This window comes from Ictidomys tridecemlineatus, chromosome X, assembly GCF_052094955.1.
Source record: "Ictidomys tridecemlineatus isolate mIctTri1 chromosome X, mIctTri1.hap1, whole genome shotgun sequence".
Lineage (NCBI taxonomy): Eukaryota > Metazoa > Chordata > Mammalia > Rodentia > Sciuridae > Ictidomys > Ictidomys tridecemlineatus.
Genome location: NC_135493.1, coordinates 21,327,344 through 21,604,214, shown reverse-complemented (window position 1 = coordinate 21,604,214; position 276,871 = coordinate 21,327,344). Strand labels below are relative to the sequence as shown.

Genomic DNA, 276,871 nt, shown 5'->3' with positions numbered 1-276,871 from the left:
AGTGGATTGAAAGGTACTGGATTGACCCTTCTACCTGAAGCAAATAAGGAACATAGAAAATATGCATAAAATGGTTTTCAAGACACTGGACATCAGACAACAAAGGGCAATGATCCATGAGAAATGGGGACAAAATGAGAGTATACCTAAAATTACTCTAGCATATTATCTAGAGAGTTTCAAGGCTTAAGCACAGAAAAGAAGAACCAAGGCTTATGCCAGCAGGCTCCCTAAATTGACATGGAGCTGAGAGTTCAGGGCAATACTGGGATTAAAGTTCTCAGAATGGAGTACCAGACAGAAGAGAGCTGCACAGAAAGAGAACTTCAGAGATCTTGAGAGTGTCCTTAAGGATACCTCTGAGTAGCAACTACTACATGTGTGTGAAGAACTCACACAAAGAACCACCCAGAAGGATTAGAGATAACATTGCCTGGCACTCTCATAAGTCAGGGAAATTGCCAGTTTATGCCACATCAAAAAACTCAAGATTTGGCTGGGGATTTAGCTCAGTGGTAGAGCACTTGCTTAGCATGAATGAGGCCCTGGGTTCAATCCCCAGTACTGCAAAAAAAGAAAAAGAAATGCTCAAGATTCACAGAGCATTGAGTAGAGTACACATAAAGGTCTTGCCTCAGTAGTGAGAATTAATTAGCACTAGACTAAGCACTACTCCACTCCTACATAACAAATGTTAGGCAGGGGATGTAGCTCAGTGGTAGAGTGCTTGCCTAACAGGCACAAAGCCCTAGGCTCAATCCTCAGCACCACAAAAATAAATAAATAAATGCAAAACAAATCTTAAACACAGACTTAGAAGAATCAATCTATTTCTGAGTAACTTAACTGCATCCCAAAACAAACAAACAAAAAAAGAGAGATTTGGGGCTGGGGCTCAGTGGTAGAGTGCTTGCCTAGCACATGTGAGGTGCTGGGTTCAATCCTCAGCACCACATAAAAATAAATAAAAAAATAAAGGTATTGTGTCCAACTACAACTAAAAAAAATGTTTAAACAAAGGGATATTTATAGTAATTCAGAAACACACAGTTCTCAACAAGGTAAAATTTAAAAATACCTATTATCTGATCTACCAAAGTTATTAGGCAACTGAACTTGGTGGAGCATGCTTGTAATCCCAGCTATTCAGGAGGCTGAGGCAGGAAGATTACGAGTTGAGGCCAGCCTGAGCAACTGAGGAAGACTCTGTATCAAAATAAAATTTAAAATGACTGGGAATACAGCTTTGTAATAGAGCATTTGCCTAACATTCTTGAGGCCCTGGATTCAATCTCCAATACTGAAAAAAATTTACTAAGCATGTTCTGAAATTAGATTGTGTTGATGGTTGCACAATCCTATGAAAAAAATTTTAATGAGTGAATTAAATGAATTATACCTCCCAAAGCCGGTAAATCAGGGAACACCAATATCATAATTGCCTACAGATGTAACACTGACCAGAATACAATATACTAGTGAAAAATTTAAAAGGAGAGCTGGAAAGTGAGACAGTCAAAAGGGGCTTTGATAAACTCCTGTATCTTCTAGTGGATCGGAAGTTTGTGTGTGTACACAGAGCTACACATATGCTCAGAGGAGACCATAGATGGCCCCAATTATGTATACATTCAGTGCTTCCCTTGAGACCCTGTGCAAGCAGAAAATGAAACCTAGAAAAGACTTATGTGCCAACTGTTTAAACTTTAAATAAGACTACCAACACATACACACATTCCCTACCAAAAAAGGGTGGAACCATTATTGGTTCAAGGTGTTTAAGCAAAGTCTCTGACTAATCTGACTGAGTGACCACTAAGATAAGGTGACCCAAGAGTAGATCTTAAGCAGCTAAACTTAAATAGAATTTGATTTTTTTTTAATTAAGCAGATATTCTATTTGTCACACACTGCAGGGGAAAGCATATCACTGAACAAAACAAAAAAAATGTAATAAAAAAAACCCACAAACCCTGAGGAGAGAGAATCAGAAGCCAGAGTTGTTATGTTCTATAAAATACCAGTTTCCCCAAACTATGCAAGGAACCAAGGTATATCACACACACACACACACACACACACACACACACACACACACACACACACACACAGCAGTTTATATGAATTCTCTCTGGGAGGATACAGATGAGAGATTTAGTACAAAAAGCCTGCAAGTGAGTTGGGTGCGGTGGCACACACCTATAATTCCTACAACTTGGGAGACTGAGACAGGAGGATCATAAGTTTGAGGCCAGCCTCAGCAATTTAGCAAGACCCTGTTTCAAAATAAAAAGGGCTGGGGATGTAGTTCAGAGGGAAAGTACCCCTGGGCTCAATCACCAGTACCACAATTTAAAAAAATGAAGCCTTCAGGTAAACTATTATAAGTATGTTCAATGAACTGGAGGAAACATTGTTTAAAGAATTAAAGGAATATGTGATGATGATGACTCATCAAATAAATAATATTAATAAAGATATAAATTATGAAAGATAAATGAATGGAAATTTTGAAGTTAAAAGGTAAGACAATTGATGGACTGGGGTTGTGGCTCAGTGGCAGAGTGCTTACCTACCATGTATGAGGCACTGGGTTCAATTCTCAGCACGACGTACCAATAAATAAAATAAAGGTCCATTGAAAACTAAAAAAAATATTTTGAAAAAAGTTGGGACGATTGAAATGAAAAACTCACTCAAGAGGCTCAACAGCAGATTTGAGCAGGCAGAATAAATAATCAGCAAACCCAAAGATAGATCAATAGATATTCCCAGTCTGAAAAATAGAATATGAAAACAATGACTAAAGAATCTCAAAGACCATGAGCCTAGAGCATGTACCTGTAATCCCAGCTACTCAGGAGGCTGAGGCAGGAGAATGGCAAGTTTTAGGCCAGGCTGAGGAATTTAGTGAGACCTTGTCTGGAAATAAAAATTAAGAAAGTTAGTGACTGTAGCTTAGTGGTAGAGTGCCAGAGTTTCCAATACCAGTATCAAAAATAAAGTGAGAGAATGGCCAGCATTGTAGCTCAGTGGTAGAGAGTTCCTCTAGCACTTGTGAGGCACAGGGTTTGATCCTCAGCACCACATAAAACAATAAATAAATTAAATAAAGGTATTTTGTCCACCTACAACTTAAAATATTTTTAAAAAATAAAGTGAGAATTTTTTTAAAAGGATCTCAAAGACCTGTGAGACACCATCAAATGTACCAGATATGTGAGGCTGGGGCTGGAGCTCAGTGGTAGAGCACTTGCCTTGCATATGTGAGGCACTGGGTTCAATCCTCAGCACCACATAAAAATAAATAAAGATACTGTGTGTATCTACAACTAAATAAATATTTTTTTTAAAAAAAAATCTAGAGACTTGGGGCTGGGATTGTGGCTCAGCGGTAGAGCGCTCACCTAGCACGGTGGGGACCCGGGTTCAATCCTCAGCACCACATAAAAATAAAGGCATTGTGTTGTGTCCATCTTCACCTAAAAAATAAATATTTTTTAAAAATCTAGAGACTAGTATCAACATTATTTTAAAAAATGTACCAGATATGTAAAATAGCAGTCTCAGAAGAGAAGAGGACAAAAGAAACATTAAAAATATTAGAAGAGGGCTAAGATTGTGGCTTAGCGGTAGAGCACTGACCTAGCATGCACAGGGCCCTGGGTTCAATCCTTAGCACCACATAAAAATATATGAATGTATTAAAGGTATTGTGTCCAACTACAACTAAGAAATAAATATTTTTAAAAAAAAGAAAAAAATGTTAGAAGAAATAATGGGTTAAAACTTCTCAAGTTGAATGAAAAAAACTAATCTGGCCCATCAAGAAGCTCAATGAATCGCAAATACAACAAACTCAGATATTTACACTCAAACAGATCATTGTATTTTTCTTTTCTTCTCATAACTGATTTTATTTTTTAATATTTGAGTTTTTTTAGTTGTAGTTAGACACAATACCTTTATTCTATTTATTTATATGTGGTGCTGTGGATCAAACCCAGGGCCTTGCATGTGCTAGGCAAACACTCTACCACTGAGCCACAACTCCAGCCCCTCATAACTAATTTTAAAGACACCTGTATAAAATTATAATTGTTAAAATATTTTTGGGCTTCAAATATATAAAGATGAAATAAAAGCATAAAGGAGAGGAGAGGAAAATAAGCTGTATTGGAGCAGTTTGTGTATACTACTGAAAATGAGTTATCATTAATGTCAAGTATATTTTTAAATTAATATATATTGTAAGCTCCAGATAAACCATTAAGAAAATAATTCAAAATATAAAGTAAAAAGAATTAAAGTGATACTCTAGAAAATATCTATTTAATGCAAAAGTAATCAGTAAGGGAGAAATAGTGGCATATGAGACAAAAAAAATAGCAAAAGCTAGCTATAAATAATTACATTATTTATATTACAATCAATATTATATTAAATGTAAATGAAATAAGCATTCTGATACAAAGGAAAGAATCAGCAGATTGGATTTTAAAACAAGACCTAACTAGATTGAGCTATAGAACAGGTAATTTCAGGCTGCCATTCACCTGTGTCTCGCAGACAAATTACTCGGGCTCAGTGCTAAAGAACCCGTGGAAACTGCTTCTTGGAACCTGCTCCTATCAGAACATACACTGAGCCCAGAGCAGCAGAATTATGGCTCCCGGAACTTCTCTGGCCCAGGGCTAAAGAACCCGCGGAAACTGCTCCATGGTCCTGGTCCTGCCGGATACTGTGGAGGTAAATACCAACCGAGCCTTCATAGGCAGTGGCAACAGGATTGAGACGGGGCTTGTGAGGGCCGGTCAGGACTCACCTGTTGCTTTGGTCACCCGGCAAAGGGAACGAAATGCTGCCATTTGCATGGGATACTGACATGGCAGAGATCTGATGTCATCAGAAAGCGGCAGAGGAGATAACTTCATCGATACCAGCAGCGACAGAAACAGTTGGTCTCCTGGTAAAGAAAGTGAGTCACATACACCCAAGTCTCTCTCACTTTGTCATCAAGCCAGAGGAGCAGAGCAGAGCCGCCGCCTGTGCCTGGAAAAGGCCCAGCGACCCGCAAGCGTGGTAGTCACGTCACCCCAATTGGAGTAGGGGCACATCAATAGACTTAAAAATAAGAACCATATGATCATCTCGATAGATGTAGAAAAAGCATTCGACAAAGTACAGAATCCCTTTATGTTCAAAATTCTAGAAAAACTAGGGATAACAGGAACTTACCTCAACACTGTAAAAGCAATCTATGCTAAGCCTCAGGCTAGCATCATTCTGAATGGAGAAAAATTGAAGGCATTCCCTCTAAAATCTGGAACAAGACAGGGATGCCCTCTCTCACCACTTCTGTTCAACATACTTCTCAAAACACTGGCCAGAGCAATTAGATGAAAGAAATTAAAGGCATAAAAATAGGAAAAGAAGAACTTAAATTATCACTATTTGTGACTGTCATGATTCTATACCTAGCAGACCCAAAAGGGTCTACAAAGAAACTATTAGAGCTAATAAATGAATTCAGCAAAGTGGCAGGATATAAAATCAACATGCATAAATCAAAGGCATTCCTGTATATCAGTGACAAATCCTCTGAAATGAAAATGAGGACAACTACTCCATTCACAATATCCTCAAAAAAATAAAATACTTGGGAATCAACCTAACAAATGAGGTGAAAGACTTATACAATGAAAACTACAGAACCCTAAAAAGAGAAATAGAAGAAGATCTTAGAAGATGGAAAAATATACCCTGTTCATGGATAGGCAAAACTAACATCATCAAAATGGCGATATTACCAAAAGTTCTCTATAGGTTTAATGCAATGCCAATCAAAATCCCAACGGTATTTCTTGTAGAAATAGAGAAGGCAATCATGAAATTCATATGGAATAATAAAAGACCCAGAATAGCAAAAACAATGCTAAGCAGGAATTGTGAATCAGGTGGTATAGCGATACCAGACTTCAAACTATACTACAGAGCAATAGTAACAAAAACAGCATGGTACTGGTACCAAAACAGGCGGGTGGACCAATGGTACAGAATAGAGGACACAGAAACCAATCCACAAAACTACAACTATCTTATATTTGATAAAGGGGCTAAAAGCATGCAATGGAGGAAGGATAGCATCTTCAACAAATGGTGCTAGGAAAACTGGAAATCTATATGCAACAAAATGAAACTGAATCCCTTTCTCTCGCCATGCACAAAAGTTAACTCAAAATGGATCAAGGAGCTTGATATCAAATCACAGACACAGCGTCTGATAGAAGAAAATGTTGGCTACGATCTATATACTGTGGGGTAGGGCTCCAAATTCCTCAATAGGACACCCATAGCACAAGAGTTAATAACTAGAATCAACAAATGGGACTTACTCAAACTAAAAAGTTTTTTCTCAGCAAAAGAAACAATAAGAGAGGTAAATAGGGAGCCTATATCCTGGGAACAAATCTTTACTCCTCACACTTCAGATAGAGCCCTAATATCCAGAGTATACAAAGAACTCAAAAAATTAGACAATAAGATAACAAATAACCAAATCAACAAATGGGCCAAGGACCTGAACAGACACTTCTCAGAGGAGGAAATACAATCAATCAACAAGTACATGGAAAAATGCTCACCTTTGCTAGCAGTCAGAGAAATGCAAATCAAAACCACCCTAAGATACCATCTCACTCCAGTAAGATTGGCAGCCATTATGAAGTCAAACAACAAGTACTGGCGAGGATGTGGGGAAAGGGTACACTTGTACATTGTTGGTGGGACTGCAAATTGGTGCAGCCAATTTAGAAAGCAGTATGGAGATTTATTGGAAAGCTGGGAATGGAACCACCATTTGACTCAGCTATTCCCCTTCTCGGTCCATTCCCTAAAGACCTAAAAAGAACATGCTACAGGGACACTGCTACATCGATGTTCATAGCAGCACAATTCACAGTAACAAGACTGTGGAACCAACCTAGATGCCCTTCAATAGACGAATGGATACAAAAAAAAATGTGGCATTTATACACAATGGAGTATTACTCTGCATTAAAAAATGACAAAATCATAGAATTTGGAGGGAAATGGATGGCATTAGAGAAGATTATGCTAAGTGAAGCTAGCCAAGCCCTAAAAAACAAATGCCAAATGTCTTCTTTGATATAAGGAGAGTAACTAAGAACAGAGTAGGGACGAAGAGCATGAGAAGAAGATTAACATTAAACAGTGATGAGAGGTGGGAGGGAAAGGGACAGAGAAGGGAAATTGCATGGAAATGGAAGGAGACCCTCAGGGATTTACAAAATTACATACAAGAGGAAGTGAGGGGAAAGGGAAAAATAATACAAGGGGGAGAAATGAATTACAGTAGAGGGGGTAGAGAGAGAAGAGGGGAGGGGAGGGGGGATAGTAGAGGATAGGAAAGGCAGCAGAATACAACAGACACTAGTATGGCAATATGTAAATCAATGGAAGTGTAATGATGTGATTCTGCAATCTGTATACGGGGTAAAAATGGGAGTTCATAACCCACTTGAATCAAAGTGTGAAATATGATATATCAAGAACTATGTAATGTTTTGAACAACCAACAATTTTTAAAAAAGGAAAAAAAAAGACCTAACTATTTTATTTGTTGTCTAGAGCAGACACACATTTTTATTAGTTCATTTTAGTTATACGTAATATTAGAGTTCATTTTTAAAAAATTTTAAATGTTGATGGACCTTTATTTTATTCATTTATTTATATGCGGTGCTCAGAATCAAACCCACTGCCTCACACATGCTAGGCAAGCGCACTACCACTGAGCCACAACCCCAGCCCCTCATTTGGACATAATTATACATGCATGGAATATAATTTTCTCTAATTCAATCTCAAGTACTTTCCCTTTCCCTCCCCTCATCTCTCACCCTGTTCCCTTCCCTTTATTCTACTGATCTTTTATTTATTTATAGTACTTTTTTTCAATTAGTGCCTCATGGATGTACATGAAGGTGAGATTCACTATAGTACATATATGTACATAGGAAAGTTAGATCAAATTATTCCATTGTTATTCCTTTTTCCCATCCCCCCTCCCTTCCCTTCAATCCCCTTTCTCTACTCCACAGATCTCTTCTATTTTCATGGAATTTTCACCCTCACCTTTTCTTATTAGATTCAATACACAAATAGGTTGAAAGGATGGAAAATTATATACCATGAAAACAATACCCACAAGAGCTATTGTGGCTGGACCAGAATTTTAGATTTCTATTGTTGTATCATAAATTACCACAGATATAGCAGCTTAAAACAATACCATTTCTTAGCTCACAGTTCTGTAGGTTATAAGACCAGTCTCTACCTAGTGCCTAGAAAAAACAAAACCAATGTGTTGACCAGGCTGAGCTCTTTTCTGGAGGAACCCACTTCCAAACAACAATAACAACATATCAACGTCCGAGTTCATTCAGGTTGTTGACAGTGTTTAGTTCCTTGTACCTACAAAACTGAGTTTTCCATTTTCTTGATACAAGGTCCTTACTACCATCAAGTAAACCATATATAACCAAATCTTTTTTGTGCTTTGAATCTCTGATGACCTCTTCTTACATTAGCCAGAAAACTCAGTATTTAAGAGCTCACCTCACTGGGTCAGGCCCATAATCTCTGTATAATAAGTCTATCTGACTGGTAACTTTAATTATATCTGGAAAATTAATTCCTTTATAGCAGTACCAATATTAATATTTTAATTAATTTGTTTTTAATTGATAAAAACAAATTGTACATATTCATGCCATATAATTGATATTTTAATGAGTATATACTGTGAAATGATTAAATCAAGCTGATTAACATATATTTGTGTGTGTGTGTGTGTGTGTGTGTGTATATATATATATATATCACCTCACCTTCATATCATTTGTTTGTGATGAGAATACCATTAGCAGGCTGGGGTTGTAGATCAGTGGTAGAGCACTTGCCTAGCACATGTGAGGAATTGGGTTCAGTCCTCAGCACCTCAGCACTACATAAAAATAAACAAATAAAATAAAATTATTGTGTCCATCTATAACTAAAAAAATAATCAACTAAAAATTTTTAAAAAACAATTGTCCTAGTAGTATTTGTTGAAAAGACTGTCACTTCCATATTGAATTGCCTCAGTAACTGTCAGAAATCAATTTACCATAATATAAGGGTTCATTTATGAACTCTATTTTGTCCCATCAATTTATATTTCTGTCCTTATGTTAGTATCATATTATCATCATATTATCTTGATTACTGTGACTTTATAGTAAGTTTCAAAATATGGAAGTTGTTTGGTTATTGTGGACCTTTGCACTTCCATATACAATTTAGGGAATTAATACAATTAGATTGCCAATTTCTATTTTTTAACCAGCTAGAATTTTAATAGTGAATTCATTTAATTTATGCATCAATTTGGTAAGAATTTCCATCTTTGCATTGTTGTTTTTCAATTCATGATCATGGAATTTATTTCCATTGATATAGATCTTTTTTAATTTCCCTTAGCAATGTTTCATAGTTTTTGGGTAGTAAGTCTACATTTTTGGCTAAATTTGTTCCTAAATACATTATTCCTTTTAATATTATTGTGAATAGAATTGTCTTTCTAAATTCATTTTTACTTTTTTAACTGCTACTATAGATATAATTCATTTTTATATTTATCTTTTATCTTACATCCCAAACTCACTTATCAACCTAGTAGTTTTTTTTGTAGATTATATCTGACTTCTTACATTAATGACTGTCATTACAAAATAATCTTGGTTTTACTTCTTTCTTTCCAATTTAAATGGTTTTCTTTTTCTTTCCTGGTTGTACTGGCTTAAAATCTCTAGTACAGTGTTTAATACTAGTGATGAGAGTAAACATATTCTACTTGTTTTCAATCAGAGCAAAGTGTTCACTCTTTCACCATTGATGCTCTTATGATGTAAGCTCTAGAGTTTTCTTGTGCCCTTTATCACTTTGAGAAACTCACCTTCTATTCTAGCTTTGTTGAGATTTTTTTTTTTTTTTTGGTACTGGGGATTGAATTCAGGGGCACTTAACACACTGAGCCACATCCCCAGCCCTATTTTGTATTTTATTTAGAGACAGGGTCTGGTTGAGTTGCTTAAGGCCTCCCTAAGTAGCTGAGGATGGCTTTGGACTCACAAACCTCCTGCCTCAGCCTCCTGAGTCACTCAGATTACAGGTGTATACCACTGTGCCTAGCTAAAACCATATAACCTGAATAGCTCTCTATCTGTTAAAGAATTAAATATGTTACCAAAAATAATTTTACAAAGAAAACTTAAGTGGCTTCTCTAGTGAATTTTACCAAACATTTATTGAAGAAGTAACTCATATCCACTGGAATCAAAGTTACAGACAATAAGAAGTTTTGACAAGGATGTGGAAAAATTGAAAGCCTTAGGGTGGTGATATAGCTCAGTAGTAAAGTACTTGCCTAACATGCACAAGGTTCAATCTCTAGCACCAAAGATGGACAGATAGAGAAATTAAAAGCCTCATACACTGCTGGTGGGAATAGAAAATGGTGTAGCCACATTGGAAAACATTTTGTCAGTTCAGTATTAATTGACCATTATAATATACCATAATAGTCAAAAAGTGGAAACAATCCAAATGTCCATCAACTGATGAATAAATAAATAAAAGTTCTATACAACAGAACATTATTCTAAAATAAAAAGATATGAAGTACTGATACATACTACAACATAGTTAACCTTGAAAGTATTATACTAACTGAAAGAAATTCCTAAAGTACTACTTATTGTAGTTCCACTCATGAAATGTTCACAAAAGGCAAATCTATAAAGACAAGTGGTTATTTATGACTGGGGGCAAGAGGACAGGGAATGACAGCTAATTGCAGAGCTTCTTTAAGAGGGGACAAAATTTTTGAGAATTGATTGTGGTAATTATTGTACAACCATGTGAATATACAAAAACATTGCATTGTGCATTTGCAATTGGATGATTTGAGATCATATTTCAACAAAGCCATTAAAAATTCTAAACAACCAGTGAAATTCCACATCATGTACAACTGCAAGAATGGAATCCTAATTAGAATAAGTTTTATTCCATGTTTGTATAATATGTCAAACACACTCTGCTGTCATGTATATCTAAAAAGAAGAAATAAAATCAAATTCAACAGTGTGTGTGTGTGTGTGTGTGTGTGTGTGTGTATGTGTGTAGATTGCAGGAAGCCTGGCTTGGTGGCACATGCCTGTAACCCCAACAATGCAGGGGGTTAAGGCAGGAGGATACCAAGTTGGAAGTAGCTGGCCTCAGCAACATAAAGAGACTCTGACTCAAAACACAAAATAAAAAGTACTGGAGATGTAGGTCAGTGGTAAAGTGCCCCTTTGTTCAATCACCAGTACCATAAATAAATATTTTAAAAGGAGAATACTTGGGGCTGGGGTTGTGCCTTAGTGGTGGAGTGCTCACCTAGCACGTGCAAGGCCCTGGGTTCAATCTTCAGCACCACATAAGAATAAATAAATAAAATAAAGGTATTGTGTCCAACTACAACTAAAAAATATATATTTTTTAAAAAAGGGAGAACACATGATAACCAAGTGGGATTTCCCCCAGGAACAGAAACAGTATACCATTAGAAATCAAATCAATGTAATTGACCATATTAAACTAAAATAGAAAAACCATGTTACAAACTCCATAGATGTAAAAAAAAATTAATTGACAATCCAAATTCATTCCTAATAATTACTATTAGTAACCTAGGAACAGAAAAGAATGTTCCTCAGCCTGATAAAGGAGAGATAAAAAAACTATGATTAAATCACACTTAATAATGAAAGAACAAATGCTTTCCCTAAGATCAGCAGCAAGACAAAGATGTCTACTGCTACTCCTTTCTTCGACATTGTACTATATGTCCTAGCCAATACAATAAGATAAAGAAAAACAAATGAATAACATGAAGATTGAAAAGGAAGAAGTAAACCTATATTTTTTTTGCAGATGATACAATTACACAGAAAAGTGGTTGGAATCTACAAACCAAAGGTTATGACTAATAAGTGGCCTGGGAAAGATTATAGGTTAAGAGATCAATATACAAATATCAATTTTATTTCTATATACTAATTTCCAGTGAACTACTGGAAATTGAAATTTAAAAAGTAATACCATTTTGAGTAGCACAAAAGTAATAAAATCCTTACGAATAAATCTGGCAAAATATGTGCAAAACTTATATGCTGAAAACTACGAAACAGTAATGAGTGAAATTTAAAAAGATCTAAATAAATGAAAAGACATACCTGTCAATGGTTCAGATGGTAATTTTGCCCAAATTGATCTATATATTCAACAGAATTTTAATTAAAATCACAACAAGCTTTAAAAAAAAGCAACTGATGACTTGATTCTAAAATTTATGGAAATACAAAAGGCCTAAATACCAACAAAATAATTGAAAAAGAACCAAAAAGCAGAATATGTAGCCTGGATTCTAATACTCTTCATTAATAAAAAGAGCCAGTCTGCCTTAGAAAAATGGCCAATTCCAAGACTGGGACAAAAAATACGTAGGAAGAGCCTATAGCATTTTGTAGTGCCAGAAAGTAAGGTAGTCCTGAAGCAAAACAAAACAAAGCAAAATCTCTTTGATGAGGGTATGTCAAAGGAAAATAGGAAACAACAGAAGATTTCCCAGTGATCAAAGTTGTAGTAATTGCAATAACAAAATAAAATAGTACTGGATTATAAACCAAAGTATAAAATAAATATTCACATGCTCATGTTGGTATAAATAAGTGACTGAATATTAAAAGATGAGATAGAGGAGCTGGGGTTATGGCTCAGTGGCAGAGCACTCGCCTCACACATACAAGACCCTGGGTTCAATCCTCAGCTGCACATAAAAAAAAAATAAAATAAACAAGTGAAATAAAGATGTTGTGTCCAACTACAACTAAAAAATAAATATTTTTTAAAAAGATAGGATAGAAGAAGCAAATCTCAAGTGCAGAAGAATCCCACATAATTTATGTAGACACTCAGCCCTCAAGGAAGGGGAGCAAAACTCTCCATTTGTTGAGCTGTACATACCAAATTCCTTCCATAAAGTACACTATGAAAGACAAGAGGAAGGAAGAAAGAGTTACTTTCAAATGGAAATACCTGACAAACACTATGTCAGCCAGTGATCAAGGATCCCATCAACAGCGAAAAGGCATATATATGATAATATGATATGATGTGATGAAATAACACTCTCTGTGGTCTTCTTCCCTTTACCGGTCTGTGCATGAGGAAAATAACAGATAAATCCCAACAGAGGGAATTCTACAAAATATCTGACCAGTACTCCTCAAAATCATCAAAGTTATTGATAACAAAGAAAGTCTGAGAATTCTCACACCACCAAGGGGAGCCTAAGGAGACTTAAGGACTAAATATAACATGATATCCTGGATGGGATTCATTCTAGAAAAAGGTCATTAGGTAAAAAGTAAGGATATCTGAATAAAGTATAGATTTTAGTTAATAATACTATATCATACATTATTATAATGTTAGGAAATCAATTCCATAAATATGTAAAAAGAATGACCACGTAAGGTATATCCCCAAAATGTTAGTCAATATTTTAAAAAATCAATGAGCCAAGTGCAGTAGTGCACACCTGTAATCCCAGTGAGTTGTGAGACTGAGGCAGGAGGATTGACGCCAGCCTCAGCAACTTAGTGAGGTCCTAAGTAACCAGCAAGATCCTGTCTTAAATAAAATACAAAAAGGGACTGGGGATGTGACTCAGTGGTTGAGCATCCCTAGGTTCAATCCTTGGTACAAAAAAAAAAAATCTAGCCAAATGTGATGGTGCACACCTGTGATTCCAGCAACTCAGAAGGCTGAAGCAGAATTATAAAGTTGAGGTCAGCCTCAGCAGTTGAGTGAGACCTACCTCAAAACAAAAAATAAAAAGGGCTGGAGACATAGCTCTGGGGACAAGTGCCCCTGAGTTCAATCCCCAGGACTGCAAAAAAGGAAGAAAAAAAAGCAGTCAGTTGTGCCATAGTTGAAGCTCAGTGGTACAGTGCTTACCTAGCGTGCATGATGCCCTGGGTTCCATCCTCAGAACTGTGCTCGTGTATACACACACACACACACACACACACACACATCAATGTAATTGACCACCTTAACAATAAAGTAAAAAATTATATATTCATTTTATTAAATGCAGAAAAAAAGTTTAAAAATCCATGCCCACTGATTTTTTTTAATTTCAACAAGGTAGGAGTTTTTTTTTTAACAAACTTCCTCAATCTGATAATAATAAACTATAAAAATATAATATTTATGGTGAAATATGAAAAAGCTAACATATTTCATGGAGAAATATTGAGGCTATCCCCATGAGAATGGAAACAAGGCAAGGATGTTTGCTTCCACTATTTCAGTTCAACATTGACCTGGAAATCCTAACTAGTACAATAAGGCAAGGAAAAGAAATGAAAGCCATCCGGATTGGAAAGGAGGGAATAAAACTGTCTTTACTTATAGATGGCATGATTGTTTACAAGGAAAATCCTCAAGAGAATTGAAAAACCAAACACCAGAACTAATTAGTGAATATAGTGATACCACAGAATACAAAGTCAATATGCAAAAATTAAGTGTATCTCTATACACAAGACAGTGGAAATTAAATTTTACAAAATTCCAATTATAACATCAAAAAACATAAAATCCTTAAGGAGAAATATTCCATGTTTGTATAATTATGTCAAAATGAACCCCAATATTATGTGTAATATAATGCACTAATAAAAAAATTAAATCCTTAAAGATAAGTTAAATAAAATGTGCATTACATTGGATTCTACAAAACATTTTAGAAAGAAACCAAGGAAGATTTAAATAAGCAAAGAACTATACTGTGTTTATGGGTTGGAAGATGGTAATTCTCTTTAAATTTATTTATAGAGTTAATTAATTCCAATCAAAGCCCCAGCAGATTTTTTTATAGAAATCGACAACCTGGTTTTAAAATTTATATGGAATAGAAAAATATCCACAGTAGCCAGGAATTTTTTGAAAAATAAGAATAAAGCTGCCAGGGGGCTGGGGTTGTGGCTCAAGCAGTAGCGCGCTCACCTGGCGTGGGTGCGGCCTGGGTTCGATCCTCAGCACCACATACAAATAAACATGTTGTGTCCGCCGAAAACTAAAAAATAAATATTAAAAAATTCATTCTCTCTTTCTCTCTCTCTCTCTCAAAAAAAAATAAAATAAAGCTGCCAGGCATGGTGGTGCATGCCCTTAATCCCAGCTACTCAGGAGACTGAGGCAGGAGGATCCCAAGTTCAAGGCCAGCCTGGGCAATGTAGTGAGACCCTGTCTCAAAATAAATGAGAAAAAAAAAATGGCTGGGAACATAGCTCATTAGTAAAGCATCCCTGCATTTGATTCCCAGTACCCCACACACACATACACACACACACACACACACACACACAAATGTATATGTAGTACATATAGCAGCAGTACAGTATAAAGATTTGATGGATGGGGCTGTGGTTGTGGCTCAGCGGTAGAGCGCTCGCCTAGCATGTGCAAGGCCCTGGGTTCAATCCTCAGCACCACATATAAATAAATAAATAAATAAAACAAAGGTACTGTGTTCAACTAAAAGAAATAAATATTTTTAAAAAGATTTGATGGAGGATGATACTTCTAAATTTACTGATGCTATTAAATCTGGGAATATGAAGATTTTTTTTTTGAGTTTAGGAACTGAATAGAATAGAATCCTGAATAGAATGTGAGTACTTTGATTGGAAATAATTGTGGAAAATCTGTTTTAGTTGGCTTCTTCACTGCTGTGACCGAAAGACCCATCAAAAACAATTTTAAAGAAGGAAAAGTTTATTTGGTGCTCATGGGTTCAGTCCATAGATGGCCAGCTCAATTGCCTGGGCATGAGGTGAGAAAGAGCATTGTTTTAGTCAGCTTTTTCACTGCTATGACTAAAGAACTTAGCTAGCACAATTATAGAGGAGGAAGAGCTTATTTGTGGGTTCACAGTTTCAGAGGTGTTAGTCCATAGAAGGCCAGCTCCATTCCTCTGGTCTCCATGTCAGGCTGAACATTATGGCAGGAAAGTGTGTGGAGGGAAGCAGCTCACACCACAATGATCAAGTGGCAGAGAGAGAGACTCCACTTTCTAAATACAAATATATACCCCCCAAGCTATGTCCTAATTCCCACCTCCAGCCACACCCTACCACTTCAGTTTCCATTCACCAGGTCAATTCACTGACTGGATTAAGGCTCTCAGGACCAAATCATTTCTCCTGTGAAACTTCTTGCATTGTCTTACAGTGAGCTTTTGAGGGATACCTCACATCCAAATCATCACAAGAATCATGGTGGAAGGTCATGCATGGCAAGAGAAAGCAGTGCAGGGCATGGCCACCAGTAAGCAGAGACACTAAACTCAGCTCACAAAATATATACCCCAAAGGCATGCTCCCAGTGTCCTACCTCTTGCAGTCACACCTGCCTACAGTTACCACCCAGTTAATCTGTATTAAAAGATTAATGCACTGATATGGTTAAGGCTCTCATAATCCAATCATTTCACCTCTAAACTTTCTTTCATTGTCTCACATATGAGCTTTTGGGGGACATCTCATATCTAAACTATAATATAATCTTTTGATGATCTTTTGTTGTCTAGGTAAGAATTGATAAAAATCAAATATTTCTTTACTATACCATAATGTTGATAATTACTGTGAGCAGAAGTTTTAATTTTATAACTTAGGTTGATGCTTTTCAACTTGATATTTGATTATAATCATTCATTTTTCCTATCTTTGTCATCTTAACAATTTAATCATGTAAAAGCAATTCTGAAGTCACTGTGGGGAAGGACTATATGTCTACCTTATTCCCAAAAGCCCTCATTGAAAGTTGTTGATCAATACATTGATCCCTTGTATTTCTAAATACTGTTGTATGTTAACCATTATTAATTCCATTGCTCTCAGTGAACATAGGATGTATCCGTTTAGCCAAAGTTGTATGAATTACATAGATAACCACCATTTCACAGCTCAAACAACATTTAAAATCATTTCTTCTAAGCAGTGTTGTACTGACAAATGGTTAAAGGCTTAGAGTTAGTGCTATTGTTTGGATCTAGAATTTCCCCCAAAGGCCCATGTGTTAAACATTTGGTCCCCAGTTTGGCATTATTATAAAGGAAGTAGTGGAACATTTAAGAGATTGGACCTATTGGAAGGTCTTAGGTCCTTGGAGGAATGCCCTCAAAGGGTATAATAGGAATATACCTTCTTCCTCTCTCTCTTTCACTTGCCAGCCACAGTGAAGTGAGCTGCTTGCTCCACCACACATACTTCTGCCATGATGTACTTACTCACCACAGGCCCAAACCAACAGGGTCAACTAACCATGGGCTATACCCTCCTAAACTGTGAGCCAAAAATAAGTCTTTCCCTCTTTTTAAGTTGATTGCCTCAGGTATTTCATTACAGTAATGGACAGCTGACTAATGCAGGAGGTAATGCTGATTTTCAACATGCTGGTTTCCGTAGTGCAAATACTCCCACCAGGGCCAATTTCAAATTACCAGCATGAAATCAACCAGCTCATGAAGTTCCTGAAATTTTCATAATAAGCTTTTTTTTTTAAATGAAGCGTTGTGCCTTTTTTTTCTGAGAGAGAATTTTTTTAATATTTTTTTTTTTTTAGTTATCGGCAGAGGCAGCATCTTTGTTTTGTATGTGGTGCTGAGGATCGAACCCGGGCCCCACACATGCCAAGTGAGCACGCTAACGCTTGAGCCACATCCCCAGCCCATAATAAGCTTTTTTGAACTGATGTGAACCAACTGCAGCACAGTGCTGACTCTAACCCCCTTGCTTAACATTTTCTTAAGATTTGGGGTGACAGAGGTATAAAAAGAAATGAAAATCATACAGATTATTTAGCTTGAATCAGCTGTCATGCAAAAGAAAACACACTGAAGTCAGAATCAGAAGTTAAGCATTCAAGTCTGTTTGGACCTGCTGCTTACTAGCTATGCTGCCTTGGACAAATTTTCCTCTCTTGACCTCAGTTTCCTCATTGATAAAATAAGTATAATGATTCTTGCCATACTCACTTTACAGTAAAAATTAAACATGAAAAGATATGTCCACACAAAAACTTGTACATGAATATTCATAGCAGCATTACTTATAGCAGCTAAAAAGTGGAAATAATCCAATGTCTGTCAACCAATGAATAGATAAAGAAAATGTGGTCATTGGAAGATTATTCAGTAATAAATAATGAAGTGTTAAAATACGATATAACATAGATTAACCTTGAAAATTATACAAAGCAGTCAGTCACAAAATACTACATAATGTATGATTTCATTCATATGAAACGTCCAGAGTAGAAATTTATAGAGAGAAAATAGATGAGTGGTTGCCTAGAGCTATGACAGAGCAGGGTTTGGGGTTATGGCTAAAGGGTAAAGTTTCTTTATTTATTGGTACCTATTAATTATATAGGGTGGTAAGTTATATTATGGCATATGCATACATGCACATAACATAATTTGATCAGTGTGGCTCCCATTACCTCCCCCTTGATTTCCCTTCTTCCCTCCTACTTATCTTCTTTCTCTACCCCAATAGTCTCTCTTCTGCTTTCATGACATCTCTTTTTTTTTCTTTTCTCTCTAGCTTTCACATGTTGTAGTCAAATTTTCATTGCTGTGACTAAAAGATCTGACAAGAACAACTGACAGGAAGAAAAGTTTATTTTAACTTACAGTTTTAGAGGTTCAGTCCATGGTCAGTCAGACAATTTCATAGCTCTGGGCCCCAGGGCGAGGCAGCACATCATGGCAGAAGGGCATGGCAAAGGGACCTGCCCAGTTCAAGATAGCCAGGAAGCAGAAAGAGAGAGGGAACACAAAGTGCCAAGGGTACAATATAAACCCCAAAGGCAAAACCCCAGTGACCTACTTCCTACAGCCATATTTTGCCTGGTTACAGGTTATAGCTCTCATAATCTAATCATTTCATCTCTGAACATTTTTGCGTGGTCTCACACATATCCAAACACATTTCATCTCTGAACATTTTTGCGTGGTCTCACACTTATCCAAACACGAGTACTACATCTGACAGAAAACATATGACACTTGTCTTTCTGACACTGGCTTATTTTCACTTAACACAATGCTGTCTAGATTCATCCATTTTCCTGAAAATGGCATAACTTTATTATTCTTTATGGTTGAATAAAACTTCATTGTGCATCAATACCATATCTTATCCATTCATTTGTTTATGGACATCTTGGCTGATTCCATAACTTGGCTATTATGAATTGTGCTGCAATAAAGTATGCTGACTTTAATTCTTTTGACTAAATACAGAGGAGTGGTATAGCTGGGTCATACGGTAGTTTGAGTTTTAGCCTTTTTTGGAACATCCATACTGATTTCCATAGTGGCTGTATTAATTTATATTCCCACCAACAGTGTACAAGGGTTCACAAGGTTTTTTTTAGGATGGTGAAAATATTCTATAATTTACCATAATTGTAGTAGTGCAACTCTATGAGTGTGCAAAAAAATGTAAGCTTAAAACAAAAAAAGACACAATGAAACAATAACACAAAAAATAACCTGAATAAATTGCCAGTGGGGGGAAAAAACTCTTATCACAAGAACATTCTTGAAGTGATAAAATTATTAGAAATGGAGAACAGATTAGTGGTTGCCAAGAGTTAAGAAGGAGGGAGGGGTGGTAGGGATAAAGGCGTGCTACCAAAAAGCAACATGACTGATCCTCGTAGTGATGAAAGTTTTCTGTATCTTAACTGTGTTAGAATTAATATTCTTCTTATAATATGTATTAGAGTTTTTAATGCCTTTATTATTTTTTTAAATTTTTATGTGTTGCTTAGGATCAAACCCAGAGCCTTGCATGTGCTAGGAGTGCTGTGTACCACTAAGCCCCAGTCCTGTATTAGAGTTTTACAAAATGTTAACTTTAGCAGAAACTGGTAAAGGATACATAATATCTCTGAATTGTTGCTTATAGTTGTACATGAATCTACAAATGTCTCAAAATAAAAATGCTAATAAAAAGGAATTAATGAGAGTCTGGCATGGTGATACACCCCTGTAATACCAATGATGTTGAGGCAGGAGGATCACAAGTTTGAGACCAGCTTGGGCAGTTTAGCAAGACACTGTCTCAAAATAAAAATTTTTTTAAAGGCTGTGAGTATATCTCAGTGGTAGTGTGCCTCTGGGCTCAATCCTCAGTACCACAAAAAAAATGGCATAATAATGTAAAAACACTCTAAATTAGAAAATTGTGTACATAATTATTATTATGAATCTTTTATGAGAATGAATAACATGGAACTATTGGGACTTTATTTACTCGGCAATTCAAAAAGCATTTATTGAGTCTCTAGTAATGTTCAAGGACTAAGTTAGATGCTGTGGGGCATACAAAGTTATGATGTATTATATAATCACAATTGTTATGTTGCAAATTTTGGCTAAGCATGGGTTCTTTATGTGAAACATAAATCAGGTGAAATAGAAACATACTTGTAGGTGGGGATATATAATTTTCATTTACTTGTAATCACTAATAGTTCTAGTCAAGATCAAGAGTTCTTAACTAATTATGTATTTTTTACAATTCCTATCCCCAACTAGATACCTGACCTCTTCAATTGGGTATTTCAGTCTCAAACCTCAAAAGTACAAAACTGAACTTTTGGGTCCCACTCCCAAAATCTGCCCCCTCCACTAGTGTTTTCTCCATCTCAGTAAGCAGTCTACCACTCACTCACTTGTTCAAGCCAGCAATTTAGGCATAATCTTTCTCTTTCCTTTATCTTCCACATTCCTCTGATGGGAGCATCAATGATTGTTTCTCTATATAGCCACCATCTTATTCCAGGCCATCAGCGTCTCTTGTTGAACTATACAAAAGCTTCCTGATTGGTCTCTCCACTTCCATTCTTGCCCAACTCCAATTCATTCTCCATACAACATCCAAAGTGATATTAATAAAACTTAGATTGTCATTCTCCTACATAATCCTTTTCTTTGGGTGCATTTTACTTAGAGTAAAATTCAAATTCTACCCTGGCCTTTTAGGCCCTACATGATCTGAACCCTACTATTTCTCATCTTTAACTGTTATTTTCTTTCTTATTCATCATAGGCTATACTGTTCTTTCCACTTCTAAAACATCACAAAATCTTCCCAACCATGAGGGTCTATGTGCAGATTGTTTCCTTTGCCCTGAACACTCTTCCCCAGTTCTTTGCAAAGCTGGTTCCTTCTTATCCTTTAGGTCTCAGTTGAGATATTTCATTGACTATCCCATAATTCTATGTAAGAGAGAAATGGGGCAGCAATCTGGTTAAAGCTGTGAAGGAGGAGTTCCTTGAGGATCTGCCTCAGAGCTGCATCTGCATAGCAAACACACTGCCCTTACTTAGATTAAGTACAGATCAATAAAAAATCAATGTCTTCTAAAATGCTCTTATTCATACTTTATATAAGAAAACATCATCTCTCTATAAAAATATAATTTTGGAGTGCCTTGAAGGAAGTGACAAGTGAATCAAAGAGGATGGAGAGGCTAACTGAAGAGTTTTTTTATTTTATCCTAGTGGTAAGAATCTATTTACATCTTTTAAGTAGGGGCATAATATGGTCCAATTACAAGATTGGATGAAGACATACTAATGACTTAAAGATCAGTTTTAAAATTATTATTTTTGCTAACATTTATTGAGCATTTGATGTGTGACAGCTAGTACTCTAAGGGTTTTCCACTTGTTCTGCTGATATATATATCATATAGTATATATCATATAATATATACCATATAATATATATTATATGATATATATTAATTTAGTCCTCACAACTATCCATTGTATTATTATCATTCTCAACTTAAAAATGAGGAAACTGGGGCTGGGGATGTGGCTCAAGCAGTAGCGCTCTCATCTGGCATGCGTGGGGGGGGGGGGCGTTGGGTTCGATCCTCAGCACCGCATACAAATAAAATAAAGATGTTGTATCAAAAACAAAAAAAAGATGTTGTGTCCACCAAAAACTAAAAAATAAATATTAAAAAATTATCTCTCTCTTTAAAAAAAAATGAGGAAACAAAGAAAGAAAAAGTTAAGTGATTCACTCAAAATTACAAAGCCAGTAAGTGATAAAGCCAAGAAAGATTCAAACCCAGAGATTCTAGCTTCAAAACCTGTGCTATTCGTCATTACTTTATTACTTTAAGATACTGTAGATAAGATTACTTTAAGATACTGTAGAACCCTTGCCCAGCAGGTGTCAGGTCCTGGGTTTGATCCCCAGCACTGAAAAAAAAAAAAATCTTAGAAGTTTATGGGACCCTTTCCAGTCCGGCGGCTGCGGGGGCACGATGACGCTGCGGCTCCCGGGCAGCCGTGGGCGGGGAATGCTGCCCAAGTACCCTGGATGCCTCTCTAGAGCTTGAGCTCAGGCAAGAGCGCCCGCTACAACCGCTTCTCTGGGAGGCCTGCCAATCTTCCCTCCCCAGACCTCAGCACTGGGACCAGAATGGAAACAACCTTTGGACCCGCTGTTTCGGCTGTCACCACCATCAGGAAAGCCAATGGGACCAGTACTTACAAGCAGCACTGCAGAACACCTTCCTCTTCCAGCACCCTCGCCTACTCCCCACGGGATGAGGAGGACAGCATGCCCCTCATCAGCACCTCTCGTCGCTCTGATTCGGCCATCTCCGTCCGCTCCCTGCATTCGGAGTCCAGCATGTCCTTGCGCTCCACGTTCTCCCTGCCTGAGGAAGAAAAGGAGCCGGAGCCACTGGTATTTGCTGAGTAGCCCTCGGTGAAGTTGTGCTGCCAACTCTGCTGTGGTGTATTCAAGGACTCTGTGATCACCACCTGTGGGCACACATTCTGTAGAAGATGCGCCTTGAAGTCAAAGAAGTGTCGTGGACAATGCCAAGCTGACAGTGGTGGTGAACAACATCGCAGTGGCCAAACAGATTGGGGCGCTGTTCATCCACTGCAGGCACGGCTGCAGGGAAGCCCAGTGTCTTCGAGGTGGACCCCGGGGGCGTGCCCCTTCATCATTAAGCTTAGTGCCTGAAAGGATCATGAGGGCAGCTGCGACTACAGGCCTGTGCTCTGCCCCCAACAATCCTAGCTGCCCACCCCTCCTCAAGATGAACCTGGAAGCCCACCTCAAAGAATGGGAGCACATCAAGTGTCCTCACTCCAAGTACGGGTGCACCTTCATTGGGAACCAGGACACCTATGAGACACATCTAGAGACATGCAGGTTTGAAGGCCTGAAGGAGTTCTTGATTGCTTCCATGAGATTCATGTGGCCTGGCACAAAAGGACCAGGAGATAGCCTTCCTGCGCTCCATACTGGGCAAGTTCTGTGAGAATATTGACCAGCTAGAGAAGAGCCTCGAGCTCAAGTTTGATGTCCTGGATGAAAATCAGAGCAAACTCAGCAAGGATCTCATGGAGTTCTGGAGGGATACATCCATGTTGAATGATGAGCTGTACCACATCAATGCAAGGCTGAACATGGGCATCCTAGGATCCTATGACCCTCAGCATATCTTCAAGTGCAAAGGGACTTTTGTGGGCCACCAGGGCCCTGTCTGGTGTCTCTGAGTCTACTCCATGGGTGACCTGCTCTTCAGTGGTTCCTCTGACAAGACTATCAAGGTATGGGACACCTGTACCACCTACAAGTGTCAGAAGTCACTAGAGGGCCATGACGGCATTGTGCTAGCTCTCTGCATCCAGGGTGCAAGCTCTATAGTGGCTCTACAGATTGCACTATCATTGTGTGGGACATCCAGAACCTACAGAAGGTGAACACCATCCGGGCCCATGACAACCCTGTGTGCACACTTGTGTCCTCTCACAACATGCTCTTCAGTGGCTCGCTGAAGCCATTAAGCCATCTCTACAGGTCTGGGACATCATGGGTACTGAACTAAAGTTGAAGAAGGAGCTCACAGGTCTCAACCACTGGGTGTGGGCTCTGGTGGCAGCCCAGAGCTACTTGTACAGTGGCTCCTACCAGACAATCAAGATCTGGGACATCCAGACCCTGGACCCTCAACTGCATCCACGTCCTACAGACATCTGGTGGCAGTGTCTACTCCATCACTGTGACGAATCACCACATTGTCTGTGGCACCTATGAGAACCTCATCCATGTATGGGACATCAAGTCCAAGGAGCAGGTGCTGACCCTAACAGGCCATGTGGAAACCGTCTATGCCCTGGCAGTCATCTGAACACCAGACCAGACCAAAGTCTTCAGTGCATGCTACGACTGGTCCCTCAGGGTCTGGAGTATGGATAACATGATCTGCACCCAGACCCTACTGCACCACCAGGGTAGTGTGACTGCACTGGCTGTGTCCCGGGGCCGCCTCTTCTCAGGAGCTGTGGATAGCACTGTGAAGGTTTGGACATGCTAACAGAATTCAGGCCAGACCTTTACTCCCCGTGGGCCTGTCTGAGCCAAGCTGGCAACACGGGGTGGCCCTGGGGCTTCTTCTTGCCCTGTAGGAGCAGACAGACAGAGTCATGTTGCCAGGCAGTGCCCTCCCTGCCCTCACTTCGTGAACCTCCCTCTACTCAACTCGGCCCTGTCTCATTGCGGTTAGGGCAATGCCCAGGCTCTTCTCTGGGTGCAGGTATGACGCTTGCCCAGCCGACCCTTTGTCCCCACCTCAACTGGACTATGGGCCTTTTTACTTGCTTTTTCTACTGTTTTTAGACTGTATATAGATTTATTTGAATACTTCCTGATTGAAATAAAAGTTGCACAGACTGTGAAAAAAAAGTTTATGGGAGATGCAGAAGTATGGCCACTTTTTTGGATGAAACTATTTCATAGGAAGAGAAACACAAAGCTGAGATCACAAGGGGCCCGGGATCAAAAGGAGTTTTTCCTCCAGATGGGAGGAAATTTGCTTTGTTCGCCATCCAGTCGCCTGGGCCTGTCCGGCAGGATGCTCATCATTTTGCCCGCGTTCACTAAAGCCTTGGGCTGGCCAGTGATGGGCTTTGGGTTTGTGCGACTCTGTCGGAAACCGGAATCTGCTTTTAGATTAGGCAGAGACAACTAAGGATGGGGCTCCAGCCCTGACAGAACAGCAGCCTCGCCCTCAGTTGGCCCACCTTGGGCAGCGTAGAAATATGAATCCTGAAAGGACCAATGCCGGCCAGCTGAAGATCTATAAGATAGGTGGGGAAAGCAAAGCCCCGCCCACTGACAGGCCTTTTATCCCCACCCCCACCCCAACCCCACCCCCCAGCCACCCAGGGTTCCGCAGGCCCCTCCCATAACCACTCTTACTCGCGGAGCACGGAGCGGAAATTACGTATCTAGTCGCGCGATCGGCGGAAACAGAAATTGCTTTGCGGCCGGCACGGAAATTGCTGTCCTTTGGCTTCCGCTCTTGGCCCATGTGAGAAGGAGGCTGCTGGGATGAAGGCGATCCGGGCTGCGGAGAGGTAAGGAGTGCAAAAAAAGGAGGGTTTAGCGTCTCTGGAAACCGAGTTCCCCGGCTTTTAGGAAGCGGGACCGGCAGTTTGACAAACAGGAGTTGTTCCCCTCCTAAGACCCAGGCACTAGTTGCTGTTCCGCGATCCATCCTTTAAAGTTCTTTTAATTTGATTTAGTTTGCTTCTTCCGCCCTTCGGCATTTTGCCCTCCTGTTGGGCCTAACAGGCTCTTCCTCTGCTACTAAGTTAATATGTTTTACTTTCATCGTCACGTGACCCGCCTTTCTGCCTTGGCGGCCCACTTAAGCCCTGGCGGTGTAGGAGTTACATTGAAGTTACATGTGTTCCCCCCACACACACATATAGAAAGACCAAATGACAGTTTGGTAATGTTGGATTTGCAAATACCGATGTATGATTAGATACTGGTAGACTGGTTTGCTTCTGGGTACCCATCTCCTTAGTTAAGCATTTATTTGGCGGAGCAAGCCCCAGGAAAAATGGCTTACTCCGCTGATTTCAATCAGTCCTATTTTTCCATTCCTAAGGACGAATGATCAAAATGACACTCCTGGCTACGTTACACCTAGCAAGATATCTAATGTGTGGGCTGATGTATAAAACATTGTGAAACTGGCTTCTCTTGAGGGGCCAGGACCAGTGTCTTGTACCACCTTACCTTGGGTCATTACACCTTCCCAGAGATCAGTGGGAAATGCAGTGCTAATCACAGAAGAATGCTAGACATTTTCATGCAGTTTGTGTGGATATTACCAAACACTGCTTACGTGGAGGTGATGCCTGATTTCCATCTAAATTGACTTTCTTGAAAATTTCCAAAGGCATCCACACTACTTTGTTTATCTCTTCCAAGGAAACAAACATAGGACCTCATGCACATTGAGCAAGTACTCTACCACTAAGCTACATCCCCAGTCCAAGAGACTGTTTTAATAGAATAAAAGTTATTTTATACCTGGTGCATTGGTGCAGGTGTGTAATCTCAGAGACATGGGATACTGGAGCAGGAGGATCACAAGTTCAAGGCCAGTTTGAGCAACTTAACTAGACCTTGACTCAAAAAGACTGAGGATGGGACTGTAGCTCAATGGTTGAGCATCCCTAGGTTCAGTGCCCACTACTGCAAAACAAAAAACTTATTTCAGATGTCAATATTTCTCTGTTGGTTTTTATTAACAGTCTACTGACTTTGAGCCAGCAGGATGAACTGGTGGATTTACCAAACTACCCCTTGAGTGCTAGTGAAGATGAGGTAAGTGACAGTTGCTGAACTGCCCTCAAAATTATGGTATGCAGCACCACTTCTGGAAAGGAAAGCATTGGCAACATACATGTTCTGGTTCTCTTAAAATAACTTACATATACTTTATATTTTATTTATAAAATACCTTAGAGAGTTCCCTGAGAGTTGTAAGACTAAGTAGGTTACAATCACTATCTTCAAGTTGCTTAATTGTGGTTTATAAGACCAAAACACATGGTCCTCATTACACAATTTCCCAAGTCTGAGTTTCTGTAGTGTTATTTAATTATCTAATTGAAATATATTTCTAAGCTGAATCTCCAATAGATGATATAGGAGTTAAAAAAAAAAAAGTTAGGATAGAGGCATAACATTTCCTCCCAAGTTACTAAGGATCTATGTTCCTTAGAAGAGAATTTGGATTTTGAAGCAGTTCTTTCATCTTGAACTGGAATGCTTACACATGAAACCTCATCTGAATCCCCAGTTCTCCAGTGAGGAACCATAGATTTTATATGGGCCTTATTTCCACATTGTCTTTTCCCTCCCCTTATCATTCTCATGGTTTTTCCTTTACTGTGTGTAGGGGGACAATGATGGAGAAAGAAAACATGAAAAACTTCTGGAAGCAATCAATTCCCTTGATGGAAAGAATAGGTAAGATTTTTTGTCAGGTTATAACTAGCTTATTCCATGAGACTTCTCTGCAACTAACATTTTCCAAGTGTCCAATGTAAAGATCTTAACACCAGTGCCTAACATAGTAAATATTATGTAACGGTTGTTAGCTATTATTATCATATCACTATTATTGAGTTAGGTTTTCCCACATCGGAATCCTTAATTAAATAACACATAATCTTTTGAAGTATGGAGTAGACATTCCTTATCCCCATTAGAGAAGTTAATTGAATTATCCCCAACTTCACCCAACTCATGAATAGAAGATCCAGGATTTCAAATCCAGGTGCATTTAAATCCAAATGCATCGTGTTTCCATTATGCATACTTTGTACTACCTTGTGTTTTGGGGAGGCTAGGTCAAAGAGAAGATAGAGATAGGAGGTTTAGACTATCAAGTTTAGGTTAGGAGCAGATTTACTGTCTGTTTTGTGAATAAAGCTAACCCTAGAAGAAAAATCATGAAACCAAAACTTTCTTTGAAGAAGAAAAATATTTATTCCCCCCAAAATGTATCTATTTCTGATTTCTATTATATTGTTTTGCATAGTTTCAGGTGTAAATTGGCTGAGAGATCTGAGGCTAGTCTGAAGGTGTCCGAGTTCAATGTCAGTTCTGAAGGTAAGTTGAACAAAGGAAGACACCTGTGCATGGAGCTTGTGGGATTCCAAAAGCATGATGGTCACCTCACCCTCCAGGAACTGTTTTTTATATGATTAATGTATCATACCATAAATGCTTGCTTGTGAGTGGGCTAAGAGTGATGGTCATATACCCTTTCGTTTCTTTCATTTCTAGAAAAAAGTCTAGAAGTCTAGGGTCCAGATCTTCTGTGAAGTTTGATGGGGTAAAGGGACATGAATGAAGACAGCTGTCTCTTACTAACTTGGTCATACTTCCTGTTTGTGTAGCTCTTTAATGGTCACAATTCATTTTTATTTTAGATCTTCCTTAACACTTTGAGGAGGTCAAAGAAGTTAAGTTAGGTATCCAAGAGCCTAGGGATTGAACACAGAGGCATTTTACTTCTGCATTCCATAATCAGCCATTTTTTAATTTGAGACAGGGTTGCATTAAGTTGCTGAGGCTGACCTTGAACTTGAGATTCTCCTGCCTCAGGCTCCCAAGTCTCTGGGATTACAGGTGTGGGCCACCATGCCCACTTCAACTTTTTTTCTTTATTGCTCCCCTGAGGAGCCTTTTAGACTTTTTTTTTTAATCTTACTGACTCCTACTCTGTGAAATCAAATAGTAAGGAATATGATTTTGTGCACACAATTGAGCCTTGGAGAAACATGAAACTTTGTAATATCTTATATGCCCTCCAACCAGTTTCTCCCCCTGGATGGGAATAAGGAACAATAATATCCCTTTTGAAAGTATATGAATGGCTGGGGTTGTAACTCAGTGGTAGAGTGCTTGCCTCAAATGTGTGAGGCATGGCGTTCGATCCTTTGTACCATGTAAAAATAAATAAATAAAATAAAGGCATTGTGCCCATCTACAACTAAAAGTATTAAAAGAAAGTACATGAATTAGTTCCAGAATTGGAATTTTGACCTTGTATTAAGTCTAGATACCCCTTTTTCCCCCACAATGTACATAATTTAGGCAGTTTGAATGAGTTTTGCATTTGTAGTAACCACCAGTGCAATGTCAGATCAAGTAACAATGTATTCCAAGTTGATCCATTCAGCAGATATTTATTGCATTACATATTGATAGTAGTTGCAGTTGTAGATACTACGGCTACAGTGAAGAATAAGACATGATCACAGCCTTACGTTTTATTGGGAGGGGGGAGAGAATGAGAAAACAGTATGATGGAATCAGTGATGAGGTGTACACCTTAGACTGGCTAGTCATGAAAGGTCCTTCAAGAAATAAAATCAAAGCTGAGATCTGAATGACAAGAAAAGTCAACCATGCAAAATGGGAGAAAGCCATTCCAGGCAAGGGAACAGCTGATGGAAAGACTTTAAGGAAGAAACACATACAGCATGTTGTAAGACTAGGAAGAAGGATGGTATGACTAGAGCATAGTGGTGTGACATGAGGCTGAAGAGGCAGATGGGACCAAATTCCAATATCCTTTAGATTGATAAGATTTGAAGTATAATGGAGAGCCATTGGAGGATTTTTGGCAAGATCATGACATGTGACATACTTTGTGGGGGTGTATTGAATGTTACACCTAGAGGTGGTTTACCATTGAGCTACATCCCCAGCCCTTTGTATTTTTTATTTTGAGACAGGGTCTTGCTTAGGACCTTGCTAAATTGCTGAGGCAGGCATGTGCCACCATGCCCAAAGTAACATTCCTTTTTCAAAAGATAACTTTGGCAACTATGCAAGGAAGCAGGAAGTCCAAGAGACAAACAAATGAAGGTTTTTGTTGTTATCATCGTTTATTTGTTTGTTTTTTGGTATTGGGGATTGCACCCAGAGGTGCTTAACCACACTGAGCCATATCTCCAGCCCTTTTTATTTTTATTTAGAGACAGAGTCTTGGTAAATTGCTGAGTCTGGCCTTGAACTGGTAATCCTCCTGCCTCAGCCTCCCAAGTCACTGAGATTATAGGCATGCACTGATGTACCTGGTAAAATGACTATTTTTTGATTAAATGTTTTTCTTCTCTCTTTCACCCTCCAACATGTTTAGAAATATGGGAGAGTGGAGGTGTCAGTATATAGGAATAAGGGGTTGATTTAAAAGAATTATCTCTGCTTTCCTGCACGTTTTCCACAAAGGCCACACCCTATATTATAGTAAGATTTTGGCTCACTTCTCAGTCTGACCAGAAAGTTTGGTCTTTCCACAGGATCAGGAGAAAAGCTGGTCCTTGCAGATCTGCTTGAGCCTGTTAAAACTTCATCCTCATTGACTACTGTGAAAAAGCAATTGAAAAGAGTCAAATCAAAGAAGACTCTGGAATTACCCCTTAACAAAGAAGAGGTTGAACAGGTAAGTTACAGAGAATGTGATCCATTTAGAGGAAGAAAAGCACCCCTGGGTTCAGTTCTTGATACCCAAACAAATAAGCAAGTAAGCTAGGGGCAGTTGAAATTCTGAGAAATAAATAAGAGTTAATCTCTAGCGTCCTGATTTTTTCCTTGGGCTAAGAAACATTGCCTCCTGATTTCCTTTTGGCTCTAAGAGTTTGATGCATAATCTTGTGGCTCTTTCCTTTTGTGTACTTTGCCTGTTTCAGATCCACAGAGAAGTAGCATTTAACAAAACCTCACAAACCCTCTCCAAATGGGATCCTATCGTTCTGAAGAACCGGCAAGCAGAGCAGCTTGTTTTTCCCCTAGAGAAGGAGCAGTCGGCCTTTGTTCCCATTGAACATGTGTTCAGTAGCTGGAAGGTGAGTAAGACAAGATGAACCTTAATCTTGATAGGTGAGATTACATGGATTGGAAATTTCCATGTCTGTGACTATTTTGAATGAAATGTTAAGCCTAAATGCCAGTTTGAGTCATTTTAATTTAATGGTCAGAAAGGGAGAAAGGAGGTGGCATATCTTATTGTCAGTTATGCAATAGCCAATCACACAACATCTCTGTAGTCATTTTTCATTAGCTTATAGTATATAGCACTTGGTTATTTCTGTTTTTGTATTGAAACATCTTAATTGCCAAGAAAAAGGAAACACTGATTCTTTCTCGTCCCCTAGTTTCTTTGTTTTATTGCAGTGGCAGGGATCAAACCCAGGGTCTCACACATGCTAGGCAAATGCTCCACCACAGAGATACACCCCAGCCCTCTTATCCACTGGTTCTTAAAAAAGAACTTAAGCCGGGCATGGTGGCACATGCCTGTAATCCCAGCAATGGTGAGGTGCTAAGCAACTCAGTGAGACCTTGTCCCCAAATGAAATACAAAAAAGGGCTGGGGCTGTGGCTCAGTGGTAGCGCATTTGTCTGACATGCGTGAGGCACTGGGTTCATTCTCAGCACCACATATAAATAGGTAAAGGTCTATCAACAACTAAAACAATTTTTTAAAAATACAAAAAAGACCACTGGCTCAGTGGTCGAGTGCCCCCTGAGTTCAATCCCCAATACAACCCCCTCCCCCCCCTAAAAAAAAAAAAAAGAACTTAGAACCACATTTTGATCCTAGGGAAATCAGGAACTTAGTAGCATTAACAATGCCTTAGGATATATGAACAAATGAACCTAAAATTTGCATATAAAGAAATACCACATTATAATATAATTATATTATAATATAAACTTTATAATGTAATGTAAAGTTTATATTATAATATAAACTTTAGCAAGTAATCATTATGGCTCTGAACTGTGTCAGAGGAAAAAGATATTTTAGAGCTGAGCTTCCCAAACACTGAACCCTGACAGTTTTTATCCATCTGAAGCAAGAGGATAATCATGAGCATGTGTGTGTGATTGAGTGTGAGGTTGCCAGCTCTTCTTTATTATGAGGTTATTCAATGGTGTTGAAAATGTCTTTTTTTTTTAATGAAATGATGGTTGCAGTAAGTGATGGGGTGGAATGGTAGTTATGCTCTTGGGAAAATAATAACTTAGTAATCCTATGTTGGTCCCTAAAGTCTCCATTTTTAGTATATGAACAACTGCTTTAAAACAGCTAGCCTAGTTTTCTGGTACACCATTGGTGTGGAGTCTATAAAGGGATGATCTGTCCTAAAGAAAAATACTCAAAAACAGAGTGTCTGAACCATGAATAGATACCTTTTTATGCTTCTCCTCTATGCTTTCTAAAAATCCAGGAATGATAATGTCTTAGGTGTTGGGAAGTTGAGCCAATTAAAGCTAATCAAAATAAACATTACTTGCCACAATTGCTAAGAATTGAGCAAATAGTTGCTTATTAAGGGGATAAGCTCTGTTTTCTTATGTTGTTTTTGAAGTCACTACCATTCTCTTTCTAGGATGCTTCCTTTTCCACATGAAAAAGAGATCAGGTATAAAGTGTGGCTGCAGAATGAAGGGAAACTTTAGGTAAAATATGTTATAAGAGGTAATACAATTTGTAGGATTCAAAAATTAAGAAGTATAGAGGATATATAATAATGAGCCTGAGTTCACTTCATCCCCCATCTACTCAGTTTCACTCCCATGCCCAACCAGAAGAAATCACTTTCATAAGTTTTTATTGCTGTTGTTGACTTAGAGTTTTATTTATATATTCATGTTTATCTCCTTTTTAATCAGAAAAGTAGTAGTATGCTACTACACATTCTTCTGCACATGCTTTTTCCAAATGACAGTGTAATCTTAGAGGTAGCAGAAAAATGCCAAGTTGATTATTAAGATGGCAGTTCAGGAGAATGGCACAATCTCTTTAAGATGGAGTGGGGCCCAGAGGCTATATTTTGAGTATACTATGCCATTCATTCACTCTAAAATTTGTTTTTGAGAAATTATGCCAGTGTGGTACAGAGAGAAGGAAATGCTTAGTTCAGCATTTTGGCTAACAACTCCCAGTTCTGTCCTTACACCTCAGAGTGCAAAGTACCAACAAGTGGTATATACTAGGTTTTCAGAGATTGAGAACCAAAAAGTCTGCACTATAGTTTGGGTCCAGTTTCCTAAAGTTTTGTTTAACTCTAGCTGAGAAGAGTTAAATGGAATAATGCATGAGTAAGCATTTGTAAACTGCTAAGTGCTTCCACATTCTCTTTCCTTCCCTACACTATCAGTCAACACCAGCACTTCCCAGAGTATCTCAAAATCTTAGTCTTTCAATATGCCCTCAAAGCAGGAGATACTGGGGAGGGGAGGGTCCATTATTAGAAAATGGCACATGCCCCAACTAAAGAATGCAGATTTATGGAATACACCAGCACCTTAACACACTATAAACAGATAATGAAGACACCTGTTAGACTTAATCTAAACCAGAGTATACAAACTGAGGCCCTAGGTTCAATCTCCAGTGCCCCCCCCCAAAAAAAATTAAATTTTCAGCTTTCTTTTTTTGTACCAGAGATTGAACCAAGGGTGTTTAACCACTGAGCCACAACCTTTTTATTTTGAGACAGGGTTCATGCTAAGTTGCTGATGCAGGCCTCAAATTTGCCATCTTCCTGCCTCGGCTTACTAAATCACTGGGATTACAGGCATGTGCCACCATGCCCAGCTGAATTTTCAGCTTTTAAAAAGTGAAGTAAATCTCATTATCTTATGAAGAATGTGCTTTGGGAAGAGCTGATCTCCACTGCTGCTGGGTCTATTCTCTCACTTGCTTCTCCTACTGAAACCTTTCTCAAAGGACATTAGTGGGCTGGGGGTATGGCTCAATGATATCATGCTTGCCTAGCAAGGCCCTGGGTTCAGTTCCCAATGCTATAAAAAAAAAAGGCCTTAGTGACAGGCCTCCAAATTGCTACATGTCCTCTTAATTGTCAGCCTAACTGACAACACCTTTGGTACATCGTGTTCTTAAAATCTCCCCTCCCTTGGCTTTTGTGTCATACCTGTGGTACTTTTTATTTCTCTAACTTTTCTTAAGGCTTTTTGTCCCCCACCAATCTCCCCTCCCCTATACTAGGAATTGAACCCAGGGCCTCAAACATGCTTGGTAAGCACTCTACCAATGAGCTAAATCCCCAGCCCTTGCCTTTTTGTTCTTGCTATCTGTACTCCATGACTTTTGGCTGTCAGTCTTGCTCCTTTCTAAGCTCCAATTTCTTTTTTTTTTTTTAAGAAAGAGAGGAGAGAGAGAGAGAGAATTTTTAGTGTTTATTTTTTAGTTCTCAGTGGACACAACATCTTTGTTGGTATATGGTGCTGAGGATCGAACCCGGGCCGCACGCATGCCAGGCGAGCGCGCTACCGCTTGAGCCACATCCCCAGCCCTCTAAGCTCCAGTTTCATAGTCCATATGGCAAATAAGACATCACCTGGGTCTCCCACAAAGTGAGCTTCACATTTTCTTTCCCCAGACTTCTTAAACATTTAGCACCACCTTCATCCTATAACTCAGTTCAAAGCTTAACCCCGCTGCCATGGGCACTTGGGGTTGAAAATGTTGGTTATCTGATTCCTACTTGTCCGTTTAACTGTCTCCTGTTCCACCCATACAGTGCAGTGTGCTAGTCCTATAAATTCTGCCTGTTGTGGCAACTAGATCCCTGCTTTCTTTTTTTTTTTTTTAATTTTCACTACCCTAACTGATACCTTCTCTCTTTTCATTTGAAACTTTACCACATCTCCTACACAATCATCAGGATTTTTTTTTTTCTGAAACACAAAACTGGATGTCACTCTCCTACTTAAAATCCATCAAAGATTTTCCACATAGAGAGCAAAATAAAAGCACCCAACATTTTAGCTACACTGGACGACACATGGTTCTCTTACATACCACTAATTTTCAGATATCCACGTTTTTGTTTATACTCATCTGTGGATTTTCCCCTCCTCCTAAAAGAATTGTTCTTAAACCTCAAAGCCTAACTTAAAGAGTCATTTCCGTTCCCACCCAGTCCACCTGCCTCCTAATCAGAAGCAATGGTTTGTTCCTCAATGCTTACCCCTGGAGAGTAACAGGTAACTCATTGTGTTGTTTCTCTGCTCTGAAAGGCTATGAGCTCTATGAGGACAGGAAGTATCCTAATCAATTGTATATTCCTGGCACCCCTCACAAGTGCCTGGAATGGTTTTGCTTTGATCGATCAATGTTGGTAAACTGAAGTGAGTTGAAGGGAGAGTATAACATTGTGATATAAGTCGCTTCATAGTCTGATTGATCATTACTGCAAATACTGAAAAATGAAAAAACATGTACCTTTACTATTCAGTAGAATAGGTTCATGGTTAAATCAATAGCACCATATAATGTGTGTTTATGCATTTGCCTAGATATTTACAAATTTATTGCTGACCATGATGTATATGGCCATTGAAGAAAACCACACATAATATATGTGTGAGGTTTGAAACTAGCTCTGTTGCCTAGGGCTATCTTTGTGCCTTGTCAGAGTAGACCATGGCATGACTGGCCTGATTATTTTAGTCATCCTCACAGTATCAGTCAAGCAGCAAATGGAGTGTTTTGTTGACATGCTTATAGCTCACCCGGTTTATATATATATATATATATATATATATATATATATATATATATATATATATATATATATACACACATACACACACACACATACTGTTCAGCAAAATTAAGTGGAAACTGAGGAATTGGAGCCAGAGTTAGGAAACGAGTTAAGTTTGAACTGTCAGGAAGCAGGCTAATTACATGAAGGTCATATTTTTTAAGGTAGTGTCCTTTTGTGCTCAGGAAATTGCAACACACAACTTGCCATAAACTAAATTTGTAGAGTATACCAACAAATGCCATGTTTTTCTTGTTTGCTTTCATTGGTAATTAACAATACCAAGAACACATACATACAGGATTTGTAGTGTTTCACTGTGGTTTCAAAAAGTTGGGGTTCCCCTCTGAGCCATTATGCAGATGTATTTCCTGGCAAACCATTGGTGGCAAATAATGGTTATGATCTAACTTCCTCTCCCCTCTAGAAAATAGCCTTTAAATAAAGCTTATGATAAAAAATCTGAAATTCCTAACTGGTAATAGTTAATGTTTCAAATATATAACATTACAGGGATTATTTTGTTTTTGACAGTCTAAACTGATTTCTCTGTCCTGACTTAAGGGGATCCTACATAGATTCTTAAGGAGATTGAATTCTGATTTACATATATTGATAACCGAACAGAATAAGCCAATCCTATCCATTTTGTGATTTCAATTATAGTGTCGTAAATTAGACAGTCTTAGGAATGTAAAGTAAAAGATATAAGAGATGGCTTAAGACTTAGAATGTTTTGTTGTCTCCTTAAGGCAAGAACTCCCCTGGAGCATGAAATTTTTAACCTCCTCCATAAGAACAAGCAGCCAGTGACAGACCCTTTACTGACTCCTATGGAACAAGCCTCTCTGAAAGCCATGAGCCTAGAAGAGGTAAGCATCTTAGGCCCTTTGAACAACCAAGTTTGCTATGCTTCTCCCAACATTTGCCCTCATGTCCAGGAGTCATTGTAAATGTCATTCATTTTAGGCTAAGATGCGACGAGCAGAGCTTCAGAGAGCCCGGGCTCTGCAATCCTACTATGAAGCCAGAGCTCGAAGAGAGAAGAAAATAAAAAGTAAAAAGTAAGGAGGCTTTGGAGCTGGGATTTTAGCTTAGTAGTAGAGTGCTTGTCCAGCATGTGTGTGGCACTGGGTTCAATTCTTAGCACCACATAAAAATGAATAAATAAAAAATAAAGGTCCATCAACAACTAAAATACATAAATAAATAAAGAGTAAAGAGGCCTTGGATCCCATGGAATAAAATGACGTAGCCAATCATGAATTCTTTGTAGAGATTCTTGGACGTGGGTCATATAAGAGAGTTCCCAAATAGTAATGACTAGCCTTTTTTTTTCCCCAAACCAACCTTGTATAGTTTGCCTGCTTTGGAAACAACCTTTCCTCCTCCTTTGGCTTTTATGCATGATTTTGCCAAAGAGAACTGTTAAATAACTTTCTCTCCCTTCCAAGGCATCACAGAGTGGTTCTGTAGAATGAGTTCTGAATTCCATAGCTGGTGAAGCCAGTAGAGCTTCCTTCCTGCCTTTTTACCTCTTTGGAATTTATTCTGTTCCTCCTTTGGGCTATAGAAGCAGAGGGGACTCCACTGTGCAGAAGTCAGCTCCTAGGGGCTGGCTTCAGGGACTAAGTCCTGCTAGTCCTCTCAGGTCCCAAACTGGTTCCCTACCATCAGCTGACTCTGACATCCTTTCTGGTCCCTGCATAGGGAAACCACTTGGATATAGAACATGGGTACTTATGCATGTGATATCAACTAAATCTCTCAGCTCTTCCTCCCAACCCTCTTACCCTATAGATATCACAAAATTGTGAAGAAAGGAAAGGCCAAGAAAGCCCTAAAAGAATTTGAGCTGCTACGGAAGGTCAATCCAACTGCTGCATTGGAAGAACTGGAAAAAATTGAAAAGGCCAGAATGATGGTGAGACTGCCTCTTAACCTTCCCTCTCTTTGAACCCAACTTTCTCTGGAAGGCACGAAAGATCTCCCTCTGTCTTTTCTTTCCAGGAGCGAATGAGCCTTAAGCACCAGAACAGTGGGAAATGGGCCAAGTCAAAGGCAATTATGGCCAAATATGATCTGGAGGTAAGAGACCATCAGGGTGACAGAAGAGATGGAATTGGAGGAAAGAAAGGAAAAAATCAGTCCATAAGGATGCTAGCAGAAGCAGATTTGGGGAAGAGCCATGAGGATGGATGGAAAACCAAGAATCTAAAAAGCCATCAGAAATATCTCTAAGGCAGAGAGGAAAATGACCAGGAACAAGGTGGAAAAGGGAAACAGCGTTGAAGGCAAGTCCAGCAAAGGGGAGAGGAGCTTTTTGTAAATTGTGTTACATATTGATTCCCTAGGGACAAATAATTTGTCTTCCATCTTATCCCATAGCTACAAAAACAGTATGTACAGTTTAAACAGTAGATATCAGTAAGAAATACTTACCAAATTAAAAGGAGAATAGACAGCTTTTAAGAAATGAACCAGGAAAGGTGTAATTGTGGTCACTGATGACAAGTCTGTCTCCTGCTGTGACTCCCTCTAGGCTCGACAAGCTATGCAAGAACAGTTGGCTAAGAACAAAGAACTAACACAGAAACTCCAGGTAGTTTCAGAGAGTGAGGAGGAGGGAGGCGCAGAAGATGAAGAAACTCTTGTCCCTGATGTAGTGAATGAAGTACAGATGGATGCAAACGGACCCAATCCCTGGATGCTCAGAAGTTGCAACAGCGATTCAAAAGAGGATGAAAACCAGGTGGACTCTGAACAGCTGCCTGAGCCTGTTGCCCAGGAGTTTTCTGAAAGTGAGGAAGATGAGAGACCAATGGCAGAGGAAGAAACTTTGTTGAAAGAATTTGAAGAAAGGCGAGCCCTTAGAAAAAGATCTGAGCTCAAGCAGGATGCTGAGCCCATGGGCAGACAAGAAACAAAAGGTGAGGTATGATGAAGCAGAAGGGACAACCTCATATTGCTAGGGATGAACAGTAAGGGAAAAAATAAGTGTCCACCCACACGTGCAGTGATTAGGCTCTGGGGACTTTCAAGAAGGAGTGCACTGGGTCCCTGAAGTGAAATTAGATTCATAATAACCATTTTTCTTCAAAGGCATTTAATAAGCATTCCTCTGCATGGCTGTGCAATGTGCTTAGGCACATTTTCTGCTCTTGAGGGCTTACAGTCTTCAGAAAGACATAATTAGACCACCCCTTAAATAAAGGGGTGGCTTAGCATTCCTAGTACTTATAAATACAAATCAGAGAGGTACATCTGATGGGATGGTAACTCTGAAAGTCCATTCACACTTATAGGTGTATGTAAGTGGACTTTTTTTTTATTTTTTAGTTATAGGTGGACACAATATCTTTATTTTATATTTATGTGGTGCTGAGGATCGAACCTAGTGCCTCACGCATGTTAGGCAAGCACTCTACCTCTGAGCCACAATCCCAGCCCCCATAAGTGGGTTTTGAGACATTATTAAATGTCTTCAAATTGCTGGAATTTGTATTGTTTGTAAAGTAGGAGTGGCATCTTTAGCACTTCATATAGGCATGAATGGCTCTACAGGCTACATGGCACTTTAGAATTATGATTATGTTCTCAGGTTTTGTTGTTGTTGTAACTAGGGATTGAATCCAGGGGCACTTTACCACTGAGCCCTTCCTATTTTTTATTTTGAGACAGGGTCCCACTACAGCTGAGGCTGGCCAAGAACATGTGATCCTTCTGCCTCAGCCTCTCATTACTGGGATTACAGGTGTACACCACCATGCTTGGCTTCGGTTTCTGTGTATACTTTTTCCTATTATTTTGAAGAGATTTTATGTGAACAATGCAACATCCTTGTGGTTGGTCAGAGCCCTCATTCTGGAGATAAATCAGACATCATAAAGCCTGCTTAGGAAGCTGCCTACATTGAGAAATCCCCTGGCTGTCTGGACAGATTCTCAGGTCTGATTTGATTTCCTATAGGAATAGTACATTTAGACGACAACAAAAATCTGGTTTTACATGGTAAAATTTTTATTTTAAAAGTGCTTTCATGGGCTGGGGATATAGCTCAGTTGGTAAGAGTGCTTTCTTTGCATGCACAAGGCCCTGGGTTCAATCCCTAGCACCACGCACACACACACACCAAAAAAAAAAAAAAAAAAACTGCTTTCATTTAAAATGTGTTGTGAGAACCTTTTACTTAAGGATTCTCAGCTGGAGATTTCTGGGATTAGATAGTTATAAGTAGTCACTTCTGAGAGGATTTTGGAAAGTAGCACTGCACACTGAAAATGTGGGGTAGTCTCTATATGAACACAAAACACAGCAACATCCCTTGAACCCCTTTTAAAAATTGGTTATTTAGCTGGGCATGGTAGCATGCACCTATAATCTCAGCTACTTGGGAGGCTGGTGTCCGAAGCCACATTTGAGGAGCTGCAGTGGCTTTAAACCAAAGCAGGATCCACTTGGGATTGGAGACAACCTGAGTTTTTTCAAAAGGCAGTTTAGAAGTACTCTGTGTTGTCATTCTGTTTTCCTTAGGGCTCTTGAGACTAGAAAGATTTGCTCAGATTTTGTCCCCGACTGGAAAGTGTGAGCGACATCAACTCTAGAAAGTAGCTACTTCCTCTCTTCTTGACTGGATCATAGCACATTATGAAATACTACTTGAAGATATGGAATGAGGCCGGGCACAGTGACCATGCCTGTAATCCCAGAGGCTCTGGAGGCTGAGACAGGAGGATCACAAGTTCAAAGCCAGCCTCAGCAACAGTGAGGCGCTAAGCAACTCAGTTCGACCCTGTCTCTAAATAAAATACAAAATAGGGTTGGGGATGTGACTCAATGGTTGAGTGCCCCTGAGTTCAATCCCTAGTAGCCACCCCCTCAAAATTTTTTTTTAAAGATGGAATGAGGCTTTTAGAGTCAAGACAAAACCATCCTGGAAGTTTTTACAAATAGTAAAGCATAAATTACAATGAAGTTGGCTTCAGAGGCCACGTGTTAAAATGGCTCCCTTAAAAATTTTGGAAACTGGGAATATAACCCAATAGTAGAGTACCTGCTTAGCGTAGGCTAGGCCCTGAGTTTTTAAAAAATGAAGCTTTGAGTAGTCTTCTCAAGCAGGATATACCATACAGGGAAATTAAGCCTCAGTTCTGATGTAGCAGTTGCATGGGAATAGAACCCAGGGTGTCTGCTTCCCAACATGCTGCTGTTTTTTCATATTTATTTTTTAGTTGTAGTTGGACACAATACCTTTATTTATTTTTATTTGGTGCTGAGGATTGAACCCAGGGCCTCACACATGCTAGGCAAGTGCTCTACCGCTGAGCCACAGCCACAGGCCCCCAACATGCTGCTTTTAGTGATTAGTAAACTCTCCAGGAGATCTAGCATATAGAATCTTCTCTTTTTCCATTAGTTCTTTTTAGAATGTCATATATGGTACCTAGCAACCATTGACCAGGCAATGTCCAAACCTTTCCTGACAGCTTTCTTTTCCCCCTAGATTCAAGCAGCCAGGAGGTATTATCTGAAGTAAGGGCATTGGCTCAGAGACTCAACAAAGGAAATCTTCAGTCCAGGAAGCGAAGAGTGACTTCAGCAGGGACTGTTCTCCAAGTCCAGACAGAGGAATCTGCCCCAGAGGAGGAGGAGCCCATTTTGCTGCAGAGGCCGGAGCGAGTACAGACTCTGGAAGAACTAGAAGAGCTGAGCAAAGAAGAATGTTCTCAAAAAAGGGAGCTTCCCAGATCTATGTTACAAAGGGAGTGGACAGAGAGGAACCCAAATAATCAACCAGATGCCCCTAAGGGGAAGAAAAAGAAGGAACAAATGATTAATCTACAGAACCTTCTAACTACAAAAACTCCTTCTGTGAAGTCTTTGGAAGTTCCCACAATAGAGGAATTGGTGAGTAGAGCCAGGGTCATTGGCCATTGTGGAGGATTAGAGCTGGTGCCGAAAGTGTCCTTGCTCGTGCAATAAAATCATTGAAGCTTTGTTTTGCTGGTGGCACATTTCAGTAGATAAGAGGTCCAGAATATTATGGGACCAGGCTGGTTCCAGTGGCAGTTTAATAGATGCAAATATAGAAGTAGCTACTTTCTAGAGGAGGCAAATATGTGGGTATTGCTGAGACCCCCACATCCTTTATCCTCAGCCACCAGAACCTCCCTGGGGTACTCTAAAACTGCCCTCAGAGGAAAGAGGGAATTCACCCAAAGTTCTGACCAAATCCCAGGCAAGACAACTCAAAGTGAGTCACTGAGCTGTTGCCACTCAGTGGCATCTAGTTCAGGGATCCCTGATTAAGCAATTGAAACTGCTCAAGTAAGACACCTGCTTTTTGGGAATGTAAGCCGGAGAAAGCCCACTCTGGCCAGGCCAGTTGGAGCTTCTGCTGCCAGGGCAGACCATTCCTTCTTCCACCCTGCAGCCTCCTTACAGAAAGTTTAAAATTATTTCATATGATAATGAGCTATGGCTGTTTACCCTAGAGAGAAGGAAATTGGCTACTGATTGGTTTGTATTACAAGACAGTCATTGTTCAGCACTTCCCCCTAGGGGGCGCTAAAATGTCATGACCCAAAATTCAAACTTACCATAAAATTCAGCTCTTAAGGCAAACTCTAGCTCTTGCTCTGTTTCTTCCCAGGAAGATGAAGAAGAAAGAGTCCAAAAGCAGATGATAAAGGAAGCTTTTGCTGGGGATGATGTCATCAAAGATTTCTTGAAAGAGAAGAGGGAAGCCGTGGAGGCAAATAAGCCAAAGGATGTGGACCTAACACTGCCTGGCTGGGGCGAGTGGGGTGGTTTGGGCCTGAAGCCCAGTGCCAAGAAAAGACGGCGGTAAGAATAAAGAAGAAAGGGGCTGGGAACATAATTCAGAGGTAGCACTGCTTGCCTAGCAAGTATGAGGGAAGCCCTGGGTTCAATCCCTGGTACTGGGGGATGAGGAAAGGGCAGGCAAAAAGGAAGAAACTCTGTCAGAAAGGCACAAAATTCTCCTGCCTCTCCCCTAAGTGTCTTCCCTCCCTTTTAACTAAGTCCTTAATACATGTAGTCCTACTGTTTTGCTTTCCAGGTTTCTTATTAAAGCCCCTGAAGGTCCTCCAAGAAAAGACAAGAATTTGCCAAATGTGATTATCAACGAGAAGCGCAATATCCATGCAGCAGCTCATCAGGTGAGACTTAAAGAGCTCTCTAGTTACTTGCTCTCTTGACTGCCTGGCTCTCTTGCTTCAGAAGAGCATTCTAGTAATCTGTGGTCAAGAGGGATGTGTAAATCTGGACCACAGAATCAAACCTGTTGTTTTCACTGATTGGCTATGAAATTAATAATTCCATATAGACTGCTGTTCTAATTACTTTGGGGAAGCTTTTGACTGAAAGGAAAATCTTTGAAAGCAATGGAGAGGCTCCCCAAAGTAAGAATTATCATTCTGTACGTTTATATATATAGTCAAGGTAATGTTTAGAGGCCTTAAGGGTTGAGCCACATGTCAAGAAAAATGAAGGCAGCTGGGCATGGTGGCATACTCCTCTAATCCCAGCAGCTTGGAAGAATGAGGCAGGAGGATCCGCAAGTTCAAAGCCACCTCGGCAACTTAGCAAGGCCCTAAGTAATTTAGCAGGACCCTGTCTCTAAATAAAATACACAAAGGGCTGGAGATGTGGCACCTGTTAGTAGTTAAGCACCCCTAGGTTCTGTCCTCAGTACCAAAAGAAAGAAAGATGGCTGAAGACAAATTCGTACCTGTTAAGGACAGTGAAGGGATTCTAAATTGTATCATGATAACAACCAAAGGATATATGTAGAATAGAAGAATATGAGTATGATCATAGTCTTCAAGAATATTGGAGGCAAACAGGGAGTAGGGACACACACCTGTACTCCCAGCTACTCTGGAGGCTGAAGCCGGAAGATTGCTTGAGCCCATGAATTCAAGACCAGCATGGCAACATAGACCCTGTCTCAAAAACAAATATAGATGAGAGGCAGAATTCAAGGGGAAACACTGATCCAGAGATAAGATAGGCTGCTCTGGGTGTATGAGCATGTGTAAAAGGGACTTGAATAAGATTGGACTAGATGACCTTTATGTTCTCTTCATTTCTGAGATCTGTTCCCAGACAGTACAATACTGAAATGAGTTACATTTGCCCTTTGTGGGGGGAGAACTACTTAATAGGCACGGAGGTGAGGAAAATATACATTTTAATAATACTCTATTTGATCCTAATTTTGTGAACTAATCACTGCAGAAATTTTAGCCACTGTCATCCCAACTGAGGATATATAACTAGAAAATAAGCAGTTGAACAGACAGGGATAAAGGAAGAGGAAAGGGTTCTTCAATGGGACAGGATTATAGGTGACAGGTGACAGACCATTGACCTGAATAAAGATCACTTTCCCTTCCACCAGGGCATATATTTAGAGACGGGGTCTCACTGAGTTGCCTAGTGCCTCGCTGATGCTGAGGCTTGATTTGAACTTACAATCCTCCTGCCTTAGCCTCCCAAGCCACTGGGATTACGGGTGTGTGCCACTGCACCCAGCTCTTAACCTATTTTTTTAATACAGTCACAACAGAGTACCAAATAGTTCTTCAAGAATTTCCCTTATATTTTTTATTTTTTTCAGTACTGGGGATTGAGTACAGGTATGCTGTACCACTGAGCCACATCCCCAGCCCCCTTAAACTTATTTTGGGAGCTTGGGTTGTGGCTCAGTGGTAGAGCACTCACCTAGCATGTGCAAGGCCCTGGGTTCAATGCTCAGCACCACATAAAATAAATAAATAAAATAAAGGCATTGTATCCAACTACAACTAAAAATTCAATATTAAAAGAAGAAATACATATATAAAAAATATTTTGGGACATGGTCTCACTAAGTTGCTGGGGCTGACCTCAAACTCACCATCTCCCGCCTCAGCCTCCAAGTCAGTGGGATTACAGATGTGTGCCACCATGACCTTTTAAATAAGCTATGCACTGCAGGTTTCAGTGTATAAAGTGCTTCAAGGTTGGGAAGCAGAGATTCCTGAGGGTGAATTTTTTCCCTTGCCCTTGGTGATGTGCATAGATCAAGCATCAATCCAAATAAGACATTACCTTAATCTAAGGATAATCTGTTTGGTTCATTACTACCAGGACCACCAGGTAGTCCTCAGCAGCTAACTACATCCCAGCCCTCCTGTCCCATTTTTCTGCTTACGTTTTTTTGTTTTTTTGCTTTGTTTTCCTATTTGGGCCATTAGAGGAATATTTACAGATTATTTACATATTTAAAGATAGCAATATGGTGGAGTGGAGAACACCAGGCAAGGAAACAGGAACCCTGGGTTCTGTTCTCCCATGCTATTCCTCATTTGCCCAGGTAAATCACTTCCCCTATCTAAGCCAAATCTTAAGGCCAATAATCTAGGACCTTCCAGTTCTGCCTTCTATGATGCCAATAGAGGGTGAAGCTGAGCACAACAGTCTGGTAGAGTTCAGGATTCAAAAGTATATCTTCGGGTTCCTTAAAACATCAACCTTAGAAAAGGAGCCAGGGGCAATGATGCATGCTTGTAATCCCAGCAACTCAGGTGGCCAAGACAGGAGAATCACAAGTTCAAGGTCAGACTCAGCAATTTAGTGAAATCCTCAGTAACTTAGTGAGACCCTGTCTCAAAAAGTACTGGAGATGTAGCTCAGTATCCCTAGGTTCAATCCTTAATCCCCAACTTTGCATTTCTCAGTCCGTCAAAAGGAAAAGGAGGGGTGGAGGTGTAACTCAGTAATAGAATGCTTGCTTGGCCTGTGAGTGGCCCAGAGATCAATCCCCAGCACTACAAAAAAGGAAAAGAGCTGGGTGTGGGGCTGGGGATATAGTTCAGTTGGTAGAGTGTGTGCCTTGCATGCACAAGGCCCTGAGTTCAATCCTCAGCACCACAAAAAAAGAGGTGGGTGTGGTGACAAGATGATCACAAGTTCAAGACCAGCCTCAGCAACTTAATGGGGACTCTGTCTCAAAACATGAAAGACTGGGGATAGATCTCAAGAGTTTGTGTAAAGTGCCCTTGTGTTCAGCCCCTAGTATCAAATAAGAAAAGAATACCAAGCTTGAGAAGGGTAGAAGGATCCTAAAATCCATGGGGATACACAAATGCTCCAATGTTTCTTGCAGTCACAGTGTTATGTAGTAGCTACTACCCTGGTACAGCAGCCTTGGAAGAATTATAGCTAGACAGGAGCTGTCTCCAGGATTTCTCAATCCCTAAACTGTTGGGTAAATCTTTGAGGGCCAGGGAGGTCCTGACCTACCTTACTCCCCAAGGTAACATCTACTCCCCAATATCCTCAAGCAGATTGGTTCTCCTAAGGTGAGATAGGAACACTGGGATGCCTTGGCCTCTCAGTAGCTTCACTCCCTTGAGGTTGTCGCATAGAACCGTGGCCTGTGCCCAAACAGTACCTAATGAGCTACCATTAGAGGCTTGACTCACCAGATCCCTTTTCCTTCCTTACCAGGTACGGGTGCTTCCATATCCATTCACGCACTATCAGCAATTTGAAAGGACCATCCAGACCCCTATAGGATCCACGTGGAACACCCAGAGGGCCTTCCAAAAGCTGACCACTCCCAAGGTTGTCACCAAGCCAGGTCATATCATTAAGCCGATAAAAGCAGAGGATGTAGGCTATCGCTCTTCCTCAAGGTCGGACATCTCTATCGTACAGAGCAATCAAAAACAACTCTCTGGACATCACAAAAAACAGCTGAAGAAACACTCTATAGAATGAGTTGCCAGAGGAGAAATATCATGGTACACAGGACCTTTGGTTGCTCTGCTGCAGGATCAATTCCAAAACCAGCTTTGCATATGTGGGTGTAATATAAGCCACCTGTTAGAAATAAAGGCATTTTTATCTATTAACTAGAATATATTCTGTGTTATCTCCCAGTGGAATTGTTTTCTTCTAATCTGACACCTTTAGATGCCCCAGCTTCACATTTCTCAAGTTGCGCTTGTCAGGGGAACCTCATTTTCTTATGAAGACATAGTTGGTCCTATATTAGAGAAAATTTACCCTCGTCTGAGATGTTACATGTCACGTTATGTACGCTCCACCATAAACACAAGTTTGAAGAGTTGAAGATAGTGATAAACTACTAATCTTTAAATCTAGAAACAAGGTGCATACACTATGCAGTTGAAGTCTGCCCTAGACTAATTCTAAAACCAGGATGGTGCTGAAGTTCCATTTTATCCCAAGTCTAGCTTCCTGCTCATACAGATTACTCTCTAGTAATTTTGTACTTTCATCATAAGAAGACTGAGGTTTTATTCTTTACAGATACTGTAGGCGCCATTTCAGAAGTAAACCTCTATTCCCTTTCCTTCCTCAGTTCTCACCAGTGATTCACAGTACATTTTATTCAAGCAGAACTTGGCTACATCATAGTTCCTGTGGACTTCTCAGCTCAGAGGAACTTGCCTTCCTTTGCATGACAAGAAACAGAAAGAGCCCCTATAGCCAGAGGTCTTAACAAGGGATTTGGGAAACTTTCATTTAAAAAGGACATACCATGCTTTACTTCCTTGGAGATAGACCCCACACACACACACACAAGCCTTTTAAGACACAAATGGCTTAACTTGGGTGTCACAGACCCCTCAGAATTTGTTGAAAGTTATGAGCCCTCCCCAGAAAACGGTACAAATTCATGTACCATATTATATACAGTTTTAGGAGCTTTAGAGACACTTAGATTCTATGGACCTAACACTACATTTCCAAGTTTGCTGCAATTCCTCCTCCCCATAAAGCCCCCTTTGCCAAGCACACCGTTCTCCAAATCAGTTCCAAAACTTTTATACCTCAAAGGTAACTAGTCCTAATGCCTTGATTTTATAGGCAAAAGAGTGATGTACCCAGCATTACACAATGAATTAGCAAGTAGGGACTAGGACTCAGTAGGCTAACTCTGAAGCCAAAAGCCACATGAATTTCCCAGCTGTGTGGGTCCCTAACGTGCTCATCCTCAGGAACTACCTGGGACTGGCTGGCAAGGGAAATGAATATGTTGAACAGTGTTTAGCCCAAAGGGCATTTTTAAGTTACCCACTGAGATTAGCCATGATCTGCTTGCTGGTTGACTTAAGTTTGTAGCCAGTAGGGAATACTGGAATGGGGACCCTGGCCACTCTAGACTCCGTTTTATACATCTCAATATTCCCTTTCACTCTTGAGTACAAAGCTGTCACCTCCATCCTGCAAACTGAAGTTCCTAGTCAAGTGCCCCCCAGTAAATTGCCAATCCACTGTGTACTTTTCAGGGACCCTCTTCAGTTCCATTTGCTCCCCACAGCCCAGAAGTGATGCAAGCGACCTCATTCAAAGGGGAGGGCAGGCGCTAGAAAGTGCTATATACGATGCCCTATCCCAGCCCCCAAACCCCCAAACGGATTCAATTGTTGTTTCGTGGGGCTTTTTTTTTTTTTTCCTTCCTCCGAACCTCCGAAGTGTTCTCCTTTCCCATTGGCCGGAGCTGCCCCTTGACGCCACCCTGGCCTTGCTTGCTGATTGGTCCATTCTGGATGTGCCCAAGCCTTTTTCCCAGGGTGTGGCGCCACCCCCGCCCCCAACAGGGTTCTGACCCCTGGCTCCTCCTCCCCACCAAGCCCCCCTCTCTGTTCCGAATGGTACCGCCCTGGCTCGGCTCCCCCACGGCCCAAGCCGCTGCCCTTAGGGCCCCGGGACGGGGCGGGGCACGCTGGGGACGGGCAGAGGGCGGTGGTGGCGCCTTCCTGCCGAGCTTGAGGCCACCCCCACCACCCTTCTCTAGCCCCAGTAGGTTCCACTTTCCCCTGGACAGTTTTCATCCTGCCTTGGGTAGCCCCGTCCCGTCTGTGCAGCCCCCAACTGTAGTCTTTTGGTCGTCCCAAACAGCAGCGCTAAATCCCAGCTCTCAGTGCTCCACACACGCCCATCCGCCTCCACTCTTCGGTTCTCGCAGCACTCCTTTTCCCTGGGTCTGCTCACCCTTCCCCTCCCGAGCCTGGAGCGCCCTCGTTTCTTGAGGACTGTCCATCCCTGGGACCCCACCTCCCCGTGTGTGGCCGGTCCTCCTAGCGGCCTCCCCTTCGCAGCCTAGCCTCCCCTCCCCTTCGTGGCCAGCGTGGTGGAGCACTCCTGCCCCCTCCCTTTTCTCCGTACCCCAGCGCTCCCTTCTTATGTTGTCCCTTCACGTCCCTCTCTAAGCCCCACCCACAACGTGCCCCCCCTACACACACCCCTCCCTTTGAGGCGTCCCCTGGTGCCCCTCCCCTACCCCCGTTTGTCTATGCCCCTCCCACACACCCCGTCCTTTTGTCTCCTCTTTGGTCTCTAAGTCCCCCGCCCCTCCCTCACTCCCGCCCTCGCTCCCTGCGAGCACGCTCTTATCTTCCCCAGGTCCTGGCGCCCCGCCCCCTAGCCGCGCCCCGCTGGCCCTCTCCCTCCCGCCGCCCCATCTCCGCCCTCGGCGCTCCGCCCTTCCCCCCCCCTCCCGCGGCTCGGCCCGCCAGCCCGACCGACCTCCCTCATTCCCCTCTCGCTCCTCCCGCCGCTGCCGCCGCCGCTCCCCGACCCACCCTTCCCGGGCCGGCAAGCTCGCTCTCCCGCGCGCTCTCCCCACACACGCACTCCCTCCGCCCCGCCTCATTCGCTCGCTTGCCCAGGCTATGCAGCGGCCCGGCCCAGTGCGGCGCGCGGCCCGCCCTCGGGGGAACCTCGCTCCCTGCGGCCGCAGGTACCGCACGGGCAGGCACACGACCCAAGAGCACAAACCCGGGCCCAGCTGGGTCGCTCACGCCCCGCCAGGCCCTCGGAAGGCGCCCGTCGGAAGTGTTTGGGGGACGAGCCGGCCGCAGCTCCTCCCGCAACCCGGGCCTGGCCGGCGCGCCCTGAGGAAACGCCGCGACCGTACCGCCAGGGATGACTACCCGGAGCTTCCTCCGGTCTCCGCCCCAAACCAGGGGGATCACCGCACAGCGCGCTGCTGGGGACTCCCGCCTAGCAGGGGCGAGGTTGAGAGACGGTCCCTAAAATGAGCCTTAAGGGACCTTAGCTTTGGACCGTCATGCTCGGGGTGGCAAGGGCGACACGCCCCGGCCACCCAGAGAGATTGAGCTTATGCCCAGCGCCTAAGTCCCTTGCCTCCCTGCCCGGGATTTTTCCCACCACGCCACGCTGACTTTGCCTCTGGCTCTTTGTATTACAACGAATGGAGGACCAAAACTAAACCCTCGACCCTGAGTAAGGGAGGTGGCCTAAGTAGGCAGAAAATCCAGCCACATGCCAAAAGGCACTTTTTTAAAAAGTACGTTCGGTGATGCCCACGCTGACCGTGTTTCCTCACCTGCACCTTCTCCTTTCCCCAAGTCCTCACTCAGTCTTAACCTATTTACTCTCCAGACTGGAAGTTCTTTGAAGGGGGGCCCTGTTCGTCACCGTGGCTCACTCAATGGACCCCTTGTGATTGGCGGATAAGTGGATGTATTTGTTAACTGCCCGCCTTTGAGATCTGTGTAGTTATTGTGTGACTTAAGGTTGTAAACTCGCGAGGGCCAGGACTGGGTCGAGATTACTAGCTCGTGCCAGGCACAGCATGATGCCCAAGGGGATGGGCCATCAATGCTTTTAGAAACTGATGAAACTAATTATGCGGGAAGCAGATGCCTACCTCTTGGTCCCCAGAACTCCCAGTTCCAGGACTGAACGTCCAGAATGAAGAAGAAACTAAAGAGCTACCTCAGCTCATCCCCAATTGGAGGCTGACATGCTGGTGCCAGATATGGCTACTGTCACCATCAGAACATAGTGCATGATGTGACTATTCTGTGCTGGGAATGAGTTTGCAGGGTGCTATATACTCTGGACTGTAACTCCAGTTTGCAACTGGAACTTGGAGGAAGGAAGTAGCTAGTTTTTTTTTTTTTTTCAATGTGAAGCTGACTGTCCCATATAAGGATGGAGCTTGTAGCTTTTCATCTATTTACCCACAGGTCAAGCTGAACCCCACTCTGTCAGAAAAGGGAGGCTGCAAGCAAACCGAACGATTCCATTAGCAGCAATTACCCCTGGAGAGGGGAGACAGTGGAAGGCCTCCTTCCTCATATTTATGGGTGCAAAATTCACCCTGTACTTTGCATAAGTTCTTTTGCAACCTGGTCACTTTAAAGTTAGTTAAACTTTCTGCCCACCTCATATCCCCACTCCCAGCAGTCTTTTCTGTCCTTCTTCAGCCCTACACTGTCTTCACTCAAGCCAGCCTGTTCTAAATGGACATGGTCAGTGATCCAAGCAGAAACTGAAACAGTAACAATCAGACAGTGTCAAGAGACTCAGGCAGAGATGCCTCGGAGAGCCCAGCCTCCTCCTCTGCCTTGGCACAGATGTTCTTATTGTCCTGAAAAGAAATACCAAATTCCCTCCCCAAGCATGGAGGGGGGATACTCAAGGGCTCAGCCCCCAAGGTCAGAGTTGCCTGCCCAGCCCAGTACTTCTGCCCCTGATTATTCAGATTGAGACTGTCACCATCAGTCTTCCCCCTGCTAGCCAAGACTTCTCCCCCTCACCAAGGAGATTAAGGGGAGCGGGGCTGAAGTTGTACCAGAGGATTACTAAACTGTTCTGCAGTTCTCTTTAGGGACTGTTAGCACATCAAAATACATATTTGAAAAATGCTCACAATTAACACTGGGAGAAAAACAGTAAACACAGTGTCACTTTGCCAGGCTCAACAGTTTTGTTTTGTTTTGTTTAAATGCTAATGGCCTCAAATGGGGAGCAGCATCCATCAGTTAAATAAACAAGCCATTAGACTGAGAGTAGAAGTGTCAACACATGACTAATCTACTAATTGGGATAAGACATCGTGTAGTGAGGAACTAGACAGCAAAGCATGCTGGAGGCTGTATAGTGGGCAGGTCAAGCACATAGTATGTGGACTTGGAGCTGACAAGACCTGAGTTTGAGTCCTGCTGTATCACTTAGTTGTTATCTGTATAGTCTTCAATGAGTTATTTCATTTCTCTGAGGCTCTGCTTCCCTTTCTGTAAAATGGGGATGATAATGGTACCTACAACATAGGGTTGCTATGGGGATGAGCTAACAAGTAAAGTTTTGGTACTGGGCCTGCCGTAATGTAAGCATTCTATGTCTTGTTGGCTATTATCAATATAAGGTGCCTTGTACATAGTAGACACTCTGAAAGAGATGAAAAAGAATTGACTTATTGTTGCTAGATTATTAGCCATACAAGGTGGACACAGCCCATAGGCACAAATGTCTGGTGTCCCAAATCCCCCAAATACAATTGGCAAAGGCATGCTTTTGATTGGTTAATTCTAAGTCCTTAAGGCTGTCCTTTTAACCTGGAATTCACTCCAGCCCTTTAAGACCCACTGTTCTGTCTGGGGTTGCTGAATTATAGGATCCTCTCTCTGACACCTGCCTAAGAAGCTTGGGGTAAGCTGGCTTCCCAGGTAGGGACCAGCTATCCTGGGTATCCTTCCCCAGCCAGGCTGGCTCCATCCTGTAGAGAGTGTTGTGGGTTGTTTTTGGTTACCTCCTTCCTCTCATGTGTTATGGTGATCAAAGTAGTGAGAGGAGGCACAGTGTTGTGTTGGAGAAGGGACAGGGAATGGTGTACAGGACTCCTGATGGAAATAACTGGCCTAGATGAATAAGTTGTTGGTCTTTGCTGCCTTGCCCCACCCTCTCCCTTTGGAGTCCACTGTCTGCCCAGTCACCTGCCAAGAAGGCCTGTGCTCAGCCAAAGAGACTCATCCTCTTCATTTACCAGCTGGGTCCTCCTTTATGGACATTCCTGCCTTCTCTCCTCTTCTCTTCCTGATCCAGGAGAGTCTGTTCTCTACTTGAAATTGGTAAATTTAGAGGATTCCTTCTGCAAGGCTAAGGAATTAAGCTGATAGTGATTAAACCTGCCACCCTGTCCCCATCCCCAGATGGGTTAGTTGCATACTAGTGTGTGTGTGTGTGTGTGTGTGTGTGTGTGTGTGTGTGTGTGTGTGTTAGTTACTGGGGATTGAACACAGGGGCATTTGACCTCTGAGCCACATTGGCTGGCCTTTTTTATTTTTTATTTTGAGACAGAGTCTTGCTAAATTGGTTAGGGCCTCACTTAGTTGCTGAGGTTGGCTTTGAAATTTTGATCCTTGGGGCTGGGGGTGTGGCTTAAGTGGTAGTGCGCTGGCCTGGTATGCCCAAGGCACTGGGTTTGATCCTCAGCACCACATAAAAATAAATAAAGATATTGTGTCCACCTAAAACAACAAAAAAAAATAAGTAAAAAAAAAATTTTGATCCTTCTGTCTCAGCCTCCCAATCCTCTGAAATTACAGGCGAGACCACTGCACCAAGCCATACTAGCCTTTTCAACTTAAAAACAATCCTTAAGGAGCAGGGTGTGGTAGCCTATAATTCTAGTTGCTTGGGATGCTGAGGTAGTAGAATCCCAGTTCGAGGCCAGCATGAGCAACTTATGTCTAGCATGTGTAAGGCCCTAAGTTCCATCCCAGTACTGCAAAAACAGAAAGAAAAAAAGAAAAGAAAAGAAAAGAAAAAGGTCCTCACCATTCCCAGAAAGGAACAAAACAGATTTTGAGAGGATTTCTGGCCTGAAGGTTGAGATGACATGAACAAGAGAAAGGCTTCAGGACCCATCATGCTTAGTTTTTCCTCCTTGTAAAATTCTGTCCTGAACTCAGAGTCCTGAGCAGACTCCCCACCACTACCAAACAGGCATTCTCCTCCCCAGTACCTGAAGTACCCACCGTCCAGCAACCAGATTACTTCTCAAACTTCATTCTCCTTCAGCTGCACCTTCCAGCTGAATCCTGATATAGGCCCTCTCCTGGCTCTGCACTTCACTGGCAAACGGTGGTCACCTGATCTCAGAAGACCTCTCCTCAGCGAAAGGGTTAACGTGCTCTCCCTCTGGCCACACTCAACTGAACTGCAGTTCTGCAAGCGCAGGTTTTGTCCCAGAGACGTTACTTTTGGCAACTGCTGTCCTAGCCTAGACCACTGCAATCACCCTTATCCCCCTCCCCACCTTGTCCTCTGAAAATCAAATTATCCTCAGAGGACCAACTGAATTGACCCTGCCTCCAGGAAGCTGCTCACAGACCTCTACCAGAAGTCAGCTCCCCAACCCTTATGGGTTTATAGGACTGTGCATCTTTTGAGGCCCCCCTTTGCACATTCCACTGGAGACATTTTTTTCTCTCCTGTGAGCTAGATGTAACCTTCTTGAGGACAAGAAGTGCTCCTATTGCTTTTTGTAGTTTGTTTCAAACATGTAAAGATAAGTGGATGATACCACCAACCCCCATCACCTAGATTCCACAACTGTCCAGAGGTTTTGCCATATTTGTTTCTGCTTCATGTGTTTGTGCCCCACTTGACCCCACTCTAACCCTAGCAGATAGTGCCTATCACTATCTGCAATAGCACTGAACAAAAAAGCCAGGATTTGATGGAAAATGGAGGGTGTTCAGGCTTGCAGGGAAGGCTCCTGTGGGTGACATGGGATGGGGGAGTGGGGAACTGATTTAAAAAGCTGAGCATACCTCTGTACCTATTATGAGCCAGGTGCTTGACATGTTATCTCATTTCACCCTCACCACAACTTTGAAAAAGGTACTGTTATTATATCCATTTTATAGATGAGAAAATGAGGCTCAGAGAGGTGAAGAGATTTATCCAATCAGGCAATAGCGGAGCTGGGATTCCAATCTAAGTCCTATGCCCTTCTCACTGTGCCCTGAAGCCTGCCTCAAAGGGAGCCAAAAAGGCTGACCCCTGCTCTGTTTCCATTTCACAGCATACAAGACACATTGTGCATGCTCTTGGCAGAATAGTATGCACACATATATGAGCATGCATGCCCACACAGTGACCTGCATATTCACAGTACGATTGTAAAATAATTACAACACTGAGTTTTGTCTCTAGGATGGATCTCCTCAGCTCATAAATCACCTCTTAGCCCTGCAAGTGCAGGGGTTGGGGGCTGGAGGCTAGGCCTAGGGTTTGAGGGAAGAAGGAAAGCCTCCGGCATTGTCTCCTAGGTCCCTGTAGTTCTCAGAAGCAATTCAAAGACTCTTTCCTACCTCCCACAAATACAGTACATTCTCTTCACATCTGTACAATGACCTTGCAACCCCCACCCTCCATTTCAGCCTTGGTGGCTACTATCTCCTTGCTCTTTGCATCCCTTGATTTTTTAATACCACCTGGTCCCCTACCATCCCCCCATTCATTAATGATGTTCATCTTGGAACACCTTCCCTATCACTCTCTACACCTAAATTCTCCAAGGCAAGGTTCAAGTCTCACCTCCTTCCAGAGAATTCACCAATTGTGAACACTCTTCAACTTTAAAAAAAATCTGATTTTTTGAAACCTGAATCTTGATACTCTGCTCTCTTTCCTTGTTCTCCAGTTGTTTCTTATAAGCTGTTTTCTTGACCACACTGTAAGCTCCTTGCACTCACAGTTTCAGCTAGAGAGAAATAAAGGAAAGTCTTTCAGGAAAGACATGTATGTGGTCAGCTTCTTTTTTCTTCCTCTGGTCCTCTTGTTTCCTCCATGTTGTCTCATGGGTTTCTAACTTTGCTGCTACTGCTATCTTTTCTACAAAGACCATGAGGTAAAAAGGAGATTCACATATTTCCTTGATCTCTTCTTTTTATTCTTTCATTCGCCCAGGTGGGCAGAGGTCTAACTAGGATTTGAAAAAACCAAAACCCCAGAAAATTCACCCTGAAGCTACTCTGAGGATTTTTGGGTCTTTTTTTCCCTAAGCATTTGTGGGAGGGGAAATGAAATCTATTTGGCATGTTAATGCCTGCAACATTACCTCCCTCCTCAATCCCTTTATCTACTTCACCTCCTCTGACCACCCAACTCCCCATCCCCCCCCCAAAAAAAACCATACACATACACAATTACATCTAGAAAGTGCCCATTTTCTAGATTTCAGAAACTTAAAACCAAGAAGTGTTGGATTGCAATGTTCCAGAGACTCAGAGACAGGGCCATTTCTTTCCACTTGGCAAAAAGCTAAGCACAGAAGAGTCATCTAAATCTTTGAGCAATGAAACCAGGTGTGGTGGCACATGCTTGTAATCTTAGCTACTCAGGAGGCTGAGGCAGGAGGATCCCAAATTTGAGGCCAGCCCCGGCAATTTAGTGAGACCCTATCTAAATAAATAAATAAATAAAGGGCTGGGGAGTGTAGCTCAGTGGAAGAGTGCCCTTAGGTTTAATCCATAATGCTGGGGGGGAAATCTTTAGCCATTGTGGTGGTGCCCCATTTCCGTGGGGATGCATGCCTGTAATCCCAGCAGCTCTGGAGGCTGAGGCAGAATGATCATGAGTTCAAAGCCAGCTTCAGCAACTTAGAGAGGCTCTAAGCAACTTAGTGAGACTTGTCTCAAAGTAAAAAATAAATAAAAAGGATTGGGGATGTGGCTCAGTGGTTAAGCGCCCATGATTCAATCTCTGATACAAAAAAAAAAAATCATTGAGTAATGACAATAGGGATAGGACTCCCCTACCAGGTCAGGAAGGTTTGAGGGGCAGGGGTTGAAACCCTCCCCCAACCAGGGCCCCTGGAATTTTAAGCTGAGGATGGTAGGAAACCACGTCCAAGCCCTTAAAAAGACCTAGGCCAAATGCCCAGACTTCCAGTGCCTGGCAATCAAGGATCCAAAATTTAACTCTCTGAATGCTACCTTACCTTCCAGCTGGGGCTGAAACTACAGATGCTTTCAAGCACGTTGTACCCAGATTCTGTCCTGTATCCTTACCCCTTGCCTTATCCCCTACTCCAAGACGCAGAAGCAGAAAGACTATTGGGGCTCCATTGTACAGATAGGAGAACTGAGAATCTAAGGGATGCATGAGTGGTCCAATTTCCTAGCTGAAAGGGATCTTCCGTTTTAGGAACCTCCTAACCCTGGAAAGTCCCCTTAAACTCTTCAGTGGTTCCTAGCACTGAGAAGTTCTGACAGAGCTTCTGGGGATGGAGATGAAAATGGGATTGTCCAATTCTTTCTGTCACTCCAGTTCCTTTAAGAGACATCACCAGTTGCATCTTCCTTTCCCAGGATTTCTTCTGGCGCCTGTCCAGCAGCTCTCTCAACACTCCCCGCCCCTGCGCCCCGCCCCTGCTTCCCAAAGGCCTTTCAAGAACCGCCCTGAGCTGGGCTGCTCCCTTCCCTCAGCAAACTCAGGGGATCTGGGGAAAGTCCTCTGGGCCTGGCCTTTCTGATCCAGCAGGCTGAGGGCTCTTGATAACCCCATGAACTGATAGGAGAGGTTTTCTCAAGAGAACCCAGACTCTTCTCCAAGTTCCAACGCTGGCTCTGAGCATCATCTGTCCATTAAAGCTCTGAACTTGCCCTTGTCCTTCTAGTTAAAAGGTACATGTTGGGGGCTGGGGCTGGGACTCAGTCTTAGTGCGCTTGCCTGGCATGTGTGAGGGACTGGGTTCGATTCTCAGCACCACGTATAAATAAATAAAGGTGTAACAACAACTAAAAAAATATATTTAAAAAAGGTACCATGTCTGCCTATAAGAAAGAGCCACCCTTGACCCATATAGATTTGTACGATGTGGTAAGGGGGTGGAGAATGGGCTCATTGTACAACACAGATCTGGAGACGGATGCTGACCCACTTTGGAAGATGGGTATCTGTATGGAGTTGAGGGATCCATTATGTCCTGGATTAAGGTGAGGGTTCAGTCCATTGCCAGGATAGAGCCATGATTAGAAGTCAGGGCAGTTGTCCATCTTCGGGGCATCCAATTCAAGATGTCAGTCATAGGGCTGGGGGTGTAACTCCGAAGTGGAATGCTTATCCAAAACTGATGAGAGGATCCCCCGAGTTCCCCACCATTGGATCTCAGCAGGAGGGTGCAGGGCTGGTGGGGGGTCGGTTAGTCATGGTCTCTGACAGGAACTGAATTTAACTGGGATTCCTTGTTCTATGGGCAGTGAAAGATCCCTGGAGTCAGCCTCAGGGGACTCTAGTCCTGGCTCCCACACTAATTTTGTCTTTGACGTTAAGCCAGTCACTTCCCCTCTCTGATCCTTAGTGCCCTCATGTAAATAACAGGAGAATCAGTTTTAACTTCTAAGGTCCCATCTGGGTCTGAAAATATACTGTTTGGGGTCCATGAAAATATAGTAAGAGCTGTTCTACAGGTCTTGTAGGGTTAAAAATAAAACAACAAAATAAAAAAGGATCTGGAAACTGGGTGCAGTGGCCCAAGCCTGTAATTCCAATGGTTTGGAAGGCTGAGATGGAAGGATTGCAAGTTCAAGGCCAGCCTCAGAAGCTTAGCAAGGCCCTAAGTAATTTAGCAAGAACCTATCTCTAAATAAATAAATAAGGTTGGGGAAGTAGCTCTAGCCCCTTAAACACCAATAATTTACTTTAAAATGATTTGCTTTAAAAATAATTCATGTGGGGCTAGGGGTAGCTTACAGATAGAGCAAATCATTCTAAAGTAAATTATTTTTTAAGCAAAATAATAATTTTGGCATGTGTATTTTTAACATATATAACCCCACTACATAAAATTTTAGAAAATGCAAACAAAACTACAGTGACAGAAAGCAGATCAATGGTCGTCTGGGGATAGAAGAGTAGGAAGAGACAAACTATCAAGGGACATGAGTTAAGTTTTGAGGGTGATGAATATGTTCCATAACTTGAGTGTGCCAATGGTTTCATGGCTATATATATATATATATATATATATATATATATATATATACTTTAAAACTCATTGGGTTATATAATTTACCAGGACTCAGCTGAGCTAGGGTGGTCTGGAGACATGGTTCAGTGATTGAGTGCTTGCCCAGCATGTGCAAGGCCCTAGGTTCAATATCTAGTGCCCAAAAGAAAAAAGTAAAATAAGTGAACTCAGCTGCTTATAGTTCAATTATCCCTTAATAAAGTTGATTTTTAAAATATGCTTCTTAAGGGCTGGGATTGTGGCTCAGCGGTAGAGCACTCGCCTTTCAAGTGTGGGACCCTGGATTTGATCCTCAGCACCACATAAAAATAAATAAGTGAAATAAAGATATTGTGTCCAACTACAACTAAAAAAATAAATATTAAAAAATATGCTTCTTAAACTCTGACACTGTTTCTAAAATAAACAAATAAATACTAATACAATAAAATGTATACATATATTTTCCAAATTATATGATAACTCAATATTTGAATTTGCACTTCTTTAGTCATATTGAATATTCTCCCTAGTTTATTGAACATTAGTGTTTCTTATTTTCTTATTTTGTGAATTTAAATTCATGTCCTTTGCTTAGGTGTTTCTGTTTTTATGTTTTTGTTTTTGTTTTTGTTTTTTGTACCAGGGATTGAACCCAGAGACGTTTAACCACTGAGCCATAGCCCCAGCCCTTTTTTATTTATTTATTTATTTTTGAGACAGGGTCTCACTAAGTTACTTAAGGCCTCACTAAGTAGCTGAGGCTGGCTTTGAACTTGAGATACTCTTGCCTCAGCTTCTGGTGTTGCTGGGATTACAGGCATGCACCACCACCCACCATGCCCGGTTGGTGTCATTGTTTTTAAAATAAGAAGTTTTACATTTTTACATAGCCAAATATTTTTCATTCTTTATGTTTTTTTCTTTTACCTTTATTCCTAAAACGACTTTTCCTACTCCTAGGACTGGAAGAATATCCACATATCTTCTTCTAGATTGTTTATGGTTTTACTTTTATCTTGACCACTTTGGAACACAGTGGATAAAAGCAAGCATCAGCTCTGGTCACATGAAACTGGAACCAATTCCCAGCTCCACCCCTTTCTCACTGTGAGACCAAAGCCATCTTCAGCTTCTTTGTCTATAGAATGGTGTTACAAATAGTTTCCTATACGTAAAGCATTGTTTTAAGGCTTAAATGAAATAACATATGTAGTACAATTAGCCAGGCACCTAGAACACAGCTAACACTCAAGAAACATCAGCAACTACAATTGATATTTGGGTTTTGATTGCTCAGTATCCAGACACCCTGATGATATGAAGCCAATCCTGAGACCCTTTTCCACTAGCAGCTAAGGAGAGGGGATGGGACCCAAGGTCAGCCAGTCAGATGCTATCTCTCTTTCTCTCTGGACTTTGGGACTTAAGAATTAGAGTACTGCAGAGGAGAGCAGCGATTTTTCCTGGAGGTCTCTGCAGCAGGGTGTCCAGAAGTGCAGTGACAAGTCTCTGGAAAGAGGGCGTACCATCATGGCATCATCCTAAGCAAGCTGGGCCTGTGGCACAATCCTGACTGTGCCTGCTTCCCCTGGTTCTTTCCCCTCTCCTGAGGCTGGTTTTTCATGTTTGCAGTCACAGTGAAATCACCAACAGCCTTTCAGCAAAATCTTTTTCTGCTCACACTAGGATTAAATTCTGTAGTTTGCAACTAAGAATCTGGCTGAGTAGCTCAGTGGCAGAGTGAGTGCTTAGTATGCATGAGGCCCTGGGTTCGAACCCCAGCACCAATAAATAAATAAAAATAAATAAAACCATACTGATTAAGCTACTCTGGGATTTGTTTTGTCCCATGGCATGGGGTGCCTTCTTTCCCCAAATATTCACTTATCCCCAAACTATTCACTAAATAATGCATTCTATCCCCACTGATTTCAAATGGGTGACATTTTTCATTGAAATGAGCTTTTGTCCTTGAGACTGTCCCCTTGACTAGAATCCCATGCCAAGAACCCCAGTGGGTTTTTGTTCTCTTCTCCACAAGGAAAGTCTCGTGTTCTAGAACTCCAGACCTGCCTGATTGATCCTGAACCCTCTGGATATTTAAGGATTTCCCTGTCTTGAAGCTGGAGGGCTGCCTTTTGGAAGCATGACTGCTGAGCTTTTTTTTTTGTTTTTAACTTTTTTTTTCTGTACTGGGGATTGTACTCCAGGGGTGCTTAACCACTCAACAACATGGCTAGTACATTTTATTTTATTTTACCTTATTTTATGACATGATCTTGCTAAATTTCTTAGGGTCTCACTATTGCTGAGGCTGGCCTTGAACTTGAGATCCTCTTCCTTCAACCTCCCAAATTGCTGGGATTATAGGCATGCACCACCACACCAGCTCTGCTGAGCTTTAGTTCCCCCCACAGCAAGCCAATTATTTGACCATTTTTGCCCCAGTTTGGAGAAACTCAAAGGTATAAGTTTATCTAAGAAACAGGAAGTGGCCCAAGGAAAACACACAATCCCACCGGAGCCCAGGCCTTGACTGGTTCCCCCATTATGTCTTTGTCATTCTCATTCTCACCAGCACCCAGGAGAGACTATCCTGGACACAGGAGCTTGACCTGGCCCTCTTGAAGCCTGCCAATGTCTATTGTGCTCACCTCCTGGTCTACTGTCCTGGTAGCATCAAAACTGAATTTGCAGAGCAGTGGAGGTGCTATCTCTGGCTGAAAAGATGAGTCAGGAGTAGCCTCCAAGGACTCTTTGAGGAACCTCCCAGCTCAGGCTCAGAGGGCAGGCTAGGGTCTAGGGAGTGGCAAAATGGCAAGGGGAAGGAAGAGAAGGTCTTCTGAGGCCAGGGATGTGTTTTCACAACAGGTACCATGAAGCCTGAGAATGTTTTAACTGCCACTAACTGCAAGGACAGTCACTTGTAGAAATGCCTAAGTGAAAGTGAGGATCCCAATCAATGTCTTGGGAAATTGAATCCGAATGTGGGGGATGGGGAATAGGTGGTTCCTTAATTGTGTTTGGCAAAGACCTGTTGTTAAAGGCATTGCTGGAGTGGTCATGGGTAAAGGACAAAGAAGACAGTAGGCCTGGGAGCTTTTAAAAAGCAACAGGAATCTACACAATGGACTATTATGTGACCACTAAAACGATGTTTACAAAGACCTTTTTTAATAACATGAGGAAATTCTTGTTATAATTTTAAGTAAAAAAAAAAGTCACAAAATTGTGTGCTGAGTTGAATAACAAGCTATGTGGGGAAACTATGCATTTTTAAAAAAGACTGAAAGGAAATGCACCTATCAAATATCTCTGTAAAATAGCCAGGAGCCATTGAGAACTAGGTTCTCTTCTTGGCAATTTTTTTTACATAAATCATTACCTTGTCTTTGCATAATGACCCTGTAAGGCAACTTACTCCTACTTTATAGGTGAGAAAACTAAGGCTCCCAGAGGCTTCCTAGCTAAATTCCCCACAGCTCAGAAGTAGCATAAATAAAATCATTGATTAAAAATTATTTTTCTGCTTATCTCTATTTTCCAAATTTGTGACAATGAGCATGAGCTTTCTGCTTGGGTTTTGGTTCAGTGGTAGAGTGTTTTCCTGGCAAGTGTGAGGCACTGGGTTCGATCTTCAGCACCACATACAAACAAGTAAATAAAATAAAGGTATTCTGTCCATCTACAATTTAAAAAATTAATAAAATAAGAACAAAGGGAAGCATTATCTCTTGCTCCTTAGAATTTGTGATTTCTTTCTCAGTAGAGTAGAAGCTCCTGGTGGGGAAGGACTCTGTCCCTAGTCCAGAGCATAGCTGGACACACAGTGATGCTGAATAGATGTTTGTGGAATAAAGAAATGAAGGAAGTGTAACAATCACAAAAGGTTGATTGTGATGATATTAATGCCTTATATAGTCAAGGTGTTTGGTTAGGGGATAGCCTTTTCACCAGAATGTTGAGATGGGTACCATTAGATCTGCAGCATTTCCTTGGATTTGAGTCTCCTTGTCCTGAGCAAACCATTTCTCAAGTGATATCCCTAACTTCAGGGTTACCATATTCTAGGCCTGCCACCCAAAGTTTGTAGTTGTCCTTTGTTCTACTGAAATACCCACATGTCAGGCCCCACCTTCTAGAGCAGCCAGCCTCACCCAAAAGAGGAAGGAGTCTAAGGTCAGAGGGAAGGGTCTAAGGTCAAGAGAAGCTGGGTTCTCAAGGGCCTTGAGAAGCCCCCTGTGGATAATGGGGAATTGACTGTTGTTTTTTTTTTCTTTTTTGCAAACTAAGGGGTAACAGATAAAGCAATTCACATGATTAAGATGTCAATAAGAGGGCTGGGGTTGTGGCTCAGTGGTGGAGTGCTTGCCTCGCTGTGTGAGGGACTGGATTCAATTCTCAGCACCACATAAAAGTAAATAAATAAAGGTAGTGTGTCCATCTACAACTAAAAATATCTTTTTAAAAAATGTCAATAAGAATAAGGACCAGGATGCCCAAGGAAAACCTGACATGCTCCTAAGGACTTGGAACTTGGATTTAGAGATGCTGCCCTTGCTGTCCAACCCCAGTGACTCCAATGGTGAGGCTGAGTGTGGTGAAAGCAGAGGGCAACACCAAGGCAAACCTCTCAGTGCCCCTAGGCCATACTCATTGAGTAGGTGGCCACCTCCTATCCATATGGGGCAGGGGGACAGGGGACAGGATGCTGACTTCATTTCCTCCTGGCCCATGCTTCCTCAATGGGAAAAGCAGGCCAAGCAAAGTTTTCATTGAATTGGTAGCACTTTGGAAAATTATAGCCAATTCCCAGTAATCAGCACCAACGAGGGTCCAGCAGTAGGGCCTACAATTAGATAAAGAAAAATAGCAATGTTTACAATCCAATTTGCTTTAAAACGAGAGATTTACCATTATAATTATGAACCAGTGCAGGTTCTGGCTAGATGGAGCTAGCCTTTGCTCCAGCCCTCTGGTTAGAATATCCTTCCACCTGTCCCTACATCCCCTGGACTCCAAAGCTCTCCTCAGCCTTCAAAGCCTTGCTCAAACCCTACTTCCTCCAAGAAGCCTTCCTGTTCATGTCATTTCTCCTTCCTCCATACTCCCTCCAGTCCCGGGTATAGTCCCATTCAATGTTGGCCCTTTCTGAGTCCCTGACCTTTTCTCCCTCTGAATTAAAGCTTCTAGAAAGCAGGCTCAGCTGTTTTGACCATTTTAGCAGGCCTCTGGACCTAGCACAGTGCCTGGCACAGTGAACTCCTAGCCAAAGCCTCATTTATTGTTGACTAACGGGATGGACTTAGTCTGCCCAGGGTCCCAAGTCCTAGCGGACCTGAGTGGGACTCTAAGGTCTGGGAAATTCCAGATTGCAAGGGCAGTGGGAAAGACCTCTGCGGATAACAGGGAACTGTCAATATTTTGCACGCTAAAAAAGGAGTATTTACAGCCAATTTGTTGTTCCAGGAGTGGGGAAGCGTCAAACCTAGCAGGATGAGATAGCAGGGAATGAAGGCTCATAGGCGAGAGGACAGGCCCTCCTGGCCCTGGCCCCCATTTGGTCTTTGGGCTCTGTAAGTAAGAGACCTCAGAGTTGAGGCTGAGGAGAAGGAAAAGGAGGGGGAAGGACCGGGACCAAGCTCTCTTCCTCTCTTCTGCTACTCCTTTCTCTCGCGGTCCACGCTGGCCTCCCTCTTGGGCTCTTTGTCTGTGGGTCTGTCTGTGGGCTTTCTGTCGCGCTGGCTCTACGGCGCTCTTTTCTCTCTTTCCCTCTCTCCCTCTCTCTCTCTTTCTCCTCGGTTCACGTGACCGTCTGCTCTCAACGGCTCAGATCACCTCTTCCTGAGGCAGCACCTTTCGGTTGGTAACAGGAGACACTGGGGTGTTGGGGGCAGGATGGGTTTCCTTCCTCCGCTTTTTCCTCCGCGCCTTCTCCAGCAGCTCTGGCCGCTCCTCTGCGCTCGGCCTTGGTCCCCCACCCTCCAGCCTCTCCCAGCCCCCACAGTGCTCGCGCCCTCTCCCCTCCCTTCCCCTCCCCCGCGCTGGCGGTCCCTCCTCCCCGGCAGCCAGCCCTCTTTGGGGAGAGGGCTTCGGCGCGGGGGACAAACAAAAGGGCGGACTCGGGGCACCCCTCTGCAGCTCCCCACCACGTGGCCCCTCCCTTCTGCCGCTGCGGGCAGCTCCTGGCTCCCCTCTCTAGCCTGAGGTCCGGGGAGTTCGGCCCCCAGAGGCATCCTTTCCGGGAGGCATTCGCGCCAATCGCTCTGCCTGGGGTGCTGAGCCTCCGGGCACTTCTGATACCAAGGAATGCACCGGGCACGGATCCGGGAGCCGCTCCCAGAGCAGAGGTGGCTTACTTGGTCCCCATACGGAGAATGGCCAGCCTAAGGGAGGAGACCCTGGCCCCGCCGTCGGAAAGCTTCCAGCTCTGTGGGGTGACGTAGATCTCCGACCTCGGGGAGCCCCGAGTCTGATAGGAGACACCCGTCTCTCTCCACTTTGCAGTCCAAACTCAATAAATAAGGGCGAATCCAAAAGTGAGATGAAAAGTGCCCTGCAAAAGCAGAGCTGGATCTACATATTCGTGAACTCCTGTCAGAACCGGATTATTTCCCTGCCATCTTGCCCTGCACTTAGCCAGCTTCGGGTCCTCATGCTACCAACTCCCTGCCCACCCCCCGCCAAAATTTGGAATAAAAAGTAGACTCCCCACCTTCTGAACCAGAGTAAATGTTCCTAAACAAAGGCCATTGAAGAGCAAAGTTATAAATCAGACAAAAATGCTTCCAAAATTGCCTCTCTAAATTCACTTTAGCTAGTGGTGTGGTGGCTAGAGCCAGGGTACTAACCTGGCCTTAGATTCCAAGATTATACATTTTAAAGCCTATAGAGTGACTATTTCCCTGAGACTCCCAGCTGACTGCTTAATACCATTTTGGTTAATAAATCTAATTCCCCTGGGGGATATTGCCTGTGGCCACAGCCACACTTGCTGCACCTTAAGCTGGCTCTGGCCAATCCAGTAACAAATGACACTAATGTTGGGAGGGAAGGGTTGCCAGAAGGAATTCCATCTCTCCAGGATCTTGGGAGTGGCTTCAGCTAAGTGCCCCCGACAGGTACCAGGCAGAACAGTACTTGTTTGAAACAAAAACTAATAAGAATAGGCACTGTGGGTACTATTTATTGAGCCCTTCCGAAGTGCCAAGGACAGGCTGGGGATGTAGCTCTGTGGTAAAGCAGTTGCCTAACATGTGCAAGGCCCTGGGTTCAATCCCCAGTACTGAAGGGGGCAGGGAAAGGCCTTGCCTGCCAAAGTGTCAAGTACATAGCACGCACCATATTGAAACCCAATAACAGTTAGGTAGATATTATTCCCCTTTCACAATAAGTAAGCTATGGCTCAGAGAAGACAACTTTTTGAAGACGTCACACAGCTGGTCAGTGCTAGAGCTAGGTTTGGAATCCAGAGTGGGCCAATGCCCAAGTCCAGGCCTTGTACCACAATACTATCCCACCTCTTTCCCATATGGAATGATTCTGAAACTCTCCCAGAAGGAACAATCATAGGCTAGGGCACAATCTTGCTGGAAACTGGCTATTTGTCAGCATGTGGAGGAGTCAACAGGGGCCCAAAGTCATTCTGCTGGCTCTGTAAATGCATCAGACTCCCTAATAAAAGCCCAGACTCCTAGATTCCTAACCTAGAAAGCAAAGGAAACATCCTATCTGCCCAGTCCCACAGAAATCATCCTACTTCCGGTTTCTGTCTCTTCTGGGTAGCAGTAAGGTTAGGAGAATGCCAGGTCCTCGGGTGAGCTTCTTGGAGGCAGTGTTGTGGGGGTGGGCTTGATAATGGACCCCCACTGCCCTACCCCCAGTCTTCCCCGGAGGGAGGACAAATAGGCCCATTGATTCAAAACTCTCCCAGAGGGCATTAGAGTAATGACTCTGGACTGTGTGATGCCTACACCCCCTTTGACCTCCTGACTGACCCCTGCCCTGGGAGGTTCCAAAGGCCACAAATCTCTGTTGCTTGTGGGCCATGTGGTTTGTGGCTGTTTGTAGTTTTGTAGGGGAGGGGGAAACAAGGAGTGTAGGGGACACTGCTCCTCACTGTGCTGGGCTTCCCCGGAGAACTAGCAAGTGCGGGCAGGGCCTCTTCCAAACCCTGCCAAGACACACTGCAACTACTGATATGGGCTCCATCATTTATTTTTGAAAGCAGCAGGGCTCTTGGATCATTTGCATAAATGCTTGCACTGCCTGCTATATTTTGGTTTGGGAGAAGGGCACCAGAGCACAGAACATACATAACAGATTTGTAACTGGACAGCTTGATTCTGCCCCTGGCTAGGTGAGCTAACCAGTAAGTCAAATATGGTCCCTCACCCCTGTGTGTGTTTTTGCAAACCCCTCTAAGTGCAAAGCCCAGCACCAGGGTTGTGTGGCAACAGAAAGATCTTGCCCCTAAAGGAGTATGTCTAAGCCAGATGTGTAGGTGGATGGGTAGATAAGGTAGTATTTTGACTTGAAAAAGCCTGGGAGTCTGGATACCTAATTTCTGTCATTTAAGAAAAAAACATGTATTGAGTGTCTTCTATGTGCCAGACACTTTATTAGGCACTGATATATGAAGACCCATTTTCCATCATTGAAGTACTTACAATCTAGCCCAGGCGACAGAAACATAATCAAATAGCTATAGTGCCATTCGCCATTGGAGAGAGGATAAAAGAGGATTGCTAAAGTAGTTGGGTGAGGATCTGGAGAGACTTGGTGGGGAATATGGTTGTTAATCTGAGTCTTATACACCAACCCCACTCTCATTCCCAAGCTGTGTTTAACCTCTACCAGTAACTCCCTGAGTGAGCTGAAGTTTCTCATTTTAAAGATGCCTCCATCTTCAAAATGGCCCTTATGTGTCTTGTGGCTTCTGTCTCCCACTTTGCCTGGTCCTATATTTAACATCGACCCCCGAGTGAGGGCATAACTAACCATTTTCTTCAAGGTTCAACGCAAACGTGTTGGGGAGTACGGAAAATTGAGAGATGGTAGAAGTGCAAGGGAGATTCAGTCATAAGGATCAAGGGGGTGTGGCCCCAAAGGAAGGTGAGGGTAGAGGTGGGAGTTAAACTTGTATTCTGATTTAGCATCTTTAAGTGTCTAATCAGCCTTCCAAAGCCTCTTCTCTCCCCTACAATTGAAGCGGGAGCTGAGTAGCAGCAAAGACCCCCTCACCCCATACAGTGCACATCGAGGACCAAGGCACTGCGCGATGGGCTGTCCTTCAGACCTCCGCCCTTCAACCATTGGGATCGCCTCTGGAGTGGAGTATTTCCCTGCATTAAAAAAAAAAAAGTCCCAAACTTGTCCCACCATTGGGTAGGGAGTTACCAGTTGCATTAAGTTTTCTCCTCGCTGAGTGACGGAGGACTTCTTTTTACTCGTCCTAAACTACCCCTTTAGGGCTTCCTGGGGGCCCGAGAGCTCGGGTCTGCGCCAGGGCCAAGCAGGCTGCGCTGCCCCGCCAGGATTTCCTGCACTCAGCGCGGCGAGGTCGGCTGGAACTTCGGCCTCCGACGAAGGCAACTCCGCTTCCCTTTAAAATGCAGAAACTCCCAGCCCACACCCCCGCCCCTCGGGCCGCCTCCTCCCCTTCCCCCTCCGCCCCCGCCCAGGCTCAGGCTCCTCCCAGAGCCCTTGCCGTGGGGGCCTCCCTGCCACCTGCCCGCTGCCCATCCCACATGCAAAGCGTGACCGCCGGGGAAGGAAGCCCAGCGCGCGCCCACACCGGTCCTGCGCTGGGCGACAGCGAGGAGCTCGCCTACTCCGTCCGTCTGCGCTTACCCAGCATGCACTTCCAGGCCCTGAGCTATCTCGGAGCCGCAGCCCTGGGGTCAGAGCGGCCGGAAGAAACAGGAAGTTTGGGACGGTCCTAGTCTTGGGGCCAGGAGTCCTAAACGGCAGGCCCTTCACTCTGCGCTGCCTCTCCCTTCCCCCGCTCCCTCCCTCTGGCGCACTTCCATGGGGTCCGTTTCGGGGGCTGGCCTGATCTCCAAAAATCCAGATGTGTTTGGGGGTCATTCAAGGCACACTCCCAGGGTTCCCTTCGCTGTAGCATCTCCTGGCTTTAGGGATCTAGGGATGGGAGGAGGAGGGCGTGCTCCAGTCCTAGTTGGGTGGTAGTCCTCGAGGGCTGAGCGGGGGCGGGGGGGGGGCGAGACGCAGAATTGGGGTGGGGGTGAGGGTGGGGCCTGGAGATTCACCTCTTAAGGCCATCTCTTGGGCGGGTAGGACAATGGTTAGAACCTCGTACTGAGTCCAAACTTACTGTCCCTCCCTACCCTCTGCCAGTTAGCTTCCCTCTAATCTGCCCTCCACACAGACTTGGGATGCCCTATTATCCTCAGCGATCATCTAGCAAACGGTGCACTACTGTTCATCAGGGGCACCCGGAGAGGAGATATCTAATGCAGTCCCATCCCCAGTTTAGAGAACACAAAGGGCATGCCCTGTTGAAGGTGATCTTCATCCTCACACCCTTTGGACAGGCAGGAAGGACTGGATTCTCAGTTCTTCCCTAGCCTTCCTCTCAGTCTCCACCCCTACCTCAGCATTAGCCAAACCAGTGACACAGGCAACTTCCACTGTCCCCACTTGGGCCTCTCCTGGCCTATAGCTGAGAGGGGTATGGGTCACAGTTGCTCTCAGTGAGCCATTTTGATCCCAGTATACCATTTGGCCACTCCCTTTCTGGTTGTGCAGTGGGCCCTTTGTGAGGACACACTCTTCCCAACTTACACTCCCAGCCAGGGACTTTTCTCTCTCTGCTCACTAGGGGTTTCCAAGTTCTCCTTGATGCCTTCCACTTTGCACTCTGCATCTTCCTTGATTTGCTGAGAAGTGTGTGTGTCGGGGTGGGGGGTGGGGGTGGTGAAGAACAGATTGAATATTTTGGAAGTAGGAAAAGTGATGGTAAAAACTCATTGGCCAGGGCTGGGGTTGTGGCTCAGTGGTAGAGCGCTTGCCTAGCATGCATGAGGCACTGGGTTCGATCTTTGGCACCATGTAAAAATAAACAAATAAAATAAAGGTATTGTGTCCATCTACAACTAAAAAAAATTTTTAAAAAACTCATTGGTTGTACAATGATTGTAGAATGAGACTGTGTCACGGGGCATAGTTTCTATGCCAGACACCCCCAGGCAGAATTAATTGGTATTTCCTCTGTACTCCCATAGCACAGAATTTATTATCATATTGTAATTATTTGTTTCTCTCCCCCATAGAAGGTGAGCTCCTGGAGGGCAGAAACTATGCCTTATTTTCCTCTGCAATTTCCTGCACAGATACAAGGGGCTGTTGAACAAATGAAGTAGAAATGGAAAGAACTGGGGCTGAGGCTGTAGTTCACTGGCAGAGCACTTTCCTAGCATGTTTGAGGCACTGAGTTCAATCCTTAGCACCATACAAAAATGAAACAAATAAAATGAAGACATGCTGTCCATTTACAACTACCAAAAAAAAAAAATGAAATGGAAGGAACCTCCAGGATCTAGTTCCATTCTCATATTCTGTGAAGCAACTTAAACATGCACCCATGGTTGCACTCACAATTATATAAATTCACAGAGCAAATACATAAATACCATCATACCACAGTCCCAATGTCATCATAAGACCACTTGTTGGAAAGTGAGCAGAAGTTACATGATGCCAAGTAGCAGGCCTTTTGAAAGCTGAATCTCCAAACCTAAACATTTGAAGTGTCTACAGCCAACAGCACAACTGGTCTGGCTGACCCCCACCCCCCAATACTGCCCTGACTTTTTAAATAGCCAGAGCCCTATGTATAGAAACACTGAACATCTGAGCAGAAAGAGCCCTCTAAGATGCTGTTATAAATCTCTTCCTTTTACAGATGAGAAGGTCCCTGGTCCAAAGTCAGACAGGATCAGAAATGGCAGTCCTGTGTTCTCCATACCTGAAGCATGCACATATGTGACACATTTGTGTACAGACATCTGCCTGGACCTGTACAGATGGTTTCTGACATGCACAGACAAGGGTGCATCCTGAACATGTGCCACCACTACATATGGCACACCTTCCCTCAGTATCCACCAAAGCAAGTGAGGATGGTCCATTCACAAGTAGGAGGAGGCAGGACTCCTGCAGATCAGAGAAGGGAGGGCAGGGGTCAGCCAGGCCAGGCAGCCCCTTGCCAGAATGCAAAGGGGATAAAGAATCCTACAGGTTTGCAGCTGTCATTTAACAAGCTCAGCTCCCCTTGGCTCAGCTCTCCTCTGTCTGCAGAGGGCGAGGAGAGGAGACATTCCCTGCTCATTCTAGCGAGCGCATGCATGCTGCAAGCGTGGTATGCGAGCAAGCGGTGTGCTTCCAGCTGCTGCCTTACACTTCGAGGGCTGACAGGCTACCCCCACCCACAAACAGAACTCTTACCCGCAGCTGGCCTCTTCACATGGGCACGATTAAGGCAACCAGCATGGTGCAAGCCTTTTCTCAAAAGAAAGAGATTATGATTTTCTCTCCACCTTGCCAATCAGCCCTTTACTTGGGAATCTCCTCTTTCAGACCAACCTCCAACTGAAGACTTAACACCCCCCCCCCCGCCCCTGCCACCTCCGATAGCCCTGTTACAGCGCACTCATGTGACACTCCAGTGGACAGTTCGCACCCTCACCATTAATGCCCACTCGCTGGTGTTTCCCCATTAGGGTCCTGTCTCACTTCCACCCCATCTGCTCTTTGCCTTTGCGTAGTGCTTTACAGCTTTCAAATCGCTTTCCCATACATGTCTTATTTCACCTATACTACAACCTTGTAAGGCAAGGTTCATTTTACCCACCAGGAAACTGAAGCTTAGACATGATAAGGAAGCTGCCCAAGGTCACAGAACTAATACATGGGGTAGGGTAGGGCTGTGGTCTCCATCTTTGACTACAAAGTTCATGCTTTGACCACTCTACCATAATGCCCAGTTGATATCTTGCTCTCCCAAAGGATGGAGCCATCTGTCTTTCTGCTTTTCTGGTACCTCCCAGGTGCCTGATGGAGGACTAGCTCTGTACACACTGGGTATTTTGAGGCCTGAGTAGCCAGCAGCCAGAGGATACGACCTGCCAGAGAATTCTGGAAACTGCATGAAAGGAGAGGCACTTGCAGACTAATGGTGTTGCATTCCTCCAAAGTCTTTTTAGCATCCCCCACCCCTTATCTTTCTACTCTGCCCTAAATTGCTTAGGGGGACAGCATCGGAGCATAGGCCAGAGAGCAGAGCATCCCTACCTGTAGACCTGAACTCCTCCTTCCTTACCTTCTTCTGGGGTTTAGGGTGTTCAGAGATCATGAATAAAGCTTATATTGGACCTTATCACAGACTAGTAGGAGAGGAACTATGGTCTAGATCCTTCTCTGCGGGAAGGGTTCTGTCAACAGAATGCCTCAGGCCCCTTCAGTGCTGGTGGGCTCAAAATTGAGGGCCCCCCTCCTTTTTATGAGTCTCAGCTGATTTCCCTTGAGGGCTGTCTCTACCAGGCAGCAACCCCCCACCCCCACCCGACTCACTTACTGTACCTGGGCTCCGCCTCGACTGTCCTCAGGGGCGGGGCCAGCCCTAGGGCAAGCTGGGGCAGGAAGTGGTTGCAATTACACACTCCCGGCCCGCACTGGCTGCCACTACCGGAGCGACAATGCTAACTCCGCCAGATCCAAACGCTAGGGCAGGGACTGGAAGACGACTTGGTTGGGGGTTCCTGGGCTGAAATGAAGCTCCTTTCCTAAAGGAAGGGAATTTCCAAGGCTGCGGGAGGCTGGAAGCTTCAACTGACCATCCAAACTCAATTTCATCTAAGGATGAAGGAAGGGGGTCGTGGGTCTCTGTCCTAGCCCAGCATATCAGTCAGTCACTCGACACTTTTTAACTCATCCTTTTTTAACCTAGTCACTAGCTAAGAGCTAGATTCCTGATATTTGGGTCCTCTGCTCCGAAACTACCAAGACAGACAGCTTTGATTCTTTCTACTAGGAGGGGACAGCTTTTGATCCTCTAGCTACTGCAAACCATCAAGGCACTGTCGGTTTATATATCCCTATTCCTCCCTTTTTCCTTAGGTTTTCCCATCTGGGACTAGCTGTGGGCCAGGTGGATGGTGGGATTGGCTGTGCCACAGCCATGGGCTAGGAACCTTGTAGAGGGAGGGATGGCTGGTGGAGTTTGAGAATGTTTGCAACTTTCTGGGGGTGGGCATTCGGTGAAAGCATCTTTAGCTCAGAAAACTGGGGCTATGTTAGAGGAATAGAGGTAGAAGACAGCTCAATAGAGAAATTGGACAGTGAAGGGAGATATGAGAGTCTGTGAAGAAATGGGGAAAACTAAATCAAAGTATTTGGGTTTTTTTTTTTTAAAGTCTAGAAGCCCAGTAGGTACAATGGGGACTCCTCTGCCTTTTGGAAGCATCTTCTGTAAGCCTAGATGCCTTGAGTGGGTCTGCACCCTGCAAAGCCTGAGCTTTGCCTCTGCCTCCCCAGCTTCAGAAAGGACTTTCTCCACTTCCTCCTCCTCCTCCTCCTCCTCCTCCTCCTCCTCCTCCTCCTCCTTCTTTTTTCTTGTACCAGGGACTGAATCCAGGGGCATTTAGCCACTGAGCCACATCCCCAGCTCCTTTTTAAATATATTTTACTTAGAGACAGGCTCTTGCTGAGTTGGTAAGGGCCTCACTAAGTTTCTGAGGCTGACTTTGAACTTGCAATCCTCCTGCCTTAGCCTCCTGAGCTGCTGGGATTACAGGCATGCACCACCACATCAGCCAGAGACTCATTTCTTTCTTCCTTTTCTTTTTGTTTGTTTGTTTCTTTTTTTTTTTTTATATAGTTCTTGGGTTTGAACTCGAACCCAAGGCCTTTAGCATTCTAAGCAAGCATTATGGCACTGAGCAATATCCCCAATCCTTTTTTATTTTGAGACAAGTTCTCACTAAATTGCTGAGACTGACCTTCAACTTGTAATCCTCCTGCCTCAGCCTCCCAAGTAGCTGGGATTACAGGTGTGCAGCATTGTACCTGGCCAGAGCCTCATTTCATATGCTCCTAAAAGTTTCAGGGCATGCTCCTTTTCTTGTTCTATTGGAACTGCTCCCTTCTCCCAAACCTGGCCTGCCCAATTTACTGAGGTAAGCTAGGGCTTGCTTTGGAGCTGCCAGAAGACAAGGGTCTTTTCTCTGTTAGCCCCACATCCTGGCAGGAGCCAAGGGCTTTTTATTCAAACTTGGGGGGCTAGCTAGCCAGCAACCTTATTCCATGGGGTTCTAAAGCCCCCAGAGGCTGGGAAGCTGAGTCACAGGTAACTACAAACAGCACAACACAGCAAGAGAGAGGCGTGCGCGCGCACACACACACACACACCAAAAAAATAAATAAATAAAAGAAAGAAAAGGATAACAAAGGAAAAAAAAAAACATCCTAATGTCTGTTACCAGAGGCAGGAGGGCCTTTTGGTCCCATCTTAGTCGTGTTTCACTCACAGATGCGGATCACAATCAGAAGGTTGCCTTTGAATGTGAATGATGACGATAGGACACAAGATCAAATAAGGGAATAGGGATGGAAGTGTGTTGTGAACTATTAAGTTCTATAAAGATGTGAGGGATTATAAGTATTACTATACATTGCAAACTTTCATTTTGATCCCATAGATCTGGTTTATTCAATACTCTTCTTACTTAGAGGAAAATGACAGAAGCAGGTGAGCTCTGGGAACTTGGGGGCCCTTAGTGAAATAATGTGTATGTATATGCATGTGCAAGAGACAGAAAGTGAGAAAGAAATGGGAGGGAGTGATTGGGTGGAACCCCTTCCCTCCACATTTATCTCCTGGCAAATTAGGATGGTAATGAACAAGAAGGAGAGACTCAAGGGGGAGAAAACCTCACAAATCATATAGCCAGAGGGATCTAGGAGACATGTCTTGTTTGACCTGCAATACCCAGAACAAGCTGGGGCAAGGAGCTTAAGCACTCAAAGTTTGTCAACTGAATGACTGATGGAAAGAAATTGGGAAAGGCCCTGCAATCCTTGCCTCCTCTGCTGCTACAGTACTGACTTTGTGCAGATGAGCTTTTCTCTCAGCCTTTTTGGCTTCAAGAGTTGGGTACTGGGCTGGGAATATAGCTCAGTTGGGAGAGGGCTTGCCTCATATGCACAAGGCCCTGGGTTCAATCCCTAGCACCACACACACACACACACACACACACACAAAAAAAAAAACATTAAAAAGAAAGAGTTGGGTCCTAAAGCCCAATCCCCCAAGTGCTGCTGTGTCCCTGAAAGTCACCATACATCTGAATGTCTCTTCCACAAGAGGCCTGGTGTTCAGAAGCTCAGCACACAGTCAAGGCCACTCACACTACATATCATTGCTCTTTGATTCTACATAGGGCCCTTCAGGAGCCTCAGCACCATTCTGATCAATCAACAAACATGGAAGTCATGGATGGGGAAGCATTTTGTGACCTGCAAAGCCACGTATAAATGTAAAAGATTATTGCACTACATTGGATTGAGAGAGACAGAGAGAGAGAGAGAGAGAGAGAGAGAGAGAGAGAGAGAGAGAGAGAGAATTCTGATTTCTGATTTTTTGGGGTTTGTGATTATTTTATTTTGGCAAATAGGAGTTGTTGGTTTTGTTTTTAAATAAAATGTGTATGTGTGTGAGTATCTGCCACACATGCTTGTGTTTACTATTAAGACCAATGGATAGAATATTGCCTGATCAAATATATGAGGTATCATTCATTTAGACCACACAAAGCCAATATTGGTTGAGTTAACCAGAACTCCCTGACATTCTTTTTTTTTTTTTTTTTTGGTACCAGGGATTGAACTCAGGGCCGCTTAACCACTGAGCCGATCCCCAGACCTTTTTATTTTTTATTTTGAGGCAGGGTCTCTAAATTGACTAGGGCCTTGCTAAATTGCTGAGGCTGGCCTTGAACTTGTGATCCTCCTACCTCAGCCTCCTGACTAACTGGGATTACAGGCATGTACACCTGGGTTGATATTTAGTTTATTCTGCTGAACAAAGTCAAGGCTATTGGGTTTTTTAAATGAATTTATTTAGTTGTAGATGGACACATTACCTTTATTTTATTTATTATTACTGGTGCTGAGGATTGAACCCAGTGCCTCAGGCATGCTAGGTGAGCACTCTACAACTGAGCCCCAGCCCCAGCCCCAAGGCTATTGGTTTTGAATAGAGCTCAATTGTTTGGTCTCTGATGGGTTAACAAGGAATCCTCTGAAAAGGACAATACTTAGAACATCAAATGGGGCTCTTAGACTAGAGCCATGGGTACCACAAACCTCCAGAAAAAATGCAAGCCTCTTATTGTGTTGTTATTTTGGCCACAACCTTGAGAAGTCAGGAGAAAAATTATGCAATCAGTATTGTGTTGGTATAGCATTCCCACCTGAACTCCATCAAAGTAGACACTTCAGGTCTGGAAGGCCTATCTGGTAAATCCAGCATAGGCTTTCACCTACCTTTCAACGGGTAGTCAAAGGTCTGACATGGTTGTGAATGCCTATACTACCAGCTACTTGGAAGGCTGAGGCAGGAAGATCACAAGTATGAGGCTGGTCTAGGCAATTTATCAAGACTCTGTCTCAAAATTAAAAAAAAAAAAAAGGGTGGGGCCAGGTGCAGTGGTTTATGCCTGTAATCCCAGTAGTTTGGGAGGCTGAGGTAGGAGGATTCAGAGTTCAAAGCCAGCCTCAGCAATTTAACGAAGCCCTAGGCAATTTTTAGGGAGACCCCATCTCAAAATAAAATGTAAAAAGGGCTGGGAATGTGGCTCAGTGGTAAGGTGCCTCAGGGTTAAATCCCTAGTACAGAAAAAAAAAAAGGTGGGGATGTAGTTCAACAGTAAAGCATTCCTGGGACCAATACACAGCAGCACAAAAAAGGGCAGGTGTACTTATCGACCCCCAGGACATGGCCATACACACCCTTAATGGTAAAGCTCTAGTTAAAATAGAACACTGAAACAGACTTATTGTATTTTAAAATTTTCTAATTACTGAAGGTTACCCTCTAACACTTTTTGTGTGTGTGTGTGTGTGTGTTGAGGATTGAACCCAGGGGCACCTAATTACTGAGCTACATCCCCAGTGCTTTTTATTTTTTTACTTTAAAATTTTTTTTTAGTTGTAGATGGACACACAATATCTTTATTTTTTTATTTTTATGTGGTGCTAAGGATTGAACCCAGTCCTTCACATGTGCAAAGCAAGTGCTCTACCAGTGAGTCACAACCCCAGCCCCCAGTGCTTTTTATTTTTTAATTTGAGACAGGGGCTCTCTAACTTGCTTAGGGTCTCACTAACTTGTTGAGGCTGGGCTTGAACTCGTGATCCTCCTGCCTCAACCTCCTGAGTCACTGGGATTACAGGCATGCACCAAAGTGCTCAGATCAACTCTTTTGTTTAGCTACTTGGTATGGAAAATCTAACATGCATGAAACCACTTTCTGGATTGTCAGTGCAGTGTACTGAGCAATTTGATGGAATCTCTCTTTGTTGACCGGGTATCTTGCAGAGATTTGTGGTCAATGGAACTCAAACTGGGGTCTACAAATTCATAAATATTTCTTGAAGAGTCTATGAAATCTCTCTTATAATTCATTAAGTGAAAAAATAATTGCATAAAATTAATCTGCAACAACATCAAGAGTGTGTGTGTGTGTGTGTGTGTGTGTGTGTGTGTATTTGGGACGGAATTAAATAACCTCAATGTGGTAATCCTGGACTGATCTGAAGTTATGACGCAGTTTTATATGTATTTGATAAATTTTTAAATAACAAATTAATTATTATTTGAAAAATATTCTACTTAAGTAGCTAAATATTTCAAACACAAGGGTTAAGGCCACAGACTCTGAAGTCAGACTGCCTGGATTCAAATCCTGATTTGAAACTTACTGGCTAGGAATAGATAAACTGTGGCCCATCCATACAGTGAAATATTATTCAGCCATGAAAAAGAATAGTGTACTGATATATGCTATAACATCAATGAACCTCAAAAACATTGTTAAGTGAAAGAAGACAAATACAAATGGGCACATATTATATAATTAAATTTAAATGAAATATACAGAACAGGTAAATCCATAGAAATAGAAAGCAGGTAGGTGATTGCCAGAGGATGGGAAGAGGGCAATGGGGAACCATTGTTTAGCAGGTATGGGGTTTCTTTCTTTTTTCTTCCGTTATTGGGGATTGAACCCAGGGGTACTCTGCTACTGAAATACATCCACAAGCCTTTTTATTTATTTTTTCTATTTTTAAAAAAATTGAGACAGTATCTCATTAATTTGCTGAGGCTAGCCTTAAATTTATAATCCTCCTTCTTCAACCTCCTGAGTCACTGGGATTACAGCTGTGTGCCACTGTGCCTAGCTAGGTATAGCACTTCATTTTAGGGGTGAGAAAAACATTTTAAAACTAGATGTGGTATTTGCATAGTTAATCTACTAAATGCCACTGACTTGTACACTTTAAAATGGCTAATTTATATTATATGAATTTGACTTTAATTGAAAAAAACTTGTTAGCTGAATGACCTTGGACAAGTCACTAAATTTCTCTGTATTTCAATTTCTTCATCTGTAAGTGGGCATGGTGGCATGAGCCCATAATCCCAGCACTTGTGAGGTTGAGATGGAGGATCACTTGAGCTCAGGAGGTTGTAACCAGCCTGGATGATATAGTAAGACCCCATCTCAAGAAAAAAAGATGGGGAAGGATAATAGTATCTACATTATAAGGTTTGTTATGATTACTAAATGAGTTAATATTTTTAAATCCTGCTAGGAATGATGGTGCATGCCTATAATCCCAGTGACTTGGGAGGCTGAGGCAGGAGGATTGCAAGTTTAAAAAGAGCACTGGGGCTGTAGGTCAGTGATAAAACACCCCTGAGTTAAATGTACCAAAAATGAATGAGTGAGGGCTGGGGTTGTAGCTCAGTGGCAGAGCCCTTGTCTAGCCTGTGTGAGGCACTGGGTTCGATCCTTAGCACCACATAAAAAAAAATAAACAAAATAAAGGCATGTTGTCCATCTACAACTACAAAAAAATTTTTTTTAATGAATGAATGAATGAATAAACAAATAAATAAATAAATAAGATTTTTAAAATTTGTAAAATCCTCTGAATTGTGTCTGGCACGTACTAAGTGTCAAATAACTGTGAGGGTTTTTTTTTTAATTTTTAATTTTATTTTTGTGCCAGAGATTGAACCTAGAAGCGCTTAACTACTGAGTCACATCCTCAGCCCTTTATTTTTTATTTTGAGCTAGGCTCTTGCTAAGTTGCTTAGGATCTTGCTAAGTTGGTGAGGCTGCCTTTGAACTTGTGATCCTTCTGATTCAGCCTCCCAAACTGCTGGGATTACAGACCTGAATCACAGCACCTGGCATAACTGTGTTTTAAATGGGGAAAGAAATAATAAACCGTCTGATAGTGAAAAGTTAGAGGATCTCTGGTGAAGATGAAAATGGAAAATGTGTTCAGTGTCTTTCAAAGTCTAGTCCAAGAACCTGCTGACTCAGAATTTACTGTAGAGATAGTCAGAAATACAAAGAAAGAGACATTACCCCAGACCCATTTAATAACGCCCTGTGGGGGAGGGTGCCTTGGAATCTGTTTTTTTTTGGGGGGGTGGGGGGATCAAACCCAGGGCTTTAAAAGTGCTGATCTCATGCTCTACCACTGAGCTACTCTCAACCCTGAATCTGAATTTAAACAACAATCCCCACACCCTGTTGATTCTAATGCATATTAAGGTTTGAGAAAAATTGATGAGTATAGACTGAATGTGTATTGAGGGCAGAAATTCATTGCATGGATTTTGAAAAAAATCCAAATCATATATATATATGGATATATATTTTTTTGTGTGTGTGTGTGGTTTCTTGCAGCACTGATGATTGAACCCAGGGGTTTGCTTATGCTAGACAAGTGTTCTACCACTGAACTAATTCCACAGCCCTTTTTATTTTATTTTATTTTGTTGTTGTTTTAGTTTTGTTTTTTATAGCACTATAGTACCAGTCTTTTTTATTTTTATTTTGAGACAGGTTCTCCCTAAATTGCTGATGCTGGCCTCAAACTTCCATAGTTACTGGGATTATAGGTGTGTGTCATTGCACCTGGCTTAACTTATTTTTGAATCATCTTCTAACTTTCTTCCCAAGATGGACATTTCCTCCTCTAGAATTCCTTAGTTTACTGAACAAGAGCAGACACATGTGACTACATATAAACACACAGAGACACACACACCCAAAATAAGAATGATATCTTTACTGAGTTATCTATAGCAGCAAAACTATGTGCTTACACAATGCTATTAATGTTGGAAGCTCCAGGCTGGGCCATGTGGAGGACAAGGTAAAACATGGCTCTTGTTGTCCAGATACTTAGAAAATCTAAGAGACAGCTGGGTATGGTGATGCAGGCCTGTTATCCAGCAACTTAGGAGGTTGAGGCAGAAGAATCTCAAGTTCAAGGCCTGTCTGGGAAACTTAGTAAGACCTGTCTCAAAATAAAAAAAATTAAAAGGGCTAGGGATGCAACCCAGTAATAGAGTTCCTTAGGTTCAATCCCCAGTACCAAAAAAAAAAAAAAAAAAATCTAAGAACTGGGTGAGGTGGTACATACTTGTAATGCTAGTGACTCAGGAGGCTGAGGCAGGAGGATTACAAAATTTGAGGACAACCTTAGTAACTTAGTGAGGCCCTAAGCAACTTATTGAGACTTTAGTTTCAGAATAAAAATTAAAATGGGCTGGGTATGGTGGTGCACACTTGTAATCCCAGTGGCTCAGGAGGCTGAGGCAGAAGGATTGTGAGTTCAAAACCAGTTTCAGCAATTTAGTGAGGTCCTAAGCAACTTAGTAAGACCCTGTCACTAAATAAAATATATAAAAGAGCTGGAGGTGTGGCACAGTGGTAAAGTGCTCCTGGGTTAAATCTCTAGTACCAAAAAAAATAAAAATAAATTTTTTTTTTCCTAAGAATCAAATGGCTACTGAAAAGACTGAACATCATGCCAGTGGTTGGTAAGTACAAAGTTTGTGGGAACAGAGGGTTGGTTGGGGGCACTGTAGGTGGGACTTGCAAGGACTCATGCCCACATTTCTCCCAAGAACACATACTTGCTGGTCAATCCCAAAGCATTAATGCATTGCTCTCTTCTCTAATGCTGCCAGGCATTGTGGGGAACACTGTTTTCCATGACAAGGTGCCCAGAGGAGTGTTGAACTAAGGCACAGAGCACAGAAAAGCACCAAAGTGCCAAACTGCACTTCTTAGCTATGGGACTAAGAATTCAGAGAAGGGAGGGGTTCTCAGAGGCCAAAGCAGTGGGAGAAGCTTCATAGCTATAGGGTTAAAGAATTTAGCCAGGTGTGGGGGCTCACGTGTAGGCTTATGGATAGGATCAAGAATAGTGTATGTGATGGGAAAAAAGAGAATGGTATATGTGAGAATATTAGGTGCTGTAGGCTTTTTTTTTAATGGCATATTGTGGGTTGACCAGGACACCTCAGTTAAGTCTATAAAGAATCATAAATGCACAGAGCCACCACCACACCCAGAGGAATTGCAGTTGCTTCAAATTCAGTGGAATTTGTTGAGCACCTACTAACATGGACTCCTGATCTGGGTGCTATTCTCAATATTCTTTGGGGAAAGAGGTAATCATTTTACTGAAAGGTCTTGTTCAACTTTATTCCATTTCCCTTGCCAAAAATACACCTCTCTTTCTCTTTACATTCAGGTTTATTTATTTTTGTGCTTGAAAGAAGCAGATGCTGGGCTGGGGATGTGGCTCAAGCGGTAGCGCGCTCGTCTGGCGTGCGTGCGGCCCGGGTTCGATCCTCAGCACCACATACCAACAACGATGTTGTGTCTGCCAATAACTAAAAAATAAATATTAAAAAATTCTCTCTCTCTCTCCCTCTATCACTCTCTCTTAAAAAAAAAAAAAAAAGAAGCAGATGCTCTCAAATTCTAAATTCTTTAAAGACTCCACCCACTAAAAACAAACAAACAAACAAACAAACAAAAAACTGCTATGGAGTGTCTACTAGATGCCAGGCACTGTTCTAAGTGCTTCACATACAAGAATCATTTGATCCTTGTTACAGTTTCAGGAGATACTTATCAGCTTCCATTTTATAAATACGGAAACTGAGGCTCAGAGAATAGTTAAGCGTCCAGGTTGCTATCACCAGGAAGTGGCAGAGCCAGGATTTAAATCATGCCTGTTTAACTTCATAGATAGTTTGTGAAAACACTAAATGGGAAGAAAAAGACTAAAGAGACCAAGACTTAAAAATGAATCTTTGAGCTAGGCATGGTGGCACATACTTGTAATCTCAGCAGCTCGGGAGGCTGAGGCAGGAAGATGGCAAGTTCAAAGCCAGCTTCAGCAACTTAGTGAGGCTCTAAGCAAGTCCCTTTTTCTAAATAAAATACCAAAAAAGGCTGGGGGTATGACTCAGTGATTAAGTGCCCCTGGGTTCAATCCCTGGTACAAAAAAAATTGCCAAAACTGGAAGCCAGATCTGTATCTCAGCTTCCCACTGTAATATCAGGGGAATAGATTGGTACATTGGTGTAAGCATTTGTAGAGGTCCTACTGTGAGGGACCAATGTGGGGTCTGTGGAAGGCAGGAAGGAGATTCATACACAGATGAGAAATACTGAGTCTCTTCATCCAAAGAACTTCAGATCAATTTGGAGAAACAGGCAAAACATAAAAGTACTAACTAAAGGGACAAGCTAAGTACTGTGGGGATACCCCAGAGGAGCGGCTTATTTCTACCAAGAGTATGGAGGCCAGGGAAGGCAGCATGCAATAGGGCTTGATCAGTTGTGTGAGATTTCAATAAACTGGAAAAATGTGTGTCCTGTCCAGGGAATGGCAGGAGGACTGTTCTGGGCAAAATAGTGGGCTTGTGAGTGACATGGAAGGAACCAAGACAGGAACTAGATTAGAGAGGGCCCTAAAAGCAAGATGAAGGTTCATAGACTTGACTTTGTCCACCGTGAGCATCCATGATCAGTTTTTTGAGGCCGATCATTTCCCTTCCACCTCTAAGAATGTGTGTTTGATTTAAAGAAAGAAAAGAAAAGAAAACAAAACCAACCTTGTGAAGAGCTTAGAAGTCTTAGGAAGAGGGGCGTGGCCAGACAGCTGAGGGGCTTGACCTGGTGAGGCCTCTGGGCAATTTTAGCCTCCTTCTTCATTTTGCCCCTTTTGTCTATAAAATCCAGAAAGATTGTTGGTTGTTTACAGAGTTAAGTTTAACCAGACATACTGTTTCCCCATTTAGACTCAGGGCTCTCAGAAGGCATATATTCCTTAGTCGTTTGTTTTTAGGAAGCCAGGTCTTACTACTCCACATGCAGTAGGCTGCCAGAATGCATCTGCAGCAGCAGTTGCAACAGGTTTGGTGTGGTCAAGATTTAGGACTAGCAAATAGGACCAAGAAATCCTCCCCACCTCCATCTCTGCCCTGGAACATAAGTGAAATACTAGAGAGCACAGAGTGTCTCATGTAATCACTTTTGGGGGGGCTCGCAAGGTTCTTTTCATACTCTTCCCTCCCTGCGGCCCCCCACCCCCATTCCCTTTTAGCTGAGGTGACTTAGAATGAACCCTTCACCTCTCCTGAGATCCTATGTGCCACACCTGACTTCACCTGCAATTGAATGAGGCTCTGAGAATGAAGGGACAACCAGAAGTTCCAAATTTGTTTCATTCTGATAACTTTATAGATTGAAGAATGGGAATTTTTTTGGTCAGAGGGCTATGCTATTTTACTAGTAAGACAAGGCTTCTGATTGCAGAACAAAGCAGTGAATTAAAGTAATTATCCTGTGAATTTAGTCAGAATTTGGTTAGGAACCTAAATTACCTTGGGACCCCCAAATGCCCTGCTTCATCTGGTAAGCTTCAGGAGAGCAGGGCCCAGGCGGTGTTGTCCAAGATTTCTGTGCTACACTTAGGAAGGATGTGGTGCTGCTTAGAACTTTTGTATGAGTCCAGTGGTTTATGGTATACAATACTCTTTCCCATCCATACCTCATTTGATGCTCATGGGGTGTTCCTATGAGGAAAGTAGGGTAGGTACACTGATTTCCATATTTTAGAGGGAGGGATGGAAGACACAAAGCATAGTACCTGACATCAGACTGGCACTACTGTTCAATCCAACATTAGGGCTTGCTTGAGGTCCTAATGCTAGCTATTGACAAGATAGCACAAGGATCTGGTCCTTAGAACTCCCCCCAAATAATCCTCTTTTAATTGTACCAAGTCGTTTTTCTGAGCATTCTGGCCTGGGGCAGTAGATATTATTGATGAGAGAAATAATGAGGGAAAACAATCTGCTTGAAAGAGGCTATTTTGGCATAAAATGGAGGTGCTATAGCATATTGAAGAACTCTGGATGTAGAGAGGTAGGACTACTGGGTTGATTCCTGGCTCAGGAACTCACTAGTCACGTGACCTTGAGCAAGTCACTCAGAGATGCTCAGAATCTCAGTTTCCTCAAGTACAAAGTTGAGGGTCCTAGTGAGAAACAAATGAAATAACACAAGAGAAAGGGCTTTGTTCACATTCAGATGTTGTATAAAGATATTATTATGGTTATGTTGTGGTTCTACCCTCAAATAAAATAATCATTAATATCTACATTCTTTACTAGGTTTCCCACAGCTCTTCCCACCCTGATCCTTGATTTCCCATCATCTCCTGTAAGGCAGGAAGCCTGGCCCCCAACAGGAAAGGGCTCAGAGAAGCTAGAGCTTCAGCCAGGAAACAACCATCTTGCCCCAACCTTCATTTCGCCAGATAAATGATGCAGCCAAATGGTGAGACTATGCAATCTGAGGTGTCCAGAAACCATTTCAAGCTCAAACCAAGGAGCAAAGTAGCCCTAAGTTCCTAAGGCCTTAAGAGATTTAGTAACTATTAGCTTAATTAAAATCAGTGAAGACAGCCAACTTCAATCAGAGCAGAATTGGTGGGGTCTGCATTATCAGGCCCAATGGAGGAAATTTACCCCTTGGTAATGTATTTCGAGTTTATGTTGATTAGCTTAAACATATATTTTCCAAATCTTCACTTTGTCTTGGTGCAATTTAGGCCAAACACTTTTTAACCAGTGTGTGTTATGGCTGTATGGGGGCGGAGTGCATGGGAGGGTGGGCGTGGCCAGTTAGTGAAGCAGTTGCCAAATCAGAATACTATGATCAGGGTATGACCACCTCCTTGGCAACAAATTTTGAGGTTGATGAGGACAAATAAGAGGGTTATAGAATACCAGGCCTCAGGCAACAGCAAAGACACTGCAGCCTTAGTTAGCTTGCTCCCATACTCATGCTTATCCCTCAGACAAGGTGAGGGAAATATACCAGGCAAGTCTCAACTGTCACCTGTAAAGTCCTCCCAAAGGAGAGAAGACACCCCCTAGCTTAGACATGGAACCTCTGGCCTAAGAGAACGTGTGGGGTGGGGCAGGGAGGAGGAGGAGGAGGAAGACCTTAATCCGCAGGGCTTCCTTCTAGTGCAAATGACCCTCTGACTTCCTTAGTATAGATAAATACATAACGAATAATATCAATATATTTGCACGTAAAGATTTTTTCCCCCAATTCCTGCTATTCATTTCACATTCCGTTTACAAAGCAATGAATCCGTCAGGAACTGCTGGGCACCTCCCCTAATACCCTCTAGGCTGAGGCGATGGCTTTGAAGTCCCCATCACCGACTCAGGGTCGAAACTGCTAAGAAACACCCTAAGTCTGAAAGCAAGCTGGCAGGCAGCTTCAGTTCCTTCGCAAGCTTTCCTCGGAGTTAATGTAAAGTCACCAGAGTTCGAATGTGGACCGCAAGCTTCTGAGACCTTCAGTCCCAGGGATGGCCTGGGACGTAAACACACGCAAGGATTTATTCCTTTGGCCAGGCGGGGAATCATTAGGGTAAAGGGTAAGGGTCAAGGGGCTCAGTTTGGTGGTTGAAGAGCCCCACAAAAGCGGACAGAAGCTGAGTCTTCTTTGAGCTGGGTTTTCACCTCCTAGTCGTGCAGGCTTCCCCGTTTACAGACCTTTCGTCCCCCTCCTCTTCCTTCCTCCCTCGGGTCTCCTGCCACCCCCATGCCTCCACACCCAGACAGGGGCTGCCCACCGAGAGTGGCCAAAGGGGTTTGCAACCCGGAGGTTGCCACGAAGGGTGGGCCGCTCCGGAGTCGCGAGGCAAGGCGGCGAGCCCCAGCGTTTTCCGTCTCCAGCACCTGTCCCACTTCGGCGCCGGGGCTGGGGCTGCGCCCGCGGGCGGCCTCAGTGCTGGAGCGCCAGAACCACGCACCGAGGTCGCACAGGGTGGGGAGGTGGGGGGCCGGGGAAGGGGCGGGGCATCCAGTGGGGGCGTTCACCCCACAGGCAAGACCCCCGCCCTCCCACATAGACTGAGGCAAAACCGGGAGAGATAGTCACACGTAAACCGTGAGCGAAAACGCTCGCACCCCCCCCCCCGCCTTTCCGGAGCCAGGGGCTGGCCAGGGAAGGTGCCTCCGTTCTTCCCCGGTGGTCAGTGCGGGGTCTGTGGCTGCCCGGCGAGGTTCCGGCTTCCCCGGGGCTGGCAGGGGGAGCCCCGAGAACTGCAGGCCCGCCCCCCCTTCCTCCTCCTTCTTCCCCTCCTCCCCCACGTGTCCTCCCAGAGCCCAGCGGCCTGATCCCAGCACCCCCTGCCACCTCCCTCCTCCTCTCGCTTCGCCCGCTTCCCAGGCGGCGTGGAGAAGAGCAAAGTTGCGACAGCAGCCAGGGGGCTCTGCCCAGGTGAAGGGGGCGCTGTGAGGCGGGTGGGGGGGGAACGGCGTGGCTCTGCGGCGGGGGCAGGGGGAGGATAAAGAAACTTGCTTTACGCGGCCCCCACCTCCCGCGGGTTCGGATCTTGCGTGAACCGAGCCCTCGTGGCGAGACGCGTCAACGCCGTCAGGACCGAGGCCGGCACCCGGATCCGGACCGGGACCGGTACCGCGCGCTCGGGCCGGCTCGGCGGCGCAGGCAGCGGGCCAGGCCGGCACCCAGACAAGGGCGGGGTGGGTGGCCGTACACCGGACCGAACCAGGCACTCCGATGGCGTGGGCGCGGGCCGAACCCAGACCGGGCCGAGTTGGGTGGTGAAGTAGGACGTGGATTCGGGGGCGGGGCGCGGCGGGAGGGGAAACCAGGCCCGGCAGGACTGGCCTGGGCGTGGGGGCGGGGGGCGAGTTCGGGGCACTTGCTGGGCTCTGGACCGAGCGGTAGGGCGGGGCGGCGCTAGGGGCTGGGCCGGACCCGCGGGGAGAGGGCGAGGGGAGGGGGACCCGGGGGTGGAGTAGGGGCGTGGAGTTGCGAGCGGGGTCTGGCCTCGGCCGGGGGCGAAGGTAGATCGGCCGGGCCGCGAGCGGAGGGAGGGAGGCCCGCGGCAGCGCGGCGGCGGCGAAGGCCAGCTTCCGCGGAGTTTGTGCCCGGGCTTCCCGGCCGGGCTCTGGCCGCCCCACGCGCACAAATGGGGCTAGGGGACTGACTGGTAAGCAACTCTGCGTGTTAGACGGTGTTCAGTGTTGATTCCGGGAAAAGCGAGGAAAGACACTGTCTGCAATTATGCCGCACCCCCCACCCACCCTTTAGCATCTGGATTCTGCTCTCTGGGGGCCGGGGACCCTCCTCGCCACAATCCTTTCACTCTCCAGCACTCCCACCGCCTCCTCCGCTTCCTTGGCCATCTGATTCTCCTAGGGGTATGTGTTTAGTGGGTGGACGGCGACGAGAGGGTATACTTTCCCTCCCGTGGGGACAGCCCATTTCGAATCTTATTCCTACAAGGTAGCGTCTTTTCGAGGGGTTGGACATTGGGGTTTAGATAACCCCCCAAGCTGTTTTGATGGCTTTTAAGGAAAAAGGACAGATCACTGGATTTTCATATCTGGGATGGGGGTTGAGGATTGGGATTCACCCCCAGCTCACTTCCACTACCAACCTCTCTTTACTGTTAGCGGCTTCCATGGGGATCCGAACTTGGAGGGGGAGGGGGGACGGGAGTATTAATGTGCTTTTCTATCTTTACACAGGATCAGCGTGGCGAAGGACAGCTAGTCTCGGAGGGAAAGTAGCCACCAGTCCAACTCGGGTCGCCCCCACTATTACTTCGGTGAGGGGGGCAATACTAAGGGGTCACTGGTGGGTAGGGACCCAGTTTAGGGGAGGGCGTGGGTAGTCGCCCCCAGACTCTTCCTTCGCGCGGGGAGAGGCTAGCCCTGGCTTCGGAGGAGGGGTTCCGGGGAGGGAGATGGGGGTTGGCGACGACGGGGGGGGGGCGGGAAGAATGGGAGAGTCACGCCCTGCGTGCAAGGGGAGCCTCCCTCAGGCCCCTGGGAGAAGGGGACTGAACGTGTCTGCTCTGTGCTGCCAGGCAGGGTAGATCAAGGGTCTTGGGATTTGCACACTAGATCGGGCACCAGTGGCCTAAGAAAGTCAGGTCGGGGCATGAGGTGGGGAGCGTTAGAAGAAAGGGAGAGAAATCCCTGGTCGAAGCGTACTGATGATCTCCCTTCCTCAACCTCCTTCTTGAGGGGCGTCGAGGTGGGGGGGGCGTGGGGCTCTTGCAGCCCGGCGGATTTGAGTGCCTCCACCTCTCCCAGGAGTCTAGCTTTTTGCCCGGCTTGCTGCAGCTACCGCTGCCTCCTTCTCCGGAATCCACTCGGTTCTCGCAGCGATCCCCTCCTCCTCCCCTCCCCTCCCAGTGTCACCGGGGCTGCTTGGCTCTGCCCCCTTCGCCGCCGCTTGCTCCCAGCTTTCGTCCCTCCCCTCTCTTGCTCTCTCCCTCCCTTCGCCTCCTCCTCTCCATTCCCCCACCCGCGTAGGCGGCATTCTGGGAGTTGTAGTCCTGTGGAGAGCGGGCTGGCGCCGCCCGCGAACCCGGCCGGACTCCACTTCCCGTCGAGCCCTGCGACCGGCACCCACTTCACCAGGCTTCGCTCGCACACAGACACACACACACACCGCTCTCCCCCTCACTCTTTCGCTCGCCGCGGCTGCTGCCAGTGTGTGGCTCTGTCTCTCCTCCGCTTTGCTGAGCCCTCCCTTCTTCCTCTCAGTTCCTAGAGTCCGACCGCCGCCGCCGCCGCGAGAGAGGAGAAGGAGGTCGGTGGCGATAAGGGGCGGAGGGGGGCATCTGATCGGGGCAGTATTAGGCGGGCGGCGGTTCTAAGGGGGTAAGAGAGAGCCCGGGTGGCGGCCTGAGCTTCCCCGCGGAGCCGACCCGGGAACAGGTGCGTCTTTTTTTTCTCTCCCCCAACCCCTCCACCCCTTTTGACTCCCCGGCTTTTTCGTATTCCCCCACCCGCTTCTTTCTATCTTAAGCCTTTCCCCAACCCTGACCCTTCTTCGCCCCGCAGCCGCTCTGCTTGCCCCCCGGGGGCGCCGTCCTCTTCGTGTCCCCGGACGTATCGCTCCCTGGAGCTCGCTCTATCTTCGCCCCTCCCTTCAGGACAGCTCCCCACCACTTCCCACCTTCGTACCCCATCCCTGCCCTGCCCTACCCCCTCCTCGACCCCCTTCTCTCTTAGCCAGGTGAGACTTGTTCGCCAAGATCTGAGAGTCTTCTTCCCGGCTGGGCGGGGGTCTCCATGGAAACGGGGGTCGGTTGATCTTGGGGGGGAACCATAGGAATTACCCCACTCCTCCTCGGAAAGGGAGGTTGAGGCTACGGTCTTCTTAACTACCTGGCCCCAACCCCGGATCCAAGGATCCGACGATCAGAAGGAAGGCTGGCCAGCAGGGCAGGGCGAGAAAAGGCTGGTTTTTTTTGGGGGGGGGGGATGTCCGTAATGAAGTCTTGAAGAGACCAGGAGAAAAACCCCTCCAACCTCAGAGGGGAGGTGCGACGGGTGCTCTTTCAGGGCTGCTTTCTCCTCTGTGCTGGGGTGCGGGAACCGTAGGGTAAGGGGTACCCCTAGGTGGCGGCGGGGCCTGGGTTCGGGAGTGGGAGTGCTGTGATGGGGGCAGGGGCAATTATCCGAGTCCCTAGAAAAAAGGCGGGGGATGACTTCGGAGCGCCCTGGCTCGGTTGCCCTCGCTCCAGGGGCGGGGGCCGCCGGGCCAGGCGCGGCGGGGAGGGGGGCTTAAATTGAAGGAGGATCAGATCGGGGGTAATTCATATTAGCCCCGGCAAGCCATGGGGGAGATCCGGCGTGCAAGCCCTCCACCAGCTTCGCGCCAGGCCTGGAGGCTAGGGGTCTGAGCGAAGCTCAGGGCTGGAAGGAGGGAGGCTCCGGTTACGGGGCCGGGTTTCGGGATCAGGGGCAATCCCCCGGCCCTAGGAGAAGGAGGGAGAGGGATGGCCGCGAACCCTAGGGCTCCCCCACCCCGGGTCCTAAGGGGCGTGAGGAACGGACAGCAGGCCCAGCGGAGCTGGATTCGAGCAGATCGCGGGCAGGGAGTGGGGGGGCTTCGTGGTGGGCTTTCGGGGGGAGCAGTCCGGCGGCGGGGCGGGCGGGCGGGGCGTGGGGCTCCGGCGGGCGGCGGGGCGGGGCCGGGGCGGCGCTGCTGCCGCCGCGGTCGCCGCCGCTGCCGCCGCCGCTGCTGCTCCTGCTGGGGCCGCCGCAGCCGTTGCCGCTGCCGCTGCCACCGGTTCTGGGCGGAGAACGGAGGCCAAAGAGAGTCCCGTGCCGGGGCAGAGGGCGCAGGCGGCGCGCAGTGGGGAGGGGGCCGTCCTGGGGGCGGGGGCAGGCGGGGGGTGGAGCCCCCGACGGGGGGCGGTACGAGCCGGGACGACGACGACAAGGCGCCCCGGGGGCCGGGTGCATGGAGGACGAGGTGCTGGGAGAAGGAGGGGCGGTGGGTCCCGCGACGGGCCTCGTGGGCTTGGATCTTCGAGGTTCGGTTTCGGGACAGAGCCCTGCAGGGGCGCCCGGAGGCCCGAGAAGAGATAGGGAGGTGAACTGGACGGTGAAGGGGGCCCTCCTCTTATGGGTCCTGCTGAGAGGAGGGCTGGGCCAGAGGGATGTCCGGGGCCCGGCAGGGAGGAGCCGGCCACACCACAGTTGGGGATTTATCGTTATGGAGGTGCGGGAGATTGTTGTAGGAAAAGGTATGATCGAGGGGAAAGACGGGAGGGAAAGCTGCAAACCCAAGAGGCCAAAGGCACAGGCCGGTGGGGGTCTTTCTGTTCCGCTTGCAACTCACCCCCCCCAGAAGCACTGTTTTTGTTTTATTGTTTTGAAATTTTCAATGTTGGATGATAAAAACTGTCGACGTGGTGATACTTACTCCTTCTTGGCATTTCCTAGAGTAGACTTTAGTAAGGGCAGGCATCTCTTGCTGAGCACACGTCTAGCTCAGGGTTTAAGGGGCTCTTTGCATGAGTGTGGCAAGGGGGCCTGTAACTTCGTGTTACAGCTGAATACTCTCAAGGCGATTTGGAGGTCGTCCCTGTGGCACAGAGGTGCAGCACAGTTGCAAAAAGCTTTGGTGAGACTTCTGGGTATGCACTTGTAGGTTACAATGGTTAGCTCCATGCTTCTTTCAACTCAGAAGGTTGTTTCTCCAAAATCACACTGATGAAATGTTTTATGGAGAAGTAAATGGGGGATGCATTGGAGCTGGGAGTGAATTAGGTTGATAATTAAAAAAAACCAAGGATGAAAGGAAACTTGAAAGATCATCTAGTTCTCTGTTTATCTCTCTTGTCCTTGAATGGTGGGATTGAGGGAGCTTTATTATGGGGGAAATAGTATGTGGCACAATGGAGGATATTTGGGGCAATTTAGGGTACTCAAATTGGATGGTGATGTCACTATGTGGTACTGAAGATGACTGTATGTAGGAAAGAAATTCGGAAGATTCCACTTGGGATTAAATGGGATAATCCAATTTTGAGAATCACTCAGAGGCTCCAAATAGAAGTGGAAGGTTGAGGAGGAACCTGTAAAGTTTTGAGGGGAGAAGCAAAATTAGTAGGAAAGACTGGGGGAACTGTGAGGAGCAGGGGACTTGGTGAGTCAGAGGGACATGGCTATCTTGTATCATGGGGATATTGGTAGTCGGATATCTTTTGATAGGATAACTGAGGTAATTGCCCTTGGGCTGGCTATGGGGGACAAGAGTCACAGGCCTTGAGGCACAGAGCGTTACTAAAATTGACTGTAGAAGAACTGCTCCTGCTATCAGTTTTGCAGCAAGAAGTAGGCAGGTTTCCTTTTATTCTGACTCTGACAACATGAAGATTGGATTTATCATTGATGGAGAAAGGGGCAGGGATGCTGATATTTGGGTTAAGGACTAGTTCTTTAGAGCAATAGGGAGGGGGTGGCTAATTATTGGGATAGGGTAGAGGAAAGCTAAGGCCCTGGCGAGCTTGGCTGTTGGCATCTGGGTTGGGCAGAGTGGAAAGGAATTCCAGAAGAAATGGTGGCTGTACCAAGGGTACTCATGTGGATCTTGCTGTTTGGATTTGCCAGGAAAGTGTAGGGAGAGGGAGGATCCCTTTTTTAGTGGCCTAGATGTTCAATATTCTTGGAATGTACAGGGAATCCTGAGGAAGGGGGGGTGTCTCTACCTTATTCATGATGTAGTTCATTAAATAGGAAAAAAATATTTAGTACAGGTGGGGAAGATCTTCTAGTGTGATGAGTCTGGAATATGAGTTTTAGGGAGGGCTTCTTTGGGAGAAACAGAATCATGTGAGAAAAGGACCATTAGAAGGAAGGCAAAAAGAGAAGTCAGGAAGAGGGTTGGTTGTCCAGCAAAGGGGGAACAAAGGTGACCATCACTATACCTGTGTGAGTAGCAACTAAGGAAGAGGTAACACCTTGAAACCTTTAGGATAATGTTTTCAAAAAAATAGTTTGAAGAAGCTGGGCACAGTGGTACCCATCTGTAATCTCAATGACTCAGAAGGCTGAGGCAGGAGGATCACAAGTTAGAGGTGAACCACGGCAATTTAGCCAAACTCTGTCTCAAAATCAAAGGGACTGGGGATGTGGGTTAAATCCCCAGTACCTAAATAAACAAATAAAAATAAATAAAAAAGGGCTGGGAATGTTCAGTAGAAAGCACCTCTGGGTTCCATTCCCAGTACCTGCCCCCCCTTCAAAAAAAAGTTCAAAGAATGTCTCGGCTCTTTGTACTTTCATGCTGAAATCCCAAAGTTTGGGGCAAGAGAGGAGGAAGATCTTGGACAGAAGTAAGGTTGGGGAGAAACTGGCATATAGGAGGAAATATAAATATAATTACCCATAAGGAAACAGAGAACTTAGAGTATACAAGTGAAAAAATGTACAGTGTAAGAAAAAAAGAGGAATAAAATGTGAAAGTCTCAGGTGTCATTTGGAGCTGGTGTTGGAGAATGTGAAAACTTACCTTTGGTAGCCACTTCTCTGGGAAGGCCTAGAAAGGAGAGGAGCTGGGTTCCAGGGCTTGTAAGTCTAAGCGTTCATTAGGAAATCTGGACTAAAGAAAGGCTACTGAATGGGGAAAGGGATTCACTATCCTAAATAGAATGGCCTTAAAAGGAAGAGAAAAAGTGGGAATATACCAGTTTTTCCAGCCTGCAAGTGGGAGGGATCCTAGATATGAGGAGGTAAGTGATGGAAATTCTAGAGTGAAACAGAATTAAAGAACAGAGGCATGAGAACCTTGGGCCAAAATAGGGGAATGAAGTAGAGGCACAGAGGAAAGGCTTAATCAAGATGGACTAGAAGACATTTGCCAGTTGTTCAGTGATTGTAGACTGAACTAAGTTTGGTATGCAGTAGAATGGCCATAGGGAGTAGAGAGCTGCTTTTCTAGGGCTAGGCATCCTGAGATTCTGAGAAAGGAATTCATGATTGAGTTCAGGTGGGAAAGTGAACACTAGAGGGGAATAGAGAGTGCTAAGGAAAGTGAAAATTTTGAGATAAAATAGGCAGGAAAGGGGAAAAGTCAATGATGATTACATTACAGGGGAGGGAAGAACCCAGACCTTCAAGTTTTCAAGAAGAAAGCTTTCTCCTCCCAAGACACTGGGATTACAGGTGTGCACCACTGTGCCAGGCAAGAAAGGATTTTTTTTTTTTTTTGGTACTAGGGTTTGAACACAGGGACACTTAACCACATCCCCAGCCTTCTAAATTTTTTTTTTTATAATTTTTGAGACAGGTCTTGCTAAGTTGCTAAGGGCCTCACAAAGTTGCTGAAGTTGGCTTTGAACTCGTGATCCTTCTGCTTTAGCCTCCAAGCCGCTGAGATTACAGGTGTGCACTACCACACCCAGCAAGAAAGGAAATTTCTTAATGCTAAAGTTCAAAATTGGTGTGAGTCCATGCTTGCCATAATGTTTAGTGTCAGGACAGCTAAAGAGGGAGGAAATAAGGAATCTACCTTTCTGCCACGAGGATTCTAGGACAGTATTTTTATGTGATCTCACAAACTAGGCTTTATTAATGCCAGTTTTTGAATGGTTGTCCTTAAAATGATGTAGATAGAAACTGTTCTCCTTCTAAATCATAGGATTTCCCACCATTCATAACTTTAAAACAATCTTTTATTATGAAAACTCTTTTGGTGAACTTAAGTTACATTCTGGTCAAGAGAAAAATTTAACTGTTTCTGTCATAATTCAAAAGAGCTGTTGTAGTTCCCATGTTTGTTTGTTTTTTAAGCAGAATCTACTCTTCATAAAAACATAAAACATTTAAAAATGGATTTTCTTTTGTAGTACTGGAGATTGAACCCAGGGGTTTCTTTACTACTGAGTTATATCCTAGCCCTTTTTATATTTTATTTTGAGATAGGGTCTTGCTGAGTTGCTGGGGCTGGCCTTGAACTTGCTATCCTTTTGCTTCTGCCTTCTGAGTTGCTTGGATTACAGGCCTGTGCCACTGAATGCAACTAAAATTGGATCATTTTTTTAAAGTAACTGCAGGCTACATGTCAAGGTCATATTTTTCCTGGTTAATGAATTGTGATGAATTTGAAGAGAGGTGACTTATTATTTGTAAAATGTGGTAATTTTCAGATTTACCCATCAGAGTATGTGAGGCAGGATGCCTTTGTTTGGATTTTAAGAAGGTCTTAAGCTAAGGGTACATGAAGAATTGAGAGTAATAAGCAGGCAGAGCTTTGTGTTTTGGGCTTCCTTATGGACAGTCTGTTAAGAAACAAATTTTGGTTACCTCATTACTAAGGTATGCCTAAAAATTATAATGTTAGTGCCATTTAAGGGTACAGTCAAGTTTTGTTATAACACTGGTGTCCAGAGACAAGAATAAGCACATTTTCATTATTCTAAGTTCTGTGCAGTATGCAGTATCTTATGATTCTGTGGCAGTTGATGTACTCTATACCTGAGTCCATGAGATGACTAGATAATGTTATAGTGGGCGAGTCTATGTAGTTTTAACTTGGTTCTATTGTGCCTAGGTTAGTGTAGTGTAATAGTTTTCACTCTTTTTCTTTTTTTCATTATTTTTTGTTTGGTTCTAGGGATTAAACCCAGAGATGCTTTACCACTAAGCTACATCCCTAGTCCTTTTATTTTTTGAGGCAAGGTCTTGCTAAGTTGCTGAGCCTACCCTTGAACTTGTGATTCTCCTGCCTTAGCCTCCTGAGTTGCTGGAATCGCAGGTATGTACCACTGTGTACAAGAGTGATGGTTCTTGAACTTTAGCCTGCATCTGAATTAACCGAAGGCTTTGGAGACATAACAGCCATAATTTAGAGTCCTTGCTTTTCAAGTTCCTAGCTATGTAGCAGGAAACAAGTCACTTAATTCCCTTGAGCCTCAGTGTTCTCATCTACACAATGGAGATAGTAATACCAATCTTACAGGGTGGTGAGGGTTATATGAGTTGAGTGTTTATGGTGCCAGGCCCATAGTAGGTGCCCAAGAAATGGGATCTATTATTATAGTATGATCTAATTTTTATTTTTATTTTTTAAGTACCAAAGATTGAACCCAGGGGCACTTAACCAATGAGCCACATCCCCAGCCCTTTTTTAACATTTATTTTTTAGTTGTAGTTGGACACAGTACCTTTATTTTATTTATTTATATGTGGTGCTGAGAATCGAACCAAGAGCCTCACACATGCAAGGGGGCCACTTAACCACTGAGCTACATCCCCAGCCCTTTTTTTAATATTTATTTTTTAGTTGTAGTTGGACACAATACCTTTATTTATTTATATGTGATGCTGAGAATTGAACCAAGAGCCTCACACGTGCTAGGTGAGCACTCTACCGCTGAGTCACAACCCCAGCACCCCCAGCCCTTTTTATGTTTAATTTTGAAATCGTCTCACTGAGGTGCAGGGCCTTGCTAAGTTGCTGAAGCTGGCTTTGAACTTGTGACTCACCTGCCTCAGCCTCTGGAGCCACTGGGATTACAGGTGTGCACCACCATGCCCAGCTATAATCTAATTTTTTCTTATTCAGTTGCATCCTATGACATTACTATTGATTGAATGATTGATTGATTGATACCAGGGATTGAACCCAGGGGCACTTAACCACTGAGTCACATCTCCAGCCCTTTTATATTTTTTATTTTGATACGGGTGTTGCTAAATTGCTTAGGATTTCAGTAATTTACTGAGGCTGGCTTTGAACTTAGGACACACCAGGCCTGACTGACATTGCTTTTTTGTTTCTTTGTAGTAAACCTGGTGGTGGAATGAATGCCATCAATAGCTCCGGAGTATCCCTCTTGATTCTCTGTTCTCTTTCTCTATATTTCTGTTGGATTAGTATACATTTAGCATTTACAATTTGGTAGGAACAAATAGCTTGACTCATCATTGCATCTACCTCTGAGGTGGAAGTGGCAGCCTCTTTAACAACTGTGCTGTGACACTGCTTAATATTTCAGTGCAGGAACTGAAGAATGTATATCCAGTCAAAACTTTGGGGGACATTTTGGGTCATAGGTGACATTTTAAAAAACTGTTGCTTTCTGAAAAGGGCTGCTGTATCTAATTATGACTGGTTGGGCTTTCCAGCTGTCCCTGACATCTGGAAATTGTACAAAAGCTGGTAGATAGAGCTTGGGCCTGGTATGACTCTATGACAAGGATGTTCATTAATGATTGAGTGGAAGAAAATAATACCCCAAATAGCTCTGGATTTCCCAAACCAAACCTCTGAACAGAGAAAAATGGTGGCCTGTAAAGTAAATCTCCACTCCTGTAGTTGGAGTGGACTTTGGTGCCAACAGTCAACTCTCTGTTAGTTATGCCAGTATAGGAAGAGACTGATGACAGGTCAACTGAAGGTAGTAGATTGCTTGAAATTAATAATTTCTGTTGGACTTCGGCAATGCATTATTATTCTCTATCCTGCTACCCCTAGCAGATTTACCTGTCTATTAATATTCCGTTTAGGTAAATATTTAAATGAGTTGTTCCCTGAGCACACACCTACTGATGGTGGCAGAAGGCAGTCCATAAGTCGGCTGGGTTTAAAAATTAGCTGTGGCTAAAGAACACTCAGATAGTTGGAAGTTGATTTTATTATTTTGTTTGGACCAGTTTTATTTTATTTCTGTAACTGTCGTTATCTTAGAAATAAAGAAAAGATGAGAAAGTTATATGAGAGCAAGGGAAGTAAAACGAATTCATAGACCCAATGCTTTTTACATGGAATATTTGGTCTCTGGATGACATAGAGAGGGATTTGGTTTTTCCCAGTAGTTTAGCAAGTTATTTGTTGAATGCATGTTGTGTGCCTTGTATCATGCTAGACACTATTGGGGGCAGGCTAATAAACCTTTGGACTGGTTGCAGCTTGAGTCAATACTGAGAGTTTGAAATCTTTTCAGTGAATATTGTGTAATGAAAGGGATATAGATATATCTTTGAATGAACAATATATATATATATAAATTAGTTGAATCCATAGTTGAGTTTGGTCTGGGTTGAGATAACAGAAAAAAATAACCTGATGATAGTCTCTTCAAAAATTTAGGTACAAGGTCCAGGAGACTTAAAAAAAAAGAAATGAATTAGGCATCACTGTCCTATGTGCATATATGATTACATAACCAATGTAATTCTATATCATGTACAACCAGGAGAATGAGAAATTACACACACACACACACACACACACACACACAAAATGTCAAAATACATTCTACTATCATGTGTAACTAAGAACAAATAAAAAAAATTAATAAAAAGAAAGCCAGGTGTGGTGATACAATCCTGGCGGCTTGGAAAGCTGAGGCAGGAGATCACAAGTTCCAGGCCAGCCATAGCAACTTCACAAGGCCCTAAGCAACTTAGTGAGACTTTGTCTGGGATGTAACACTAAAGTACCCCTGAGTTCCATCCCCAGTACCAAAATAAAAGTTGGGGGAGGAGGAATCCCATATGGTGAATGCAGTATACTGAAATGGAGACATTAGAGGGCCACTGTCACAGTCCATGGTAGGCAGGACACAGAAGCATCACAAAAGGGATTCAAGTGTCATATTGCAGTGATGCAACTCTGGAGTGTGAAAACACACTGAATATTCACAGAGTCCTGCTGAAGACCAAGAATGAAGAAAGCCAACTCTTAATATGGTCTAGCAGGAATTAGAAGTGCTCAAAAAAAAATGACCCTACTTATTTAGGGTGACTTGTTGAGATGTCTTTGCATTTTGAAAAGAGCTGATTAATTTCACAATGTTTGCTAAAGTTTTCTAGATGTCTGTGACCTCTAGAAGTTGAATAAAATCTTGTGGCTAGAGCCCTGGTGTGATATAAAGCTATGATGAGGTATTTTCCTTAAATGGAGTAGAACCATTTTCTTAACAGCAGGAAATGGAAGTGAGTACTATTTGAATAATAGGAAAAAGTATCATGGCAATGGGTAGACAAGCTACAACAATTTGGGGGTATGAAAATGTTAAGTAACTCATCATTATACAAAATACATGTATGAAGATGTGAATTTGGTGTCAACATATCTTATATATAATCAGAGATATGATAAATTATGGTATAATGGTGTATTAAGAATTGGAATGCATAAATAAATAAATAAAAAGAAAATGTTAAGTAAAAGATGAAAACTTTTGCTTTGGCCTACTTCATCATTGGAATAGATTACCTCTGGTTCATTTAAGTGCTTTCATGTCAAGCTCAGTTTTAGGTAGGGATTCCTTTATACCCATTTGGCAGATACCCTGGTAAAGAGACATATCAAGATGATCTGAGGTGACTGAGAAGTGGGGACTGGAATCGCCCTCCAAGATTTCTATCAGTTAAGGCTGATGGTCCTGGAGTGTATCACTTTTCAAGGTGCTGTTTGATTAGATAGTTCTGAATGGGTTTTGGATATTACTAAATATCATATCACTTCTGAAAGAATGGGACTCAGTATCTAAGTAGTGAGGAGATTGAAATGATGTGGATGGGTTTGGTTGGCAATGTTCTCAGGAGCTCTCAGGAAGATTATGAGGCTTGGCCACCCAGTTACTGAGACAAATGTCCAGCCTCTTGAGGTGACTATGTTGGAGGTAACTACATTAATTTGAATGAGTAAGCTCTCATGTGTTTAACAGACAGTTAACATTCCTTTGTATCCAGTCTCATAAATGTTTATAGGCAGGGTTTTTAAACATGGAGGTACCCAAGGAATCTATGAAGGTGTCCATGCAGGAATGGTGTGCAGGCAACTACTTAATCTTCGTGGTAGATACAAGAATTAATGTATTTGGGAACGGGATGCAATGTCCCTTTTAAGTCTGATCTTTGTTGTAGACACCAGTGGAAACATGTAAGTAGAAAAAAAAAAACCTGGGGGAACTATAAAGTACTAGAATGGCTTTAGTCAGACAGAGGTTGGATGTACAGAAGCCAGGTGTGGTGGTGCATGCCTGTAATCCCAACGACTCCAGAGGCTAAGGCAGGAGGATTGCAAATTTTGGGACAGCCTTGGCAATTTAGCAAGACCTTGTCTCAGAGGTCTCAGGATGTAGCTCAGTGATGAAGTGCCCCTGGGTTCAATCCCCAGTACCCAAAATAAATAAATAAAGTTAAAAGATTAATTACCTTACAAATTATTTGTAATGGATTTTGTGTGTATGCAGTTGTGTGCAGTTGTGTGCAGTGGTAGAGGAACCTGTTTTCTCATGAAGGGAAGGGAAGTGATGGGTGCATGATATGGGACTCTTGAGTTTGAGGGAATGATAATTGGTTAGTGGTGGGGAAAGAGGAGGGGCTTTAGATATGGGAGGAGCCCAAGGAGAACATAAGAATACCAGAGAACTCTTCTATGGGAAGTGATTAAACTAGAAAACAATTTAAGTTGGAGAACTTTATCACTGGGGGGCAGGGGTTGGGACATGTAATGAAGTAGGGAAAATGGGAATGTTATTCTCTTTTTGAATATATATAAAGGAGGCAGAGTAACGAGGAGGGGGAGATCTGTGCTAAGAGTTCCATATCTAAAGCCTGGTACATTCTCCTTATTGACTTTGTGCAAACTTTCCCATAGAAAACAATGATTTTGAAAAGTTTTGACTTCTCTTAAAAGCCTTCCAGTGACTGAGTGAAAGTTATGCCCTTTTTTTTCTTGTTTTATTTCTGAAATCTCATGTCTCTTGGATCTTGTGGTCATTTTTTGTTTGTTTGTTTGTTTGTTTTGGTACTGAGGATGTAGCCACAGCACTTTACCACTGAGCTACATCCCCAACTCTTTTCAAATTAATTAATTAATTAATTCTTTTCTTCCTTTCTTCCTTCCTTTCTTTTCACCAGGAATTGAACCCAGAGGTGCTTAACCATCAAGCCATGTCCCCAGCCCATTTTATTTTGAAACAGGATCTTGCTAAGTTGCTTAGGGCCTCACTAAATTACTGAAGTTGGCTTTGAACTTGTGATCCTCCTCCTCAGACTCCTGAGCCATGGGATTATAGACATATGTCACCCCTCTTGGCAAATTAAAAAAAAAATTTTTGTAGTTGTAGATGGACATCATGCCTCTACTTCATTTGTTCATTTTTATGTGGTGCTAAGAATCAAACCCAGTGCCTCATATATGCTAGGCAAGTGCTCTACCACTGAGCCATATCCCCAGCCCTGCAGTTTGTTTGTTTGCTTTAATTTTGAGGCAGAGTAGCTAAAGTACTGAGGCTGGACTTGAATTTATAATCCTCCTGTCTCAGCCTCTAGAATTGCTGGGATGACAGGCTTGTACCACTGTGTCTAGCTCTCTGTTGGTCTTGAGGGTGTCTTAGATGCTACTTTTCCCAAAGTGGCCTGTCCTTGGTCTCTATGAAGTTTGCCTCTGTCTATGGCAGCTTTACAGGGAGCTCTGCATTTCTATTGGAGTAGTAGGTCCCAAAGTTGGTTTTCTTTACTCATTAGTCATCACCGACCCAACCCTCCTTCTTAAACTGTCTACTGGCCACGCCTATCCTCTTGAGGACAGATTCAGGGCCAGGCTTCAAGATGAATATTTTCCGGCTCTTTCATTTTTTTTAAAGTCATAATTGCTTCCAGGTCACCAGGCAGTATGAACCAAAAGGAGCCTGTGAGAGTACTACCAGATTTAGTTAGAATTGAGCCCCTCTTAATCTTAGGTTTCTAATTTGCTGTCTTGATAGTAGAGTCCAACCATGAAGAAAAGGGCAGATTTGTGCTGTGTAAAGAGAGCCTGGTTGTGTCCCATACGTTACCAGCTTTGTTCAGCATTAAGGGGTATTTGGCCACAAAGGGAGTTACATTATTCTGGAGCCACCTGTTAACTGGATAAATGCCCTGTCCGGTCATTTTCAAAATTAAAAACTCATTTGTTTTCATTTTTAAAGTATGTTGGTACTGGGGATTGAACTCAGGGGTGCTTAACCACTGAGTTACATCCCTAGCCCTTTTTATTTTGAGACAGGGTCTTGCTAAATTGCTTAGGGCCTCACTGCTCACCTTGAACTTGGTGATCCTCCTTCCTCAGCTTCCTGAATCACTGGGGTTACAGGCATGCACCACTGTATCCAGCAAGGTTAAAAACTTTTATTTATTTATTTTTAAAGAGAGAGTGAGAGAGGAGAGAGAGAGAGAGAGAGAGAGAGAGAGAGAGAGAGAGAGAGAGAGAGAGAATTTTTAATATTTATTTTTTAGTTATCGGCGGACACATCTTTGTTTGTATGTGGTGCTGAGGATCGAACCCGGGCCGCACGCATGCCAGGCAAGCGCGCTACCACTCGAGCCACATCCCCAGCCCCAATGGTTAAAAACTTTTAAAGCAAAGTCTACCTTGATATAAAACAATAGTCAGATAGATGCTATTACCTCCTTTAATGTCCTTCTCTTCCTCGTATGCACAATGATGACCATGGTTTTGCTTGTAGTTATTGTGAAATCTTGCTTGTTTTGGCATCTTCATTTCAAAACAAAACAAGTAATTCTACCCCATCAGTAAAATCTTTGGCTTTTAGTGCTGCCCACCCCCTATTAATAACTCCCCCAACCCAGACTTGGGCTGTAATTTGATGTTGTGCTTCCCTTTTTGAGAATATGTTCTCTCTAAACTTTTCTAAAATGTCTGTCTTTAGTGCTTCCCCACAGTGTTTCAGTTTGGCCCATGATGGTGAAATATTTCAGGTTCCCCTATTTCATTTTTCCCTTTTGTTTGTTGTATGTCATGGGCTTCTCTTTTATGCCTTTCATACCTGATCTTGCCTTCTAGCAGTTTTTTTCCTCTTGGATTTTTTAAAAAGATCTCTCTATCATTATGGTTTCTCTTTTACTATCTGCTCACTCTCAGCTTAGCAGCTATTTTCACCATTTTAAAGTTATTGCTCTCCCATTAGTCCATTCTCTTGTTGGTTCTCTGTTTCATAGTGTAGTGATTATGTCTAGCTATCTATTTTCTGCTGCCTGCTCGATCATTTCCTTAGATCTTGGTCAGTCCTTTTGCTTCCATATGCATGTGCCTTCCAAATTGAAAGTTTTATTGACATTTTTTCAGTCAAGCTTATTGCTATTTTTTTTTTTTTGGTACCAGAACTGAACTCGGGCACTTAACCACTGAGCCACATCCCCAGCCCTTTTTATATTTTGTTTAGAGACAGAGTCTCACTAAGTTGCTTAGAGTCTTGCTAAATTGCTGAGGCTGGCCTTGAACTTGCAATCCTCCTGCCTCAGCCTCCGAAGATGCTGGGATTTCAGGCATGTGCCACAGTGCCTGACCAAGCTTATTGCTTTGTGTTGGTGGAATCATGTGTTCTCCTTTGTCCTTTGGATCTGACTTTTGAGTTACTCCCTGCAAAGTGGGGATAGCTCATGGTGGTCCAGGCAGTGACCATCATTTGATTCTTGGGCCGTGCAGCTGTTCATTTCTTCATTTCTTAACAATTACATGGTGTGACATCAGGTAAAACCCTTTGAGATATTTCATATATTTGTGCCTGTGCTTCCTGGGTCATTTGGGATTACCAAGTTTCTTCCAAGTTCCATTTAGAAGCTTTGCCTTTGATGTGATGGTTCCCATCAGAACAAGCAAGCATGTGAGCTTGTGTACACAAACATGCACACACATGAGTGTGAGAGTTTCAAGTGAAAGCAAGCTGGCATGAAAGTATACCAGCAGAACCTACCAAATGTGGCATGTAGTGTATTTGTAAGGTTTTCCCATTTCACTCACCTCCCCTGAGTAGTATATGGTTAAGTGGTTAATAACTTGATAGGACATGATGCTGGAAAACAAAACCTTATGTCTACTGAATCAGAATGTCTGGGGCCAAGACCTACAAATTGATATTTGAAACAAGCCCTTCAGTGATTCTGGCTTGGGAAACATTGGTTTACATTGACCGTCGTGACTCCTCTCTTGCCAATAGGAACATGTTCCCTAGACATTCACTTGGCTTTCTCTCTGGCTAGACCACAAGGATCTTGCCTTCTTATGTAGACCACTTACCTCAGTGTTCTCTTGCCTGTCTTTCTACCCCTCCCCTCATCCGCAAAAGCTACTGTATTTTTTAGTTTTTGTAGTGCTGGGAATGGAACCCAAGATCTTGTACATGCTAGGCAAGTGCTCTACTACTGAGCTACATGCCCAAACCAAATCTACTGTTAATTAGTAACAGTGAGCTTTAGATGGGCAGGGATGTTGCTCTGACAAAATAATGTCAAATTTGGGAGGCAACGATTTAAGAGGATGCTCCATCTTTAAGATCTTGTAAAAATGGAGGGGCATTCAGTATCAATTTTGCTCTCTAGGTAGTCATAAAATGTGCATTGTTGACATGCTTCATTTTAACTTGGTTTTCCTTTTTTATTGGCCTAAAAACTCCATCTATGGTACAGTTTGTATATTGATCTGTTTTCAAATGCTGGGATTCCTCCTCTGAATTCTATCCCAGACCTTATAAACTACTAATCCTCTTTAAACAGAAAAAAAAACCTGAGAATGAAAACTCTGGGTTACTGACATATCTGCTGCCTTCAGATATTTAGGTAGCAGCTAAAACTTGGACTTCTTTTCGAAATTCATCTTATGTTGATAATGGCCCATCTATTGCCTGAGATTTCTAATACTTCACAGAGAAAAAAGATGAAAAAGTACCTGGTGTATCAGCCAACAAGCTGAGTTGTTGTTTCTTAATCTGGGGCTATTCCAAGATAGTATAAGAAATAATAACAGCTTCATTAATCAGGATGCTCAGGTAATGGGGTCCTGGTTATTTTTTTTCCTAAAATTTTGCTAACTCTGTCTTAGTAACATTAAAAGACAGTTTTTAGAAAAAGGTAGAAAGTCATGACTCTTGTACATATATAAAAATGAAAATGTGTTAAAGATTTTATTTTAATCATTAATCAACAAGGGAACCAGACAGATGTTATAGCCAGTTCAAAGAAAAATTCAAAAAGCACAAATTTATCTGGAGTAAAGGAATAGAATTGCAAATAGAGGCAAAACTGGTTTTTCCACAGTGGAGAAGGAAGTCAATCTAAATTCTATAGGACAAGATAGAGTTTGCATATCCATCAGTTACCTGCAATTTATAGAGGTGCAAAATAGCTCAAAGATGATGAACAGAGGCAGAAATCAGGCAGCTCCAAAAATGGTGTGCTATAGGTAACTAATAGTTTTTTTTTTTTTTAACAGTAAGCAAGTGGGGCTGGAGTTGTGGTTTTGAGGTAGAGTGCTCACCTAACATACGTGAGGCACTGGGTTCAATCCTCAGCACCTCATAAAAATAAAATAAGATATTGTGTTCACCTATAACTAAAAAATAAATATTTAAATAAATAAATATATAGTAAGCAGCATAGTGGATGCTTTTTTTTCCTGGTTGATTTTGTGTCTTATTATTTCTCAGTGTATCACCTCAAATCTCATCCAGAATTCAGTTCCACATAACATGCATTTTATTTTTAAAATATTTTTTAGTTGTAGTTGAACACAATATCTTTATTTTATTTATTTATTTTTATGTGGTTCTGAGGATTGAACCCAGTGCCTCACATGTGCTAGGTGAGCGCTCTACCACTGAGCCACAACCTCAACCCTCATAACGTGCATTTTCTGAGTTCACTTACTATGTACAAGGTATTACAGAGGAACGAAAGACAAGGCAGGATGATATTTCTTACCTTGAGTAGCTGATCATCTGGTGGCAGGGACAGACATGACAGTACCCCCAACTAATCACACTACAGAGGAAAAATGGTGCTGGACTAGAGGTAGGAATTAAATGTTTGAGAAGAACCAGAGAGGAAGGAGTTAACTGATCAGGGGCCTGGGCTGGGGGGACTTCTTAATGACATTTAAGCTACACCTTGAGGGATGACAGAGGAAGAGGGGACACAGGGAAAGGCCATTTCAGAGCGAGGAAGCAGTAGAGTCCTGAAATTGGATGGTCATTTTAGGCAAGGGGGTGGCAGGGAAATGGCAAGATGTTGCAGAAGAGAGACTAGAGAGGAGGCTTGAGATCAGATCCTGAGGGCCCCAAAGACTGTGCAAAGAATGCAGGCTTGATTCTGATGGCTTTTGATGAGGGAGGGGGAAGCCTGATCGAACTGGTGCTTTAGAAGATGAATTGATTGTAGAATCAAGAGATGGGAGGCCAACGGAGCAGTTAAGAGGCTAGTGTAGTATTCCTGGGGAGAGATGATGAGGACTTTCACCAGGGTACTGGCAAGAGGGGTAGAAGAGAGGAGAGAGATAGCATTATCCAGGCTTGACTCCTGATTGGATCTGGGCGCTAGAGAGAGGGAGTTGAAGAAATTTCCAGGCTTGGGAACAGTGCTATTAACTAAGATAGGAAATGTGATGCACACTGGGCATGGGGAGTGGGGAGCAAGTTTATGGGAACAGATAACGAGTCTGGTTTGAGACCCATTGTGTTTGAGAGGCTCGGTGGACATCCAGTTAACGGCGAGCTGCTGGCAGCTGGGAATTCTGCTTTGGGCTTACGGAGAGAGGTCAGGACTAGGAGATAGAGATGTGGGAGTCATCAGCACACCCAAGAGTGGCTTGAAACTGGGAGCTTATACCTGAGAGAAGGGGCAAGGTTGACATACACATGCAGGGAGAGAGGTGTTGGGGAAGAGCCAGAAAAAGATAAATGGGAGGAAGGGGGTGGAGACAGATAAGACAGGGAGACTGAAGGCAGAGATATGGAGACAGAGTGGATGGGGGACAGCCAGAGAGGGAGAAAGGGAAGGAGGAGGAAAGACTAAAGGAGAGCCTGAGGGAACTGGGAAGGGGGAGAAAAAACTGGGAAAGGCTGGGAAGAGAGGTAGAAAGGGAGAGAAAATTGGAGGAGAGGAGACTGTGCCTAGAGAGAAGAGAAAAGGGGGGAGAGAGACAGTAGGAAGATTAATAGAGGGAAGAGGAAGAGGAGGAATTAGAGTGAAATAGGGAGGAGGGATTGTAGAGGGAAGGGAGAAGGAAGACAGAGGAGGAGGTAGAGAGGAGATGAGCCTTTGAAAGCACGGAGGTGAAGAAATGATGGTAAAGGTGAGGAGAGACAGAGAACAAGGTGAGGACTAGACCTCAGTGAATTCCCAGGTTTGGCAGGGGAGTAGCAGGAAAGAAGGACCCTAGAGAAGCCAGCAGGAACAGGGCCCTAGAGAAGCCAGGGGAGGGGAAAGTGTAAAGAAAAGGGGCAAGGGCAGCAGGGTCCCAAGGTTGGTACAGACATGGGGGTAGGAGGAGGCCCAGGAGGGGAATGAGTGGATACATCTCTCCCATCCTCTCTTCTCATCTCCCTCCCTCAGGTCCAGCCACACTGATCTCCTTAGTTCTTCCTTGACTTTAGTAGGCAGCCTCCTGCCTTAGGGCACTCTTTCCCCTCAATGGGATGCTCTTCCCTCAGATATATACATTGCTTGTTTCTTTACCCCCTTCAGGTTGTTGAAATATTTCCTCAGCAAGGCCTACCCTGATCACCCTATTTCAAATCCCCATTTGCTCATACACATCCTACACTGTCCCCATGCCCTTTAGCCTGTGTTGTAGACTTTCTAACATGCTATGACAGAAAGATATAACATGCTTATTGTTCATCTAGTCCCTCTAGAATGTAAGCACCCCAAGCCAGGCCCAGTGGCATACACTTGTAATTGTAGTGACTTGTGAGGCTTGGGGCAGGAGGATTGTAAGTTCTGGGCTACACAGGTAACTTAGCAAGACCGTTTCTTGCTACCCTTGTAGCTCACTGATAAAGGCCCATGGGTTAAATCCCCACTATCAGCAAAACAAAACAAAACAAAATAAGCACTCTGCAGGCAGGGATTTTGGTCTGTTTGTTATTTGTTCAGTCCCCAGTACCTATGTCAGTGCTGGCACATGGAGCTCAGTAGCTATTTGTTGAGTGAATAAGTGAATTATCAAAAAAGTATAAATGGAGAAAATCCCTGATGTGACTGCCCTTTACTATAATTTACTTCTTTGGAAAGTGGAAAACAGCAGAGAATTCTGATCACTGTAAGGTTATGTTCAGTTGAACTTTGGTGAATAAGAGTTTTAGCTAATAAGTTGAAGGGTTTCAAGACAAGCTTATTGGATAGAGCTCTGTTTCTTGATACGTCTTTTTTTCTGGAAGGTGAATTGACTGTGCCATGATTGTCAACAGCAAGAGCTGGGCACTGGCTGGTGAAAGGAGTGGTAGGTCATGGGATGGCAGACTAATAGGAAGGGCCAAGGAGAGAAACGGGGTTTTTGATAGAACTTTGTTGGTGTGTTTGTTTGCTTGTTCATAGTCAGAGTACAATAAGTATTACACCTGATTTGGAGGGAGCCTTCTGCCACATTAGATAGATGTATCATGCTTAACTTGGAGGCAGAAGAGAATACTTTCAAAGGGGCTTAGAAAGAAAGCATGTAGTTTCTTTGGAAAGCTTAAATTGGCTGCATCCCTCAAATCCTTTAGTATCCATGGTTTAAAAAGAAGATAAGAAAAAGACCCTCAGTCATGGTACTAGAGGTTGAACCCAGGGGTGCTTGACCACTGAGCACATCCCCAGCCCTTTTTAAAATATTTTATTGGACACAGGGTCTTGCTGAGTTGCTAAGTGCCTTGCTAAGTTGCTGAGACTGGCTTTGAACTTGTGAACCTCCTGTTTCAGCCTCCCCAGCTGCTGGGATTACAGGCGTGTACCACTGAGCCTGGACCCCAGTCATCTTTCAATATGTTCACTGCTCATATATAGGTATGACTCAGTAATTGTAGTTGCTTAGGCTAAGTATATGCAGAAAATATACTGTCATCTCATTTGTCTGCAATAGATTGAATTTCTTCGAACACTCAAGCAGGTATGTCTCTGAAGATAATTTAAAAATCACTCTAGGTGATTAACAATGTCCTCATCTCCATCCTGAAACATGGATTCCTGGAAAGCTGGTTTGCTCTTGTCTATCTGGACCTTCATTTTTCATAGCAGGCTGGCTTGCGAAAGACTGCTTTAAAGTTTTGATGCTATAATTACTTAAACGTTTCTGTGTAAAAGGTAAGTAAAGCAGCTGCTCTTGTTCTGAGTTTGACTTTTTGGGATTCTTTTTCCCCAGGGGGAGTGGCCACAGCAGGTCCTATCTGGTGGTGAGTGGCTGTCATGATCTCTACAGCACCGCTCTATAGCGGCGTGCACAACTGGACTAGTTCTGACCGGATTCGCATGTGTGGCATCAACGAGGAGAGGTGAGGAGGCTTCCAAGGTGGCTGCTGCCAGCTTCCAGTGAACAGTACCTGGTCACAGAGAGGTAGCTGCATGTTGTAGGGTCTGGGGAGGAGACTCTTGCTTATTTCTAATTTTACTGAGATGGGTTGGGGTTGGGGCTGTGAGAGTGACCTGCTCTGCCAAGCTGTCCTGTTCACATAAAGGTAAGGAGGCCAGCAGATGACTTTTGCCAGCTACTGTTTGTCTACTCATTAAGAACTGTCGATTGTAGAAGTAAGGGGAAACCCAGGTAATTGCAGTTTTTATTTCCTATGTCAAAGTTTGGTGCTCAAGGATAAGTATAAGGTATTTTCAGTCCTTGACCTAGGACTGGATGAAAGGTGGTTTCATTGAGTGGTTTTGTACTAGGAACTGATAGCGGGTGTTCTTGTGGTCAGTGCTTTCCTGCTTCATGAGGCTAACGAAGATTTGCAGTAAGTTCCCTATGAAATATCAAAGGGAGATGAGACTACCAAACAGGATTTTGTTTTCGGGTTTTTTTTTGGTACCAGGGATTGAACCTTGGAGCATTTAACCACTGAGCATTTTTTATGTTTCATTTTGAGGCAGGGTCTCACTAAGTTGCTTAGGGCCTCACTAAGTTGCTTGAACTTGCAATCCTCCTGCCTCAGGTTCCAGAGTTGCTGGTATTATAGGCATGTTCCACCATGCCCAGTGAGAATGCTCAACAGTTTTAACACAAAGTTGAATGTTAGTTATCCTGTATATTTTCAGTTTTCTACTCATCAGACACTATTTGGTTGACCAGGATTGGCATGTCCTGATCATGCTCCATACCAAGGGCACCCAAAATGACCTTTAGATTTTATATTGACTTTCTTAACCCTTGGCAAAGAGCTATCTGTGGTAGGTGCAGTGCCTCTCCCATTTTTTGAGAAGGCTTGGCTCCTCCAGAGTTGGTGATGTTTTGCTGCCATTTTCAATCCATTGATGATTTAAATTCAAACCTACCAGAGAAATTACCTAGAACACAGACTTTTCCTGGGATGCAAGATCTGGCATTCGTTGGGTGAATCTAAGAAGTATTGGTGTTCAAGACCATCCTGGGAATATCGGTAATTTTGAGGGGAAAAAGAATGTTTCTGAGAACAGGAGAACTCACCTGTAATTCCAGTGGCTCAGGAGGCTGAGGCAGGAGGATTGTGAATTCTAAGATAGCCTCAGCAACTTAGTGAGGCCCTAAGCAATTCAGTGAGACCCTGTCTCTCAATAAAATATATCTAGGGCTGAGGATGTGGCTCAGTGGTTAAGCACCCCTGTGTTTAATCCCTGATACCAAAAAGAAAAAAAATAATGTCTTTGTTTTTGTGGTGCTGGGGATGGAACCAAGGGCCTTGGAATGCTAAGCAGGCACTCTACCAACTGAGCTACACCACCATCGCTGTGTTTTTATCTGCTTTTTTCTTCTGTTACTAACTGGAAAAGTGTGAACTTGTCTGAGGTTAAAGTTAGGAGAATAGACATTTTTTTTATTTTCTAAAGTCATCAGTGCTTGATAGCTTAATGTTCTCCATACCAAGGAATAAGTTAGAGATGGACTTAAAAGGAACTTAAATTAGAATCCAAAAGTCAAGACCAAGGAAAATAAGACAGGATTATCCTGGGAGGCAGCAGAAGAAAGGTATTTTTCTTTGCATATGAAATATGTTATTAGATAATCTGGAGATAATCTGTGGCAAGACAGGGTGGTGGTGTTTATTTCTGTGAGTAGTCACTGGCAGGTTATGTTGATCTTGTTAAAGTAGTTGTGAGTTTGATGCAGAGATGTGGACCAGAGCCTTCAAAGAACCAGTAGAGCCAGGTGTGGGGGTGCATGCCTGTAATCATAGTGATTCTGGCAGCTGAGGCAGGAGGAACACAAGTTTAAGGCCAACCTGGGAAACTTAGACCCCTTTTCAAAACAAAATTTAAAAAGGGGGTCTGGGGATATAATTCAATGTCAGAGCATGCCTGGATTCTATCCCCAGTGCCACTAAAGGATAGTGGACAGTGAAACTTGATTCACCATCCACTCTATATCCCCAAGAAACGAGCAGAAAGTGGACTAAAAATTTGATCATCTCTTCTTACGGACCTTCCTTGGGATGCTGCATTACCAAATATGCCATCTGGTTAAGATGACCTTTTAAATATTGTCACTTTTGATCTCATCCACCCTTTAGTGTCGCTTTCTCACCAATCTAGACTGTGCTACACCTGATTTCCAAAATGTGTTCTCACCTTATTTAAAAACCATCTTTCTCCACCCTTGCCAATGAGTAGAACTTAGAAATTTGGGGTATAAAACCACACCTCAGAGTTTACTCTCAAAGTTATGTTGTAGAAGTCTGTGTGGCTTCACTAGCTGCAGTTGAGAACCTCAGAATAGGGGCATGAGTTTTCTACTAGCTCCCTGTGGCCAACTCTACTCAAATCTCCAGCTAAATCTGTTTGCTTTCTTTTTTTCTAACATTAGTTCATTCCTTCATTCAAACATCTATTAAACACAATGAGAGCAAACCAATAGTCATGGTATGTTGATGGCAAGTGCTATAGAGTGGGACATACAGATCCTAAGGGAGTCTAGATGCAAGAGTGACAAACTTCCTGGGGAATAAGGAAAGGCAGTACCATCTGAACCCAGGCTAGAGGGATGAGTAGGAGTTGGAGGAGAGGGCTGATATTTCCCTGGGACAGTAAGAGAGGGTGGTGTGTTTGGAGAAGGCCCTGGATGGAATAAAGGTGATCTTCGAGGGGTGGTGGAACTGGAGGCAGGGAAAGTTTGCAGGGGCTGGGTGGTAATGAGCCACGTGCTTGCTGGGTTGTACATTTTTCTTATGAGTAGTTCAGGCCCAACAGAAATTGTTAAAGATTTGGTTTAATAGTGGTGCTATACCCTAATAATTAGGAAAATGGCCCTGAAAGGTCATGGCCATTTCTGCTTTAAGTTCAACAAAGCCTTGAGCATACCAGCCTAGCATCTCTGGTGGGAAGAAACAGCAGGATTGATTGTCAGTCCTGACTAAAGGCTGCTTTGACCCTTGCTTCCCACTCACCTGCATCCTCTTAACCTGGCCCAGTTAACCCAGCTCATCCTAGGGCCCTCCTCCCCTACAAACCATTCCTGTCCCAGGTTCTTCTCTTAGTGGAACTATTCAAATGTTTGCTCATCTCTGCACTCCCTTCTCCTCAAGAGGATTAGAACTGTGGCCACACATCATTTTCCCAGAGCCTTGGGGGCCAGCACTCAGGGGTGGGTTTGGCTGGAGTAGCTGGACTGCTGCTCCTGCTGCCGTTGCTAGTTTCACAGCTTCTAGTCCTGATTATCCAGCTTTTTAGTCCTGGTTTTTCAGTTCTCTGGTGGCTGCTTGCTAGTGAGAGCAGGGTTTCTGCTTTCAAGTATGATTTCAGGCAGGGTGGGAGCCCAGCAAGAGGGGAATGAACATGTAGCTTGCTCCCTTTTGTATGGTCAGGAGAGGAAAGAATGTAAATAAATGGTGCCTTCCCATGTGAGGTTGGTGAAGGGGGGCTGCTGCTAGTTTCCCCTCACCACCACCACCATCCTCCCCCCAAGTCATCCCTGGCAAGTCTAGTTGGAACATGCTTCCCCCTGGCCCAAGGCTGGTTATAGGTCTTGCTTTTCTGGTCTCTCAGGAGTTGCCATGAAAATATGTTTTCCCTTTCCCTCAGGCCCTCCCTTCCTCCCCTTCCTCAAGACTCCCATGACTGCCTCAAAAGCCCTTGCCTTACAGTCATTTCTGTTTGTTACCAACAGTCATTTCCAGCAGTGGGACCCTCCTACCTCTGCCAGCCTAGCTGACTTTTAAAGGAGACAAGCCTTTCCCTCTTGATTAGCCCTTTCTGAAGCCCTGAAAAGATGGGGAGAAGCCTGCAGTGATTCCCCCTTGCCTTTTTTGCTTATCTTGTCCCAGGTACAATTTGGGAGCCCCTGTTTCAGTGGATGGGAGGATTTATTAGGAGAACAATCCCCCTTCTCATTGGGGTTGTCTCCAGGCACCCTGACTGCCCTGTGGCTAGGGTATCTGATAAGGTGGTGGCTGACTTCTACAGGGGCTTTCTTGGAGCTCAGGTGAAGCTCCAAAGAAGAAGTGTGAACCAAAATGTGGTTCATTTCCCCAGGTACATGCAGAGCAGTCCTATGCTTTGTCCATCCAGGAAACCCACTGCAATATTTATGTTGGGGCTTTTATTCTTTGACCCAGACCACCCTCTTGGCCATGACCATCCAGGCTTCTGCCCCAGTGGTGTCCTCTCCTAGGGCAGGGTTAGTATGTTCTTGCTATTCTTAACATACCAAACTTTGGGTGTTTGTTCAACTTTACCTTTCCAGTGTGATCCTTCCCCGACCCTATCGGGATGGACCATTTTCTAGGATTCTTACCTGAAAATTGGAGAAAGCTTTAGGAGCAGATGGGGGTACAGTTGAGTTTTCCTCCTTCAGGACCAGCTCTCTGGCCTTGAGCACTTCCCCCTGGAGTCTGCCAATCTGAATTTGGGATCTGTGGCCTTGAGAGCCTCCCCCATTGGGATGGGAAAGAATTATATTGGTGCTAAGAGTCTGAACAGAGAGTTGAGGGCTGGCAGTAGGCCAAGGGTAGAATAAGGGTAAAAGTGGAGGGCACTGGCTAGAGCTGGGCAGAACCCTGGAAAGTGGGGAAATATGTCCCTTGGAGGAAAGGAAGTAGTGTCCTTAAAGTGCCTCTCAGCACCCAATGATCTAGTGGCCTTGAAAGCGTATCATTGCACATGCCGATAAACGTGTATTGGCTCTAGGCAGGTCCATCAGGTGAATAGGTGGTGATTCAGATTTAGACTAGACCTGCAAACACAATGGGGGTGGTGATTTGCTTTAGAAAAGGATTACCCATTTGATATCTTCATCCAGCTTCTCTTGTAGTCTTGAAATAAGATCATATTTGAAAGAAAAAGTTTGCATGCCTTTTGAGGCCTGCAGTGACTTACATCCCTCTCCCCTTTGGGCAATGTCCTGTATATCCTGGATGGTCACCTTGACTTGTAAGCTCTAAGGAAAAGGTGAAGGTGCTAGAGATACTCCACACTCCTGGCAAGAGCCCTAGAAAATAGGATAAGCAGCCCAAAGAGGGGAGCCTAGTCAGTTTGGACTCCTTTGTAGGAACTTGCAAAGTTGAGTGTGGAGACTCTACTTTGCATCCTGGCCCCCACCCCATTACTTACAGTCTCCCTCAAGCCATCATGGGAAGTGAGACAGGAAGGTTTAGTGAGAACTCAGGCAGCCACAGAGCCTTTTGTGTATTAAGTGGTGGCTCTAAGACTGAGCCTCTTGTCCCTCTCTGATTTTTGTCTCCCATGCTAGAAGAGCACCTCTTTCTGATGAGGAGTCCACGACAGGTGACTGCCAGCACTTTGGGTCTCAGGAGTTTTGTGTCAGCAGCAGTTTTTCCAAGGTAAGAGGCTACGTTGTGCCACATGCTGCCTGACAGAAGGGTGGAACTGAGCTTCCTGGCAATATGCCCAGCTTGCTGTCCCAAGTGGGGGGGGCAGGAAGGGACAGGGTATATCCCAGGAGTTGCTATAGGTGGGACAGAGATTGGCCAGCTGCCCTTGGCTGCTGCCAAGACCTACTTGGTCGAGTAGCAGAGAGGACCAGAAGTTGCTTCTCAGGGGCCTCAGGACACTTACACCAGCCATAGGGAGCTTGCTAAGATGGACATGCTGTTCTGTCATTGCAGGTGGAGCTCACAGCAGTTGGAAGTGGCAGCAATGCCCGGGGGGCAGACCCAGATGGCAGTGCGACAGAGAAACTTGGACACAAGTCAGAAGACCAGCCTGATGATCCCCAGCCAAAAATGGACTATGCTGGGAATGCGGCAGAGGCTGAGGGCCTCCTGGTGCCACTGAGCAGCCCCGGAGACGGGCTTAAGCTGCCCACTCCTGACGGCACAGAGGCTGGCAATAGCAGGGCCGACTGCTCCTGGACTCCCCTCAGCACCCAAATGAGCAAACAGGTTGACTGTTCACCAGCCGGGGTGAAGGCCTTGGACTCTCGGCATGGTGTTGGAGACAAGAACACTTTCATTTTGGCAACTCTGGGAACTGGAGTCCCTGTGGAGGGGACCCTGCCTCTGGTTACCACTAACTTCAGTCCACTGCCGGCACCTATCTGTCCTGCACCTGGTTCGGCCTCTGTCCCCCCATCTGTTCCAGATCCATTCCAGGTTCCCCTCTCTGTCCCAGCCCCGGTACCCCATTCTGGGCTAGTACCAGTTCAAGTTGCCACTTCAGTTTCCACTCCTTCCCCTCCCCTAGCACCAGTTCCAGCTCTGGCTCCAGCGCCACCCTCAGTGCCCACTCTCATTTCTGATTCAAACCCTCTCTCTGTCTCGGCCTCAGTCTTGGTGCCTGTACCAGCATCTGCTCCTCCCTCAGGCCCGGTTCCCCTGTCGGCTCCTGCTCCTACTCCTCTCTCGGTCCCAGTTTCAGCAGCACCCTTGGCTCTGATCCAGGCTCCTGTGCCTCCTTCAGCTCCCACCTTGGTCCTTGCTCCTGTCCCCACTCCAGTTCTGGCTCCCATGCCAGCATCCACGCCTCCAGCAGCTCCTGCCCCTCCTTCTGTGCCCATGCCCACCCCAGCCCCATCCTCTGGTCCCCCTTCTACCCCTACTCTCATTCCTGCCTTTGCTCCTACACCGGTGCCTGCACCCACCCCAGCCCCAATCTTTACTCCAGCCCCCACGCCCATGCCGGCTGCCACACCAACTGCCATTCCCACCTCGGCACCCATCCCGGCCTCCTTCAGTTTGAGTCGAGTGTGTTTTCCTGCAGCTCAGGCACCAGCTATGCAAAAAGTCCCCCTGTCCTTTCAGCCAGGGACAGTGCTGACCCCAAGCCAGCCACTAGTATACATCCCACCTCCAAGTTGTGGGCAACCTCTCAGTGTGGCCACACTTCCAACCACCCTGGGGGTCTCATCCACTCTTACGCTCCCTGTCCTGCCATCCTACCTGCAGGACAGGTGTCTCCCAGGTGTGCTGGCCTCTCCAGAGCTTCGGTCCTACCCATATGCATTCTCTGTGGCCCGGCCTTTGACTTCAGATTCCAAGCTGGTCTCTCTGGAGGTGAACAGGCTCCCCTGCACTTCCCCATCTGGCAGTACCACTACCCAGCCTGCGCCTGATGGGGCCCCTGGGCCTTTGGCAGATACCTCCCTTGCCACTGCTTCTGCCAAGGTGCTTCCAACTCCACAGCCTTTGCTGCCAGCCCCCAGTGGGAGCTCAGCCCCACCACACCCTGCCAAGATGCCAGGTGGCACTGAGCAACAAACAGAAGGGACTTCTGTTACCTTCTCTCCCCTCAAGTCGCCTCCACAGCTGGAACGAGAGATGGCCTCTCCACCCGAGTGCAGTGAGATGCCCCTCGACCTCTCCTCCAAGTCCAACCGTCAGAAGCTTCCATTGCCTAACCAGCGCAAGACACCTCCCATGCCTGTGTTGACCCCTGTGCACACCAGCAGCAAGGCCCTCCTCTCCACAGTCCTGTCTAGGTCTCAGCGCACAACCCAGGCTGCTGGCAGCAATGTCACCTCCTGCTTGGGCTCCACTTCCTCACCCTTTGTCATCTTTCCTGAGATTGTGAGGAATGGTGACCCGAGCACCTGGGTGAAAAACTCAACTGCGCTGATCAGCACCATTCCTGGCACCTACGTGGGAGTGGCCAACCCAGTGCCTGCATCTCTGCTGCTGAACAAAGACCCTAACTTGGGCCTCAATCGAGACCCCCGCCATCTCCCCAAGCAAGAGCCCATCTCCATTATTGATCAAGGAGAGCCCAAGAGCACTGGTGCCACATGTGGCAAGAAGGGCAGCCAGTCTGGTGCTGAGGGACAGCCAAGCACAGTCAAAACACGTTATACCCCAGCCCGCATTGCCCCTGTGCTGCCAGGGTGCCAAACCAAGGAGCTCTCTTTGTGGAAACCTACAGGGCCGGCAAATATTTATCCACGGTGTTCAGTCAATGGGAAACCCACCAGCACTCAGGTCTTGCCTGTTGGCTGGTCACCATACCACCAGGCATCTCTGCTTTCCATTGGCATTTCCAGTGCCGGGCAGCTGACCCCTAGTCAGGGGGTGCCCATCAGGCCCACCAGCGTTGTTTCTGAGTTTTCTGGAGTGCCATCTCTTGGCTCCAGTGAAACTGTGCATGGACTTCCCGAGGGGCAGCCAAGGCCTGGGGGTCCTTTTACTTCAGAGCAGGACACTGTAACAAAAAACAAAACTTGCCGGATTGCTGCCAAGCCTTATGAAGAACAAGTCAACCCTGTCCTACTGACTCTCAGCCCTCAGACAGGGACCCTGGCACTGTCTGTTCAGTCTAGTAGTGGGGACATTAGAGTAAATCAGGGGCCTGAGGAATCAGAGAGCCACCTCTGCTCTGATAGCACTCCTAAGATGGAAGGCCCCCAGACAGCTTGTGGTCTGAAGCTGGCAGGAGACACGAAGCCTAAGAACCAAGTGCTGGCCACCTACATGTCCCATGAGCTGGTTCTGGCCACCCCCCAGAACCTGCGCAACATGCCCGAGCTGCCTTTGCTACCTCATGACGGCCACCCCCAGGAACTCATCTTGGATGTGGTACCAGGCAGCAAGAGGGGCTCCAGCACAGAGCTTCCGCAGCTCGGAAGTCAGGTGGATCTAGGGCGGGTGAAAATGGAGAAGGTGGATGGTGATGTGGTCTTTAATTTAGCCACCTGCTTCCGGGCCGATGGCCTTCCGGCACCTCCCCAGAGGGGCCAGGCTGAAGCACGGCCTAAGGCAGGGCAGGCTCGAGTAAAACGGGAAAGTGTTGGGGTCTTTGCTTGCAAGAACAAGTGGCAGCCAGATGAAGTGACAGAATCTCTGCCACCAAAGAAGATGAAGTGTGGCAAAGAGAAGGAAGGCGAGGAGCAGCAGCAGCCACAAGCCAAGCCCACAGTCCGGAGTTCCCTGGGATCCAAGGTAAGTGCCAGTGGCCAGGCTCAGGAAAAGGGTGGACTAGGACCCTGCCAGTCTGCTTCACTCTGCACATCTCAACTGCACTGAATTCCTGCCCCCATGGCACAGTGTTCTTGAGTAGCTGTGTGACCTGTGGTGATTGAAACACTTTTGTAAAGGGAATAATGACCTGCTGTCCCCTTTCTAAGTCATGTTCTCTGTATATGGTGTTTTTATCTGGGGCAGGGCGCGCTTGTATTTTGTAGGAGGTAGGAATGATTATATCCCAGGGGCCAGGAAAGCAGTTGTCCCAGATGAGATTGGCAAGCAGAAGAAGGTATTAATGAGGGAGATCAATTACTGACAAGGCTTTGAGAAGAAGACTGGCTACTGGCCTTGAGAACTCGGGGCCCAGAGAGGGAAAGGGCCTTTTACAGGGCTGTTCTTTGCACCCTCCAGGAGCCTGCTTAGGATTTGCTTGGAGTCATGTGGGGTCAGAGCCCATTTGGCTTTCAGGCTAATCCACTAGTTTCCTATCCCTTTCAAGCTTGAGGTGGCAGCTTTGGGTTTTGGCATGTTGAGAAGTTAGTTGGTGAGCAAGGCAGATGGACATCTGGGTCTTGGTTCATAATAGGCTCTGGGTAGAGGCAGAGTTCTAAGCAAAAAGATAGGCCAGGAACAATTGACTTAAGTCCATGGGTTCTCTTGAGGCCATCCAGAGGCTACTGTTGATCCAAGGAGATTCTTAAAACAGTTGAGGACAGGTTGCATTCAATATATGGAGCAATTTGAAGTTGTATTAATAAGCTTTCAAATTGGATGTTGATGTACACTAAGGGATAGATTTCTATCCAGGGCACCATGAATTTATTTGTGGCACAAGTTCTTAGTCAATTTTAGACCATAAACTGCTTTGAAAAATTGATGAGAGCAATGGACCTTGTCGCCAGAAATGTGACCTCAGAACTTTGCCAATAATTTCAGGGTGTTCGTAGACCCACCCTCTCCCAAAGGCCATACACATACTCCAGGTTAAGGACCCCTGGAATAGAGAGATTGGGTGGGTTTTCCTCAGTGACCTCTCACTCACCTCCTCTATGTCAGAGACAAAGTAGAAACAGATCCTAATGTAGTAAAGTGTATAACACTTGATTAGGCTGACTGAAATCTTCCCTTGTTGGAGATAATAACAAAAATAATAATTTATTGTCATTAATGTTGTTCCTGTTGAACTCCTACTATATACCAAGTGTTTTCTACATATATTACCTATTTTAATCCTTCCAATAACTCTCTGAGGGGAATGCTCACTAGATTTACAAGTAAATTACTACAGCTACTAAATGGCAGAACTAGAACTCAAACTTTAGTCTTTTTAACACTAGAGTCCATGTTCTTCAGCTATGCCACACTATATTCTACTCACTTTATTTGGAACCATTTCACTGAATATTTAACAAGTGTTTGTTGAATGATTATCATGGCAGTCCTTCCCAAGTAATGGGAATACATCTTCAGGAGGATGCTATAATAGATTGGTGAGGAGTGTACCCTCTGAGGCTAGGCACAGAGCTGGAATTTGAATTTTGGCCTCACCTCTTCCTAGCTATGTGATATTGGTTAAATCTGACCCTCAGTTTCCTTATCTGTGCAATAAGACAATAATATTATTAGGGTTGTTGTGAAAATTCAATGAGATGATGATATGAAATATTCATAATAGACAAATACATAGAGATAGAAAGTAGATTTTTGGTTGCCTAGCACTGGGGGAGGATGGGGAATTTAGGGAGTAACTGATTAATGGATTGGGGTATTCATTCAGGGTGATGAAAAAGTTCTAGAACTAAGTGTAAGTGGTGATGACTATACTGAGAACAATTTAATTATACACTTAAATAAGTGAGTTATATGATGTATCTCAATGAAGCTGTTAAGATTAAATGAGGTGATTATATAAGTGCTTAAAATAGTACCCAGGGGGCTGGGGTTGAAGCTCAGTGGTAGACCACTTGCCTAGCATATATGAGGCTCTGAGTTTGATCCCCAGTCCTGCAATAAAAAATAGTACCTGTAACATAGTAAATGCTCAGTTAGTATTGGCAACTGCTATTGTTATTTTTAGTATTAGAAATGAAATAGACATATTCTCTGCTCTTATATTATGTGTTGCCCATGACTCAATGACAGGCAGGTACCACCCTTTCTTTTTTTTTAATATTTATTTTTTAGCTGTAGTTGGACACAACACCTTTATTTCTTTTTTTTTTAAAAGAGAGAGTGAGGAGAGAGAGAGAGAGAGAGAGAGAGAATGAGAGAGAGAATTTTAATATTTTATTTCTTAGTTTTTGGCAAACACAACATCTTTGTTTGTATGTGGTGCTGAGGATTGAACCCAGGCCGCATGCATGCCAGATGGGCGCACTACCGCTTGAGCCACATCCCCAGTCTACAACACCTTTATTTCACTTATTTATTTTTGTATGTGATGCTGAGGATCGAACCCAGGGTCTCACACATGTGAGGTAAGCCCTCTGCTGCTGAGCCACAACCCCAGCCCCAAACCACTCCTTCTTATATGAAATGAACAGGCAGTTCAGTGGGCCCACTGACAAATGCTGAGGGCAGAGAACAAAGTGACAGCATTGAAGGGTGGCTAGAAAGCAGCCCTTTCCAACTGTCTGTGACCATTTAGTAAATGTATTTTTCAGGAGAGCAACTTTTTTCTTTCTTTTGTTTCATTTTCCTGAGAAAGAAGCCATTGATAAGCAAACTAAGATCAGGTGTTAATTCAAAACAGCTCCTTTCAGGGCATGACCCAGAGGCAGAATAGTCTCCTATGCCTATATCACCTGCCCAACATCTCTCAAATCCTCAGCGGCCTTCTGGATCATCAGCAAAGAAAGTTGTGCTTCTTTTGATACTGGGTGTATTTTACTGTCTTCTCATTCATTGGAAAATTCTTTGGAAAATATTTCAAAACTCTGTTAACCAGAAAATTCATCTTATGTGATCTTGCTGTCCTCCTGACTATTTGCCTGAGTTGGAGTGCACAATATATTTTTACTTTCATGGATGCCCTTGCACAAGATACACACAGAAATCCTTTGTAGATGTTCTGTTTTACTTGTTTTTGTCTATCTTAGGAAGTAAAAGTTAATGATCTGTACATGAAAGAGCCAGCTAAAAATGATATGCAGAAATAAATAGGACATGTTCAAATTTATGTGCGTTTAACTTTATTCCCCAACTTAAAATAATTTTTCCCGTGGCCATACCTGAAGGTCAGATTTGAAGCAGCTGTTCCCCATCTTTGTCTTTCCTTCCCAATTCTTCCTTCTCCTAACACTTGGGTTTGTAGGAACTGGCAGCAAGCAAAGAGAGAAACTGAACTTGAATTTCAAGCTCAACCCTCCTCTGAATTTTAAGAAGGAGGACAAGTTCATGGGATGGGGGAATCCTTGGAATCTGATGGATCCTGGGGGCTTCCTGTGCCTGAAGAATTGAGACACCCCCCAAATACTTTCTCAGTAAGAAATCTGCTGTCTCCTTAACTAGAGCTAGATGGTGATAACCTTCTAGAAGGTGAGACAGATCTGTTTAGGGTGAAAACAAGCAGCCTTAACTCTTCTTTTCCTCGTAAAACCTCCTTTCATTGTTCTAATGATTTGCTTATTCTGTACTCCCTACTTGCCCTATTTTCTTTCTTTGTTTTCTTTTCTTCTTTATTTTGGAGAGTACTAGGGATTAAATCCCGAGGTGCCTTACCACTGAGCGACATCCCCAATCCTTTTTATTTTTTTATGTTGAGACAGGGTCTTGCTAAGTTGCGGATGCTGGCCTTGAACTTGTGACCCTTCTGATCTAACCTCCTGAGTAACTAAGATTACAAGTATGTGCCAGTGTGCCTGGTGCCCTATTTCTTGTTTAGTGGCACATAGAAACCTCAGTTTATAAGAATCTGACTATTAGGCTAAGAGTGAAACTGCAGCATGTAAGGACAACCATGGTACACGTGCAATGTCCCATTAGTAGGTGGGAGTTGGGGCTGAACAAAGGCAGCTGAGGATGTGAGTAGGGAAGGAGAGCATTGAAAGTTGATGTGGGGGTGCTGGGATTGTGGCTCACTGGTAGAGTGCTCGACTAGCACGTGCAAGGCCCTGGGTTCGATCCTCAGCACCACATAAAAATAAATAAAATAAAGGTATTGTGTGCAACTACAATCGAAAAATAAATGTTAAAAAAAAGGAAAGTTGATGTGGGAGCCCAGAGTCCGGCCAGAAGCTCTGGGTGTCAGTCCCAATGGGTCTTAGTCCCAGCTCCTCATCTTTTTCACTGCAAGCACAACTTAGCCAACTCACAAGGTGGCCCGCTACATGGCAGCCCCTGAGTGAGTATACACTGGGCTGTGTGTTGCCCTGGAAAAGTCATTTAACCTCTAGTCTTGGAGCTATAGTTTCCTCATCTGTTCACTGGGGATAGCTTCTTCTGTCAGTGTCCTTGGGAAGAAAAAAATTCCAATAATAGACATGAGAGCCTTTTGCAAAGTTGAAAGTGCTGCAGAGTATAAAGTGTCATTATTAACCAGGCTGGGATCTCTAAACTGTGTTTCTGAAAATATAGGAAGATGGGAATTTCTCCTGTGCCATGTTCTTGCTTTAGTTGAATTTGTTTTCTGATATTAATTTGCGTATGAAAATAGACAGGTTCTTCACTTGGCCCTTATTGAGAATTATTTTCAGTCATTGGTGTCAATACTATTCACAATGATGTTATTTGAACAATGTAGTTGCTCAACTTGCAGAAGAGGCATTTTTGTTTAATACCATCACTCCATTGGTGTTGGGTATAGAGAATATGGGGCCTGACTTTGCACCTTTTAAAATGACTTTGGGTATGTGTTCAGTGGCTTGTCAGCACAGATTCTGTAGACCTCTTTAAAGTGATGGGGTGTGAATGCCTATGGGGACCAGCAAGGGCACTAGATTCAGTCAAGGAGAGCCTCTGTTAGTTCCCTGGAGTCCCTCTCCTCTGCCCGCCCCACCCTGGGCAGCTCATGTTCATGTGTCAGAAATGGGTGCTTGGCTCAACCCTGGGAGAACTTTCTTAAGCAAAACTGATCTCAGACCTGACTTTCTACCTCTCTACAGTGCCGGAAGCCTCTCAGTGACCCCCAGGAACCCACCAAGAAAAGCCCCAGGGGGGCTTCAGATTCAGGAAAAGAGCACAATGGAGTCAGGGGAAAGCACAAGCACCGGAAGCAAACAAAGCCAGAGTCCCAATCTCCAGGAAAACGAGCTGATGGCCATGAGGAAGGTAGGCCCCAGCGGCCCCAGCTTTCTGTGTTGGGCTGCAGAGAGTCCTGTGGCATGTTGGTAGGAGAAGAGGGACCCAGAGACTGGAAGAGAGAGCCTTCTTCACTATGGAAGGGAGACATAGTTGCTATCGCTAATGTCAAGGACAAGAGAGGGGAGGTAGCAGGGGCGTATTCTGCCCCCCACATTAAAAAACAGCATACTCCAAAAGCCAAGGAAGTGATTTGCAGACAGACAGATGGCAGTCCTGTAACAGAGTAGCCAGCCCATTTCCCTGCAATGTGTCTAGGCTTGAGGAAGAAACAGGCTTAGGAAGATTTAGACAAAATTATTAGAACCCCTGTTAGACAGCAGAATGGAGGTTCATCATGCTGTTTTCTCTACCTTTGAGTATACTGGAAAACTCCCATTCTAAAAATATAAAGAAATCACTAGCTCTCTAGCTACAAGGGTTTAGAGATATCCTAAACCTTCATTATCATTTATGGGCAAACAGGATGTTTGGGGTGGGGGGAGTATGTACTAGACCTGTGTGTTCTGCCATAGATGGTCCCTGGGTGCCCTCATCAGGGAGAGACTCCCAGGCTTGTCTGACCACAGCAGTCCCTGTTCATGGCCTTGCTCATCTGACATGACCTGCCTCTTCTAGGTTGCTCTTATATAACAGTTTTCTTCTGTTGACCACCCCCTGCTCTTGTCTTCCCACCTCACTCAGTACTTTAAGGTTCATAGAGGTTGCCCTTCTCTGGGACTTCTTCCAGCTCAGTTATAACTCAGTGGAGGTGCAGAGCCTTCAAGTCATAGGGACAGCTGGGTCTTCTACCTTCTGGTGTGCTATTGAACTGAATCGATTGTGTGCATTGCCTTTTTTGGTGTCAGCAAAAATGACACAACTCCCAGTTTTCAAAAACTACTGGGAAAAGCTCCTTCCCTAAAAGAGATAGGTATGTGATGGCAGTATAAGAGGAGCTAGTGAGGATAGCCCTGGATAACCATAAAGTCAATAAGAACTCCCACCTTGATTTTCCCACCTGAGCCTCTTGAGTGGGTTTTTTAGTTTTTAGATTCTGACTGTGATGTTTCTGCCTTCTGTCCCCAAACCACACATAATTCTAGGTTCCTTGGAAAAGAAAGCAAAGAGCAGTTTCCGTGACTTCATCCCAGTGGTTCTGAGCACACGAACACGCAGTCAGTCTGGTGAGTGAGACCAAGGTTGTGGTCCGTCTTGGCATCTTCTATGAACAGAGAGGTAGACATGTGGTTAAGTGATTTTTGCCATTGACCCAGGTGGAAAGTTGGGAATTTGCTTCACTGGGCTAAAATGCAGATACAAGAGAGCCCTGGGTGGGGTCTAGAAGTGTTGCCCATGGTTTTAGGACTATTTGCTTAGGTTTTCAGAGCAGTGATGACATCTCTTATTGGGAGCTGATAAGAGGAAAGGCCTGTGCCACTCAGAAAAGCTGGTTTACTCAGCTTTGGCATCTCATGATTATTGGGGCCCATCTCAGGTACAGATATAACCTTTGGACCTGGGTCTTATTGGCTGATGTGACAGGCATCATCAGAATTGAAAAGGCCATTGAGTTGTCAAGGCCTTCAGATTCACTTTTGGCACCCTGAATTTATGTTGGTCAATCCCCAGGGCCTAAAAAAAAAGAGTCCTTTCCAGTCTGTGTTCTCTTTTGCCTGCTCCATGTTGGTACACAGGATTGGAGATGTTGCCCTGCTTCACCCAGATTTCCATGCAAATTGGATGGAATGGGAAAGCAGGGCACACTGTAAACTCAATGATCTGACATTCTATTAAACAGCACCTCAGCACATGGCGAGCGCGGTGGTAATTGGGGCTCATAATGATGGCCTGGAGGTCTCACAAAATCCTGAAGTATCCTCTGAATCATCAGAGAGCGATTACATTACTGCCAGTCCCATTTTCATGTTAAACACATTGTAGTGTATTTGATTCTTTGAAAATTGGTGATCCCTGTGTGATCTCTGTGGTGATGCTGTATTAACCAGAATATTAGATTAACCAGAACACTTCGTTCCCTGCCTGGTCCATATAATGGAAGGTTTGCTGGAGAGCTGTTATCTTTAAGTGGTCTGACCCACTTGAAACTTGGGTCAAGGGCAGCTGTGTTCCCCTAGAACCATTTCTTTCTGCTACTGACCTCACTGGGGTCCTGGGATTGTCAAGTTAACAGCTGGGCCTTGGGAGAAAGATGGTAGTGTCTCACAGCCGCTTCCCAGGAAGGTGTCAGATCTCCTGTAGTGCAAAACCAGGCCAATTTAAGATTGTACTTTTGTTGTTAGCAGAGGTACAGGAAAGAGTAAGTAGAGAAAATGGCCTCTTGGCAAAGTGGCCCAAAAGGAGCAGAAAGGTGCCATCCATCCTGGGGTGACTGTGAATGGAGGGGGAAGTGCCTGCCCAGCGGTGAGGAACAGCTGCAGCTGGGTGGGGGGAGGGGCGAGGAGACAGCTCCACCCCTGAACTCTTGGCAGCTTGGTAGGAGGTGGGGTCAGTTTAAGGGAAGACAGCCTGCTGCAATACATTTGGGCCTGACTGAGCCAGGGCCTGTTACAGGAAAGGGACTCCTTGCTTTGCTTTTTTCTGAGACTTTTTTGTGATGGTCTGCTTGTCCAGGGTGGCTCTGTCAGTGAGACAGGTGGGGCCACAGAGTGAGCAGGGGCTCCTCCTTCACCCTTCACTCAGCCCCTGTTTCCCAGTCAGCTGGAGCCTGTAGCTCTCTCTTGCTCTTTGCACAATGCTTGGCACCTTGTAAGCAGGAAGCAAGAGTTTGTGAAGTCGGTTCAAGTGACACAGCACTGTGGATGAATAAAGCTGTGTGTTTTTAATACTTGATAGTTGTATGATACTCTGGGCTCTGTAAAACACCAGTGAAAGATTTCATTCGATCCCCAGAACAGCCCTGTGAGGTCAGCAAAGAGAGAATATTATTCCCTTTTTATAGATGAGGAACCAGAAGGAACTTTCCCAAAGTATTTAACTAATATATGGCAGACCTGAACTTGAACCCAGACCTTCAAACTCCAAGTGCAGGGCACTCTTGTCAACATCATTCTTAGTCCTCTGAAGAGATACCTGACTGTCCTTTGTACATCCCATCCACAGGAAGCATCTGTAGCTCCTTTGCTGGTATGGCAGACAATGACATGGGAAGCCAGGAAGTCTTCCCCACAGAAGAAGAGGAGGAGGTGGCCCCCACCCCAGCTAAGCGTCGAAAGGTGAGAAAGACTCAGCGGGACACCCAGTATCGCAGCCATCATGCCCAGGACAAGACTCTGCTGAGCCAGGGCCGCAGGCACCTGTGGCGAGCCCGAGAGATGCCCTGGAGGACAGAGGCCGCCCGGCAAATGTGGGACACCAATGAGGAAGAGGAGGAAGATGAGGAGGAGGGGCTGGTGAAGAGGAAGAAACGGAGACGGCAGAAGAGCCGAAAATATCAGACTGGGGAGTACCTGACCGAGCAAGAAGAAGAGCAGCAGCGGAAAGGGAGAGCAGGTAAGGCTGGCCGGGGGATACTGTCCCAGCAGCAAGGTTGGTTTCTGAGAACCCTGGGGCATCACCATGTTCCCACCTCTGCCTGCTCTACAGCAGCCCAAGGCCTTGGTACCTATAGAAACCTGGTGCTATGATCTCAGCTGCCAGAGAGGGTCACTCATCTCCAGCCCCAAGAGGTTGAGATTGAATAAGTTCTGACTGACCTTCAGGTGAGCTGAGGACATGAAGACCTAAGCCCTCTGGTTTCCCATAGTTAGCTGAACCTGTGGGCCAGGCCACTATGACATCCTTGGCATGGGCCAACACCATACCAGTGAGTCCTCTGGTTGGCTTAGGGGAGTGGTGTCTGAGGAAGACAGGTTTTCTTTCCTGGAATCTTGGGATCAAGAAAAAAGAGGGCATTGATCATCTTTCCTGAGATACCTCCAGCCCCTAAACTAAACAAAAGTACAGTGGTTCCCTCAGACGAATAGAAGAACGTCAAGTAGAAATGGGTATAACTTTGCTTTCTCAGTTAAAACCACAAAGATTATTCAGAAGTGAAGGTTTGAGGTGACCCAAGGTGGCATCTTTTTTTGTTGGACATTAGTTGGAAAAGTAGGTAGTCCAAAGAGAAAAACAAGTGTTTTTTTGGCCATGCCAGATGCTAAAAAATATGACCATGAAGGCACAGACTGGCACAAGAAGCTAATATCAGAATGCTCCACTAAATACTATTCAAGCCCATTCCTGTGGTGGATTTTCTTTCTTTCTTTTTTTCTTTTTGGACTAGGGATAGAACCCAGGAGTGCTTTACCTCTGAGCCTGAGCCACATCCCCAGTCTTTTTTTTTTTTTTTTGAGACATGTTGCTAAATTTCTCAGACTGGCCTTGAACTTGTAATCTTCCTGCCTCAACATCCTGAAGTAGCTGGGATTACAAGCACACACTGTATACCTGGCCCTGTAGTGGGTTTTTAATTGAGAAAAAGGCAGATCTCTGTGTTTGATTAAAACATTTCTGTCTCCCCCTTATATTCTCTGACCTCTACCCTTGAAACAACAATTGATTGTCTCCTATGATGTATTCATTCTGAGCTGCTGGTAAACACCTGCAGCTCCCTTATTAGCTAAAAATGGAATGACCTCATATCAAGTGGGTAGTAGATTCTGGGTTTGCAATACTGCAAAGAAAGCTTAGCCTCATTTCTGACTCTATTTAAGTGGACATATATATGATACCTATCCTTGTGCTCAAGAGAGTAATTGAGCTAATTTTCAACTGTATGAGTGAGTGGGGGCAATTTTCCCTTTCTTTTTCCAGAACCATAATGGATTGGTCATGAATGAGTTGTCAAATCATTGGCCTGCGCCACTTATGTTAGGATGAAGAGGAGCTTTGTTGCACCTGATCTTCTCTAATGAGGGGTGGTTTCCTAGCTTGGAAGCTTCCTATGGAGCTATCAGCTCTTGGAACTAGAACAACCTTCAAAGTTGCCTGGTCCAGTTTACTACCCAGTGCGGAGAGAGCTCTCTGTAGCATTCAACAGGAAGTAACATGGGAGAATACCAGTGATCAGAGCATCCTGCTTGATTTGGGGGCAGCTCCAGTTGTGGAAAATAGGTCATTATCCCTCCATGGATGTATCTAAGTGTTTTGTGTTGAGGCAGCTGGCTTTGGCATATGGTCTGGTTAACTGCCTCCAGATTTAATGATGGCATTTTCATGCAAGAATTGTCTGACATACATGTCTCTCCTCAGGAAATTCTAGTCCCTCCTACTATTACCTGTCTTTCAGATCAATGTCAGACAAGCAGGTCACCCTCCTCCTGTCTGAGCCTTGTGACCTTTCCTTTCAACCTTGGCTTCATCCTGTGGAGAGGGTAGGAAGAGTCATTCCCCTCACACACCTGTTACCTCCACTCTGTTCCTTTATGTACTCTTATAAAGCCCTTGTTCCTCTGCAATTGAATAAACTCCAGAGCCTTCCCTGCCCTGGGTAAATGGGGAAGGGGCTGCTTCTTTTTTTGTGGCATTAAATGCTCTAATATGGCTCTTCATGCTTCCTGAGGTCCTTACAAGGCATCATTCTGTTTCTTCCTCTTTTGCCTCAGTCCAAACGTGTTGCATCAAAAGCCCTGGTCTAGATGTTCTGGCTGGAAGTGCCATTAGAGACCATCCAGCATAGAAATTCTTGGACAGTGGGCTAGGGCTAGTTGGGGAAAAGAGGTGGCTTTAGGAGTTGTACATAAGTTACAGACAGTTTGCCATATTGGAATCATGACTCTCATATCTGGGTTTGCCCATGGCAATGTCACACATGAGAGTCCACGTGGCTGGAGGTGAGTTGAAAACTCTTGGATCTCAATGCCTTCATTTCAGGATGTAGAGAAACTGAGGTTATAGTTAATTCCCTTCAAAGACATATTGATCGTTTGCCATGTGCTAGGCAAAAAACCAATACTTGTGTTCAGTCCCATGGGGGAGATAAAGAACACACAGGCATGGCCCTACTGAGGAGTTTGCATTTAAATAAGATAATAATCGTGCTTTACTTTTTATAACACTTTGTAAAGGAATTTGCATGTATGATCTCATTTAATTCTCCTACCACTACTGGGATGTGGATTATATTCTCTCCATTTATAGGTGTGGAAACAGGCTAACAGAGCTTCTGGCTTGGTTCTGTCCAGTCACAGAGTGGCCATGCCACACAACACTGATGTTAAGAGATGAGAGCAAATACAATCTCTCGCCCCTACACATGGAGTTTAGGGCAAACCCTAAGGTTGAGGCTCTTGCTAATGGAGTTCCCAGCAGGCCTTTTTGAAATTAGAATGCACTTTGTTCAGTGGGCCGTGGTTAGAAATAGAGATATGGCCTCGTGTGTTTCAGTGACACCAGTGACTTGATTTCTAACCAAGGAAGGTGGCAGTTTTCTTCCATTGCCCACCAGCCAAGTAGGCCCATGACACCTTCTAGTCCTGGGGAGTTTATGTTGCTTTGATCTTTGTGTCCTCAGAGAGTGACAAACAAGACAGTTAGCTGGATAGACCATAAAGGCAGCCTTCTATGTGTAGCCGCCACCTTACTATACTGATACTTCAGTGGAGCCACTAAATTTGTATTTTTGCAGTACTGGGTATTGAACCCAGGGGTGCTCTACCACTGAGGTACATCCCCAGCCCCTGCCTCTTTTTTTGGTACCAGGGATTGAATGCAGGGGCACTCAAATAGATTCCCAGCCCTTTTTAACATTTTATTTTGAGACAGGGTCTCACTAAATTGCTTAGGGCCTTGCTAAGTTTCAGAGCCTGGCTTTGAACTTGTGATCCTCCTGCCTCAGCCTCCCCAGCAGCTGGGATTACAGGCATGTGCCACTGCACCCAGCTTTCCCAGTCCTTTTTATTCTTTGAGACAGGATCTTCTTAATTTGCCAACACTGGTCTCAAACTTGTGATCCTCCTGCCTCAGCCTCCCAAGTAGCTGGGATCACAGGTGTTTGCCAACACACCTGAATAGATTTGTTTTTATATTGGAGATCGAGACAAAGAGGACAGAGAGAAAGTTGAAAAGAAATTCTGATTTCTGGGCTAGGGAAAATTCTTTAAAATTACCCTCATCTTGGGAATAGCCAGATGAGCTGCCACCCTGCTGGCAGGGCTGGGAGCTGTCTCTTGCTTGTGGAGGAGGGACTTTTGTGTTGAACTATACTGTCCATTTGAGAAGCACTGAGTGGAATAGTCAGCACTGCATAATATACCAAGAACTAATAGTTACACAACTTTGCACAGTGATTCGAATCCCCAAAGTCCTCTGATTCATCTTAGAGGATGGCGTTGCTTTTTAGTGTTGCATTTCTCTGATATCTGTTCTTTCCTGTTTCTTGCCCAGATTCAAAGAATCGTAAGCAGAAGACTCCCTCCCAAAGTTCGGAGCATCGTCTCAGGAACAGGAACCTTCTCTTGCCCAGCAAAGCCCAGGGGATCTCAGATTCACCAAATGGTTTCCTCCCAAATAACCTGGAGGAGCCAGCCTGCCTTGACAATTCAGAAAAGCCATCAGGAAAACGAAAGTGCAAGACCAAGCACATGGCAAACGTCTCAGAAGAGTCAAAGGTGTGTGGCCACCAGGGGAACAGGGCAGGGGACAGGAGTATGTGTGTGTGGCAGGGGAGCTTTCCACCAAACTCCTCCAGCAGGAATCTTCTTGGGGAGGGCAGGGAGGGAGTGGATGGGAATGATCAAATTAACCCATGTTTATTAAAGAGTTCTAAATTAGTTCTAGAAGGGTTGGGGTGGATTTGAAGAATGGGAACTAAAGTTATAGCCAACTATAGAGTTTGGCCCACCATGACTTTTCCTCTACAATCCTTGGATCTCCTTTGAGTTAAGGAAGAGTTAAAGAATATGGCAGGATGTTAGCCTGAATAGCTTGTTAACATCCAATCAAGAAGCTTTTGTCTGGGCTTAACTCACTGGAAACCAATCATGGAGCTTTCTGAGTCAATCAAGGTAGAAAACAACTTGTAGAAGCAAGGGTTTTGATGTCCAGACAAAGGTTGCTTGAGGGTGGAGCTGAAGGAATTCTATTTGGGTCCAAGTTATAGCTGCCTCCCCCCACCCCCATTCCTTTGACTAAGTGAGTGGGCACTCACCAATCAGCCAGGCACCCCCATTCAAAATTGACATCTCTTTTGGATCTGATGCTCACTGCATTGTTATTGGGTTCTACCCTGTATCCTTAGAAAAAAAAATATTAGTCCTCATCCTGGGTGAGTTTTGCATTTGAAGAAAGTGAAGGTCTAAGGTAAAGTTTGTACCCATAATAAGTATTTGTCATTGACAATCAAAAAACCCAAACAGGCTATAATGGGCTCGCTTTGGTGGTTGTGATTCTTACTGCTCTCTCCAGCTCCTGAGCAGGGATCCCTGAATAGCACTGTCAAAGAGTGGGTGCTTATCTTCCCCTCCTTTCTGCTCCCCCCTCTCCAGAACCCTGTTCCAGCTCAGACAAGGTACTCGAGTCTATTTGCTCATCTTTAAAAATGGAGTTGATACTTCATGCCCTTTCTGTCTCACAAGGGTGCTTGGGGGAACAAAGGAGGCAATGTCTGTGACAGGCTTTGATAACGGTAGAGTACTCTCCGAGGGTTGGTCTGCATCCTTGTGCTTCAGGCAGAGGCACGAATGAGGGGACAGAGGCATGGTGTGGCATCCGTTTCCTCTCACCCCCAGAGTGGTAGAAAGACAGAGAGGGGCTTAAGGGAAGAGCAAGGAATCCCCGTTCTGTGCTAAATGCTTCATTCATGTTATTGCTCTTAATTCTGCTTCATTCATGTTATTGCTCTTAATTCCTGTGGTGGATCTTGGAGACTTAGGTACTTATATTATCTTCATTTTATAGTGAGGAAACTGAGGGAAGGTGAGGGATTCATTTCATGGTCACTTAGTGGTCCAGAGGGCCAGAGTTGGGACTTGGAGCAGGCCTGTCTACCTCTGCAGCCCCAGTGGTTTCATGTGCCTCACAGACTCTGAATGGGTGGCTTCTATCTGTATCCTGGAGACACAGGGGGAGGGGGCTAACAGGCAGGAAACACTGCAACCCTGAGCAGCTCTGGCAAAAGGTGGGCGTCCCAGTCTCTTGCTTCCCCCTCCCCTTCCCCTGTTCTGCCCCAGACACTCAGATGGCCCAGTCCCACACAAAGGTAACCAGCCACACACTCTGATGCTTCTGTCTGGTTGTTCTGCCTGGCAGTGTGTCTGTTGAAATGTTCTCCTGGAGAGGGTTTTGTCCCTCCTCAGGGCCTCCCTTTCTCCCTCCCGCCTTTCTTTTTCTCCCAGTCCCCACCACCTGCTCTGGTTGCCCCCATGGCATGGGCTTTGTAGTGGAAAGCAAGGCGGGGGAGGGAGGGGGACGCTTCTGAAGCACTAAAGCGGGGCATTGGCCAAGGGCTTCTTCCCACAAGGGCTCTGAGCCAGGGGGAAGTGGAGAGGGGGAGGGGTCCCCCTACTTGTTCTTGCTCCTCCCTCTTTCAGGCAGCCTCCCTCCTGCTCTCTGGCAGCTCTGGCCCCCAGAAAGAGAGTCACCCTTTGGCTTCTGGCTTGGCTTAGTGAAAACCTGGTACTTTACCCAGCATCCTCCAGTCTTACCATTAAATGCCCCATTCTCCTGGCAATAAAGCAACATTATACCCTCATAGTTGGTGTCTTCCTGCTAGGGATTGTACCTCTGCCCTTTTGGGATGAAGACTGGGCTTCTCGTGATCTTGGGATTTACCAGAGGAAATAAATGCCCTGACCCCTCATCTTTTCTCTGCTATTTCTCCTTTTCTGACTTTGTCTTCCTAGGTTTGGCCACCCAAGGCTCTATACATGGCTCACACAATACCTATCTGTTGGACTCAGGGATGACCCTGAGTTCTGAGTCCAGTGATTTAAGAAACTAAATAGAAGGTGACAGTATAAACCCTGCCCCCAAGGAGCTTAAGACCTAGCCTGATAGCTTATTGCAGAGGCTGAGGCAGGAGGATCTCTTAAGCCTAGGAGTTAGAGGCTAGCTTTGGCAACATGGTAAAACCCTGTCTCAAAAAAGTTTTTTTTAAAAAAATCTTAGCAGAGGAAATCAAGACTTACCCATAAAATGCTAAAAACAATGACACCAACCAGTCATGGTGGTGCACGCCTGTAATCCCAGGAAATTGGGACGCTGTAGCAGGAGGATTGCAAGTTTGAGACCAGCCTTAACAATTTAACAAGACCCTCAGTAATTTATGAAACCCTATCTGAAAAATTTTAAAAAATATATAAAAGGCTGGGGATGGAGCACCCTGGGTTCAATCCACAGAAACCCCACCACCACCAGCAAAAAACATAAAACATTGGAAAGAAATAAGAAAGTGAGACATCAGACATCAGAGTCTGTGATTCTTTCTCTGCTCCAGATGTGCAGAGAAAGAAGGAGTGGGATCAGAGGTGTTGTAGAATAGTGTAGAGTATATAGGATTTAAGTGAAATCTTAATGCTCTGAGGGATTTGGATAAGTATATATATTAACTCTATTGTGGTGTAACTAATCACTCTAAAATGTAGTGGATTAATACAACAATAAGCATATATTGTCTCATACAGTCTCTGGGGCTTAGGAGATTAAGGGGCAGCTTAACTGGGTCTGGATTGGGGTCTCATGAGGTTGCAGTCAAGGTGTCAGCCAGGGCTATATTCATTTGAAGGCTTGACTTGGACCAGAAGATCTGCTTTTGGGGTAGCTGGCTCACATGGTTGGCAAGTTGATTATGGTTGTTGACAGGAGGCCTCCCTTCCATGCTTCCATGGGTCTCCCCAAAAGGCTGTTTGAATATTCTCATGATATGGGACAGCTGGCTTTCTCCACACAGTGAGTGATCCAAAAGAAAACAAGGCAGAAGCCACAATGTCTTTCAGGACCTGGCCTTGGAAGTGATACATGGTCCTTTCTGCAGTCTCCCACTGGTTATATAGGTTAGCTCTATCCATTGGAGGAGGAGGTTACACAAAATAATGAATGTCACCGGGTGGGGAGGATCCTCAAGAGCCATTTTGGAGGGTAGCTGCCACAGTCTTCCCTCTGGCTTTCAATGATTCACATCACTCCCAAGTATATTTACCCTTCCCAAGTCTCATCCAACTATGGCATCAACTCCCAAGTTTAAAATCACACCATCTAACCTAGGTCCAGACAGAAGAGGCTCTTACATCTTATTGCCTAAGTATATAGCTCCTCGAGTTCCTTCTGCTCTAAAGACCCCTGAATTAAAGAAACAAGTTACTTGCCCCCATAAACCAATGTTCCTACCAGTATGCCATGGTAGGAACATGCATGTGAACTTGCATAGACATTTCAGTTCAAAATAGCGGTGGCAGGGGGGAGGCACCCAGGTGCCTCTTGTGAGGACAGGACTCTACTAACATTTTGTAAATTCCTTCCCTGTTCATTGGGTAGTAGTTCATTATCTCACAGACCCTGCAAGGGCGAAAGGCTCAGAGGGGTTGGACCAGGCTGCAGGTGTTACAGGTAGTGGGTAGCAGAGGCAAGCTTTAAACTCAGCACTGTCCTGTTCCCAAGCCTCAGCTTGGTCCCGCACCTCAGGTGGGCCTGAATATGATCTGGGGGCTGGGTGTGGTGAAAGATGGGAAAAGCCCGTGAGGTGGGAAGTTGGGGGGAGATTTTTGCAATAAGAGTAAAAGCATTAAGAAGTGTGACTATTTAAATGACAGCTGTCTCCGCTTCGCTTTGCCCTCGTTACTTATAGACATGGCTCATGCAGACCACGTGAGGGGACATTGAGGCAGGTAACAAAGGCCTGCAGAGTGCTTGAGAGAAGCTGGGATGCCCTGTACCCCCACTTTCCCAAACCCTTTATCATTCCATGGCTTATGGGGCTAAGATTTGATTCTCTTCACTCCCCAACCCATGGTGGGAGTGCACAGGAAGCCATGGTGATCTAACAAATGCTCCACATGGCTAGTGTGACCTGCTCAACCTCTAGCCTCAAAGTTGGCAGTGGTCTTACGGCCACTTGGGGTACTTTCAGCAAAGCACCACGTGAAACACCGGTGAGGTGAGATGGCCTTGGCAGCCAAGTGGCATGGCCATGATGGATGAGATTGGTTGCCTGGCCTGACCCAGGGCTGCACCTCTGCTTTCCAGGGTAAAGGTCGTTGGAGCCAACAGAAGACACGATCTCCCAAATCTCCCACCCCAGTGAAGCCCACTGAACCATGTACACCCTCTAAGTCCCGAAGTGCCGGCCCAGAGGAGGCCTCAGAGTCACCAACAACTCGGCAGATCCCCCCAGAGGCACGGCGGCTCATTGTGAACAAAAATGCTGGTGAGACCCTCCTGCAGCGGGCAGCACGTCTCGGCTATAAGGTGAGCCAGCTCCCCTGTGGCCACACATGACACTGGCCTGGGCCTCTGTTGAGGGAGTGTCTTGTCACTGGCTCCTCTTCGGCTTGAGTCCCAGCTGGCCTCCCTCTACTGCCCACATAGCCTGTGGGACTGCCTTGCCCCTTGTCTGATCTCAGTGTGTGGGAATGCAGGCTTATTTGAATGCCCGTTTGGGATAAATGCAATTGAAATGGTAATACAATATCACCCACTGCATTCCTAGGCCAGGATGGGGATTTTGGGATTTTCACTTCGCCTTGAATTTCCCTCTGTGGTAGCTCCCACCCTCAGAGAGGACCAGGGGTAGTTATTGCTCACTCTTCATCTCCTCTGCACCTTCCCCTAATTTTGGCTTCTGGTAGAAGGGTCAGGAGCATGCTTGAGGGGCAGAGTTGAACAAACCTCACCTTGTACTATTTCCCCATACAATGAAAAGTAGGCAGGAAAGGCAGCTGGCATTTATTGAACACCCCTTTTGTCATGTTAATAAGAGTTTTGATTATAGTAAGCCTATGGAGATAGACTTTATCATCCTCATTTTACAGATGAGAAGATGGAGGCTTAACAATGTTAAATGATATATTTAAGATCACTCAATACTGTGAATATATATGTCAAAATTCAAACCAAGATCTTTTGATTTCCAAGTGCCAGGGTAGGGTTAAAAGACTGCTTCATTTACCATGATTAAATTATGTTGTCACACATTTCTGTCATTTTCCACTTTTTCTTGATACAGACTCTCTTCACCATGTATTTTTGCCCTGATGATTTCCTCAGAATTTTCTCCTAGCAGTAGAGTTGCTGAATTACATAGCATGCCCTTTTTTTTTTTTTTGGTACTGGGGATTTAACCCAGGGACACTTAACCACTGAGCCATGTTCCCAGCCCTTTATTTATTTATTTACATATTTATTTGGTACTAGGATTGAATCCAGGGACATTTAACCACTGAGCCACGTCCTCTCGTGTTTTTATTTTTTCATTTAGAGACAAGATCTCACTTCATTGCTTAGGGCCTTGCAAAATTGCTGAAACTTGCTCTGAACTTGCAATCTTCCTGCCTCAGCCTCCCTAATCACTGGTATTATAGGCATGTGCCAACATGCCCAAATAGCATGCTTTCTTTTCAAGTTTCTATTCCTTTCAAGACTGCCACTCCCAGCCAGGCTGGTCAGCACAGGAGAGCTGAGTTGTTATGACTTGATAGTGTCTCCTTCCTATGGCCATCTTTTTTTCTCTTTTGGTACTGGGGATTGAACCCAAGGACACTTTAACACTGAGTATATAACCAGTCCTTTTTCTTTTTTTTTATATGAAGACAGGTCTTGCTAAGTTGCTAAGGCTGGCTTTGAACTTGGAATCCTTCTGCCTTAGCAGAAGTTGCCAAGGTTAGCCTGGAATTTGGAATCTTCCTGCCCCAGCCTCCCAAAATGCTGGGGTTTCGGGCATGGTAGCCCACATCTGGCCCTCAAAGTTATTTTCTTGTGTGCATGTGTGGGAGGCAAAACCAGTAAACAGGCCATCACTGCAAAAGCAGAGGTCAGGGCAGCCTGTCAGGATTAGAAGGAAAGGAATTGTCTGGAAGCGAACATCTGTATGGTAAGGATGGCAGGAGGCCAGTTTCTGAAGACAGGTGGCAGCACCCCCCACCCCCTGACCCCCCCGCCAATACAGGCACACACACATTCACTCTGGCCAGCTAGCCTCTGAGGTATCAAGCAGAAGGGCTATGATTCCCATTTCCTAGTGCCCCAAAGAGGGCTGATAGCAAGTACCTTGTTCTGAAAGTCAGTCAGTCAGTATCTACTGAGCCCATTACCCAAGGCCTCATCCATCCCAGCTAGGGTGCTTCAAGTTACTGGCGTTTCCCTCTGGTCCTATCTGCTCAGCCCAAGGAAGTTAACCATTAAGGTATAGATGAATGACTAAATTATGCTTGGAAAAATCCTGACTTGAGGGAAGGGCTGGAACTGGCAGAAACATTGTTCCTGCTGAGCCCAGCATCCAAGGATGGTACTTAAAACAATTCTTCCTTCCCAGTTCTTGAATCACCACCAAAAGCTGTGCTCAGTACCACGCCTCATCATTTCCCTGGACTGGAGCTGGCTCACAAAGCTCAGGGAGTCCAGGTCTCGGAGTATGAGCTCTGTGTGGGCAGGGGAGCTCCTCTGAGGACCTTACCCCAGTGACAACTACCTAGATGAGTGCTATTTATCATAAGAAAATGCCTCTCCACTGCCAAGGAAATGGCCCAGAGCTGGGGTCTTGGTGACTGGTGGCTCAGGACTGACTTCTCTTTTTTTGGTATTAGGGGTTGAATCCAGGGGCACTTTACCACTGAGCTACACCCCAAACTCTTTTTATTTTTAATTTTGATACAGGATCTCACTAAGTTGCTTAGAGCCTCATTCAATTGCTGAGTGAGGCCCTAAGCATAGGCTAACCTTGAACTTGTGATCCTCCTGCCTCAGCCTCCCAAGTCACTGGGATTACAGGCATGAATCACCATGCCTGGCTAGAACTGACTTCTTTGAAGAAAGATTTTGAGACATATTGGGGGGGGGGCTTCAAGTCTAATTGGTATGATTCTGAGAATTTGATCTCTCTTTGTTCATGGAGCTATCCCTATCCCCACAGGACGTTGTTCTGTACTGCCTCCAGAAGGACAGTGAGGATGTCAATCACCGCGATAATGCTGGCTACACAGCCCTGCATGAGGCCTGTTCCCGGGGCTGGACTGACATCCTGAACATCCTGCTGGAGCATGGTGCCAATGTGAATTGTAGTGCACAGGATGGCACAAGGCAAGAAAGTTTCTCCTTCTCTGAGGCCCAGCCCCATCTCCAGCTTAGCCCCTCCATGAAAAGAACTTGCCCCAGCCTGGACATTTGTAGCACACCAAGCAGCGAGTTGCAGAGAGCCCTTTCCAGGAAACCTTTTGGAAAATTTTTTGTAGACTGAAGAGGGAACCAGTTCAGAGCAGGATGAATTCCTGGATGGCCAGTCCACTCTGTTTACTAAGGGGAGGCTAAGATTTTCCAAGGTTCATCCCATCTCATGCAGCTTTTACCAGGAAGATCACTAAGCCTTCCTTCATTTCATCCTGGTGGGGCCCTGTCTCAGGCAGAATCTGGGGCCTTAGGAACTAACGGGAGGCTGACCTTAGATTAAGATTCTAGATTTGATTTTTCTAATTTGATTTTTTCTGTGGTTCTGGGAATTGAATGCCAGGGTCTCTACCACTGACCCACACCCCCAGTCCTCCATTTTAATTTTTAAAAAATATTTTTTAGTTGTAGATGGACATAATATCTTTATTTTTATTTATTTATTTATTTTTATGTGGTGCTGAGAATAGAACCCAGGGCCTCATGTGTGCAAGGCAAGCACTTTACCACTGAGCTGCAACCCAGCCCTTAAATTTTATTTTGAGACAGGGCCTTGCTAAGTTGCCTAGGCTGGCCTCAAACTTGCAATCCTCCTACCTCAGCCTCCCAAGTTGCTGGGATTACAAGTATATACCACCAAGCCTGACTATAATTTGCTTCCTACCCACTTTAAAAAAATACATACTTGCTACATCTTAGAGAAACTTACATTCCCCTCTGTTCTACCAGAGGACCTACTTCCTAGGTAAAATAAACCTGAGCTGCATGACAAGCAGGGGGATCCAGACCAAAAGTTGCAGCCTCCATTTGGCCACTGGCTGATGTGTGGAGCTGCTCTGCCCATTCCTGCTCTTGGGCAGTCACCTGGGTTCTTCAGGTCTTAACCCCTGTATCTGTTTTAATTTTAACCTTCATCAGGGACCCATTCTCTCCTGAGCTACTAGTGGCACCTCATTGTGCCCTAGGGACTATCCCAAGATGTGAGGGTGGGGGGCTGAGGTAAAGAGAGTAAGGGGAGGGAAGAGAAAGAAGCACAGAGAAAGAAGGAGGTATGGGGGGGTTACAGGTCAGAGGTGGTCTCCCTCCCTGGAGCTTAGTCACGTTCCACTGGAGTTATCCTAGGGCTATCTCATTTTTTTCTCTGATGAAGTAGCCTGAAGTTTAAAGCTCATAGTTCCCACTTGGACCCTGTTTTCCTCACCCCATATCACCTCCACAGGCCAGTTCATGATGCAGTGGTCAATGACAACTTGGAAACCATGTGGCTCTTGCTGTCCTATGGGGCTGATCCCACATTGGCCACCTACTCGGGTCAGACAGCCATGAAGCTGGCCAGCAGCGACACCATGAAACGCTTTCTGAGTGGTAAGTGTGGCCGAGATTTGCAGCCAGTATCCTCTGACCTCTGACTCCTGAACCTGTCAGGGGATCTTTTTCATCCTCCTCCATCCCAAACAGCTACCTATGTGGAGCACCTTCCTACTTCACGTGTTTTTTTCAGCTTCTTAGAAATCCCTAGCTACTTTAAAATAAAAAGCCACTTGCTGTATGTGTCCACATTTCAACTCTTCAGGATCCTGGAAGCCCATGGGGACCCATTTTACTAGGTATCTGGTGTAGACCTCTTTGAGGGACAGCAGCTCTGCTAGTAGATCTGGTTTGGGGCAAAATGTGTTGATCTTTGCTGTGAATGGGATGTCAGAGGCAAAGAAGTGATGCTTAGCATGTTGCTATTGTTTTTGCAATTTCTCTTTGTGATCAAAGTGAAACCCCTGGGACCCTCCCTGAACCTTTTATTCCTCACAGCTCTTACCAGTGGTTATTGTGATGTAATCCCCCTTCTCTCCATTTCATCTCTTCCACCCTCACCTGTCCCTTCTGGAAAAGTGACTTGTGTCCAGGCCCATGGTAAGGACCACAAGCCACCATGCACTTATTTTCTCCATAGTGGGTAGCAGCTGTTAGTCTGCAGGTAGATAGCTTTACTGAGTTGGGCAGGGGAAGAGGGGAAAGGTGGAACCTAGCTTATATATGTTCAGTAGGAGTCTCACTAGATTTGACATTGTAATACAGAACCCCACCTCTTAGTGACATCATAGCTTTGACACTTGGCTGTTACTTCAGACTGCCTGAGTAACAGTGCTGCTGAAAATTTTATCTCTGAACCTGGTTAGAGACTTCAGTGTTTGCAGTAGAAACTCTTGGACCCGGCACCAACTAACCTAAGACCTCTCACCTCTCTCTTACCTGGACTTTGGATCTATTTATTCCTGAACCCCGGCCCCAAACCCTACCTGCCAGAGATACAATTCTGGGTTCCCAATCATGGCCTATTTGTCTATTAAACAGAGGTTAACTCAGTGAACCTGAGCTGAAGTTTCTGATGAAAGGAAAAACAGGTGGGGTGCACTGCCTTCAGACTGGTGGAAGCTGGGGATTAAAGCAAGGGTGATGGAAGACTACTGATGGAGATTTGACTTCTGCCTAACCCCCCCTCCCAGTTAACTGGCCTGAACCTTGGAATCTAGGCCTCAGTCCTCCCAGCCTGACTGAACCTCAGCCCGGGAGGCAAGAGGGCTGCCTTTTCCATTTTTCTTCCCCCTAGCTCTGGCTCCTCAAACCTCTGTTCTTAAGGGATAGAGCAACTTCTGGATTTCCATTCAGCCGTTTGTCCTGGGTCAGTGATAACCATCATTCCCTTTAGTCACTAGGGATGTGCTCTCTGTGGCCCCTCTTACATGCATTCTCTCTCAGATATACATGTGTTATCTGTACTCCACTGGATTCCCAGGAAAATGAGGCACAGATGAACATCCTGAACATCTCAATATGATAAAGGCAGTGTGAAACTCTTTCATAAACTGGCCAATGCAGGGGCCTCTCCAGGCTAGAAATCTCCTTGAGGGTCTCAGGACTCTTTGGGTCTAAGTAAAGCTATTATCTCTGACCACCTTAGAAAGCAGAGGAACTCTTTTTTTCTAACCCCCCCCCCCAAAGAGTTTGAATGTTGAGACCATTTTAAATACTTTTTAGGTACTTAAAAAAATTAGAAATAAACACCTTTCCCACTCATTTTTTGCTGTACTGGAGCTTGAACCTAGGGCCTTGAACCCAGGGCGGGGCAAGTACTCTACCCACTGAGCTATATCCCCAACCCTTCTTTCCCCTTCTTCCTCTTACTGTCAACTCATACCAACTCCTAATCAGTCTTTTGACATCTCCTTAAACTAACTCAAATGCCGTTCATGTTGCAAAATCCAGAGAAGAATTTTGTTTTTTGCTGGGGGAACAGTACCAGGGATTTAACCCTGAGGTGTTTTCACAGAGCTACATCCTCCACCCTTTTTAATTTGAGGCAAGATCTCTCTAAGTGGCTGAGGCTGGCCTTGAACTTGTGATCCTCCTGCATCAGCCTCCCAGGCCTGAGATTACAAGCATGGGTCACCATGCCTGACTGGGAAGTCTTTTCTTAAAACTGGTACTTCTACCCTATTCAGGCTGAGCACCTTCTTTCAAATGTTAACAACATTTCTCAATTCATAGGCATGAGGTGGCTTAATAATGGAGGTCAGGAGCTATGCAGGTTTAGAGATTAGGTCACCACTTCTCCATGCAAAGACGGAGCTCTATTAGCCTGTTAGGAAAAGTTCTAGCAAGTCAGGTTAGGACCTCAGCCCCAGGGAGGCAAGCACTGGCAGGAGTCAGCAGGCTTCCCCGAGGAAGGGTGGAGGAACTTGGCCCCAAAGGCTATTTGGTAGAGAGAAGGTAAAAGGACAATACTCAGTGGCTTTTTTAAAATATCAGGTGAAATTCACCTAATATGACCTTTTAAAGTGAATAATTCAGTAGCATTTAGGACATTCATGATGTTGTGCAACCAACATCAGGGGCTCTTTCAATGCTTTGATCTGAGTATTTTTCGCTTTCTTTTTTCATCTCTGGACTCCTCCCCACCAGTTCTCCAGAAACCACTGGAGTAACTGGATAGTGACTGCGGGAAGCAGTAGGTTGGAGGTTAGGGAAGCATTCCTTCCCTGCCCCCCCACCTGGATACATTTTCATGGACTTTGTTGTTGTTTTCACCTTGCCTATCTGGCTGAGGTATTTTTGAGGTATTTTAGAAACTATTTTGTTTGGGGGGATTTTTTTTCTTTTCATTCCCAAGTGTTTGCCTAACCAGACTTTATAGATTATCATCATTCTCCTCCCCGCAATGGAGGTCTCACTGGACAAAAATGAAGGTGAATCCCTGTAGGGCACAAAGGGCTCTATTTTCTGCTAGTGGTCAAGGGGGCCCGAGCATCAGGGTCATGCCTCCTGTACAGCTTCCCTTGCTTTGTGCAAGGGCCCTGTTCTCTGAAAGACTTGTCTGTGACTTAAATCTTCTATGTATGCAGCAGAATGTCACTATTTACAGGCATCCTGTAATGAATCCTTTCATAAAGCAGAAGATGCTGGTAATTCATCTGGGTTGTAAATGTGGATTTTCTTATATTGGGTTGATTTGAGGTGAGGCTCATTTCCTGTGAGATCATGAAGGACCAAATGGCACTCCCTCCCTGTCCCATTCATATATTGAGCACCTATTAGATTTTGGGTGCTGTGCTGGGTACTAGAAGCCAGACAGTAAACACTATCTACCTAATTTTGGGGCTTGGAGTATCAAGCTGTCCAAACCCCCCAAGAGGCCTTTGGAAGGCTTCCCCCATGAACCAAATTACAGGCAGGCCTGTGACTGATTTACCTTTGACCCTTTGAAGAAAAGAGTAATATCCAAGCGAGCAGAAGGAAAACAGACATGTTTTTTTCCTCCTCTGTGAGAAGGAACGTTGGAGTCAGAGAGAGTTGCCACAGCTTGGTCAAGGCATCCAAGGCAGTGCCAGGACTGCTTTTCCTTCCACTGATGGAAGGGTTAGCAATTTACCACTTGAGGTCACTGAATCACAGGATTTTGTTTTTCTTTCTTGAGACCTCTGCCGTATGACCCCATGTTGAAGACGGCTTGCTTTTTGTTTTTTCAATCCTTTCATGTCCCTCAGCTGGTGACTTAGCTGGTAGAGAAGGGGAGGGGTTTATGGAACCCTAGGAAACAGAGAAACTCTGCAGGCTGCTGCTCACATGGAGGTGAGAGGGTCTACTCTTGGAATGAAGCTCTGAGGGTGCTTTAAAAAAAAAGCACATCGAGGTAAAACTCCTTGTAATGTGAAATTAATGATTTAAGTGAACAATCCAGTAGTATTTACTGCATTTAATATATTTTGCCACCACTACCTCTGTCTAGTTCCAGAACATTTTTGTTACCCCCAAATGAAGCCCTATACCCATGAAATAGTTGCTTTCATTTCCCCTTCCTACCCACCCCTAGCAACCATTAATCTGCTCTCTGTCTCTACAGATTTACCTTTTCTAGAAATTTTGTTATGAATGGAATTATACAATCTGGGGCTTCCATGTCTGGGTTCTTTCTTGAGTACACTGATTTCAAGGTCTCTTCGTGTGTTAGCATGTCTCAGTCCTTTATTCTTTTTATGCTGAGTAATGTTTCACTTCGTGTATATATTCCATTGTGCTTTTCCCTTTATCTACTGGTGGACTTTTCGGCAGTGTACACCTTATTTTTTTTGGTACTAGGGATTGAACCCAGGGGCATTTAACCACTGAGCCACATCCCCAGCCTTTTTTTGTATTTTATTTACAGACAGGGTCTCAGTGAGTTGCTTAGGGCCTTGTTAAGTTTCTGAGGCTGGCTTTGAACTTGTGATCCTCCTGCTTCAACCTTCCGAGTGGCTGGGATTATAAGTGTGCACCACCGTGCCCTGCTAGTGTGTACCTTTTTTTTTTAAACTATTGTTAACAGTGCTGCTATGATCATGCAGATACAAGTATGTGTTTTACTATCCATTTTCCATATTTTTTTGATTATATACGTAGGAGAGGGGGACTTCTGGGCCCAGGGAACTTTTTCAAGGAAAGGACTGAAAGTTGTGCTTTGCAGTAGGAATAGGGAGGATCAAGGAAAAGGAAGTTCACTTCATTCTGATTGTATGTGAACATCTATGGAACGCGTATTGAAGCTGCACCTTTGAGCAGGTCCTGGAGCTCCTCCTGTGTGCCACTCATAGGCCTGTTCCATCTTTGCTCGGGCCAGTTAACTTTTGTCTGGCTCAGAAGGGCAGGTTCACCTGCCCATGACAAAGATTTGCAGGCAGTGCAGAGAATTAGAGGAATGTGCCGGGGGCTCTGAAGACAGTCCCTAGAGAGGAGCCCCAGGAATGTGGTGAGCTTGGGCTGCTCTGATGGAATCCTTGTGTGACCTCTTGTGGGAGGAGGGGGCAACCAGCAGGAGTGCATCTGTTTTGGCATGCTGGTTGAGCAAGCACTTTATAGTCTCACCTTATAGTGATTCCCCCCATATTAAGCTCTTATGTGCCAGGAACTGGGTTTAGGTACAGTTTGGGTAATAATGAACAAGACCAATAGACATCCTGTCTTTTTGAGACTTACATTCTCATTCCTTTATCTTCCATGACACCAAGCACAGGGCTAGGCCCAGAGTAGACTCCTACATACCTGACAGATGCTTCTAGAAGAAACTGCTCTCAATTCTCAAGTGACACAGAGTAAAGAGCACAGAAGCTGACAGTGCAACCTCCAAGTTTTTTCCTGAAACACCAAAGATCTAATGTTCATGATTGAAGGTTTCCCACTCTGGTTGCTCAACCACTGCTTTGAAAGTTTCTCTCTGGATGCCCTCCTACTGGAGGAACCCCTTTGTTTCTTAGAAGATGCCTAAAAATGGGTAGCAGTTAATAGAATGCTAAGATGACCCAGAAGGAAGGTGCATCTGGTGGTGGAGGTGCTTTCTATGGGGGGAAATGAGTTCCATTCCTTTAAGAATGGTTGCCAACTTCCTCCTGAGATTTGGTTTGCAGGTGACGCCCTCACCTCACCTGTGCCCTTTGGACTCTCTCCTGTCCTGTTGCCCAGGTGTTGCTTGAGGGCTGATGGCAACTACATATAGCTAAATCAGCTTGCCAGTTGTATTGGTTGCCATATTGATAACTGCGGGGCCACGCATCCACAGATGGCACAGTTGAATTTGTCATAAAAGCTGTGGGCCTGCTTTTTGTTCAGGTGGAACCAAGAGGTGAAATAATTCCACTAGTTGGTGCCTAACCAGGAAGCAAGGAGGTTACTAAGAGTGACCTGTGTCTGTCTTTAGAGCCTGGAAACAAAAGTGGTTTTTAAAGTTTTTATTGTGGTAAAATACACATAACATAACATTTACTGTTTTAGTCATTTTAAAGTATAAAATCGAGTGACAGTAAACACACTCATGATGTTGTACAATCATCACCACTATCTAGTTTCAGAAAATTTTCATTATTCCAAAGGGAAACCCCATCCCCATTAGCAGTCACTGCCCATCTGCCCCTTTCCCCAGCCCCTGGCAACCACCAAACTGCTTTCTATCTCTATGGATTTGCCTATCCTGAACATGTCATATAAGCAGAATCTTATAAATGTGGCCTTTGTGACTGACTTCTTTTACTTATTATCATGTTTTCAAGGTTCATCCAGGTCATAGCATGTATGGATTTTTTTTTTGTTCCTGTATGAGTTTTCTTTTTTTTTATTTCACGTAGCACCCATCAATACTTATTCCTTTTATGGCTAAATACTGTTCCACTGTATGAATATACTCCATTTTGTTTATCCATCCAGTGGATGGCCATTTGAGCTGCTTCCAAACCTCTTTTTTTTTTCTTTCCTTTCCTTTTTTTTTTTTGGTATTGGGGATTGAACCCCTCAAACTTGGAATCCTCCTCTCTCAGCTTCCCATCCACCTTTTTCTATTATGAGTAGAGCTCTTATGAACATTTGTGGATAAGTTTTTGTTTGAATACCTGTTTTTTGTTGTTGTTGTTGTTGTTTTTGTGTGTGTATGTGTGTGTGTGTATTGCCGGGGATTGGACCCAGGGCCTTGTGCATGCAAAGCAAGCACTCTGCTAACTGAGCTATATCCCCAGCCTGAACACCTGTTTGTAATTCTTTTGGGTGTATATACTTATGAGTGGAAGCAAAAGGTGTTTTTGAGGATAAATATCGTCTTTTCTCCCATGTATTTCAAAGACAAAAACAGAAGGAATTATGCTCATCTTACTTTTTTATTATTTTTGGAGCTGGCTATGGAACGCAGGGCCTCTCACATGCTAAGCATATGCTTTACTACTGAGCTCTACCCACAGCCACTTACTTTAAAGTGGAGACCTCCTGATTGAATATGTTAACATTGGAACCAACAGGGAAGGAAAATCCTGGGATTGCTGTAGGATTCTGCCTGCAGAGGAATAACCTATACCATTTGAACCAGGGGTCCCAAAACTACATGCCTTCAGGCTGATGTGTAAAAGAGGGAAGAGGCTGGGTGGGGACTAGAGCCCGCACATGTCGCAGCTCCCTCCAGCCAACTGTTGACATGCAGGAATGTGGATGCAGTGTTGCCAGATCCTCTCAATTTTTTTCCCCCAAAATTAGAAATCCATATTTTTAATGGAAATTCCCAATTTTAAGGTGTTAGGGGTTGCATTTTAAATACTAGGCCAAATCTCAGGTGGTCAGTGGGTTAGATTGGGGTCCTGGCTGCTGGTTTGCAATCTCTGACTGGGAACAAGAAGCAGATCGCTGTCTGGTCACTCCTGCCTCTCTTGTGATCCTTCCTTCCTTCCCATTTCCCCAACCCCATATTCATGGACATTCCTCGAGTTGCCTTCTCCAGCCTGTCCTCCTTGTCTCACAGCCTTCTCTTCTTTCATCAGATCACCTCTCAGATCTTCAGGGCCGGGCAGAAGGTGATCCTGGTGTATCCTGGGATTTTTACAGCAGTTCTGTGTTGGGTAAGCTTTAGGTGGAAAGAATTCTACCCTCATCTATGGATCAGAGACGTGGGACTTGGTTTGGGTTTCACTGATTCTTTTCAAAGATGGGAATTGCCATATGGAGGTCCTTCCTCACCTGTTAGTAGCTTACATTTCAATCCAGACCATAATCCCTCCACCACTAGACCATGACCTCATTTGCCGGAATGAGAAGATGTGAAACTCATCTGGACAAAGCCATCCTTCCTTGGCCCTCTACTACTCCCCACCCTGAGTACTTTAAAATTTCTCTCTTCCAAGGTCCCTTTCTCCTCCCTTGCTTTGTCTTAACTCTCCCAGAAGCCACCCCCCACCCATTGTGAGCCTCTACACTTTTTTTGGTATTACTCAACAGGGACCCAAATCCTCATCTGGCAGCTATCATTCCCTTCCTCCCCTCCCCTGATGATGCACTCTAGTTTTTGAGATAGCTGCTGAGTTCTGAGCCTTAGCCTTCTGGCTCAAGCTTTCCTCTCTTGGAAGATCAGCACATCTTTGTGGTGGTCATTTAGCATTTGCCTATTGGGCCAGGGGCTGAAGATTAAGGGAACTGACTATCTCTAAGCTTGAGAGAAGCTGGGCAGGAGAAGATTGGGATGGAATTCAATCAGCCACACCCAAACATGTGGCTGGAAAGGGAACCATATGAGCCCCCAGGCTTTAGGGATCAGGCAGTAAAGCAGCTTGGGAAAGCTGCAGTCAGAGAAGAGCAGGTGTTTTTAGCCTGCCCTTGACTGTGGATAGCATCTTCAGGCCTCAATCTCCAACAGCTGGGCAGCTCATCCTTCACATCACCTTGCCTTTTCCAATCAGCAGGTGGAGGAATATAATGAATCTCTGCCACAAAATACTCTTTTGGGGGAATAGAACTTTCACGTGCTCTCCCAAGAATGCAAGCCATGGGTTCAATAAACCTTGATCCCAGCCAGGGACCTATGGCCTTGTTGTTTATCTCCTAATCACCCCCTTTATGCCTCTTTGACTGGCTTTTTTTGTCTTTGGTTTCGTACGTATAGCCAAGTTCTAATTCCCATGTACTCTCCATACAGAGCAAAAAGACGGATTTACCTGTGACCTCCTGCATAATCCTCCTGGGAGTGCTGATCAAGAGGGAGATGATTTGGAAGAGGATGATTTCATGTTTGAGCTCTCAGACAAGCCTCTTCTCCCTTGCTACAACCTCCAAGTGTCAGTGTCCCGCGGGTAAGTGTCTGAGAGATCTGTAGGGACCAAGTGCCAGGATCCTGGCAACCTCTAGCCTGCCTCTCAGGGAAGGTGGAACTCTCCAGAAGGAGATGAGGACCTGGCAAATGAGCAGTGGAGTGTAGGCAAGATAACATGTGACAAGTGCCCACATGTACCTCTAGCCCATGTTGAACATAACTTTTATTCAAACTGGAGTACGTGGACCTCTCGGTCTATAGTAGGTCCATCAACTGTGTGAATCTCCAGAACCCCAAATCTGGATTTACTCCCTGAAGCCTTTGGATACTGTTCTGTGTATAAGAGATAATCTGTAGGACTGATGAACTATTAGAATCCCTGGAACATTCTTGTGGTTTCTGGGGACAGCCAGACAGAATATTTGCAATTGAGATTCTTGGAAAAGCCGGGACATATGGTAGCCATAGCTGTGGAGCCACTAGGGTCTTTAAGCAATCCACAGCTTGGTTTCCCATAGCCTTAATGTGGGCAAGGTGATGGCATCAATGCTGCCAGCTCAGATGACTGTGTGTCTGGTAATAGAGTACCCATGTTCTGAGACTGTAGCATACCTGACAAAATTGACTCTTTATTTGATGATTCAGAAGGGAGCTCAACCTGCAGGGCTGTGGTTCTCCTTAGGCTTCCCAGCATATCAGTGTGTGAAAGTGCTGGTTGGGAGAATGGGAATGTGGGATCCATTGCCCTTGTGTTCCTAGCCTGCATCATGAAGTAGTCTCTGATTACCTTGGCAAACAATTTTAAGGATAATTTTCCTTGATATCTGTTTTTCAAATATCAGACCCATTTTTTTGAGACAGGGTCTCACAAAGTTGCCAAGGCCTGTCTCAAACTTGTGATCTTCTTGCCTGAGCCTCCCAAGTAGCTGGGATTACAGGCATGCACCACCTTGCCCAGATCAATCAGACCCTATTTGAAAAAAAAAAAAAAAAAAGCAAACTAGTGTGACATGAACAGGTCAGGGAGCCGGATGGATGATGGGTTAGAAATGTGTGAAGTAAGCTTCTCCATTTATGAGGCTCACTAGACCCTGGTTTCTTTGTATCCCTTCCCCCATGGCCTGATAAGAATAAAAATAGCCTATATGATGGCACTAGTAGGGATCAGGTTTCAGGGGCTTTTGGTCCTTATTCTTCTGAGCAGAAGCTGATCCCTGAGGGTGGGGCGGGGCCTCTGGGATATAGTATTGCACAGTGAATTAATTCCTCCAGAGTGTTCAGCACCTCCTTCTCTGAAACAGGATCTTGGACTGCAGGCAGTAAAAGGACCAGGGTAGTCTGCTTTAGGGGTGGACAGAAAATGGGCAATCGAGGGCTGCATGCCACTGCGTGAGCTGCTCCGAGAGCTAGGCAGCAGGCATGTTGTCAGCTGAGAGCTGGCTGTGGGCAAGGCTGCCTTCCTGACGTGACATCCCCCTGTGCTTGTTCTAAAACTGCCCTTCCCCCATAGCTGTAGCACAACATGGACAGTTCAAGTCTTTAAAAAGTCGGGGGAAGGGGCTGGGTGCCATGGCACACACCTGTAATCCCAGCTGCTCGTGAGGGCTGAGGCAGGAAGATCACAAGTTTGAGACCCGCCTCAGCAACTTGGTGGAACTCTGTCTCAAAATAAAAATGTAAGAAGCTTGGAAATGTAGCTGAGTGGTGGAACACTTGCCTAGTATGCATGAGGCCCTGGGTTCAATCCCCAGCACCACAAAAATAAATAAGTAAAGAATTGGGGGGTAGGGGCTGGGGATGTGGCTCAAGCAGTAGCGCGCTCGCCTGGCATGCGTGTGGCCCGGGTTCGATCCTCAGCACCACATACCAACAAAGATGTTGTGTCGGCCAAAAACTGAAAAATAAATATTAAAATTCTAAAAAAAAAAAACAAAGAATTGGGGGGTACTCTGAAGCTCTGTGGGTTCAGAAGTGCCTTCTGAATTATCAGACTAGATTCTGATTACCAGCAAGTTCTGGAAGGTTTTCCCCATTTTTTGAGAAAGATGAGCCAAGTGTACGATGTCTGTAGTTTCTTTCTCAACCCATCCTTTCTCAACCCACAACACTCCATTCCCTAATCACATGCAATGACAAGCGTTTGCTGTCATTTGGAAGAAATGTTGCGTTTTAGGGATAAGGATTGTGGATCTGGGTAGATATTTTAAGATATACAGAACATTCAATTTCATAAACATGTCTTAAGCAGCTGCACCAGGTCAAACCTTGAGGACCAGAACACAGCTCTGGGCTTCAAAGAATCCAGTCTATTGTAGTAGACAGACAAGTATATAATTAACTCTAATAATAAAGACCAAATGTTCTAAGCAGTTTTATTATTGTATAAGGCTCAAACAGTTCAGAAGGGTGTCAAGTGAAAACAAAAGTTCCAATCCACCATGAGCTTCTATTCCTGGACCCCAGAGGGGACCACAGACAGTAATGTTGCTTTTGTAGCCTTTCTGTAGTGGGCTCTATTGGAAGTTGTTCTTTTTTCTGTACTGGATGTAGAATCCAGTACCTGGAGTTGCCCCCTCATGGGGCTCATTGGGCTTTCCACAGGCAGCATCTCGTGTCTGCTAGGTGCTCCCCTATACCCTTGAGCTACATCCCCAGCCCTTTTTATTTTTAAATTTTGAGACAGGGTCTCACTAAGTTGCTTAGGGCCTTATTGAGGTGCTGAGGCTGGCTTTGAACTTGCGATCCTACCTCAGCCTCCTGAGCCACTGGGACTAGAGGTGTGTGCCACCATGCTTGGCTTAGAAATATTCTAATAGAAGTGTGAACCAAGTGCCTTGAGAACCATGGAAGATGGGATGAGTGCTCAGTTAGATTGGGGGAAAGATTTCACAGGTGATAGGCCATCAAAACTGGCCCAGAAAGGAGAGAAAGGCACAGGGCATGACATGAGCAAAAGAACTGAGAACACAAATTCAGGAAGTTCAGAAAGCAGGGATAGATATCAGGTGGCTGGCACTTGGTGGGTGGGGGATACAGTGTGGGGAGGGTTTAGGGGTGGAGATTAGGCTGAGAGGTTGAATGGGGTCATCTTTGGAAGGTCTTATTTAATATTATGCTAAAGAATTAGGAGTATTGTCCTGGAGGCACTGGGGATCCACTGAAAGCTGTTCCAGGGAGAAACTGGGTATAGTGGTACATGCCTATAATCACAGTGACTTCAGAGGCAAGGCAGGAGGATTGCAAGTTCAAAGCCAGCCTCAGCAACTTAGAGACCCTCTCTCAATTTTTTTTTTAAATGTAAAAGGGCTTTCAATGTAACTCATTGGTAAAGCAGCCCTGGTTTCAGTCCCCAGTAGTAGGGAGAAAAAAAGGAAGGAAGCTAGGAAGCTGTTCAGGGAGTGAAGGGTAAAAAAAAAATTTTTAATATTAAATTGCATTTTTTAAAGTTATTTTCCATATATTTATTTTATTTTTATGTGGTGCTGAGGATCAAACCCAGTGCTTCATGCACGCTAGGTGAGTGCTCTACCTCTGAGCCACAACCCCAGCCCCAAGATTTTTTTTTTAAGAAAAAAATTAATTGTAACAAGAGGATCCAGTGAGGGTGGGAAGGGTACAGAAGAATGACTCTTGGCAAAGGGAAACCTATTAGGAGCTGGTGCAGTATAGCCCAGGCCAGAGGTGGCAAGTGCTGGAGCTGGGACAGTGGACTGGCTAGGAGGGAAAACCAGGTAAACTGGGACTACAACATGAGGATGTAGTGTTTCTTCCTGGTTTGGTCAGTGTAAGCATTTGGCCTGTGACTGGCCTCTTCGCACCCCTCCCAGCTGTCCCCAGGCTGCAGCCCAGTCGGGTGTGCTCAGCAAAGGCAGACTGGCTGTAATGTGAGCCCCAGGCCTGCAGAAACGACGGTGCTGCCTGCCGCTGGAGAAAAAACTTGTCTAATGCATTCCAGAGCCAAAGAGAAATGCCTTTTGGATTACCCGCAGTTTAGGCCTTTCTCCACGGCTCCCCCTGTGCTAGGGAAGATCTTGGAGAACAAGAAGGCAGAGGAAGCAGGAGTGAGAACAGGAAAGGGAAACCAGCCAGGGTTGGCAGGGGTAGGGGGCCAGGGAAGGAGTGGTCACAGCACATGGTAAACCCCAGGTCACAGGGCCACAGGTCACAGGAGTGCAAGCTAAGCCCTGGGGAAGCCTGCTGAGGTTTCAGCTCTCCAAGGCCCATGTCCCTCCTGCTCCCTCTTTTTGGAAGAGCTCAGTCATTGGGGAAGTGTTCAGATGAAAGCTGGGCCAGGCAGTTTCGGGGACAAGAGAAAATATTTGTCTCAGCCTCACCCAAAGAGCCCCTGGTTTAGTGGGAAATAGCCAGACTGACAGATTTGGGAGAATGAGGAGCTAGGTTTGCCCCCTCGGGGGCTCATTGGGCTTTCCACAGGCAGCATCTCGTGTCTCCTAGGTGCTCCCCTGCACCCCGAGCCTCCTTCCCTGACTTCTGTCCTTGCCTTTTTAGGCCCTGCAACTGGTTCCTCTTTACGGATGTCCTGAAGCGGCTGAAGCTCTCTTCTAGAATCTTTCAGGCCCGGTTCCCGCACTTTGAAATCACCACCCTGCCCAAGGCCGAGTTCTACCGGCAGGTGGCCTCGAGTCAGCTGCTTACCCCTGAGGAGAGGCCTGGTGGATTGGACGACAGATCTCCCCCAGGCTCATCTGAGACTGTGGAGCTAGTGCCCTATGAGCCCGAGCTGCTTCGGCTCCTAGGGTCTGAGGTGGAATTCCAGTCTTGGAACAGTTGACGGGAAAACAGCCCCTCCCTGTTCTTTCTCCTTCAAGTTCACCCTTCCCTCACCTCCTATTTCTTCCCCCCACCGAGCACCAGACTGCAGAATGAGGCAATAATACGGACCAACAAGAAGCCGCCTTATCAATGCCAGCATTAGTGACTGGATTTTTTTGTTTTTTGGTTACATTAGTTCTCATCTCCCTGTCATCGTCATTGTTGTTGTGGTTGGTGATGAGGGTGGAAAGTTGAACTCCACGTCTGAAGATGGGAGGTCCCTGGGGGTGGTGGGAAGTGGTGCCAGGGTGCCTTGGACTGGCCTCCTTGTGCATGACCAAGACCAAATGTGGGCCTGGATGGCTGCGGCCTGTCCAAAGGAGAAATCAGAAAAGCCCAAATCTGAGCACCCCCCTCCGTCCCCCTGTGTTCTTCTGTCTTCCATAGTATTTATTTTATTAGTATTTAATTTGTATTGTTTCATTGGTTTCTGATAAGTCTGTATCACTGTGACGATTTGAGACAACTTGTTGTATTGAGGGACTTTCTTTACCTCCTTTCTCTTTCTTTATATCCTTTCTCTTTCTTTCTTGATAAGCTTTGGGGCTGCTCCCTCCCTCTAAGAGTGATTCCCAGGTTGCTTTTCCCCACTGGGGAGGGGGCTGGGTTGGGGGACATCAACTTGTGATTAAGGAAGCTGGCTGCTGCTGCCCAGAGCTGGGGGGCTGGGGGTAAATCCCGAGACTTTGGTGCTCCCCCTCCCCCTGCCAGTTTTTCTCCTCCCATCTTGAGATTCCTGTTTACTGGGGAGAGAATTGTAGGGTGAGGGGTTCATTTGAATTACTCTAATAAAGGGGAGTTAAGGGGTCTGAGGGGTGAGGATACCCTCTTCCCGCTTTCTTCACAGCTCCCCTCAGAGTGCACAATATGGGTTTGTTCTTGCATCTTTTCCCCTGTACCCCCACCTACACCACCCCATCCTGGCCTCCGCCTCTCAAGATACTGAGCCTCTTATCTCCCAGCCCTCACCCCCTACCTCTACCCCTTCCTAGACTTGCAGCACCCCTTTCTGCTCCCTCCTCTGCCATTCTCCTTTGGATTTTGTAGAGGGCTGTGGGACTGACTGCCAGATGTGAAATCAGGCATCAGCTGCTCCCTAGGCAAGGGCAGGAGACCAATCTCCAGCCCAGACTCCACTCCCATTTGGAGCCTTGGGCTGCACATGTGGCCCCACCAGGCCTCCTGTCTGGCCTTGAGGCCCCTGGGCCTCCAGTGCTGGATCTGTTCAGGGAGAAAGAGGGAAGAGTTTGGGTTGCTTCCCTGTCCCCGCCTCCTCTGTGGTGTTGTCTTTCCCACTCTTGTTCTTATTTTTCTACCAATTGCTATTTTTCCGAACAATCCTTGTAGAGAGTATGTACCATCCAAAGGCAGAAGGGCCTTGCTATGGCTGGCTCTGGTTGGAGATGGTACAGTTTTATTGTACAGGTGCTAAACAACAACAACAAAAGAAGAAAATAGAAAAAAAAGAAAAAAAAAGAAAAAGAAAAAAAAAGCCAGTTTGAGGATGGGACAATCTGTTCTCTGGAGGCTCCTGACCCATTCGGGAGCATTGGTGGTTATTTTCTTTGTATTGTGTTTGTTCTTTGTTCCTGGGGGAATTTCTGGGCCCCCTTTCTGTAGGACTGCTCCCCAGCCCCACCACCCTGCCCAGTTGGTTTTGAACAGTTGTTCTCCCTTTTTAAAAAACAAACAAAAAAAAACCACAAAAATATATATATATAAATATATATATATATATAAAGTTGAGGGGTTTTGGATTTTAATTTTTTGTTTGTTGGGATTCATGGTATTGTGTGATTTATTTTGTTTTATGTTTGCCTTTACTTTTTTGCATTTGGGTGTGTATTCTGGCTGCTCTTTATGTTTCATTTTAAACAAAACTGGCTATGGAGTCAAAAACACTTGCATACTGAAAAATCTGTGTCAGGGCCTCTGTCTCCTTTCTCTCTTTACTCTTCTTCCCTTTGAGGCTTTTCAGGGGTTAAGATGGGCATCTAGATTCAGTAAATGGGGAAATCCTGGATCCTCTTTATTGTGGTCCCCAGGGGTGCAGAGGGTGAAGGCAACGTGCACTGGCTCATGAACATTTGGGTCACTGGGTCGTGATCTGAAAAGAAAAGGCAGGAGCAAGTCTCAGGGGCTGGGCTGGTGGGGAAAACAGAATATCTGGCTTACCTTGCGTTGGTCTGGGAGGCTGTGCCTGAGCATTGTGTTTGCTACGGGAGTATCAGGATGGAGGGGAAGAGCCATCTTTTTAGTAGTGGTGGGGAATGATCCTCCTATAAAAAGTCACCTGCCTGCTGACTCTCCTTCCAGCTCTGGACCACCCACCTGGCTGCACATCTGATTACACTGCCCTGGCCCTTTGGTCAGTGCCTCCCCTGCACCCTGCAGTGTAGGCCTTTTACAGTTCTGGTTTCTAGCTACCCAGATACTCTGAAGGCATGGTTGATTTTACAATTTCTCCTCCCACTTTTTTTTTTGTGTGTGTGTGTGTGTGTGTGTTGGGGGATATACTGGAAATTGAACCCATGGGCGCTCTACCACTGAGCTACATCATGGATTTTATTTTGAGACACGGTCTCGCTAAGTTGCCTAGGCTGGCCTCAAACTTGAAATCTTCCCAAGTTGCTGGTATTGCAGGTGTGCACCACCACACCCAACTCTCCTTGTTTCTGAAAAATGGGTAAAAAATATGATTTGTTCACTGCAGGCTTTAGAATATGTGGTTACAGTTTGAGGGGGATGTTGGAGAGGCCTGAGCTGAGCCTTTTAAGCTACATTTCTACTTTATTCAAGTATCCTGTAGGCATCACCCCTCCCGTGAAGTCTTTCCCAGCCACTCTCACCCCCTTTTAAGCTCTTGCTGTGGCTCCAGTAGGCTGTGGCTGCAGTTAACGGGTAAGGAGATCTGTGTGTCTGGTCTGGTTCAGCCATAACCAGGAGTGAACTGTGAGCTACTCTCCTTGCTCAAGCCTCAGAAGCTTTCTTTGACAGGGTCATTCTGCTCAGATAGAGGGGCATCATCCTTTTTGAGCCACAGCATTAATCTTCCTCATAGACCTTCCCTACCCGCTTTCTGATCCCATGATCTTCCCAAACAACCCCATAGTGATTCTGATTTCAGGTCCATCCTCTGGAACTTGTGGCTAAGCAGTGAGACATGTCAGTAGATAGAAGCCACGGTGCTTAAGTGTAAAGATTCAGTTAGGCCCAGAATGCTATGGGAGCTCAAAGGGATGGGCTAAGGGGATGGGGGTGGCTGGGAAAGACTTTCTGGGAGAGGTGATGCCTAATGGACACTTGAATATTCAAGTAGAAAAGTAGGCATTAGAAGTGGCAGGGGAGAATGTTTGAACTGGGGACAATCTGAACAAAGACTTGGAGACTAAGAAAGGAAGGGAGTTAAAGTGGAACTAAACAGTTTTGTTTTCATACTTTACCTTCCACCTAGAGTTCTACTGCCCTTCTCTGCCAGGTTGTAATGATCAAGGCAGGAGATATACACATCTCCATAGGCGACTTCTTATTAAATGGTCTCCTAATCCTTCCACTGTGGTGTGGGAAAGAGTACCACTACTTACTACCAAGGCCCACTGTGACTGAGTACCTAATCTTCCCAGCCCTTCATTTCTCCATCTGTCAAATGGTACTCTCCTGACCTCCGGACCAATGAGAATCATACTGAAGACAAAACAGGGCTGTTTAGCTGAAGTTAGTTCCTCCTCAGAGTCAAGGTCGCAAGCCTACAGTTTAATGATGATCTTACCAGAATGTTCCTCTTTAGGGTTGAGAGGCCCTGAAGTCTGTATTCCTAGAGGACAATATCCAGATCACTATATGATGTGGGGTAGTGGAGGGATGAATTGGGCAGTACATCCCTGCCTCTTCCACACTCTAATAACCGGGAAATCTGTTAGGTATTTAGTGTCCAGTCTTGACATGTTTTAGGAAGGGTGGGATCTGCCCAAGGGCATCCTGCATCGCTGCTAGTGGGGCACGCAAAATGCACGGGCCTAAGGAACCCAGCAATAGGGTCGCCTGGGACTCCACGTATTCCCGTAGAGGTGGGCTTTCCACCACAGAGGGGGCTGGTCACCCCGGCGTCGGGACTCTGGGTGCGGACTCCTCATTTTGGCGCCGGCCCTTCCGGAGCCTGGACTCGCGCCGAAGGCAGTCAGGGCCCTCCGCGGGCAAATGGATGTCAAGGGCGCCTCGATCTCTCTCAGATTTTAAGGTAGAAAGCGGTGATGCGTGAAAAGTGTAGTTAAAAGCAGTCTGGGGCAGGGAGTAGAACAGAAGCGGGGCCCTGAAGAGGGGACAGTGGAGATGGCCGAGGGCTCGCTCCAGTGGTCCCAGAGCCTGCGGCGGGCAGCGCGGGAGGCCAGGCTCTCCGCGTGCTCACCTGCTGGTCCGCAAAGCCGGGGGAGGGAGGGCTGGGGGGCGGGGGGCGGGACCAGGGCACGACTGGCCAATAGGGGGAAGGCAGTCAATGGACTGCTAAATTCCCCTCGGAAAGTAGAAGGGGCAGAGGCGGAAGGGAAAGTTCGAAGCTCCGGAGCAATGGAGCCTTCGGCTGGAATTGCCCAGGGATAGTTGGGGGCGCGGGGACACAGACGAGGTACGGGAAGCCGCAGGCCGCGGCCGCCTCCTCGAAGAGCGGTAGGCCCCGCCCTGACCGCCCCTCCTTCCTGAGGGCCACTGGGCAGCCCGCCCGCTGTTGCCAGCTCGACAGCGCCACCTGCTGGACATCGGCCCCACGTCCGGGCGCCAGGGCCTAGGCTCTGGGACCCCGGACGCAAAAGTTGGCTCACCATAGACCTGGGCAAGGGGAGCTTTGGTGCCAGAGGCCTCTTTCAGACTACTTGATGGGGTCAGGAGGCTTGTGGCCGTTAGAATAAGTGTCCCGTCTTGTCCACTGGGGCTCTGCATTTCCACCACTCAGTCCCACCAAGGCATGAGGAAATAATAGTGAGGCGGTCTCTGGAAAGAGACAGTGGTAAAGGGCAGTTCAAGAGCCTATGGCACTGGGTGATAGGCAGCAAGGCATAGCTGAGAACAGCTCTGAACTACTGTGGACCTTGTTGTGCATGGGATAGCTACAGATGTTGACAAATGAAATAGATGCCTGCAATGTTATATGATGGGTCAACATGCTGCCATATCTCCTGAGTATGGGTTATCCTTCTGTCTCCTCTTGCTTGCCATAGTATAGGGCAGAAGTCACCATAATTGGAATCAGGACTCATCCATCCTTTCAATAAACATTTATTGAGCACCTACTGTGTGCCAGGCACTGTGCTAGGCGCTGGGGGATACATCAGTGACTAACACACAGTCCCTGTCCTTGAGGAGCTCACAGTCTATTGGAGGGGAAACATACATAATAAACACATAATTAAAGAACTACATTGTGCTATGTGCTACAATAAGAGGTATATACAAAGTGCTGTGGGAGCGAGGACTAAGTGGTGACACATCAGCTGCTGGGAGGTGAGGATCATTGCTTGACTCCTGACTCCCTTAAACCATTGCAAAGGCAGGGATGTTGTTGTCCCACGACTGGTTAAGTGTCATTTGTTTAAAAAGAACCTCTCTCCTGAGGTTCTCCTCTAGCCCTTTCCCATAACTATACCAGCACAGATTAGTTTATCAGATTAGCTGTTTTAACACTTTAAGTAGGAAAGAAACTGGACAGGGAAGTTTCTTTAGGGGAAAAGGACTTTCAAAGTAGTAACAAGTCTTGGGTGTTTAGATGGGGGTGTGGTGGGGGTACCATGAGGGCACTGAGCCAGGGAGGGCAGGCCCTGGGCAGTGGAGCACCTGGGGTGAGTGCCTGTGCAGTGGGAAGGTCAGAGGTAACCTACCTCAAAACTTTGGTCCCCATCTCCCACCAGCTCTATCAGTAACCATTTGTTGATGCTTATCTGCTTTGTAGTGTGCCCTGTTCTATGTGTGCTACAGTTTGCCTATCAGGGAATACACTGAATGGGAAGACTAAATAGAATCAGGTCATTGAAGCTTTAAGTAACAGTTTGTGATTGTAATAGAGGAGCTGTCACAGGCTGTTCATGATCAGTTGCCTAAAGAGTGGCAAATGCAATGAGTTAAAAAAAAAAAAAAGAACTCAATGATAGGCTGGTCTGGGGAGGTGGCTTCCATGAAATTGAGTCTTGAAGACAGACATGTTGGTACTAGGGGATAGGAAGAGCATTTGGATTAAGCAGAACCCAGTAAAGGAAAAGCATGGAGTTGGGAAATTTTGAATGGAGGGATGTTCAAAGACCAACAGATCAATCCACTGGGGCAGAGGAAGGAGCAGTGTAAGTGGACTGGGAAAGTTAGATAGGACCAGATGGTGAAGGCCAAGGACTTGGGGCTTTGCCCCAAGGTGGGGCTGACACCAGACTTAAAAACCCTCTGGAGTTCCTTCTCTGAGCTCTCCAAGTACTCCCACTTTCTTCCCACAGGACCTCTGGACTGCCTCATGAATTAGCAACTAGAGGTTTAATGCTGGGCATCTAGAAAGGATTGGGGACATATTTTAAGTATCACCACTACCTGTGAACCAGGAGGAGTCACTGAAGGTTTTTTAGTGGGGGAAGGATAGGATTGGTGTCCTGATAGATGGGAGGTGGTTAGACAGGTCACACTGAGCAGGGTGTTGATGTTTGGAGTAGGGGGAACTCTGGGTAGTATGAGCCAGACTGGAGGCTCTGGGAATGTGAAAGGAAGGCAGGCCAGATTTGAGAGGCATTGCAAACCTTCTGGACTTCAGGAGCCAGGATGGGGACAGGGTCAAGTGAAGACAGCCATCAGATAGCTCTGAAATTTGAAGCTTAGAAAGTCATGACATTGGCAAGTCACAATGGCCTTTTGCTTGATTTTGTGTGTGGAAAGAATTTAAAGTTCCACATTTGATAGAGGAGTTGACAGATATTTGGGGAGAAACATTCAGCATATCCCTAGACATGTGAGCCAGGATCTCAGGAGAAAAAGCAGGCACTGGAGTTCTAGATTTAATTCTCACCCGGAAGAACCAGGCCGTGAGAATGACGAGACCCTTGGGGAACACCCACATTTGAAGTGTCAGATAAGGAGCCAGCACAGGCATGGAGAAAGAATGTTGGGGGAAGGAGAGCCCAGCTACTGTGACGAGAACTGTGGAGAAGATATTTGATTTCACTATAGGGTACTGAAGACCTCCAGGTGACATGTTTCTATGGAGTGGAGCAGGAGTGGGCAGGTAGAAGCCACATTTCAGTCAGGGGCAGGATCACCCCTAATCCATGCTATGCCTTTGTGCCATTTTTTCTTAAACAATAACCCTTTCTTAAAATGCTTACTATCAACCATCAGGAAATTGTCCATAATAAGCTGATTTTATTAGAAAAAGGCACTTCAATGCCAACTGCTAGAAACATAGTAAATGCACTTGCAGGGCCACCTCCCTGGGGAAGAAGCGAGTGGGAGAGAATACGGACGGGAAAGAGAGAAAAGAGCAGCCAGGGGAGGTAGTTAGATCAAGTGGGTGGTTTTGTGCCGAGGACGGAGCAAAAGTCCTGAGGCACTGATTCACATTAACCAAATTCACCAGAGTTGCTTCCAGGCATTTCTTAGTTTTGCCCCCAAACTTGGCAGGAGTGGTGAGCAGATTCAAAGAAGAAAGAAGGGAAGGGCACCCAAGCCTCAGAAAGAGAAAGGGAGCCATGAAATAACTCATGCCTGCTGGCTCCTGTCTTCTCGGTGAAGAAGGAATCAGCATTAGGTGCAAAAAGTTGGAAATGAAGAGCAGTAGCCCACCGGAGAAGGTCTGTGGTAGGCATTGTGGGAGTGGGCTGGCACACCTCTGAGGTGAGAGGGCAGGACGGGCAGCAGAGACTGTAGAGCAGGCACTACACAGCACACGCCCACAGGCAGGAATGGAGGCAGGCCCAGGCTGGGCTGTCTACTGACTAGCCCCAGCAATGCCTGACAGCTAGAAAAATCTCAGGGTCAAAAGTAACATAGAAGGAGCCAAGGATGGGGCACCTAGGGCAGTGTGCCAGAGGAGGCTGTTGTCTGGTGGAAGGATGGTGTTACACCAACAGCTCAAGTCCTGGGCACAAACATTCAACCAACCCAGTCCTGACCGGGGACCCTGTAGCTGGGTCTGACTCTAGAGGTGTGCTTTTCCCTGACTAAACCTTCAGCAAAGCACTTTGAAGTGGCAAGTTTGCGACCTGCCAGCATCGATGACTTTGGCAGGCAATGTGGCAAACTCTAGGAAAAGAGTCTTGGTCTAGCCTGTGGGGGTCACATTCAGTGCTGAGTTCTCTTCTCTTTCTTCATTTGTTGTCCAATCCCACTCAGCCTTCTTGTCCCCTAGGCATGTGTCTTTTGCAACACATAGACCCATTGAAGCTCTCCTACCTGGACCCATCCCAGCTCTGTGACATCTCTCCAGGTTTGGGGGACCCAACCAGTACCCTATAGTCTCAGAGCAACCAAATCTTGGCTTGAACAGGTTATTACAAAATGCTTTTCCTTTAAAAAAAAAATCCCCTTCTCTGTGGTTGACCCATGGAGGAACACACCACCCCTTGAAGACCTCACAGCTACACCCCCATCTTCCCCCCAAAACGGAAGATACAGAACCCCAAGTACACACAAATACATACAGAGATATTCACATACGGGATAGTAAATTCCCTGCATAGGGAATGTAGACAGTGAGATGCAGTCAGGCCAGACTCTTCTCACACCCCCCCCCCATGCTCTGGCCCCAAATTTCTCCCTGGCTCAGGGGTTTTCCCTTTATCACCAAGTCAGCCCAATATCCTGCCAAGAGCATATCCCCTAGTGCTCCTGAAGGCCATGGTCTGCTGCCAGGGATGCTCAAAGTGAGCATAGGTTGGCCATGGTGATGCCAGGTAGGGCCGGGGGACTGGGGATCAGGTGTAATGAATCCCACTGAAACGTAAGGGCAAGGACACTACTTAAGTCAGTCTGTGTGAAAATGCTGCTCAGCTTCACCTGATGGGTCACACTGGTGATGCCTTCCTTTACATGTCATGGGGCTCCATCTTAATGAGGGAGGTGGGGTTGAATGGGGAGAAGGAGGCTGGGGTTGGGGATCTAGTCAGCAGGTTCCCAGATGTGGTCACACTAGGCTCAGCCATAAACAGGGACCCTGAGCCTGAGGAGAGCTCAAGTTCAGCCACAGGGGTGAGCCCAACAGTGGGGCGGCTGGGGGAAGAGAGAGTCTGGTTTCCCATAAGGCTCGAATTGTGGGAACCCCTTGAAACCACCTGGGTTGGAAGTGGCTGAAGATGAGCCTGATCTCTCAGAAGCTCCCTCAGGGTCTCTTCAGGAACCAGCAGCCCCTCCATGGGAGCCCCAGTCACCATGCCCTGCACATATGAGGAGGACCTCAGTGGCCCCTCCTTGACCCCAGGGGCTGCTGTGGTGCTAGAAGTCCTGATGAAGGCAGCAATGACAGTCCCAGGGGGCTGAGAGCTGGGCCCCGCTGGTCCAGCACCTGTGGCTGAGGGTGGTGCTGGGTTGGTTGAACGATTGGCCCCAGCCAGCAGTTGGGGGAGGCTACTAAGAATCAGGGGGGTCCCTGGTGCTGCCACCTGGTTCTCTTGGAAACTGGTGTTCAGGGGGAAGGAGGCCTGCAAAGTGAAGGTGTCTTTGAACGTTGACACAGGAGGAACACTCTGGAGAACGAGCTGAGTGGAAGCAGTAGTACTGGCAGGAGACCCATTGGTCAGCACTGTGGTCAACGGGATGGTCTGCAGGGTCACGGCTGAGCCTGACCCCACAGGGGCCACTCCTAGGTGGATGTTGCTGGGCACTGAAGAAGTACTGAGAAGAGACAGAAAATAAAGTTTGTTAAAGCAGGAGGTACCCTGCCACCAGCTATGAAGGAGGGCACAAGAGGGACAGAGTGGCAGGCATTTTGCACATGTGTTGTTGTTCTAGCTAACATTTATTGAATACTTAGTTCAGGTCAGAAGTCTTTCTAAATGATTGGCATGTGACATTTTTCTCAAGCCTCAAAACAGCCCATGAACTAAGAAGAATCTGATTTTACAGCTTGAGGAAACTGAGACCCAGACAGGTCATGCAACTTGCCCCAATACCACATAGCTGGGATTTGCATCTAGAAGTTGTAGCCCCATAGACCACTCTACTGCCCCTCCCCGTGCCCCCCCTTTTTTTTGCAGTACTGGGGATTGAACACAGGGGTGCTCTACCACTGAGCTACATACCCAGCCCCCTTTTTAAAAATTTGAGACAGGGTCTCACTAAGTTGCCCAGGCTGGCTTTGAATTTGCATCATCCTGTCTCAGCGTCTTGAGTCACTGGGATTACAGGCATGCACCATGGTTCCTGGCCTGCCTCCCTTTTTTGAAAGAGCATCCCAGGGACCCAAACCAAAGTAGCAAGAGGTGCAGACATAACTCAAAGTCTAGCCTTTTCAGGGAAGACTGGAGTCCCAGTGACATGGAGAAGAAGTAGTGAGAGCTTTCTAGGGAGGCTTGGAAGGCAGAGCAGGTCTGTCTGTAATGTTTTCTTACATATGAGTAGAGGCTTGGCAGGATGGGCCCAGGTGTGGAAACCCCTGATGGCTTTTTTGGGTGCACTCTGGTATAACAGGAACAGTCCCCACTGGCAGAAGTCCCCCAGGTCAAGTGTTGCTTTGGGGTTTTTGTGGTGCGTGACCTTGGGCAAGTCACCTTTCCTTTTGACATGCTCCACTGGTTTCCCAGGGGTTCTATGAGAATCCCACAAGACTACAGACAGCGTAGAGCTTTGCAAGAATTTGAAAACTGACCCCCAACACAAGGGACTATGGAAAGACTCATAATTACTTTGGCACCCTCACCTCACGGCTTTGGTGATCTTGGTCTGGCTCTCTGGTGAGGAGACAAGCATGGTGGAGGTAGTGGGGATCTCCTCGTCTAGAGACAGTCCCAATTCCAGACTCGCAGATGGCTGCAGACCTACATGCTGAACCTTTGGCTTCTCCCAGGAAGGGCTGCCCTTGCCCTGGGTGGCAGCTCTGGATGAGACCCTGGAGCTGGCCCTCCGGGTGGTGTTGGTGGAGGAAGCCGAGGAAGTGGAGGCCTGTGGCGGTGCTGCTGGAGCTTCACTTTTCTCATCCTCGTCTTCAATCACCACCAGATCCTTGGGCATCTCCTTAAACTGGTATACCAGCCTCTGCCCTTCCACTTTAGCCAGGATGCCTCTTTGGTAGTAATATCTGGGGGACAATGGGCAGGGAGTGGGGAGTTAGGCAGGGACTGAGTGGGGAGAACTTCGCTCTCCATGTCTCCAACACACCACCCTCCAGGGCAGGGCAAGCATGAGGCTGAGGTTGATCAGGGAGCCAGGTGGGGACTCAGGGGCCAGGAAGGGATACACAGAAGGTTTTTATGACATTTCTGAGGTTTCCCTCTGTGGACTCAAAGGTTGTACTAAAAGGATGTTTCAGTGTCAACCCCAGCCTGTTTCATGGCTGACAACATGCAGTGAATGAAGAATAGCAATATGAATGAGGAGATAGGGGGCAGGGGACTCAGCAGTCCCCTAGCCTGAGACATTAACTCTGGGGCAACTCAAGGCCATCTCGCTGGGCCTCTGGCTTACAGAATGTGAAGAAATCCCTTCTTGGAATTGCTGGCAGGGGTGGGAGCACTATTCTTCCAGGACAGAGATGCAACAAGGTGATTTTTCCTCCCAGAGGGGGCATGGGGCAAGCAAATGGGAGATTTATGAAACCTGTTTCCTTAAAGGATTGATCAGGCCTCCATTCAAGTGGGAGAGATGCCTTGGGAAGAGCTTGGTGTCTCCTCTAGAGCAGGGAGTCTGTGTCCCAGCAGCTTTTACCTTAGGGCCCGCCCCATTGTCTCATAGTTCATGTCAGGCTTGTTTTTCTGCTTTCCCCACAGCTTGGACACAGCTTTGGAGTCCACCAACTTAAAGATGCCTTTCTCTCGCTGGGTCCACTTGATGTACTTGGGACAGGTGTTTCGGTCTTGTAGAAGTGCCAAGAGAAACTCCCACAGATAGATGGTGCTGCCTGCAGAGGGGTAGGTAGTGAGGGGCGGCTTAGGCTCTCTGGCAGCAGGTTATGGGGCCCCCTTCCCACCTCCCCTGAGTCTCAGCCATACCTTTGCCATCCTTTGATTTCTTCCGGATGGGGATGCTAGGGTCAGTGACAGGTGAGGTACTGCGGTTGCCCTTTGTCTTCCGGACTGTGAGAGGAAAGGTGAAAGAACAGGATGAGGCTAAGGCTATGGTGAGCCGGCCAAGTTGCGTGTGATAGGACCAACCAGGAGGAGCCAGGACACCGAGGCTGGAGGCCAATCATTCTCTACAGCCATAGCCTGTGAGTATCTGTACCCTCATTTTCAGTCCCCTAAGGTAGCTTGGTAACAAGGCTGGATGTAGGAAAATGTAATGCTTGCAAATGAGGCACCTTCATAAGAACAGGGTGTGCCTGGCCTAATGTTTGAAGTGGAGAGACAGCCCACAAGTGCCACTGTCATGCAGGTCAGTGTGGTGCTGAGGCTTTTTGGTTGCCATGTTGACAGTGAATCTAAGACAATATAAGACGGACAGTATAAGCCAGCCATCATCTTGAGTAAATCAATAACACCAGGGCTTGGGAAAGCCCAAAGTCCTCTCTCATATATGGCTGGGGTTCATCAGCTCTGCAGAAGGGAGATAAGCACATGGCATGACTCACTTTTTATAGGCAGAGGCCCCAGAGGTCCAGGCCAGACCAGGGGTCCAGGCCTGGAGTCTGAACTCTCAGCCTAGGATTCAACCCACTGGGGTTGATGGCATTTGGGGAGTTTACACATATACTCAGCAGACAAAAGCAGCAGGGGACTGTCAGGCTTCAGGTAGGCCCGCCAATGAGGCCAGGTTTACAGAAGGGAAGCCTTTTAATCCATCTCAGCCAGACCAGAGAAAGGTCCTCTTAATGTATCTGTGAGCCTCAGCTCATTCAGCCCTTAGAGTTTCCCTGGCCCCACTGCCCTCCCCCTGGGAACACACATACACCCCTCCTATCCTTACTTCTTCTTCTTTTAAAATATTTATTTTTTAGTTGTAGTTGGACACAAAACTTTATTTCACTTATTTATTTTTATGTGGCGCTGAGGATCGAACCCAGGGTCCCACCCGTGTGAGGCAAGCGCTCTACCGCTGAGCCACAACCCCAGCCCTCCTTACTTCTTTTCTTTGATTTTCCAGTCTTCTTAGAACTTTCCTCTCTGGAGACCCTTCCCTCCAGAGAATGATCTTCCTGGTCACCAGCCCCATTCAGGGCATCGGGCTCAGAGGCAGGAAACAGGTAGTTGGGCAGAGTGATGGCTGCAGCAGGGTCTGAGTCTGTAAGCATTTCAGAGGTGCTGACTGCAAGAAGAAAGGCCTGAGGTGGACAGGGCCTAGGCAGGGCCGGACAGTGGTCTCCCAGCACTGCTGAACCAAGAATTGAGGGCACCGAGGGAGGGTTGGTGTGCTGTTCCCCACAGCCCTAGACATAGGTCATACCTGAAAATGCCTCGGGAGTATTGTACCACAAAGGGCAGAAACATCTGCAGAGCTGTGAGCATGAGTTGGCCTCAATCACAGCTGCAACATTTATAGCCCACTGCCAGCAGTGGGAAAGTTCCAGGTAGCATCCAAGGTAACAGGCCCCCTTGATTTGATCTTTCACTTATTTGACAACTCAAAGAGACCTTAGAAACCAGTGAGCCCAATTCCTTTGCTTTCCTGATGAGGAAATGAAGACCAATCCAAAGATGGCAAAATTGTGCTCAAGGTTACAGCAAGTTGCTGCATGGTACATGTGGGCACTTGGTATCCTGGCTGAATATTAGTAAGAGGCAAGATAAGATCTCTTACCTTTCATATCCAGGGCTTTTCTTCCCCTCACTGCATCACAGTACCCCCTAGGGCAAGGGAAGTTGAGGGGGGAACCTTCCTGTGGCAGTAGGGCATTTGCCTGAGAAGGTGCTGGGAGGAATCTGCCTTGGGAACCTCCTGGAGGGCTGGGAGCCAGGGAGGATCAGCAAGCATCTGAGGCCTCTTAGGGTCTAGCCTCCATTAACAGGGGAGGGATGAAGATGTACCAAGCCTCCAACAATTCTCAATAAGCTAGGTCCTGTGTTTCTTAGTCTTCCCGGGAGCCAAGTAAGAGAACAGAAGGGCCCCAAAACCCCCTGGACAACAGTGTTCAGCCTTGAAAAGGCTGCAACATGGATGGACTTTGAGGACACTATGCTAAGTGAAATAAACGAGTCAAAAAGACCAATACTGTATGATTCTACTTAAATGAGGTATGGAGAGTAGTCAAATTCATAGACCCAGAGAGTAGAACGGTGGTTGCTGTGGGTTGGGGATGGGGGTTAGGGGATGGAAGTCATTTAATGGGGATAGAGTTTCAGGTTTACAAGATGCAAAGAGTTCTGGAGATGGATGGTAGTGATGGTTGCCCAACAATGGGAATATATTTAACACTGCTGAACTATAAACTAAAAATGAGTAAGATGGTATATTTAATACATATTTTACCACAACTTAAATATTGGATAAAAACTCAAAAGTCACCCTGGCCATTTTCTCCATGTCTCCAGTGCCCTCATACCCCTGCCTTACGAGTCCCAGCTCAGGCCTGTTCATATGCACATGGGTTGGGGTGTCGGCACCTAGGCCTGCCTGCACGTGTGCCTCGGAATCCACTATGCGGACGCAACATTTTCAAAGGCAGCTGTGTTGCCTTGAGTCAAGGCCCTGGGGTCAAACTTACAGATCTGCTTCTCATCCAGGATATCATTAGGAGATTCCACATTCAGTAAGACTTCAGTGGTTGACACGGTATGTGAAGTGGCCTCATTGTCATCTGATTCCAGGTTCCATGGGAGGGGGGAGAAGAGTTCTCTTAGGGCACAATACAGCTAGAACCAGGGCCAGCCCAGGTTAACAGAGTAGTAAGTAGAGGAGTCACAGGGACCCTACTGGAAAGCTGGGAAAGAAGCCGTCTACCTCCTGCCCTAATCCTCCACCCCCTCAGCTAATCTCCACTCCTCCTTGTCCCATCTCATCTACAGTATGTGAATGCATTAAGATGGTTCCTTTTCTATGAAGTGGCACCCCCTTTCATTGGGGGCCTTGCCCATTCTTCTCGGGTTCAGCCTTTGTGGGCTGCTATTCCCTGAAGAGATAACCCCTCTCTCCACCACACCTTCCCTGCCCATAAAGGAAACAGACCTGCCAGCAAAAAACTGCCCTCCAGGATCTGATCCTGTGTCATGCACAAGGTCCCATCTGTTATGACACCATTGTGACCGTCGTCCAGCTCCAGTCCTGAGTACAGGTGCAGTAATTCGGGGTAGGGTACCTGTTCCACGATCACAGCCGGGAACACTGAAGGGTCTTCCAGCTGTAAAGAAGACAGGGATCTGTTTCAAGGCCCAATTACCTCTTTGGGAAGCCGTCCCTATCAGATTTTGGCCTTCTGTGTAATTCCTAATTCTTGGAGCCACCAGGGGCTGAGGATAACATTGCTCTTGATCCATTCTCCTAGTTGATGCTGTGAGTTCTTGACTAATACAGATGGCTTAGCTTGGTACCATCTACATTCAACCAAGGGTAAGTATTTGTGTGTGCCTGGTATCTAGGACCAAACCCAGGGTCTTGTTCATGTTAAGCACAGATTCTACCACTGAACTATAGCCCTGGTCCCAGAAAGCAGTTTTAACTGGTTGGATTAATCCACAGCCTGGAGTTAGAGTTCAGGCTATGAGAAGGGTTAGGCTCACCAGGCATTATGCTGAATGCCTTTAATCCCAGCAGCTCAGGAGGCTGAGGCAGGAAGATTGCAAGTTAAAAGCCAGCCTCAGCAACTTAGTAAGGCCCTGAGCAACTCAGTGAGACTCTGTCTCTATAAATAAAATATTTAAAAAGGGCTGGGGATATTGCTTAGTGGTTAAGCACCCCTGAGTTTGATCCCTGGTACTAAAGGAAAAAAAAAAAGGTTAGGCTCATTCTGAGGCTGGTGGAAAAGGATTAGTTGATAGCAGGGATGAGGGGTTCAATCTAAAGTCAGGTGAGCCTGGCATAGTGGCCTACATCTGTAATCTCAGTGACTCAGGAGGCTGAGGCTGGAGGATTGCAAGTTTGAGGTCAACTTCAGCAACTTAGTGAGACACTGTCTCAAAATAAAAATAATAATAAAAAGGGAGCTGGGGGTCGTGGCTCAGTGGCACAGTGCTTGCCTAGCATGTGTGAGACACTGAGTTTGATTCTCAGCACCAATATAAACAAACAAAATAAAGGTCCATTGGCAACTAAAAAATATTTTTTTAAAAAGGGCCAGGGATGTGGCTTGGCAGTAAAGCATCCTGGGTTCAATCCCCAGTATGACAAAGAAAAAAGGGAGGATAACAACTGGGATTTATTTATTTATTGCCATAGGGATTGAACCCAGGGCACTTTACCACTGAGATGCATTCCCAGTCCTTTTTTTTTTTTTTAATTTGGTACTGGAGATAGAACCAAGGGGTGCCTAACTACTGAGCCATATTCCCAGCCCTTTTAACTTTTTTATTTTAAGACATCATCTTGCTAAGTTGCTGAGGCTGGCCTTGAACTTGTGATGCTCCTGCCTCAGCTTCCCCAGTTGTTGGGATTTCAGGTGTGTGCTACTATGTCTAGTTCATTATTTTTGGTGCTAGGGATGGAAGCCAGGGCCTTGGGCATGCTAGACAAGAGCTCTACCACTGAGCTATATTCTGAGCCCTGTTCTTAAAAAAAAATCTATATAGTGGGCTGGGGAGTTAGCTCAGGAGTAAAGCACTTGCCTCACATGGCCCAGGATGTGGGTTCAATCCCCAGCACCACACTCAAAAAAAAAAAAAAAGTTCTCAGGCTGGGGATGTGGCTCAAGCGGTAGCACGCTCGCCTGGCATGCGTGTGGCCCGGGTTCGATCCTCAGCACCATATACAAACAAAGATGTTGTGTCCGCCGAGAACTAAAAAAAATAAACATTAAAAAATTCTCTCTCTCTCTTCTCTCTCTTTAAAAAAAAAAGTTCTATATGGAGAAAATACACCAGAATGGTAATAATAGTTATATTTTGGTTGTGGGACTTAGGGTGGTTTTTCCCTTTTATTTCTACTTTTCTGTATTTTTCAAATTTTCTTTCAATGAGACATTAAAATTTGCTTCATTAAAAAAAGAATGGGAATGGTTCCCTCTGTCAAATATTTCTGGCAGATTCAGAAAAGTGAAAACTTATAAACCATCTTTGGATTTGACCTCTGGGCAGTTTCCCTTGCTGGAGTGGTTTCAGAACAGTGCTGGAGGGGAGTGTCCCAGGACAGGTTACAAAAGATATGAGGATGAACTCAGGCAGGCATCAGGTGTAGTGACTAAGGCCACAGTGTCTAGAGCTCTGCTGTCCTAGATGAAAGCCACTAGCCAAGGAGGACTTTAAATGTAAATGAAAATTTTGAAAAGATTAAAAATTCATTTCTTCAACTGCTCTAGACACATTTCAAGTGTTCCATAGCCACATGTGACTAGTGACCCTATACTAGATACCACAAATACAGAATATTTCAGCATTCTTGAAAATTGTATTGGATTGTGCTGATGTAGATCCAGACTACTTAGGTCTGAAACCAGCTCTGGTACTTACTGGCAGTATGACCTTGGGAAAGTTGCCTAACATTTCTGTGTGTGAGTTTCCTCATTTATAAAATTGGGATACTCATGTTATTGATACCTTAGGGTTTTTTAAATAGATCAGCATACATAGAGCACTCAGAACAGGGCCTGGTACAGAGTAAGTTCTCCTAAGTGTTAGGTATCAGCTGCTTCTAGAAGAGTAATACTTTATTTCTTAACCTGGGTAGTGAGAACATATGTGTTCATTTTATAGCCTATCTATGGTTTATGCACTCTTTTGTACTCATGATACATTTCACAACCAAAATTGTTTCCTAAGAAGAATGAAAGGGTGATAAAGAAAGTAAAAGCAGAGGGTGGAGACTATCTTGGGACTGGGAGAGAAAGGACCTAAGACGGTGGTATTCTGAAGGAAGGGGTTAGAAGGGAGTAAAGGTTTTCTTTTAGGGTTGAGGAGACCTGAAGACGTTCAAATTGAAGAAGAGGATCTGAGGATCTCGGAGGTTGGAAAGACAAGTGGGGACTAGGTGGGAGAGGAAGGGCTGGTGGGCACAGTGGGTGGGGGATAAGGAAAAGGAAAAGTGATTGATGGTTTGAGGTTTTGAATAAAGAAAGTACAGATAAGGTACAGGGGTAGACATTACCCTGGGAAGGAAGAGGGATACATCATTTTGCCAGGTCAATGAGAAGGAAATAAGAATGGGAAAGTTTTAGATAAAGGTGAGAAGGGAGGGAACTTAAAGGCATCCTTAGCTTTCGGCTTCTTTATGGACTGGAGAGATTGCTGAGGGTGGAGGTTGGGAGGGCAGAATAACCACTGTGAAGAACAGAAACAGTTGCCAAGCACACTAGAAAGGGATGAAAGGTGGGAAGTAGCATGGAGAATCCAGTTAAGGACAGATATTTCTTCCTTTCTAATCTGATGCTTTCCACAAGACTAGGCACAGCAGAGTTCAATAAAATTGAACAACCTTGGAAAAGAAGGAACGGGATTGTAGGTGCAATGCACTCGATGCCCATTAGAGGGCAGCCTTTGGTAGGCGGCCAGATATGGGACGGTTTTCCATCCTTGCAAGGATTTAGGATAGAGCATCAGAGTTAAGCTGGTGTGTCCTGAGAAATAATTCGGCTAGATACCCTCTTGGCAAAGAAGGGGAGATGGCAGCCAGACATGGTAGGGGACATGACTTGGCCAGGTGACACTGTAACCATACTAGGATCAAAACCTAGGGTTCCTGATTCCCCCTCTTCCATTCCTACTACCATACCTGGCTACCTCTTCTTTTTTTTTTTAATATTTATTTTTTAGTTCTCAGCAGACACAACATCTTTGTTGGTATGTGGTGCTGAGGATCGAACCCGGGCCGCACGCATGCCAGGCGAGCGCGCTACCGCTTGAGCCACATCCCCAGCCCCCTGGCTACCTCTTCTTTCTCCACTGTGTGGAAGGTGGAGATGGGGAGAGCACTGATAAGAATTCCAGGATATCATCCAGTGGGGACATCCAAGTGCATGGAAAAATGTGCCCTCTTAGCCCCAGTGCATCACAAGGTATGGAACACAAGGGACCTGAGTGCCTATCCTATCCTATTTCCAACTTCCTTCCACCAAAAGAACACATTTCCAGTTTTTCTGAATCTTCAGGTTGAGGCTGAGAAGACGGTATGGAGAGCCCATCAACTGGGTTGCAGTCATGAGTCTGGAGATGCCAGGACTTGAACTCCACCCTGCAGTTCCAGCTGGCAGTGGCCCCTCTTACTCTGTGGTTGTCCTAGCTATTTCCTTGCTGTGACACTGAAGGTGAAAGGTAGTGGCCCCAAACCCGCATGATTGTCAGCATACACTTCATGCATTCAGTCCCTGCTGCTGACTGGCTGATAGCTCAGCTGATTGACCTAGCAGCTGCTTGGCTGGTTTGGTGGTTGTATGAGCCCCATGTGGGCAACCAGATCCCTAAATACTGTCCAGGGATGACTGACTGGCTGTGTGAGTGAACATCTGGTGCACATGCTGACTGGCAAGCAGGCCAAGTGCCCCGAACATAGTAGGTGCTTGATGGATACTTTCGATCTGGCTCACTGGCTACCTGCCTGCCTTCCTGTCCATTCCCTTGGCTGATTGTGCTTTATTCTCTGGGGTCATACCTGGTGGATATCATCCATCCCGTTGCTTGCAAACTCAAAGATCAGGTCACTGGGTTGCAGGGTAATAGCCATACTGTTTTCTCCCAGAGCAGAGCCGACAGCGGGATTTCCCGGGCTCTCTGTAGCTGCAGCACTTTCTTGATAAAGAGATGCTGTTCAGGTACCTTGAGGCGAGAGTCTCCGCTGAGCCAAAGAAGGACACGTAGAAAGTCAGAGTGAGTGGTGGCTTATGCCAAGCTCAAGGCTGCATGCTGGGCTGGGCCAACTGCAGGGGCAACCTAGGGAGAAGGGAGAGAGATGGAGACTCTGAGTAAGTCACCTGCCTTGAGCTCTGTGGTTGGGACAGCTGGCCAACCTGAGGGTCCCTGCTGTGCCAGCACAGCACAGGCCACAAGGAGAGGGACAGCTAAAAGAGAGGGGGAGGCAATGGGAAAAGAAGAGGGAAGAGGAAACGGCTGAGCCTCAGTGCCTGTCAAGGTCACTAGCATCTGTCCCTCTAAGTGGGGCAGAAGTGTGAAGAATCCCTGTAACTCCCTTGGTTTGGGAAAGAATTGTGAGGGGGTGTGACAGGACATGGGAACTTGCAGGGTGTTCCTGAGGCTCAGTTTACCTTGGGAGTACAGGCCAGTTAGCTCCAAGAGGCATTCTACAGAGGAAGAAATGTCTCACTGTGCGGGGGTTTTGTGGTGTCAAGGCCAGGGGTGGACAGACTCTGCTCTTAGGGAGAAGACTCTCAGACCTGGCTGTGTCTACAGAGCCTGGAGACAGAGGGACAGGTGGGCCACATGCCTTGCGTGCTTGTCAGCATCTCTGCCCCTCCCCCACCAGCCAGAGAGGGTGGCCTCCGTGCTGTGTGTGGGTTTGTTCTTGGTTCAGCTTTGCTTTCAGTTTCAAGACTGAACTGTCACCCTGGGAACTTGTGAGGAGAGTCCTGGCTGGGGGGAGGGGCCAGCAGAACCTTCCCCAGCCTCCAGGGCCGGCTCAGGGCCCCTTTTCCAGGAAATCTCTGCTGCAGCCCACACACATCTCTCCTCATCCGAATGTCCCCATGCTCACATGGCATCTGGGCCACTTCCCCTGCCTCCACTCCTCACTTTCAGCACCCTAGCAGCTCCTCCACGCTGGGTTACACCCATGGCCACCTTCCAAAGCCCTCTCCCCACCCCCTACAACCTCCCTCCTGACAGCTTGCTCTGCTGCTTCTCTGCCCCAGAACACTGGGGCGTCTGTACCGTCCAGGTAGGAGTATGTCTTTGTGTCTTTGGCCCTTCAGGTTCATTTGGAGTGTGTGATGTTTTCACTGTGTGGATGTGCCCCAACAGCCTGATTAACCCATAAGCACCTGAAGAATTGTGTCTGTGCACCATAGTCAGAATGACACTCTTAATCCCACCTCCTTGACACTCCCTGGGCAGTACCAGGGTGGCAGAACCTTGTCCTGTGTTGGAAAGAAATGAGGAACTTCAGAGAGGGGCAAGGGGGAGGAAAGGGAGGGGGACCATGGGTGACCTCCCCGATGACCGCTCTCCCTCACAGGAGACACCCAGGCCTCTCCCACTTCCTTTCTGTTAGGCCACAGGGCTGGCCCCGCCCTCTCCCCACCCCCACACCTTTCCACCCACCCCAATAAAAAGCCCGAGAAGTCACTCAGCTCATTGCAACCTGTCAGTCTGAGTTTCCCTTTGGATGAATGAGAAATTGAGCCTTCGAGGTCCATCCCCAGCAGGACCCAGGGGAGGCACCTGGAAACAAGGGTCTTGTCTTGGTTCCATCCCCCATACCCTGCCCCACTCCCACCTGGCCTTGCATGTGACCAGGTCTCCCAGTATCCTGCAAGGTCTCACAGGGCCATTTATGCTTGGAAGGTCTGTCTCCCCTAGCCTAAGCGCCCCAAGGCCTGCATTCCGCAGCTCCCCACCCTCCCACAGGCCTGTCTGTCTGCCCCCAGGAAACATTCTCATACTAATCAAATGAAAGGTGATCACTTTCACCTAATCCCACTTTGTCTAAACACGAAACTCCTGTCTGCCCCTCCCCCAAGGTCATTCCGCTATGGCCCTTCCTTCCAGGTTGGCTTCTTGCTGGCTTCTCTTCGCAGACCAGAATTTCACTTTTGCAAGTTCACTGCATGTGTTCATCGCCTAGGGAACTCGTATGCACCTTCCTTCGTCCCCCGTTGGACAGTGGCTGCCTGTTGGTCATAGAGGAAAATTTAGCATCCTGCCCTGTGCCTGGCAATGAGTAGACACTCAGTTCGTGTTTGTGGAATGAACACAAGAGGGAGGGAACAAAAGAAAGAAATGATGAATGAATGGGACTGGCCAGTTGGCATCTGTGAGGTGTTTTCTGGGTGGTGTATAACTGTGTGTACACGGAGGGCCTGTAGGTACCATGTACTTTTGTCTTACAAGAGAATGGGACAAATGTGCAAACCCCGAGGTGATATTAGTATATTTTGTTTGCATTGTTACATGGCTGCACTACTGTACTTGCTGTGGGTGTGCAAACACACAGAAGGTATACACATGTGCAGGGTGTGTGCGTGTGTCCCAAGTGTGGGGTTTGTGCGTGAGATTGTCAGTAAGTCAAAGGGCTGCCCTGGTCTGGTCGGCAAAGCCGCAAGCTCAGTCATCAGTTCTTCCCCCTCTGGGGACCAGTGGCCTCAACTACCTTTGTGAGAATGAGAAGCCCAGGCTATGGCTGGCTCAAAGAGGTTGTGGTGAAGACGGGGGAGGGCTGGGGTTCTGCCGGCTGAAGGGTCACTGTTACTCTGTGCTTCCCAAGAGAATAGCCTCAGAATAGGTATGGGGCCCATGGATCCCTGGGGCAAGTCCCCCACAGTGGTCCACTCTGCTGGGTCAGGGGGTGGGGGGGTGGCACAGCCAGGGCATGCCACTAGATTGACTGGAACTCTTGGCCATCAAATACAAAGAGGAGAGATTCGAAGTAAAAGAGATTTCAGTGGCACTATTTGTGTGCCCATGTTTAAGTATCTAAATTTGGGGTTTCACTAGTGTAGGTTCTAGTAGCCCACAGTTGTGAGGTCTTGGGAGATGGATTCTTTGGGTCTCATTCTGCCCCGGGGCCTGAGGCTAAGTTCAAGGGGTGTAGGGGGGAAAAGTAGCTGTCCTAGTCTCTTGGCCAAAGGTAAGAAATCTGCCCCCCTCCATGGAACCTTCCAGTCCAGAATGTTTCCCCCTCCCCCTTCAAAGATGTTTGAGGATTTGAAAGTGAGAGGTGGAGAGAGGCACATTTGCATGTTCACTTACTCTCCCCCAGTCCCTCAAAATAACCTCCCTCTCCCAGGAACCTGAAACCAAAAAAGCCACCACCACAGAAGGCCCGCCCTGCTGGAGGCCTGGAGAGGCCCACACCAGGGGCGCCTCTCTCCAGGGTCCTTCCAAGAGCGCTGTGCCTGGGATAGAGCTTCAGTGACCTACAGCATTGGACACTGCTTTGCTGGCAAGCAGCGGGGTGGGGGTGGGGGTCGGAGAATATACAGACAGGGAATTGAAGTACCAGGGAACCCTTAGTAACTGGTGGTGAATCCCTGCCACCCTGCCCCACCACTGCACAGCTCACAGCTGGCTCCACTCAAAGTCCACCCCCATGGTCTGACCTATTGGGGCTGAAAGTGAAGTCTTTGTGAGACTATATGGCCCCTGGAGGCTGCTGAGTGTACAGTGCAGGAAAGAGCAAATGGCAGAGCACCCCTCTGTCCCCAGCCAGCAAATGCACCTCTAGCTCTCTGTGGTTCTGACTGCATTTCAAAACCAAAGCAAAATAGAAGTGGTGTGAGCTGCTTCTGCATCACCACAACTGGGCCTCCTGCAGAGGTACAGACCCTTCCTGGGGCTGTCACTGGAACATATCAAGCAGTGTCCAGCGCCCACCCATCTGGGCCTCCCCTACAGGAAACAGCCCTGATGTGAAAGCCACGTCCACAGTCTCCATGGAGTAAGTTTAAACCTACACCCGTTGAGCTGAGCCAATGGCTCTCACAGAATTGCTGGTAACACCCGTGGCATTTTCTCACATGCCAGGAAACATGGGGGCCAGATGGTCAGCAGGGCCACAGAGCACAATTCTCCTCTCCAGTCCCTTGTCCCCTCTGAGCCAACTCTCACTCCTGAAATACCTTGTCCTCCATGAAACCTTTCTGGAATTCTCTGGAAAGGAAGTGACAATTTCCTTCATGCCATTTCCCACTCCCTCAACACCCCTCCCCCACAACCACAAACAAAATGGAAACTACCCCAGGAACAGCTGTACCCTCTCCTTAAAAACAGCCCCTCCTCCAGCTAAGAGTCATCAAGCAGTGAATGTGCCTGCTGCACCATGTGACCAGTGGCGTGTATTTAAGAGCCACAGGACCAGAGTCAAGAGATCCAGTCTGTAGTCCTGCACAGAGTGGAATTAAGCTATCCACAGGACTCAAACTCACAATGTTAGCCCAGTTAGGACTGGGCTCCAACCAGCCAGCTAATTCCTTTCTTGAGCAAGTGCCCAATTAAGGGGCGGGGGCCACAGCTATTTTGTCAGTCCCTTCTCCTCGATTCCTTTCTTTTCACTGCCCCCTCCATTTGAGATGAAATCAGGAAGAGGGAGGGAAAAAAAGAAAGGTTTTGCAACGCTGTTGGTTGGGGTTTCTCTGTGCTTATTTACAAGAAAACCCAGTTTCCTTCTTTGCCCTTCTGCCACTGACTGATTCCAACGTAGGCTTGTCACAACTCCAGTAATGAGGTGGGCCCTCACCATCTGGTGACCCAGAGCTCATCCTCACCTGTCCCCTTCACCCTTCCTCTGCTCTCCTCTTGGTTTTGCCTTCCAAGGCCCCAACCTGCCCAGGAGGAAATGGCAGGCCCCAGGCAAAATGATGTTCTTTCCTCATTCTCCAGGAGACCCATGGCCACTCAGGGTGTGTAGCACCTTCAGACAGGGGAACAGGAGGCAAGTACTCTCCTGGCTGCATCCCTATAAGCTTTATGACCCTGGAAAAGTGGCCACCTTTCTGGGCCCTGGCTTCTGTCATCCCTCAGGGGAGCGAGAACTGAGAGTAATCAGGGCTTAGCCAGTACTCCCCAGAGAGTCTCAAGTGAATGGAGAGGATGGTGGGAAAGAATTTTGAAAATTAAAAAGCGCTCATTCGAAGATGGGGTTTTAGGTGACCTCCCAGAAACACGGTGAGTGTTGGGGTGATGACAGTCTCTCATGTCCCCCTTGGCTCCAAAAAGACAGGGTGGAGTTGGAGGGTTATAGTTGTTAGCTGGGAAGGGGCTGACTCCTCATGTGGGTTGGGGGCCATGCAGGACAGAGTGCTCTGCCCCTGTCCCCCTTCCCCCACCCATGTCACTCCCGCCCAGCCCTTTGGGTTGTGGTTATGTAGCAAGAAGAGCACTACAGAAGCCCTAATAGGAGAGGAAGGGGAGGGGGAGGGTTACTAACAAAGGGAAACTATTTCCTCAGTAGTCCTGAGAAAGCCAAATGAGCACCCCCTGGAGGTGCCTGCCAGCCACCATATCCTCATCTTCTGTGCTTCAGGGACAAGGAAGAGCAGAGGGACACTGAGCCAATGATAGGAGAATGCACTTCAAGAAAAGGGACAAAGCCAAGCTACTAAATCCCAGTACAATGGGTTGCCAGCTACAGCCTAGGAGGGGCCCCAGGAAGTCCCTGTAGACCAGACCCTAAGAGCATGGGCTTTCTGGCTACAAGGGCCAGCTCTGCCTTGGGACAGTCAGGTCCTTTTCTCCTTTGCAAAATGGGGATAACCTACCTAACTCAAGGGGCTGTTGTGAAGAGCTGATGGGTTAATGCAGACAGAACTCCCTGTTTTATCCTGAACATGTTTTTCAATTTCCAGATCTGGTTTGAGACTTTGGGGCCTTGGTTGCTCGGCTAATTTAGTATTCAGCAGGTCTTTACTTAGATGAAGAGGAAGAAAAGCAAATGGAGATGGTTGGATAAAACTAAGGCTGAGGAACCAATAGCTGTAAAATGAATGGTACAGTGAGGCGCCTGTAAATACTCGGGAGGCTGAGATAGGAGAACTGTTTGAGCCCAGAGTTCAAAACCAGTCTGGACAACAATGGAAGAAGCTGTTTCAAAGAGAGAGAGAGAGAGAGAGAGAGAGAGAGAGAGAGAGAGAGAGAGAGAGAGAGAGAGAGAAATGAAATAAAATGCATGGTAGAGAAAGAAAAATAGTTTGAATATGAAGAGAAGATTAGTTGGGGAGTTGAATAAGTGAATAGGATCCAGACCCATCAAACAGTAGAAATGGTACCTGATTTGGAGAGCAACTAGAAATTACTGCTGATTTTTTTAATTATTTTTTTAAAGAGAGAGAGAGAGAGAGAGAATTTAAAAATATATATATATTTATTTATTTTTTAGTTCCCGGTGGACACAACATCTTTGTTTGTATGTGGTGCTGAGGATCGAACATGGGCCACACGCATGCCAGGCGAGTGCTCTACCGCCTGAGCCACATCCCCAGCCCTACTGCTGATTCTTAAGCAAGGGAAGGGCAATTCTTTTTTAATTATTTTTATTTAGTTGTAGATGGACACAATACCTTTATTTTATTTATTTTCATGTGGTGCTGAGGATTGAACCCAGGGCCTCACACATGCAAGGCAAGTGCTCTACCACTGAGCCACAACCCGAGCCCTTCTATTGTATTTCAAGACAGTATCTTACACTAAGTAAGATAGGCCTTGCTAAGTTGCTGAGGCTGACTTTGAACTAGTGTTATTCCTGCTTCAGCCTCCTGAGCTGCTAGGATTACAAGCATGTGTTACCATGCCAGGCCAAAACCAATTCTTTAGAAAAAGCAATTTGATCTGGGTATGAGAGTGGGTCTATGAGTATAGGAGATGGAAAGACACCAGGTGGGGCAATTGGAACCCAGGAGGTGAATCCCCAAAGGAAAAAAGTAGTAGACTATGAGGTAAGATAGTATCTACAGACTCCCAAGATGGGTAGCTTATTCTTTCTAGAAAAATAGTAAAAGATGTGAAGTGACTGGAGCAGGATATAGGGCAGGACAAGCAGTTCATCTTGAACATGGTGAAGTGGGGATTAGCTGTGATTATCTTGAAAAACCCAGGATTAGTGGAGGAAAAAGAGGACCCAGGCAGCTTCCATCTTGTCTGGAGTTGGGGCTTCAGGGAAGGAAGGATCTAGACAAGTATTCAGTGGCCACACAAACCAGCCTGGCCTGGTAAAGAGAGTACAATATAACACAGTGGCAGAGAGTTACATGTGCTGAATGGATGGTGCTTTAGAATGGTACACCCCATCCCAGCCCCCAGGAAGTCCTGCTTGCTTCCATTGTTAGGGGAGGAAGAAAACAGGAACACTGACCAGAGACTAAATAAATTCATTAGTGGGCTTTTTTTTTTTTTTTAAAGAAGCTGGGATAATCTGTGACTAGGTACCAGTAGGACTTTAAGTCAGATAACTTTATGTTGAAGGGAGCATGTTCTTTGTCAGGACCTCTGCCAGAGTGTGTCCTAGAAAGTGAGGCAGAAGTCCTTGCTCAGCTCTGGAACACCCAAGGGAAGGGGCCATGGTGGCGTCACTGTGTGCCTGGCACTGGGTGCCCCTCCCAAATGCACTCTTCCCCTAGTTGGTTCTTCCTTCTCTCCTACCACACTATTGAAGTCCCCCCTTGACCAGAGTCCCAGGATATCAAAGTTAAAAAGGGCCTGAAAGATCCATCCCTCTTCTTATCCAACTTCCATACTGAGTCCCCTAGGGAGGGGAAGTGACTTGTTCAAGGTCACACAGCTAGTCACCATGGCTCCCTGGCGACCATTCTTTCTTCCCCTCTTCATTGTCTCCCAGCATCCTCAACAAAGCCAACCCTTTCCTCTGGCAAGAAGGGACAGCAGCCAAAGATTCAGGGCTGGCAAATAACAATGAGGCCACACATGTGCAGAACACATTTAACTTTCACAGTGACTTCCTCCCGCTGCATGCCTTTGTTCACACTGTCCCTTCGGCCTGGTATGCCCCTCCCCAACGTCTGTGGGTCCAATTTCCACACATCCTTCAAGACTTAAAGCAAATGTTACCTTTTCAAAGCCTTACCCACCTGATATACTCTTTCCTCCTCCTCCTGACACCTTAGCTTGACTTAGACCCAAGGAGGGATTGACAAATTGTGGTCCAGGTGCTAAATATGGCTCACTGTTTATTTTTATATAGCCTATGGGCTAAGAATGGCTTTTGTTTCTTTTTTCATTTTTAAATAATTAGGAGAAAAATCAAAACAAGCATATTTCATGACACATAAAAATTATATGAAATTCAAATTCAGTACTGGTCAATAAAGTTTTATTGGCACACAGGTATGTCTATGGCTGCTTTTGCCTTATCTATAGTTGTGACAAGCTACTTGCATGAGCCACAACACCTAAAATATTTACTATCTGGTCCTTTACAAAAAATTTTGCTGTGGGGTGTGGTAGCATGTCTGTAATCCTAGTGACTCCGGAAACTGAGGCAGTAGAATCGCAACTTCAAGGCCAGACTCAACAACTTAGCGAGGCCCTCAGCAACTTTGTAAGGCCCTGTCTCAAAATGAAAATAAATAAATAAATAAAAGGGCTGTGGATGTGGCTTAGTGGCAAAGCACCCCTGGGTTCAATCCCTAGTACAAAATAAATTAAAAATTTTTGTTCATCCCTGGACTGAAGGCCTTGTTCCCCTTCAATGAGAATAAATTCAAGTTTATTTCTGAGAAGAATGCCACAGGGGCCGTGGAGATGGAGGTGCCTGGGGGAGGTGTGGGACACTAAATACAAACTCAGCAGGTTCTCATCAGAAAGAGTCTCAGTCCAGGATTAGGAGTCCTGACTTCTGACCCTGGCTCTGCCTGTGACGTGAACTGAGCAAGTCACTTCTGCTTTGTGTGTCTTGCTTTCTTCATTTGCACAAAGAGGGGGTTGGGCTGGACGATCCAAGGCCCTTTCTTGCTCTATGATCTAGACTTGCTCATCTGTCTTGTTTTGAGCAGGCCTTGTCCTGATCACTTAGTCCCTACTCCTGGAACAGGAGTTTACAGAAGGTTCCCTTGCCCAGCTGTGTTTTTTTTTTTTTAAACTGCCCCTGCAGGGACGTCCTTCACTCCACACTCACTTGCCCCACCCTGTCCTTCCCTTCTGCTGACCTGTCCCCCTGCTTTCTGAATTCCTCTCACTATGGCACGTCTGAAAGAGCCCTCCCAAAGCCTCCATTTGGGGACAGGAGGGAGGCAGCAAAAGGACTCTCACCTCTTCTCAACCTCCTAAGACCCACAGCAGATAGGCAAGGGGGCAGGAGATAGGGCCTGCTCTCACCGCACCCCTGCTCTGCCAGAGGAAGCAGCCCCTCTCTGCCACTTCCTGTCCCAGGGGTTTCTGCAGTTTCCCCTTCAGGACCTGCTGGCCCTCCCAGCCCCACCCCTGCCCCACACAGGTCAGAGAGTGCACAGAGGGGAGGATCCCTCACAGGAAGGCTGAAAAGACAGCTGTCTACACAAGGGGATGCCCCAGCAGCAACTCCATCAACCTGCATCTGGGAAGAAGCAGGATTTATTACCTGGGAGGGAGGCACAAAGGGGTCATCTCCACACACCTTCTCCTGTCACTATAGCCTCTGGGAATTAGCACAGTGGGTTTGGCCTTAAAGAACTGGATAAAGGCCAGTGCCTGCTAGGGACTAGTCTAAAGTGGCTTCAGATGGACAGATTGAAGCAAGAAGGGCCTGAATGAGGAGTTAATTCAGATGGGCAGGTGATACTGAAACCAATGTCACTTCATTATTTTGCAGAGGATTTGCCCCTAGCACCAATGGACAGAGACAACAATGGAGAACAAAATACTAGTCTCATGTAGGTCAAGGGTCATGGCCTTTCTGGGTAAAGAAGCAAAGTACTCTCACATTCTGTAATGGCTGCTGATTTGGCGTGGTGAGTTATACTTAAGTACCACCCAGGTATCCTTGCAAGGTGGGGCTATTACTAGTAGGGCTGGGTACCTGAGAGAGATCTTGAAGACACATGACCTGTTCAGTGACACCTTCTTAAGGCCATGGGTCAGGACAGCAATAGCAGCCCAATGTCCCAGACCTCTGCCCAGTTGCCAATCCTCCCAGGGACAGGCCAGAACTGCATAATGATGGTTCTAGAAGCCTTGATGCCTGAGATGAGAGCTTAACAATAGATGAACACAGCCACCTTATTCCCACCTTATTCCCCCCATGGTGATTAAGTATTCCATCAGGTTCAAACTGCAGTGAAAGAAACACAGGGGACTCCTAAGTGAGCTGGTTCTAGATGAGCCAGCAAAAAATGGATGAGGAGATGATCCTGATACCTCTCTTGGCTCTTGGGGTGTTGTCTTCTTGTAACTTTGGCCAAGGGCCTTTCCCAGCAGGCTTTCTGTCAGGAGACCAAGGTCCCACTTTTTATTCTCCAAGCTCCCCAAAGAAACCAGCCTTCCCCCAAGAAGGGGGCCTCACTGTCCCCGAGGGGAGGGCCTACTTCTCCACCCCAGCAAAGTGGAGTGAATACTGTTTCACAGCTGGTTTGGGGGACACCAAGGAAGCCTCAGAGACAACATCTGGATGTGCACCTGGGTTCCTGCCAGCCCCTCCCTACATCATCAGTGTAAGCCCAGGGCTGGGGTTTGGTTACAAGCCGACTCAAAGCTGTTGGCACGTGTTTGTATAGCACATTGAGCCTGGGTGGAGGGGGTGGAAACACTTGAGGTTGGTGTCAGCACAGGGTGAGCACTTGCAGGGTTGGCACCAGAGCAAATGCTGGGCCCAGAGCGAATGCTGGGCCCAGAGCAGTGGGTGTGGCCACTATGGGGCAGAGGGCCGTGGGTTCTTATTTAAATGTGGATGGGATTTTCTCCTACACTATCTGATAGCACTTCAAGTTGCTCCCCCTGCTTCTGGGGAAGGGAGCCAAACAGAAAATAGTAGAGGGTGACAGGATGAAGCTCAGGGAAGGTGGCAGGGGTTTAAAGTTCTGGGGTATAGGCTGTGGGGTTGGTATTATGCCCTATAGAATATTATTTCCTTTCTTTGTTTTTCTTTTTTCTTTTTTACAGTACTGGGGGTTGAACCCAGGGAAACTCTACCACTGAGCCATGTTCCCCCTTTCAAACACATTTTTCAGACAAGGCTTTACTAAGTTGCCCAGGCTGGCTTCAAACCTGCCATGCTTCTTCCTCAGCCTCCTAAGTAGCTGGGATTACAGGTGTGCATCACTACACCCTGCTCTCCATTCTTTTTTTTGAAACCAGTAGTACAGATTGAACCTAGAGGTGCTCCGAGCCACATTCCTAGCCCTTTTTACTTTTCATTTTGAGACAGTGTCTTGCTAAATTGCTGAGGCTTGCCTCCAACTTTCAATCCTCCTGTCTCAGCCTTCTGAGTTGCTAGGATTACACACATGCACCACAGCACCTGGTCTTCTTTCATTCTTACAAAGTAGCTAGCAAGTGGCAGAACTGGAATTTGAACCCAGGTTTATTTCCAACGACTACATACTCTGTGAACTATGTTTCCAGCAAAATCTATTTTGGCAATAATTCTGTTTTAACAGTTCCATTTTAAAAACAGCAGAAGGAAAGCTCAGAAGAGATTAGGCAACATGACCAAGGTCACATAGCCTGTCAGGAATGGAGGCAGAACTCAAACCCAGGCTTTGGTGGCCTTGATCTCAAAGTCCCTGCTTTTCCCTCTGCCTATGCTGGAGATCATCTGCTGCGATCACTAGCACAAGGCTTGCTCGGGACACTCAAATCCAAAGGGTCAGGGCCCCTGTGAGGCTTCTTCAACAGAAGCTTCTCAGATTCTGTGCCCCTTGAGGCCTCAAGCGCAAGCAGAGCTCAGCTTCATAAGTGGATCCTAACTTCCTGAACCAAAATGGTGACGATTTGATTCCACAGTCAGCTGTGGAGGACAGCTTCTAGCTCTGCTGATAGGGAGGCTGACTTTACTCCTGTACCCCAGGGAACTACTATTTCCAGAAAGTTCCAAGCTCTATATCTGGAGTCACCATGGTATAGTCCCTGCCCCATAAATACACAGTTACTTGCCACTTACACATAATGTAAGTCTTGGTCTTATCTTGGGGTGTTGGTTCACATGTTTATTCAAATATTTATGGAAAGCCAGACCTGAGTACCTCATATGTGCCAGGCCCATGGTCAGGGGCTTGATCACAGGTCCACCCTATTCTTCTAATAAAGCTGGGGTGGGTTTATTTTGGGTTTTGGGGGGTTCCTTTCTCTTGGTACTGGGGATTAAACCTAAGGCCTTGGACATTCTAGGCAAGCATTGAGCTACACCTCCAGTCTTTTTATTTTGAGACAGGGTCTCGCTGTTACCCAGACTATGCTCCAAGTTTCACTCTCCAGCCTCGGCCTCTCGAGTTGCTGGGATTACAGGCATGCACCACTGTGCCTGGCCAGAGCTCCATTTCACATGCTCCTGAAAGATATTTTTTAAAACTGAGGCCCACCAGGCACTGTGGTACACACCTGTAATTCCAGCCATTCAGGAGGCTGACACAGGAGGATTGCAAGTTCAAAGCCAGCCTCAGCAACTTAGTGAAGCCTTCTCTCGAAATAAAAAATAAAAAGGGCTGGGGATGTGGCTCAGTAGTTAAGCACTCCTGGGTTCAATCTCTGGTACCAAAAAATAAATAAAAATAATAATTAAAAAAAAAAAAAACGAGGCCCAGAGAATGGTCATATAAAGCCACAGGCAAGTGGAAGACTTCTGATATATGACCCTGAGGCTCCTTCCTTCTGCCAGCTCCTCTGTGGCCCTTAGCAAGGTTAAGTGCAGGTTCAGTGAGTGTGTCTAAGGGAAGTGGAGGGATGGGGGGGGCAGACCTCCTACATCAGGGAGAGTGGTGGGAAACACTCCAGAGCAGCAGCTTGAATTTCAGGTCTGCTGTTCACAGGCTGAGTCCCTCCCTCTTTCTGGATCTTGGTTTCCCTATCCATAAAGTGCAGCAGATGAGTTTGTGATCCTTTGCTAAAGGCTCCGCCAGCTCTGACCCTCTGAGATTCTAATTAGAAGGCCCCACAAGCAGAGCAGAATGGAGCGTCAGCCTTGTGGCTCTTCTTCGAGGGCTGCAGGAGTCCTTTGGCACAATTGACACGATTCCGTGTTCCAATCAATGTTCCTCACTCACAGAGATGACAATGATTTTCTTGTGATGGTCAAATTCTCTCAGACAGTTCTTCTGCTAAGTCTCTTCATGGGGGGTGGGTAGCTTGGTTCTGATTTTCCCCTTCCCCCTGATAGTGCTAGGTGGTAGAGCAAACCCATAACAGAGGCCCATTGATCATGTCCTTTTGAGATGTCAGGAACCAGGTTCTTGGCCTGGCGCCCAGGCAGGCAGCCCCACCTTGTGCTGAGCTTGCCTTCATGGTGGAGGGAATGATTGCTTATGGCCACTGGTCTAGCCCCCGCTGGACAGGATGTTTCCACATCAAGCCCCACTTCCTGCAGCTAGGCCTGGGCTCCGGTTTCCCCCCTCTCCTACCATCTGGTTGCCTGCCCTCTGCCCCCTCCCCTCGCTGGGTGTTTACAGGCTGCCTTATCAGCCTGGGGAATCTGGGCCTCACCCAGCAGGCGCCCCGCCCGCCCAGCCTAGACAGCCTGCTCAGTGCCCTACCTGCACTTTCGTCACTATAGGCACCCACAGTCAGGAGCCCCCTGGCAGGCAAGGGGTGTGGACCAAAGCCTGCTGTTTGGCACAATCCCTCAGTGCCTGGGGCCCTGCCTGCCAGAGAGAAACCGGAATATTCATAGTGCTTTACCCAGCCTGCCCAAGCTGGAGAGGGCATGAGATCTTTTTAAATTGTCATCTTCTCTATCTGCAGGCTAGAGAGAAGAATGAGATGCCTGGATTGCTAGTGAGGCTAATCTTGGCCCAGAGTGCCTTGCTGGTCCTTCTGTCCTTAGTCCCAAAAGATGAGGGAAAGCAGCACTAGGTTAGACGGTTCTGACAGTCCAAGCAGATTTTTCAAACTGAAGAGCACTAGTAAACTCTAGGCTAAAGGGAGGGTTGAATGAGGGGCTGCAGGCTGAATGTGATGGACAAGGTGAGGCTAAGAAATCCTCAGGCATAATCTTGGTCAATACACACCCAGATTTCAGAGCCTCATAGGTCCCAAACTCTCTATCCCAACCCTGGAATCTGCTCACCTGCCTAAATGCCGGGATGAGGGCAGAGCTAACCACCGAGAAAATCCAAAGACTTTCTCTCAGGGGCTGGGGCTGTAGCTTAGTGGTAGAGCACTTACCTCATACAAATGAGGCACTAGGTTTGATCCTCAGCACCACATATAAATAAATAAATAAATAAATAAATAAATAAAAGATTGAAAAAAAAACTAATTAAAAAGTGTGTCCTAGAATGTAAGGGCCTAGATTTTCCTCTCAAATATGTTTGAACCAAGGAAGACAGGGTTGGGAATGCCAGGCAAATGAAGATGCTGCAGGTGGTGGATTTCCCTTCTAGCACTTGGGCAAAAATCCTGAAAGTTCAAGACCTGATGTGCCCGTAGGCAGACCCACAGGGACAGGGCCTGCTTGCTAAATCTGACCAAGCCCCAGACGAGGGATCAAAGCTACAGTCCAAACCCCACTCATCCTCCAGGCACTTCCATTATGTTCACTGATAAATCATTTAAAATATATTTGGGGCCAGGCATGGTGGTGTAGGTCTGTAAACCCAGCAACTCAGGAGGCTGAGGCAGGAGTATTGCAAGTTGAAAGTCAGCCTCAGCAACTTAGTGAGGCCCTAAAAAACTTAGCAAGACCTGTCTTAAAATAAAAAAATTAAAAGGACTTGGAATGTGGCCCAGTGGTTAAGTGCCCATGGGTTCAATTCCTGGTACCAAAATAAATAAATAAGTACATAATAAAAAATAAAATATATCTGAGGCAGTAGATTGCAACATTCACACTTAAGATCAAATGCTACACTTCAAAGAAATGTGATGACACTATGTTCTTCTAGGTCTCTAGAATATAATTCAATAGTTTGGGTCACTTGGATGGGAAAGTTTAGGAAAACTCTGCTAAGGCAACTTTGCCATTAATGGGCAATGTAAACCACAGGCATGCCATGTCACATGGCTCTCATAGCCTCAGCCTCAGGCCCAACCACTGGAGATTTCATGTTATCTAGAGCTTCTTACAGGCTTTACTGACCCTAGTGGCTATCCGGCTCCACAGTTCTTCACTCTATCAAAACTTTCAGGTCACTGTCTCATCCCCCCAGGAATAGAATTTCCTACCATTCAGAAAAATCAAAAGCCATTTAGTGTTAATGTGTTAATAGCTGACATTGGGTTAAAATGTCATCTCTCTCCTTAACACATTTTTCTTCTTTCTCTTTTTTTTTTTTGAGAGAGAGGGGGGAGAGAGAGAGAGAGAGAGAGAGAGAGAGAGAGAGAGAGAGAGAGAGAGAGAGAATTTTAATATTTATTTTTTAGTTCTCGGCAGACACAACATCTTTGTTGGTATGTGGTGCTGAGGATCAAACCCGGGATGCACGCATGCCAGGCGAGCGCGCTACCGCTTGAGCCACATCCCCAGCCCTCTTCTTTCTTTTTAAGAGATGGGTTTTCATTCTGTTACCCAGGCCAGTCTCTATTTCCTGAACTCCTGTGATGGAGTGATTCTTTGGTCTCAGCCTCCAAGTAGCTGGGACAACTACAGTCTGAATGTGACAGACAAGGTGAGGCTAAGAAATCCTCGGGCACAATCTTGGCCAATACACACCCAGATTTCAGAGCCTCATAGGTCCCAAACTCTCACCCATTCAGCTCACATTTTCATTTTGAAAGACTATATAGCATGCTTTTACCTAAGGAAGGGCTCCAGGGCAAGCAGTGGGGTCAACCAGTATGTAGGAAAGCTAGAGGGTACTTCTTGGTGGTGCTGTCACCAGTCACACAATATGCCATGGAACAAGCCATCCTTCATCAAGGAGGGAATGTGTAAAGCTCACTATGCCTGTGGCCTCTGTTAGAAAGCTACAGGGAGTGAATGTTAATGTCCTTTGGAAATATAAAACCTAGGCCTAAACCAGGCATAGTGGCGTATGCTTGTAATCCCGGTGACTGGGGAGGCTGAGGCAGAATTTCTAATTTGAGGCCAGGCTCAGCAACTTAGTGAAGCCCTAAACAACTTAGTGAGACCCTGTCTGAAAACAAAACCAAAAAAAGTTTTTAAAAAGGGCTGGGAATGTAGCTCAGTGGTAAAGTGCCCCTGGGTTAAATCCCCAGTACCAAAATAAATAAATAATAAAAATAAAACCTAGGCCTGGTGCAACACAAGGCCCACTTGATTGGGAGCAAGAAAGATCAAGTTCCAATCCTAGCCTTGCCTCCACTTAACTCCTCCCTCAGTCTTGGAGCTGGTTCCAAGTTTTACTCCAGGACATGCATTCAGATCTGTGGCTGTGACCACACCAGCCAGACTCTGCAGAGCTGTAGAGTCCAAACTCATCTGCTCAGTTTCCAAAGGTCCTTCAGAGTGTGACTCCACCCTACCTACTCAGCCCTGTTTCCCATGATTTCCCAACTCAAGCTGGGCTTCAAGCCCAGTGGTCTCCTCATGGTCCCCTGGGGGAACATTCCAGCCTCTTTCACGGAGTTTCTCAGGCCTGTCATACCCTTGCTGCTCCTTTTGGCTAATCAAATAGTACCCATCCAGCAAGGTCCTGACCCAAGTCCATCAAATTCACGGAGCAGGTTATGCCCTGGTGACTACAGCCCACATCCATGGAGCCCTCTTCTTTGAACTCCCATAACCTTTAAGTTCTATTGCAAGCTCTCTTAAGCCCACATGGTCTTGAATTGTTCTTTATTTCATATGAACCTCTCATTTCCCCAACAGGTGGTCAAATCTATGGGGTCAAGGCCTGTTTCATCTTCTGATGCTAACACAGGTCTAAGTATTCATAAATTAAGTCCTTAGTATCAACCCACAGATATTAATCGATTTTAGGGCTACAGTTTAGCAGGGGGGATGGTATAGTCAGGGGACAAAGGTTTCCAGGGCTCCATTACTTTTTCTCTCTTACTCTAAGCCTCTGCTAGGGGCAACGTGTCCGAGCTAGAATCACTCATTCCAAGTTGCACTGGAAGGGAGTTGATGATCATCAAAGGATTTCCTTTTGTAAACCATAGTGCTTCTACCCTGGGAATATTGGGTGCTGGTCTGAGTCATTAAACTCTCAGGAAAAGACTTCATGATACTGGATCAGGTTTATAAGCTAAAATGATTCCAGAGAGTAGGGTGTAAGGAGAACTGTATGAGTACAAATTGTTTTAAGAGGACTTTTGTTCACGCCTATAACTGTAGGGATACAGGAGGCTGAGGCAAGAAGATCACAAGTTCAAGGCTAGCCTCAGCAATTTAGTGAGTCTCTGTCTCAAAATAAAAAAAATAAAAAGGGCTGGGGATGTGGCTCAGTGATTGAGTGTCTCTGGGTTCAATCCCTGGTACAAAAAAAAAAAAATGCTGAAACTAACTTTGAGAAAGAACAAAGTTGTGCTGGGTATAATGGTACACAGCTGTAATCCCAGCAACCTGTAATCCTAGCAACTCAGGAGGCTAAGGCAGAGGGATCCCAAGTCCAGGATCAGTTTCAGTAATTTAGTAAGGCCTAAGCAAGTTAGAGAGACCCTGTCTCTCTAAAATAAAAAATAAAAAGGGCTGGGGATGTGGCTCAATGTTTAAGCACTCCTGGGTTCAAACCCCAGTACAAAAAACAAACAGACAAAAAACAAAGTTGAAGGGCTAATACTACCTGACTCCAAGAATGATTATAAAACTAAAGTAATCAAAGTAGTTGGTACTAGCATAAACATAACCAAATAGATCACTCAGCAGAACAGAATGTGGACTTCGGAAATAAGCCCACCTACACAAAAACAATAGAAATAGATTGACAATAGCTTTTTCAATGATGGTGCTAGAATAAATGGTTATCTATATGTAAAAAAGAGAAAAAAATTAAATTTGGATTCATATCTTTTACCATACAGAAAAAATAACTCAAAATGCATCACCAAAGCTTGGGTGTGGTGCCACATGCTTTTAAACCCTGTGATTTGGGAGGCCAAGGAAGGAGGATTGCAAGTTGGAGGCCAGCCTGAGCAACTTAGCGAGACCCTGTCTCAAAATAAAACTTAAGAAGGGCTGGGGATATGGTTCAGCAGTTATGCACCCCTGGGTTCAATCCTTATTCAAAAAAAAAAAAAAAAAAACACAGACCAAAATGTAAAGTCTAAACTTACATGACAAAACATAAGATAAAATATCTGTGACTTAAGCCTAGATGAGGGTTGCTTAGATAGAACACTAAAAGCACAATTCATAAAAGAAAAAATGATCAGTTGCATTTTGTTGAAATTAAAAACTTTTACAAAGAGAATGAAAGGGCTGGGGTTATGGCTCAGAGGTAGAGCGCTCGCCTAGAATGTGTGAGGCCGTGGGTTTGATCATCAGCACCACATAAATAAATAAATGAGTAAAATAAAGATATTATGTCGAACTAAGAGAATGAAAACACAAGCTAAAGCATGTATCTGATAAAGTTCTTGTATCCAGAATCTATAAGAACTCTCAAACCTTAACTACCAGAAAACAAACAACTCAATTTAAAAGTGGCCACTTGTAATCCCAGTGACTTGGGAAGCTGAAGCAGGAGGATTGCAAGTTCAAGACCAGGCTCAGAAACTTAGTAAAACCCTGTCTGAAAATTTAAAAATAAATAAAAATGCAAAAGATTTGTACAGACGCTTTGCTATAGAAGATAAATGGATGACAAATAAGTACATGACAAAATGTTCGCCTATATTCCTAGTGACTCAGGAGGTTGAGGCAGGAAGTTTGAAAGTTTGAGGCCAGCCTCAGCAACTTAACAAGACCCTGAGCAACTTAGCAAGACCTTGTTTCTAAGTAAAAATGGCTAGGGATGTAGTTCAGTGGTAAGGTACCCCTGGATTCAATCTCCAGTACCAAAAGAAAAAGAAAACCAAAAAATGTTCATCATCAACAGTCATTAGGGAAATGCAAATTAAAGCTACTGCATACTTATCAGAATGGCTAAAAATAAAAAGGCCACCCATACCCAGTGTTGGTGAGAATGAAGAACAGAACAATTTTGGAACTTCCATCTCCTGCTGTTGGGTAAGTAGAGTGGTACAGCTGGATAACAAGGAGAACAATTGGATAGTTTCTTAGAAAGTTAAACCTTCACTAATGTATGATCTAGTTTTTCTACTCCTAGGTAATTATCCAAGAGCAAAAAAAAATATATACAGCCATAAGAAAGATTTGGACACAGATGTTCATAGCAGCTTTGTTTGTAAGAGCTAAAAACTGGAAGAAAAAAAAAACCTACCAACTGTCCATCAGCTGATGAATGGATAAACAATGTATGCTCTAGCCATACAATGGAATGCTACTTTGCAATAAAAAGGAATGAAATACTGATATACACAAGAGGAATGAATCTTAAAATAAATATGCAGAGTGAGAGAAGCCAGAACAAAAAAGACTACATGCTATATGATTCCAATTATATAAAACTTTAGAAAATGCAGAGTAATCTATAGTGACAGAAAACAGAGCCATGGTTGCCTCAGGATGGAAGGGGGAAATCACAAGGGGCACAGGGAAACTTTCCAGGACTGATGCATGTGTTTGCTGTCTTGATTGTGGTGATGGTTTCACGGGTATATACACATGTCAAATATTATCAAATTGTACACTTGGAAATATGTGCAGTTTATTGTATGTCAATATGACTTCAATAAAGCTGTTCAATTAAAAGAAAGAAGGCTGGCGATGTAGCCCAGTGGTAGTGTGTTTGCCTAGCATGCAAGAGGCCCTGGGTTCCATCCCTAGCACCACTAAATAAACAGAATAGAATGAAATGAAATAAAATAAAATGAATGAAAAAGGACCCCAGGTTGGACAAAATAACAGCCACCATGACAACCCTTCTTATATGATTTTATGATATGACATTGCCATGCCAACTTTACAATGTAACATCATCACTCTGTAACAGCAGACAAGACAAAAGAAGCAAGAATTCCTGTGCTCTCTTAGAAAACACATTCCTTGGTGTAACCAATAGAGTCTGATTCTGAACCTTGGGACTTATCGAGTGTGCTGATTGTCATGGGCTTATGGCATTTTATCTCTTGCTCACTCCCATGCCAGTGTTATCGTCTCATGGAGGCTGGAATGCCAGCAGAACCCAGCCAATGGTCCCCCTTTCCTCTTTTGAAAGGTCGTCTTCTCTCTGACCTCCAGGAAGCCTTCCCCAAAGCAGCAGGGGAAGACGACTGATCTTTCGCTAGACAAGCCTCAGGATGGATCATCACTCAGTCTACAAACAGTATGTGCCACAGGCCGGTTGGCACACTGGCTCCCACCTGCTGTGGGGCTAAGTATGCGTGTGCCACTACTGTTCTAGAACGGGGTTTAGAGCCTTCTAGCAGGGAATTGGGCCTGTTGCATTTTTTTCAGAATCAGTGTGGTGTCGACAAAGTGATCACCACGTGAGACAGGTAGGTGTTTTCTGTGCATGGATTCTCACAGATTCAGCAAAGCTGAACTAGCCTCTGTTATCCTCAGGGGACATTATGAGAGAAAGACAAATTATCTCTTCAGTCTACATGTACTAAGTACCTCCTTGTTATCAGGTCATCAGGAATGGGGAGGTTAAGACTAATTGCCCACTGTCTGTTCCCCAAGGCCTAGCTGTCCTAACCTAATGGGTGGGATGGAGGGACTCAGAGGAATACTCTGCTCAGGGGTGGTCCATGTGCAGTCTAGTTGATCCTGGCCTCCTGTCCCTGCAAGCAATCACAGGCTCCTCAAGCAAACACAACTGGTTGATAGTAGGTGGAACCTCCAAGTTACCTTCTGAAAGGTCTTTAGAAAATGGGAATGGCCTCGAGCCCCCAAGGATGCTTCTGGGCAAAGGCAGTGTGCCAGCCCTAACCCAAAGCCTCTGGGAACTGGCATAGAAGGCAACCATCATCCATGTGAGGGAAAGGGGTCAGCCAGCTGGCTCCCAGAATCCAACACTCAGGAGGACAATTACAACAAACTGATGACTGCAAAATTGTCCCCAGGGGTAAAACATTAGGCCTTCTCTTGAAGGAGCTAACATCCCCTGATTTTCTGCAGTAAATGATACTCAAGATGAAAATGGTGAAGGGAGAAAGATGGCAATGTTAACACAAATATGGAAGACTTGAGTTTCACTCTTCACTATAGCACTGCCTACCACTCACAAAGATTACACACACACACACACACACACACACACACCTGCTTTCACATCCCTTCCTTATCCTGTATGATGGCAGACTTAACAAAAAGCAGAAAAATGGGGCTGGGGCTGGGGCGGAATAGTAAAGCACTTGCCTCACAAGTGTGAGGCACTGAATTGGATCCTCAGCACCACATAAAAATAAATAAATAAAGATATTGTGTCCATCTACAACTGAAAAAAAAAAGGCAGAAAAACGTGGAAAATCTCCCTGTTGCTTTCAGGAATGGGCGTGGTGCACCCTGCCAGCACTGTCAGAGAGGTGGTTGATTCCAGGAGCCTGGCAAAGTCAAGTGTGTGTAGAGGGGAAATGATAACGACAACAACAATACTAGCCACAGAAAATGACAATAACAGCACAGAATATTTACTGGGTGGTTTACTATGTGCCAGGCACTATGCTGAGAGCTTCGCGTGCATTTATCTCCTTTAATCCTCACTCTGACCCCGTGAAGGTGGCCCTGAGATGCAGAGAAGTTAAGTAACTAGCTCACAGACACACAGCCAGTAAGTGGCAGACCTGGGATATACCTGTGTTCTTTCTCCTCTAGACAATAATGCTTCTGGAGAAGAATATTGGGTCAAACTAGAAGGGGAAGGCTGCTTCAGGAAAGGCAGATGGACAGAGAGGCGGGAAGTGCCAGTGCTGGGATGACAAAATGGCCCATCTAGAAAGTGGTAACCCACCACAAAGCTTGCTTAACCTGGGCAAGCTGCTTAACCTCTTGTTTCTTGCTGGCTTCTTTGAAACATATTCCAGCACTTTCCCTTGCAGACCCTCCTGTGTGAAACACCCTTCCCTGCTGCCTGAGCCTCCTCCTCGCCCCAGGAGCAGACTGAGATCTCTTTGCCAAGAAACTCACTGTAGGACACAATCTCCCAGCCCAGAAGTCAGGGCCCCTTCAGTGTTTGAAATGTGCCGGGGAGGGGGCAAAACAAGAGGGTACTGAGAGGAAAAATAATGAATGTGGGTGTGGGGGTATGTCCGGGTGTTTTTATCTAATTAAACACAACAAGATCCAAGGCCCCCTTTACACCCAGCCAGGGAAGACACAAAAGCAGCAGAACAAATATGTAGCTAATCCTTGGTGGTCTGGACCCTTCAGTTCCCAGCTGGCTGTATGTGGAGAGGGGCAATTATGAAAATCTCTGTCCTCCACTTGAACCTCTGGGCTTCCAGAGAAATCTCAAATCCCTGGCAAAAGGTAAGACCCGACCAGCCTGTCTGTGGTGAACACTTGTGGCATGTCACTTCGGTGTCCCCTACCTCTTTCCTCTCTCCCTACCCCCCAGGGCCTGTATGTGTTGGGGGGTGGTGAGGATCAGATTGAAATCCCCTCAGCTTGGGTGGCAGGAAAGCCTGGCCACCCTTTGTGTTGTATCAATACACACTGGGCTCACTGTCTGGGCAGACCACTTTGTATCTCCTAAAGTGGAGATCAGAGTTTGCACCAAGCCACCCACACTCGCTGACCTGGTCTTTTATGTGACATGCATTTACTAAACAATTATCCAGGCTCTGAAGGTCAGTCGGTGGCCAGGGAATAGAGAGAAAGGCGTCTTTTCTCCCTTTTCTGCTGAGCCAAGTCTCCCCCTCGCTGCCCCGCCCCCTTCAAGGTCTAGCTCATGCCCGCATCCCTCACAAAGCCTTCCCTCCCTCCTCCAGCTGCTGCTGACCTCAGAGTCCTGGCCGTGCTGGCCTCTGCTCCAAGGAGCACAATTAGCACCTGACCAGCCACTGGCCTGGCTGCTTGTCCTCGCCTCTGATTGTTTCAATGTCTTAGTCATCTCTACCCTGCCACCTCCTTCCCTTCACTCCCCACAGCTCCTAGCACAGGTTGGGCACACAGTAGGTGTTAATAAAGGTCTGTTGAATTGAAACTCAGCAGCCCCTATGAGGTCAGAACCCTCATAAGCACCCCGACCAGCAGTTTCTTGGCAACCAGCACTGGGGCCCGAGCTACAGGGCATTAGCAGCTCGGCCGCTATTACAGGGCACACAAGGCTCAGCGGTCAGAGATTTGCAGGCAGGTTGGTGTTGATGAGAAAAGCCCCTGACCCCTAGGAAAGCGCCCATGGGATTCTGGGTACCTCGCATGAGTTTCCTCTCTCCCCTGCAGAACTAGTTTTCAGTTTGTGAACCACAAAGGGAATAAATTGGCAGTGAAGCCAGAAACCTCTTTGCAGCTTAGAAACCCAGGAGTGATAACCAAGGCCAGGTTGGGGTCAGGCCTAGGCTGAAGAGAGAAGGCTACCCAAGGCCCTTCCTAACTCAGCAGAGGACACCAGAAAGACACAGGAGGCATATCAGGCACGAGTCCTGCCACTTGGGGAAATTTTGTCGGTGTTTGAGAGTGGTCCCAAGTGATGCCATCCTGCCCTGACACCCAGCAAATCACTTCCTCAGTGCTTACCACCTACAGTGCATCCAGGGACCAGAACTCCTTCACCCAAACTTTCAGGCAGGCTTGGGGAGCAGGAAGGATCCAGACCAGCCAGGGTCTCCAGACAAGGAGAAGCTTCCAAGTCTGGGGTGCCTGGCTCAGGGGTTCAAGCCTGGCTTATTTAATATCCCAGCCCCCCTCCTTCCCACACCCCCACCACTACCCTGGTCCACATAAGAAGATACACACAATCCTGGAAGGCAGGAAGTGTCTCCATATTTTCCTCACTGCCCAGTACTGGGATCTACTCCTGGCAAATATTTGCTGAGTTGAATCTGAGTTTTAGGCACTACATTAGAAAATATCATTATGCCAGTTCATGCCTCCTGTGTGCCACACACTGTTCTAATAAGTAACTTCTATGTTTTTACACATTTGGTCCTTATCACAACCTTACAAGATAGGTCTCATTTGCCATATAAGGAAACTGAGGCATAGGATTGACTGGGAGCACACATGGAGTAAGTGACAAAACTGGGGTTTCAACCCACCCAGACAGGCTGGCTCTAGAGGTTAGAGGTAAAATGAGAAAACTGGGTGTGGTGCTGGGAGGGAGAAAACCCAGGACAGGCTCAGGAGCAGTTTCCCTGGAAAAGCAATACCCTCAGCTGGTAGCTGACTGGGCCTTCGTGGGACAAAAGCCCTGAATTTTGCAGAATTAGGGGCATTTTGAACATGCTATCCATCAGGTCCATGGCAGAAGGACCAGAATACCCTCATTTTTAGATAACAGTAAATGGCAGAGGAGATGGAAGCCACTGTGCCACCACTTAGGACCAGGCGAGGGAAGGTGGGTGGATTTGGGGCCCCCAGTTTGTCCAGGGGTGGGCGCCAGTTCCTGAGTAACCACCGAGCAAACACAGCGCAGCAGAGGGAGGAATGCCAGACATAGTTGCAAACAAGCCACTCCTTCGGCTCCCAGCAAGAGGCTGGGTGAGGGTGGCAACGTGGAGCCTGTTTCATGGTCCCCTGCAACAAGAGGTTCTAGGCTTTGAACCCAGCCCCTGAGACAACCGCATGCAAGGCAGCAGTTGTCCACACCATCTTCCAGGATCTCCCTGATCATCCTCATTACTTCAGATAACTCCTGCTAGACGGTTTCTGCATTGGGTGCACTGAATTAATGGTTGAGGAAGCACTTTATAACTAGGAAAACCCTGTGTAACCGACTGCAAGGAGGGATTGGCATTCTTACAGGGCATACATATTCCCTGGGCATTTTCAGTGCCAAAGTGCCCTGTCCCTCCAAAGGGGAGAGCGAGCATAGGTTCCCTTCACCTCTCCCCAACCTGGCATTGAGGCCAGGGGTCAGTGCACAGGGGTTGAGTCCCCAATGGGCGTGCCCACCAGCTGTTGGGGCCAGCAGTGGTGGCTCAGGCCCTGGGATGGTGACCTCACTTCCGTTCCTACCTCCCCACCTCCCTAGCACTCCTCCCATTTGAGGCCCCACCAGGCCAAAATCGAGAAGTCCAAGGTTAACTGTTCCTCCCCACTTTAAGAGCTAATTAAAATGATTAGCCACAATGAACTGTCAAACATTAACCAGAAGAAGCTGCAGGACCAGACAGGCCTCTATCTCGGGCAGAGGGATGAGGGACAGGAATCAAAAGGCCATCAAATCCCTCAGCTGGGGTGTGGTGTTGCTGGGGGCACCCTGGAGAACCTCTCTGAGCCAAGGTGCCAAGGGGTCAGGAGGTGGCTCCGGTCAGGAAGCCTATGTGGCAGGCATAGTCACGAGGAAAGGATAACAGGGTTAAGGTGCCATGGAGGGGCCAGGAATTCACAAAGTCGCTGCCAACCCAGAAGTCCCCCAAACCTCCAAAGCAAGGCTCTGGCATCAGGGGATTCTTCGCCCTGCGTCTGCAGAGTTCCCTTGGTGGTAGCAGGGGAGGGAACAGATAGGCGGGAGAAGCTGGGAGAGCGGGAACGCAGGAGCGGGAAGGCTGGCGTCTGGCTCACACGGAAACTCCAGCCTCTGCCAAGAGGTCTCTATTTTGGCGATTCAATACTCCAAGTCATAGGTTTCTGTACGTGCATGTGTGTGACCCTAAAGCACCTGGCCCCAGGACCTCTAAGGGCCGTCTCAATCAATCTAGCAGCCTGGCCACAGTCCACCAACATCCTGCCCTCGGGCGTTGGGCTTTTGGGGGCCCCCAGCTATCACAAACGGCCCTATCACGGAACTAGGTGGAGCGGGCCACAGGAAAACTTGCCCCCGACCCGACTCAGGAAATCGATTCCATTTCTACTCCGGTATCAGGAGCCCGGGTTCCCCACCATGCACGCGGCGGGGCGAGGCAAGCGCGGCACTCCACGCGCCACGGCTCTCCCACCCTTTCCAGGGCCCCCAACCCCACTCTGGGGCCCCGCGGCCCTCGCTACCGCCCTCAAGCAAACTTTTCGAGGTCTCCGAAGGCTCAAAGAACCGGCGCCATCGACGTACCTGAAGCTGAGTGGCTTATGGGCCAGGCTTGGTCGCCGGGCCAGGGTCGGAAGCCGTGGTCCCCTCCCCGTTGCAGGGGCCGAGACGTGGGTCTCCAGCCCCGCCAACCCTGCCAGCGCGCCTTTACCCCTCGGAAGCCGGGCCGGGCAAGAGGCGCCGGGGGCTCGGCGCCAGCGAAAGGAGAAGTGGAAGTCGAGCGCGGCGCCCGCTCCGTCCCCGCGGCCGCCGGGGCCGCCGTCCCCCTCCCTGCTTCCCTCCCTCTTTCTTCCCTGCCCGCCTGCCCCCGCCGCCCCGCGCCCGTGACTCACCTCGGCGCCAGGGCAGGCTGGTCCGGGCGGGCGAGGCGCAGGGCTCTCCCACACGTCGCGCCACCAATGGCAAGTTGGAGGGCGAGATGCAAATACCAGGTGAGACGGCGGCGCCCCTGATAAAAACGAGTCGGGGGGCGGAGTGGAACACCGCGGGAAATGGTACACGAAGGGGAGGGCCGGCCCGGGCGAGGGAGGGGGCGGAGGGGGCGCCCGGGGAGGGGGCGCCAGCCAGCGGAGACCTGCACTGAGACAACCGAACGAAAGGGGAAATTGCAGTAGAGACACACACGTCCCCGCAGGCGGCGGCTGGGGCGGGCGCGAAGAAGGCTGGGCGAGAGGGAGGGAAGAGCCGGAGGGAGGGACCGACGGGAGGGACCGCGGGCGGGCGGGGTGGAGGAGGGAGCGAGGGAGGGACGAGGCATCTTGGTGGAAACAGCGCCCCTCCACCCCCGGCCCGCCGCGGTCGCCAGCACGGCAGGAGGAGCCATGCCAGGGGCCCGCGCGGCCTCTCCTTTCCCTCGCGGCTAGCTCGCCCCGGGGAACAGCTGGGGCAGGGCTCCCGCAGAGTCCACGTCGCGTGACGCTGCCCTGGTCAGCCCCCCCTCTTCATTCCGCTCACTGTGGGCGAGCCCCGGGGCCCTCAACCCTAATCAGGGCCCTTGCGGGGCGGGAACCCCCCCCCCCCCCGCAAAGTTCCGCGGAGTAACCTATTCCCAATGGACTCGAAGGCTGCGTCCAACCACCTGGGCCTGTGCACTCCACTCGTTTGACGCCTTTGCCTCTGGCCCTGTAATGAACACTAACAAGCGCCTGCTGTGTGCAAACCGCACGGGCCCAGCGGGAGGTGATACCCAAAGGCTCTAAGTTGGAAACTTAGACAACCCCGCGGAATCCCTGGTCAAATGAATGTTGAAGTTTGTGTGACAGGAGAGTTTCCGAGACTCCTAGGAAGTCCAACCCAAGGCTCCTGCGGAGGAAGGCAGGGAGGATAGGAATCAGGAAAGGGGCCTGAGGGAATGTGGCTGACAAGGCAGGTGCAAAGGCAACCAGAGTCGTGGTGCTGGGAGAAAGCTCCTGCCCACCCTTCTTCTCCAGTCCAAAGCCAATCTGCTCTACTTGAAGTGCCCATGTGAACCGGTCTCCCATTCTATCTCCCCTTTGCCCCTCCTCTGAAACGCCTCCACACCCATGCCAGCTCCCACCTGGTTCAGCAGCAATGAAGTTCTGGGAAGGAGTTTGCTGGAAATTGTCACTCCTTATGGCTCTACATGGTCTGGAGGAGCGATCCAGCCAGGCCTTGACCTTGGCAGAAAGCAGCTGAAGGGACCTCAGAGGAGGAGTGCCCTCGGAGGCATAAGGGTGGCCAAAGGGCCTGCAGTTCAAGGACTTACCCAGCCACTAGCATCTGTCTGGCTCCTCAGCCTTGGAAAAGATGATCCCTGGCACAGGGATAGGGACAGGGGTGGTGGTGGCAGATGATGGTAGCAAAGGTGGCTGTAGATTACAGGTTGCCAAGGAAAGATGTAGTGACTGGACTGGGACAATGGCCCCTAATACCTCCTGGATACCCATAGCCAAGTCCCTTAAACAAGGACTAAGAACAACTTTCCACTTATTTTTTAAGGGATTCTGGAGACACACAGTTCTCTGCTGGCTCTTGCTTGTAAGACTTGTTTGCAGTAGGTCTCAACTGTCTCTAAACCCTATTACCTTGATCTTGAAATTCACCAATGGACACACACAAACATATTTACCCTTTGCTAAGAGTTTAGTGGTCTCTGTGTGTTGGGTGGCAGGGGTCAAACCCAGAACCTTGCACATGCCAGGCAAGCACACTACCACTGAGCTATATCTGCAGTCTGAGTTCAGTGGTTTGTAACATCAGACAGACCCCTGTCTATTCCAGCTGCACCATTAGTTTGTTGTTAGTTTTTTTCTTTTTTCCTTTTTTGGTACTGGGGATTGAAACCAGGGGTGCTTAACCACTGAGACACAGTCCTTTATGTTTTTTATTTTGAAACAGTGTCTCACTAAGTTGCTTAGGGTCGTGCTAAGTTGCTGAGGCTGGCCTTGAACTTACAATCTTCCTGCCTTAGCTTTCAAAGCCACTGGGATTATACACATTGCCATTATGCCCAGCTAGCTGCACCACTATTAAGGCCAGTCATTTAAACTCTCTGAGCCTCACTTTTTTTTTGTTTTGTTTTTGGTACTGGGGACTGAACTCAGGGACACAGTACTTCTGAACTATATCCCCAGCCATTTTTATTTTTATTTTAGTGAGACAGGATCTCATTAAGTTGCTGAGGCTGGCCTCAAACTTGCCATCTTCCTGCCTCTGCCTCCGGAGTTGCTGGGATGGATTGCAGGCATGCATCACAGCACTTGTCTTCACTTTCCTTATTTAAAAATTGGGAATCATAAGCCTACCTCACAAGGTCTGATGAGGACTGAATGAGATAATCTGTATCTCTGGCAGTGCCTGGTGTGTAGTAAATGTTGACTGTCTTCAGCATCATCTTTATCCTCATTTTGCTTCCTCAACCCAGGTCTTGGGAGAAAATGTGCCAGGACCAGGGCAAATGCTGCTAGGGAGTAATAGTGGATCCCTCCTGTGAGTGTATATGGATTCAACCAGGGCAGAAGCCTCAAGGTGGAGCACAAGGCAAGGTCTCCCTTTTGGAAGAGCAGGGAAAGTGTTCAGCATTGTGGAGCAGCTCATGGTGACTGGCCCTAATGCCTGCCAGGGACCTACTGACCAGGGCTTGTAGGAATCCCTTAAACTCCCACCTTCCTCAGTCACTTGGAACTAATGGCTGCCCCATGATATGGGGGTTGTAGCCAAAGCAAATCCCTCCTCCCACCTTGAAAAAAATCTTGTGTCTGCCTCACCTTGGGGATCCATGGGCCATCCAAATGCCCTTCTCCATGACCTTCATGTTCCACAGCCTGTCAGCGCTTCCCCACCTGGCTCCCCACTTAGGTGTTAGGTGAGCCCCAGCCAGGTGGGGCCAGCCAGGCTGAGATCACCATTCTCCTGACAACAGCCACACTGTCTCTGCCAATGGCTCATTCCCTGAGTTGGCAGGAATTCCCCTTCTCGGGTTGTCTGAGTTGCCCATGGATGCCTAGGCTGTACCATCTAGCAGTGGACGCGCAGTCTCTCTCCTTCCTCCCTGTTCCCCCCACTCTCCAACCATGACTGATTGCTGTCAGGGCCTCAGAACCTGGATCCTGGCAGGAACTGAGGGCCCTCCCAGCTGCCCACAGCTTGTGGGCAAACTTCTCACTTGTTCATTCACTTGCCCTCCACCTTGACAACATTTCAAGTCCCTCTTTGTGTCTCTTTTTTCAAGTGGTGCCCAATGGCCTCGTGTTTTTCTGCAAATCATCACCTCCCCAGGTTCTTTGGAGACAAGATGCCTGGTTGCTTCTTTCTTCATTTAACCCCTTGGCCTCAACAAATTTTAGTCAAACTTGTGACCAGAACAAAACACCACAATGCCACCACTTTTGTAGCCCTTGCTTTCTACCACAGGTACATGCTAGGAAAGTTGTCAATCAGTCCATCATATCTTTGAAGGAAAAACATATTCAAAAACTAGAGAGAAGTTATGGTTTCAAAGGAGCCTGGAGAATCCTTCTATAATTCTTTCTGTAAAGCCAGTTGTCATACTTGTGTTGTGTTCAGTAACCCCAGGTTTGCTTTTATTGTGTTTACATGAAAAGGTCCTCACTGGGTGCAGTGGCACACACCTGTGATCAGGAGGCTGAGGCAGGAGGATGGCAAGTTCAAGGCCAGCCTTGGCAATTTAGTGAGACACTCTCCCCAAAATTTTTTAAAATATTAAAGGACTGGAGGTGTAGCTCAGTGGTAGAGCAACCCTGGGTTCAATCTCTAGTACAGATAAAGCTTGTCGAGTAGCTGCAAAATAGAGTTCCTTCCCTGGCTAGATTATACCAAAGTTTTTCTGGGATAACAGGATAACTGCCTGCTGTTCTGGCCTGTGATAGGGGTTGGGGTGCTGTGCCCAAGCTATAATGCAGGCAGATAAGGGGATGGAATTGGTAGCAACTTCCCAGATCATGATTTTTCATCTGTCTTGCCAACTTCCTTGGTCAGGGACAATGCCTGACTGGAGCTCACAGAAAACCACTCAGCCCCACTCAGTTTTCAGTGATTAAAATAGAGAGTTCTACATTTGCCCTTTAAACAGGCCCTGGCACCATGAGAACCCCTAAAACACATCAGATAACAGTGTGGGTCTCACTTCTTGGGGGATTATAGAACAGTACGGGGGACTGCCTGAATTGAAATGACTCCCAACAGGAGGTGCAGTGCCCCAGATCTGGCACTCGGCATGTTAACCCTGGGCACGGTGGCTGCTTGTAAGCACTGTACCCACAGCCAGTAGCAGGGCTGGTGTTTAGGAAACAGATTTAGTGCCCTTCCATTGTCCCTCTGGGATGGCAGCATATTTGGGAGGTGGGAAGGGGGAGGGACCCAAGACTGTGGTTCATTTGAAAAGAACAAGGAAGAAGTGACCTCTCACAGAGTTCTGCAAATGACTGCAAGCCCCCAGGAGTCTCTAGTCTCATGGGTCCACAGCCCCTATCTTGGAGCAAGAGGACTGTCTGGAAAAGTTCCTGGGGCCAGGGCTGAGGTGCAGGCACCTGCTGTGAGCACATACCAGAGACAATACAGCATTCAAGGGTTTGGGGCCACTGCCCAGTGGAGCTACAGTTAGTCCTTCGGCCCTCAACATCTGCTAGCCCAATACCTATCTTGTGTCATCTTTTTGATATCTGATGTGTCCTCAGAGTGAAACTGGGGAGGCCCTGGCCTTGGCTCACTGCCCACATCCCAGTGCAGATGGGCCAGAATATCAACAAATGGAAATGTTGCCACAGGGGCACTGAGTGATTTCTGCAGACCCTTGAGTGTCTTAGGAACAGGGACACTAAACAGCCATCATGCTGATAGTTCCTCCTAAGATGGAGAAGAGATCTGGGAGAAGGGAGGGGGTTCTGGTCCCATATGGGACTCTACATATTTTATAAAATGAATGGTGCCCCTGGAATTGTGGAAAGAGTTGGCAGTAAGTACAGATCTGGGAGAGTCAGAGAGGGTGCTTGAATAGGAGAGATCAGAAAGGGCTCAAACTAACTTGCTATGGTGGTGCACACTTGTAATCCCAGTCATTTGGGAGGCTGAGGCAGAAGGATTGCAAGTTCAAGGCAAGCCTCAGCAATTTAGTGAGTCCCTAAACAACTCTGTGAGACCCCGTCTCAAAATAAAAAATAAATAAAAAGGGCTGTGAATGTAGCTCAGTGGTAAAGCACCTGTGGTTCTAATCCCCAGGAAAGTGGGGGGGGAGGAGAGACAGAGAAGGAAAGGAGGGAGGGAGGGAGGTAGAGAGAGAGAGAGAGAGAGAGAGAGAGAGAGAGAGAGAGAGAGAGAGAGAAAGAGAGAAAGGGGATGGGGAAGAGCTCAGACTGAGATGCCCAGTTGAGGGCATAGGGTCCTGACCCCCAACATCTGGTTCTGGGGATGAGGGGGTGGGATAAGAGGCTGTGATAGGGGCTCATTAGACCCCCACTTTACATCCTGCTAAAGGGCAGGATCAGGCTGATGGTTGTATCAGAAGTTAGTTGGTCCTGTTTTCTGAGGATTGCCCCATCCCACAGGGAAGCAAGGTCAAGCCAGAGACATTTGCTAGACAGAGGATAGCACAGCCCCAAAGGGAAGGCAGCCACACATCAGTTTCCCCACCCTGCCCACATGTCACGGGTTGAGGTTGTTGTTGTTGTTTAATGCAGAAAAATACAACATTTAATGTCTATAAAGGTGCAGTGTGAGTCATTTCGCGGAATGTCTAGGCCCCTTTGCTGGCAGCAAATAAACTTTCCAGCCCTCTTTTGAGGAAGCCATCCAACTGGGCTGCTGCTGCAACTCTGTGTGTGAGAGAGTGCGTGAGTTTGCCTGTGGGTCTTTGCTAGGGCCTTGCCTGCCTATGCGTGTATCTGTGTGGGTCTCACAGATGTGATTGAGGGTGTAATTGTGTTCGGAGATTGTGTGTGTGTTTGTGGGCCCAGTTTTGGATATCAGTGTCCAGTCCCCTCATGTGTGCTTGTGTGTTTGGCGGGGGGCGTGTGCATGTGTGCATCTGCAAGGCAGTATGGTATGTGAGCCTGTGTGTCTGAGGGTGTCCACGTGTACATTTTTTTTCCTCTTTGCTGCCAAATTATCTTCCCATCTCTCCCCTCATGAAGCAAAGGGCTGACTGAGGGAAGCTAGCAGTCCAAAAGGGAGGTAGCAGGGGAGGGGAGAGGGGCTGGAGAGAAACCAAAGCTATTCCACTAGTTGGAGGAAAGTGTCAGCCAAGGATGAAACTGAAACTGGAGTAGCAGCTCGAACTAAAGCACCAGCACCCTGGGATCATCCCTGGGCTCTGGTTCCTCCCCCACCCCCTCCCGCCAGCAAAGGAGATTAGTCAGCCTGAAATTCCCATCCCTGCAGCCTGGACTTGGGGTTGAGGCTGTGAGGCTGGGCTAGAACGTGGCTGGTGGTTAGCATGTGACCCCGTCAGTGCCCATTATCACATTAACACAAATTTGTAAATCAGATCTTCATCCCAATCACCTCTTAGGGCACAGATCCAGGCTCGAGGGAGGGCTCTCAACTCAGGTCCTGCTCTGAGTGAAGCTGGCAAGGTGGCATCAGAGGAAGGCATAGGCTCAGGACTGAGGATCATGATGGGGGCAGAGAGAAGGGGCAAAAGAGGGGACATGAGGCATTGAATTTTGCCAATTTGACCCTTTCCCTCCTTGTGCTCTGGGAGGAGACATCTTGGGGAGGGGGCTAATAGAAAGGAGGGGGTTTCCAGGAATAGCTGGGCACCGCCCTGTAGGAAGGAGGCCCGGGCTCTGAGGTCTGGGCGGGAGACAGACAGTATTTCTCCTGGCACACAGTGAAACCTGGGAATGTTTAGGATCCTTTGGGTTTTTCCCCTCTTTCCTCCTTATGGAAAATCTTTAGACAACTTTCTCAGATGGGTTTGGACACCCTGAAAGCAGGAGAGCTGGATGGACTGAGGGGGAGAAGAGTCACCCAGAACACTAGGACAGGGTGTATCTTTTATTTCTTGGCACAGAAAAAAAGAGGGACTCACTCTACCCATATATTTTGTTGTAAAGTTGTATCATGGAAATGGCCACTCTAGTCTCTAGGAAGGATGGGTTAGAGTCCCTAGCTGTTTTTCCCCCTCAGCTGGGAGGTGTCTAGCCACAGAGTTTTTTTTTTTTGTCCTGATATTCTCAATTTGTTAACTAAACAGTCACCGCATAACCATGAACCATAGGTCATAGCCATGGGAGGTCCAGCACAGCATAGTGACTTCCAGAGCTCGGGGCCTGTGATTCGTTAGGACACAAAACTCTAACTACAGAGACCGAGGTTTCGAGTTAGAGCCCCAGATGGGCCTCTTAGCATTTTTTTTTTCTTATGTAGCTCCAGAAGACCCGATCGACAAGCATGGATCTCTAAAGCTCGCTAGAGATCCTGTCTCAGGCTGAGCCCGTAATTGTCATGTAGGCCCAGTCCTGGTCCCAGACTGAGCCCCAGCCCTGGCCACAGTCTATAACCCTGTGCTGGAGATGCATTCTCAGTCTCAAGGGAACCAGGCTAGCGAGTGGCTGTTCAGGGAAACCCACCCCCAGCTCTGGAGACGCGACTCAAAGTTTCCATTCTACTGCCCGCGGATCAAGCGCACCATCTCCGGGTTGCAAAGACGGCCCTGAAACCACAATCCCTTTGCTGAAGTTAAGAGCCGCCCCGAGCTCTGCGGGGCCTGGGAGGTGGCCCAAAGGACTATGAAGAAGCGTCGCAGGAGCCAGCCCTTCGCCTGGGGCGCTGGCGCCGCAGGGCGACTCTCTTGAGTCCTGGGTGACAGCGCAGCCTTCTCTTGAGTCCCAGCGTCAGACCTGAGGAGCAGCAAGAGCTCTCCTGGTCCCTTATGTCTTTTCCTTGCCACCCTCCTTCTCCCCGTGCTCATCCCCCAACCCCGGGTTCCCCGATGAGCGTGAGCAGGGCGCCTCTGTAGCGCCACCTACAGGCGGGACGTGCGCGGCGCGGCGACTCGGGCTGTAGCGGAGGCGGCGGGAACTGGCGTCCCAGAAGGAAGGTTGGCTTCTCTGCCCCCTGCGTTCCCAGCTGGTGCAAGGCCTCCCCTCTCCACCCCAGCCCCAAACGGCCTGGCCACAGTCGCTCAGCCCCGTGCACTGCAGAGCGCAGGCCGCCGGTGCTCCGACCTTTCACTCCTGCTCCTGCACTCTGAGCGGCCTCCTGCCCTGGGCGCCTCTTCTCGGGAAGCAGTGAAGTCACACTGGGCCCGATCCGCTGACTCATGAGAATGAGAATCCTCCCCGCTGCCCGGCACACCCCTTGAAACTTCCCCTCAATCTCTTCTTTCCTGCTCCCGCCCCCCCTTCCTCCCGTCCCGGCAGGCGAACAAGGACGGCTCAGGGCTCCCAAGGAAGGCTTTGGCAAGGCAGCTGGGAGGGAAGTATCCGGCCGGGTCCCGTGGAGACCGCCAAGCTTCTGTTCCAGCCTCGCCCGCCACTCTACACTGTTCTGGGGCGCATGGAAATTGTCGGGAGGGGATGGGAATTCATGTTTGCAACTTTGGGCAAAGCTCCCACTAAGGTATCCTTTTGCAATTAGCCACCTCATACAGGAAGCGCCTGCCGAGGGGAAGGAAGCTGGGCACCCCCTTCCTTCCACAGGCCTGAGGGCAGACTAGGGAGTTCACCTGAAGCTGAGTTCTCTTCTTTAGCACCACCTATTCCAGTGAATAGACAAGCACAAGTGTTTGGTTGGGGTCGGGTAGGGGCTCAGAAGGGCTTGTGCTACCAGAATGACAACTGTGCTATGAGCTTTGAACTGTCTTGGCATTGCATCCAGCTATGGCCTGACAGGTCACTGTGGCTTTTATTCCTGGAACTTGTCACTAGAACAATTTCAGATTGGGATGGTGGTGACTTTGAGGCAGTTTTAACCCCATTCCTTCATGCCCCTAGTTTGAAGACAGTGGAAGGATCATAGGATTGGTGTGTCTCATCACTGGAGTGGGAGACCAGAATCCCACACTAGTTGCTTGGAACAGTAATTTCAACATGGTGGTGGAGGGCCTCAGGCCCAGGCTAGAGAAGGCTTCAAACTGGAGCTCTGCTGGCCTCAGAAATACCTAAAGCTCCCTTTTCTTTCTGGAGGGGCATGGTCCTTAAGCATCGTTTCCCACCCAGCAAATCATGGAAATGGATTGTCATTCTTGCTGTGAGTGTCATTTCCTTTGTCTGAATGGTAACAGCATGGCGCTAAAGTTTTCAAGCTTCCTGACTCACTTGTCAGTGTAATTCAGGGCACAGTTCTACCACCGACATGGACAAAGAGCAAGGAGGGGGAGGTATAAGGCTAAACTTGGAGCTTATGTGGTCTGAGGGATGTTGATCTTACTGTTGTTTTTGCAATGCTGGGCATCAAACCTGAGCTCCTATCTTGGCATCAACTTGAGAACTGCCCTGGATTATGGTACCTGTCCACCTACCAGCTCTTTGAGGTGTGTTTGCTGGGAATTGGGAAATATTAAATGGCTGGGTAGGAATACATGTGGTAGGATCTTTGCTGAGAACAGTCACACTATAAACCCTTCCTGAAGAAATCCTGTTTGAAGCCAAACTTTAGGGGCTAAAGGCTGCTGTGTTTCATGGAACCCAGTTTTGAGGCTGTCAGACTCTCCATGGAGGTGAAATAAGGCAAGGTGAAATCTCTAGGAGTCCTAGGTCCAGATGTAACTTGCTAGTTCAAAGAAGCTGCAAGCTGAAAAATAAAAAAACAAACCAACAAACTTGTGAAACTAGTTGAGGCAAAGAGGCAGCAGAGCCATGGTGGGGAGATACTTGCCCAAGGCTTCAGGTTCCACTGGCATCTAGAGATGTCAGATGACTGAAGCCATGAACTCATGAAGCACCAAGAGACTTTTCCATGCACAGGTTAGGGCTGAAGGTAGAAAGATGATCTAGTCTGTTCTCCTCCTTGTACAGATGAGGAAACTGAGGCCTAGGAAAGTAGCTGCCGGAGGCCATGTGTGTAGTAGGTGGCAGAAACAAGTCTCAAACCCCCAAGAATGCTATTTCCATTAGGTCTACTACTTCAGAGAAAAAATGTGGGCAGGGAGCACTTATTGGAACCTGAAGAAGAGAGAAGGAAAATTGAAGTCAGGGGTGGGGAAGGGGGCTGCCAAGGTTCTAAGAGGAAGGAGGGAGAATAAAAGGCTTGAGGAAAAGTGAAGTCAGATGTCTAATCTCTTTGGGCAAAAAGACTGTCAACTCCATCCTCTATCCAGCATTGGACTCTCCATGTTCTGTTCTTAGGTTCCATTGGCATACAACCAGAAAATGGGAAAGAACCATGGTTTGGTCAGTGAAAGAAAAGCCTGGAGTAGACAGAAGCAGGACAATAAGACAATTTGAGGGACACTACAGTTCTAACTGGAACTTACTGATCATTCTCCCAGCACTGATAGTCCCCGTTGGCTTGTCTGTCATTAGGTTATAAAGCTATTGAAGGTTGGGACTATATATTACTTAGTTCTTTATCTCCAGGGCCTTGCATAGTACCATGGCATGCAGTAGTTGTCAGAAAATTATTTGGTAGCAACGTGACATCAGTGAATACATTTTTGTGTGTATTTCTAAGCCCAGTACATGTTAGGTGATTCCCAAGAAGCATCTCTGGGTTGTATTGCAAATGCCAAGACATCCTAGGTGGGAACCTCCCTGGAAGGCCAGCCACTGTCTGCCAAAATGAGAAGGGACTCCTGGGATTTTCCCAACTGAGACGACAGACTGCAGACCTGGGAGGCCCCACTGGGATTAGATGAGGTCTTCAAGAAGGAATAGGACTAGCAAAATTCCTAGGGTCTCCATCTGGCAATGGGCCTCCAGAACAGATTTTGGCTGTTTGTCTCCCAACTGTCAATGCCTTTCTGCCAAAGGTCTCCAGGAATGCTTGGTGGTTGAGCAAGTTGCACTTATTGTTCATTGCAGCAAGGGAGAAGGCTCACCATAGGGGATCACAGGGAGTCTCAGGAAGCGGGTCCTAGAATGGACTTATTATAGGATTCCAGTTAGGTTGGGGGGTTTGGGGGCAGGGTTTAAGGAAGCTGGACTCACTCTGGATTGGATACTGTCAAGAAACAGAGATAGGACTGGGGTTGTGGCTCAGAGATAGAATGCTCGCCTACCATGCATGAGGCACTGGATTCGATCCTCAGAACCACATAAAAATAAAATAAAGATAATGTTATAACTGAAAATAAATATTAAAAAAAGAAGCAGGGATAATCCTCTAATTGGATAGGAGGGCAGGCTAGACCACCACCAGAGCTATAACAAAGCAGCAGTCACTCAGATTAGCCAAACTGGGGGGATCATTTTTGTGGTCTGGGCAATATTGATGTTTTTGTTTGCATTCACACGATTGTGGAGTGGTCTCTTTTTTTGTGTGTTGGTGCATCACGGTCACACAGTGACCTTGTATGATGCCAATGTCCTGTGAATCCATGTTCAACAAAACACCCAGACCCAGATATGAGTGCCAAGCCAATTGGCAGCCACACCAAGGCCTTGCCAGCAATACCAGGCCAGCTTCCGAATATCAAGGACTGCTTTCCTTTCTCAAAATGTCCATTTTGAGGTGATCCCGCACTTCCAACCAGGGCTTGGCAGTTCAGTATCTAAATATTTAGGCCCTCCCTGTACTCTGACCCAGTCACACCCATATGTAGAACCAGCCAGGCAGGGGGACGTCATCACTGGCTTGGGCTGCATGTATCTGTGTGTGGTTTTGTGTACGTGTGTCTGTGCCCGCCAGAAATTCCCTGATAAGATGGGAAAGAAGCCAGAGGCAGTCCTACTTCTCCTCTGGGCCCGGCAGGACTTCCCCTTTGCCCAGAGAGCAAGGCACTGGGATTGAGTCCCAACAATCTCTAGGCAGCAAGGGTACTCTGTTTTAGGTGGAGTCAGGGAAGGAGGGACAGAAGGGATATTGCAGCAGCCAAACTTGAGAGGAACGGGAAGGGAAGGGGTAGTAGTGGAAGGGAGGGGAGAGTTCCTTTGTATAAATGGGTCTCTAGAGAAGCTGCTGGTTTTCCTTCAAGGAAGCAGCCTGTAGTAGGTCACTGTGTATTCCCACCCCCATCCCTTTCTGTTCTAAGCCTCTTGTCTCCAAAACAGGCCTCGTTGATTAGAAACAACAAAAAATCACATATGTTGACCTCATCGTTCACTCAGAGGTTTAATCTGACCCCTTTCCAATCACACAAACTTTCTTCCCTAAGTTCTACCTCTTCAGCTTTAAAATATTAGGACATCTCTTGCTGTTCCTTATAGGTGGCCAGGCAAAGGCTACTATCATCCCTAAGTGGTACCAAGGTGCCAACTGAGATCATTTGTAAAATAGCAAAGGAAAGGAGGGTGAAATCAAGTGGGAGAGCTCAAAATGCTTGGTATTTTGGCAAAGCCCCAACTCTTCTTCCCAGGGCGTGACTTGCCCTGTCCTGCACTGTGGTGTGGCCTAGCTAATCACAGAGCTGCTATCAAGGGCCAAACCTCAATTGCCACTGCTAGTCTGTGGAGTCAGAATTCAGACCCTGTGATCTTTGGTGGCCTATGCAAATTAAATGTATCCTGGGTAAGTGGCAAGTTGTGGCAGGGGGTGACATGATGAGGATCTGAATGTTCTCCCATAAACAACCTGAATTACAGAGATCAGAGGCTACAAGACAGGATTGTTTTCTACGGTCAACCCTGTTATCTAGCATCATCCAACCAACCAATCAAGGACTGTTCAGCACTTTGTCAGGGTTTTGTGGGTGTGGCATGTGGTCCCCATCTTGAGGAAATAAAAATTCCCTAGTCTGGGATAGCTTACAATTCCTTTAGAATGACTTAGAGAATAATAGACATGTGCTGGAAGTAAAGCTCAATGGTAGAGCAGCACATGCTCTGGATTCCATTCCAGCACCGCCAAGGATCTCTGACCTTAACACTACCCAATGTATACATGCATCAAAACATCACAATGGTAACTCCCCAACTATGTACAATTTTTGTGCTGGGGATTGAACCTGGGGCCTTGCATAGGCTAGGCAAGTGCCCTACCACTGAGCTATATACATCCCAGCCCCAACTTTTGTTTTATGTATCAGTTATGAAAGAAAACTTAAATTTGACTTTCAGAGATCAGATAAATCATGCATGGACACTACTCCACTTGGCATCATACCATCAAGGCAAGACTTGGTTTGGGCCTTGAAAGACCAGCATGATTTCGATAGATAAAAGAGAAGAAGAATGGCATTCCAGATCTATGTGTGAGTCATAGGAAAGGTGGCTGGACACACAGAGTGGGCCAAGATCATGATGTATGCTACTGGAGACTTTGGATTTGATGTATTGGTGACAGGAATTCACTGTACATTCTTAACAGGGAGGGGACAAAGATCAAGCAGTACTTTAGTAAGTAACCTAGCAGCAGTTGTTGGCTAAGGATATTTTCATTGAGCTCTATTCTTGGCATGTCCATAGTACTTTGTCTTTCTATGGACACATCTCATTATATTGTACTTGTGCATTACTCACTGACACCAGGAGTTTGTGAACTCAGGGGGCTTTACCACTAAGCTGCAGCCCCAGCCCTTACTATTTTTTTTTGAGACAGTGTCTCATTAAGTTGTTCAAGTTGGCCTTGACCTTGAGATCCTCCTGCCTCAGCCACCTGAGTAGCTAGGGTTTCAGGTATGTGCCACTATGTTCAGCAGTGGTAACGTTTTATCCATCTTCCAATTATGACATTTACCTGGCTTATAGTAGGCAATGAACACTTATTAGATGAATAGATCATTTAATTTGAATTAACTGAATTACAATGACATACCACACAAGGATAATAACTCAAAGAATTAGGCTGAATTGTACATATCACTGAAACAAGGTAGATCACAATTTGATCTTTTCTTTATGATCTTTGTAAGCAGTAATTATTTTTAAATATATTTTTTATTTGTTGATAGATCTTTTATTTTTTTTAAATTTATCTATACATGGTGCTGAGAATCGACAATGCCTCACACATACTAGGCAAGTATGCTACCACTGAGCCACAGCCCAGCCCCTGTAAGCAGTAATTATTGATGCCAGATGAGTTTTCTACATAGGAGTTTGGGTACATCATATGTCAGATCATATACCACTTGACCTGTGTCCACCAGAGTAAGAACCTGTTTTAGTGCAGCTAATTGTTACAATGGAGTTCTGGCCTGTTTTCCTAGTGTTCAGAAGGGATTTGGTTGTAGCTTCAATTCTCTAAAGCAAGTATTTTTTTTAAATTCAGGCCAGCAATAATTTTCTCTTTACGGAAAGATTCATAAGACTCTTACAAGTAGTAAGCATTTACTCTCAATTGAAATGAGTTGACTTTTATTTTTTATTTATTATTTTTAAAAAAAATATTTTTTTAGTTTTCGGCGGACACAACATCTTTGTTTGTGGTGCTGAGGATCGAACCCGGGCCGCACGCATGCCAGGCGAACGCACTACCGCTTGAGCCACATCCCCAGCCCTGACTTTTATTTTTTAAATTTTAGTTTTTTTGGTACTGCGGATGGAATCCAGGGTCTTGTGCATGCTATGCATGTGCTGTATCACACTGAGCTCTGTACCCTCAGTTCAGGTTTAATTTTTAAAAGTTAAGTAATTTAAGCCAGGTGTGGTGGCACATGCCTATAATCCCAGATGCTCAGGAGGCTGAGGCAGGAGGAACACAAGTTCAAGGCCAGCTTTAGCAATTTAGTGAGGCCCTAAGCAACTTAGTGAGAACTTGTCTCAAAATAAAACATTAAAAGAACTGGGGATATAGCTCAGTGGTAAAGCACCCCTGGGTTAAATTCCCAGTATGCCCTCCAAAAAGTAAATTTAAAATGCCAAAAATAGGGGCTGGGGATGTGGCTCAAGTGGTAGCGTGCTCGCCTGGCATGCGTGCGGCCCAGGTTCGATCCTCAGCACCACATACCAACAAAGATGTTGTATCTGCCGAGAACTAAAAAATAAATTTTGGAAATTCTCTCTCTCTCTCTCTCTCCCCTCTCTCCTCTCACTCTCTATTTAAAAAAAAAGAATAAATAAAATGCCAAAAATGAGTTGACTTATGAAACTTTGATTTGTATTCCCTGATCATCTATAAATTCTAGAGAAAAGGTGTTGAGAAGGGTGGGTTTCTGGTTTGGGGAACAATAGGCAGATGAGTCAAGAGATCATGAACTTATCTAAGGAGTCCATCTCTAAGTTTAGCCATGAAGCACCTGGTTTTTGAACACTTCTTTGTATCTGTAAGATGGGTCCTTCTGCCCACTCAGGAGCAGTTCAACTCTAGAACAGGAGTTATTCCAGGTAAAACTAAGTGTATTGTTTGTTCACTCATTCAACAATAATTTATTTATTTTTAAAAATATTTATTTTTCAATTGTAGTTGGATACAATACCTTTATTTATTTATTCATTTATTTTTATGTGGTGCTGAGGATCGAACCAAGGGCCTCACACATGCTAGTTGAGTGCTCTACCACTGAGCCACAACCTCAGCTCCAACAGTGATTTATAAAGCACCTACTATGAGCCAGAATCTGTGCTATGTTCTGGAGATATAACTGTAAGCAAGATGTTAATGCCTTGCATGGTTCCTGTTCCAAGAAGCCATGAGTGAGCACATAAGACACAAAAACAAGGATCAGCCTTGGAAGGGTCAGGAAAGTCTTCGTTGAGATAGCAAATTTCCCTGGAGGAAAGGACAAGGTCAAGTGCTGTAGGCAGAGGGGTCTGGAAGGAGGAGAGAAGTTTAGGGAATGATAGGATTTTGAGTGTGGAGTAGGGAATACTGGTATCCACTCTCTGAGCGGATACCAGTCCCTGTGGACAATCCTGCAAGCACACACACAAATAAATCCACACTTCAGCAGTGCCTGCTGTCTGATATGCACAGCTTTTCTCCCTCCCTCATCCACCCACCCCCTTTAAAAGAACAGAATTTAATTTAGAAGAATCAGATTTTATTTCATGATGTGAACATTTAAGAATTTGCCTACTGGTTGAAAATATTCACAAAGGTCTCGATCATTCGCTCACATATACACAAAGTCTGCTGAATAAAAAATGTTCCTTTACCCATCCAACCCATTGTTAGGGACTGAGAAGTTCTTGCCTATTCCACTGTGGCGGTTCAATCTTCGTGAATATTGAAGAGTTTGGCTACTTCATTGAGATCTTCATGCTGCTCACCATCCTTAATGATCTGAGAGAGAGAGAGAGTAACAATAGGTCTCTAACTCACTCCATGTGCATCCAGGCCTGGCCCACACAATAGGGCTTCCTGGGCTAGGCCCCAGCAAACATTGGGCAGGAGTTGTGGGAACAGCTATCTGCTAACCCCAAATGAACAGCTTACTAACTCCCAGGCTACCCCGCCAAGTCCCAAGTGAAAAAGAAATGTTCCTGAGCCAAAACTATACCTTTGTTCTGCTTTAGGCACAATGTGAACCGGGCAGACAATGCATCTCAGGGCACCGGATGAAGTCAGTAAAATACGACCCACACTTCCCACCTTCCTTTAAGAACTCTGAGAGACACGTACCTTTCTTGCTATTGGCATTCGGTTAAAGATGTTCCACAACACGATCCCCACTACCACTTTGTCCCTGAGATAGAAGATGACACCTTTGCCGTAGTCCTCTCCTTGGACAGGGGCCTGTGGGACCGCAGCGGTGGTGGGAGGAACGGCGATTTCAGATGCCTCTGCCTCTGTCTCACTCTCTGAGCGGATACCAGTCCCTGCGGACAATCAATCCCCCAAACACACACACAAATAAATCCACACTTCAGTTATTATGAGCTTGGGAAATTCTAGAAGGCAACTGTCTTTCGAGACTTATTTCAAGCCGTTTTTAGATGATTTGCTTTTCTACGTTCCTCAGTGCACTCTGGCCTTCTTTAGCCTCTCTCTATTGGCAAAATCAAGGGAAGTTCTTCCTTGCCAGCTGCCAGACACTGGTCAGTCTGACCCTGAACTTCCCTCACTATCTCATTTTAAATTTATGCTATGGATATTTCCTGGTATCTGGATTCCTTCAATCTGCAGAAGACTTGCTCTTGTTCTGTGAGAAATATTCTAGAGCTGCATGGTCCAGTTCAGTGGCCACTAGCCACATGAAGCTATTTAAATGAAAATTATGTCAAATCCGATAAAATGCAGAATTCTGTTCCTTGTTTGCACATACCACATTTCTTCTTTAAAATAATTTTTTGTGGTCTTGGGATGAAACCTAAGGGCCTTGCACGAGCTAGGCAAGTGTACTACTACTGAGCTATACCAGTCCTTTCGTGCTATATTTTTAAGTATTCAACAGCCACATGTGGCTAGTGGCGAATGGCCTGGACAAAGCAGAGATGGAACACTGCCATCACAGCAAAAGTTCTACTGAAAAGAGATGCTAGAGAAACAGTTTAGCCAAAGCAGAAGTGACTTCCATATGGAAAACCACAGTGGAGGTATGGGAATGAAATGGAATCACAGCATAGGAAAGGGCTACTTTGTCTTCCGAGAAGCACCAGGCTTCAGATAATACTGTTCAATGGACGGAGCTCTGACCTAGAGTTGATAAGTGTCTGGGTCTCTCTCCTGTATCCACTTACCAGGAGAGATCAGAATTAAGGAGTATGGAATACACTTGAATTACTCAGGAAAAGGACCTACATATCCATAAAATGTCTTACTTTCTCCTTCTTCAAAAGCATGTTGCCCTTGAAACACCTCTGGCAAAAAGACACAGAGCCAAGGTCACGGAACAATGCCGAGGAGTTAATGAATGAGACCTGTGTGGGAGGGAAGTCCAATCCAAGAGAGGTGCCTCCTGCCTGAAGCAAACCTGGCATTCAGATCTGACAACTGGAACTGGAACTAGTTCAAGAACTACTCACCCCAGTGCCTCATTGCCTAGGGCCCATGGGAGACAAAAAGTCCTAAGTTAGGGTTCTCAGGCCTGGTTCTTGAAATTAGTATGAAGAAATTTTTTTTGAAAGACAAAAGGGAAAAAAATTCCAAACCTAAAAATTTCAGGTTTGTTTCATCATTGAGGTCTTCTCATCCCCTCTAGACAAACTAAACAACAGAGGTGTTGAGTCAGTTGCTAGCCACTGTCTAGGACAGATATAATATTTGAGTCTATGCTTTGCCAGAACCCAGACCACTGAAGAGTAAGGACTTTGGGTTTGGTTTCTTTTAAAGCACAACATGAAGAGAAACTTTTGCTGCCAGTTCCCTCTGACCAATACAGAATCCCCTTGTTCAGAAAACTCAGGCCACTACTTATGAACACTCTTCTAAGAGAAGGGGCTGGGTTTCCTTACCTGACTGCTCAGTGGCAGATTTTGGGTTGTCTTGTGCAGTTGCTTTTGCAAAAACACCAACTGTGGGCAAACTACTATCCACAAGTCCAATAGCTTCATAGCCAACATCAGGGCCCAAGTCACTCCTATGGAAGGATATAGAAGAGGGTGTTCTGTCAAGGGACTGTAAGGAACGATATGATAGCACATATGTTTCACAATGCTGCACTCTCATATGTCAAAAAGAACTTAGGATGGGTAACAATAAGAGAAATGCCAAACTTATCTACTGCCACTAGTACATCTGGGGACAACCATGAAAAATCAGGATTATCCCAAACAGCCTTTATTTTTCCTTAAGAAGGAAATACATGTCACATACTCATACAATGATTTTTCTGAAATTTATTTATGCTTTTAACATTTGCCACATTTGGGAAGGGATACTTTCGCTATTCACTCCCTTCCTTTAACTTGTCCTAAACTGTTTTTTTATTTGTTTGTTTTTGGGTATTGGGGATTGAACCCAGGGGCTCTCTACCTCTCAGCTACATCCCTGGCCCTTTTACAGACAGGGTCTTGCTAAGTTGCTGAAGCTGGCTCAAACTTGTAACCCTTTTGCCTCAGCCTCCTGCATCACTGGGATTACAGGATGTACCATGGCACCTGGCCTGAAATTATCTGTTTTTGTTTGTTTTGGTACCAGGGATTGAATGGTACCAAAACAAACAAAAGAGGCACTTAACCACTGAGCCACATCCACAGTCCTTTTTATTTTTTGAGACAGGGTCTTGCTGTTTTAGGGCCTCACTATATTGCTGAGGCTGATCTCACACTTGCTATCCTCCTGCCTAGCTTCCCAAGTCGCTGAGATTATAGGCATATTCCACTGTGCCTGGTAAAAATGCCTTTTTAAAGCTTAGAAGAGTATTTCATTTTTGTGGAACTTGGAATTTGAGATATTTTATGCTTTCATTAGGTATTTTATTTACCTTTCACCTTCATTTTTAGAGACTGGAATACCTTCTGTAAAGAGGCCCTGTTTATCCAGTTGGCCATTGTATTTTAATTGTTCTTCTTAAAAACTTTTCCTATCACCATCATGCCCTTAATATGCTAGGAACTTCTCAGAATATTTGAGACACAGACACATCATCACCATGGTTTTGGGTGATAATCTAGGATACTCTGTTTTGTTTCTGCACTCTACATTTTATCTTCTTGGCCACAGTAGCTCACTGGACTAGTATGTTCAGGGAAGAGTCTCCAATGCCTCCTTGGAATCTGTTCTTAGGCCCTAACCGATAACTGTATTTTTCTTAACTGCAGTATCTTATATGTGTTGAACCTAAAATTCATCTGTTAATTTTTGCTGCTCACTCATAAAACTGTGACTGTCCTCAAATGTGCTTCCATCAGCTGAGAATATCCCCAATAGCAACCACTGAGAGGCTTCTGAAACCCTGAAGTTTTCTATGTACTCCATCTTTTAAAGCAGTAAAAGGGGGGGTTGGGGATGTGGCTCAAGCAGTAGCGTGCTTGCCCGGCATGCGTGCAGCCCGGGTTCGATCCTCAGCACCACATACAAACAAAGATGTTGTGCCCGCCGATAACTAAAATAAATATTAAAACTTTCTCTCTCTCTCTCTCTCTCTCTAAAAAAAATTCAGAATAGGGCTGGGGATGTGGCTCAGTGGTTGACTGTCCCTTAGTTCAACTTCCAGTACAAAGAAAAAAATCCTTAAAAAAAAAGGTTAGCTCTGGGATTCAGGACTATCCAGAGCTAAACTTTATCCAAAGAACTGCCCTATCTGCCTTTAAATCGCTGATTGTAAGGGTTACATATGAGTGGGCTATCTTTTTCCTTCCTGTATGTTGGGCTGATTAGAGTTCTGTAAAGAAAAAATAAAACATACTGTTGTCTATTCCTAATACTGTACTTTTGTATCACCAACTATAGTTCAAATTCTGAGCTCTTTTGCCAGAAGTGCTGGTGACATCCGCATCCATTCACCTCATCTAATTTATGCCAAACAGGTCTCTTTTACCAGAAGGCTAACAGAATGGATGGATATGAAATGGACTCCTCCTGCCATCTACATGAAGCTAACTGGCCCACAAGGAAACTAAACCATAACTCTGTGTTATGACCTTATTAATATCAAGTTCTAAGCAATGGAGCTTACCAGAACATTGACTGATGCCAGTACGGCTTAGCAGCTCCAGTCATATTTTCTCCAGCCAATCTTCCACTCACAACAGCATGATCGTGGTGTTCTACTCGCCTTCTACCCAACTTTATATCATAGAAGCACGCAGCATCTCCTGCCTTTGGAAAAAATGTACAACACAGACACATGATCTTTAAAAAAATCAAATTAAAGGTATAATATAAACTTTAGGGGCTTGCAGGACCCTTTCAAAATTAACTGATTCATGTTTTCCATCTTCAGGTTAAAATCCTACCTAAATTATTAAAAATAGTTGAGAGATTTAATTTTCTCCCAGTACTAAGGCTTGAACCCAGGGCCACTCTACCACTAAGCTATATCCTCATTCATTCATTCATTCACTGCAGTACTAGGGGTTGAACCCATGGGGCTCGCTCTCACTGAGCTATACCCCCAGCCCCTTTCATTTTGAGAAAGGGTACTGCTAAATTGCCTAGGCTAGCCTCAAACTTTCGAGCCTCCTGCATCAGCCTTCCATACTGGGATTACAACTCATCATGCCCAGCAAGATTCCATTTTTTTTTTTTTAAAGAAAAGCTAGTCTATGCTTTCAAAAAGCTAACCTAAATCTCCTTTGCTTCAGTTTATGTATGTCTGTTTCTTCTCATTCTGTCTTTAGCACACAGGCTCTTTAATAACCATAATTTGCAGAATATTCTTTTCAATATGCAGAAACCAGTTTTTAGATGTGACTGCCTCATCAAGAAATACTTTCTAAGATAGGGATTTTTTTTTCATAATTCAGTATTCATTTATTCCTTCAACAAATATTTATGGAGTGCTTATTATGTACAAAAGCATTATGCTGTCTGGGTTGCTGAGATGAAACTGACATGGACTTTGCCTATGAGGAGTATATACCCTAGTACAAGAAAATGCAGTACTATTCATGACTACAGGGCAATGTAAACAAGTAAAGTTCCTCCAACAGGTAGAGACTCAATGAGCTAAGTGTGTCAGTCAGAGGGAGAGACGACCCAGCTGGGGGTGAACAGGGCCAGCTTCATGCAGGATGTGGTATTTGCGTCTTCTAACCCTTGTTCATCTTTATGGCTATTTAGCCTTCCCCAAAGCAACCTAAAAATCCAACAAGTAAGCAATGGCAAAGTAAACTATGAAATCCACTTAATGGAATATTACATAGTCATTAAAGTGTTTACAGAGTCTGAAGCAACATGGAAAATGCTTACATTTATGATATTAAGTAAAAAAAACAGCACAATACAAATTTTATATATAGTATGCTCACCATGACTATGTAAAACAAAGAAAAAACTTATGTGTAAAGAAACAAAGGGAAGAAACACACTAAAACATTCATGGTTGCTGCAGGTGATTATCCATCCCCCTTTCTTCTTGTCTGTGTCTTCTACACTGAACATGTATCACATTTATTACAGGTTAAAAAAACCCAGTATATTTTTTGCAGTTCTGGGGACTGAACCCTGGGGCACTTTACCTCTGAGTTGCATTCTCAGTCCCTCCCCATTTTTTAGTACTGAACACAGAACCCAGGAGCACTTTACCAGTGAGCCATATCCACAGTACTTTTTAAAATTTTTTTATCTTGAGACAGGGTCTTGCTCAGTGGTTTAGGGCCTAAGTTGCTGAGGCTGGTCTTGAACTCTTATTACAGCCTCCTATGTTGTTGGGATTATAGGCATGTGCTACTGTTCCTGGATCCCTATACCTTTTTTTTTCTTTATTTATTTTTATGTGGTGCTGCAGATCAAACCCAGTACCTCACAAGTGCAAGGCAAGCACTCCACCACTGAGCCACAACCCCAGTCCCCTGGCCCCTCCCCAGCCCTTTTTATTTTTGGTACTGGGGATTGAACTCAGGGGCATTAACTACTGAACCACATCCCTAACCCTTTTTTGTATTTTATTTAGAGACAGGGTCTCACTGAGTTGCTCAGCACCTCGCTAAATTGCTGAGGCTGGCTTTGAACTCAAGATCCTCTTATCTCAGTTTCCCAAGCTGCTGGGATTACAGGCGTGTACCACAACACCTAGCCACTTTTTTTTTTTCAATTTTGATACAGGGTCTTGCTGAGTTGCTGAGGCTGGCCATGAACTTGCAATCCTCTTCCCTCAGCCTCCCAAGTTGCTCAGAACATAGATGTATGCCACCACCCCTGGTAAAATCCAGTACATTTCATCTAAAAAAAAAAAAAAGCAGTCTTTGAAGGGAAAAATCCTTTCAAGGCTCCCATGTCCTCAGTTGTAGAGTCCATAATCAAACACAATACACTTGTAATGATTTAGCAAAGGGGAAATTACCTCATGGCTCCTACACACACTAGAGTCTTGTTTGTGTCATAATAGGTTTCTAAAAACAGCTAAATATAGTACTCAAAGAAAATGAAAACAGAGTGATTTTTTTTTCCAGGGAACATGTAGAAAATTGCTTCATCTTCCATTCCCTAGACTCACGTTTGAACTATGGGAACAGCAGATCCATCTGTGTTGTGCATGTGCTTGCCAGGGGTTATGCCATGGTTATTGCCAACAAGTAGAACTCGAAGAATTCTATTCCAGTAGGTACATACACTATTCTGATCTTTTACTAACTTGCAGGTAAGTCCATAGTTCATCTTCTGTTTTTTTTTTAAAATTTCTTGATCTTCTAAATCAAGCAGTTCACAAGTTTCTATTCTATCCCCTTGGCCTTGAAACTCTTCAACCCTATTTGTTTAAGCTGTCAGTGAGCTTTAGCACACCACCTGGAAGACTTGCCCACAAACTGGAGACAATGACTCGTGCCTGGTCATGCTATAGCACACTTACCACCCAGATGTTAGAGCGTGCTTGTAGCTCTGCATTTACCCGGAAGCCACCAAAATCTGAGTCTATTTCTAGGCCACCGGTTTTGGCCAACTCAACATTGGGCTCCAGGCCTACAGCTGCCACTATGTGGTCAGTTTCCACCTGAGGCAAAAAAAAGAAAATTCATTTACCACAGTTGCCACTTACGCCTGTTCACATAACAGCTACAATCATGCATCTAAGAATAGGGACTTTAAAAATCGTGGGTTAACTTACCTCTGGTACATAGATCTTAAGTTTCATTTCATAAGCACCCCCCTTAGCCTGACACACATACCATACATCATCTGAATGGAAATCTGCCACCCTAGCAAGGACTCAAATGATACAGATAGGACGTGGGTAAGGGAAAGTGTTTCACAAGTGCCTATTCTGGCTTTCATCATTCATTGCGTGTGTGTGTGTGTGTTGCTGAGGATAGAACCAAGGGCCTTCTGCAAGCTAGGAAATTTCTCTACTGCTGAGCTATACAGTTTTCATCATCTGTTTTAATGAGGGGACAATTATGACAGTTAATGGTGGCTGCCGAGAAAACGAAATCTAGTGGTGTCAAATGAAGGAGTTAGAATGAGGAAAGGGCAACCCACGAGGCTGTGGTACGAGGATCCCAAGTTCAAGGTCAGCCTCAGCAATTTAGTGAGACCCTCAGCAATTTAGAGAGACCTTGTCTCAAACTAAAAAATGAAAAGGACTGAGAATGTGGCTCAGTGGTAAAGCATGCCTGGGTTCAATCCCCAGTACCAAAAGAAGAGCGGATGAGGGAGAGAGAATGAATGAGGAAAGGGGAGGAAAGGGTTGGAAGACTTTCTAATGGTCTGTTTTCCCCTCCTTACCTTCCTGCCATCTTTCAGCTTGATAAGTAACTTGCCACCACTGACTCCAACTGATTGCACAATCGCATTGGGCATCACCTTTACCCCCTCTGTAGAAGCAAATGAAACAAGGTTGAGTCCAAGGCCTATCACCTTCATGAAAAGTGGTGAAGTTAACTATAGGTCTCTCCTGTAATCAAATCAGTCATTGTAAGTATGCAGGCAGCCTTGGAGAGCCATAAAAACCTCTATCCACAGTCTGTTTCTAGCACTTCTGGGTATCTTGTGCATCAGATTCAGAATCCTGGGTGAACTTGGTTGACTGGGGAATGATAAAACATTGCATGTGCCAGGTGATAGGCCTTATGTCAAGGAGTTCTCAAAAAAGCTAACTTCCCGCTTGGCTACTCTCAAAGGAAATGGAATGGCAGCATATGGAAACAGTCTCTACCTCGTCTGACTTTTTCCATGGTCCAGTTGCTGAGGTATTCAGGGAGGACTTTTCCCATATTTCCTTTCTCAGGGAAGAGCTGAATCACTTCTGTGCCCAAGGCTCGAGCTGGGAAGAAGAAAGGGAGTAGTTATAGCAAGAGGCAAAAGCCAATCCCAAGAAAATAGGAAGGGAAGTATAGGAGCAGCAGGTACCTCTTACTAGATACAGAGCAAAACTGCCCACCAGGCCAGAGCCCCTGCCTATGAGACACTGTGCCATGAGGGCCTTGGTGCTTCAGTTCATCCAAAAAGCAAGAACAACAGGTGCCAGAACTGCTGTCCCTGGATGAAGCTACCAACTGAAAACTCAGTACATTTCCATCCCTGCAGTCACCTGAGGTTTGCACAAGTGCTTTGCGACCTCTGAACAGGAAGTACCCTCCTGAGAAGTACCTGAGCTCAAATAGCTGAAAAATAATATTAAGAAAAACAGGTGCAATGAAACAAACATTCAAACTGGAATTCAGAGACCTGTCAAACTGGGAACCATCATGTGCATGAAGGAAGTATGTGGCTTTTTACAGGGGAAGCCTTTCAAATATACACAGTTCTATAGTCTGCACTGCCCTTGTCATCATAATAACTGACTTCTCTTAATATTTTATTTTTCAGGTATCGTGGTATAGAGAATTGAGGAAAGGAAAGGAAGCACTGCTGGGGAGTTGCTCAGATGACAGCTTTTTGGTCACCCTTTATCTTCACTGGGACTAATCGCAGTGCTTAATTTTTCACTCTACAAACCTTAATCAAATGCTTTCTATTCCTCCTGGTAAATACATCTCTGAAATTTGTGACAGTCTACCAAGACATATGGGATGTAAAACTAGAGAAAGAAAATCAAGGTCACTCCCCAGTACTCACCCTTTCTGCCAAGAGCACAGGCCAGTTCGCTACCAAGGAAACCCCCACCGATAATTGTAATTGACTTGACTTCCCGTGAGATCTTCTCCAAGGCTCTGAAGTCTCCAATCTGCAGGATCACACCAGCTTAGTCCACTGATTTCCCAAAGGGGCCCAGAATAATAGTCCAAGGAAATATTTTCCTCTAAATCTTTCACAACAATAATTTGCACATAAAATCTCCTTGTATAAAGTGGTTCAATTATAGCTCTGTTATTAATGCAAATTCCTTTTTTCCTTTGTAACATGCCTTCTAGTAACAGTGGTTCTCAACTGGTGGGGTTTGCCCTCTCTTCTCCAGGGGGACATTTGGCAGTTTCTGCAGATATTTTTGGTTGTCAGGAGAGGGAAGTACTCCCAGCATCTATTGGATAAACAGGGATGCTGCCAACATCCTACAATGCACAGGACACCCCCACACCCCACACAATTATCCAGTACAATGTGTCAACAGTGCTAAGGCTGACAAATCTTTTTCTTTCAAGAACTTAAAGGATAGTACAAACTTTATTAAATATCCCAAAGTAAACCACCCACTTCCTCTTTACTTGGGCATTCCTTTTGTGGATTTTTTTTTGTTGTTACTAGGGATTGAACCCAGGGTACTTTACCACTTAGCTATATCTCCAGCCCCTGTTCTTCAATTTTTTTAAAAAAAATTTTGGTACCTGGGATTGAACCCAGGAGAACTGAAGCAGTGAGCCATATCCCAGTCCTTTTTATGTTTTATTTTGTGACAGGGTCTTGCTAAGTTGCTTAAGACCTTGCTAAGTTGCTGAGGCTGGCTTTGAACTTGGTGATCCTCCTATCTCAGCCTTTCAAGACGCTTGGACTACAGGTGTGCACCACTGCACCTGGAGATTTATTTTAAATTTTGAGACAAGGTCTTGTTAAATTGCCCAGGCTGGCCTTGAACTTTCAATCCTCCTGCCTCAGCCTCCTGAGTTGCTGGGATTACAGACATGTGCTGCCATGCCTGGCTATGTGAGTAGTCTTCATATTTCTATTCAAAGTCTCCACACAGCACTTGCAATGAAAAATGCCAAGAGGATATAAGGAGTTCCAATGAATCAAATCCATCCAGAAAAACCAACTAAGGACAAGCAGTACAAAGGAACTATAGCAAACAATAAAAACATTGACTGTATTTTTTTCTAGGATCTGAAAATCCTTGAGTGAGGTATTTGAGGTTCAGAGAGGAAGTGACTTGCTCAAGGCAAGATAACAAGTCTGAAGAAGAGGGACACATAGAACTCAGATCTCCCAATTCTAAGGTGGGCACTTGGGGACTACAAGATTGTATTACCTCTTCAAAATAACACAATGAAAAAGTGAGGCAGACAATTACCTTTCTAAAAAGTGTCGTTCTGCTCTTTACTTCTGCTCCAGCCCTATCAATGGCAGATAGATTCCTTGGAGTACCTCCTGGAAATAAGAAGAGGAAAACCTTTTTAGTGCAACTAGCAGGACTTAGCCCAAACAACCCCCCAGGTACAGCTCTCTTCCTTTAGGACTGTGGCATGAGTGTGCTCCCTGTTAGTACCATGTCAGCCACTACAAGATAAGGTGGCTTTGTGTTCTTTCAACTCTCCTCACAGCAGGCTTTTTGATCAATTTCTTTTGAGAAGTAGATCTGAGTGTCTTTTTAGCCACTCCCCCCACCCCCGCCATAGGAGGCCCAAGAGCCTCCCTCTACTTCAACGTCCTCTTCTAGCTTCTCAGGCATGCCTACCTGCTGCCAAAGCTACAATGCTCTCAGCTGCTGCTTTGGTCTCCTTTTGATTTCTGATTAGAAAGCTGGCAATGATGCCATATGGCTACACTACTTTCAGGGTATGGGGTGAATGCCAGGAAGGGAGGCAGGAAAGGGCAACTTCTTCATGCCTTTACCAGAAGGAAAGGCAAGGACAATCTAGAAGGGCCAACCATCTAGGATACATGGGACTTAGCCGGGTTTGGCATCAAGAGAAGACATCTACTTTAGGGATGCTAGGTTTTAGTTTTCTTAACATTAAGGGGAAATGCCTTCTATGGGGAAGGCCAAATTCTAAAAATTGAATGAGGTACTATAGCTGGGAAGACAGACATCTCCAAAAATACTCACCTGTTGCAATCAAGCACTTTTCATAGGTTATCTGAGAGCCATCATTAAGTTTCACCATGTTGCCTCTCACGTCTAGGTGTACCACCTGGTATAGTCATACACAGAAAAGAGGTAGAGATGGAATTAGCTTTGAAAAGCATTTTATTGAGATGATATTCACATAACATTAAATTCATCTTTTTAAAAAATTATTTATTTATTCATTTTTATGTGGTGCTAAGGATTGAGTCTCATACATGCTAAGTGAGCACTCTACCATTGAGCCACTACCCCCATCCCCATCATTTTAAAGTATACAAATCAGTGGCTTTTAGTATATTCACAAGGTTGGACAATCATCACCACTATCTAATTCCCTAAGTCTCCCCCAAAATCCTGGACCTTTTAGCTAGTTGGCCCAGTGAGGATTAGTTCTAAACCTAAAATTATCCTTAAAAAACATTTCTCAGGCCCAGGCACAGTGGCACACACCTATTGTAATCCCAGCAGCTTGGGAGGCAGAGGCAGTAGGATTGACAATTTTGAGGCTAGCCTCAGCAACTTAGTGAGGCCCTAAGCAACTCAGCAAGACTCTGTCTCAAAAAAAAAAAAAAAGAACTGGGGATGTGACTCAGCGGTTAAGTGCTCCTGGGTTTAATCCCCAGTACCAAAAAAAAAAAAAAAAAAAAATCTCAGTAGTTAATAGAACCATAGTTTCTAGTGCCCAGTTTCTCAAGTGGTCATAAGTTCCTAAGCAGCCAACAATAGGGCCAGTGAGTGCTCAAGATTCTAACCTGATTTGTGGAAGTGGAGAACAGGGACAACCTTTCTACTTGGCTATCTGGAAGTCTTACTTCTTTGTTAACAACTCCCCTTCATCCTTGAGGGAGAGCTGAGTTTCAGTGGAGAAAGCATTCTATAAGGATGAACCCAGGGGTGCATAACCACTGAGCCACATTCCCAGCCCTTTTTGCCCTTTTTATATTTTATTTTGAGACACAGCCTCGATAACTTGCTGAGGCTGGCTTTGAACTTGCAATCCTCCTGCCTCAGCCTTCTGAGCTGCTGGGAGTACAGGTGTGTGCCATAGCTCCTGGCTCATTTAAACTTTTTTTTTTTTTGTAGTTTTAGGTTGACATAATATCTTTATTTTATATTTATGTGGTGCTGAGGATCAAACCCAGTGCCTCCATGCATACAAGGCAAGCACTCTACCACTGAGTCACAACCCTAGCCCCTCATTTAATCTTTTTAAAATAGTAGTTTAGCCTCATTTCTAACTTCACAATGGTATCTAAACTGCCAAATTGAATGGGGCATTTTAGAATTCTTATCTTTTTTGGTGCTGGGGATTGAATCCAGGGCCTTGTGAACACTAAGCTACTAAGCCCTACCACTGAGCTATATCCCCAGAACCAATTCTTTTCTTACTAAGTTCCTTAGTCATGTAACATACTGGATCATATCTTCCTTCTTGCAACTCCCTATATTCTTGGTTCTGGTCCTAGATTGTCCCTATACTCCTCTGGAACTCTGTCCTTGACTCCTTTGTGGATTCTCCTTCTTAAGCCTGTCTTCTAAACTATGAGATTCTCCAGGGCCTTCTTTTTTTGCCCCACTTTCTCAAAAGGTAAATTCCTTCTTGGGAGGTCTCACAAACTCTCAAGGTTTCAACTCCTATACCTAACTCAGATGATTTCCAAATCTCGAGATTTTTTTTTTTTTTGTACTAGGGGTTGAACCCAGAGGCACTTTACCACTGAGCTACATCCCCAGCACTTTTTTAATATTTTATTTTGAGACAGTGTCTCACTAAGTTGCTTAGGGCCTCACTACATTGTTAAGGCTGGCCTTGAACTTGCAAACCTCCTGTCTTGGCCTCTAGAGTCCCTGGGACCTGAGGTTACTAGTGTGTACCACTGCACCCAGCTGATTTCTGAACCTCTGAGCCCAGGCCTTCCCAAGTGTTATACCCACATAACTGCCCAGAAGACACATTTCGATATTCCAGCTCATACTTAGTAATCCAAAACTTAAATTTGTCTTCTTCCCTTAAACTAGCTCTTCCTTTTTTTTTTTAATTTTTTGGAACTGGGGCTTGAACCCAAGGACACTTTACCACTGAGATAAGTCCCCAAATCTTTTTGAGACAGGTTCTCACTAAGTTGCTTAGGGCCTCACTAAGTTGCTTAGGGCCTCACTAAGTTGCTGAGGCTGGCCTTGAACTTGCCATCTTCCTGCTTAAACCTATTTAGTTGCTGTGAGTTCAAACATGTGCCACCATGCTTGGCTAACTCTTCCTCTTGTAATGTCTTTCTCAGTTGGGGGTCCACCACCATCCATTCAGACACACAAGCTAGAATTCAGAAAGTCATTTTTGTCACTTCTCCCCCTTCAGTGTCCACCTTCAACCAACCTCAAGGCTTTGTTAAGTTTAACTCCTAGGCATGCTACAAGTCTGTTCCCCATATTTGTCACCATTCTTTTATTCCTAGTACTATTGAACCTAGGTTCTTGCAGATCATCAGCTTTGTATCAGGAAGTAATACAGCATTGAGAACTTGATCTCTGGAATCAGGAAGTCTGAGTTCCAATTCTGTAGTCAGACAGACCTGTTCTCAAATTCACTTTTTTTCCCTTTTCTTTTCAGTACTGGTGATTGAAACCAAGGGTGCTCTACCACTGAGTTATATCCCCAGCCCTTTTTACTTTTTGAGACAGAGTCTCACTAAGTAGCTGTGTCTGGCCTCAAACTTGTGATCCTCGTGCCTCAACTTTCCCAGTTGCTGGGATTACAGGTGTGGACCACTGCACCTGCTTTCAATTCTGTTTTTGTTTCTTTGGGGTACTGAGAATCGAATCCATGGATACTTTAGTACTAAGCTAAGTTTCCAGACTTTTTTACTTTTTATTTTGCAACAGGGTCTCACTAAGTCACTGAGGCTGGCCTTAAACTTGCAATCCTCCTGCCTCAGCCTCAAATCACTAGGATTACAGGTATGCAGATGTATGAAATGCTGCATCCCGCTTCAAATTCAGTTGTTGTTTGGGTACCTGGGATTTAACTAAGGGACACTCGCCCACCGAGCTGCATTCCTAGTCCTATTTCCTATTTTATTTTTAGACAGGGTCTTACTGAGTTGCTTAATGCTTTGCTTTTGTTGAGGCTGGGCTTTGAACTTGTAATTCTCCTATCTCAGCCTTCCAGCCGCCGGGATTACAGGAATGCACTACCATACCTGGCCAAATTCTGGGTTTTGTTTGTTTGTTTGTTTGTTTCTGGGAATTATATCCAGAGTTGCTTAACCACTAAGCCATATCCCCAGCCCTTTCCCCCAGCTCAAATTCTGTTTGTCACTTATTAGCTGTGTGAATTTAAGCAAATTGTTTAACATGTATTTAGTAATGCACTCAATTGCTTTTTATATAAAAGGAAATAATACCTACACATCATAAGATTATTGTGAGAATAAGAGGAGATGATGCACATTTAAAAGCTGTGCTTACAAGATCACAATAAATACTATATAAATGTTCTGGGGCTGGGGTTGTGGCTCAGTGGTAGAGTGCTTGCTTAGGACATGTGAGGCACTGGGTTCGATCCTCAGCACCACATAAAAATAAATAAAATAAAGGTTAAATTCTGAAAATAAATAAATAAATAAATGTTCTTATTTTCTTTTTCTTCATCATCATCATCATCATTACTATCCTACTTTGGGCCTGAACCATCTCTTATCTGGATTATTGTAATAATCTTCAAAATGATCTATCTCTAGTCTTATTTCTCTGAAATCCATCCTTGTCATAGCCAATAGTGATCATTGAAAATCCAGTGCAAGTGTTTTATATCCTTGCCTAAAACTTGATAGCTCACTACCACAGATAAAGCTCAAGCTCCTTCACACAGCAAACAAAGCCCTTAACAACCAGGGCTCTACATAACTTCTGTTTCATCTCTTACAACTCCCTAACTTGAATTTTCTGCTCTTTTAGTACCTAGTAACTTGTTTTTTCTTGCAGCAAATATGCTTTTCCATATTCTTCACCCTTTGTTTATGTTATTCATTTTTTTAAAAATTTTTATACAGTTGTAGCTGGACAGCATGCCTTTATGTATTTATTTATTTTTATGTGGTGCTGAGGATTGAACCCAGTGCTTCACATATGCTAGGCAAGTGTTCTGCCACTGAGCTAAAGCCCCAGCTCTATGCTATTCATTTTTATTTTAATGTTTTTTTTACTTGAAAGCTCTTTGTTCTTCTCTACTTTATATCCCTTCATTCCCTAAGACTTCCCATTCTATAAGAGTTCCTCTTCTAGGAAACTTTTCCTGACCCATTGCTGTGCTGGATACTCTTCCCTGTGATTCCCATGACATACTGCATCACTCTGATACACATCTATGTGTTATGATCTGTTCCTGCCTATTACCATTATCCCCTAGTGGGCAGGGCCTGTGTGTCATTTATACATGGGGAACACTTAACATATAATGTCTCATTATCAGTTTATCCACAAACCTATATCCACCTTTTCTGCATTATGCCCCTTAAAGAGAAGTCAGGCTGTCCTTGTCAAAGATCAAACCCCCATTTATGCTCTGGATTCCACCCACTGAGCTTTGTACCTTCAGTAAAATATTGTCATCAATAATCCCAGAGAGAAGTTAGTATGAAAAATAGGGAGGAGGAAGGGCAGAAAAGCAAATACGATCAGAAACAACTTTTAGAAATATGGTTCTCAAAAATAGAACTTCCTTAAGAAAGTTTAGCCAGCCCAGTTTCCTAGGCTTCAAAACTAGTTTACCCTCAGACAGATACATAAGTAATATTAATCCTGAAATGACTTGGTCCTTCTTTGATGAACTACAATGGCAGGGCAAACATCAATGATAGTGGAAATACACATCACCATACTTGCTGGTTGGCACCTACACAGAACCTGACAAAGGAAGCAGCCTACCAGCTCACCTTCTTCCCAGTGAGGACAGCCACACCACCATTCTCAATATGAGGCAGGTCCTGAGCAGAGACATAGAAAGAAGGTGGCTGGAAATATATGCTGTATGGAAAAGAGACAGAAAAATGTTATAAGCACCTGGAACTGGTAGATCTGTAAAACTTAGTTCAGTATCAAAGGGATCACTTAATGAGAAAGAATTGAAACCCAAAGAATATAGTGCTGGAATCAAGAGATCTTCTAAGGAGTCCTTTGTAAGGGGAAAGGCTTCTGGACCTGTAGCTCCAAGTCTCTTAAGCAAACATTCCGATAAAGGCCTCTTTACTGTCTTCCCACCCTATTACTGAAATTCTGAATGCAGGCTAGGGTGTCAAAGAAAAGGCCATTAAACAGTTTCTTTTCCTTTTATGGAACATTCCCAGGCAAGTGTGAAGGAGTGGCCAAGTGCATCGTCACCTGAGAAATCTATCCTAAAGTTACCAGAAATAGGAACCTTAGTATTTCAGAGGCTAACATTTACTACCAATTGTTGGTAGATCTGGTAACAGAATCCAGAATGTTCTTTGTAGCCTGTTGCTTCTAAACTGGAGGGTATTCCAGCGTATAGCCAAGTCATCCTTCCTATTTGTTGCACACATGGCAAAATCCTAACCTGCTCCTATACTCAGTTGAAGTTGATAGATAGGCTCATTTTACATAAGCAAACAAACCTCCTTTCCTTTCCATTCCACTGCTTGAATCGCAGTGTCTTTGTGACATTTGGATCATCTGAAAACCACAGTTCTTTTGAAAGAGGAGGTCGCATGTATGGCAGCTCAGGATCTTCAGAAACGATCAGTACCTTTAGATACAAAAATAGCAATACGTATCAGAGCCAAGTCATTTAAAAAGAGGCAAATGTCAAAGTGTTCACATAGGCTGAGTGCTACCAGACTATATCCTCTGTGCCAAACAAAATAACATGCAACTTACCCTGGCCCCAGGATCCCGAGCCCGGATGGATCTGGCTGCAGCAAAAGCAGCAGTGCCTCCACCGATTAGTAGGAAAGGAACATGACTTGGTATTCTGACCTGAGGAACCGGCTCGCCTTCTGGAGCTTTAAGCAATAGACCAAACAGGGTGAATCTTTTTGTTGTTATTGTTACTGGGTATTGAACCCAAGGGTGCTTTACAACTGAGCCACCTCCCCAGTGCTTTTGTTCTTTTTCTTTTCTTTTTTTTTTTTTAAAACAGGGTCTCTCCAAGTTGCTTAGGGCCTAAGTTACTGATGCTGACCTCAAACTTGCAATCCTCCTGCCTCAGCCTCCTGAGCCACTGAGATTCCAGGCATTTGCCACTGTGCCAACCCAGAGTGAATCTTACAGACTCAGATGACTCTTTGTTATTATTAAAAAAATCAACTTGCACATGGTCTCAATCTTTTACATAAAGGTAGTAAAACAGATGTGTGCAGTGGCACATGCCTGTAATCCTAGCAGCTCAGGAGGCTGAGGCAGGAGGATCACAAGTTCAAAGCCAGCTTCAGCAACTTAGCAAGGCCTGTCTCAAAATAAAATATAAAAAGGGCTGGGGATGTGACTCAGTGGTTAAGCACCCCTGGGTTCAACCCTCAGTACAAAAAAAAAGTAGCAAAACATAGCACCTACACTAAATAACCTTGCTAGGGTGTGGCTGAAGCACTTGCCTAGCATGCTTGAGCCCCTAGGTTCAATCCCCAGCAATGTTAAAAAACAAACAAACAAACAAAAATAACAACCTTCACAATATCCTAGTAGGAGAGGTAAAGCAAATATTCCTTTCACTTCACAAGTGAAAATATACCAAAAAAGGTGAATTATTTGGCCCATGTCATTTATTCATTAGCTCTGTAGTGAATAAGGTCCTAGCTTAAATATTGAGTTATTTCTAAAATATATTAGAAAGTATATATTAGTAGGCTTGTACCCTGCCCATTCATTTCCTACTGACCACCAAGATAATATCAAGTTCAGTTTCACCTTTTGTTAGCAATAAAGGGAGAACACCCAGGAAGTCAATTGGGGATTATTATATAAGGATCAAGAATAAGAAGGCTATCGAAGAAAGCAAGGCAAACCACCCACCCATATCTGAGGGGCTTATTAAAGGATTAAAACAATTCCTCTCTGAAAAACCAAGTCTCAAAAGGGGAATATAACAAATTTTTTTTGCTCATTGAAAAAATGGCTTTTATCTCTTTTCCAGTAATTTTCCTCACCAACCTTGTATTTTAAGAATCTAATATATCAAGCACAGTGGCATATGCCTATAATGCCAGCCATTCAGGAGGCTGACACAGGAGGACTGCAAATTTGAGGCCAGCCTTGGTCACTTAGTGAGACCCTACCTCAAAATTAAAAAAAATTAAATTAGCTGGTGATGTGGCTTAGGGTATAGTGCCCCTGGGTTCAATCCTCAATACCCTTCCCCAAAACAAACTAATATGAAGAAAAAAGGAGTCATAATCACCACTCATTTTATCATCAAGCCCAAATGCTAGCCAAACATTTTAACAAATTGCTCCTGGTTTGGGGGTTACACCATGATTTACAATCTTACACTATCATCACTTCTATAAGATAATTTACAAACCATGGCACCCAAACCACTTAAAACTTTCTCTTCATGAGTTTCAAATTACACATAGTGAGAGCTCAGGGTATACTCACCAGATGATGTGGCCCTTCTCTGTTTCTCTTCTGGTGTCATCCCTAACTCTGATATTCTTTCATTATATCTTTTTTGGTCATCTTTTATCGTTTTGTAGGCCTGCAGATCCAAACACAGAAAAAGATTATTTCAGTATACAGCTAACTCAAACCACAAGGAATATCAGGAATATCATCTTTCAATTAAATGAGAAGCTTTTGTCTACATGAGGCTAGTTCCTCTATATTAATATTACTGAGGCAAAATTCTTTAAAAATATGGATATACACACACTTAGTGTATCCAAAATTAAATGAAGACTATTCAAAAATTAAATCAAGACTATTCAAAATCAAATGGAAATATACCAGTTTCAGATTTTCTGAGGCTCTCTGTAAAAAACTCTCATGATATTTAATTCTGAAGGTACAGATAAAGAAAAAAATAATTCATACTAGTTAGTGCTAGAAAGGGCTAATGTTTATATCAGTATAGAATAGGGCTCCGGGCTATTGCTGTACACTGGCTATGAAGTCAATCTACATGGTCTCAAGCAGAAGTTGGGAAATAAAAATTTCTTGGTAGACCTATTCCAGGTTTTGCTAAGGTACTCAGATAATTGCTTGGATATGTGGCTACCTGTGTCCTATTCTTATAGAGTAACTCATCTTTCCCTCAACAGCCTGTCCTTTTCCTAAACTGATGAGGCAAGACTACACACATATATTATGAAGGTTCAAACACTTTGCCTAAATACTTGTATCAAACATACTATGTTTTCTACCCTTTCATACTGAAGAAGAATATCTTGGTATTATGATTAGGTTTTGTTATTATTGTTTGTTCATTTTATGACACACAACACCTATTAGTGACTTTTTGTTTATTTTTAAAATTTTAATATATATATATTGGTACTGAGGATTAAACCTGGAGCCCTACACACACTAAGTAAGCATTCTATGACTAAAGTACATATCCCAGCTCTAATAGTGACTTTTTAAAAAGTGGTAGGCAAGAACAGGAATTTAAATGACCACATGTCAAAAGAAACCCCAGATTAATTAATTAATTAATTACTTCTGTAATTAATTAGAGTAAGCAGAGCAGCCCATTAAGTGACATATTACAACTGGGGAATCTGGACCCTAAGAGTTCAGTTTAACATTCATCAATCTGAAACAAATTAACATGAGACAGATGGAGTAGAAACTACTGTATGTTAAAAGACAATGGGTATTCTTTCAATTTACCACTAAATTCATCAAATAAGTGAACTGAATTCAATTAACATTAATTTCAGGAAGGAAGTTTTTTTTTTTTTTTTAAAGAGAGAGTGAGAGAGGGGGACAGAGAGAGAGAGAGAGAATTTTAACATTTATTTATTTTTTCTTAGTTCTCGGCGGACACAACATCTTTGTTGGTATGTGGTGCTGAGGATCGAACCCGGGCCACACGCATGCTAGGCGAGCGCGCTACTGCTTGAGCCACATCCCCAGCCCGGAAGTTTTTTTTTTTAATCTTGGCATCAGGTTACTATGTATATACAAGTCCACTATTTATCCATATTTAATTTTTTTTTTCTATTTAGGAAAGAGGCTTTTGGGCCGGGGATTTAGTTTAGAAGTAGAACACATACTTAGTATGAACAAGCCAAGAGTTCAATTCATAGCATCAAAAAAAAGACTTTTACCAAAAGATGGTTTAATCTAGTCAACATGAATGAATAGATAAATAAACTAGGGCCATGTTCATACTGGGAACGACAGCAGAAAATGGCCTAAGCCTTGCTCATACCTCCTAATGGCTTCACACATGAAGGGAAGAGCAGAGCAAGAAACAGAGATTTAGTAGGGAAAGGGCAAGAATGAGGTTATATGTGTACGTATATCAGCTTTTAAGCTAAACGTATAAGAATATAAACTTATAGGCATACCAAATAAAAATTTACCTTTCCCCCAAGGGTTTCTATAGTCCCACTTTGCACAGATTTCTAATTAGTGACATAAATACATGTTGGGTTAAGAAATACTATAAATTTGTGAAAAGTATTAGTGGGGAAAACCTTTCTAAAAAGATGAATATGGTGCTGTTTGTCTTAAGCAGATTTGGAACCAAACAGGTCATTTTTTGGATGAGGCAATGTGCTCCTGTCAGTTGAATAATGGCAAAGGCCCAAATACTCAATTTCATTAAATATTCTAAATGCCATTTTGGCTATAGCTGACTGAGACTAGGGGATCTACCTGTGGTCCTAGAGAAAGTCACCAGCAAGAGGAAGAAATGCTCTCATGTGGATGCCAATCAGAAGCTCATGTTTACATCTAGGCAGCAGAAATGCTGTTCAAAACCAAAGTTTCTCAGATTGTGTGGTTGCAACCCATTAGTGGGCTGTTAAATCAGTCTATAGGTTACCACCAGCCAGCATTAGGGAAAACATCAGAGCATATCACATCTAGTAAAAGTATCATTGCTCGAAACTTTCAGTTTTATGTATTTGTAGCTATATAGGTTGAGCTGTAAGACAAAAATGCATTTTTTACTGTGGAACATGGTGAAAGTTTTTAAAAAGCTCCCTTCTTTGTGTGTGTGTGGGTAAAGTGGAAAGATAGTAAAGAGCTTTTGATAAAGGAATTGCTAAAGTAGTGATTATATTCAAATTAGGAACATTTCCTCAAATGAGAAAAAACAGTTATGAAGGAATAGTTAAGTACTGGAAGTTTGCGTCCTCTCCCCAATTCACACTCTGAAGTCCTAACCTCCAATGTGACAGTATGTAGACATGGGGCTTTCGGGAAATGATGGAGGTTAAATGAAGCCATAAGAGTGGGCCCTAATCCTTTAGGGCTGGTGCCTTTATAAGAAGACAACTTCTGTTGTTTAAGCCATGCAGTCTGTGGTGTTTTGTTATGGTAGTCTGAGAATCTAATACAAACACTAAACAATTTACAGCCACATCTCACCAAATCCAGGCTCTAATTTTAAGTTAACATTTCTCTTGAGACTAATAACAATTTCAGAGAAGAAAATCCAAGTCACCTCACATCAAGGTTTCAACACATTTAAAAGCTAAAATGCTGGGGCTGGGGTTGTGGCTCAGTGGCAGAGCACTTGTCTCGTACATGTGAGGCACTGGGTTCGATCCTCAGCACCACATAAAAATAAATTAACAAAATGAAGATTTTTTTTAAAAAAAGCTAAAATACCAATTACTCAGGAAGCTGAAGCAGGAGAATCACAAGTTTGAGGCCAGCCTCAGCAACTGGTGAGACCCTGTCTCCAAATAAAATAAAAAGAGCTGGAGGTATAGCACCCCTGGGTTAAATCCCCAGTATTGGATAAAAAAATTAAACAATAGTGTACAAAGTAGTTTGATAACAGCTGTAGGTAGACAAGAGCTTATCATTTAACCTGGATCTTCTATAATATCATAGTTTTATTACCACCAGTGTTGGATAAACACAGAGGGAGATGAGGCATTTAACTGAATGGCTTGAGAGGAACTCATGTTTCTTTGCTATTTCTAAGATAGGAAAAAGCAACAGTGATGACCCTGTCTCATGGCTTGACAGCAAGAAAATTTGCAAGGTCAACTCTGTGGAGGCATCCAACTCTGGTAAGGCAACAAACCAAAGGTTTAATGGGTTTAAATTATTATAAACACACACATCTGTTGCAAACACTTCAAATCTATTTTTGAATGAATGGGGTTGAACCAATGGGAAAAGCTGAGAGAGACGTGAAATGGAAAAGTAAAGGCTCAGACAGAGGGTAGTATCTGAATGATGAACAAGAGGCATTTAGGAAAGCAATCTACATGAATATGTTAGCGTGTATCACTTTAGCCACTAGTTTGACCAAATTAGAGATTACAAAAGGGACACTGCCAAATGCATTTACTTGGAAGTAGAAGCTGTGGATGGGTGGGGAGAATACTGCAATTTCTTTGGCTTTTTGGCCCTCCTCAGAAGCATTCAATAAAATGCCTTTTCAGTCGAGTTGATCATTTTCCACAAACCACAAAAATTATATTTTACCTAAAATAATCCAAAAAGGATGGTTCTCAAGTTAACTTTATTTGCTTATTAACATTTACTCTTTATGACTCTTGTTACACATGCAGCACTAAAGCACAATATAATTTAGTGATAAAAATAGGTATGAAATTGGAAAAAGTTTCAAACAAAGTGTTGATGATGAGGATTTGGCTTTAAATTGATGGTTTTAGATCTATATAGGAGTACTTCAACAGTTTAAAAAATGTAATTTGAGGACTCTCTAGTGACTGACAATGTCCCTTTAATAAATGCCTAGAGAAAGCACATGCTGTGAATATTTTACTATAATCTAATGAATCAAGTTTTCATTAGTGCCATGGTCTCACCCACCATACCCCCAAATATATTTTAGTGTAAGCATCTTACATAATAAACTCCTGCCCCAGTGACTGTTGCTCCTACAATTAAGAAGTATACTAGGCTGCTGCCATCTTTCCCAGAAGCACCTGCAGACGCTAGTGATCTAGAAGGGGATCCTAGGTGATGACACTGCACAACTGTAGGTAAAGATAAGGCCAGGAAAGAAACAAAAGGAAATAGAAAAGGCACTAAGTATTAATGAAGAAATATTCAGTACAAAGGCAGGGAAGCATTTTTTGATTATTCTGTGCTAAAAAAGAAAAAATTTAAAAATGCTGTACCAGGATTGGAGGAGAATATTATCTTTCATCAAAATGTTATCAGACAGATCTCACCTATTTCTTACTGATTTGACTCACAACTGGCAGGGCTGGCTACTCTTCTTGTGCATTTGGGAGTCAGGTCAGATAGGAGGACAAAGGCAACTTCAAATAATTTTCATGTCCTCTTCCTTTTTTATTTTGGTGCCCGGGATTGAACCCAGAGGTGCTTTACCACTGAGTCACATCCTCAGTCCCTCTCCTTTTTATTTTTGAGACAGGGCCTTACTAAGTTGCTGAGGCTGGCCTTGAACTTGTGATCCTCCCGCTTCAGCCTTCCAAGTTGCTGAGATTGTGCCACTGTACCCAGCTGTCCCTTTTTTTAAAATTAGTGACCAAGGAACAAAGATAAGTTTGCTGTCTTGCCAATGAGAAAGAACTAATATGGCAATGGTTTCCAACCATTCACTCATAGTAAAACAAACAGCTCTCTTCAATCAAGTGTGTTAGTGGGTGATACCTGAATTGGTTCACTCAACCTTACAGGATCCAACTTTAGACTGATCTGCTTAGTCACAGTAAACCCTGCCAAGTTTAAGAAAAAAAACACCCACAGAATAATTCCTTTGTGACCCACTAAGCTGATTAGAGTTCACTTAAGGAGATATAATTGTGCTAATACTACATAGCAATTAAACACCATATTTCTCACCTCATACAAACTCCACTCTAAAATTGAAGATACTAGGCCTGCTTCTAAAATTTAATCTTTGGGGAAGATTCAGGGATAGTTTTCTTTTTAGTAATGCATATTTTTGATTGAAGGCTGTTGCTGTTTTTTTTTAAAGTGTCAATCGCAAAGTGAGTAAAAATAAAATATTTGATAAATGGATCAAAATCAAATATTGTGCTAAGGAGCTGCAATGAATTTTTGCTTTATTCATAGGTTAGTATGTTATATCCAAGAGAACAGGTACAATTTTCAGGTTAGTCAAACCTAAGAAAACAGTGGCTTTCAAATAAAGAGTAAAAAGACAAGTGAAAAGAATGAAGATCATCAATCAACAGGAAATAAAATTTCAGTCATTTCCACATTGGCTCAATAGGATATTAGACAGTAGGCACTTTAAAGAAGGCTTTTTGAAAAATTTTCCAAAAGGAGAAAGGAGAATTAGTTGCAAAAGTTTTAAAGCAGAGTAGTACTGAATCTATAAATGGGAGCTGTTTGGCAGCTTCTCTACACAAGCTGCTTTTCTACTTACATATGCACCAGCTCCTATTGTTGATAAGCCCACAATAAGGACTAACACAGAATTATCGATTTTGCCCCCTGATGCACCAGAGCTAGCCATTTGTCTTGTCATCTGGAGTTCTAGTGGAACATGCCATCGCTGGATCAAGTTGCCTAAAGGAACACAATTTATTAAGACACACATACACACACACAAAAATAAAACAGTTAATACATGTTTATGATTTGATTAAATGTCAATGCATTGTAGATGTAAAGACTTACTACACATTGCACTGCATGGTGTTTAATGTTCAATGACCAAAAAAACCAATTAAAAATGTACACATAAATACTACAGATATCTGAAATGTACATTCTTAAGTTGTTGAAGTTTTTTTAATACCATTACTTATTTATTTTTATGTGGTAGTAAGGATCGAACTGAGTGCCTCATATGTGCTAGGCAAGTGCTCTACCACTGAGCCACAACTCCAGCCCCCAAGTTGTTGGAGTTTTTGAGAGACAATTTAATGCTGCCCAATGAGGAAATTGATAGCTTCCAGAAAAGTTCATTAAAAACATATAAGCAGTTCATCAAATACTTCTCCCTTTACATATTCACCATAAATGAAGAAAACACACAGAGATGACTGATTGGGTAGATATAGTCATCTCTTGGTATCTATAGGAGAAGAGGATTGGTTCCAGGACCCCTGGGAGATACCAAAATCTGTGGATGCTCAAGTCCCTTATATAGAATGACATGGTGTTTGCATATAACCTATATACATCCCCTTTTATACTTTAAATCATCTCCAGATTACTAATAAAACTTAATGTAAATAGTTGTTATACTAAATTATTTAGGGAATAATGATGAGAAATCAGCCTAAACATATTCAGCACAGAAGCAACTTTGAAAAAAAATATTTTTGATTTATGATTGGTTGAATCTGTGGATATGGAACCTGTGGAAACAGATGACCAACTGCACACAAAGTTAACTACAAGCTACTTGGGACATTTCAGGAGTAATCTAAATAGCTCAAACCCCACACAAATCAAACACTGCAAAACAACTTAGGACACAGTTCAGTCTGGCATGAAAGGTAATGTGTCTTAGAAGAAAGAAATGTTAAAACTCAGAACAAAATCAGAAAAAAATTTTTCATAAGTGAATTTATCTCCCCAAAGGAACTGAAGAATTTTAGACTACAAAACATTTTCCCAAATGACAAAATTTAAAATGTCCACCAATGATCTGGCTCCTGCTCCTCCAAAATAATACAAAGTTATTCTGATGTAGTACATAGAGCTATGTAATGATCTGATGATCATCCTAACACTCACACATGGAAATGTAAGACTTTCATAGATTTCTTTCTCCAGGGAGATGCTGACATTTTCAGATGAAGGAAGGTCTCAGTACCTTCTTTGTTTGTGCCATCCTTCATGGCTGCTGACTATTGACCTAGAGCAGCATTTTTTTTCTGTAAGGACCAAATAGTAAATGTTTTCAGCTTTGTGGACTGTTTCGTCTCTGCTATAACTATTTAATTTTGCTGATGATGCATAAAAGCAGCCATGAACAACACATAAATGAATGGCATGACTGTATTCCAATAAAATTTTATTTATGGACATTAAAAGTTGAATTTTACATAATTTTATGTGCCACAAAATAGTATTTCATATTTTTTGGTCGTTTTAAAAATGTTAAAACCATTTTTAGCTTGTGAGGCATACAAAAAGCAGGAGGCCATAGACCAAGTTTGGTCTATAATTGTAGTTTGCAAACTTTAATCTAGAATAATGCTTCTCAAACTTTAAAGTGTGTTAGAATCCCCTAGAAGGTTTGTTAAGAAGTAGTTGGAGCTGGGTGCAGTGGCACACACCTGTAATTCCAGTGGCTTGGGAGGAGGCTGAGACAGAAGGATCATGAGTTCAAATCTAGCCTCAGCAACTTAGTAAAGCACTAAGCAACTCAGGGCTGGGGTTGTGGCTCACTGGTCAAGTGCCCCTGAGTTCAATTCCTGGTATCCCCCCACCACCCCCGCCAAAAATAGTAGCTGGTCAGGCACTACTCCCAGTATTTCTAATTCTAGGTGTGGGATGGGCCTAAAAAATTTGCATTTCTAAGGCTGGAAATGGAGAATATTATGCTAAGTGAAATAAGCCAGTCCCAAAAAAACCAAAGGTAGAAATGTTCTCTGATATGTACATGCTAATCCATAATAAAAGAGGGTAGGGAGGGGAAGTATAGAAGTTCAGTGGAGTAGACAAAGGGGAATGAAGGGAAGGGATGGGGAGGGGGCTAGGAAAGACAGTGGAATGTATTGGATATAACTTTCCTATGTTCATATATGAATAATGGACCAGTGTAACTCCACATCATGTACGGCCAAAAGAATGGGGAGTTATACTCCACGTATGTATGATATGTCAAAATATACTCTATTGTCATGTATAACTAAAAAAAAATAAAAAAGAAAGGCAAACAAATTTTATTTAGAATTCTAGGAGAAAGAATTTATGTTTAACTGCATGCATAATTTGGGAATAACAGAAGAGTACACCCTAAAAATAAAGGAATTTGCCTTCTTACAAATTCCTAAATGAATATATCTGATGACCCTGGGTGGGTGACACCACGGCTTGAAACTACTAGATGCTGGTGGATACACTCCAGTCCTGACTAGGTTCTTTAATTCTGACCCCGGCACCTCTCTTCCTCCTTCTCTTTCCCCATCCCTCTATGATATTTTTGCCATTTACTTATATTTTTTTAAATTAATTTCTTGTGGATATACACAATGTAGAGTCACTGTGGTGTATCCATATATGAACACAGGAGAATTATGTCAGTTTTATTCCACTGTCTTTCTTTTTCCTATTCCCTATCCCTTTCCTTCATTCCCCTTTGTCTACTTCACTAAACTTCTATTTCTCCCTGCTTATGCTTAGTGTGGGTTAGCTTCCACATATCAGAGAAAACATTCATAAAGACAAACAGAATGGGCCCTGGTAGTGGCATTTCACCTGTACTTGCAGAGATTAAAAATAAGGTGCTTTCCCCCCAGCGGCTCAGGAGGCTGAGACAGGAGGATCACGAGTTCAAAGCCAGCATCAGCAATGGCTAGGTGCTAAGCAACTCAGTGAGATCCTGTCTCTAAATAAAATACAAAATAGGGCTGGGGCTGGGGCTGGGGCTCAGTGGTTCAGTTGAGTGCCCCTGAGTTCAATCCCCAGTTCTTCTTCATCATCATCATCATCATCATAATGCACTTTCCCTCTTACTTTCACAGTGCCAGGATGGGGAGGAGGTGGTGGTGTAAAAACCAGTCCAATACAGATTTGCAGTCTCTCATCTAAAATACTTGGGCACTCAAAATTGTCTTAAGTATATAACGCACTTACCACGTAGTGACACCTGGCACAGTAAGAGGCAGCTAACTAGAGTCAAGCACATTAATATTTCTATGACCAACTACACTACATGGGGATTTAAAAAATTATAAGTAGGGCTGGAGACATAGCTCAATTGGTAAAGTGCTTGCCTCATATGCACAAGGCCTTGGGTTCAATCCTCAGCAAACACACACACACACACACACACACACACACACACACACACACACACACATACAATTATAGTAGCCTCTCTCCAATTCAGGTCAAGTTTTATACTGACCTGCAAATGAGTTACAAAACCCCAACAGTTCTATTGGGATTTCTGAATTACAGATAGAGACACTGGACCTATTCTCTTAGAAAAGGAAATGTATTTTTCTTTACTCTTCTTATTTCTTACCTGCTTTAGAAACTTTCAGCACAACATAAAATAAATGGTTAATATTTGGAAATAACAATAAATCATGAAAATAAAAATGTGAAAGGGGGAGAAGCTTATCTTAATCTGGGCAAGTTTTTGATTTTCAGATGCCCATAAAAATGATAAAGATTTAGAAGTAGAAATGAATAACTGGGTAGAAAATGAAACTGGCAAGAAAAAGTTCCATGTGAATAAGCTTGGTTCCCATCTTTAGCCCAGAACATAAATGTTCTTTTAAAAAATTCTGTTTATCCTTCTAGAAGATACTAAATACAAATACTATAACAACTTGAATTTAACACTGCTGTGTTTATTCTGTTTTTTTGCTTGCTTTTTATGGACTGATAAAACAAAGCATAAATTGAGGAAAGTTCCAGTTTTGCTTCAATCTACCCTGAAAAGAAGATATGTAAAAGTAAATTGACTTTGGGGCCAGGTTTATGGCTCAGTGGTAGAGTACTTGTCTAGCGTTTGTGAGGTACTGGGTTCGATCCCTGGCAAATTATGTCTATCTACAACTAAAAAAATATTTTAAAAAGAAGTAAATTGGGGCTGGGGATGTGGCTCAAGTGGTAGCGCACTCGCCTGGCATGCATGCAGCCCGGGATCAATCCTCAGCACCACATACAAACAAAGATGTTGGGTCCGCTGATAACTAAAAAAATAAATATTAAAATTCTCTCTCTCTCTCTAAAAAAAGTAAATTGACTTTAAAAAGCTAACATTTAAGCTACTTCTTGAAAAGAAATATAATACACTACTATCATTAAAAGAACTTTTTACATAACTACAAAATTACTTTAATTTTGTAAAAGGTACCAAGGTAAGTATTATATGGATGTTTATATTCTTCTCTGATTTTCTTTTACCCATGAAAGTACTGCTATACCACTCTCCCCAGAGTTTCAAAACTTTAGAAAAATTTCCATCATGACTGAAAGATGCTTTTTCACTTATCTTACCAAAGTGGGAAAAGTGGAGTTACTTCTTGACTTCTCATTATTGCACTAGTTTGCCTGTTTGGAATTTTCTGCAGTCAAGCTAGGTGTGGTTACATAAACCTGTAATCCTAGTGACTATAGCCCCCAGGCTGAGGCAGGTGGCAATTCAGTAAGACCTCCAGCAACTTAATGAGACCCTGTCTCAAAATAAAAAATAAAAGGACTGGGAATGTAGCTCAGTGGTAAAGCATCCCTGGGATCAATCCTCAGTATCAAAAAGAGAAAAAGAAGAAGAAAAACTGCAGTTAGACTGCACATATACAGGTTGAGCTTTCTTCTGCACACTTAGTGTTTGATTTCCAATAAGCCAATTTGTTCTGTGTAACAGTGCATGATACATAGCATGTGTTTCCTCAATAAATGTTTGTTGAATGAATAAATGAAGGAAGGAGATAGAAATTGATGTTGACTTAACATTTAAAAATTATTTGCAATGTTCTTTTAACCAGATCCCATTTACTTTCATGTTGTTTAATAAATTAGCAAAAATTTTAAAAAATTTAAACACCACAGATTAGCATCAGAAAGTACTAAACTAGCAAACTCATTTCTGTAGGTTTCATAATCCATTTTTCCATACTCCCTGAAGGCCTGTTCCAGAAACATATCTACACACTGAGGCACCTAGGAATCCCAAATAGTTAAGAGGTCTATATATGCTCTTGAGACCTGATTCCTGAGTGTCAAACTGATTTTTCTAACATGAATAAAACAGAGGGCAGGACAAGCCTACAGAGAGAGCCTATTTATTTATTTATTTGTTGGTACCATGGATAGACCCCAGGGGTGCTTTACCAATGAGCCAAATCCCCAGCACTTTTTGAGACAGGGTCTCGCTAAACTGCTTAGGGCCCTTCTAAATTGCTGAGAGTGGCCTCAAACTTGACATCTTCCTGCCTCAGCCTCCCAAGTTGCTAGAATTACGGGTATGCACCACCATGCCTGGATGAGTGCCAATTTTAGCTAGATGCTTCTTTTAAGGAGTATGACAACTATTTGTTTATTGATCCTTTTTTTGGTACAGAAATTAAACTTACACTGAGCTACATCCCCAGCCCTTTTCATTTTTTTGAGACATGATCTTGCTAAGTTGCTAAGATTGGCCTTGAACTTGTACTTCTACTGCCTCAGACTCCCAAGTAACTATGATTATGGGATGAGGCATGTGACTATCAGCCTGTTAAAGTATCGACTTTGCTAGAATTTCAGAAAAATCAGAGTGGTAATAACTATAGTATAGTATGAACCACTCTGATGAAAGGCACAAAAGGAAAAATTATTTCAATGACAAAGAAAGACATTTAACTCTCTTCTGCAAAGTCTTCCACAGAACTAGCATTTAGCTATGGAGAATTTACCCTGTGCCAGAGACTGTATAAGACACTGAGGGCACAAGAATAGATAGGACATAATCCTTCTCTTCAGGTAGTGTTTAGTTTAGGAGGAAAAATGACTCTGAATCTGAGAAAATGAGCTTGACACAAATCATCAGAGTTGCTCAGTTTGGTTTTATAAACCTTGGGGCGGTGGAGTAGAATGGAAAGAGTCACTGCTTATGCAAAACAGTACTCCCCAAACTTTTCTGATCATATGAACTATATCGAGGACTCTATCCTGGAGATATTCATTCATTCTCATTCCCAGGAGTCTCTCCTGGAGTAGGTTTGGGTTCTGTCCTCCAATCAATTCATATGACCCAGAAACTTTTGGAAACATGATCTAGAAGAATGTTAAGACATGTAGCTACTCCCTTAAAAAGTTACAAACATTCTAGAAAATCTAACTTATTAACTGGTTATAGAAAAGGCTTACTTGCAAAAGATTTTCTTCTGAAAAGTCCTGTCGAAGCAAAAAAGAGTGAAGGAAGACTCATCTCCTAGGCTTTAAAAAGTATCATTTGGCAATGTCCATAATGCTAAGATCCTAGCCCACAAAGAATTCAAGTTTCCTCTTTAAAGAGGTGAGAAGGATTCCAAATAGAGAAAAATATTAAACATTTGAACTTAGGGTCAGGGAGTCGGTGAGCAGTTTGATCACATGGGCAGCACAATGTTTGATTATCAGATAAAATGTTACAGAACAGAAAAAAAATCTGTTATCTAACCCATCTGCTTCTCAGGGATGAATGCAGACATAGACTTGTGACTATTAGTTACCTTTAATCATTTCTGGAAGGAGGCAGCACATCCAAAAAATAGCACACAGTAGCTTACTACTGTTCGTTTATTTATTCATTTATTTATTTTTTTGGTACCAGGGATTGAACTCAGGGGCACTCGACCAATGAGCCACTACCACAAGTCCTATTTTTATATTTTATTTAGAGACAAGGTCTCACTGAGTTGCTTAGCGCCTCACCATTGCTGAGGTTGGCTATGAACTCACAATCCTCCTGCCTCAGCCTCCCAGACTGCTGGAGTTACAGGCATGTGCATGGCACTACTACTGTGGTTTTAAGGTGAAAGGCAACATATAATGGATATGGAAATGAACCCGACAATGGTATATGTAGATGAGATAGTTTCAAGGCAGGCTTAAAGTTTGCTGACACAAGAAACATAAAATCAAAAAGAAAAAGAAGAAAATTTGCTAACAACCTGGCAAAGAACTAGGTGAGGGGCAGAGAAGTGGGGAAAGTGGTGTATAAACCTTGCCTACCTCTGAAAAAACATACAGCAAATGCTACTATGTGAAAAAGAAATCAGATTAAAAACAGTTGGTAATCAAGCCACAAAACAGACTTAATTCCTAAAATGAGAATATCATAATTTCTTTTTGAAATTGTAACCTTACCCCCATCCATTTTTTAAAGGCAAGTTATATCATGCTCTGGTGCATGGCCAAAGGACAAAGAATAAGTATGTACAATTAGATAGATGAATATGTCAGGAACTCAGAATTTTCCTACAGTAGACTGCCTTCAAATGAAGCCATGAAATGGAAAAAACATTTGAGTCTATATTTATCAGCAGTTCTAAATATTGTCAACCCCTTAAAATATCTTTAATAAAACAATTGAACTTTGCAAATGCAAATCTTTCTGGTTAGACTTCAGAATGCTCGTAAAGGCTGAGATTCTTTTGTTTGTGTGTGTGTCATGCTGGGAATTGAACCTAGGGCTTTCATCATGAAAATGCTCTACAACTGGGCTATTACCTCAGCCCCTTTAATTTTATTTATTTATTTATTTTTGTGGCAAGTTTCCCTAAATTGTTCAGGCTGGCCTCAAACTTGTGATTTTCTTACCCCAGGCTTCCCAGGGATTGGGATTACAGGCATGCCCCAATATGCATGGCTAAAGCTGTGAGTTTTTAGCAAAATAAATTCACATTAGAAAGGCCAAATAAATTCACACTGGAAAGGCTAGTGTTGATGAAAATCTTTACCTTAACTTTACCTTTCTGTGTGAAATTTACATAGAATTTCTGATGCACAAAACTCCTGCAAAAGACACCCATGGTCAGAGCATTAGTTTAAAAGGAAGGCAGGTTCCAAAAGCAATATGCCCTGGGACATAATGCCTGATACACCTATCAGGAAATGTCCGACTCCCAGCAACTGGAAAAACTATTCAAATGCAGATTTGTAAAGACTTTAAAAATCTGAGGGAAATAGCTTCCAAGTTTTAAATTTTAAATCATCCAGAAGGGGCCTGGGGATATAGCTCAATGGTAGAAGCCTTATAGCATGTGCAATCCCCAGCACCACCACCAAAAAAAAAAAAAAAAAAAAATCAACCAAAAGGTGTTTCCACAATATAAAAGCCTCCATGATAAATTCTGATTTTGTCAATGCAAATGCCCTGGGATTATCATTCAAATATTATTGATTAAAAATGCACCTCATTGTCTCCATGAGATTGTATAAGCAGACAGATGTAAACCATGCTCTGGAAAATTAATGGATATTGGAATCACAATGGACTAATTAATGCGAAAGGAATCAAATTCATTCTTAACTTTTTGTAACCTCAGAAAGGGAAGAAGAGTAGGACTGTAGAGGATTAGGGGCCTAGAGACTGGCAAACTATCCTTAGCTCTACCTATTAATTATGTGACCTTGGGCAAGTAATTTCACCTCTGTGCCTCAATTTATTATCCATAAAATGAGTAGGTTGAACGTTACCACAAAAATAAAAAAAACAACCTTCCAGCTCTAAAAGTTTGATGATCCAACTTCATGGAGGACAAACACAATGTGTTCTGCAAACTCTCTTTGAAGCATTAATGACCACCAAGAATTACACTGACCAGGCATCTCAAATTAATTTTGAGCCAATTCTCTTGGTGTCTGGTGCACAACAGATTGACATCTTGCATTAGACCATTTCTGTTTCACAGGGTATTCAAATCTATAGATCTCATCTGGGTTGGAAGGTAGAGCAGGTATTAACCCCATTTACAGAAAACTTGTGCATATGACTTTAATGTCCTGCTGAAAGTCTCACCATTAGTAAATGACACAGTATACTTGACCTCATTGCTTTAAAAAGGCGAGGAGAGGGTGGCAGGAAGGCAGCGGTGGACAATGAGATGCCCAGTTTTTCTGTAATCCCTAAACAGCAAACCCTCCCCAGAAAAGGCCTCAAGCCAACTACTGGGGTTCAAATCTCTTGAAGGTCAGGTCGGCAAGGCTATGCCGACTCCTCTGCTTGCAAACTCAGGGTTTGTATCCCTCGAATTCGGAGTCCATGCGACAGTGAGTGTAAGATTTCCAAGGGGTGGGGGAACATTGTGAGGTATGGGTAGCCAAGCCTATGACACCCAGGCCCTTGGACGTCGAGGTGGGGTTTGCCCGGGATGGGTCAGTCACCTGGGAGCCGGTTCCTCTGTCTGGGGCTTCGGACGCACACTGTCCGCACCAAGGGCACCAATTTCTGCTTGAAAGCACCCGCCGCAAGGCCTCCACACCGGAACATTTCGGCAACCGCTACTCCAGACCTCCTCCTTCCTTTTTCTCTCACTCACCGACCAACGGGTCAAACACCACGGGCCCGAGCCCCCTCCCCCCTCCTCTCACACGCACACTACGCAGGCTCCTCCCCCCAGATGCTAGTGGACATTGGACAGTGAAGCCCGCCTGCCGGAGCCAGGAACTGGGAACTGCGACCAGAGGCCTACTGCGCAGGCGCAGCACTCAGCATCGCAGTGCGATTGGTCCGCAAGGTAATAGGATTTGCGCATGCGTTTATGTGCTCGTACGCTTTGCAAAGACCCGGGTTCTGGCTCGGCTTAGTAAGTTTCTTTGAGTTGGTGGCAATGAGTTGGCGTGAGCGAATTTGGAGAACTGTTTAAGGAGCTACCGGTGGAGCCATTTGACTGGCGGCTGTGGCTGGTATTGCCGCTCTATCGGTGATGGGAACTGATAACAGTACCCCACAAAGTGTGACCCTTGAACCGCATTGTTTTTCCGTTTTAGGCCACAAGCTACTAGGTACTTAAGCCTTCCGGATTCTCTTGCTGTGGTCCACTTCCAGTCTTTCCATGGGTCCGAATCTGGACCCCTGACTTCCCAGATCTGGAACGTACTTCCGTCTTTTACAAGTTTCTGGCACTTTTCCACCCAGCCTGTTTCCGGGACTAGTAATCGTTTTGCGCGCTCTGTCCTCTTACCACTTTTATACGCTGCATTTTTATGTTCTAGGCACTGAGTAGGAGCAGTGGATAGTCTCTTGCTATGATGGCTTCTGCGCTTGAGAGCAGGATGCTGGTAAAAGAGTCGATGCTTTCCTAAATCCTAAGGAGGAGTTTTGAGTTGTGGGAGGAGTAGTGAAGGGCTGATTGTAAGCAGGTATTTTGACTCTGCTAAGTGTAAGCTAAACCGTAAATAACTTTTTTGGCTGTATCCAGAAAATATATACCTTTTTCAAGGATTTGGGCTACATATTAATTTAACATGTTCCTTGAGCACTTGCCTCTTGGACTGAACTATGAAAGTGACTCTTAAGTGGAAATAAAAAGTATTGAAAATGGTAACTGTCTAGTTGGGGAAATGACATATACTGGTCATTTAAGTAATAATCCTATTTGGTGCAGTGCCAGAGCAACGAAGAAGATCTTGTGATGGAATCACTAAGGAAAAAACTCATGCGAAAGTGTTATTTGAACTGTATCTTTAAGGAAGAATAGCAACTTTCAAATAGTGGAGGGAGAGAAATGATATTTCAGGTGGTGAATATGTGGGGACCAAAGGTAACATTGTTTATTGGCTAAGCATGTTAACTTTGGATCCATAGGGACCCAGGTTGAATCCTGGCTGGTCCACTTGGGCAAATCACTTAATGACTTCATTTTCCTCATATACCAATCTCACCAGGGTGTTAGGAATACTAAATGAACCAATATTTGTAAAGTGTCTTAGAGCAAGCACCAAGCTATTTGTTAAATTAACAGGCCTTGAGGTATGAAAAACAAAATCAGCATGTGTGTGTGTGTGTGTGTGTGTGTGTGTGTGTGTGTGTGTATATATATATATAGAGAGAGAGAGAGAGAGAATTTTTGTAGTTGGACATTTATTTATTTTTATGTGATGCTGAGGATGGAACCCAGTGCTTCCCATGTGCTAGGCAAGCGAGCCACACCCCCAGCCCCCAGCACACCTTTGTGAGACAATGATAGTACATACTGCATTAGGGAGTTGTGATAAAGACAGGTAAGTATGGTGGGGTGAGATTTGAACTGGCAAAAGAGTTTCCGAATTTTGGAGGTGATGAAGTTAAATTTTTAGTGGAATGAGAATAGGAAATAAAATTACAGGTATTGTTTTAAGAAGTTTTTAACCCTGGAAGCAATCGTTATTGGATGAAATGATCCAGAGTTTCTTTAGCCATTCAGCAAGAGTAGATCATTGTTGAGAAGTACAGTCAATGGGTGACATTTTACCTAGAGATGCTTCAGGGAATAAATATTGAAAACATCAACTGGAGAATAAGGAAATTATTTATAGTTATTTAATATTTTAAAGGGCTTACAGGAGGGCTGGAAAGACCTTGGGTTCAATCCCCAGCGCTGCCAAAAAGAAAAAGAGAAAAAAACCCTTACAGACATTGTTGTATATTGATATTTCTAATACCTATAATATACCTAGAAGGCTAAGGCAGGAAGATAGCTTGAGCCCAGGAATTTAGGGGCAGCCTGGACAATAAGATCCCCATCTCTTAACAGCAACAAAATAATAATAAAAATGATAATAAATTGATTGAGTTGATCACATCTGTTGGTAAAAAAGGTAGAAACACTGTGAAATCATGACAGTCAGGGTCTCATGAAACAACCACATATATTTAAAAGAATTTAATGATCCAAAGCTAAAACAAAAGCATTTGTAAAGCACATTTGTTTTTGTAATAGGTGCAATGAGGTAGTTTTCTTATCTTTTTAATTAAAAACTATATTTAACGTTATAAAATAGCAAAATGCCCATCAAACTGATTCCAAAAATATTATGTGAAAGCCCCCCAAGACTTGTCCCACACAAGTAACATACACTTTTTATTAGGACAAGAAGCCCATTTTGTTTTGTTTTTGCAGTACTAGGGACAGAACCAAGGAGCACTCTATCAGTGAGCACAACCCATCCCTTTTTATTTTTTATTTTGATGTAGGGTCTCACTAAGTTTCCCAGGCTGGCCTTCCAAGTTGTTGGGATTATTGCCACCTTGCCTGGCTATAGAACCCATTTTGAAATACCATATTCCCAGAAATCAAAATTTCTGTCTTACAGAGGTAGACTCAGTGACAAGTTTTTGTTAGAAGCCTATATCTAAATAATCTTATGTGGTTATAATGCTTATTTTTATATTTCTTAGGAAGTTAGCAGTAACTCTAGGTATGAGTTGGCAAAGATTCTTTCCACCATATGTATATGATGTTCCCAATTAATAGTTCTCTCTCCCTTACTGTTTACAGCTATTCTTTTATAGGTAAAGAACACTAGGGACATTAGCTTTTAATATAGATGAGAATGTTCCACAAACTATTATCTGGACATCAGGCAATAAAAAAACCAAAATACTATGCAATGATGATTGATATGCTATAGCATGGTAATTGGTATTCATGATGGTGACCTTGGATTAGCCAACTAAGATTAATTCCTTCTCTGGATGGTTTTAATGTTGAATAATATGATCTAGGGTTTTAGAAATGGGTGACCCACATATATGATAGAGGTTAGCTATAAATATATCTGCTAACTCAGTTAATACACTTAATAACTAGAAGACCCCATTTTGAGTAACTTGAACATAACTGAGTAGTCACTTCCACTTTGCTCACAGACATCACTGATACTGAATTGTTTTTCCTCTTGGTGGGAATGGATATAGTCATATTTGTCTCTTCCTGCAGCTCAGATTCACAAATAAGATGTCAGCTCATGTGTACAGCTTGAATCCCTGACTTTGATGGCATTATCAATATTTTATATCTTGGTGCTATTGGCATATGTCACTGTCATCTTAGCCTATGAAATACAAGGAGGAGTATTCTTTAAAGCAAATATAAAATGGGTGCACTTTATTGTATGTAAATTATTCCTCAGTAAAGTTGATTTCAAACAAATTCTGAACCAGCAGATCACTTTCGGAAGAGGGAATATGAGTCTTGACCAAAACGTATGATGATTAATAAGCTTTGGGAAGCTGCCCTCTAATACCGTAAGAAAGTTGTGTTCATTTATCATCTTCCAAGCATAATCTAGGCTTCTGGCAAATTAGACCCAACCACTTTGTTCTACATTCAGTTGCAGAGGGGGTGGTGAACCCTCCTAGGGATTTGCAATTCTCCTTGAAACTCTGCCATCCTGAAGTTTAATGGTTATATGGAAGGCTCACAAATGCAAGGCACTGTGGAATTTATGCCATGTCCTAAGATCCCTCACCTGGGCCTGTAATGGCTAACTCCAGAAACAAAATCCCCTTTTTCTGGAGCGGCCACCACCAACTCCCCCTTCTCCTATCCTCCATGTGTCCCACTCCCGTGGCGGACCTTCCCTATTGGCCAGCCAAACACAACCGACTGCAGCAGCCAATGGGAAACGCTCTCCTGAACATTCAGAGGATGGGTGCTCGTGGTGTGATGAGGGGAGGTTGGCGCCTGGTACGCGCCCCCCTACATTTGGCAAGTCTGTGACAGAAACTGTAACACCCCCTACACACGCACACCCGCGCCCCCTGTCTCCCTTCTTTCAGTTGCGCTCCCCCCCCCCGCCACCCCCCACACACAGCCCACTGCGTGTCTTGGCAGCGCCCTCCCTGGCTCCTTGGTCTCTGCCAGAGCACCTGCTTACTCAATAAGACAGAGCATCCCTTCATTCCGAGACTTGGTGGTGGTGTTGGTGTTGAGGGAGAGATAGTGGACCAAGAAGGAGCGGTGCAGCTGCCTGCTGCTCCGGAGGTAAAAGAGGTATCTCTGACCCCCCCCACACACCCCTACCTTTGAGTTGATCGCACTGAAGCCAAAGTGCTCTAGTGATGCCTTAGTGTGCAGCTCTCTTTGTCCTCCCCAGCTGTGCTCCCTGCCTACTGACTTTGTGCGCTCCGGCCAAGGGGGGAGGGGGAGAAGGGTGGGGAGCTTAAAACCTATAAGACAAATAGGAAAAGGAGAGAAGAAGACTATCCCAGGGTGGTGTAAGTACTCTCCCACCCCCTTCCTTTCCTCGGTAGTCGTCCTCCCTCCAGTGAGTCCCTGGGGTCCAGACAGGGGAGGGTCTAGGCAAAGGCACGGGAACAGGATCACATGCCCTAGCGTCCGGTCCTAGGGCACACACAGGCAGAAGGCGGCTCGCGGTTTGTCCACTCTCCTCCATCTCTCCTCTCCTTGGCTTTTGTGTTGGTGCCTCGGAGCTGCAAGGAGGGTGCGCTGGAGGAGGAGGGGGCCTAGGGTGAGAGGCACCCCCTGCGCGCGCGCGCACACACACACACGTTGCCGGCGCACGCACACACGGGCGGACACACACAGACACGCACACACACGCACAAAGCTCGCTCGTCTCGAGCGCACTAACGTGGCACTTTCTTTGTGTGGAGCCCTCGAGGGGGGTTGGGGCCCCAGTCCGGTCCCAGGGAGATGGCGCAGCCCATCCTGGGCCATGGGAACCTGCAGCCTGCTTCAGCCGCTGGCCTAGCATCTTTGGACCTCGACTCATCGCTGGACCAGTACGTGCAGATTCGCATCTTCAAAATCATCGTGATTGGGGACTCCAACGTGGGCAAGACCTGCCTGACCTTCCGTTTCTGTGGGGGAACCTTCCCGGACAAGACTGAAGCCACCATCGGTGTGGATTTCAGGGAGAAAACCGTGGAAATCGAGGGCGAGAAGATCAAGGTGATCCAGCTGGTCAGATCTGGGAAGGGAGGGAGCTGGGAAGGGGCTTCGTCTGAGGGATAGCTCTAGTGGTTGCAAATGCCCAGCATTGGCTGAATAGAAGCTTGCTGAGCCCCAAGACCCTCCACACTTCCTCATCCCTTTTCTTCTCTCTCACAGAACCTGGTCCCCACTTCACCCAATTTTTTTAGTGTAAGTGGGAGTGGTTGCATTCTTACCTTTTGCCCTGCCTGACAGTTTGTGACAGGAAAAGCATGTTTGATTTCATCCTTGACCCTGACCTACTGAGCAGGAGCAGCGGCACCTGAGGGCAGAGGGAGGCGGGAGGCATCCCTTGGTTCTAGTCTATGGAATGGATCCCAAAGCACTTTACACAATGTTGAAGTCTCTTATACCTCTTGAGTGCCAATAGGCTGAAAAAAAAAACCACTTTTGCTAAGCCAGGTGGCATCAGAGGGAAGGAAAGCATGGAAATCCACAGAGAATGAAAGCTGCTTATTTTAAATTGCACTTTATTAGTTAAGATTAGGACTGAGTTGGAATTGGGGTGGAGTAGGGTGTTTATGCACAAAGCCATGAACCCTTTTAAGGATTGAGACTGGATCACCTGGTGGACCTTTCTAATAGACAAAACTTGTTCTTGGGGAACAGTCTTTCTCAAATGATAGTTTCTTTACTTGTCTGGGGGTACCTAATGAATGAACTGCCCATAACTCATTCTGTTGGTATTGTTCAGAAGGCCTTTGTAAAAGCTGCTGAGCACCTTAACCGAGGGCCAAAGAAAGTGCCTTGTTTCCCCATTAGTTTATCAAATAGGCTAAGTACAAAATATTCTTGTCTGATCATTTGTACTCACATTTAGTTCAGAAAAGGCAGAAACTCGATAGGACAGAAATACGTCAATGTGCAAAGGGTGGCAGGAGGGAGGACATGGCAAGGGCAACTTGCCATGGGAGGAGAACGGGGCAGGATGATGGGAAAAGAAGCTCCTGAAAAGCACTAGGGGTTGCTGGGGATATAGCTTACTTGATAGAGTGCTTGCTTCACATGCACAAGGCCCTGGGTTCAATCCCCACCAAAAGAAAGAAAGAAAGAAAGAAAGAGGCACTAGGGACACTGGAGACCCTCTGGACTCACAGTTGGCCTTTCCCTGAGCCTATGGTCAAACAGCCAAAGAAACTGCAAGGCCACTGTTCTTTGAAGTGGAGAGAAAGACTGAGCAACTGGGGAGACTGATGAAACACTCCCAAATATGCAAGACTCCTTGATTATTAAAATAAATGTGGGTTGTTGTTTTGTTTGTTTGTTTGTTTGTTTGTTTTGGTACCAGGGATTAAACCCATAGGTGCTTAACCACTGAGCAACATCCCCAGCCCTTTTTATTTTATATTTTAAGACAAGGTCTTGCTAAGTTGCTTAATGCTTTCCGAAATTGCTGAGGGTGACCTCAAATTGCAATCCTATAGCTTCCAGAATCATTGGGATTACAGGTATTTGCCACCATGCCCAGCTAAAATGAATGTGTTTAAAATGGCTTCAGAAACCAGGCCAAGGCACTAGATGTCAGGAAGATGAGCAGTTCAATATTGATAAGGCAGAGTACTAGGGTCTATATTTTGAGTTGTAGATGGACACAGTACCTTTATTTTATTTATTTATCTTTATGTGGTGCTGAGGATAGAACCCAGTTCCTCACAGGTGCAAAGCAAGCACTCTACCACTGAGCTACAACCCCAGTCCAGGAAGATAGAGCATTCTTTTGAAAATTCTGATCTTTTTTCTTCTTGCATTTTTTTTCGGGGGGGGGGGATTGCTACACACCCTTTTAAAGTCAAGGTAGTTAATTATCCCTATATTTTCCTGGGACTCTCATTTTGATGTTTGCATCATGTTTGATGTTCCTCTAGTATGTCTAGCTTCTTTAATGTAAGGCTGTAAGATTCTGTAATGTCTAAAATATGCTTTTTCCCCCAAAGTGGAAATATATGGATGGGCTCTTAAACTCTCAAAAATCCTTAAATGTTGATACCCTGGATTTAAAAGTGGGGAATTAAATTCATTTGAAATTTGGGTGAAGGATAAAGGAAGTATTGGGGAGTCTAGGGAAGGGGAAAAGAGGAGAGGAGAGAAAGAAGTATGAAAGTGAGGAATGGGAGGTGAAGAATGGACCCTGCTTGCTACCCAATGGCCTCGGGGAGACTTTTTGAAAATGTTCTTCCCTTCCAATACCCTTGTGCTTAGCCCAACTAGGTTTCACAGCCTCTGCCAAAGATTCTAGACTTTTTCCCAGAGGGCAGAGCCTGTGACAGTGTGACTCACTAGAAACAGAGCTCAGCACACCACCACGTGCAGATAAGTGCTTAATACGGGCTTTTTTGGGAAGATGATATTTTCAAGAGGACAAAGCCTTGTGACACTGCTCAAGGAGGAGCCCCTCTGAGGGCAGATTCTGTAGGAACTCTAAGTGGAATATAGGAATGGGGAGATGGGAACCTGCTTCTTGTAAAGCTGCTTCAACATCAAGGCCAGAGCCAGCAGTCAAGAGACCAGTATGTCTGTGGCAGCTGGCACATGATCTATATAGGAGAAGATTTTGCTTCATCAGCTGGCTGACCTGGAGTTTCTCAAAGAACAAGTGCCAAAACCATGCTAGGAGATGGCTGCCAAAGGGCTTCCCCCTTCAGGGGAAGGAGAAAAGTCCAGTGTGACAAGTTGAGATAGCCCTAGACCACAGCCAGCAGCAATACAAGGCTGTCAGGACATAAAATCCCAGCCCTGGCAGGAGAATGCTAGAGAAGTCTTAGGGAGCTCTTGTCCTGTGCCCAAGGGTAGGGTGTGGTCTCTCATGGACTGCCTCCCTGTGTCCCAGAATAGGACATAAGACAGTGCCTACTGGGAAATGACTGATTTGCTGTAGTTGAAGCTACACTCTTAATCACCAGGGCCATCCCTAGGGAATTGAAGCCCCATTTGGTCTCTCCTCTCACTATGACCCCCACCCCCACATCATCACAACATTTACAATCCAGTGTTTCCTGGTGAAAATGACCTCAAGAAGAGCAACACTAGTAAACAACTTTGGTTTACTGAATTAACAAGGAGCCCAGGCTAGGCACTTTACATACATTGTCTTATTTGATACTCACAGCAACCCTAGGAAATTAGGACTGTTATCATCCCCATTGTACAGATAAGGAGATTAAAGTTGGAAAAGAAATAACTTGCCCAATGACACATGGATCTGAGCTTCTGTCTTTGACTCTCACTCTCAAGCACTTTTCCCCTCTTTCTATCTTGCTTTCCTTTTAACAAGGGTCAGGATTTCAACCCAGATTCAGAACCCATGCTCTTTACCTCTGTGCTATGCTCTAGGTGGAAATATCCAGTCTCTAGATTGGGAAGTGTGCTCAGGGGGAGGCAGCCAGTCTTGCCATCCCAAAGATGTATCCCAAGGACCCAGGAGCCTTCAAGATGTCTCCTTCAGGGATGGGCTTGTAGCTCAGTTAAAGAGTGCTTGCCTAGCAAGGATGAGGCTCTGGTTTCCATCTTCAGCACTGGAGAAAAATAACTCAGAGCACTTAGAGTCCATGGGTTTTGCTTTTTGCACCTTGGGCATAAGAATTAGAACATATTCCGAGATAGAAGAGAACTTAGAGATTCTCTAATCCAATGTAATAATTTTATAGATAGAAAACTGAGGCTCAGAGAGAGAGAGAGAGAAACATGCCCAAGATCAGACAGGAGCAGGCCTGCAACTCAAGTCTAATTCCCTTTCTTGTGCTATTTTCATGCATCATGCTTTGAAGAGCATATAAATCACCACTAGTCCATCCAACCTACAAGGTTACCTGTAACAACACACAGAGGGACATCATATGGGAAAGCTGACAGTTTTTCCTGATATCAGTCTAAGAAGGGTGGAGGCATTGCCTAACCCTGAAAGGTAGGATGGAACTTCCCTATGTGTCTGTCACAGGTTTAACTAAACCATATTGAGTCTGCCTCAGTCTAAAAGCACTGGAAAGGGCTGGGGATGTAGTGGTAGATCACTTACTTAAACCCCTGGATTCCATCCACAGCACCACAAAAGAAGAAAGAAGAAAAGAAAGAAAGAAAGGAAAATGAGGAAAAGCCTCAGAAAACAATGAATAGAGTTTGGGGGGTAAGAAGTAGAAGGGAAACTCAGAAACTATTTTTTCAGCCATTATTGATAAATTCTCATGGAAGAAGCCCTCCTGTTTAGTTTGTTTCCTTCACCAGGCTGGGTACCCTTTCTGTCCCAGCCCTCAGAGCCAGTCAAACTGCAGGTCAATTGTGGCTGTGGCAGGTGCAGCCTAGGACTGTGGATTTCTCTTCCTCTGCTGATCACTGAGAACAAAACACTGTCTTGGGTTACTATACCGAATGGATGGAGGCTGAGCTCAGTGTTCCTCAGAAGCTGCCTGCAGTCAGAATGACATCATGTCTTCCTTAGGGCTTCTGAGCTTCCTCCCATCCTCTGCCAGTTAGCTTAATGGTTAATTATCCATCAGTGTGTGTGTGTGTCTGTCTCCCTGGCTGCTGCTTTTTCTCTGTGTGTTTCTCTTTGTCTCTGTCCTCCTTTGCCATTCTGTATCAGCTTTGTGTGTGTATCTTAGATGCAGATGGACAATCCAGCTAGTTGAAAAAGGATTTCTTTTAAACTTTTCCCATCACCCACTGGGGTGTCCCCCAAAGGTTAGAAATGTATTTGTCTCCATTTTTTGCACTTTTACCCTCCCCCATCAGCCTCCAACAAAAGGACATTCATGCCTCATCTGTAGAAAGATATATTCCCTAGAGAAAAGAAATACCCATGTCAGCTAGGAGCACGTGCAGGGGATGCAAGGCTTGCTAAATCTTGCATAGGCAGGGATAGCCCCAGGAAAATGGTTAAAACTGTTCAATTGATCTTTGGCAGTTCCCCATGCTGTGCCCTGCAACCTTCTGGCACCCACCTGCCTCCAGCCCCCCATGGCATGTTGACCACATTCCTCTCTGTCTCCCCACAGGATTGCCCTTGCCTTGGCTATATTTCAGTTTGGAGAAGCCAAGCTTTCTGTGCTTTCCAGGATGAAACCCAAAAGATCCAAGGAGCAAGACTAATGGGGAGGGCTGCTGAGCTTTCGGAGAATAACAACTAATATTTACAGAGAACTTTACATTTTGCAGAAGCTCTTTCTCATATTATTTCACTGGCTCATCCCAGCCACCATGAGAGAATGAGTTCCCAATGTGCAGAGGAAGAAAGTGTGGCTCAGTTGAGGGTGGTTAAATTACTTTCTTAGTCTTTTACTCAGATACTAAGGAGAAGAGCTGGAATGATGCCTTTCCAATAGCATACAATCAGTTGTCCATCCAGATTCAGTGGTGGGGTTTCTGGGCTTCTCAGACAGTTGGTCCTCTATATCCATGGGTTCCACATGTAAGGATCCAACTAACCAAGGGGCAAAATTATTTGAAAAAAGTGCATCTGCAGCTGGGGCTGTAACTCAGTGGTGGAGTGCTTGCCTAGCATGTGTGAGGCATTGAGTTCGATCCTTAACACCACATAAAATAAATAAGTAAAATAAAGGTATTTTGCCTATCTACAACTACAAAAAAAAATCTTTTTTTTTTCAGCTGGGTGTGGTGGTGCATGCCTGTAATCCCAGCAGCTTGGGAGGCTGAGGCAGGAAGATCACAAGTTCAAAGCCAGTCTCAGCAACTGTGAGGCACTAAGCAACTGAGTGAGACCCTGTCTCTAAATAAAATACGAAATAGGGCTGGGAATGTGGCTCAGTGGTTGAGTGCTTCTGAGTTCAATCCATGGCATGAACCCCCTTGGCATTAAAAAAAAAAACAAACATGCATCTGTACTGAACATGTGCAAACATTTTTATCATTCTCCCCTAAATAATACATTATAACAACCATTTTTTAGCATTTACTTTGTATTAGGTATTATAAATAATCTAAACATGATTTAATGAATATGGGAGGATGAGTATAGGTTATATACAAATATAACAGCATTTTGCATAGTGGACTTGAACTTCCATGATTTGGGCATCCTCCAAGGATTCTAGAACCAAGCTGCTGGGGATACTGAGGGCTGACTATATTTAGTCATAATGTCATGTACTTACAAGGAATGTTAACTCACATGATAGCTACTGCTATCTTCATTTATGCAGATAAGGACACTGAAGATAGGGAAATTAACTTTCCTAAGGACACCCAACAATTACATAATTTGGGCCATGAAATGCAGACATGTTGATTTGATTCCACTATGCCCCACTGGCCATCTGAGAGAAATGAGGATCTGGGGTGTGTGTGTGTCTAAGAGGTTGTGGTCATCCCTGCACACAGGGTAGAGGTGATATTTATGGAAAGGACATGGGCCAGGGGTTATAAAAACGGCGAGAAGAACAGAACACTGAACCTCAAAACACAAAGAGATCATTTCCCATATCTGGTGAACCTAACAGCTATTGCTCCTTTTCTGAGGGCTCTGAGACTGCAATGCTGAGAGCAGCCTGCTTCCAGGCTTACCTCTCACCACAGACAGGGGTGCAAATAACTTAGATTAGGTTTTTAAAGAGCTGGATTGGGAGCAATGCCTACTGTTGAAATTCTGAGCCTCCAAATAAAAGCTTCCAGAAGGAGGCTCTTGATAGCAATACCCTTGGAAAGGCAGAGGAGGTCTCCAGCAGAGAGGGCCCCCCCTGCAGTTCCGGCAACTTGGGTGGTATACACAATTAGGAAGCCAATGAAAAGCCAAACAGCCAACCTTACTCAGCCTCAAACACCTCACACACTCCCACCCGTGTTCCTGCTAGTGGCAGGTATTTTTAGAATCCTGAGCTCATGGTGTTAAAGCATCTGCCACATGCCTGAGGGCTGATAGGGATTCAGCCTTACTCAGAGGCAGGAGGGAGAGTTAAGACTACTGGGGGGCAGGGTGGGAAGTGGAGATCAGGAGCCAAGTGGTAATGATATTCCTGGGCTAGACCTGATCCCTTCCCCATGACCTCCAGTCCTCTCTCAGCCTACTTCCCCTTTCATCCTGTTCAGAGCATCAGAGAGGTGGAAGAAATGAAAATCTTTTGTCTTTGCAGAAGCAAATCCATCTTCAAGGACATAGGTTTTTCTATGTAACAAAAGTCATATATTCTCTCTGAAATGGCCCTGGCAGATACCTAGACTGCCAGACTGTTTGTAGTTTTGGTGGCTCAGGCCAATAGTGCTTTTGATGATAATGAAAACCTTGATGGTAAGTGATCTGATGTAGAAAAAGACTGCTTACAGTCTAGCTGGAGAGGTGCCAAGAGCACTGAGGAGACAATCAGAGAACACAAATATATTCTAAATGGTATGATACAGACTCAAAATGCAAAAAGAAATTCCTAAGGAAAAAAAATTGTATAGAAAGTGGGGAAAGTAGCCAGGTGCAGTAGCACATGCCTATAATCCCAGTGGCTCAGGAGGCAAGTGGATCACAAGTTCAAGGCCATCCTCAGCAACTCAGCAAGACTCTAAGCAACTTAGCAAGACCCTGTCTCAAGATAAAACATAAAAAGGGCTGGAGATGTGACTCAGTTGTTAAGTGCCCCTAGGTTCAATCCCTGGTACTAGAGGGGGGAAGGAGGGGGGGGAGGGAGAGAGAGAGAGAGAGAGAGAGAGAGAGAGAGAGAGAGAGAGAGAGAGAGAGAGAGAGATTTAGAAAGTTTGAGGAAGAAGAAAGAAGATGGAGATATGAGCTTAGCCTTCAAGAATTAGTGGGATTTGGATAGGGCAAAGAGGGGGCAAGCAAATCTACAGTAGAAGGGTGGACTAGCAGGATCAAATGAACCAGGTGTAGCTACCTGAATAGTTTGAATCCAGGTTGGGAGAGTCAACTTATGGCAGACAGAAAATTTTCCATTTGAAGTCACACACAGTAGAGGGCCACTATAATTTCCTGAAGTATAAGAAGACATTCAGATACAAGTGGGGATTTGGGAAGGCTAGTTTGAAAGTAGCATTCAGAAGACAGTGGAGTGGATATATCCAGAAATCAAAAGAATACTGTAGTCCAGGAGCAAGGAGGCGAAGGTCTGACCAAGGGACATGAAAACTGAAATAGAAGAGGGGGTTATGCTGGAGACATTTGAAGCCATGTCAGTAGAGGATGATGAAGGAGAGCCAGGACAATGAAAACTGATGTTCAGAATGATGACTCTGGGGCCCTGTAAGATCTTCACTCAGCAGAGTGATTCAATTATATTTACTAGATTATATTTATGGACCACTAACTCCAAACAAAGGCTGTACATCGTTTTAAAAGCCATAGTAATCAATTAGTGGCCATAATCAAATTTTATTTGATAGCCGAGAATTGTATAGGGCATTGGGACCATCACTCTGAGCATGCATGTCTCTTGTCCAAGATGTTGGATGTATAAAGGGCAAAAGGATTGGGCTTGAGTGTGTGTGTTCCCTGGGTGTTCTCTTTGTGCATGTTAGTGATACCAGCTTTTTTTCCTTTATAAATTGGTCTTATCAAAAAAAGCCAGCCGGGCACAGTGGCACATGCCTATAATCCCAGTGACTTGGAAGGCTGAGACAGGAGGATCACAAGTTTGAGGCCAGCCTCAGCCACTTAGGCCCCAAGAAACTTATTGAGACTCTGTCTCAAAAATAAAAAGGGCTGGGGACGTGGCTCAGTGGTTAAGCACCCCTGGATTCAATCCCCAGTATAAAAAAATAAAAAAAGGTCAAAGTGCAGAAGAAAATTCCAGTGACTTAAATAAATTCAGCTGAAAGGTGAGATTTTAACACTAACTTTTCTTTCTTTAAAAAGTAATGTAATATGGCTGGGGATGTAGTTCTGTGCCAGCCTAGCATGAAAAAAGGCACAGGGTTCAATCCCCAGCACTGAAAAAAGGAAAAGAAAAAGAAAAAAATTTCCAAATAAAGCAATGCATATTTATGGTAGAAAACTTGGAAAATACAAAAAAAGTCACCTATAGTCCTGCTGCCCATAAATATATATAACCATTAATGTTCTATATACACTTCCATTCTTTCCTATACACATGTTTATGTTTAGTGTTTTATTAAAAATCAAGACAATAACATATGAATTTTTTTGGTGGTGTTGGGGATTGAACCCAGGTTTTCTACCACTGAGTTATACCTCCAATCCTGAAAAAATCTTGTATCTATTCTTTTGTTTTTCACTTCCTTGTACTTTGTGAGCATTTCTCTTATCATTTATTCTTTGGAAACATTATTTTTAATGGCTGCATAATAGCCCATTGAATAGCTATACACTTTTGCTTCCTAGTAAGCATTTAGATTGTTTCCTGTTTTTAGAAGAGTATAAATAATACCATGGTTAAGATCTTTGTGCAGAATTTTGAGCACATCTCTATTACGTCTTTTGTATAGATTTCTGGAAGTGGGATTACAAATTCCAAAATTTGTGAGTATTTCTTGGATAATATTGCCAAAGTACCCTCCAGAAAATTTGACCAATTTATGCCCCAGTGTTTAAACTAAAAGCCTTCAGATTTTCAACTCTATTTGCAACTAATAATCTTAAGAAAAACTTGACAAACCCTAAAATTTCTGTCTGTACTTTGATAATTCCATTCTGCTTATCTGTCAAGAACCACTTCCTATGTCGGAGCTTGTAACCACATTTTCTTTTTTTTTTCTTTTTGTTTTTTAATTGTAGATGGACACAATACCTTTAATTAATTAATTAATTTTATGTGGTGCTGAGGATTGAATCCAGTGCCTCTCACATTAGGCAAGTGCTCTACCACTGAGCCACAATGCCAGCCCCTGTAACCTCATTTTCTTATGCTACAAGACCATATTTTCTTTTGTCTGTTTATGTTTCCTTTTCTGACTCCACATATGGATTTTTGTATCTTCCAGGTTCAGGTGTGGGACACAGCAGGTCAGGAACGCTTTCGTAAAAGCATGGTTGAGCATTACTACCGCAATGTGCATGCAGTAGTCTTTGTCTATGATGTCACCAAGATGACCTCCTTCACCAACCTCAAAATGTGGATCCAAGAATGCAATGGGCATGCTGTGCCCCCACTAGTTCCGAAGGTGCTTGTGGGCAACAAGTGTGACTTGAGGGAACAGATTCAGGTGCCCTCCAACCTAGCCCTGAAATTTGCTGATGCCCACAACATGCTCTTGTTTGAGACATCAGCCAAGGACCCCAAAGAGAGCCAGAATGTGGAGTCAATTTTCATGTGCCTGGCTTGCCGATTGAAGGCCCAGAAATCTCTGTTGTATCGAGATGCTGAGAGGCAGCAGGGGAAGGTGCAGAAACTGGAGTTCCCACAGGAAGCTAACAGTAAAGCTTCCTGTCCTTGTTGAAACCAAATGTTGTAAATACAAATTGTCACTGGAGTTTTTTCTTTCCCTTTTTCTGTGCCTGCATAATGCTGACACCTGCTTGTTTCCATACAAATTGATATCAAAATAAAATTTGTATAGATTATCACATGGCTTTATGTTTTGCTTTCCTCCTAGAAGACATTTTTTTTTCTTTTTGCACTACTGTGGTTTGAATTTGGAGCCCTGGTGCATGCTAAGTAAATGCTCTACCACTAAGCTACACCTTCAGCCCCAAGAAGACATTCCAGATTGTAATGAGCTTGCCCCACTATAGTGAAATACTCATGCAAATGCACACTCCCTACCAGACTTTCATGCTACCTGAAATACCCATTGAATCATTTCATTGGGACTAATTAATTCTCTTGCTCAGTGTCATCAGTGGGTAGAAGAAAAACCCAGAGGGGATGACACATAGGCCAGATGTTTTTCTAGAAAGACAATGCAGGTGGTCAGGTAGAAAAGTTTTGAAACGAGATGTGGACACAGTGTTTCCTAGGAGTGTGCCTTTGGATGTACAGATAGACTGTTCTCTTCTTATTTCCTAAAGTTTAAAAATAAAAAGTATACAGTAGTTAGATCCTGTTTCCCGTTTTTTTACCAAGATGGCTTGGACACCAAAGGTGTCACCCTGTCCTCCCTTTTCCTTTCTTGGATGGGACAGGGCTGAAGCTAGCAAATAGCTATTATGCTCCCAGATTTTTTTTTTTGGTACTATGGATTGAATCCAGGGGCACTAATCACTGAGACACAAGGGATATCCCCAGTTTTTTTTTTTTTATATTTTATGTAGAGATTGGGTCTTGCTGAGTTGCTTAGGGCCTCACTAAGTTGCTGAGATGGACTTTGAAATCATGATCCTCCTGCCTTAGGCTCTCAAGCTGCTGAGATTACAGGTGTGCACCACTGCACCTGGCTGCCCCCAGAACTTTGTTGGATGGTATGGAATATATGTTACAAGAGACATGTCCCCTATGTTCAAAGGCCCTATAATCTAGTCACAGGGACAATGTACAACACTAACTACCTGAGAAGAAGAATTAGACAACATCAAGTCCAAGGTTATACTATGGGGATTGAAAATACTATGTACTTGGGGCTGGGATTGTGGCTCAGTGGTAGAGTGCTTACCTAGCCTGTGTGAGGCTCTGGGTTCCATCCTCAGCACCACATAAAATGAATAAATAAATAAAATGAAGGTATTATGTCCAACTACCACTAAAAAATAAATACTAAAAAAGAGAAAATACTATGTACTCAACATCAGGGCAGGCTTGCAGAAAACCAAATGGAGTTATTGTGTCTATTGAATATAGTATAATTTTTGATTGGTAAAGAGGAGGGTACTGGGCAAAAGTAAGGAGGTAGGAATGTCTTTGGGGTTGGATGGGAGGACACCTGGGAGTCTGGCCCAAGAAGAACCCTGGTGGAGAGCTGAGTTTGGAAAGGATCTGTGCATCAGGGAGAACTATTTGCACCTGGTTTTTGAGACAATGGGAGCTCTGGGTGGTCCTTATAAAAACTGGCTAGTAAAGGCATATCTGCAACAGCCCCAAGAAGATGGGGAGGGGGGCTCCTTTGGGGCCCCTCTTCTTGGAATCCCACTGTGAGCAGGTCCTGGGATGACAGCTCCTGAGCTGTTTCCTGTTAGGAGTATGCAGTTCTGCTCCCAGACAGCAAAGGGTAATGCACACCAGATGTGCTTCCCACCCAAACAAAGAGCCTGTCTGGTCCTGCCTGGCTCATCCCTGCAGCACTCTCCCATGCTCATTTAGCCTCAGGCTCAGCTAAGTCCCTGGTCTGGTTCTCATCTCTGCCTGGTTCTGACTTCCGCCTGGATTCGTCTTTGGAACCTACTTAATATCTGGATTAGAGCTGGACTTATCAGTTGTCCCCACACAATTCATTGCCCCTGAATGTCACCCAAACAGGAGGAGGGGTCCTGTTGACTGTTGATATGCTGATAGGTTAAACTCTAGTTACTATGCTTCTTCTGGAGGGGAAACCTCATGACCTTGTCTCATACTCTAGATGCTCCAAGCCCAGGACACAACCTGCTGTTTTGGCACTTTTTGGCCCAGCTGCAGAGGTGAGACACCTCTGAGTGACTTCTCTAATGGGCACATTTTGATCTGGTTCCTGGTTCCACTTGGTCAGGACCTCTTTCTGCTGTAGCAGGGTCAGGTTGACAACATTCCAAGTCCTCTAACCAGGACTGCCTCTTCTTCGACCTTGATTAACTCCAACACCTTCCAGGAAGCTAACAAAAATTTACCAAGCACCTATGTGTGACTATTCTAAGCCCCAGAGATACAAATGAGTAAAATATACATACAAAATGAAATCCTGTTGTCAGAGAGACAGACACTAAACAAGAATGAGATATATAAGAAAGATCATTTGAGAGAGTGACAAGGACTCAAGGCCATAAGACAGGGTAAACTCAGAGAGAGAAACATATTAGATAGCAAGGTCACAAAAGGCTTCTTTGAAGAGAGAACATTTGAGCTGAGAATTGAATGAGGAAAAAACAAACATCTGTGAGATCATGGGGACAAGAACCCCAATCAGGGGAAATAGCAAATATCAAGACCCTAAGACAGGAATGAAGCTGATATGTTTGAGGGACAGAAAGGGGACCAGTATGGCTGGAATAGAGCAAGCAAGGGAGATAGTAGTGGGAGATGAATTAGAGAAGTAGGGGCTTTGTAGGCTTTGACTGGGATTTGTGTGTATGTGTGTGTATGTGTATATATATATATATATATATATATATATATATATATATATATATATATATATATATAGTTGTCAATGGACCTTTGTTTAATTTAATTTATTTTTATGTGGTGCTGAGGATCAAACCCAGTGCCTCACACATGCTAGACAAGCACTCTACCACTGAGCCACAACCCCAGCCCCTGATGTTATTTTAATTTTATTTTTGGTGCCAGGGAATGAACCCACAGGCATTTAACCACTGTGCCACATCCCCAGTCCTTTTTATCATTTTTTTAAAGAGAGAGTGAGAGAGGAGAGAGAGAGAGAGAGAGAGAGAGAGAGAGAGAGAGAGAGAGAGAGAGAGAGAGAGAGAGAGAGGGGGAGAATTTTTTTTAATATTTATTTTTTAGTTCTCGGCGGACACAACATCTTTGTTGGTATGTGGTGCTGAGGATCGAACCCGAGCCGCACGCATGCCAGGCGAGCGCGCTACTGCTTGAGCCACATCCCCAGCCCCCTTTTTATCATTTTTTATTTTGAGACAGGGTCTTACCAAGTTTCTCAGGGCCCCATTAAATTGCCGAGGCTGGCTTTGAACCTGTGATTCTCCTGCCTCAGCCTCCTGAGCCACTGGGATTACAGGCATGCATCACCATGCCCAGCAGGATTTGGGCTTTTTAAGTGCAATAAGGAGCCAGTGGATTTTAGCACCATCTAGACTCAGTAACCTTCAGAAAGATTCAACAGGCTGGCTGAATGCAAGAAGGAAAAGTCTTCTCTTTCGGCTCCTCTGAGATTGATAGACACCCCTTTCTGGGTGATTCCTGTGTGCCTCAAGGATGCCACTTCCATGCCTGGGTCCCACCCTAAAAACCAGGCTCTGAAAACTTCCCCTAGACTGTCAAGGCTCTTGTCATTGTGCTGTGAACAGCAGACATTCACTGACCTGCCTATTATATCTTCTGTGCCTCACCTACCTGATCTTACCCCTCCCCACAGTATGAGATTGTTCTCCCCCAGTCACCTGGCAACACTCAAAAAGTTCTGGGGCTCACCATGTGTTTCCAGGAAACCTGAGAACCTCCAGAATCCACCCAGACCTTCTTCCAGTCCATTGGCAGGGTCCCTAGGTCCCTTTCCACAGGGTAAGATGCAGGGGAAGATGGGACCCTAGTTCTAGTAAGGTCCCTTTCCAGGTCCCAGCACTGACTCATGGTAACAGAAGGTGGCATGATGGTGCTCAGGCATCCCTTGTGTTGAGAGAAAGGATTTGGAAACAGGCTGAACCCAAATCATATCTAACAGAAACCCAGAAGGCTAGAGAACCTTGTTGCTGTGAGGATGGAGAGGAATGGACGCATTCAAAGGAAGTTGGTGTTTCCAGGTTCCGCATTTGATATCACCGAGTTTCTGGAATTAATTATGATGGCCACTGCCTCTCCTCTATAGTTCTTCACTATCTAGACCTGTCACCTTGGGATCTTTTCTAGTGCTACAGAACAGAATTAGGAGAAATAACTACACTTAAATGCTTATTATGTGCTGGCACTGTGGTAAAACTCTTGACATTCTCTCATTATCTCTTTTAATGCTCTTTTATTAATCTATGAGGTAGGGATGATTTCTGTTTTATAAACAAGAACATGATACACTGACCAGATACCTCCAAGAAGCCTGATTGTCTGACTGAAGTGTCAGTCTCTGAGCCAAAGGAGTCCCTAAAATGTCCTTGCATTGGACAATAGCTGGGGACCACACAGCCAGCAAGACTTGCTGTTCAGGCTTTGGGGCTGAAGGATCTCGCCACTAGGCTCTCCAGAGCTGTCCCTCCCTTCAGTATCTGCTCATTTGCTCAGGCCCCCAGATTCAGCCTGAGGATTTGTTCTGGCTGAGCTCAGTGAGGCTTAACATGATCTCTGCTGGGTCCTGCAATCAGAGCCCAGGGCCAGAAGCTGCTCTGAGCACCACTGCCTAGAGCAGGGCCAGGAAGGATCCCCAGTAAACACCTGAAGCTCCACCTGCAGGGGAGACTGCAGCCCACCTGAGTGTATGCCGGGAGTGGGGGAGGGTCTGAGCATGTGCTGAGAGCTCCATGGAAAGCAAGGTTCAGCTTCTTCTGAAACCCTGACCCACAGATGTAGACAGAGGCCAGCATTTATTCTCTCATGACACTGGGGGACAGAGTTGCTATCTTGCTTCATAGAGGCTCCTTTCTACTGGTTGTACCTCATCACTTCACTGGAAGGGGCCTTGCTCCCTCTGGAAGAGCTGACCTACTGTCCTGAACCACCTAAATTCCCCTGAAGATGTCAGCACCATTCAAAGGCAGCAGTCTCCTACATGAAAATCTTGTTCTGTCTCTAAGCCCTGTTGACTGTATATGTTCCTAAAGGTTGGTGCTGGGGCATCAGGACTGAGATGGAGATCCCAGAGATACTCCTGGACTAGTGATTCCCTAATGATGGTTCATAACCTACTTCAGGAAATCTATGGGGCACTTGTTAATGAACAGATTCCTGAGGCACTAGCCCCAGCCACTCTGATCTATTAACTCTGGGTATGGGGACAGCAAATTTGCACTTTATAAATGTCCACAAGTGGTTCTGATGTACCTCTAGGTGTGTGTGTGTGTGTGTGTGTGTGTGTGTGTGTGTGTGTGTGTGTGTTGTTATCCCTCAGCTTCCTGATGAGCTCTAAAATCAGAAACTGTTTCCTGAGCCAGAGATTCAAAACCAGATGTGTGAACCCTACAGTAAGCTTGGTAACTAGGGAACTCAATCTAGTGAAATAGATTCTTTCAGGCCCTAAAAAGAATAAATTAAACTGTTCCTGTTACACCCATTGTCCTTGGGCTGTTTGCCTGAAACTAGTAGGTAAGAGCCTCTTAACTACAAGAGACAACTGAAGACCAATCCTGAGTGTAAACACTTTCACACTAAGTACCACTCTGGATGAAAGGCAAGAGACAGAATAATACAATGAAGAGATTTTGCACGTCTGCCAAGCGCCTCCTGCTGGTAAGATTAGTAAAGGCAACAGAGTATTTACCAGACATTTTTCTGACTAGTACTGAGCATTTTCTGAAGGAAATAATCCTGGTCCCTATTTGGACACTGAGACACCTGGAACTTGAATATTACTTTTATAAAAGGAAATGGGCCAGGTGTGGTGGCACATGTCTGTAATCTCAGTGACTTGAGAGGGTGAGGATAACAAGTTCAAAGCCAGCCTCAGAAACTTAGTGAAGCCTTATCTCAAAATAAAACAAAAAGGGCTGGGGATGTGGCTCAGTGATTAAGCACCCCTGGTACCAAAATTAATAATAAATAAGGAAATGGGCCAAGAGTGTCCTAAAACTACCTCTGCCAAATCATGAGAGCTGAATTCTCCTAAGGGGAGCCTGAGAACTGTTAGGAACTACTAGCCCAGTAGGAGGGATGGAGGGAGGGGAGACATTGAGAAAGCACCTCACCTGCACAGGGAGATGTATTTTGGAGCCAAAGAATTAGGCCTGATACACTGGGAACACAGAGAGCTTCCCCTAGGCCATGATGCAGTTGAATTAGATGAAAAATGGACTTTGCCAGGGGTGCAGTGGTGCACACCTATAATCCAAGTGACTCAGGAGGCTGAGGCAGGAAGATCAAAAGTTTGAGGTCATCCTCAGCAATTTAGCGAGACCTAGTCTCAAAATCAAAAAAGCAAAAGGGCTGGAGATATTACTCAGTGGTAAAGTACCTGTGTGTTCAATCACCAGTACAAAAAAAAAAAAAAAAAAAAAGAAAAGAAAAAGAAAAAGAAAGGAACTTCATGCCAAGTCTGGATCCAATTCAGCTATTTGTACTTGATCTCTTCCCCAGCAAAAAAGTAAGTAGTGTGACTCTCTGAAATTAATCTTACAGTGTGTGTATGTGGTGCTGGAGATTGAATTTAGGGCCTCACACATGCTAGACACACACTCTACCACTGAGCTACATCTCCAGTCCTTTTTATTTTGAGACAGGATCTCAAAATAAAAAGGATTGCTCAGGCTGGCCTTGATCTTGTGATCCTCCTGCCTCAGCCCCCTGAGTTGCTGGGATTATAGGCATATGCCACGGTGCCTGGCACAAGATATATACATATTTTTAATCATTTCAAAGTCCTACAAAAGGAAACACTTTATTATTGCTATTAAATGTTTTCATAAAATTAATAGTTTGAATCTCAAAAACAAGTAAATAGTATTGGATAAGTACTCAAGATTTTTGGATGTGAATTTCTGTAAGTGGATATGTGTGTGTGCTTGAAACTGAATCTAGAGACTTGCACATGCTAAACACTCACTCTACCATTGAGCTATGCACACTATTTACAAAGTATGGACATTATTTCTAGACCTAGGTACCTTCTTTTACAGAAATCAAAGTGTTACTTTTATGAGAGTTAACTGTGCTTGGGTGTAATTGGGACAATTCATTTCTCAGTGTTAAGTCCTTGTTTCTGTTGTCGGAAACAGTAGCATTTGGCATTCTTTCTTTCCTCCAACTTTATTGAGGTATACTTAACAAATAAAATTGTAAGTTTAACATGTACAATGTGATATTTTGACATATGTCAAATGATTACCATTCAGAATTCATTTTCTCCTAACAAATTATAAGTGATGTGTAGGTCTGACCAAAATAGAATCACAGAATCCCCAAACTCTAGAACAAGTTAGCATCCATGTTTTACAGAGTACTTAAAGTTTTCCAGACAAAATCACTTTTCTGGTGTTCCTCTCACATAACTGACCACTCAGTTTCTATTTTTTTATTCCCTTTCATCTTCCTAAACTCTTATTGTCTTAATGCTCCAGAACTCAGTCTGCAGACTTTATTTTCTCTATCCCTTGGTGGTCTTGTATTTTTTAAAAATAAAATCAATATTATTGACAGCTTGGACCTCTCCCTTAAGCTCTAAACTCATATATCCAAATGTTTATGACATTCCCCACTTGGATACCTAATAGTTATCTCAAACTTAAACATGTTCCAAACCAAAGTCCTAATCTTCTCTCCCTAATCTGCTCTTTTAAAGTCTTCTATGTGTAAATTAATATCAACACCAGTTGCCCAGGCTAATGACCATGCTGTCCCACACATTTTTTTTTCACATTTTACACTGAAATCATCAACAAATTCTGTTGGCCTAACCTTCAATATATACCCCAAATTGAGTCACTTATCCCCTGTGCTCGTTCCATCCTAGTCTAAGCCCCCATCATCTACCATCTGGATTATTATAACCCTGATTATTCCCTTGGATTGCAAGCAGCTTGTTCTCAAGACAGCAGCTGGAGGGATCCCATTAAGACTGTACTTGAGAAACTTTCTTTTGAGGTCCAAAGGATTGAACCATCTTGCTCATGCTTGACAAATGCTCTACTACAACTCTCCTTAAATTTTGAGACAGGGTCTCACTAAATTTGCCAGGTTGTCCTCAGTCCTCAGACTTGTGATTTTGCCTGCCTGAGTCTCCAGACTAGTGGGAATGACAGGGGTGTACTGCCATACCTTGCTAAAATGATTCTTTTACCTATTCATCGTTATTCCTTGTTTGAAAGTATGGCAGGCTTGTTCTCAAAATAACTAGAAATTTGAGGAACATTCATAACTTCTCTATCTGATCCTGCCTTTTGATTACCAAGGAAAACATCCAGCTCTGAGTTACACCTCCAGCACTTTTAATTTTTTTGAGACAGGGTCCAAGTCACCCAGACTGACTTTGAACTTGGGATCCTCCTGCTTCAGCCCCACAAGAGGACTTTCATTTTCATTGTTTATCAAGGTATAATTTATAATACCCCATTCAAAATCTACTAACGGGGGCTGGTGTTGTGGCTCAGTGGTAAAGTGCTTGCCTAGCATGTGTAAAGCACTGGGTTCGATTCTCAGCACCACATGTAAACAAATATATAAATGTTCATCAATAACTAATAAAAATTTAAAATATCTACTAATGGCTTCCCAACACAGAATAAAAGTTAACACCTTTAAACTCCCTATAAGGCTCTATTCTACGTGGTCCACATGATCTCCCAAGCCATGTCCTATGCTACCGCTTAGCCTACAGATCTTCTGCAGTGCCATCAATCTTGTGTTTTGTTTTTTTTTTTAGAATTTTAACATTTATTTATTTTTTCTTAGTTCTCGGCAGACACAACATCTTTGTTTGTATGTGGTGCTGAGGATCGAACACGGGCCGCACGCACGATAGGCGAGTGCGCTACCGCTTGAGCCACATCCCCAGCCCCAATCTTGTGTTTTTTAACCAGGCACGAGCCTGCTTCAGGGCCTTCTCCCCAGCCCTTTCTCCCATTATAATCATGTTAGCTGTAGATTTTTATTAGGTTAGGTTAAGGAGGCTTCCTTTATATTCCCAGTTTAATTTAAACAGTGATGTTAGATTCATATATCATAAAATTAGCCATTTTAAAGTGAACGATTTAGCGGCAGTACATTCACACTATCATGCAAACATCTCTATTTAGTTCTAAAACATTTTCATCATCCCCAAATAAAGTTCCACACCCATTAGGCAACTGCTTTCCATACCCTGCTCCTCCAGCTCTGGAAACAACTAATCTGCCTTTGTCAGTATGAATATGCAGATTCTATATATTTCACATAAGTTGTATCATAAAACGTGACTGTTAGTGACTTTCTTTCACTTAACATGTTTAAAAGGGTCACATATGTTGCAGGATGTAACAGTACTTCATTCCTTTTTATGCTTAATAATATTCTATTTGATATTCCACAATTTATCCCTTTATTTGTTCATGACATTTAGACTGCTTCCATCTTCTGGCCATTGTGAACAGTAGTGCTATAAACACACATGTGCTGGTATGTTAGTCTCTTCTTTAATTTTTTTTTTTTTTTGGTACTAGAGATTGGCCCCAGGGATACATTTCCCACTTAACTATATCTTCAGTATTTTTTTGAAACAAGTCTCACTAAATTGCTGAGGCTGGCCTTGAATTTGGTGATCCACCTGCCTCAGCCTCCAGAGTCACTGGGATTACAGGTGTGTGCCACCAGACTTGGCTGAATTATTCTGGCTATATACCCAGGAATGGAACTGCTGGGTCCCATGGTAATTCTTTTTTTTTTTTATTGTTGGTCGTTCAAAACATTACATAGTTCTTAATACATCATATTTCACAGTTTGATTCAAGCAGGTTATGAACTCCCAACTTTACCTGTATACAGATTGCTGTATCACATCAGTTACCCTTCCATTGATTGACATATTGCCTTTCTAGTGTCTGATGTATTCTGCTGTCAGTCCTATTCTCTACTATCCCCCCTCCCCTCCCCTCCCCTTTTCTCTCTCTACTCCTTCTACTGTAAATCATTTCTTCCATTTGTATTATCTTGTCTTACCCCTCCTTTCCTCTTGTATATCATTTTGTATAACCCTGAGGATCGCCTTCCATTTCCATGCGAT

At 44.7% G+C, this 276,871-nt stretch overlaps 5 protein-coding genes, 2 long non-coding RNA genes and 1 pseudogene across 19 annotated transcripts; 5 read left to right on the top strand and 3 right to left on the bottom strand.

The window, feature by feature from the left end:
• Positions 1 to 22,547: 22,547 nt before the first annotated feature.
• On the top strand, positions 22,548 to 24,983 carry LOC101968294 (E3 ubiquitin-protein ligase TRAF7 pseudogene; annotated as a pseudogene).
• A 522-nt stretch (positions 24,984 to 25,505) lies between these two features.
• On the top strand, positions 25,506 to 46,623 carry Utp14a (UTP14A small subunit processome component). The gene is made up of 15 exons (XM_013356056.4): positions 25,506 to 25,657; positions 26,849 to 26,921; positions 27,499 to 27,569; positions 28,144 to 28,214; positions 30,416 to 30,558; positions 30,806 to 30,961; positions 36,451 to 36,570; positions 36,668 to 36,762; positions 37,499 to 37,622; positions 37,709 to 37,786; positions 38,241 to 38,628; positions 41,202 to 41,605; positions 42,351 to 42,544; positions 42,780 to 42,879; positions 46,217 to 46,623. Exons 1-15 carry the CDS (start codon positions 25,632 to 25,634, stop codon positions 46,487 to 46,489), a joined length of 2,316 nt encoding a protein of 771 aa, XP_013211510.2. The 5' UTR covers positions 25,506 to 25,631; the 3' UTR covers positions 46,490 to 46,623.
• Positions 46,624 to 81,310: 34,687 nt separating this feature from the next.
• On the bottom strand, positions 81,311 to 86,860 carry LOC144371689 (uncharacterized). Its single transcript, XR_013431686.1, has 4 exons — positions 86,547 to 86,860; positions 83,527 to 83,718; positions 82,756 to 82,869; positions 81,311 to 81,522 (listed from the first exon to the last, which is right to left on the bottom strand). It is a non-coding gene; the product is annotated as an uncharacterized LOC144371689 (long non-coding RNA).
• Positions 86,331 to 153,772, top strand: Bcorl1 (BCL6 corepressor like 1). Of its 4 annotated transcripts, none has more exons than XM_078034291.1 (15): positions 86,343 to 86,449; positions 87,727 to 87,806; positions 108,638 to 108,767; positions 114,143 to 114,233; positions 114,519 to 117,779; positions 122,906 to 123,071; positions 124,187 to 124,267; positions 126,204 to 126,593; positions 130,467 to 130,690; positions 135,261 to 135,482; positions 138,142 to 138,308; positions 139,612 to 139,757; positions 147,212 to 147,289; positions 148,360 to 148,513; positions 152,983 to 153,772. In XM_078034291.1, exons 3-15 carry the CDS (start codon positions 108,682 to 108,684, stop codon positions 153,263 to 153,265), a joined length of 5,349 nt encoding a protein of 1,782 aa, XP_077890417.1. In that variant the 5' UTR covers positions 86,343 to 86,449; positions 87,727 to 87,806; positions 108,638 to 108,681; the 3' UTR covers positions 153,266 to 153,772. The 4 variants fall into 4 exon arrangements, with proteins under 4 accessions (XP_077890418.1, XP_077890417.1, XP_013211508.1 ...); XM_013356054.4 differs by lacking the exon at positions 86,343 to 86,449 and adding an exon at positions 87,025 to 87,185; XM_078034292.1 differs by lacking the exon at positions 87,727 to 87,806 and having other exon boundaries at positions 86,331 to 86,449.
• A 4,786-nt stretch (positions 153,773 to 158,558) lies between these two features.
• Elf4 (E74 like ETS transcription factor 4) lies at positions 158,559 to 200,068 on the bottom strand. 6 transcript variants are annotated; one of them, XM_078034286.1, is made up of 10 exons: positions 199,723 to 200,068; positions 174,485 to 174,580; positions 173,143 to 173,420; positions 168,577 to 168,748; positions 168,116 to 168,208; positions 166,537 to 166,719; positions 165,468 to 165,551; positions 165,184 to 165,376; positions 164,180 to 164,557; positions 158,559 to 163,155 (listed from the first exon to the last, which is right to left on the bottom strand). In XM_078034286.1, the coding sequence occupies exons 3-10, from the start codon at positions 173,212 to 173,214 to the stop codon at positions 162,351 to 162,353; spliced, it is 1,980 nt and encodes a 659-aa protein (XP_077890412.1). In that variant the 5' UTR covers positions 173,215 to 173,420; positions 174,485 to 174,580; positions 199,723 to 200,068; the 3' UTR covers positions 158,559 to 162,350. The 6 variants fall into 6 exon arrangements, with proteins under 6 accessions (XP_077890412.1, XP_040141232.1, XP_077890411.1 ...); XM_040285298.2 differs by lacking the exon at positions 199,723 to 200,068 and adding an exon at positions 174,805 to 174,940; XM_078034285.1 differs by lacking the exon at positions 174,485 to 174,580.
• Positions 199,655 to 225,691, top strand: LOC144371688 (uncharacterized). The gene is made up of 2 exons (XR_013431685.1): positions 199,655 to 199,821; positions 225,197 to 225,691. It is a non-coding gene; the product is annotated as an uncharacterized LOC144371688 (long non-coding RNA).
• Aifm1 (apoptosis inducing factor mitochondria associated 1) lies at positions 215,867 to 250,972 on the bottom strand. Of its 4 annotated transcripts, none has more exons than XM_021722358.3 (16): positions 250,755 to 250,972; positions 239,622 to 239,752; positions 235,218 to 235,317; positions 233,502 to 233,626; positions 233,240 to 233,370; positions 232,541 to 232,631; positions 227,589 to 227,673; positions 226,833 to 226,909; positions 225,446 to 225,554; positions 224,544 to 224,651; positions 224,114 to 224,202; positions 223,242 to 223,382; positions 220,407 to 220,549; positions 218,242 to 218,366; positions 216,470 to 216,666; positions 215,867 to 216,130 (listed from the first exon to the last, which is right to left on the bottom strand). In XM_021722358.3, exons 1-16 carry the CDS (start codon positions 250,858 to 250,860, stop codon positions 216,059 to 216,061), a joined length of 1,830 nt encoding a protein of 609 aa, XP_021578033.1. In that variant the 5' UTR covers positions 250,861 to 250,972; the 3' UTR covers positions 215,867 to 216,058. The 4 variants fall into 4 exon arrangements, with proteins under 4 accessions (XP_021578033.1, XP_005319366.1, XP_040141254.1 ...); XM_005319309.5 differs by lacking the exon at positions 239,622 to 239,752 and adding an exon at positions 241,138 to 241,280 and having other exon boundaries at positions 250,755 to 250,970; XM_040285320.2 differs by lacking the exon at positions 239,622 to 239,752 and having other exon boundaries at positions 250,755 to 250,892.
• Positions 250,973 to 255,208: 4,236 nt separating this feature from the next.
• Rab33a (RAB33A, member RAS oncogene family) lies at positions 255,209 to 266,780 on the top strand. Of its 2 annotated transcripts, none has more exons than XM_005319308.4 (3): positions 255,209 to 255,346; positions 255,970 to 256,267; positions 266,198 to 266,780. In XM_005319308.4, exons 2-3 carry the CDS (start codon positions 256,010 to 256,012, stop codon positions 266,651 to 266,653), a joined length of 714 nt encoding a protein of 237 aa, XP_005319365.1. In that variant the 5' UTR covers positions 255,209 to 255,346; positions 255,970 to 256,009; the 3' UTR covers positions 266,654 to 266,780. The 2 variants fall into 2 exon arrangements, with proteins under 2 accessions (XP_005319365.1, XP_021578032.1); XM_021722357.3 differs by having other exon boundaries at positions 255,262 to 255,337.
• Positions 266,781 to 276,871: the final 10,091 nt, after the last annotated feature.

Excerpts from the sequence above, each read along its gene's own strand:
- Utp14a (XM_013356056.4), top strand. The coding sequence starts at position 25,632 with ATGAAGGCGATCCGGGCTGCGGAGAG. Across the intron at positions 30,559-30,805 it reads ACAAAGAAGAGGTTGAACAG|ATCCACAGAGAAGTAGCATT; the intron begins GTAAGTTACAGA and ends TGCCTGTTTCAG. Across the intron at positions 41,606-42,350 it reads TTCCCACAATAGAGGAATTG|GAAGATGAAGAAGAAAGAGT; the intron begins GTGAGTAGAGCC and ends GTTTCTTCCCAG.
- Bcorl1 (XM_078034292.1), top strand. The coding sequence starts at position 108,682 with ATGATCTCTACAGCACCGCTCTATAGCGGCGTGCACAACTGGACTAGT. Across the intron at positions 123,072-124,186 it reads AGCTGATGGCCATGAGGAAG|GTTCCTTGGAAAAGAAAGCA; the intron begins GTAGGCCCCAGC and ends ACATAATTCTAG. Across the intron at positions 130,691-135,260 it reads ACGTCTCAGAAGAGTCAAAG|GGTAAAGGTCGTTGGAGCCA; the intron begins GTGTGTGGCCAC and ends TCTGCTTTCCAG.
- Elf4 (XM_078034286.1), bottom strand. The coding sequence starts at position 173,214 with ATGGCTATTACCCTGCAACCCAGTGACCTGATCTTTGAGTTTGCAAGC. Across the intron at positions 165,552-166,536 it reads TGGAAAATCAAAGAAAAGAA|TCCGGAAGACAAAGGGCAAC; the intron begins GTAAGGAGGGCT and ends TTCCTCTCACAG. Across the intron at positions 163,156-164,179 it reads AAGATCACCAAAGCCGTGAG|TACTTCTTCAGTGCCCAGCA; the intron begins GTGAGGGTGCCA and ends GTCTCTTCTCAG.
- Aifm1 (XM_005319309.5), bottom strand. The coding sequence starts at position 250,860 with ATGTTCCGGTGTGGAGGCCTTGCGGCGGGTGCTTTCAAGCAGAAATTG. Across the intron at positions 235,318-241,137 it reads CAATAGGAGCTGGTGCATAT|GCCTACAAAACGATAAAAGA; the intron begins GTAAGTAGAAAA and ends TTGGATCTGCAG. Across the intron at positions 223,383-224,113 it reads AGCTGAAAGATGGCAGGAAG|GTGGAAACTGACCACATAGT; the intron begins GTAAGGAGGGGA and ends TTTTTGCCTCAG.
- Rab33a (XM_005319308.4), top strand. The coding sequence starts at position 256,010 with ATGGCGCAGCCCATCCTGGGCCATGGGAACCTGCAGCCTGCTTCAGCC. Across the intron at positions 256,268-266,197 it reads TCGAGGGCGAGAAGATCAAG|GTTCAGGTGTGGGACACAGC; the intron begins GTGATCCAGCTG and ends TGTATCTTCCAG.